This window comes from Hippocampus bargibanti, linkage group LG02 (assembly GCF_051943395.1).
Source record: "Hippocampus bargibanti isolate YZ-2025 linkage group LG02, ASM5194339v1, whole genome shotgun sequence".
NCBI lineage: Eukaryota > Metazoa > Chordata > Actinopteri > Syngnathiformes > Syngnathidae > Hippocampus > Hippocampus bargibanti.
The window spans coordinates 16,988,700-17,240,000 of record NC_142735.1 but is presented as its reverse complement, the minus strand read 5'-3'; the positions used below and the strand labels follow the sequence as shown (position 1 = coordinate 17,240,000).

Below are 251,301 nucleotides of genomic sequence, written 5' to 3'. Positions count from 1 at the left end.
CACACACACAACATGGAATGGAAGATTTGGACATAAATAGCCGGATCTGATGGGAAATATTCCCTCAGGAAAAAAAAGGGGAAAAAAACAATGCTCATGTCTAGAAAATTCAACAGGCATGAAGTTAAGCACAGACGTTATGGGGAGGAGGTCGTTTTTTTTTAAATGTTTCGCCTACACAGGAGGAAAATTATTGGGAGAATCATAAAGTAAAAGAAGTACATTTTTGTTTCACTGAACCACATAGGTTCTAGCAATTTCACAGGCAAATATTTTTTTTTATCTTTGTCACGAGCAACATTGACACTTTTTTTGAAACTGGCAAATGTAAACTCACTGGCTTGGTGATGACATGCCGCCTCCACAAGGGGAAAAAAAACAATATTCATGAGTCTTGATATGGCTGTGAGTGTTTTTTTTTTTTCACAAAAAAAAATAATTTTCCATTTTTTATGTCTTTCACGTGTTTTTAAGACACCTGATAATTTTATTTCAATTAACCGTGGACGACTGGCGACCGGTTCATGATCACCGCACCTCTCTAAGGAAATACGATGGAACTCGTGCCAGCTCACCCATAATAACTTCCATTAAAAACAAAGGGATCGCCTTTAAATCTGGCTCAATTGATGAAAGTTTTTTTAAACTTCCAGTCCTTCAAATAGCACACTTCTCCTTTATCTTTGGTGTTCCGCAAAGTCCTATCCTGGGGCCCCTTTTTAGCATCCATCGATTGCCACTTGGTTGTATTTTCCACAAATTCCTCCTTAAACTTCATTGTTAGGAAGGCTTTGGAAAGCATGTGACAACTAGAGGACTTTTATGACTGGAAACATGTCAAATGTCAAATCTGAACCACTTTGTCACAGGAACAACATGCAAGTCTCATGTCGTCAAAATCCCCTCAAGAAATTTCGGTCTGAATGAACATTTTTGAAAACTAAATAACTGCGTGTGTCGTTCAAATGACTTCCACCCAGCTACTGCGTCTCAAGCAAATGACTTAATAGTGGTTAGAAAGGACGTGACACTGTTGAATATGATACCACTCTCTGTGTGCAACTGGCAGCCAGTATGTGAAGAAAAATTACAACATCTGCCAATGGAGACACTTGAGGCTCCGCGACCGAAGTGGGTTTGAGGGGGAATAAGAAACCAAACCACATGAGTTGATTTGTCATATTGTCTTTAAAATATGACGCTCACATATGGAATTAAGCTTGAAATCAGTAGCAACTAAAAGGTATGTTGCTTCAAGATTAGCCCTAACAGCACTGAGTGGAAGTAAAAGCCATCGGGCAAGAATGTCCAGCTCTGGTCCCCCATGCGCCAACAATGGTTGAAGTGATCAACTCATTGGCAAGATGTGATAGAAAAAAAATCCTGATCATGATCTGGTGTGCTGCAGGTGGGACACCTATCAAGCATGTAGGACAACGGAGTTTATCTTGCGTTGCTGTAAAAACAATCTTAATCCTCATATTATGTTGAAATAAAAATGATATTGATTATGTTGTGGGTCATTTTTACCCGTGTGTAAAAATCCACATAAAACAGTGAAATAATAGGTAACATGAGCAACTGTTTCTGAGATGTTATAAACATACTTGAAAAGAGAGACAACATATTTTCTATCCTATTGGGATATTTCAGAACTGTTTTGAACACAGTAAAAGGAAAATATATCACGTGCTTTAGTCAACACAAAAATGGAAACGGGTAAAATTGACCCCTTACTAATATGAGGTTCAAAGGTTTATTAAAAGCTGCTTTACAATTGCGCAAACTATGACCATCTTAAGAAAATCTTGAGGCTCATTAAATTAAAAGAAAAAAACATTTTGCAGCAATTGCTTTCTAGCTTTTTTTCATTTTGTAAATTCATATTGTTCGTTACGCTTTTACTGAGTAAAAATTTCGAAATACCTGACACTCAACTCGACGCACTCAAGGTGGGAACACTGTCTCTGAACATGGAGACCTTCCTCGGGATCAGACCGGTCGATGAACGGGATTGAATGGGTTTTCAGGAAAAGTCTCTGGGTAGGATTGAAAACTTGGCTCGGAAGGGCTCAAGGAAAGATCGGTGTGATTAGATAAAGCCAAGTCAAAGTCAAACTTTGAGCAAGGTGAAGGGGAATAAGGAAGAGCGGATAAAAGGTGTCGGCATGGAAGGGATGAAAGGATGTGGAGGAAGCACTAGGAGGAAACTCAGTGTCAATTGTTCAATTGTTGAGGTTTTAAGGTGTATTGGGAATGTGATGACAATGTTTTAAGATGGGGGAACCAAACTGCCCAAAAGTGAAAAAAAAAGTTGTAAATCATGTCAATGGTTTTAAATGGAAGCATATGGAGCAACTCGTGCTTTGTTGTTATTTCAAATGTTTTGCATCGTGATCATCATCATCATTGTGGTGTTGAAATATTACTGTAAAGGAAAATCTGTCACCATACATCAAGTGGATGAGGCACCCAAACCCGGCTGACGATAAACAGTGCACTGCATCTATTCAAGTGGTGGCCTCATTAAAAAAAAAAAAAAAAAAAAAAAGAACGAAAGATGGACTTGACGATCAAGATCACTGATTTTTGCCGCAGTTTTTTTTTATATAATGGCGAGTAAGAAAGTCAATAAATTGGGACCTTGGCATCGATTAGAAGAAAGAGCCTATCTTTGCGCATAAAGTAATCTGTTTCAGATGAGGCATTGATTGGTGCAATTTTAGCTGCTGTGTTTCTTTTTTGAAGTTACACATGAATTGGAGTATAACAATGGTGTGCATCAAGATCGTTTTGTTTTCATGTTTATTTTTCAAGTGGACGAGGTCCCCAGCGTATGTACGATCCCAAATGAAGAATTCAAGTATACTGTGTTTGTTTGTGCAACAACAGTAATTTTTAGTTGCAGCGTTTATCTTTCAAGTGGATACCAAACAATTCATTGGGGGATAATGTCTATGAAACTGAATCCTATTATTTGGAGAAATACCGTCATTGTGAATAAGAAGACTGTCAAAAATTGGTGAGACCAGAGCCAGGGATAGAACAATAGAGGCAATCAGATTGGCTTCAGGGAGTGATCCTCTTCTCCCCCAACCTGAGAGCATGGACCAATCAGAGCAGGGGTCCGGCACAGGTACCTATGAGAGCAGAGGTCTGGCACGGCCACATCTGTCTATCAGGAACATAGGGCCAGGGTTACCAGCACAACTTTAGTTCATTGATGAAGCTCTTTGGATGAGGAGCGAAAGGTCTGTCACCTTCAAAGAAGTACAGATGACGGTTGAAGAAACCTTTTCCTCACTGCACCTGAATAGACAAATGTGATACTGTTTGTTTTCAATTGTGTCCTTTTCGGATGAGGAGTGAAACGTCTGACACCTTCAAAGAAGCACAGATATGGCTAAAGAAATATTTTCCTCGATGGACCACTCCTGTACGACTGAGTGTCACATCCTGATTGGCGTCAGGTCCGCGCCCCTCCCCTACCTGCTCCTCCGGGCTCACACACCTGATCCCAATCCACTGATTGTCCCTTCTGGCTATAATAGTCACCCAGTTAGGTGTGGGTTTTGCTGGTGTATTTCCGCATTCCATGCCCTTCTCGCCTCACGACACCTAGTCCTGTCTCCATTGAGTATTTTGGATTCAGCTCTCCTTTTTTTGTCCGACGAGATCTGTCGCCACCCCTCATTCGGACGTGACACTGAGAGCCTACACAGATGTATTTAGGTGCAGTGTATCTTTCTTCAAACGACCAACATACCTGACGACTAACTGAGAAATGCCTTCTATGAGAGTGGAGGACACTCTTTGAGGGAATTTTGGCTAATTATGTCTCGGCATAAATATTGTTTATTTTCGGTGCAGTGTTCTTGATCCAAATCAACCTTCCGTATGGCATTCATTACAACAGAGGCCTCTTTTCTAATTATTTCCATGTTTTTAGTAGCAGCGATTATTTTATTTTTTTTATTTTTTATTTTTCTTCAAGATGTGCCCAGTGATTCATTGGGGATATCATCTTTATGTAACAGAGTTGTGCACTAAGATTATTAAATTATGACGGAAGTGACGCAACGGCGTACAGTGTGGGACCAAGTTCCGCCCATAGTTTTCAGAACAACTTTGACGAGACTTGTGGTGAGTCGCATTTCTCTGATGGTCTGGATGAACGCGCATTTTCATGACAATATCTTATTTAGTTTCCCCTTTTGTACTCTCTAGTGTTATCTAATTAGTTCCCTGATTCCTTTCTAGTCCAGATTACCTTTTGTGTCATTATTTAATTCACGTTTTGTCGAGTGGAACTTTGAAGCATATTTGCTTCTTAGTGCTTTTCTGTTGCGCAGTTAATCACAAGACGAAACCCTTGCGACTTCACCCATCCCTTCTGCCATACTGTGTTGCAGGTAATGATTGTTTCATTCATTCAACATGTCAGCTATTTGAACACCTACACTGTCTGTAAGTAAAGAATCTGCTTAATATTGTTTCATTTCGTTTTATTGTACAATATTTAGTTTCTTGTCGTGTTTCATTTGGCCGTGAGTGTGGCGGGTTGAACTGTGCCGCCATTACCAGCGCACGGCGTATTCCACCGACGTCTCCGCATGTGATGCGTCAGGGACATCATGTAAATAACAGTGAACTTGTGTTGTATTCTCTTTTTCTGTAAATAACCCCTATACGATCACACGTTGTTCATTTTGTTTTGTTATCTACAATGGTTTGCGTGTTGAGAACAACTTTGACGAGACTTATGTTAATCACAAGACTAAACCCATGCGACTTCACCCATCCCTTCTGCCATACTGTGTTGCAGAAATAAAGACGCATCCACGCGTCTGGTCTTATTAAGACTGCAGCATTGTGGAGCTCAAGACAGTCACTGTTGTAACACCCGTCACATTTAGACATGAAAAGTCGCGATAATAATGTAAATCAAAAATCTGTATTTTAGGTGGAATGTTTCTTGATGGAAGTCACAGACACACCTGCTGCATAAGTGAGGCGAATCATCTGTGAAAGCGGCGGCCATTAAAAAAAAAAAAAAAGTGAAACGTGCTTATCGAGATTCTCTCAGGTGTATTTTTTTTTTATTCAAGGAAAGATGCCAAAAATAATTTATGGTGCACGGCATGTATTCAAGCGGAGGCACTGTTTCTTTTTAATACATCCACTAAATGATCTCAACATGTATTTAAAGGCATGAGAACCTGTGAAATAAATCAAAATCAGCTTGGTATTTAGCTATAAAAATTAAAACAGCCATAAGTCATGTCAAGATACCCAAAAGTTCTTTCGCGTGTAAAAAGTGGCCGCGTTTAGGGAAAAAAAAGTAGCGCCGTGGGGAAAGACAGGAGGATTAATATTAAATGAAACCCTACACAGTATTCCCGGAATTAAAATTTCCTCACACGAACGTGCACACGCACGCGCACACACACACGCACAAATGGTCTTATTAGTCAACTACATCTGTGTAACAGGAGAGTTTATCCTTTACGGAGCCAAGAGGGAGATGAGTGATGGTGTCGCACTTCAATGTTAGTCCATGAGTCAGCGTCTTAACGAATAGAGGCGATAAAACAAACATCCAAACGCTTTTCTCCATCGGCTTGTTGTTTGGCTGAAAATTTTCAAGCAAAAAAATGACAAATGGAAAGGGAAACACTCTCAATTGTTGCTAAATAACAAGCATGTCAATGGGGCAGCAGAAAGGTGTATCTTCTAAGGGATTTTTGCGTTTTGGTCCCTAATTGTCTTTGCCTCCTGATACAGTGAGACCTCAACTTACGAACTTAATTGGTTCCCAGACAGAGTGTGTAATGCGAAAAGTGTGTATCTAAAAAAAAATCTCATAGGAAACCATTAAAATGGGAATAATCCGTTCCCGGGTTTCCATAAAATATACTTTTCAACTAAATAAGCCTTAAAACTACACACAACCAACCTTATCCTATGTATAATAAATGTGCTATTGTATTGTAATGAAAGAAATACATTGCACTATATAATAAAGTCACTTTATTTACATTGGTGATGGTCATTGATAGCTCTTAATTGACACCTGTTGCTTTCTGACTTGTAAGGTCTTACGAAACTGAGGGATCACATTATCATTCATCATGTTGATGATTCCCATAGCCTTTTCTGGATGGAAATGTTCAATAAAAGCCTGCACATCAACTGCTGAATGGCCTGCTTCTGCTTGTCCTCTTGAAGGCAAATCAAATTCTCTGTGTTGATGAGGTCATCAACACAGAGAATTATTACGGTCAGCAACAAGCTCCTCGATGTCATCTGCATTCACTTCGAGTCCCGTAGGTGCTGGCAGAGATTTGGCAGAGAAGTGTTTGTCCCAGTGTTTGGCAGAGAAGTGTCGTGTGCTTCCACCAAAGATCACTCCGCTAGATCCGAAGGTCGTGTGCTTTGGTGTTCCAGCCGTGGTGGGTGTGTATTATGAAAATAGTGAGTATTATAAGGTTTAATTTTCATAAATTTGACGTTCGTAAGACGAAAAGTTCATAAGATAAGGTGTTCGTAAGTTGAGGTCTCACTGTACAATAAACTCCTTCATATTCAAGATTTTGAGGGAAACCTATAGTGACTGCCGGTTTTGTGCCCAGGCCAAACTATATAATGACGCTCCCCAACTTACGAACATTCACGTTACAATGTTACGGTACATACGAACATTTTTGCGGGGTACAGTATGTCGAAAAATGCTCGGACAGAGACGCTGGAAGTTAGATTTTGTATTGCGCGTATTTTCCTGGCAAAGCTCGCCTGCGCTGGGTTGTGTACTGTGCTTCAGCACACGCACGTACACAGATACACGGTTTCAAGGCCTGGATGTTTACGCGACGGACACCAAGGCTGACCAATCTATGCGTTGCCAACGAGTTCAGGCCCAGATCCGCTGAGGAGGAGGAAATTCTCCTTACCAGTTGTCGTTCTCAGGAGGTGCAGAGCTCGCTTACGATTGGCTGTGTAGAGTATGTGGGCGGGACGGAAATCCCTCTTCCCAGTTGACGTTCCAGGAAGACGCAATGTACGGCTGCTGTATGGCTGTAATGTATGACGTAATGGCTGCTTCAGTAATGGCTTACTGAAGACCCAAGGACACATGTCTTCGTACAACAGTAGGTGTGAATTTATTTTACGACTGTTAGAGCGTCTGTGTTTTATACTTCCCCGTTCAGTGTTTGACCATACAAAATTTATCACTGAAGCAACTTATGAACAAATTCACCTTACGAACGACCGCTCGGAACGTATTTTGTTTGTAAGGTGGAGAGCATCTGTAAATTCATTTTGGATTACATCGATGAGATTTTGTGGCCTTAATGAATCCAACTGAAGTCCTGGAAGAAGTTTCATACCCTTATCAAATGGAAAGGTTGTGATTTATCGCCATCCCGTGGAATTTAGAGACAATATCAATTTGTTTTTTTGGAATGCAGCTAACGGAGTTGTTCAAGAAACATGCTTTGCTCATACAGTTTCAGTTACACGGGATGGAATTTCATGAAATAAACACAATTAACATTGTAAATGTCGGTGAGCGACTCTGATAGTGTTTGAACCACTGACTGCTGTTTTTTTTTTTTACATTTCACTTGAATTTTTTTTTTAAGAAAAAAAAAAACCAGAACCACCGAGGCACGACGAGTGTGACGCTGTAGGCTAGTCACTTAGTGCACAAGCCTATGTAATCAAGCACAAATACAATGTAAACTCAATTTGTGGTTGTAACGTGATGCCATTCTCCAAGGCAATGAGTCGCAAAGCACAAGAATTTGAAACGACTCTTCTACTGCGAGGTCACATATGTACTTCTCAAACTCAACATGTAAATCAAATAATCCAAACATGTTCACGGAGTTGAACGGGGGAAAAGAAAAGTTTACAAAGGCTTTTTCGGCGTTTCCTCTCCCAAGATATTAATGAGGAAATGACGCACAAAAAGAAAAGGAGCGAAGGAGCGATGAAAGACTCACGAGGATGAGGGCTGGTGATTAATCCTGCAAAGAGTCGTCTCCACCGGGAATTCCATCAAAAGGAGGGGGGTGGTTAATTGCCGATCCCCTCTGCTTCCACGTTTCCCAAATCGCTTACCTACCTTCATGATCCCGCCTTCCAAGTTGTTGTCGTTGGTGGTGGTCGGGTGCAGGTGGGGGGGGGGGATACAATGGAATCCAGCAGGCCTCACGTACACACACACACACACACACACACACACACACACACACACACACACACACACACACACACACACACACACACACACACACACGAAAAATTACTTTCAGATGTGGAGAGCAATGCTATAGGTGTCTATGCATGGTATTAAAACCATGTTTAAATTTGAGAAGTACTGTTCTTATTCCTGCATACATACATGGTGCCAGGGGTGGTGAAGGAAAAAGTGTTTTTTTAGGAGAAGAAGAGGTCGGAAATCATATCAAATACTACAAAGAATTTGTGTTTTGTTGAAATGACTTCTACTGCAGCACATGGTTGTTTCAGTCATCGTAAATGTGACTGTGGTGTATATATTTTTTCAGGTCGGGGACGTACTCAACAATTAATCTGGATATATTAGAGTGAAGACCACTACTGAATGAAGTTTGCCGTGCGTCAAAGTTGCAGTGTTTGTTTTTTTAAGGAGGACAAGTTACCCGATAATGAATGAGGGTATAAATTCCCCTGTTACACAAATGGATTTGCCAGGGGCCACTTTTGAAGTAAAATGTGAATCAGATTAGTGTATTTTCAGTGTGGTGTCTCTCTATTCATGTTGACGACACTATTTTAGAAACTATCTGGTCTATCTATGCATTGAAACCGGTCTGATTTAGGTGATGCATTTATTTATTTAAGAGGTTAATGAACCCAAAGATTAATTGAGGCACATGCCAGGGACTTTATTTGAAGAAATACAGGATGGATATTTGCCTACAAGATCCCCACCTGTATCCACTTAACGTAAAATCCAGGATCTCTGTGGAGCAAAGCTCTGCCCGCCCCTACTTGATGTGTTGATAACCTGACACAAGTGCTCGGGCCCATTGACGGCAGACCAATTCGGAGTTTTTATGGCTTCAAGTGCCAGGGGAGAGTTATCCCTCCATGTCATCTGGACATACTGTTTTATCCCCGAGATGGAGCAAATGTTAAAAAGCAGCCAAGGGACCCATTGAGGATCTCAAAACTAAGCCCCCAACTAATAAAAGTGAAGTATAGTCAATTTAGCCAGTCTTTAACATGATAAGCTTGGAGATCCACTGTAGATCAGATCTGTTTAAGGAGATTTCTTGTGAACTTTATTATTAGTGATGTGGTATTTTGCATGGTCTCTCAAGAAACACTCCAATAATTCACAAACATGACGTATAAATGTAAATGAATATCATATAAATGATAGACAGTATAAAGAAAAAAAATCCATATTCAGCCATCACTTTAAATCAGTCACAATTCGGAATTTAGCGTGTATTAGTTTTTGTACAATTATTTGTTTGTGTTAACTAAAATGAAAAGCTGTGAAAAGCACCTCATTTCATCAGGTGCAATAGGTGCATTCCTGAATGGATGCATAAAGCAGTTATAGTACATTAGGTGTAACACAAGGCTCAATCCTTAGACCGTTGTTTTTACAAACTTTTAAATCAAAAGCAGCAAGCCTCAGCTGTAAAATAATGACCATAGAAAATGGGTGCACAAGCATTCTTCCAATTTCAAAAATAATTATTTTTGTTTGCCCCACTCCCAATAAATAAATAAATAAATAAATAAATAAATAAATAAATAAATAAATAAATAAATAAAATTAACATGGTGGTCAGTACTTCTGATAGGGTAAAACCCCACAGAGAAGGCCTTGATCAATACCTCCAGATGCCGGTGATTATTTGCATTGTCATTATCATCCAATAAATCTGTTTTCCAACAGATAAACCAACATCAAGGTATATGACAAGACAGGCCATCAATAAACACGAGGCTGGTCTTCTTAGGTCAGAGATGGCGCGTTGCTTTGACTACAGATCAAACAGAAGAGGGGTTGGGGGTCTCCAATGGGGAGATAAGATACGAGGGGTTGATTTCACAATCTAGATGGATGACTTTCGCAAACCTCTTTCAGACGACAGCGGCACACGGCAGGGACGTACCCCCTCGTGCAGCGTCATATGGCCTTTGTTACCAGTACCATTTGATGTCTATTAAAAGCTGTTCGAGAGCCTGCTGTAGAAAAATAAGAAAACTTGTTGGAGTCAGAAAGGTATGGTCCATCTTTCTCACATGATAAAATACTGCAAGCACTCACAGTCACTCATCAACATTCTGCTTGATTTTTTGTATTTCTTGGAGCATCATAGAAGCAGGTTGTTATCTGAGCCTTTTGGGAAGGCGATATCATCTGCTGTGGAACGTTCAAGATCACATTCCAAACATAGATCTGAGAACTGAGAAAGAAAAAGTGTTATGAGTGTAACAGATTGCTTGATGTTAAGCTACACATTCCGTTGTGGGATGGGTGCGGACCGGGCTGTGATTTTTTTTCATTTTTCCCAACCAGCAGAAATGTCGAAATTTGTTCCTGTGACAACTTTGTAGTGAATAACACAAAAGGCAAGCACTTTTTGTGACTTGTGTGCCAAGTCCCGGTAAATTTAGCCAACCTAATTTTTTGGCTGACAGTTTCGCGGGTCCCATTCTGGTGTTCAAGTTTATTCTTTTTAGTCCAGTAAGATAGCATATGTGACTATGTGCTCAAAGGGGGCTTGACAATGCAAGGGGGGCAGAGAAAATAATTTATAAATATATTTTCTAACATCAAATAAAATGCTGGTGGGGCAGAAGTGGCGCGACACAGATCTCTAATGGTGCTAAAGTCCCCACTGGCGTCGGTGTAGCACCATCTCTGGTGCAGTGACTTCTTTAGCACTGTTGAACTGAAAGCATTTAGCATTTAGCATTAAAGTAATAACACCACCGGGAGGCCCGGTTGTCAAGTGGTTAGCACGCCGGCGTCACAGTGGTATTAACACAAATATTTGATATGAATAGCTACTGCTGAGAATTTATTTTCAGCAAAATTGTAGTGTCCCTGTTTTTAATATTGAAAATCTGATCACCCTGTGCGAAAATGTCTTCAAGCACATCTTGTCTTTTTTTTTTATATATAAATAACCCAGCCACTGCCGAATATATGCAGTTGCATATATCTTTAAATCTATATTTCATATTTTTAGATTTTATATTGCATTATCTACTGTGGATGGTTCGTTTTTCTCAAACATTTGTGTTGTCCATCTAGTACATTGTTTTTCTTTATCAACGTAATTATCCCTCCCCCCCACACCTTTTTTTGCGGCTGTAGATCAAACCTTTCTCTTTTGTGGGAGAAAAGTAGATACCAACTTGTAACTTTATGTCTATGCTTTGCTTCCTTAGCTGCTTCAAAAAATAAATAAATACATAACATTAACAAAAGAGGGGGAATAATAGGCACTATGCCAACTCTCGCAGTGTCCGCACCAGCTATGGACTGCTGCAGGCTAGCCCCTTAGCTATGCTGTGTCCTTGCCTTGAGTGCAGTCAGTCCAATTGGTGACTATCATTATCACAAAAGGCCTACAAGAAATGAGATACGAGATAAAATAGTAAATCTATCCTGACCACGAAACTAATGTGAAGTGACAGCTATGTATGAGCAAATTTCCCTATATTGTACCTCATATACATACCATCAATTTGAGGATATCAGATGACACAAGGAATTTCAATACAAAAACGACTCATTTTATAAATGAGACTACCACAAAATGTTCAAGGGGAAAAAGAACTCTGTGAACAGACCATTGGCACTAAAGTGGCATCATTTGGTTTATTCACGTCAATACAGTGATCCCTCGCTACTTCGCGGTTCAGTTCATCACAGATTTTTTTTCAGGGAAAAAAAAAAACGATTTTTATTAATGACATGCAAATTTGCAAACAAACAAAGTAAAAGAAAAAACACTGCAAACAAAGCAGAATAAAAGCAAACACACTGGCTCATGGAGCATTCTGCTCCATGAGCTGTTCTCGAGACAAAAAAAGAAATAGTGCCAACAACTACCAATAACAATGTTTATTAATGGCGCAGAAACTCTAAATCAACAATCTGTATACAAGACACGAAAAAGTGTCACTTGGTTTGGCTATCTTAATTAACAAAACTTTTCACAAGGTTCAACATATTCTAAGTCAACTGCTACCAGACCATGAAACATTCATCACATCTCACATTTGGTATGCTTCTCATTAGTGTTAAGTCATAATCAAGGCAACACCCGCTGGGCTTACGCAGAAGCCCCACATTTCACACGGGCTGCATTAGCAGCTTCTCTAATTGGCCTTTCTCCCTTGTGAGAACTAAACAATTCTTTTGCTGTGATTGGTGGAGCAACACTATTAGCTAATCAGATGGTTTTTATAAGTGTTGTGTGACCAACTAAATATGCACAGGTATCACTTGCCTTTAATGGGTTTTAGAAAGCAATGTTAAAAACAGGTTGTACTGCATAGATCAGATTTACTAAGTGTGAAGGGTACATGGGTCATGGGACTTAAGAAACATATTTTTGTTGATATCGTGTTAATTTTGCCCTCAAACCACTCAGTCTAAATTGGTGTCAAGGAAGTATATGTTGTCTCAAGTAGTAACTAGGATCGGCTTGGTCTGTCAAAATGAACTAAGTTTAGTTTGATTCAGCATTTCTTTGTTGCTGTTTCAGTGTTTTAGTTATATTTGGAGATAGACTTGTTAATAATGTTGTTTGCGGTAACTAATAATTTCTCTGATTAATAAAGTTCCTCGTGGCGCACAGTCACTGCGTGTGTATTTATTCGACATAACATTCTGGCAACAAAGATGGAGTTTAAATTTGTGCAACTGCGCTCTTCGCCATTTCTGTTGTTTCAAAATTAGCAGTGATTGAAAACAAAAATTAAAAAGTACTCAATGGTGCCACTACCATCTTTTGTGTATTCCTGCCCTGCACAGAAAATAGACTTTGTTGGCTGGACATTTTGCCGCTTCACAAAGCGTTATAGCCACTTGGCTAATTGAATGTTTGCTTTAAATTGCAAAATTGTAATACAATATGCTAAAAACTTGTGAAGAGTAATTATTTCAAATATTAAACAATGATCCGACATAGAGTAGTAAAATTGACTTGACGACTTGTCGACTAATCATTTCAACCATGACCACTTTGTTAAAACTGTTCTAATTTTTCATGTTGGTTACACCACATTTTTACATAAATTGTAGGTCATATAAATTGTTTCAACACCAAATGGTTCAAAGAAACTACTGTAAAAGTCAGTAAAAGACTCTTAAGATGCTCTCAAGAGAAGAATTTACAGACCTTTTTCCTGTTCTCACTCTCGGATTCTTAACAGTTACAAGTCCAATTACTTTGACTCGACTCTACTCTGCATGTGTGTATCCAGATGTGCCTCGTGTGCACTTTTACAGTGAAGTTGCAACAATCTGGGGTGCCATTATGTTCTCTGGTAGCCGGCAGCGAGTGTAGGAATGGTTTGAGTTAGAGGCGTGAACTGAGAGCTACAAGAGAACAAAAACTCTGAGTTAGTGTCTGTGACAGCAGAGGCCACAGTACTCTTGTTTAAGCATCATTTCCACCCCCGCCAGCCCCCATGCTTACAAACAGCATATAAAGCAACGCTTAGGGCATTGTTTTTAACTACTTGAACTTTGCTTTGCTATTCCAGAAAAAAGCCCAGAAACCATTAATGACTCCAGTGAACACCAAAGTTAGAACGTGCTGTCCACATGTGTACAACAACTGTGTAACAATGATACACAAATGCAGACATTGTCAAAGAGATTAAATGGTAGATAAATTAAAACCTATAGAATGAATATCTTAACTTATTGATTGGTCTCTGGATGCTTACAACAATAATGATGCGAATTACAGGCAGAAAATTTGCCTGTTTGCATTATTTTGTTTCTGGTATGTTGGGAGGCCGAGCGGACGAGAAGGGGAGAGTGAGCAAATAATAAAAAGATGGGAAAAAAAGAGGTCGATTTAATGATGAAAGTCAAGATAAATGAGGAGAAACAGAAGGAGGAGGCTGTGTCGTTTTCTGGCTAAAATTGTGAAGCGACTCTTCCTGGGAGGGTTTCACAGTGCATACAAATGAATGTGGACGCATTTGTGGCCACAGACCACCTGTTTCCTCTGAATGCATTTCAATGTTGTGACTTCATAAATGGTTCCAGCTTTTTGCTTTGTGTCGAAACGGTGTCATTGTTTATCACAGCTGGGTTGTATCATCTACTTGAATGTATGTTGCCTTCCTCATCAAACGAGTGAACTCAGTTTGTCTACGTAAGTCTATTTGTCTCTCTGAAAGTTCAAGGGGCGGAATAGTCACTGGAAGGTAAAAATGAGGACTAGCCGGCTGGTGTAACCCAGCAGTGGAGACATGAAGAATGTGTGTAAGGACGCAAAAAATGGTTGATTCCAAACCCTAACCCAAACATTCCAGCTATGAAGGAGAAACTGTCTTGTGGAACCAAAAATATTCCACAAAAGCACTTTTTTTCATATATTTTCTGTGCCGCCTTGCATATTTCAACAGCAACTGACTGATTTGTGACTGTCTCCAGTGGAGAATATTACCAAGGTTGACTTGCATTGGATGTTTTTCTTTGCCCTAATTGTCATAAAAATAGCTTAATTTTAACTCTGCGTTGTGTCAATTCATCCATTCATTTTCCAGTTGTTGTTGTATGCCTCTGAGATTTGTGTAATTTTAGAGACAAGTATTTGTCTAACATGATGACAAGTTAACAAATCTCCAAAAGACGTTTACTCACAAATGAGTATCGGATGAAGAGTCATATAACAAAACCGTCTGACACAAGATAATGCACTGGTTGAGTTAAGTAAGTGGCCTGGAGAATACGCCGAAGACAAATGGGTGAATATAAATATATAGACTTTATAGAGGCTCAGGGAGAAGGCAGGAGGTAGAGGTAGAAGTCTGAATCAAATTTCCCAAGCCAGCAAGCAGGTACTAAGCAGGTAAAAGTGAAGTGATATTCTACAAGTACAATGGTCTGAAGGTTGAGCCTTGTTGCATTCCCGTTGTACGAAATATTGATGATTCACTTATTTTCTTTAGCACTTGACACCAACGAAATGGAGCCCACTTGAGCTGGTTTTGGTCCAGAGACTGGATACATCATGGACTGGTCGCCAGACAATTGCAGAGCAGATATACTTTGCCATATAGAGGATCAAGCACTCTCATGGACACCGAAGGGCAGTTTAGAGTCATCAATGAACCAAACATGTAAATATTTTTGGAATGAATAACATTTGTAGAACATGCACAAATTTGAACCCAGAACATCACATTATGAGGCCGCCATGCGAACCACGAGATCACCAGGCTGACTGGTTTACACTCCAAGTATAACCAATATTCAATATTGTGGATGGTGTTTTTGTATGACTGACATGAGTGAAAGTGAGTGCATCAGATGTTTTTATGTCAGTGTACTACACCCTCCTTCCAACTTGCCACTTGTGACAGAAAAGCAAAAAATATATATATTGGCAGCATCTTTAAGGAGTTTCATCAACATTTCCAGATGCCGCCTCATCTGTCTTGGATTTTCCCATCTTTTATCATACAAGTCCTCAAAAAGGAACTATTGTTCAATCCCTGGAGGTCAGGACTTAGCTGTCTCGGATGACGATGCTTTCAATGTTTGAATGAGCCATCTTGACACTAACCAACACAGTCTTCAAAGGTGTATTTTTTTCACTACACATTGACTTTAAATGTGTCTGGCATGTATATAGAATTGGGTGACAAGGTCTTCCTTTAATGTGTCATTACATTGATCCAGCTCTCATTAAATTGATGTCCCACCTCTCTCTTAGCTAGAAATAGCACATTATTGGAAACACTGTTTAGCACAAAGCTATTTGTTTGTGTTTCTATGTGCCGTCCTGCTCTTTATGAGATTTATTTGACTACATTGCAGGGCTCGGCTCCAGTTTCAGGCGGTTGAGCCAACATAAACCTTGTCACAACTCTGAATTCCTGCCTGGGCTACAGCTTCCAGGCAAAGCTACAGTGGATCAGTGCCGGATAAATACAAGAGATAAGCTCCACCGGTGCCCCGTATCATAGAAACTAGGCAAAGAGCATCCAAATCACGACTTGGGTTCTTGAACCAAGGCTAGATGTCAGTCAGAGTTGGCCTTTGTTAATAGCATGGCAGTCAAAGTCTATTTTTTCCAATGTCAATTTTAATAAAGATGACAAGTGAAAAGCTAATTGTTGAGCCAGCAGGGTGTATTGCTTGATGTTTGAAAGCAACGGTTTCTTCTGACTGGGAATCAGTGACATCAAGCGGAAAACTCAAGTGTGACAAATAACATAGAGCACCCTTTTCATAATTTATTTGTTTGAGAAAAATAGTTTGCCTCGGAATTCACTCATCTAATGCCAACTCTATACAACGCACATTTTCCTTCTATAGCTGTTGGTGGCTGGCCCCATGATCCAGTAGTTCGTATGTCGACCTCACATTACTGAGGTCATGGGTTCGATCTTGGCTCCAGCTTTCCTCTGTGGAGTTTGCAAGTTGTACTCATGAGCTTTCTCCGGGTACTCCCGTTTCCTCCCACATCCTAAAAACATGCATGGCAAGCAGATTGAACACTCCAAATTATCCTTTGGTGTGAGTGTGAGGGTGGATGGTTGTTGGTTACTGTGTTCCCTGTGATAGGCTAGGAACCGGTTAAGGGTGTCCCTCACCTACTCCCTGAAGACATCTGGGATAAGCTCCAGTACCCTCTGCGATCTGTGTAAGGATAAAGCGGTTAATAAAATGGAAGGATGGACAGCACTTGGCAGTGAATTTAATACACTTGAACTATTCGTATTGTGAGGTTTAATGGCCCACTTTGTCCATCAACATCAGAATCAGAATCAGAAGGCTAATCTTAGTTCCTCCTAAAATTCAAAGTTCAATTTTCAGTGAAGTTACATATATCATTTCAGCATACTTTCTTGACACCAATTGCTACTATTTCAACTGGCCAAAATGATCTTGTAGCATTAAGGAGTGTTACAGAAAGAAAGAGACAACAAAATCTATTTGAGTGGATAACTTCACTGAAACAAAAGATACACAAATAAATTCCAGAATCAAAGATGCAATTACAAATACTCGCTGTTGCTAGACATTGATTTACAACAACATTAACCAAATGTTACAGTTTTACTACTGACACAAATATTATTTTGGGACAAATAAAAACATAGGATTTTAATTACAGCTAAATCACATAGCTAGAGGTACATTTCATTTCACAATGTCTCTTCATAACAAGGGATCTGCCTGACTTACATAAGATTGCTCTGTGACCCTGAACAAGTCATGTGAGCTCAACAGTTTAGTTGTTTTTCATTGCATTTTTAAAGATGTAAATGTTTATTTAATTTTTAGAGATAATTGTTTTTACATTTATAGAGCATGATCAGTGAAAAAAATATATTTTATCATCACTCACATTGACTTTATTAGACTGCCGCACAGCCATTCACTGTACCAATAACTTGTGCAAGGGAAGACAACACAATGGGAATGAAGGATGGGATCTGATTCTAAATAAATGATGTTTGACGAGCGAGCCAAAGTGAGTGCCAGGAGCAGTATAGCTTGCGCCTGGTATGCAGAGTTCAATTTATTTTCAGATTTTTGCACATTATAACACCGTGCTATAAATTAAGTAACTGCAGTGTGAACATTTCTCACTCATTACATTTTCATTTAATGCCGTATTGTCTCTATTTTGTTCCCAAAGACATTTGTTTGATTTTAAAAAAACAACAACAACAATGGGGTAATTAGGTAAACACTGAAGAAAACATCTTTCTTTTTCAAATCATGTTTCCGTTTTCTGTGAGCTTTTAGGGGATTTTTACCACAAAAAAGGGTCCAATTCCCCAGTAAGTAGTTACATACATCTCCACTCTCTGGGAGTAGGAGCGCTTATGCCAGAGTGAATTTGAGAGGCTGCTCAAATGTTTGGCAGATGCCGAGAGGTTCATGGCATGTCGCTCAACATCAAAGCTCTCATGTTCGCATTGTGCCGAACAGCAGACACAATGAAGCTGGACTGAGGAGTCACATATTCAAACTCTGCATATATGATCCAAATCACAAATACTGATAAGCCTTGTAGGCCTACTGAGGTCACCGCATGCTGAGGTCTCTGCATGTGTAACTTAAACAATACATGCAGTGCCCAATCTTGACCTTTAAAACTTTCTCAATGCAATCCTCATTTTAAATCCATGTACAGTGCCCCCCAAGAAACTTTTGGACTTTGATCCCCGCCAAGATTAACCACGTCTTTTTACTCATTCAGCTCTGCTGTGGTGTAAAGTGACCGGGGTTACTTATACCAAGCATTTGTCGGATGCCGATTTGTAGTGCGCACAATCAAGGCTGTGGTCGCATTGTCATCAATCTAAATGTGACGGCACCAGATGCGGCATGGGTCTGAGGACAAGATTGCGTCATTGGTGGACGTTAAACATTTCCCACAATTCTGTTCTTAAAAATAAAGACAGACACATTCATTCATCATTGGTGATACATCAGTAAGTGGGATGTGTCAACTTGATCGTACCCAGTGAAATACACGTTTGGCAGTTCTCATTTCTGGCTTATATTAAAAACAGTGATATGTCAAGAATCTTGTGGGCGGAGATGGAATGCCCACATTTTTCTTTGCCTTCTCAGATCTATACTTAATTTAAAGTACACATCTGGGATGGCAAGGAATCTCCACAGCCCAAAACTTCATGAACGATCGTCGGGACAGAGCAGGAGCACTCTAGCCTCAGGACTCCCCGTGGCAAACTGTGAGGAAACTAAAATTGAGAATTCCACCTAAACAGTTTCTTGTTATTGCAGTTAATGACAATCTCAAGTGAATTCAGAGATTTATTTCTCAGTCTTGAAAGATATTTCAAGATTACTGCTGAAAATGTGCAAAGATTGTAAACTAAATAGCATTCGGTTGTGGAAATGTAGTTTCCTTGATTTTTGTTGTGGCTGTAAAAAAAGCTTGATACGTAGCCTCTTTTCTGCTGTATAAGAACATAAGCCCCTGTGTTTGCACCAGCGGTTATTTGGCACAATTGTAACTTGCAGTTTGCTAGCCAGCTAGCTATGCCTGTGTGCGTGTGTGCGCATACCAAAAAGTAAAAAGGAAAATTAAGAACAGTGAGTAGAGTGGGGATTCTAAAAAAAGTCAGACTTGACAGAAAATATGTGAACAGAAGATCCGCGCAGGTGTGTCTGATTGAAAGAACCTTTCTGTCATAGGATCCAATATCCACCGGTGGCTTTCAACTGAGATACGTGTTCGGCTCAAACACAGTAATAATGTCTAGGCCAGAGGTCATCAAACTTGATGAAAAACATTTAAGAGAGTCTCTTCCTCTTGGCTACTGATTAGTGTGAAGGCCTACTAGTTCGATACTTCTGAAATAACAAATTACTAATCATGCAGTTTTATGGTATTATCATGAATAATATTCAAATGTGAGGATGTTGCGTATGGTATGATTTCTCACGAAAAAATAAGAGATCATCTTTCCATTAAAAAAAAACATGTTTTTTTCCATTGCAAATGTCATGTTGCTCATAGGAATAGAGTGTATGTGATGAATTTATTGTTTGTTTCGTTGGATCTAAATGACACTGTATAAAACCGCTTTATGGAAACGTGTCTTTATATCTTCCAAGCAAGATACTGATTCTGGGACCAGATGTGACCAAACCAAGCCATTAGCATTCTAACGTCACTGTCACACAAGAATGGATCATTTGAAGGTTGAGGTTTTTGTATAAGGATGGCTCTGAGTCTATGATGCCCCACTTAAGTACAGACATTTGGGATTTGACATGTGAGTCACCATGAAGTGACCAAAGTTAAGACCAGACTGGGTTAACAAGGTTGAAATTCTTCATTTGGGGTGGTTGCTCTTGATATAAAACAGAAATTGAACCAACTTATTTAAATGGAGAATGACAAACAGCCCAGAGACAAAAATAGACAAAAGAATGTCCCAAGTGTGATCTTTTCCACTGGGGTTTGGTCTGTGTATGCATTGTTCGTTTCACTTGCTTTGGGATGGCAAAGGAAATTGAACTCAATTCCAAATGTAAAACTTTCTTTTCTCGATTACATACTTCCTCAAATTTATTACTTTTTGCCATTGCTTGAGTCCAACGTCTGGTTCCAAATTTCGAGCAGCAAGTGAGGGACTAATCGACCAGTAACTGTGCGGTTTGGTCGTGTCGGAATAGCCTTTCACAGAAAAAAATATCATTGGTCCTCAGGACTCAGGTCCAAAGTAAGTGTTCCACGATTTGGAAACAGGCCCCCTTCCAGCTTCTCTTTCCCCACCGTTTGCTGTCACTCTCTCCAACATTGGGCAAAGCCAGCATACGCCCGTTAAGCCTCGTTGTCAAATTAGCAGCGACTGTGTGATCTTTCGCTGAGGTAAACATGTACATCTTAATATCGTAACAATGCTAAGAGAATTGAGAGCATTACTCATTCTTTCCCTGCGCCAGACATCTATTTCGAGGATGGGGATTTTTCATCGGCACACATCCAGGTACTAACCGCATGGGTAGCGTTTACTGCGTCAGAACAATGGTTTTCAAGTTGGCCACACATACTGAACCGTAGCGGTGCCGCGGTACTTGTAGCATTTGGGTTTTTCAAAATTGAGACCATGTTTCCCCCATAAAGCGGTTGCTTCCTGTGGCATGCGAATGTGTTTTTGAAAAATTATGACAGATCGCTAGAGCCAGCAGTGGACCCCTGACAAGCAGAAAGCCACACCAACAGATTTTCATTTGGAGCCATGGCAGCGCTGGTGAGAGCATTTTTATGATCTATGTCGGACACTTTTTGGGCGAGGGAGAACCTTCGCCACGCCTCGATCCAGCTTCAATTCTGCTCTAAAGGGAAAAGTTAAGAACGTTTGGAGAAGCTGACACGTTTCCCCTTGTGATTGACACTAAAATATTTAGACAATCTGATGTATTGTGAACAGGTGTCAAAGTCAGGGCTTGTGGGCCAGAGCAAATATTTCCTCTCATTTTATGTGGCCTTTGAAACACGTTTTTCCTCTTCATTTTTATTCAGTCATATTAACTCATTCACTGCCATTCACAAATTCGGGAATTGAAAATATGACGGAGAGCGCCATTCCTGAATTTGTTTGGGTTTTGTTTTTTCATCCTTGGGTGCCGATAAAGTGCCGGCCATGGCCTGTGGCAATGTTTTTTTCTTTTCCACAAGGGGGCGGAATTTCTCTTTTTTTTCTGTATTAGCGCTTTGTTCCAGCTTCCACTGTTGTTAAAGCGCTGTATAAACCAATATGTACAGTATGTATTGCATTGTATTTTGGACAGACCGCATCATTTCAAGCTCACATAACTCCAGACACATATCATTTAGGAATTAACTATTTTTTGGATGAAAGGAGAGCGTCTAAGGTTATTAACACTGTATTTAATGTTTATGTAGTTCTAAAACCCTGGCACTGCACTGGACACATTTTTGCTCATGTCTGGCAGTGAATTAGTTAAAGAAGTGAGCTTAAAAAATGGAATAAGACATTAAAACATTACCTGTACAAAACAGGCTAATCGTTTTAATTCCCTTACCTGATACAAATCCCAAGAATAATTTAACATAAAATTATATGTGAAACTGTGGTTTGTTTATTTATGTGTCTGTTTTTTTATTTGTATATTGTGCCATTTTGTTACACACCCCTCATGAGAACACATTGATGTACTGACACCCATGTTATCTGCACTCTGACTACAGGGCAATGCTCAATGAAAAGAAATTTGAGTGGAATCTGAAAATTTTAATATTCAAAAGCTGGTTGTGAAGTGGCAAAGATTATGTCTAGGGTTTTGTGTTTTATTATCTGTTCATAATTCAAAAACATTTATCTGGGAAATTGTCCAGAAGAATTTAGCAATAACAATATTTATCTTTTAAACATGTTGTCTGAGAATTAGACGCCCATCACAAAACATGGACTCCAGACACACTGCCCCCAGAGTAGACATTTTTATCAACATTGTAAAAAAATCTGCAAGGGCTGTACTAAGTTACTTTGTCCATGTGTTAACAAAATCATCTGGGTGTATTTTTTGGGAAGAAATTGGCACATTTATATAGCCAATGAGATTACAGGATTTAAACATTTCATGTGTAGTATTTCATGTTGCATTTGACTTTGTTTTTTTGTGTGTGAGTGTTTTGGTGTTTGTCTTTTGTTTTGTCCTTCTGTTTACATAAAAATTATTTAAAAAAAACCCACCGGAGACATGAGAGTAATTTTATAAAAGGTTCAAACTGGACAATCAAATTATGTACAAAAGAATCGAGTCGCAACAACATAGACAAACATGGTCATATACTATAAATGTAATTATATAAATTTTTGCAGGAAATTAATGTCAATTTACACCTAATTCCGTTGCGTTTTTGAACTATTCACATGAGACTCCATTCTTACATGTAATCTCATTTTTTTTCAGTCTGCTTCAGTGAGGTCATGTTGGTGTAAACCATCGGAATGCAAAGGGTAATTTCCAATACACTGCATGCATGTGCACACCTCCTCATGTTTCCCGGAATTACCTGAGAGCATGCCTGCAGTCTGATTAAAGGACACCTGATACAACGACATCAGTGGTTGCCATAGCGGCTAACGGTCGCAAATTAACCAGAGTGTGGTGGTCATTTCCCCCGTTAAGTGCTTGGGGAGGTTGAGGGGGCTAACGTTACACCAATCACATGGGGCGCTCGTCAAGTGTTCAGAGAGCTGGCACTGGGGAAGAATCACTTTGTTTCCGCTTTTCTTCCTTTTCATGAACTTAGTCTTTGTATCTTTTTGCCTGTGTAAGTTTTGCTAATTGAGCTTCGTGTTTGTGCAACTAGCGTATCATATCCATTCATTGACTTCCACTCTGTTCCAAATCATTCATCTCACCCGTCTCTTATCCATGTCATGATTTGTGTAACAGGAAGTACTGAGGGACAAGTGATTTAGCACGTCTGCCTCACTGTTCAGCGATTCTTGGTTAGAAACATGGTCAGCTTGGACAAATTGATTCATAGGTGAAAAGGGCCATAGAAAATGGATGGATGGAAATACAATACACATTACAGAGTGTATGCCACAAGGTTCAATCCCGAGACCACTGTTTTTATAATTTGCTCGAAACTAGGTTACCAGCAATCTACCAATGTAATACAATTATAAAACCTTCAGACAGACGACTTAATGAATGGAAAGGAAGAGTTTGAGTCATTTGTTCCATCGGGTCATCTAAAAATGAGTGCATGGTGAGGAACAGTTTTATACTAAAATAATAGAATAAAAAAAACATATTAATAGACTGGTGCGATTTTTCAGCTTGATGATAAAAATACAATCCGTGATATTACTGTGTGTACTGAGTTGATTTTGCAAACCCCGCACTGGAAGACCATAGCACAAATTCGAACCCTGAATTCAAACCTGTGGAACGAAAGGTTGATGTTCAGACTGGTTGTCCAGTTCTTGCCACACTTCAGTCTTTTTTATTTTGTTTTATACTTCACTTGAGCTATTTTGCAATGTGGTGTATATATATAGTTTAATATTCCAAAACGCCTCATCAAACAGTGTGAAGGTTTTGCTAATTTTGTGTCAGGGGAGTGTAAATGGATAAAGGTGACAAGAAAAGAAGGTATTTCTGGGAAGGAAACCCCTATTATAGACAAACCGTAAGTGGAGGAATGCTTAAAGAACAACCGACGTTACTTTTTTGTTTCTTAACTGACATCAGAAAAACGTTTGCTAGCATCTAAAATACCCAAAACATGCAGTATGATATTTTTAGTCGAATGCAAAACACCAATAAAAATGACTTAAAGTGTCCAAAATCTGCAAAAAATAGAGCTGCGAATTGGGCATTTTCAGAAAGTCCCGCCCCCAGTTCGTGACGTCACACCAAGACGTCTCGCATTGCTAGTGAATCAAAACAATGGCTTCAGATTCAGAGAATATGCTTTCTTGTTCCACATCCAGTGATGAATATGATTCAAATAGTTCTGAAGAGGAAAGCATACATGTTTGCAATCGATTAAAGAATTTATTCCATGCCATTTTGAGGCAACATTGGGGCAACAATGGATCATCAGAAAAGAGGCACAAAATGGCGACCTCCAGTTGCCACCTCCGCTTCCACAGGCTGATTAATTCCTTATATGGAGCTTGGACTCCCTCTTCTGGCGACTTTTGGGTGCAACACGGTTCTCAGACCAAACATGTACAGCATGTGATGGAAGGACGCTACAATGCGTCTTTTTTTACGGTCAGGGGGCGGTCCTTTCATGACATCACGTACGGACTCGTGACGTGTGGACTCGTCACCAACTCAAAAACAAGACTTCCTGAATATTCAGAGCGAGTCTTAAAACGTAAAATATAGCTATATGCGGTGGAATCTTATTAAAATACGCTCAGTAGAAGTCATTTGAAGCCATTTTACAAATTATGGACACAACTTGTCCGGAGACGTCGGTTGTCCAAGCTGTACCAATAAACCTCCCCCCGTGCCCCCCCAAGAAAAAAATTATTTAAGACTTTGTGGTATTAAAAATAAACTGAAAAATGACATGGACGTCAAAACATTATGGAGGAAAATGTTCTGAAGAGTGATGGTCCTTCCATCCGCCTCTCCCAGGGAAAGATTTAATGTTCGCTGATGTCGGGATGACGAATGGCCTTCCCATTGAAACAGATTATTTCCTAAACTGCTTTCCCTCTCTTCTTGTTGTTCCCTCGCAAGCAGATGTATAAAATGAAGCGAACATAAATAGCCAACATAAGCCAATGATAATAAATAGAAGGGGGAAGGATAGATGGATGGATATATGGATGGAAGGATGAACTTTTCAATAGCATCTATTTAAACAACTTGGGCTCTACCGTTTTTATCCACCCAATGAGTGTAAAATTGAAGAAAAAAATTAATATACAGAGTAACCGCCCATACAAAGAGTTTCTGTGCCAATAATAAGTTCGGAATCAAGAAAGACCTGGAGTCACTTTCTACCTATGATTGAAAATGTTTAATTATCTGAATGGCTTTATATTCACGGGTCGTGGGCATACAGTTGCCTTTGAGTACTAGGTGGGGTACACCCAGCACTGGTTGCCAGCCAATCGCAGGGCACACATATAGACAACAACCTTCCCCGCTCACAACCAGTTTTAAGGGTCCAATCATGTACTGTCCTTGGAAAGTTAGAGTAAACCAGAGTACCCCCCGCACATACCACCCCCCCCACCCCCACACACACACAAACACAGGCACAGGGTGAACATAAAAACACAGGAAGACTGGCATCTTAAATCCAACTGTGTGGCAGGCATGTTTACCACCATGACTCCAGATGCAGTTGGTTAATGTCCAAAAAATAAGTACAGCTGCTCTAAATTTTATACAATGCAGATTAGCATTAGCTAATAGCATTAGTATACTTCATACACATATAGTGTATACCGTGCTGCCTCTAAAGAGTTTGATGGTTCTCTTTATTTGTAAGTAGGTTCGTTGTCAGATCTCCGAGGCAGGTGACGCGCAGAGCTTGATCGTGGCGTGGAGTTGAGCAAGTCGTGCCGTGATGTCCGTCCGACGCCCGGCGTTAGCCGGGCGTGAGTCCGAGATGAGTTTGATGTGATTCTGCCCCGTGGTTCGCCCCAATCTCTCTGTCCCGCGACAGCTCCTTTTATACAATTTTCAAGCGTGTGCTATGCGTCAGGGTGAGACGCACGTCAAGGAGATCAAGGAATTGAAAGACATGAAAGGGTTGAAAAGCGCACTTCAAAATCATACACACGTGTGACGCAACACCTCCATGACTGAAAATGTGTTTAATGTATTTACAGGAATTCATCGTTTTTACCACACAACTGAAGAATGAGAACTTGAAACAAAGTCGACTAACTTGACTATAAAACATAAACTTTTGCCCCCAAGGCTTCGCCTGCGCCAAGTTAGAGTTGAAACAGCCACTGCCAGTCCACATAATATAAACTGTCATTGGATATGATTCAAATTACTCATGGCCGTTTCACAGTCTATTAGCACACTCTATTGGTGGGAATGTCATCATATTATTATAGCCCTACCAGACAAACTATTGGCCCAGCAATATATTCTTCCCCTTGGCAATATTCTCTGTAAATTTAGTATACAATTTCATTGCTTTATATAAGACACCCAGCTTGATCTCTTCAGCAAAGCCGACGCCTTTCTTCCACTTCACTCTGCCTCTCTGAAATTAAATCCTGGTTTACCCATAACTTCCTCAAACTTCACAGCGAAAAAACTGAAATTCTCCTTTTTGGTACCAAATGCACCTTGAGCAAAGTTAACTGTTTCTCTCTCACTATTGACAATTCCACCGTTTCTCCCTCCCATCAGGTCAAAAGCCTAGGTGTCATCCTTGACAGCACACTATCTTTCCACTCCCATATAAATAACTTAACCCAATCTGCGTACTTCCACCTACGCAATATCAATCGTATTCGCCCATCTCTCACCCCTCACACCACTGCTATCATTGTTCATAGTCTTGTCACCTCACAGATTGACTATTGCTATTCACTTCTCCTTGGTGTCCCTCGGAAACTTCTCCACAAACTTCAACAACTCCAGAATTCTTCAGCCCGGATCATCACCAGGACCTCATTCTTTCACCACATCACCCCCTGTCCTCCAAGAGCTCCACTGGCTCCCGGTCAAATATAGAACCAATTTTTTTCTTTATACATTTAAAGCTATCCATTACCTTGCCCCCCCCCCCATACCTATCTGACCTTCTTCAAATTTCTATTCCCTCTCGTTCCCTCAGATCCTCTTCCTCCCTCCACCTGTGTCTGCCCCTCCCTCTAAGTAAGATGGGGGACAGAGCTTTCAGCCGCTCTGACCTCAAACTCACTTCCTCCCAACATTCATGACATCAATTCTTTTCCTACCTTCAAATCCCATCTCAAACCCCATCTATTTAAAATTGCATTTTCTGTGTAGCTCTCTCGTTTCTATTTAGAATTCTATTTGATTTATTGTATTCTATTTATAATTGTATTTTATTTATTATTGTATCTATGCTTGTCCGTGACTGTAAAGTGTCCTTAAGAGCTTTGAAAGGCGCTTGAAATAAAATATGTATTATTATTATTATTATTATTATTATTATTGTTGTTGTTGTTCATCCATTTTTCGTACCGCTTATTCCTCATTAGGGTTGCAGGGGGTGTTGGAACCTATCCCAGTCACCTTCGGCACGCAAATACAAACATCAGTCACTCTCACACCTCAGGACAATTTGGAGTGTTCAATCTGCCTGGCATGCATGTTTTGGAATGTGGGAGGAAACTGGAGGTCCCGGAAAAAACCCACGCGGGCCCGGGATGAACAAACTCAACTGGCAAAATGGATGACCCCTGAGATAGACAACAACAAAAAACAGTGAATTTTACTGCTTTGCTCATATTCCACAAACAAAACATTCAATCAGATCATGCTGTGAACCTTTGAGGGTTAACTTCCCCTTTAAATTGACCAATGAACCCCATCACAGGTCCCCTACACCAGGGGTCGGGAACCTATGGCTCGCGAGCCATATATGGCTCTTTTGATGATTGCATATGGCTCGCCGATACAACTAAAATATGTATTTACTTTTTCGTTTCGTCGTTTTTTTTCGCCGTTCATTTCCCGTTGGGGCTGCAGTTGGCGGAAAGCGCAATTTTGATTGGATGACACTGACCTAGAATGGCCGTAAGCGCCATGTTGATTGGATGATAGTGGCCGTCATGTTGAAACAGGTAAACGCCCCTTTAACTGAGCCCAACGAGTGCACTTCAGCGTGAATACACCGGTGTGTGTGCGGGGAACCGCATCGGGTGGGAGTGAGCTGGGGGGTGACGCAGCCTCCCTGGAAGTGTGACAGCGGGCGTCTGCGGAGGTCTTCAAGCCGGCTTTCGATCACCGAATGCGGGCGTGCACGGGGGAATCTCGGCTTGTTCCTTTTGAAATATTTTCAAAGTGTTTGAGCTCCAGCAAGACGGCGAGGAGAGAAAATGTTCTGATTCTAATTTGCAATGAAACAATACCATCGATGAAACAGTCGAATGTCAGTGACATTTTAACAAGCCCCATGTTAACGTTAGCATCGACATACTTCTGCGAGAAGTATATTGCAGATAGCAAGTGTGGAAGCTTATGAGCCGTGTGCAGGCTAGCTAGCAGTAACTTCGCCTCTGGACCGGCAAATTGAATTTCATTCCGATCGTTTTCCTGGAATTTTACCAAACACGAGGAACGGAAAACCATTCATGTTAACGTTGAGTACTATCACAGTTATTTTAAATAATGAATTCTGATATTTTGTTGAAAAGTGTCCGCGCGTGCGCGCCCACACGCGCACGCGAGCATTTGTATGTGGGCGCGCGCGTGTGGCTCTCGCTGAAAAACATTTCTAAATATTTTACTTTTATGGCTCTCTTAGTCAAAAAGGTTCCCGACCCCTGCCCTAGACTATTCATAATAAATAAAATAAATAAATAAATAAATAGATAAAGAGCGAGTGAAGCAAGCAGAAACACAACAGAAAGCCAACTCATAATTAGGTGATTTTGTGTAATCACCCACACTTGTCAATTCATGTGTACGATCCTAGTACATATATGGTGAGTCAGTCAGCTGAGACGTCAACAAACAAAAGTCAACCACCCAGAATTCCAAAAACGTACAGTACTTGTATACATGTAATTCGAAGTTTCCCCTCGAGAGGGAGCCCCTTGTAATTTGTATGTGGGTTTGTAAATTTCGATGCATACCATGAGATGTCAGTAAATGTCCAAAAAAAACAAGACAATCTACCTGAATGCTGTTATTGCTTTGACCTGAGCTCTAAAGCAGAAAATCTTTCCACAAACGTTAGACAGGTTTAAAAAAATAGTTAACCCTGACAAACAACGGTTAATGTCGATTCAATTATTTACAAACCAGCGGTGTCTTGAGAGAGCTCCATATATTTAATCAGCAGTCATGTTTGATTGGGAGGGATGTGTTTCGGTGTTCCTCACAGGTTACGCTGCACTGGCCTCTTTCATTAAAACGTTCAAAATAACAGGTCTGTAATTTACCACATTTCTCATCGGCCTCTGGTTCTGAGGTAATGCAGAGTAAAGAGAGATTTTACAAGCACTTAACATTCATGTTACAGTCATGAGCTCACCACGTTTTCAACACCAAGCTTGGACCACATGCTGTCCTTTTTTCCCCACTTCTCCCACATTACATGTGTAGGTGAGGTTTGACTCAAACATTTACAATAGCTTTGGCCCTTGGCACAGCAGGGTCTCAAAGACATTCAGCACATTTTCTTATTTGGCAATAATTCGCGTACACGTGAAAGTGTTTGAATGGGAGGTGAGGTCACACTCAAGCCCCACGCAGAGAGAGTCGTTTACTACGATGCCCTTTACTACTGCAGCGGGCCCCCTGAGCAACCATGTGTTGCAGGTTGTCTTTTTTTTAATGTATGAAGTAAAGCTCTTTTTTTATTTGTCAATAATGGAGCGTTTAGCTCGGGCATGTTGGGAAAAGGTAACTTAAGTTAGTCATTAAATGGTCATGTCTACTGTCATACGAATTTGGAGTCAGAACGCACATTTGAATTGAATTGAATCTGGTGATTTTAACCGGGTATTTGGCATGTTCAAAAATGACCGATAACATTCAACACCACGTGTAATGGGAATTTGCCTCTTATTACATCTTAATAAAATTCTGTTCCACTCGGCTTTTCCTGGTCTGTTTTTCCCCAGCAGAATCTAACACAGGGAGTTTATTTGTAATTGTTCATTATTCCCTCGAACTTAAAATTTCAAAATGAAGAAAAACAGCCCCAAAGGGTGACATCCACAGCCACCATGCTACACTCTCGCTCTTTTGCAGATGAGAAATGTGTTTGTGACTAACATACTCTTGAAATCATGGCCGAAAAGTTCAACCTTGATTTTCGTGAACAGTGAATATTGAAAATTACTTCCAAACAAAAAGGAGTATAAATTGCATCTGGCTGAGTCGTATTGTTGCATCGTATTTAGCATTAACATACACTCATTATATTTTTGTGTTTAATTTTTGGATTTTTTTGGGTCGAGTGGTAATGCGATTCTTTGTGCGGAAGGTGGCAGCATTGCAGCCTTGATCAAATGGAATGTCAAATCGCTTGAGTTTTGTTCAGACACATTTGTCAACAAGCAGACCAAAGAAATATAACATGACGCCGATCCTAACATAAATATTAATTATTGCTTTTTACAGACCAACACTACTGTAATTGTAGTATGAATCAATTGCGTCAGTGTCAGCTATTATCAAAGTTTATCATACAGTATTGCACAAGTAACATGTCTTTTTTTCTCTCGACAAAGATTATTATTATTATTTTATTCCAGTTGCCATGGAACACACCAAAAGGACCCGCGGGAGACGCTGAAGGCTGCAGCGCTCAACATCCTGCGCCCATAACCATTCAGTTCTGCCGCTGACCCAGCTCAAACCTGGGTCACTTCTTTCAATCCGCGGCCTTTTCGGCTTCAGACATACGGTGCTGCGGCAGACAGTTCGTCGCCGGGTGACACGCATGTGCTATATTTATTTTCGATCCAGAAGTGAGATTGTAAGGACTGGGGGGCCGCTGAAGAGATGTCAGCGCCGGTGAACGGCTACCTCGGCTACGGTCAGAGCCCAACGCCGAACGGCGGAGCTGCTCCCCCCCGACAGAATGGTAAAGCAGGCCGGATGATGCGATTAACCAGATTCCTTGGCTTTAGCATGCTAACCTGATTGATGAATAGTCGTCAATTCTAACCTTCATGCAATCAGAAACTTAAACGACAGCAACAGTGTTCCATTAGCAGGATGTTGTAGTTCAAACCAAAATAAGACTTTGGTAAACACCGTGATACGAACAAATTCAAGGATGATGATAACGTTAGCCTAGCGTCGGTGGGCGTGCGAGATGGCAACTTTATGTACATTCAAATCTGAATGTCATTCAGATGTATTGTTGAACAATTTGCCTGAATGATCTGCTACAGTTGGACACTGATAAGGTAACCAGTGTGAATTTAAGTGTTTAATGTTCGTGCTGTCGTGTTTGCATTGGCGATTCCACCGAGCTGTTCAAGCAACATCTGCTGATAAAGCTTGTTTGCAGCTCCACAGAAATGTTGCCACTGCTTTGACTTTGAAGTCATAATCGTTGGAGTTACGGTTTTATACTGACAAACATAAGAAACGAGAGTGTTGCGCTAGACATTCTGGCAGCAGTCCTAGCGTTTTAAACACTAACCAAAATGGTAGCTTTTCGTAGCGATTGCAAATACGGTACTCACTAGAGAATAATGATACACAGCCGTCTCAATCATTGGTCTTGGAACTTTACAAACATTTTATTCTGCGCATGCTCTTAAAAAGGCTTTACAATTTCCGGGTTTCACATGATTAGCTCGTTCGTAGGTGACATCAATCAGTGAAATTACCTCAATCATGTCATCAAATGGTGAGTATAGTTTTGCTTTTTTGATTGTTGCTGTGCTGATGACCATTTTGTGTTTGGGAGCCTTTTACTGAGCGAGTTGCTTGTTCTGTAGCCACAAAGGGACATAAATCTTATTGTGCCGGTCCCAAGCCCAGATAAATACAGAGGGTTGTGTCAGGAAGGGCATCCGACGTAAAAGCTGGGCCCAAACAAACATGCGTATCATACCTCTGAAGATGGAGGTTACTGATTCGCTGTGGTGACCCCATGAAGGGAAAAGCCAAAAGGAAAAGAAGATGTCTATGCCTCACACACATACACGCGCACACTCAACGGAGAGGTTTTCGCGGACAGCAGTGCTTAACGCAGGCCATGACTGCCAATCTTAGTTACTAATGATGTCACAAGAAATAACGGCTCAGGTGTAACTGTGTTACACATTGCCATTACAACATATTAAATAGGAATGATGTCCCTGATCCACTGGTGAAGAGACGCTTTGATCCTCTCCTCTTTCATCTGGAACTGCTTTATGTAACAAAGAGGGTACAGAAAGTGCTTAAGAATGAATGTTTCTCTGTGTCTTTGTGTTTTCATGTTATTTGTTATTTAGTTTTTTTTGGTTCTTTTGACTTCAAGACGGCGCCGCGAGAGTGGCTGCCTTTCCAGCAGCTCCTGTGTTTTGCTTTTCTACTTTCATTTCTTTCATAACTTTGCTGCTGTGAAATGTAAATTTCTCCACTGCGAGACTAATAAAGGCAAATGCCAAGTTGTGCTATTTAAGCTATTTTAGATTGATACCCATTTCACGGTAAGATCAGAGCATTGTCATCAAATTGTGAGTATAATTTTGCTTAGCTTGAATGCTGCTGTGCCGATGACCATTTTGTGTTTGGGAGCCTTTTCCTGAGCATCTTCATCTTTATTAAGGTCATAGAGTTAGTTGCTTGTTCCGTAGCCACAAGGGGACACAAGCCAGTGTCTGATTGTGCCAGTCCCAAGCCCGGATAAATACAGAGGGTTGTGTCAGGAAGGGCATCCGACGTAAAAGCTTGGCCAAAACAAACATTTGATTCAAACCTCTGAAGATGGAGGAAACTGATTCGCTGTGGCGACCCCTAGAAGGGAAAAACCAAAAGGAAAAGAAGATTGATAAACTAGTCTACTGTACAGTCATGGGAACAATTTGTGTTCAATTAATAGGACCAGAGTTCAGGTAAATGGGTAAATTATCTGAGACAAAATCATTTTTTTCACCATACAGTACACACTTTTTCTGAAATTTATAGTGTGCTGTGAGAGCTTTCGAATGGAAAATGTGTCTTGACTCAATAAAGGTTGGGAAATCATTTGGTGTTATGACTACTACAAATAATATATATTTGATTTTAATGCTGACATAATTCTTCTTATTTACTTCCTAGGTCCAATTCAGACATACACCTCCCCATATCCAGCCATGGGTTACTGTGGAGCCCCACCTCCACGCCAGAACTACGACACCATCTCGTCACACTGCACTGGTGTGTCCAGCAAAGCCCCCATCACGAACAGTGCCCCTCATGTGAACAACTACTACCCAAACCACCGTAATGTAGCACCCCCATGCACGGCGCCCCTTCCCCAGCGACATATCACCCCCCCAGCACCTCCGTCAAGCACCCACTACACCCAATTTACACAACAGGTTTCACCCTATGCCACTCAAGAAACGTATTATGGACAAATGCCATACCAGATGCCAGCAGCCCAGTGTCAGCAACAGCAAGCCACTTTGTTGCCAGCGCCACCTAGTGGTCTCGGGGCGCCTGTCTATCCCATTGTTTCCTACCCGTCTGCGCCAGGGACAAGCCAGTATGGCACTCTTCTTTCTAGCCAGACTGCTAATGCGCCAGGAATGATGCAATACAGCAACATCCAACCGAATTCTGCTACTACAACAGCAGCAGCAGCAACGCATCCAGGGTATTACGTGGCACCTCCCCCTCAGGTAGCACCAGCTGTCAATGGTCAAAGAAGCACAGGTATTAGTTTGTTTTAAATTTTTGATTCTGCTTTTTAAAGTAATGTTTTCTAAAGTATTGCAGCAGAAGAAAGTTAACCTCAAATGTGATATGTCCTGATTAAATGTCTATCTTTTTCTGTTAAGTGTAAAATTATAAAAGCAAAATGCTTTCTCAAAGTGAAAGTACTTTTTGGGGGGGAGGGGGTAGATCTCATACATGCACACCTCTGGAAAATGACTATGTTCTTGGTTTTGCAAAAACAGTGGTCTCGGGATGGAGCCTTGAGGAACACTTATATGGCCATTCGTTGTTTTTCGTGCTTCTCATAGATTAATTTTCGTTTATCCCAGCTGAGTTTGGCCAGATTTCCAGGGCACATAAACAAGCAAACATTTACACTCACTTCCACACCAATAGGCAAAGTATAGTCTTCAGTAAACTTGATATTTATGTTTTTCGAATATGGGAGAAAGCATGGGTATTGATCCTCTTCAGAATATGTGCATGTGAACATGTAAAAGTTTTAATGTTCTTTGCTTCACCAAATGTTGCTCTTATTTATTTGCTTTGTTGTGTTTTGATTTCAAACATTCAGCATCGAACCTGGTTCCTCTCAAAGCAGGGCTTCACTTGTAACACTTTCAATTAATTATCTCTTGTCTGTTTTCCCATAGCAGTCGCAAATACAGCCCAGCAACACTATAAGCGTCAGGCCTCTCTAAACTATGACTCCTATGGTGGAGGTGCCACGAACGGAGAGCGACCAGCATCAGGAACACCCGCAACATCAATACATACCTCACCTGGCCACCATCAAGGTAAATAATTTATTGTCTCCATGTTGCGATTATGATTTCAATATTGTCATGTACTGCTCACTGTATGAATGGTTGACTTGTTCTGACCTGTACATGTCAGAACATGGTGGTGAAGCATTATTTTTATTTAACCACTGCAACTCTTAACTTCCTGCAACAACTTAGAACTTTCCAGCCATAAAAAAATGCTCTTTTTTCACTCAAAATGTGTTACAGTATCGTAGCTCCTTGACACTAAATAATATATTCAGGGCTTTGGTGACTTCTAAGAGCATTGTAGAATGAGCAGCAAACTTCAAATAGTCTAGTTTTTCAACAAATAGTTGAGGGCAGTTTTTATGGAATAGGTGGATTCGTGAATTAGCCAATAGGCAAGTCATTGGTTGGTTATTTATTATCATCATTTACATGGTTGAATAAATATACCCAAATTATGGGCCCATATTTACACTGATGATAAGTTATTTTGACTTAATATTGCAATTTGTGTCTACAGTGTTCTGGCTTTTTTCTAGACTTTGGCCAAACTACCTACTCTTTGTGTTGAAATAAATGTGGGAAGGGCCTGGAGGGATTAGAAAGTGGATTTGGATTTAGACAATTCTAATGTAGTGAACTTCAATATTTACACCAACGAAGATGTTCCTGATTAGTTTGCTCATTTTCCTGCCCCTGCTTCTGTTTCCGACAGGGACACAATATGGATATGTCGCTAATAGCGGCGCTAGCTCGACTTCGGGTGCGACCGCAGCCCCCTCGTCATCCAGCTCGGAGGATGATGAAGATGAAGAGGAGGAGGACGAGGATGAGGAAGCAGGTATGCTTTTTAACATTGATCATTCTGTCATTTTCCAGCCCACTGACCTCCTTATTCCTCAGCCATCCAGGTGTCTTACGTGTACCAACCGGAGCATATTTTCCACTAGTTCGTAATTCCAAATTTGGATTGGATCGAATTGTATTTGCCTTTATTAGTCTCGCAGTGGAGAAATTTACATTTCACAGCAGCAAAGTTATGAAAGGAATGAAAGTAGAAAAACAAAATACAGGAGCTGCTGGAAAGGCAGCCACTCTCGCGGCGCCGTCTTGAAGTCAAAGAAACAAACCAAAAAAAAACTACATAACAAATAACATGACAACACAAAGACACAGGGAGTCATTCATTCGTTAGCACTTTCTGTACCCTCTTTGTTACACGAAGCAGTTCCAGATGAAAGAGGATAGGATCAAAGCATCTCTTCACCAGCGGACCAGGGACATCATGGTGGAATGTGCACGTCGACTACAAGCTAAATGTTGAAAGCAAACACGCAGCTGTAGCATCCATTGACGAAAAGAGATTGTCTCACATCTCCTGTCCCACATAAATCCGCTTCAATTCCAAGCCGCGACAGCTCCACATACGCATCGGCGCTCTGCGCTGACGCTCCTTTCTTCTTATCGCGGGCTCCTCAAGCCATGCATTCATCCAGCCGCAGACTGTCCAACAGCACCGACCTTTCCACTGAACAAAGCGGGGCTGTGAAGATGCTGCCCATTACAGGCGCAAAAAAGCACAATGGCTCCTTTGGTGTCCAGTAATGACAGTCGAATGGCACCGACATTTCTCCCATTCAAAAACGGTACTGGCATATTCATGCTGCCGAAAAGGCGCAACCGCTCAGCACAGTCTCCTTCATGATTGTCGTGGTCAAAAATGCTGAAAAACAACCTGTATCCGTTCCACACGATGCACAACAACACAAAGTGACAAAATAAAACACAAAAACAACAAAAAAAGCAAGGCTCATGGGAGCACTTGCTGACAGCTGCCTACTCGGGCGCCATCTTGGACTCATCTTGTCAGCACGAATGGTTTGTCATGAGACAAAATAATGTTTTCTTTGAAGCTTCTGTTGTTCAGAGTTGTAATAGATTCTAAAGGTGTAACCCCCATAACCCAAGCAATGAAATGAACCAATTATTCTCAGTTTTCCAGTTTCTGACGGGATAAGATGTGCAAACATCTTTCCTACCATATCCATGTCCCTATTTAATTTCCTCAGTCAGGTTCAGGGTGTCCCTCGCCTATGGCTTGAAGACGGCTGGGATAGGCTCCAGCACCCCCCTCTTTCCTCTTCCCCTGTGACACTTTGAGGATAAAGCGGGTCAGAAAGTGGATGGACGGAAGTTTCCCCTTGACCCTTTTGTCACTTTGATGCTTTTTCAGGCGGCGACACGTCTTCATCCACCACTGGTAGTGCGTCACCGGTGCCCAACAGCTACGATTCCCTGGAAGGAGGCAATTTTCCTGGTATGCACTGGATCACAAACGTGGTCTTGATTGTCTTGTCAAAAGTTTTGAACCACCACTGTCATTGTTGGTTGATATTTTTGTTCACAGCAATCACCTCATTGGTACTTGATCATAAATCATGGCCTGCAAGCACCGAAGGTTCTTTCCTCATTTTTTTATTTAGGTCTGATTAAAAAAAATAGCATTAATAATATTGTCATTCTTTTCATCCATTTTGACATTTTAAGTTATATATATCATTGAACTTTTATTTATTTATTTATTTATTACTTTATTTATAGGACATGTAGCCTATCTTTTTTTTGGGGAAACATGATTTTTTGAGTGCAAGAATTTGTCCACTTATGATATTTCTTCCCACTTCTTGGTTGGACTAATTAAATATATGTTCATTACTATAAAATGTATATTCAATTATTTCAGCCATAATGTCCCCCAAGATTACATACCTTTCATCTGGACCAAAATGTTGCCAGTCTGCATTTGATGGCAAAACAAACTCACGCAGAATACTGTATATGCCACCTCCGACCAATCAAGCACCACCTTACAGCAGCTATGGTTTTCCAGCCATGCAGCCCGCTTATCGGCAAGGACTAACCTCACTCACGGACTCGCCGGCTTCTCAGGACCTGCTTGGACCGACCAGCTACCAGCAGTACTCCCAGGTTTGGCATCTCCCTTCCCTAGATTGCTAAACCAGGACATCACTTTCCCTACTACTCACTCCCTGGTTTGTGTAAAGCCCTTTCCAAGCATGTCCCAGCTGTCTGCGGCGTTGGGGGGCCTCAGCGGGGTCCCTGAACTGGAGGTAGAGGGTCTCAGGCCTCTGAACCTTCTCCAGGAGAGGAATTTACTCCCCCCAAGACCTCTGGAAGCCCCTGAACCCAACTTGAGTTCAGAGCTGAAGAAGGTCAACTGCAGCCCACAGTATGTAAAGTGTTTTGAACGCTTCCGAAAGTCTGCAGAGGGAAATGATCATAGGATGCAAATCAACTTTCTGTTTTTCTCCCATATAAGGACATTCCGATGTACACTGACCAGCATCCCTCAAACACAGGCTCTTCTTAACAAAGCCAGACTGCCCCTTGGCCTTCTCCTTCACCCCTTCAGAGATCTACAGGTGGGAATGGAGCTATCAAGTAGCAGATACTGGTTTCACAACTTGAAGGTTTCGACTTTAGAGGTTCCATTGAAAACAGACAGTTTGATTGAGGCTCGTGGAAAAGTAATTTTTCAAACTGACATTCTGTCAAAATATATAAATAAATAAAGATAAATATGAACAGGGATGGAGAATATTATGTCTCATTGGGTGGCAACGGCATAGACAGTAGGGACGATGTGAGGGAAGCGAGTTTATTTTTAGAGGTTCTACTTGATGAGAAGGTCACTGATAGAAGTCGAGAAGGACATCAGTCTTCTCCTAAAACACATTTTAGTGTTATTTAAGAAAGGACTCTTGTGTTTATGCATGTAAGTTTTTTTTGCATAAACACAGGCTTGGTGTTTTAATAAATGTTTCCCTGCAGCAATTGCCAGTCATCACGTCCAACACCATAATCCGCTGTCGGTACTGTCGCACTTACATCAACCCTTTTGTTACCTTCCTGGACCAGCGAAGGTGGAAGTGTAACCTCTGCTATCGGGTCAACGATGGTATGTTTGGATTTAGCTCTGCTTCATTTAGCCCTGCATCAGTTAACTGCCACCCACTCCCCTGCAGTTCCAGATGAGTTCATGTACAACCCGGTAACAAGGTCCTACGGTGAACCCCACAAGAGACCAGAAGTCCAAAACGCCACTGTAGAATTCATCGCATCATCAGATTATATGGTGAGGCCCCCCTATTATTTCAGTTGCAACAGTATTTGTGAGGAAACTACCATCCATATATTTATCATAGCTGTTTAAAATTCACATCCACTCAAATAAACACATCATGTCTGGTAAATAAAAGCAAAGTTTGTTTTTAACTGCTTTTGTACATAGACCGTGAGCAGGTTTACCTAACGTCATGGCTGCAAAGTGTACGTTTTATGCTAACTTCACAACAATTCTAATGATGAACGTGTCGACAGCTACGGCCCCCCCAGCCAGCCGTCTACCTGTTTGTGCTGGATGTGTCACACACTGCCGTGGAAAGCGGGTACCTGAAATATTTCTGCGAGTCGCTCCTGGACAACCTGGATAAGTGAGTGTCGGGACCGTCGCTAAAAACCCGTGCGCTATTTTGCTTAAAAGCGGATCGTGCAGGTTCAATAAACAGGTGTGGTCCTTAGGTTGCCTGGAGACTCACGTACCAAGGTGGGATTCCTCACATTTGACAGCAGCGTCCACTTCTACAACCTCCAGGAGGGACTGTCTCAACCACAGATGCTGGTGGTGACCGATATTGACGGTACTGAGATTTTGGATTGATTGGATTTGCCTTTATTAGTCTCGCAGCGGAGAAATTTACATTTCACAGGAGCAAAGTTATGAAAGGAAGAAGTAGAAAAACAAAATACAGGAGCTGCTGTAAAGGCAGCCACTCTTGCGCCACCATCTTGAAGTCAAACACCAAAAAAAATACAAAATAACAAATAATGTGACACAATACAAAAAAACAAAATCATTCAATCTTAATCACTTTCTGCACCCTCTTTGTTGCAGATGTATTCATACCATCTCATGACAGTCTCATGGTGAACAGGAAAGAGAGTAAAGAGGTAGACTCCAACGTACTCAATTCTTCCGTAACATTCATCTCCTCTATGTGTGTTTTTGGGGGTGAATTAGTATATCCTTCTGTCCATCCGTTTCTCCATCATTGTACAGCTGATCAAGGACCTGCTGACCTCCCTTCCCGCTACGTTCAGCCAGAGCAGGGAGACACACAGCGCATTGGGCCCCGCCCTGCAAGCCGCCTTTAAGCTCATGTCGCCCACCGGCGGACGCGTCAGCGTGTTCCAGACGCAGCTGCCGACGCTGGGCGCCGGCTCGCTGCAGGCCAGGGAGGACCCCAGCCAGCGTGCCAGTGCCAAGGTAGGCCAAGCAAGCATCAGAAAGACACTTCCAATGGATTTGCCTGGATGGGTGTCCTAATCAGCACTGAAGCTTGTTTAAAAAATTATTTTTTGTTGGCACTTTCTTCTGGCATGTTTGCAGGGAGTGCAGCATCTTGGACCCGCCACAGACTTTTACAAAAAATTTGCACTGGATTGCTCAGGACAACAGATTGGGGTTGACCTTTTTCTTCTCAGCTCCCAGTACACTGACCTCGCCTCACTGGGTAAGGCTGTCAACTTTCCACGATGGCTTCCATCATGACAAAGACCTGAGACTTCATATTTATTTCTTCTTCATTTTTGCTTTATAGCGTGCATCTCCAAGTACTCTGCTGGCAGAATCTTCTATTATCCCTCCTTTCATCACATCCACAACCCATCCCAGTTGGAGAAATTCCAAAAGGATTTCGAGTGCTACCTCTGTAGGAAGATGGGCTTTGAAGCAGTCATGAGAATACGATGCACTAAAGGTTGCTCTTCCCAAAATATGTTGTCCACTGTGTGGCTACAAAAAGGCTGATGATCATTTTTCCCCCACCTCAGGTTTATCCATCCATACGTTCCACGGCAACTTCTTTGTGCGCTCCACCGACTTGCTGTCCCTCGCCAACGTCAACCCAGATTCGGCCTTTGCTGTCCAGATGTCAATCGATGACTCTCTGGTTGATTCTTCTCTGGCATGTTTCCAGGCGGCTCTGCTCTACACATCCAGTAAAGGTACTGGCGTCTTTAACTCATGAAAGGACAACCGACACCATTTTTTGTTTCCTAACTGACATCAGAAAAACGTTTTATAGCATCTAAAATACCCAAAAACACGTAGGGTGATATTTTTATTAATTATTAATTATACATTTTTTAAAATGCAAAACAGCAATAAAAATGACTTAAAAATCTGCAAAAAATTGAGCTGCGAATTGGGCATTTTCAGAAAGTCCCGCCCCGAGTTCGTGACGTCACGCCAAGACTTGCATTGCTAGTGAATCAAAACAATGGCTTCAGATTCGGAGAATAGGCTTTCTTGTTACTCATCCAGTTATGAATATGATTCAAATAGTTCTGAAGAGGAAAGCATACATGTTTGCAATCGATTAAAGAAGTTCTTCCGGGTCATTTTGAGGCATCAGGACTGATGTGTAGCGTCCCAGAAAATGCAGAAGATGGCGCCCATGCTCCATTGCAAATGGGGTGATTTTTATGCTGGGAATTTGTGTCAGCGAATATCAAATAGTTGTCTTGGTGCAACACACAACGATTCACCATCGCGTTATTTATGTGTTTTCCTTCTAATTTCGCCATCAACACGGATCAACACGAAGTTTTCAGACCGAACAAAGTACCGCAAAATGCATTGTGTGTCGCTTTCTCGTTCAGGGGCGTTCCCTCCGTGACGTGACGTCAGGAATCGTCACCAACTCAAAAACACAACTTCCTGAATGTACAGCGCGAGTCTTAAAATGTAAAATTGAGCTATATGCGGTAGAATCTTTGTAATCGTTGTACTAAGTTCATCCTGTCTACTTGATATCTAATATTAAGCAGATTCTTTACTTACAGACAGTGTAGGTGTTCGCTTAATATTAGAATCTTTGTAATTATAACAAACAAATTATAGACACAACTTGTCCGGAGGTGTCGGTTGTCCTTTAACTCATTCACCATACGTCAAGAGTTCCCCTTATTCACAGTCATTTTAGAGTGTATTTGGTTCATCAAGACCGATGGAAATATGTGTCCTGTGACAGTATGTTTAAATTATATCAAAACGAAGGCACAGCCTCTCTTCTTTCATCAGAAAAAAAATGTCCATTTTTCTTTTTTGTAGTAAGCAGCCATATCAAGAGTTCAGTGTTTTAGCCTCCAACCCTGACGCTGTTTATTATTGCAGGGAAGAGGCGTATCCGGGTCCACACACTTTGTCTGCCTGTGGTCAACCAACTGAGCGACGTGTACGCCGGCGCTGACGTCCAGGCCATTACTTGCCTACTGGCAAATATGGGTGTGTCTCCAATACATGTATTTGCCTTTGGACTTTGGCGTAGCATTTGTGGACTGAATGTTTGATGTTGCTCTTTGTGTGTGTGTGTGTGTGTGTTTTTTTTTGTTGTTGTTTTTTTAAGCAATCGACCGCTCCATATCATCTAACCTGTTGGATGCTCGGGACGCCCTCATCAACGCGGCGGTGGACTTTGTGACCGCTTATAAGAACAATGTGTCCAACCTGCAACAGTCTGGCCTCGTGGTGCCCGCCGCTATGCGCCTTTTCCCGCTTTACATCCTCGCTCTCCTCAAACAGGTGTGGCTGCCTTTTTTTGTACCTTTTCATGGCCCCCGCTTTGACTCACGCTGGCTGGATGGCTGATGTGTTTTGCTTCTCAGAAAGCATTCCGTACGGGAACGAGTACTCGCCTGGATGAGCGTGTCTTCGCCATGTGTGAATTCAAGACGCAACCACTGCAGCAACTGATGCGGATGGTCCACCCAGACCTGTACCGCCTGGACAATATGTCTGACCAGGTGAAGAAGCCAGCAAAAGAAAACATTTAAACAAGGTTATTGCAACGTGTTGTACCTGCAGGGGGCGCTCCACCTCAACGACACGCTGGTTCCACAGCCTCCTCTTCTCCACCTGTCTGCAGAGAGGCTGAGTCGAGATGGCGCTTTCCTCCTGGACTGTGGCAACGTATGTATCCCATAAACAATTCAAGGATTCTCCAGTATGACAGTAAACTGATATAGCCCTTTAACCAAACAATGTCAAAAAAACAAATGATTTATTATTCTTGACATCAAACATGTACTTCCTTTTAGTATGTATTTTAGCCCAATATGGAAACTGTCATTAACTCAACAAACACAACACGATAACTAGCATTTCCATGTTAGAATACTCAGCAATCAGCGTTGCTCCTTTAATGAGCCCAGCGATTTAGAAGTTTCGATTACACATATTCACTTGCTAAGAGGAGTGAATACAATGTGACTCCTTTTATAAGCCCTGAAAAGTGGATCAAAAAATGTGATTATAATGGATATACTTTATAAATGCCTCATATTACTAAAAGATTAGTACTTGTGTAGCAATTGTGTAACATGTTCATCTACCAGTGGTGCTATTTTTCATCTTCCTTTACACACTGTAGATTCCCTCTTTTTTTCTCTCACATCTGCGTAGGTCTTTTACCTTTGGATCGGCAAATGCTGCAATGAAATGTTCATCCGAGACGTTCTGGACTACCCTAATTACGCTTCAATCCCCCCAAATATGGTCAGTGATGAGCCCTATTTACGCGCGACATTAAAATGGAAGACTGCTGAATTGGTGTCAGGAAATGAGCATTCCGTGTATGAGCAGCGCTATACAGTAATAGTGAATAACCCCTGCGGAAGCAAATCACAAAAAGCTACTGTATATGCGTGAATAACAAATAGCTGTCCACTTCAGTATACACGCGTTTTACTGGAAGGTTGTTGCTCCATTTTTGCGTGCAGAGAGAAAAAAAAGCAAGTGTGGCAAATCAGACTTGCTGTTGCTGCTTTTTTGCCTCTAGAATGTTCCGGCTGACTGGGTGGACAGTAGCCGTCAGCGTGTTTATCTCCCTTTTTCACGAGGCGGGTTGATGCCTCCCAGAACCACCTACATGCCAAACATTCCAAACTGTCTTTTCTTGCCCCCCCGTGCCGCATTGTGAGGCTATATCCGATTTGTGGCCGTGAAACACATGTTTTTGTTGTTGATTTTTATTGCCGTTTGTGGTGATGCTGTTTCGGGCAGAATTGCATTCCTGAGCTGCAGACACTGCTGTCGGAGAGAGTGCGAGCGTTCTTGGACTGGCTGCAGGACAACAGAACTTTCAGCTGCATCTTGCACATTGTCAAGTAAGCGCTAGAACATTGTGTCACAGTCGCCCCTTCAACGTTGCCTGATGAAGCAAGTATTCTCCACTATTTTTTCAACGTATTGCTGTTTTGTATAAACACGAGGAAAGGGCAATATGCGATTTGGCCGGACAAGGATAGCCCACTACTTTCACGCCTGCCTGTATCGTGACAGAGTTAGGCGACGTAACATTTTACAGAGAATGCTTGCTGAACCACAAAGGCGGTTGATAAAACACACGTCACGTGTTGTCATCATCATCATCTTTTTATCACAATCGCAGTGATTACTTGGCAGGAAGTTCTTTTCTATGACGGGGGCGACTGCTTCCTCAGGGAGTCGATTGTTTGCCCCCCCCCCTCCTTCCTGAGCACCATTGTCGTTTAGCTAAGCACTGTTGTCGTCCAACATTTGGAGTGATGAACAAATACCGGTAGCATGGAGATTTACAGTATCTTGAACACATTCCATTTTTTTCCCTTTTAAATATAAAGAGATGGCACGTACTGTCATACGATTCTATGTAATGACAGATGTGAATATTGGGACACTACACATGTTAAGTTGCTTGGAAATTACACTGCGTAAATGACACCCACAAACATTTAAATATTGTCTAAACGAACCCAATTCCAAATGTGCTTCTCTTCTGACAAGCTATTAAAATGTGTGACTCTGTTTCTCAATCTTTAGAGAGGGTGGCTCTGCAAAAGCGACCTTTTTCCAGCACCTGGTGGAAGATCGTTCTGAGTGGGCATCGTCCTATTATGAGTTCCTGCAGCACATCCAGCAGCAGGTTGCCTAGTCACAAACTCTGGGATTGTAGTCGGATCGAAACATGAGTTGGATTGGACCACGTAGGGTAGGGGCGCGGGCCAGGGTGAATGACACGAAACCACTCAAGGAGCGCTTCCGCTGCCTTGCTGCTTGTCCTCGAAATGGGACTAGAAGGGAAAAATGCAGCCAAGAAAATGCCCACCTTTGTCGTCGGACTGTTGTGCTGTTCTTTTATTGTTTTTCATTTTCAATGATTTTACTGACTTTTAACTGAAAACACTGAAGATTGATAGCAATTCATTGGCTCACACGCTGGAAGATTATTTTCCTGTCGGGAAGAGTAGTGATGGGATGTTGAATATCCCGCACTGACCAATCAGAGGGAAGAAAAAAGAAAATCACACCTTTCAACAAACCACTCCTCCCGTACCGATACTATCCTCTTTGTAACTACTGAAAAGAATCTTTTATGAGCGATAATTTATGAAGGAGCTTGTTAAATAAATTTGACAAACCCAAGGCTGACGGACTCTTAATCACGGTTATTTTCATTTACAATAATCTCCCATTACTTTATAAAACATCACCACCTGCATCATTGGCCACACCCACCAATACCTCATCACTTCTGCAGCCATTTTCGTAAAGTGTTCTGACTTCATGACAGACAGCTCTGTTTGTGTAGATATGGGGGAAAAATAGAAATAGGATGTGGCCAATACCGGAATTGTTTCCTCAAATCTGAAAAACATACACGAAATATTTTAACCTTGCAGTAAGTGCCATGTTAATAGGCTTAATGACAAGCATAATGATCAGGAAAACACATCACCATTATGTTTCAGATGTCTTCAAAGTGGCAAAAGATGTTGAATTATTTTACCAAAATGTGTTTATGGGGGGGGTTCTGTCTACATTCTCAGATCAAAAGAGCATTGATTTCGCTCCAGTGTTACAAAAATAAAAACGGCACTGATGAATGTTATCAAGCTAAGCACACAAACATGCTCCATTTGCTAACTGGTGTGGCTCCACCATGGCCTAACTGATGCTGTTCAAAAGGGAAAATATTTTTTTGGGGCTTCAAATATATATCACCTCGTGTTTTGATAACCTTCCAACTATTTTTGGAATGGGTAAAAAAAATGATGGAAAACTGGAGATGATGTGCAAATCCATCTGGGAACATGTCGGGAAATTGTGTAAAGCTCAAACCCGGCCTCTACTTGTCACACTTTTTACTCCCAAAGCTGATTAGTTCAGGTTCTCTCAATTTGGCTCATTGTTTCCAGCTTGCTGTGCTGTCAGCTATATTTAACATCAGAATGTACTGGTCCAACACCCTCTACACTCCTCAAATCATTACACACACCCCAAAAAGCTTCAGATCCCCTTTTGTCACATTCCTCTAAAACTTTATTTGACATGTTTGGCAATACATGATTCAATTTTTTTCTTCCGAAAACTTCCTTTGAAAGTAATAGAAACTGAGTTTGGAAGATAAATAGCGTAAAGAATAGGACATTGTTCATGTATTTTCCTGGTGTGGTGGAAAATGCAAAAAAACCTGAAGGCTAAACAGGTTCTTAAATACTGGTCCACAGACAGGTATGAAGGAAAATGACATGAAAGCAAAAAGGTGAGCTGTTCAGGCTGGCAAAGATTGATGGATGGAGAGATGGATGGATGGATGGATAGATAATTGGCAATTAAGCATCCTGCTGATACACCTAATTATAATGGTTGCCTTGAAATTAGCACAATCAGCACAATACAACTGTGGAAAAACAAAACGTTTGAGCACTACATTGGTTTGGATGTACAGTGGGACCTTGGCTTACGAACTTAATTGGTTCCCAGACAGAGTGTGTAAGGTGAAAAGTGTGTATCCCAAAAATTAATTCCCCATAGGAAACCATTAAAATGAAAATAATCCGTTCCCAGGTCCCCATAAAACATAATTTTCTACTTTCTAATTTTCTAAGCCTTAAAACTACACAAAATAGACCTTATTTTATGTCAAATAAATGTGCTATAGTATTATGGTTAAAGAAATAAACTGTACTGTACAATAAAGTCATTTCATTTACCTTTGTGATGGTCATTAAGGGATTGATGGAATGGACTGTCTGGTTTCATCAGCATTAAACACTTGATGAAGAACGTAGCCTTCTTCTTTCACCAATCTTGAGGAATGATCCCTTGGAGGTGCTTTCTCTGTGATAATTGTATCTAGTTCCTCATCAAGTTCTGTTTAGCTGGGTTCATAGCTTTTTGCATCAAGTGTACAGATGACTTGTGCGGGTTATTTGTGGAGCCTGATTGATGGGTTATTTTAACCTTCCAGTCTGCATAATGCTTTCTAACTATCAAAGTTGAAATGGGTCAAAATTTCAGTTTTCTATCCATTTTCTCACTATTTCACTGGGGTTTGTTTTCTGTCATCTCCCTTTTGTGTGTGTTTTCTCTCTCTGTCTGCCTGTCTCTTTAATGTTTAACCCCCCCCCCCTCCCCACTGCTGGGTTCTTGACCAATCACGTGTCTTTAACTGAAGACACCATTTTGTTTTTTGGAGAACGGCCTCACTCTCTCTCTGTCTGTAACCCCATCCCCCACTGCTATGTTCTTGACCAATCACGTGGCTTTAACCAAAGACTGGGGGCGGGGAAGAGAGGACAAAAACAGTGGCCACCATTTTCTTGTTAGAACGGGCTCGCTGGCGAACGACACCACATCACTCAGTGTGGCAGCTCCGTGTGTAACCCGAAAAATTGTTTGTCTGCCAAAGTAAAATTTTCATAAATGTAGCATTCGTAAACTAAAAATTTAGAAGCCAAGGGGTTCGTAAACCGAGGTTTCACTGTACCTTTATTCGTCTCACAGTGGAGAAATTTACATTTCACAGCAGCAAAGTTATGAAAGGAAGAGGAAAAGAAAGAAAGAAGTAGAAAAACAAAATACAGGAGCTGCCGGAAAGGCAGCCACTCTCGGGGTGCCATATTGAAGTCAAAAGAACAAAAAAATACGTTGGTCAACCAAACAATAATGTTAGCATTGACACATGTGCTAATATAGCACAAAAAGTGTTTAGAACTGTCCATATGTAGTAACAGTATTTGGAGTACTGTTTGGGTACAATGTATTCAACCCTACATGGTAATGTGGGCATTGATCAGAATCAGAATCATCTTTATTGCCAAGTATGTAGAACACACAAGGAATTTGTTTCCGGTAGAACACGCTGCACTAGTATCGTCGTCAAAAAAACTGCTAAGTGGCACTATACAATTCCATTTTGGCTAATGTTGAAAGAGTTCAAAGAGAGAGAGAGAGAGATGCTAACACAACACGAGAAAAGTAATGGAAGACTGTTGAAACACCATGCTAACAAATGGAATGAAACCCAGCACGCTGGGTTTATAATCGCAATATGAAGTGTTTAGAACTATGTATTAGGATTATTTGAAATATTAATATATGATTGTGCCGAATTCAAGAGCTTTGACTGGGTAATTTGTGACAGAAGACGTACAGTTGAAAAATGTGATTGGAGTTGAACAGTATTAAGTTTGGCGCTACCTAGGTGTTTCTTTAAGATTTAGCTTGCGTAACAGTGTTTATTGCTTCTTCAAATTCTACATCAGGAACAGCAGTTACCAATGTGATAATCCCGCGTATTGTTCATCAGGTTCGAGACAGCCAGTGACTGTTGTGTTCATATGAAATCCTTTTTTTTTAATCATAGAACATTTATGTTAAAATCAGGCAGACATACATGGTGGTTACATCAGAGATTTGTGTAAATGTTGCAGATGAGTTTTTTCTTCTATTCTAAGGAATTCAAGCAGCAAATGTACGTAAAGGTCAGTAAGCTATTTCTCCAACTTTGTCTCTTTGGGAATGTCTAAGCATTTTCTTTGATCCAACCAAGCGGCTCTCTAAATACATTAAGAAGAAACATCATTTTTGAAGGAAGATAAGCAATTGTGGTCTTTGTGTTTAGCCCCCTGGGCTGCCATTTGGCTTTTTAAAAAATGTGCCACAGTATTTTGTCTTCAGATATACCACCACATCATTGTCTACCATCCTGGTTACATAATTATGGCTGTGTTTTTCGTCACTCCTTACTTATCGCTGCTGTTTGTTCAGCTTCCCCGCTGCCTTACAGTGACCCCGCCCTTCCCAGTCGCCCCCCACCCCTCTCCCCTTTAACTTGTCAAGGAAACCTTGGCTGAGCCTTCCTCCCAAAATTGCATGCACGCAAGAACCACTTCACAGGGAGAAAATACGAATGTGGCACTGCTTTTGGAGACCTCAGAACCCCCAGCGGAGGTTTTCATTGCTGCTTTTTCCCTCTCATCTGCTTGGGCTTCCACCACAGAGCGTTCATCCCGACTAAATCACTAGTCATGTCTTCACTTCAGAAGCATGTCGAAGTAAAAACAGATTGTTGTGTATTACTATCGAGTACAGAACATGCAGCTTGACTTCCAAGTTGTTCTTATTTTATGATGAAGTGGCCTACAGGCAGGAATGTCTGGTGAATTCAACTGCTTGGAATGCTTTTAAACTTATTACTCTGTCAACTTCTTGAATACAAAATGATACTAAATAAATGACAATAAATGTAAATAGTGTAATGTAAATTTCTCCACTGCGAGACTAATAAAGGCTCTCTAAATTCTATCATTCTGCAGCCGAGGATGCGCAAGAAGAATCTCTGTAATCACCAGCACCCCCTGTCATGAGGCAGGAGAAATGTGTGCCTCACCTATGCAGTTTTGATTAAAAAAAAAAAACACTGTAGTACAGTGTTTATAATGTAAAGTGACTCTACATTATATACACCAGCTAAACTGTAGAAATTTAGTTCATATACTAAAAGTGTTTGAACACTTTAATAGCGATACGCAGAGGGACAGCAATGCGGTCTCACTGCAGAGCAAGCCAGCACAGTTAGTGATTGTGATTGCGCAATCAATGGCTCAGCTGGCTGCTGATATATATATATATATATATATATATATATATATATATATATATATATATATATATATATATATATATATATACAGTAAAGTCTCGTTATATCGATATTCAAGGGAGTCCGAAAAAATATCGATATAACCGGGACTATCGATATATCCGACCCTGTTTGCATGTAATTTTCTCCGTGCGTGCATAGAGATAGTATCGATATAACCGAGACTATCGATATATCCGATATCGATATAACGAGACTTTACTGTGTATATATATATATATATATATATATATATATATATATATATATATATATATATATATATATATATATCATTTTCCGCACCGCTTATTCCTCATTAGGGTCGCGGGGGTTGCTGGAGCCTATCTCAGCTGTCTTCGGGCACGAGGCGGGGGACACCCTGAATTGGTTGCCAGCCAATCGCAGGGCACACAAAGACATACAACAGTCACTCTCACACTCACACCTAGGGACAATTTGGAGTGGTCAATCTGCCTGCCATGCATGTTTTTGGAGTGTGGGAGGAAACCGGAGGACCCGGAGAAAGCCCACGCGGGTCCGGGGAGAACATGCAAACTCCACACAGGGAGGACGGACCGGGACGCGAACCGGCGACCTCTGCACTGTGAAGCCGGTGTGCTAACCACTCGACTACCGGGCCGCCCCTATATATATATATATATATATATATATATATATATATATATATATATATATATATATATAAAAAAAAATATATATATATTGCCCCACATAATCAAGACAAACTTTGGAACGTGACTCATACAGGTTACCTCGCGAGGAGCCCACGGCAACTTTGATGTGGAACATTTGAAATCAGCCCAAGTTTTTAGGGTCTGGTTTTTGTACAGTGACATTGTGATGACTTCCTCAGTTTTGTTTTGGAATCTGGACTATATGCTCAGGAAGCGTTTGTTTCCTTCTCAGGCTGGTCCATACATTTTTAGAGCTTCCTTAGAGGCCAAGTGCATACCCTGCGCCCAAGAACAAGATTTCTAAAAAAAAACTAGCAAATTGGAAGTCCAACTTTTTTCCCTTGTTAATGGTGAAATACTTAGTCTTTGTTTTATGGGGAATAAACAGATGGGAAGAACTAATAGCGATAGGACGCGATGGGATAAAATGACCTTTCTTTTAACTTGTGTAAAAAACATCCATGTATGTACAGATGTTTTAACTGTTAACTGGTGTAAATTTAAGATGTCCAGTCATGGCAACGCTGTACTGTACATCAAAATCCATCTAAGTTTGTTAATAATGAACTCACAGTGGTTGCCGCCTCTGGAATTGGCTGCTTCACTCCCAGCTGTTTGTTTTTTTTGCCGTGAGTGGGAGGGTGGACGAGCTGGAACGGAGACAAGGGAGGACCAGGGTTTGTGCTTTATGTAATGTCCATGTGCTGCACTCCTCCGTGGAGCATTATGTGTCACCGGGGTGAGACCCAAAAAGGAGGTGGAGGGTAGGAGGTGCTCCCCATTCCCCACAGCAATCACAGACTGTTGCACTTGTATCGGATTCTTGAAGAGTAAATCTTCTTCAATGAGTACATCAACATCCTGAACTGAGTCGTCATTTCCTTCTGCTCAACAGCCGGCGGCTTAACATCCGCCGTGCCCTTAGTGTGACAGATTTATTGCACCAGCCTTGTTCACTGGCTTCTGTTTGCCAGGTCCACTTGTATGCAAATTAAGAGATTTTTACCTGTTGTCAAGCACGATAAAAAAATTTGAGCTGTGAAATTATAAAAGCGCCATTGTAATTAACGTATTTTCCGGTTTATAAATTGCACCAGAGTATAAGGTGCACGCCCAATGAATGGTGTGTTTTCAAACTTTTTCCACAGATAAGGTGCACCGGACTATAAGGCGCACCTTCAATGAATGACAAAGCTTTCCAAATATTATATATAAATATCTTTTGAAAAATCATAAGGTGCTACAGTAGAGGCTGGGGTTATTCACTACTTCTTTGACGTGGGGGAAATGGAGTCGGGTGCTACTAACAGTAGTTGCGAGACCTGTTGTGGCTCAATATTAGTTCACATATAAGGCACACCTGCGTATAAGGCTCAGGGTCATCCTATGAAGAAAATGAAGGCTTTTGGGTGCACCTTATACACCGGAAAATACGGTAGTAACATGTTGAATACAAGCATTTAAATTAATACAATTGGTTTCTCAAAGTACATTTTGGTGGACTGGATGCAGATATGTGAATTTGAACAATCCAATTTCAGCAAATGTGTGCTTTTTTAACACAAATCCAGTTCAGTACAAGGCACTTAAAGCTATATCATATTTGTGATTATTTTTAAATAATCACCCGTAAAGAAAACTGTTGCAGAAGCATAACATCCTAAGGGCTCCCATCAGGTCACTTGCAATCGCTGTGAGGAACTTGAACCTTGTCCCGCCTAATTACGTTTGAAAACAAGCCGTGCTTTGCGGGTGATATCTGACAGCGGCGTCTCTGTCACTGTCATGATCTGGTTGGCGACCAGGGGGGGGCGCTGTCGGCCCCGCCTGCACCTGCACAGGTGCTGGTCGTCCCGATCAGATTGGCGACCAGTGGGTAGCGACGTCAGCCCTGCCTGCAGCCTCGCAGGTGTTGGTCGTTTAATCATTGACATTTAAAAGAACACCCGGCACGACCATCCGGTGCCGATTCATTGTTTGTTTGCTGCTTGGTTGCAGCATGCATCGTGTACGTGTTTGTTTAACCTTGGCGGGCTTTTACTTTTGGTCTTCTTTTGCTACTTTGTATTTTTTCCATTCAGATCATTTTGATGTTTTACATTTTGTTCCTGCTGACTCTATTTTAATACAATTTGTCAAACAACCTCCTGCTCCCTCCTGCCTGCTTTTTGGGATCCGAACCCGCCATCACCACCTCGCAAAACGTGACAGTCACTGCCTCATGTGGGGTTTTTTTTCTTTTCCCTCGCAAAAATGAAACCATCAACCGGGGAACTGCAGTTTATCTCCAAATTGCGCGTGAATGCTAGTTGTGCTGCTAAACTAAAATGCTGCTGTTCGTCGTGAATGAACAGGGCCCTTTGAAGAGCGAAGTGATACAACACGTTTGATTTCCATGTCAAAAGCGTTGCCAGATGTGAGAGTGAATCACAGGAGATAAGAGGTACACAGTGGGATGACTTCACGCATGGTTTCTTTTCTTATCTGAGCGAGGATGTCGCAGCTGTAAATAAAGGTGCTTGTCTTATCTTAGGGAGCAGCAAGCAATTTGCCTTAAAGGACAACCGACGTCACTGTAGCATATGTTACACTGCTACAGAATGTTGCGACAGGTCGTAAAGCAGCGGTGACGTCACGACCGCAGGTAGACTAAGATGGCGGCACAATAAACACGTTGACAAAGCAACTCTCCTCTCTCATTCCTCCGGACACAACATTGGCGACGAAGATGGACTTCTACACAGCTCCCCTCCCCTCGTTTCTCGCGCTCCCCGGTGAGCCACCAGTCCCGTGGTCCCGCTGGTATGACTCGTTTACGACGTATCTGACGGCGACCGGACTAAACGAGGCAAGCGAAGCACGCCGAACGGCTATGCTAATACACAGTTTAGGTAGTGAGGGGCAGCGCATTTTTCGCTCTCTTGGACCCGCGAAGACATACGGGGATTGTGTCACTTTATTGACCCGACATTTCGCCCCACCTCAGGGCGTGATTGTCCGGCGGGTTGCCTTCCGTCAACGAACAGGCGAGTCGGTACACCACTACGTTGCCGACTTGCGGTGTTTAGCGGGCCTCTGTAAATTCGGCCGCTTGGAGGAGGAATGATTCGGGATCAACTCGCCGAGCACACGATTGATCCCAAACTGCGGGAGAAACTGTTATTGTCCCCTGACGACCTCCCACTATCGAAGGCTGTGGAAATGGCGTTTCAATTGGAGAACACAGCACAATTAACGGCTCGGTTCGTGAACCCACCCACACCTTCACACGCTCCCGCGTTGGCACAGATTGTTGCTCCAACCCCTCCACTCCCAGACGCCACCGCCACCTACGACTCCACCTCTACATACGACGGTGCAGAGATAAATGTGGCCAGACGTCAAGGGGCCGATGCACGCACGCCTTGTGCCAACTGTGGGTCAGCCTCGCATCCCACACGTGCGCCCACTTGCAGAGCCACCGGACAACGATGCCAACGCTGCGGGAAGATGAATCATTTCGCAAGGATGTGCCGCTCTGCTCCCACCTTCACCTACGACCATACCGAGATAAATGTCGTCAGACATCAACGGGCCAACACACGCAGACCTTGTGCCAACTGTGGGTCTGCCTGGCACCCCGCACGCGCGCCAACTTGCAAAGCCATTGGACAGAGATGCCAGCACTGCGGAAGGAGGAACCACTTCGCCAGGATGTGCCGCTCTGCTCCCACGTCAACATACCCGCCACGCCGCTCACCAGACCAGCCGAGGCGAACCACCATCCACTGCGTGGGCTCGCGCGCCAAGCCATTCAAGTGGTGCACAGTGGAACTGGATGGAGTGAGCTTACCACTCCTGCTCGACACGGCAGCCTCCAGCTCACTGTTGAACATGTCCACAGTTCGACGGCTATTTCCTCATCTCCAGATCGAGGCCAACGCTGAGGACTTGTTTGGCTATGGCCAAACTAAGATTGGTATGGTGGGCACTGCCACCTTCACAGTGCGCTATGGCTCGAGGACTCTCCCCCCCTTCACCTTCCAAATATCCCGTCATGGCGCCAACCTCTTGGGCTTGGACTTGTTTTGTGCACTCGGCTTTTCTATCTCTGACAATGCGGGTGCCACAATTCACCCCCAGGCCAACGGGGGTGGAGAAAGCTCCAACCAAGCAGACGGCCTGCCCTACTCTTCCTCAGCCAGCAGAGGGCCCAACGAGAAGCGCCGGACGAAGCAACGCACACTTACTGTGTCGGACTGGGTCCGCATTCGCCGGCCGTGCTGCTCTCACAATTTGGACTCATTCTGGACAGCACCAGTCCAGATTACCGCCCAACTCGGACCGACCACCTTCTGTCTGGCTGACGGGTCCCGTTGGCATGCCAGCCGCCTAAGGAGAGTGGCGGCACCGACCCCCTCGAACGACTTCTCAAGCAAAGACTACTGACGTCCTGTCACACATCAGAGAACACCGATGGGACGCCTCGAAGAGCGTCGTGAACCAGCCGTGCCCGTGGGGCCAAAGCCTCGGCCAGAGCCTCGGCCAGCTGGCGTTCGCCTTTGCCCTTTGGTAATTTGGACAATTATCACATATTTTGAATATTCAGACCCTAGCCAGTGCTTAGCCTATCGCGTGGCAGAATAACCCACAAGGCTAAGCAGGGAAACCGGCAGTCTACCCGGTTTCCCTTGTTACAGAGTGTTTTTGGTTCCTTCAGGGAGGGGGGGTAAATGTAGCATATGTCACACTGCTACAGAATGTTGCGACAGGTCGTAAAGCAGCGGTGACGTCACGACCGCAGGTAGACTAAGATGGTGGCACAATAAACACGTTGACAAAGCAACTCTCCTCTCTCATTCCTCCGGACACAACAGTCACTTTTTATTTTTTTAACTGACATCAGAAAAACGTTTTATAGCATCGAAAATACCCAAAACACGCAGTATGATATTTTTATTCAAATGCAAAACCCCAATAAAAATGACTTAAAGTGTTCAAAATCTGCAAAAAATTGAGCTGTGAATTGGGCATTTTCAGAAAGTCCCGCCCCCAGTTGGTGACGTCACGCCAAAACGTCTTGCATTGCTTAAGAATCAAAACAATGGCTTCAGATTCGGATAATATGCTTTCTTGTTACACATCCAGTTATGAATATGATTCAAATAATTTTAAAGAGGAAAGCATCCATGTTTGCAATCGATTAAAGAATTTATTCCATGCCATTTTGAGGCAACATTGGGGGAGAAATTGGTCACCAGAAAAGAGGCACAAAATGGCGACCTCCTGTGGCCACCTCCGTTTCCACGGGCTGATAAATTCCTTATATGGAGCTTGGACGCCCTCTTCTGGCGGCTTTTGGGTGCAACACGATTTTCAGATTGACGTGATGGAAGGACTGCTACGATGTGTCTTTTTTTTCGGTTAGGGGCGTTCCTTTAGAGACGTCACGTACGGACTCGTCACCAACTCAAAAACAAGACTTCCTGAATATTCAGAGCGAATTTAAAACGTAAAATATAGCTATAAACAATGGAATCTTATTAAAATACGCTCAGTAGAAGTCATTTGAAGCCATTTTACAAATTATAAACACAACTTGTCCGGAGACGTCTAGTTGTCCTTTAAGTTGTGTTTGAAACAATGACGAGAGAAAAAAAATGACTGCAATTTGTCCATGTCTTTTTTCCACGTTTTTTCCCCGTAGAGGTTTACTTCTAATTTTTAAGCAAATGTTACATTTTGGAGGGGGCGGGGGTAGATTAAAAGAAAGGCTTTTCAAGAAAATTGCACAAAAAACGCTTCTACCAAGTGTGTACTACTTTTTTTGGACACAATTACAGGTTTCTGTTTAACAGAAACGAGTGTTCATTGAATAAAAAATAAGGCACCGCCCACCACCATTTAGTTTAAAATGTTCATTTCTTTTGTTCTTCTATTTTTTTTCACTTTAACATGTTGTGTCATTTTTTGACTTGTTTTAATGTTGTTGATTGTAGTGTGATCTTTTAGCTTGTTTAAACAGTCATTTTTTTTTTTTTCATTTGGGAGTTAAAAATGAGATTTTTTGGGTCATACGATTTTGTCAAATTAGAGTTGATCTGTTTCACTCAAAATAAGCAGTTGGTGTAATACAGTCAAGGCAGTGTAACACATTACTCAGTAGATATTGAATGTTATTTGATTGACATTGAAGGTGATAAGCTCAATTAATTAAATGACCAATAAACCTATCTAAATTGATGGAATTCCGGGGAGGTCGAAGATGAGCCCAGCAACACACCCTCAACTAACACCAGTGTTTATTCCTAACAAATAATCCAATACAAGTCACTATTCTAGGCAGGGCTCTGGGTCAGCAGCTGTTCATAACCGCGACGCTAGCGAAGCAGAGTGACAAAGACATCTTTCCTTTGACAGTCTTTAATACAATTCTGCAATGAGGGAGGGTGTGTACGTGTGTGTGGTCAACCGTGAGGTTACACCTCCACTCGTCTGTTCTTGGCACAGGCATCTGCACTATCTCTCGCACTTCTCACATACACCCACTATAAACAGTCCATCTTTTGTTCTCAGAAACACGTTTCAGAATCAGAAAACCTTTATGCGTCCCACAATGGGGAAATTTGCATTCCACAGCAGCAATTTGAAAGGGGATGGGTTGGGGGGGGGGGGTGAATGTCACACATTTGAAACTTTGACCTGAAATAACTACGATTACATAAAGCAGAATTGAATACTAAAGCAAGTATATAGTGAATATCAAAAGCATCATGTGTTCTTTGCTGGCTGTTTCTATGGTTGTTAGAAAGCACTTGGTGCCAAGAGAACAGCAACATCCACAGGTGATTAAACTTGCCGGGAATTCGGGGAGGGTAACCAAGACACACATTATGGTGATAACGGTGTTCGGATCAATATTTGTCTGCCCGTCAGTAATTCTAATGGGGTGTACCCTGCACAGCGATTGGTGGTTGGTCTAATGCAGGGGTGTCCAAAGTCGCTGTCCTGCCTGTTTTCCAGTTCTCAGAGGAGCAACACACCTTATTCAAATGATCAGCTCATCAGCCAGCTCTGAAGCAGCATCAAAATGGTCCTGATCATTTGAATCAGGTGCGTTGCTCCTGGGAGAGCTGGAAAACAGACAGGACGGCGGCCCTCGAGGACCGACTTTGGACACCCCTGGTCTAATGTGTAGCAATGCAACAGGGAAGGACATTACCCAAAATCTGAGACAAAATGTCTTCGAACTTCGAATATTTGCCAGAGACAAAACAAGTGACCAAGGGTTGCGTTGGATCAAAAGTGAAATCCAATCAGTTTTAGAAGGCGCAGATACTTCCCGCCGCACCTTAATTAACTTATCTTGTGACTGTAAAGTGACCTTGAGAATTTTGAAAGGAGCTTAAAAATGAAATGTATTATTATTATTATTATTCAACGTATGACTGGACGTGTATCGTATTCAAGGAATTAAAGCGCCTTCTGTTTACCTACTTTTAGCGGGCACTGATGGGGAAAGGTGGAGAACAATCATTGTGTCTCCCAGCGGGTGGTGTCCCAACTGACTTTGGTGACCGTTTTAGCCTTCCTTCCCCATCGAGTCAGGGTCACAATTTGAGGCAGAGTATAAATGACCAATAAATTCATAGACCTTTGTGGAATTCCGGAGTGGTCGTTGATGGGCTCAGGAATGAACACACGACTACGACTATTCAGCTACACAGAAAGTAATTAACTCCTAACAAATAGTCGATCTAATACATCAAGCCAAAATTCCACACAGGGCTCCGGGTCAGCAGCTGCACAAGGGTAGAACAAAGACTCCTCATCCATCTTCTCTTCCTTCTTATTCTTTTATCTTTTTCTGGTTATTCTTTCTTTTTTTCTTCTCTTTTTCTTCTACTTTTTTCTTTTTCTTGTTCCTTCTTTTTTCTTTTTCTTATACTCTTTTTCTTGTTCCTTATTTTTTCTTCTCTTTTTCTTCTACTACTACTACTACTACTTCTAATTAATTTTTCATGGCAATTGGCAGAAAACGTTCAGATGCATTAATGTCACCTATTGGTTAGGAGTATGCCTTATATTACAACTTGACCCCCCCTCTCTACACAAACACACACACACACATATATTCCTCTTAATTCTGTAAAACCATCTTCCTTTATTTTCAGTACTCCATTGCATTTGACATTTCTTTAACAATATATGTTTTACTATTAGCATTTGAACCCCATTTATTAACCTCATCTCGATTTTCTATCTGCCCACGATTTCAGCTATACTACAAAACAACACCACCTTATTCAACACCTTACAGTCTTAGTTGTATTAAGTTTATCCTGTCTACTTGATATCTAATTTAAAACAGATTCTTTTCTTACAGTGTATTGTAGGTGTTCAAATACCTGACATGTTTCATCGTATACTTCCGCCTTCGTCAGAGTATCACGGATGTTGTTGTGACGCGCCTTTTTCAGCTGGTGTTGCTATGAGGGCGTGACCTACCTGGGAGAAGGCCAGAGTCATCCGCACCGAAGAAAACAAACATCAGTGCTGGATCAGGGAGGCCATTGAAATCCAGAAGAGAGACGAGCGGACAGCGGGGGGTGTGACTTGCCTGTCATATCCCACCTTACAGACTTGTCGGCTATTAACTTTCACCGGCATCCCGGTTTAGTCACAAAACAGTTGATGCCTTGACAACAACCAGATCCGTGACTCGGGCAGCATTTTCTTCGCCAGGAAAAAAATGAATTGGGATATATTTTTGTTTCCTCACATTCCCAGAGTTCATTTATAAAAAAACAAACAAACAAAAAAACTAGAAATCTCCTGGGCTGGATGTTGTTGTTCCCAAATGAACTAAGTGTATAGCACAGGAAGTGAAGGGTCATGACTTGTGTTATTTTTACTCTGGCAGGCGCGTCATGTGCACTCGCCATTGTGGACTTCTACTCTGGCTCTTATCATCACGTTTTGCTTGTTTCACTTCACGGTTCATCAGCAACACCGACGTGTTGCCATCTGTTTCTCGAAGTATATGCTTCTCGCAAAGGCTCAAATGAAGTGATTGGATTGGTTTTTAAGATTTTGCTGTTTTGTTTGTTTTGAAATTGAGACATTCATTCATTTTTCTGAGCTGTCAATGAAAAATAGACACACAGTATTTTATGTACAATAAATTTTCCTGTATTTTTTTTTTTTTTTCATTTATTGCACTTGATTTAATTATTTAGAATATTGGCTTCAGTTTTTTTGTTATTTTTTTCACTTTTTTATTTTCATACTTCATTGGATTTTTTAATTTAAAACAGATTCTTATCTTACAGACAGTGTATTAAATCAAGATGTCGCTTTCACTCATGTCAATAAGCAAATTGTCGTCACGGTAACGTGATGATACGTAAACTTACAATGACATGATTTTATTTTTGGTGAATTCAAAAACACTTTTTAATGCATTTATTATTAGTCAAATCTGATATGCATTCTTTTCAGGAAATCTGCATGTTTTATACCTAAAACCTGTGATAACTATTTTTCTTCTTCCTGGGGCTAAAAGACAAATCTTTTTTTTCTTCAAGGGGAAGATGGGTACTTTTTTATTTTATTGAACAATTCAATTAAAAAACAGACAAGGATGTTGACAAGAATAAAGTATATCGTGTATATATAGTCCTAACTTTGTTAGATTTAAAAAAAAAATATTTTTTACTTTAGACACCTGTACTCTACATGTATGCTGCAGTTTTTGGACAATATATCACACTTTGTTGCTTGTGTTATAACATGTTTGTTGTTAACGTTCATTCGGGACATGTACTGTATCATACGTGTTTCACTGTTGTCATTCATAAAATTATGTTAAACCCATTGTGGTTTTGTTCTGTTGATAATTGATATGGACAGAAAAAAAAGTTTTTTATATGTACCGTATCTCTTGCTCATCTGGCCTGTCTGACGAAGTTGTTGAAATGAATGTGGCCCCTGAGCCAAAAAGTTTGCCCACCTCTGATATAAAACTTGTAGAATATTACAATAAAACATCTCAGTCGGTATATAGCATAGCATCGTTAACTGGTGAAATTCAAACCAGGTGGTTGCAGTTACTTTTAAAAATAAAACTGAATCATTGAGTGTTATTCGTTTCCAGTTAAATGACGTGTGACTCCAAGCTGTCACTGGAATGCTGACATCACTAAACGATTGTCAGGTCGTGGTGACGTCAGAGTCCCGCCTCCACCAAAGGAGCGCTCCGACCTTCGGGACTCCCGCTCGACTGCCCCTTGCTGGGAGCCGTCACACGCCGACGGCGAGTCGTACAACAACACAAAGCCGAGGGGCCTCTCTGTACAGCCCGCCCGCAGCTAACCGCCCCCAACCTTCCCTCGTGCAGTCCGTGCTGAATCGACGACGACATGGAGTGCATGAAGCTGTCCGAGTACCAGGCCAAAGTTTTGGAGGAGAATTTTAAACCCGGCAAGGTTCCGGACCCTACGACCCTCACGCTGGTGGCCGCCGAGTGTGGACTTTCGGAGGAGGAGACGCAGGTGAGTTGTGACGCCAGCACTGGGATGCACTGGAATCGTACTTTCCAACTCGACGATATGTATTTATTTACAATACTTTTTTTAAACGAATTTGTTTTATGGCACTCACACTTAAGAATGAAAATATTCGATTCGTTTAATCAACGTGTTTCATCGTTAAATTTGCTGATAATAGTTTAGTAAATACAGTAGTTTACTATTAGTTCGGTGAGCGTCACCACGGCTAAAAACAAACACAATGCATTTTAAAATACAAGCCATTTCTTGCAACTACGTACTATGAGAACTGTATTTGTTATAACAAGATTACCCCTTTTCGACGCGACTGATACAGAATTTGATCATTAAACTATGTACATTTTAAATTATATGTCTGACATTTTACAAACTATTAAAATATAACTTTGAACGTATGTGCATGTATTCTATTTTGTAATTATGCATGCAAAGTACAGTAGTAGTATTGGATTCAAATATCCAAGAGTCGCCACCCAAGCCATGTTGTGTAACCGTTTTGGCCCCTGTGAGCTCTCTTGTGGTCAGTTTTGGAATTTAATTTGGGTTCAAAAAGTTGCACGAAAATGGAATTATTCTAGTCAGCAAGTGTGAAACAGAAAAGCAAAGATGTGTGTTGATAAATTGGGGAAACAGATTTACCAAAGTGATGTGGACATGTCCAGTCACTCGCCATCAACCACATTATATTTTGCCCACATCAATAATGTAGACATGGATATGAGAAAAGTTGTTCTGGATAAACAACATCTGCTGTGTTCACGTTCACGTCATGTTTTTAAAATTATTTCATCCTTCTGCAAATTGTGCATCTTTTTTTCATGCGAACCCAACAAACCAGTTATTCCAGGTTTGACCGCATTTACCATCGTGAATCGGCAACGTAAATAAACCTGATCAAACAGACAGAAGCTTGGCACTCTTAGCAAAAACCGTCATAAACTCAGTCTCGCCCAAGAAAAATGTACCTGCAATCTGACTGTAAAGTGTCATCGAGAGTTTTGAAAGGCGCTTATAAATGACATGTATTGCTATTATTTACTAACCCATTCATTTATATTTATTTTAGACAATTATACAGTAAAGTCTCGTTATATCGATATCGGTTATATCGATAGTCCCGCTTATTACGATAGTATTTCTATGCACGCAAGGAGAAAATTACATGCGCGCAGGGTCGGATATATCGATAGTCCCGGTTATATCGATATTTTTCGGACTCCCGAGAATATCGATATAACGAGACTTTACTGTATTTATATCAGTCACGGAAAAAATGATCGATTGCAGATTGGATATTCACTGAAAAGAAGGTAGCACTACATTTCCCATCATACTTATACAGCTCATGTGTACTATTTGTGGGCCAAAAATCCAACGCTTGCTAAATTCTTCCAATAATGTTAGTACTATCTTACATTGAAGGATCAAAATATACCAGTGTGTTGAATGCTTGCCAACCTCAAAATGCCTTTGTACAGCCTACCACCAAAAACAGCAAAGCGGTGTACCACAACACCTCAATCAGACTAAAGAGAGACTTTATGAGAAATCTAAAAAGGGTAACGTTGGACCAAATCATCCCACAAATACAGTAAAAGGATATCACAGATTAATTTTTTTAATGAATAAAACATGCCTCTTAAAAGGGATGGCATGACAGCTTTTTATAGCTAGCGAGCTAGCTATCAGAATCAGAATCAGAATACCTTTATTCGTCCCGCAATGGGGAAATTTGCAGTCCACAGCAGCAATTGAAGAGGGATGGGGTTGGGGTGGGAGTGAAAGGATAGAAAACAAGATATTCTAAGCATAACAAAATAAAATAAAAAAATAAAATAAAAATTCCTTCGTGTGTGTCTGTATGTTTTGGTGAGCTTGTCTATGTTTTATAATTGTAAATGTGATACAAACCATTCATTAAGTAAAGTCTTCTTTTGTATGAAAATCTTAAATTTGGTTTCCACATGCAACTGAGTGATGTGGAGCTATTTGTTTATCTAGCTACATAGCTAATAATGTGTGTCTGCATATTTCGAGTGTGAGTTATTATTGTAATGATTGTATTAATGTAAAGTCTCCCTCTGACACAACACACATAAACAAACAAATGATTCTATTCATTGTGTGCGAGGGCTTGGTTTGGGTGGTGTGCAAGGTTCACATCTGGCACCTGATCTAAAGAATTGACTTCATTTCCTCTCACAAGTGTTTCTGGATGGTTAACAAAGCTTTCATTGGGGAAGGTTGAATCCACAAACACACAGAGTAACTTTTAGACCGTAACACGTATAGAAGTAACACACGAGGATGCACACCACTCCCCGTTTCACATAAACAGCATTTACAATGTGCCTATGTATGTCCGCTGCGTCTTCGAGACCCTTGTTTGCTTGGAGTGGGAGCTGTAAAAGCAGTCAACTTTGCCTTGGTTGTGAAACTGTGAGACCGGTGAGAAAAAAAAAGCCATTCAAGTGGCCAATAAAAATTACTACTGAGAAAAATATACACAGAATAAACAAGTTACTGAATTAGTGCCTAGAGATTTACTTCCTTAATGTATTTATAGACGTACATAAATAGCAGAGCAGTGTTAAAAAATAGCATGATGCCAACATGGCTTTTCTCAGGGTCTTTGTGAGAAAACCTATGCACAAAAATATATTTGATTTTATTTATTGATTTACTTTTTCAAAACCCATGTTAGTTTTGACCAACTGACTTGGGTTCTGCTTTGAACACAGGACAAAAATGCGTAGGAATCTGCTATTGACTTGGACAAACGGATTTTGATCCAACTTCAGTCTTGGAACAAATAACTGAGAATCTATTTAGCTAAAAAACCAAGATAGAAGCGCTGAAGAACTTGACCAAATGATTTGGCACTTGGTCCGAGTCAAGGTTAGGTCCCAGTCTTTACTATGTCAAGTACACTAGTGCATGTTTACAGAATCCGCTGTTTTGTTGAAAAACCTTTTTGAGGGAATATCATCATGCTGGGATCTGTTCCATCATCATTTCTCATCTTTCAGATGCTGAGGATTTCGTGGCCAAACGTGTAAAAAAAGCACAATTGCCTCTTTCTGTGTTTCCTCCAGAAATGGTTCAAGCAACGCACGTCTCAGTGGCGCCAGGCCGAGGGTCTTCCGGCTGAACTGGGGTCTGTTTTGGACTGAGAACTACTGCCAACCCATCATTCCAGGCGCCTCCGTCCCCCCCCCCCCCCCCCCCCCCCCAACTCCTATTTGGAACTTTCTCCTTGAACTTCCTCTTCCTCCTGACTCTTTTCATTTGATCTATGAAGCTGTTTGAATTTATGGATTGTGAAGGTTATTGTGTGCTGTTGACTATCTAACCAATATTTTTACATGAAATGACAGATTATTGTTAATAAATTAAGCGTTAACATGGCTGGCCTGGTCATTGTGTTGCATTTAGGGAGTATTCCAACATTCATAGGAAGAAATGACAAACAAGTACCGGTACTTTGTTTATAGTACTTTTGGGTGACTGTACCATACAAGCTCATTTTGTTTAAATGGCGGGAAGAACCCAATAATATTTTTTTTAACAGTACTGTCAAATATTTGGGTGTCTGTCCTTTATTTGGCAATTCTTTACTTTTACCCCCTTCATTGGAAATACGTATGTACTTTTCCCCATGATGGCATTCCACGAAGTACAAATCCTCTCAGGTACTACATAATGTTACGTACTTTTGTCTTCTACATTTCAGGGGGAACGTTTTGGTTTTTCTTTTAGTTTGGTCAAGGATTTAAATCAATACTTGACCAAAATCTCACTTTTACATGTCCATCTGTACTTCTACTTGAGGACTTTTTCCAGATCTGGTATTTTACATTTCCTCGAACGTATTATTTGTAATCTGCTAGGCCCTACTCAAAGGCTTCAGCCCACAGGACGGACAGAAACATTAACCGGGCTCGACGCACGGCATCATGGGACAAACTTGTGACAGGTGATGTCATTCCATTGTCCACCCTTCTGGAAAAAGGATGTGAGCTCAGTCGAGCGTTAGCTTTGGCATTCTCTCACTTGGGTGTGCTATATTGTTGATAAACACATTGCACAACAAGCACTCCTTTTGACACTGGGGGTCATTAAAAATGCCTAAATATTGTAGATATGTACTTTTATGCATAACAATGGTAGGATCATATCAATAGATTAATTCCCCTAGAGGTGATTGTTAAAGAGTTTGTGAAGTGATGTTAAAAGAAGGAGAACTAGGGTCATAGTAGAGGTTTCTTGCTGAAAGTGCATGCATGCGGTGAGAAAGGGCTTGCATAACCTGCTTGGCTGAAACCACCCAACAGGTACTTCTGGCATGCTGCTCATCAAGTGAGAAGCATATTGGAGTGTTGTGTTTGTGCCACAAACATGCACTGAGTTCATTTGAAAATGTGTTTTTTTACTTGGGGTAAAACTTGAGCAGAGTGTATAGGTATATAATAAACAGTTTGTGTTGTGGCAGTTGGTACAGTGTCCGTCCCAATTTTGAGAACGGCTGACATGTTTTTGCTGAAACCAATCTATAATTTACTGCTTGAATAAAATAATGCACATTAAATTACATTTAAATGGGCACATTTCAAAAAATTACAATCTGTTGTCCGGATGACTAATGCACCTAATAAGCAAGGCAATGTCAAATGTTTGAGTGAGCATGCCGTGATGTTTATGAGCCCTAAATGCAAACTGAATGCAAATGCTGTCTTGTTTTTGTTTGTTGCTAAGAGGAGCCAGCAGAGCTGTGAGGAATTTGCCACTTGGGAGCAACTTGTTTTTTTTTTATTGACTTCGTCTCTGCACTCCACATGCACTCTTTGGGGAAGATATATGGTCTTATAACGCGCAGAAACAAAATCCATCTTGATCTAATTTGATTACAGTCATCTTCCGCAAACACCAATGCCTATCATGTAGTAAGGTAGTACATGGTGTCAAAACAAACAAACAAATAAATCATATAATGAATAAGTATAATGAATCGATATCTTAGAGGTTCGAAGATTTATTTGTTTGGAAAAAGCCTGTCATAGCCCCCGGTAAGTAAGCAGATGATACAGGGAATCGTTGGCATTGTCTGCATCAGCTTTTTTGGCTCCGAATTTCACCAAACTAGGACAAAACACAACATCAGAAACTCAAGAATCTGTAACAGCAGCTCAAATGACCAACACAAGCCATCAATGACCGCCAGTTCACCGCCAGGCAAATAGCGGGGTTCCACTGTGACTGGATTATTGCTGTGTGTGTGATTTAAAACCACAATGTCTTATCTTAGCGTAGCCGTCAGCCACCTTTGCTAATAAATGACATTACGTCATGTTTAATTACAGTAGGGGAAGATTGGTCCCAGAAGCCGCGCTTCCTGTGTGGGCTCTTGATCCGATTACAATGGTGCTTGAGTTTGCTTTTAATGTGACAGGCTGACAGTTGAGAGGAAGTGATGGCCAAATTAAAAGCACAGAAATTGAGCACATGCCCAGTCTGTGTGTTTTGTGTGTGTTTGTGTGTGTGTGCGTGTGTGTGTGTTTGTGTGTTACAAACGCATGCGTGTGTAAAACCATTAAAATCCTATTCATTTCATCAAATTGAATGAGAATTAAAAAAAAATGAAAATCATAAAATTCTTAAACTTCATTTGCTTGACATATTGTAAAAAATAAAATAAAAACAATACATTTTCAAGTTGTTTTAATCATTTTTTTTAAACTAAGTACAGTGGGGCCTTGGCTTACGAACTTAATTGGTTCCCAGACACAGTGTGTAGGGCGAAAAGTATGTCTCCCAAAAATTAATTTCACATAGGAAAGCATTACAATGAGAATAATCCGTTCCCAGGTCTCCATTGGATTGGATTGGATTGGATATGCCTTTATTAGTCTCACAGTGGAGAAATTTACATTTCACAGCAGCAAAGTGATGAAAGGAATGAAAGTAGAAAAACGAAATACATGAGCTGCTGGAAAGGCAGCCACTCTATATACTCTTATAAAATATAATTTTTAACTAAATAAGCTTTAAAACTACACACAACATTATTCTATGTATAATAAATGTGTTATTGTATTGTAATGAAAGAAATACACTGCGCTGTATAATAAAGTCACTTTATTTACATTTGTGATGGTCGTTGATGGCTCTTAATTGACACCTGTTGCTTTCTGACTTGTAAGGTCTTACGAAACTGAGGCATCACATTATCATTCATCATGTTGATGATTATCATAGCCACAGTGTTTTCTGGATGGAACTGTTCAATAAAAGCCTGCCATCACAAATTCTTCCATGCTGCTTTCAAGGATCGAAGGGGTAACATCATGCCAAGCCTTTTCTATCAGCTGAACACAATGATACTGTCACGTTCTGAGGGTGACAGGGATAGCTGACTCGTCAGAACGTTAATAAAAGGGGTTGGATCCCTAAGCAGGCAGCAGAGACGTAGGTGCTGGCAGGGATTTTATTACAACCAAAGGCGTGAGTCCGATGATTCCACCTACCCGGAATGACGCGACAAAAGAAGGCGGGCGTCCAGCCTATCAAGCCAGGCAAAATAAAATGGCATGCGAGGGTGAAAAAACTTGCGATCCCGGAAAGCAACAAACTTCGACGATCGCGGCTAACAATCACCTCGGGCGAAGCAAACTCTTGTTCTGGCAAGTCCAAGACACTGGCGAGGCGCGAGGCGTTGTAATCATGTCACTGGTGAGGTGACAGCGACTCGTTGAAATGTCCCAGTATCGGTGATCAGGGGATTGACAGCAGCCGGCGGAGGTCGGGAGCGGCGACCCCGCCCCAGCTGTCAACTCACACGTGACAAGTCCGGTGTCATTAGTCACGTGAAAGCATCGAGTAAATAACGCCTTTGTGTAGCAATGGTGGACTTAGCATATCAGTACCGGGCTCTTTATTTGTAGAATGGTAGTAGAAAGTTACTCTCAGGGGAGTGACACACAGCGTGGGAAATGTGTCGGGCTGAGATTCACATGAAAGCCGCGGTGCGCACCTGTGACGCCACAAACGCGCACCTCGTTCATGTTTCTTAATGATCTCCTTTTTCTCCTCGACTGTAATTTTGTTTTGTGTCTTCTTCGGCTGAACACGAGCCTGTGGTGGGGTCTTATTCGGTCCCATAAAAGCAAAAGTATCGTTGAAGACGATCAACGTGTGCACTCATAGAAAGGGGGTGTGGAAAAATAGGCTGGCTGGGGAGCTGTTTGGTCATGTGCTTTGGTGTTCTTCCACCGAAGATTATTCCGCCAGCCGTGGTGGGTGGTGTGTATTGTGAAAAGTAGTGCTTAATCCAAGTTTAATTTTCATAAATTTAACGTTCGTAAGCCGAAAAGTTCGTAAGGCAAGGTGTTTGTCAACCGAGGCCCCACTGTATTGCTCCTTAGAATAATTCATAAAACAATGCGCATAATGTAAATAAATATTTCAAGATTAGCGCATGACAAATCGAATTTTCACTTTACGTCGTTTTTCCGAAGACAAACAAGACGGAGGAAGAAGTCGGGAGGGAGCCTCGCCTATTGGGCTTTGTTGCCGTGGAGACGCGAGTCCGTAGCAACCACACACGTGAAACCCGAGTCACGCTCGACGTGCCCCACCAGACGTAATTCCACAGGACATCAAGTGACTAATATAATAAAAAACAACAAAGTCATATAACACACCTTCATTTTAATTGGTTTAAAAAATGCTACATTTTTGACTGACTTGTTGTTTTAGTTACAGTCGGAAAAGGGGGAAAAGTAGGAAAATGGTGAGTGAATGTAAGAAATTAGACATAATTTAATGTGAACTATGTTGTATCTTCTTCTTTTCCTATTGGCTTTTCCCTTCAGGGGTCACCACAGCGAATCAGTATCCTCCATCTTCAAAGATTTCATTCGCATGTAAAAAATATATATAAATGTTCTCAAAAATATGACTAATATTGAATATATATTCACTTAAAAGCCTACATTTTATTAAACTTCAGTAATTACGTTATTCTTGTAAAATCCCCAATCATTTAGAAAAGCAATGTTATATCTTTAAAATCTCAAAAATAGAAGTTTTCACATTGACATTCATCTAGCTAAGTTTATGTGTTAATGTCATATGACTTTTTAAATAGAAATTCACCATCGATTCAGTCCCCCTCACATCAGAACTGTTATTAAAAACAAACAAACAAACAAACAACACGTATTCAAGCTAATTTTTGCCTTGTTTCTTGAAAATCTTTCATTTAACTTTGGCGCCATCTTGTGATTGTAAGGTGTCGTGCTCTAAGCTCAAGTGTAGTGCTTGGAGGCTCACAGCCACACTGTCAATGTTATTATTTAAATAAAGAGTAACAATGTGACAAAAACATTACAAGAGAAAGACTGAAAATGGTTCCAGAAAAGATGTATTTTGATGTTATGAGAAGAAGTTAATATGACATGCAGAAAAGGAATGTTCCAATGACACAAGGATAAAGTCGTAATAATACTTTCAACATGACATTGTGCTCAACAATTACCTTTTATGTGCAATATATTTGTAACATTAAGAATATTTCCTTACATACAACTTTTTTCCCAAAAAATGGGAACTGCAACATTACAATTTTAACCATTTCCCTTACAATTATAGCTGTGTATTTTAACAAAACATATTCATTGTCACATTACCTGTATAAATCAATGAAAACAAAAGAAAATCAATTTGAGAGAAAAAAACTTGCAATGTTAAATATAAGCCATATTTTTTACCCATGAAATAAGTGGTCCAAAAATTACATTCGTTGATATCTTTGGTTAAGTTTCAACTTTGTTTCAGTCACCACAACCTTTGCGTCAAACCGTAAACATGGCGAAATGAGTACAGCAGAACAAAAAAAAATCAGTCAGCGTAACAGCGCAGAAAAAGACAATTAGGATGTATAAGTTTACTTGCCACTGGCCATTTGGATGATGAGCTCTCGGGCGTCCATCACACCGAAGCTGACTTCAACTTGGCCCTTCTTGGCGCATGTGGCAATGAGAAACATCGGGCGCTCTCCCGCCGCAGAAAGTTCCAAAGCGTCGTGTAGTTCGGTGATGCTGCAGGCGCCCGGGAGATCCTGCAAGCACATTTGTTGGTGTGTCTTTTAAAGTTAGGATGATGTTTCTTCTTATTATTTATTGTTATTGTCTGTTATTTACTGAAAAACCTGCACATCCACTGTTTTCTATGTTAATCTTTACAAGATGCTGGCAAAGGCCTGTCGAAACAGAAATTTGTCAAGAAAGTACTTTGACTTTTTGATTGAAATGGTCATTCTCGGAGGTTAGGTTAGACACCCGGCCGGTTCAAAAAAAATAATACATAATAATAAGTCTGAAATATAGAAATACTCTATATAAATAGTATCCTGCTATCTTTTTACATCATATTTTAAGGTCTTGAAACACATTTCTAAAATAATACAAACTTCATTTAAATATATTGAGAGAAAGCAAGATAAATTGGCCAAAAATATTGTCTAATGTACTGATATGCATCAAATGGTGAGCATAGTTTTGCTTTTTTGAATGCTGCTGTGCCGATGATCATTTTGTGTTTGGGAGCCTTTTACTTAGCATCTTCATCTTTATTAAATTCATAGAGTTGCTTGTTATGTAGCCACAAGGACACATAAGCCAGTGTCTTCTTGTGCCGGTCCCAAGCCCGCATAAATACAGACGGTTGTGTCAGGAAGGGCATCCGACGTAAAAGCTTGGCCAAAACAAACAGAATCAGAATCATCTTTATTGCCAAGTATGTAGAACACATAAGGAATGTGTTTCCGGTCAAACACGCTGCACTAGTATCATCATCAAAAAATTGCAAAGAGGCACTATACAGTGACATTTGAACATGCGAATCAAACCTCTGAAGATGGAGGACACTGATTCGCTGTGGCGACCCCTTGAAGGGAAAAGGCGAAAGGAAAAGAATACTGATATCCACTTTCAGTTAAGAGATCAGCTCCAAATGTATATCAATAATTAGGGCCTATGTAATACGGATTTTTTTTAGGTTGATGCCAGAGCTTGATTATTTGGTTGAGGAAGATTTTACTAACTTATTAATCAGCAAATTAATTTTAAAATATAAATATAACCTCTTTGTGTGTGTGTGTGTGTGTGTGTGTGTGTGTGTGTGTGTGTGTGTGTGTGTGTGTGTGTGTGTGTGTGTGTGTGTGTGTGTGTGTGTGTGTGTGTGTGTGTGTGTGTGTGTTTGTATGAGTAGTCTTGTGAGGACCACTAACATTTTATACCATACTTAGTGAGGACATTTTTGACAAGTGAGGACCTTTTGGCCAGTCCTCACAAGTTTTTCATTCTAAAGGCTTCTAGAGGGTCTATAAATGCAACTGTTAAAGTTTCAGAGAGGTCCTCACAAATTCCCCCAAAATGATTTTTTTTTGGTGTGTATTTTCATTTCACTTGGATACACACACTTTTTACCCACTGTGTGTGTGTGTGTGTGTGTGTGTGTGTGTGTGTGTGTGTGTGTGTGTGTGTGTGTGTGTGTGTGTGTGTGTGTGTGTGTGTTTGTATGAGTAGTCTTGTGAGGACCACTAACATTTTATACCATACTTAGTGAGGACATTTTTGACAAGTGAGGACCTTTTGGCCAGTCCTCACAAGTTTTTCATTCTAAAGGCTTCTAGAGGGTCTATAAATGCAACTGTTAAAGTTTCAGAGAGGTCCTCACAAATTCCCCCAAAATGATTTTTTTTTGGTGTGTATTTTCATTTCACTTGGATACACACACTTTTTACCCACTGTGTGTGTGTGTGTGTGTGTGTGTGTGTGTGTGTGTGTGTGTGTGTGTGTGTGTGTGTGTGTGTGTGTGTGTGTGTGTACGTGGTTTATGAGAGGAAAAATTCTAACCACCAAAAGTAAAACGATATTTTAACTAAATTCCTTACAGGGGTGAGGACTTTGAATTCAGAAACCTAACTCCTGCTGTTGTTTCAGTTTCAAATCCACTTGTTTGCACTGTTCTTAAAGAAGTTGAAGTGGGAAATGGGATGACATTTAGTGTTCAAATGTAACACTAGTGCTCCTCTGAACTTATCAGCAACGGTGGTGCTCACTCCTTATCTGGAGTTATCCCGACCTCACAAAACATTTGAAACAGGAATGTGTGTGTGTGTGTGTGTGTGTGTGTGTGTGCGTGCGTGTCCTTGAAATCTATTTTCTTGCATGTTCTCCATCTTGCCCTTATGCAACAGACCTGACTCAAATGACCAGAAAGTGCTGCAGAAGCCGGATATCGATTTTGATCATTTTCAACGGGGACAGATGGAAAACATGCATGACGGCGGCCCTTGAGGACCAGTTTGACACCAGTGCTTTCGAGTGCTTCTGTCATCCTCACCTGCTTGTTGGCCAGTACCATTAGCGGCAGGCAGGGGTCAACAGTGAGCAGCTCGTGCAACTCTGCCTTGGCAACGCTGAAGAGCTGTGGCTCAGACGAATCAACCACGAACACCAGCAGCAGAGCCTTGGACATGTACCTAGACCAGTAAGGCCTGAGCTCTGCGTTTCCGCCGACTGATCGCATACACCAGACAAGGTGGTCAAAAAACAAAACTGTAACAGACTATCTTGAAGTTGAGCTATTCATCAAGAAAATCAAATGCGACTTACTCTCAAGGAATTCAATGTGCAGGTCCTCTCTGTTAATGGAGACAGCGCTGAAGCCCTGCGTCGGCTCCAAGTCCACATCCAAGCTACCGATGGCTAAATAGTTGAGCAGACTGGATTTACCAGCTCCATCCAGACCCAGAACTAGCACCTGAGTCCCTTCTTGCTTCACTGATGCTGACTGCTGCATACACAACCACAAATCTGATTAAAAGTATACATTAGGTTGGACTTAAGATACACACTATTTTCTGAGTGTTGTATACTCATTGCAAACTGTTTAACTCATTCACTGCCATTCACAAATGTATTCGGGAATTGAAAACATGACATACTTTGACATCTAAATTAAATATGACATATAATTTGATTTGGGTATTGTTTTTTTCTTGTTTGGGTGCCGATAAAGCGCTGGCCATGGCCTCCGGCAATGTTTTCCCTTCCACAAGGGGGAAGCAGTTCCCTTTTTTCCACGTTAGGGGGGGGGGGGGGGACTAAAGAGGAGGTTGATGGTTGGAGTGGAAGAGGACATGGGTGAAAGAAAATGGTGCACAAAACAGGGTTAGATGGAGGCAATTGATTCGTTGTGTCGGCCACTGAAGGGAAAAGCCAAAAGGAAAAGACCGGCCCCATAATAATGTCTGATACTGGATTAGTGTTGGCACGTCCTAATTAAAAATGATTGAAAAAAAACTTTGATCCCCAATTTACCATTAGGGAGTGCCAAAAGCTAAAGCTAATTAAATTAAACGCTTCTATGTTGGCCAATAAAATGAAGTCAGAGGCGGGTAGGGGGGGGGGCGGCTTCCATGCCCAGAACGCTTGGAAAACGTCATTAGAAACTTTGATGGGAGTTAAAAAAAAGTTAAAAGTTGAATTCCACGATTACATCATAATAAATTTGTGTGAACGCTATGGTGCTTTGAAACATCACCGATGTGTGGATAAAAGTGTTCCCACCTGAGGTGACGCTTACCTCGGATACTCTTTGAGCTCTCTCGGTGGAATAAAGACTCTCAACTCGGCAATCGACGGTTTCGTTTGCGTCTTTCCCGTTCTTCTTCGCTTCTTTCTTCATCTTTTTTCCGGCGGGCCTTCGTCTCTCCCGACAGCTCTCACCTTTGTCCCTTGGGCGAGTTTCACTGGGCTCCTTCGAGAAGAATGCGTAGTTCCAGAGGATATAAGCCAGTCCCCCAGCCAGAGCCACGGAGACACCGATGACACCGGTTTCCCGAAAGCCTAACATGGCGCTCACTCAAATGAAACTATGTTTATTGTTTAAATAAACATCCGTTTAGTGAACCTTCTTGACTGGCTCTGGTTCAACAAGTAGATTACAGTTCAAGATCGGAAGCGCGAGTGGAACTTCTCACCTCACTTCCGCCCTCAAGTGTTTTGTTGATGTAGTTATTCAGTCTCGCCGGCAGAGGACAGGAAATCATAGCAACACCGATTGGAAAGATTGAAATGGGTCATTTGTAAAATAAATTCATAAAGGGCACATTATTGGATTTTTTTCGCATCTAACTAACCAATTGCTGGACATTTACTTCGTTAAAACACAGAATAAGTCGTGAGTGTTTAAAACGCGACTTTTTATCGGTGTTTGTTTAACAATACTTGTTATTTTTCTCAGCATTGCAAATGATAATCTTTTTTCACATACCTACATAAATAGAGCAACAAACATACACACTTTACAGGGGACGATGTGATTTATGAAAAAAAAAACGTTTACTAGCAGCCACTATAGAAGGGGATTGTTGCATAAAAATCCACCCCTTAAAGAAAAAAATGGTCATGATATTTAATGAAAGATGATGTCAGTATCATTACGTCGTTCAAATTTCTGGAATTCGCGAATGATCCACGAGTGTTTTGAAAAAGGCAAATCGATTTGGGGGCGGGTGTCGGGAAAGTATTTTTATTGCAGTGGTCATTAAAGCAACAAGTACGACTCGTGTTGATGTCCAAATTGGCGGCAAAAAAAGTACGCTTCCCTAACTTTCTTTAAAATTTGCAAAAAGTGCGTAATTTGTCGTGCAATGACAATTCGCTTTCTGATCATAATTCATGCTTATGTCAAAAATGGCCACAGCTGTCATACTGCTTTGCCATCTCTTGGCGACGCCACACGCGTGGCGGATAACTGTGGGAGTAGTGGTTTGGCATCACTTCGTAGCGGCGTCCTAGACGATGGACAGCGAGGACGAAAACGGAGAGGAGGTTGTGGAAGGTAAGGCAGCAGAGGCCCGCCACATTGGAATTCTATGTTTTGTAGCAGTTGAGGAAGGAGAACACACGATTGACTGGAGCACGTCTTTATTCCAACTGCTAACAAGTGGAACTGACTCGAACCTGGGAAAATGCAGTAAACAATCTTATAATAACCACGCCCCTTACTGTACACATGCTGGTGAGATACATGGTCTTAGTGGCCGCAACAATTTTACCGTAAAAATCTCGGTGACAAAGCTCTCACGAGTCTTCGCACGTTGGCTTGCTACGTGCTCGCCAGTGGGCCTTTACGGCAACGTGACACGCCAGGACCTCGATTTCACAAAGAAACCCGCCTGACGTGCGAGCCCGAGCGATCTGGCTTTTCCCAGCCTCCCACTACAGCTACGTGGCGTCGCAGAGAAAAAAAATGTGCACTATGCGTACTTTTACAGAATGGCAGTTGTCCAGTAACGGTATTGGTGAATGAATACATGTCTTGATTGGAACAATACTGAGATTTAATAATAATAATAACAACTCCGTGTTCTTGCTAATTTTGATGTTTAAAAAGGGCCGGTTACTAGTCAGTGTGATAAACTAAAGCGTTTCTTTTTCATTTCCTCAAGTTCAATTATTCATGTTTGTGTTTAGGTCCACTGGATGAAGATGAACAACCTCACGGACTGTGCACGGTGACCTACTCATCCAGTGATCGCTTTGAAGGACACTTTATACACGGAGAGAAAAATGGGAAGGGCAAATTTTTCTTCTTTGATGGAAGGTACTGTACTTTGTTTCACGATATAGGTAACTGAGTTGTATTGCATTGATTGGACATTTTTATGGTCAACGAAGCAGCATGTGATTGGTTACTTTCGAGAACAGCTTCAGACTAGATATGAGTGTGCGCATGCTTGTTCAATCACGTTTCCAGGTGTTTTATTGTTACTCAAATATTTTTAACAATTAAATTTAGTTGTACATGTGTAACGGAGTTGTGCACTTAGATTATTAAATTATGAAGGAAGTGACGCAACGGCGCACAGTGTGGCACCATGTTCCACCCATAGTTTCCAGAGCAATCTGGAGGAGATTCATGGTGAGTCGCAATTTTCTGATGGTCTCGATTAACGCGCATTTTCATGACAATATCTTATTTTGTTTCCCCTTTTATACTGTCTAGTGTTATCTAATTAGTTCCCTTATTCATTTTGAATCCAGATTACTTTTTGTGTCATTATTTACTTCACATTTTGTCGAGTGGAACTTTGAAGCACATGTGCTTCATAGTGCTTTTCTATTGCGCAGTTAATCGAGACCAACAGAAAATTGCGACTCACCATAAATCTCCTCCAGATTGTTCTGGAAACTATGGGCGGGACATGGTGCAACACTGTGCGCCGTTGCGTCACTTCCTTCATAATTTAATAATCTAAGTGCACAACTCCGTTACACATGTTATGGGGCTGTATTAATGCTGGAACTTTTTTGAAATGATGTCTTTAAGAGGTGAAGAAGTGTGTCCAGGCAGGCTGGAGCGGCTGGAGAAAAATGTCAGGTGTGATGTGTGATAGAAGGGTTTCAGCTAGGATGAAAGGAAAAGTGTATAAAACAGTGGTGAGAACAGCCATGATGTTTGGACTGGAGACAGTGCCACTGAAGAAAAGACAGGAAGCAGAGCTGGAGGTAGCAGAGCTGAAGATGTTGAGGTTTTCTTTGGGAGTGACCAGGTTGGATAGGATCCAGAATGAGTACATTAGAGGGACAACTTATATTAGAGGCTTTGGAGAGAAAGTCAGAGAGGCCAGACTGAGATGGTTTGGACATGTCCAGAGGAGAGAGTGACTATATCGGGAGAAGGATGCTGAGACTTGAACTGCCAGGCAGGAGACCGAGAGGAAGACCGAAGAGGAGGTTTATGGATGTGGTCAAAGAGGACATGAAGGTAGCTGGTGTGAGAGAAGAGGATGCACAAAACCGGGATAGATGGAGGACATTGATTCGCTGTGGCGACACCTGAGGGGAAAAACCGAAAGGAAAAGAAGAAGTCTTGCTTTCATTTATTTTGTCATTAAAAGTCTGGCATTTGACCATCCATGTGAAGTTTTTTTTGGATTTTGGATTGGGTTTGCCTTTATTAGTCTCGCAGTGGAGAAATTTACATTTCACAGGGTTTGCTGTACTCTTATTTTGATCTCATGAATCGTGTTATTTCATTATGTTTTATGTTTTTATTTTTAACCAGTATCTAAATTTGCTTTCTTTATATTGTATTTAATTTGCATGCTGTGAAAAATTAAAAACAAATAAAAACTCAGAACTTTATTATCCGTTCTATTTCTTGAGTTCAAGTGATTTACTTGAGTGAACTCTGTCTTATCTGCCCAGCACCTTGGAAGGCTTCTACGTGGATGACGTACTTCAGGGACAAGGGGTGTATTCGTATGAAGATGGAGGTGTCATGCATGGCACATATGTGGACGGCGAACTCAATGGGTCTGCTCAGGAACTGGATAGAGATGGTCGTCTGGTGTTCAAGGGCCAATACAAGGACAACATCCGATATGGCGAGTGCTGGGCATACTACCCCGTGAGTCACCTCTGACGCCACCATTTGGTCAAATAATGGCAAAAAATAAAAATTAATTATTAAATATATTGCTGTGTACTGTGTTGCATCCAGGGTGGAGGCTGTGTGTTTGGGGAGGTGAATAAGAAGGGAGAGATGACCGGTGATTCATTAGCCTACATCTACCCTGATGGACACACAGCTCTTCGTGGAAGTTTTGTCGCGGGAGAGCTCATCGAAGCTCGGCTCGCCACCCTGGTCCTCACTGAGAACGGAAGACCGTATTTTCAGGTCACCCACAACAGTAAGGCAGCCGCTGCGGCACTAAGAACTATTTTACAGGGAAATGCATTGCCACTTTGGACCTTTAGTCAGTCAAAAATTTCTGACAAATAGAAAATTATAGTGCACTTCACTGGTACTTTAGTTCACAAACATAATTAGTTCCATTCACTTGGATGGGACTAGAATGAACCCATTGCCACTCCAGAAACAAGTCGCTTTTGCGAGTGGCTGCCGCAAATTCCCGGCAAGTTACGGACGGCAGGGCCCTGGTAACAGGTGAGGATGCCGAGCCGAGAAGCTTCCACCCAACTGTGTCCTGCACCACCAATGCAATCCTGACACTTTACAGCGCTTCATCGTGTTTACAATAACTTTGACTTTTCAAGTTATTGAAGCTGGGTGTTAATTTAGAGCAAAAAAACAATGATATTTATTAATCTGTGTGGGAAATATGTCACACAAGGAGCAATCAAGTTGGATGAAAGAATAATTGAGTGTTCTGCATGCATCAGGTGATTGTTCGGGAACTGAAGCAATATTTGGTTGATATTTGAGTTTATATTTTTTATTGTCAATATTTGATCATTTATATTAGCTCAAAATTTCAGCTTCTTTGAGTATTAATCAGTTTCTGGCTCAGCAGTCTCGCTCTAATATTTGGCAATATTTTGCAGGTGAGAAAAACAACAATATGTTCATTTGTGGACTGAGGTTCCACTGCACTTGGAAACGTTATCACAACTAAATAGTCAACCACTTTTGAGTACTATCTCATTGGAAGCCTTGCCCGATCCTGTAATGCCTTCAAATTTCAACTTTTCGATTGTGAATTTACGTAACACATTGAAAAGGAATCTCAAATGCAATTCAACTTTTTCAAGATGCTGTTTATAAATACGACAAGTCTACCTCCACTTGTATTGCGACCCATGCTCTGCTGCCAGACCCTTACGAGAACCAAAGGTACTGACAGTCAGATGTTTATGTTGCTCCTTGAAGCAGACTTGCAGGACTTAACCATATTTACCTTTTCCTTTTTTGTTCAGGGTGTTTGTGGCAGATTCCCTGATTAAAGGCGCTGGACAAGGTCTGTTTGCCAAGACAGATGCAGAAAGAGACACTGTGGTGGCCTTTTATAATGGAGTACGAATCACACATTCAGAGGTGTGAACCATCCCGAATAATTGTGTACCCTTTCCCTGTGATGTGGATTCTCATCAAACCCATTTTCCATTAATCCTCAGGTGGACAACAGAGACTGGGCGTTAAATGGCAACACAATTTCACTGGACGAAGACATTGTGATTGATGTACCTCAGCCATTTGACCAAACAGAGCAATATTGTGCTTCTCTTGGTCACAAGGCGAACCACTCCTTTAACCCAAACTGCAAATATGATTTGTAAGTGTGAAACCTTTTGGAATACTTGACAATGTGATTGTGTTTGAAAGTGTCTGTTTGCCCTCTTCAGGTTTGTTCACCCCCGTTTTGGGTTGATAAAATGCATCCGAACCCTAAGGGCTGTACAGAAGGAAGAGGAGCTGACAGTTGCCTACGGTTACGATCATGGAGGGACTGGGAAGAATGGCCCAGAGGCCCCTGACTGGTACAAGCAGGAGCTGCGTGTGTTCCAACATGGACAAGCAGTTCCCACAGCCCACTGAGGCTACAGATAATCATTCTGGACAATACAACACCCTGCTGATTGGGATTCACTTTGGCTTCCCTGCAGCTACTGTACATACTGTAGCATAAATACAGTATAAAAGGTCACTCTGCTGAACATGCTACATAAACTGTATTGAGCTGGAAACCTTTGAGATTAAGACCAAATCTATTGAAGATTTTAAAAAATATGTACCAGTTCTTATAACTGTGTTCATTATACCTCTCCTATTTGTTGTTATTAAATTGAGGGTATTTTGACATTTTGATGACCTTTTCATTATTGGTAAAACTGTGGTTTCTGTAGAATATAGACCCACATCTATGTCACTATTTATTTTGGGAAATATTTGATTGTGCATCCTTACAGGCACTTATGTAAAACAAGCACACTTGGGTGTATTATGGTCTTTTATTCAGTGTGTTTGTTGTCTGCCATTTCTAAAAATCCAAATTAGTGTCATCAATTTGTACCTAAATATAGTATGATCAATTTACATCCTATGCCTTGAGGTATAGAAGTAGCAAACAGCACATTTGGCACCTTGTTTGAGTTAATACCAAACTTAATTGCCAGTACCTCTCCACCCGCATCGAGGGAATCCATTACTATTTATCTAATAACATGAAAAAAAATAATTATGTATTTTTTGACAAAATATTTGTTCTGACCAAGCAATCTAAAATCAGAAATACTGAAACAATACGATCCAACACACACTGATTTATATAGCGCTTTCACAATGATGATGTTCGTCACAATGATGTCAGGGGTGAACTTTTTTTTTTTTTACCCCAAAATCTTCGCATCTCGGACGTAGTACAGGAGTTCAAAGGGCCATATAATTTTCCTAGTCGGAAACGGCTGTCCACCCAACTGCATAGGCCTTTGTCAACCTGGACTTTCAACACTGGTATAAGGGGAGTATAGTTGTGTTTTTTCCATGTGTGTTTAGAAGCTTAATTTGTAATTTCAATACGTATATAGGTTTTGTGGTTTGATTCGTTAATTGTTAAATAAGCACAATTATGAGTGTGAAAACAAAGTGTTACAGTTTTGGACAAATATTTTGCCAGTCCGAAATAAGGGCACATAATACAGTTTATGTGCTTTCGTCACTGGGGCAGGTAAATGATTAACAAACTTCCCACAGTTCAGCCGAAATCAACTATAATCTGCCGTTGCCGCTCAGACGGCACCTGGGGACACCAGAGGCAGTTTTAACCCGCTGTATTGAACAACTCATATTTCAAAACGCCAACCAAATCGTGTTTTTCACCTGACAGAAGAAAACCTTAATGTGAATTAAGGTTTTTTTCTTGTGCCAACCGTGGCGTCCTTCGAGCGGGTGACGGCCGGCGATGGACCGCTACAGGTATTTAATTTTTAACCAAAAGCGCGTACTCTTCCTGGGTGTCCTACAAATGGCGTCTGCGGCGATCTGTTTGATTTGTGGCTTCATGGATGCCGTTTTCCGCAAGGATACGCCACTAAGCACAACCAGGACACCAGTGTGGGGCGGAATGGTGAGACCATCACATTCGCGCACTGCATACTCTTTTATTCAAGTAATTGAGACACTGGCACGGTTAAAACCAGCAAAACATGTGTTCTATTATTCCCTTTTAAGTAACCTAACAAAACATTTGCCGTCCATGATGTGCATGTGCAATGTTACTTGATCCAATGTCGCCATTTGATCCAGCCATTGGATTTGTGGAATAAGAGCAGAGCAATGGCATTGTATCACCCGAACTAGTTAACAGAACCACAGCCGATTTATCTTTTAGTGAAACTACTAAACACGTTTTTTGGAATGTGGAAGGATATCCACGTAGGCACGGGAGAACATGCAAACACCACTGGGAATGCCAGAGTCTGCATATGGACTCTGGTCCTCTGAACTGTGAGGTAGATTTGCACACCAGTTGTCCGCGATGCCAGCTCTCTGAAATATGATTGTTTTATGTACTGTGTATATTTAAAATTAAGAACGATGTAACATTTTGAAATGTTTCAGACAAATAGTCATTTGTAAAACTATTTCTTGACAAGGGTAAGGCAGCTTTATTTATATTGTGTTGTACATTTCATACAGGAACAGGGGGGTCATGAGTAGTGGTGTTACTCAAGTGAAGGTATGGATGTTGCGATTTAAAATGGCTTAATGTGATGTTACAACTCCAGTAAAAATAATGGGTTTGAAACTATAAAAGTAATGCAAAGAGAAAGAATTACAATGACCTGATAGTCTGCTAACAGTTTTCTTATGAATCTCGCGTTTCTCCAATAATCATGAATGACATGACCCTCACCTTTACACCCCTTATTTTTTTCTTGACTTTATGAACAAAAACGCTGGTAGCAACATAGAGCCACATGTGCATTACTTTTCCTGCCACATAAACATTGTTAGAATGGTTCTGATAATGATTATAATATTGGATTAAATGTTTTGTTGAAGGCTACCTGTTTCCGCTACATAAAAAAATGAGCACATTAAATAGACCGACAAGGCAAATGCATAGGTGTGCCAACGTGTGTTTCATGAGCGGATGATATAATGACTTTCGGTTCTTCAGTATTGTGATGGGGCAAAAGTCCAACTTCAATGGCATGTCATCACTCACCTTTATTGGTAGGTAAAGTGCATCCAAACTTCCGGTGTGTGAGGACAACATATGTAAGATAACGAAACTGGCCACAAAAAAAAAATATTCCATATACATATACAAATCCATATATCCTGAAAGTATTCCATATAGCAAACATATAAATTCAAATATCTGTCGCAGATTCAACATTTAGATTTGGGGCAGAGTTCCTTGCCACATCTCTATCAACCAATCAAGATATAGTGGTGATGCAGCCGTGCTATGCCCCAGAGCGCCTGTGCTCTTTAGAACCAACGCTAAAAAAATATCTTAGTGTGACGGGTGTCACAACAGTGACTGTCTTCATCTCCACGATGCTGCCGTATTAATGAAGACCAGACGCGTGGATGTGTCTTTTTATTTCTTTTATTTCTGCAACAAAGTATGGCAGAAGGGATGGGTGAAGTCGCATGGGTTTCGTCTTGTGATTAACCTGAATCTCCTCGAGAGTTCTCAAATGCAAAACATTGTAGATAACAAAACAGAATTAACAACGTGTGATCGTATAGTGGTTATTTACAGAAAAAGAGAATACAACACAAATTCACTGTTATTTACCAGATGTCCCTGAACGCATCATGGGCGGAGACTCGGCAGAACACGCGGTGCGCTTGTAATGGCTGGCGCACAGTTCAACCCGCCACGGACACTCACGGGCAAATGAAACACGACACAAGAAACTAAATATTGTTCAATAAAAACGAAATGAAACAATTATTACCTGCAACACAGTATGGCAGAAGGGATGGGTGAAGTCGCATGGGTTTCGTCTTGTGATTAACTTGAATCTCCTCGAGATTGTTCTGGAAACTATGGGCGGGACATAGTGCCACACTGTGCGCCGTTGCGTCACTTCCTTCATAATTTAATAATCTAAGTGTACAACTCCGTTACATTAGGATCCCGCTCAGCCCCGAAAAAGTCAAATGGAAATGCAAATATCTGAGCAGCAGGGTAATTTCGCTGTGGAGCATGTCTTTTGGAAAAGCATCTTGAGCCCAACCTAAATTTACTAACTGTCTTCCATTCAGCATCCACTTTGTGTTTTTACATTTATTTTCTCAGGTCATGGCTTGTCCAGGTGTTTTGGCTCTGTTTGCATCTCAAAGGAAAAACTCAACGTTGGTAAATATTCTTGCATGCTGCTCACCCACAGAAAAAATATCCTGTGACTGTAAAGTGTCCTTGAGAATTTTGAAAGGAGTGAACGCTGGCGTGTGTGGCTGCCGCTGCTCACCCACAGAAAATTTTATCCTGTGACTAAAGCGAGTTTTGAAAGGCGCTTGTAAATGAAATGTATTATTATTAGTATGTACAGTAGAACAATGTATATGTCCACTTCAAGTCGTAAAGACAAAAAAAAGTGAGATTTTATTTTTGGGGGAGCAGGAAGGCATTTAAGGTAAAAAAGAAAGATTCTAACCAGTCAGTTACACATTTACAGGATAGGTAGAGATGATCACTATAATTTATAATGTATACATATATGGGTGCCCCATGAAATTCAGACACCTCGCAAGCAGGCGTCTGGGGGTTGGAGGGGGCACAGTGTGAAAAAGCATTCTAAGGACGTGACTGCATTTCGATAACTCCAGGAATTAAACTTGAGTTGACCAGAATCAATTCAATAATTAATTTGCTTGGTTTGTGGTACACTGTCCTTCAGCAAAGCATGATATACAATACCATATATACAGACAGTTAATTTTGCGTCCACATTGAACATTCTCAGTTTTTTTTCTTCAGTTTGTTCTACAAGGTTTCGCCTAGGGGAGTCAATCACATTTTTTGCTTGCTTGTTTCTTTGTTTGTTTGTTGGGCACAATTTTTATGCCATATGCCTTTTCTGTCACATTCCACATGTTTTTTTAATCCAGTTTGAAGTGGCTCGCTTGGTATTGGGGTCTACAATTGAACTCACAACATCTGCATGAAAGGCAGTAGCAGAAACTTCTCCAGTACCACTCAAGTTATATGTACAGTGATACCTCAGTTTTCGAATGCTTTAGCTCACAAACTTTTCGCTTTACGAACATTAAATTTGCGAGAATATAATCTTGGCATACAAACGAGTTTTCGGTGAACGAACCAAACCACACAGCGCCACAGTGGCTGGCGGACCAGTTTTCCACATCCCCTTTGAGTGCAGACGTGGTTTGTGATCGAGTGGAGTACTTTTGCTATTATGGGACCGAAAAAGACCCCACCACAGGCTAGTGTTAAGCCGAAGAGGACACAAAAGAAAATTACGGTCGAGCAGAAGAAGATCATTGAAAAACTTCTGTGTTGTCTAAGCAACGCTCTCAGGCAATAGAAGAGGTTGAAAAACTTCTGTTGATTTGGATTAACGAAAAGCAGCCAGCAGGGGACATTGTGAGTGAGAGTATTATCGCCGAGAAAGCACAGCAACTTCACTCGGGTATCATCAATAGGCAACTACATCAACGACCATCACAAAGGTAAATAAAACAACTTTATTATACTGTACAGTTTATTTCTTTAATTACAATCCAATAGCACATTTATTAGACATAAAATAAGGTATATTTTGTCTAGTTTTAAGGCTTATTTAGTAAAAAAAATATGTTTTATGGAGACCTGGTAACGGATTACAGTATTCTCATTTTTAATGGTTTCTTATGGGAAATACATGTTCGGCAGATGAACTTTTCACCTGACACACACTTTCTGGGAACCAATTAAGTTTGTAAACCAAGGTATTAGATTCTCATAATAATCTCTTTCTATGATAAGGGTGTTGTGTTTAAAAAAATATGAATGCCAATGCATGCACATGACCATTTCCTTGACTGTACTTCCTCCAGGTGAGTGTGATGGTGGCAGCAGCCTGGCTCTCTTGCGTGGCTTCTTTCTTTGTACTGGGCTATTCTTGTCTAACGCTCACTTATGGAGAGGAAGATAGAGATGTCTTCCACCATCATCACAGTCCCGAAGTGGTAATCACATTCACAAAACTTGCTCTAGTCCTGCTATCATAATCACACGCGAGTGCAACAAGCTTTGGTGTCTCTACACAGACATTTGTACTCCATCGGATGGTGAAGGGTGCCAATGCCACCATACTTCTAAGCTGCATCCTCAGCCTCCTCCTGTCATCCCTCATCTCTTATGTGGGTTGCAGTAGTCTACCTCGGTGTGGCTGCTACGATGCCCGAACTGGACTGGTGGGTACTGTCGGCATTTGTTAAATTTTCTATCACAGCGGCAATGAGCTATATAATTTTTCTTCTGTGAATTAACGTTGCATTTTTTTAACCCATTTCTGTTCATTTTCAAAGTGTCAAGTTTATGTAGACATCTGTGTAAGCTCTCAGTTGTACAGGAGTGGTCCATCGATGAGGTTTCCTCAGCCGTCATCTGTACAAATTTAAAAATTTGTACAGATGATGGCTGAAGAAACCTTCTCATCGAAAGTTTATGTAGACCACACCAACTATGTATCAAAATGAAATTAGTATTGTTCCAGTGATCTTTTTATGGCACACAGTGGGGTTTTTTTGTGGAGAAAAAAAAACATTTTTTAGCTGATCAGATGCCTGACAACATAATCAGAGGCAAGATAAACACTAGTAAGAGCATTTGGTCAATACATTTATTTTTACTGACTGGTGATATGTCTAATGAGGATCACAGATGAGCATTGATGAAGCACCATCAATAGTTTTGATGTTTTAATGGAGAAGAATAATGCTAAAATTAGGAGATGGTTGGTTCTCCTAAACTCTATGTGATTCTGTCTCTGTATTAAGGCCAAAACAAATGGTCAATATGCACTTTTTCCTTTGCATATGGTATATTGTGGAACCTGTAAATAAGTCAAATTTCAACATTTTTAGCCCCTTCAGCCTTCCACGCATTTCACTTTATACCCTTTGTAGTGTAGTGCATACATACCATTTAAGTCATTAACCCCTAGCCATACCATTTTCACGTTTTCCGTGTTAGCCCGGGTTTGTATCATGTGTGTATTGCAGGAGACACTGGTTCCACAGTATGACCCGGCAGAAGCTGAGATGGTCTGTACCTGGCAAGGTGAAAGTTCTCAATCTTCAAGTCACTAACATCTGACCATAGTGAACCTTTTGATGTCAGCTGTGAGTCTTATGTTGCTTTTCTGCTTGTAGCTGGCGGTAATGACAGGCTCTTCAACTCTCCAGCTCAGACGATAGACTCTGGTAGCAAAGAGAGGGAAGGTCCCTCCAAGTTACCTCCATACAGTAGACTGAACAAAAACTAATTTCTCATACTTTCATACCCGACTGAAAGACATCATGCTGCTGAAGATTGTGCCAATCATTTGTTTTCTTGACAGAGCAGGTATCAAGCATTGAGCACTCCAGTTGCATCGATCTCTCACTAAAGATGACTGTGCAGTTTCTTATGCAATATTTGCCTTAGTATTTCACTGAATGTGTTGTAACAATGTGAGTTTTAAATATATAAACCATTTAATGAATAAATTCTGCCAAAACAAGTAATTGCTTTTAGGTTACCTTGTTTGTAGATATGGCGAAATGTTAGATTGTTTATTGCAATGTCACATGACAAAACAGATGCAGTAATCCCCCCAAAACCCTGCATTACCCCAAAAAAACAATATCGCCAAAAACTGTCATTCCCAGGGGGATGGGGCCTGTCTGCAACAGGGGGAAATACATGTACAATTGATTATATTTAGATGTCATGGGGGAGGAATTACTTAACTTTAAAAAGGCCTTTAAAAAATCATTCAATATGTGTTTCCCAGAAAAATGTGTGGGATATTGGACCCACCCCCACCCAAAATATAAAAAGAAGTGGGAGTATAAAAGTGCTATACCGGTATATGATGTATAAATGCTTTTATTAATGTAATTCTCAAAGTCCTGTTTGTATCTTTCCGTCTCAGTGAAAGACAAATGCTTGAGAATGAATCATTATATCCTATCTGCGGGGTGTGCAAAATTGTAGAAATGTTGGCATGTTTTGCCATATGTCAGTTCTAAAGAACTGAGGTACTTTATTGTGGCAAAGAATTAACTGAGTAAATGCCTCTGACACATTACCATGCTTAGAATTCACATTTCATTGTCCCAACAACCGCAGGTACATTGAAGTGTTTTATTTTCGCTCCAGGTTCTCTTGTTGCTGGCCAGAGCACAAATCATAGAATAATTGATTTCATCTCGTGTTCATTCCAACACAGTAATCCACTTACTATCCAACCAAAAGTTAAAATGTATGAATGAATGTAAGCACAGGCATGTGCGACTGTTGATTTTCTTGTGGCTGTGAATCAGTCTGCGCATCCGCTTAATTCATAGTCTTGTCTCTTTACCAATCAGCAGCTGCTACATGTCCAACTCCGTGACCCATTGGTGCCATCCTCCATCCTGCTACTTAAGTTGATGCTGACTCCTGATCCTGCAGGAGGTTGGCTCAACACCAGAGGCTTCTGAGACTTGAGTTTGTGAGCCACTGTCATGAAAATAGCTTCGACGTGGTCACTATTGCCAGAATGTATGCCGCCCTGGCTGTTTGGGTTCTTAGCAGAGGTCTCAAACAAAGGCATGGAGTGGGAGTCAGCGAACTGCTGTGCCACGTCTGTTCCAATTTGAACTGAGTCTTGGAGGTCGCACTTGTTTCCAACGAGTATCCTGGGCACTTCTGTGCCCAAAGCGTGCTGCTTACACTCCTCAATCCAAGCGGGGAGACTGCGGAAGCTGGCAGCGTTAGTCATGTCATAGACGAAGACGACAGCATGCACATTGCGGTAGTAGTGTTGCACCATTGACTTCCTGAAGCGCTCCTGGCCCGCTGTGTCCCATAGCTGGATCTGTAGATAGAAGTGGTGGCATTTAGACGAAGTAACACACCCAAAAATGAAATAAAAGGCAAAACAATTGTGCTGTTCATCAAATACAATCTCGATGAACTCACAATGATCATTTTGAGTTGACATGACAAGCAAGCATTGAATGTATTTAAGTAAGAATTCAAAGACACCATTCGTGTGGTGGAAAGCAACAAAATCCAAATACTTTGCGACCGTACATGAGTAGAATTTTCAGGTCACTGGAACATTACATTACTTGAATATTTCTTTTTTCTGGAAATGTGTTTTACTTTTAATTCCTCAATTTAAAAACTTCTTGTATCTTCTACTCTTACTTTGTCAAGATATGCTTGTTACTTTTTATTAACCTCTGTAGGTGATCACACAACATAAAAAATAGACATCAGAGGTGATGTCAACCATGAATGGGATTTGGTGATTGAGACCATGGGGACTTAAAGGTAGGACAAAAAACAGAAAGCAGAGACATTGAAACATTGGCAAAAAAGCAAGAAATTACAAAAAGTGAGCGATAAGGTCGCAACAACGGGGAATATGTTGTCTTCTGCCAACAACAATCATGAGCTTCTGGTTTTCAAAAATATTCCGTTTGATCTAAAACATCTATACATTCAGAATTGTCCCATAAAAAATGTTTTGTCAAGCGTTTGGGTATATTTCAGTCTGTACTTTTAGACCAGACGTTAAAATCTTCAATTTAAGACAATTGAGTGCTCGTGTCAATCTGCAATTACAGTCGCCCGTGACAGACATGTACTGTACTATGCATGCACCTGTGATTGTGAAAATAACATCAATTACTGTGGCGCAGATGAGACATCCACGAAAGTGAGAATAAATAATCTACATGGTTTATGCCAGCATGAGGATGTCTTGTTGTCACCCGCGCTACTCAAGACGCACCCTGTGTTTACGTATCTAATAATAGAAAGCAAAAAAAAAAAATGAATGCCCCGTTTACATGAACTGCAATGCCCACCTTGAGCTTCTCGTCGTCAATATCCACCAGCCTCTCCCTGAAGTCCACCCCGATCGTGGCCTCAGTCTTCTCGGGGAACTTTCCGGCGCAAAAACGGTACGTCAGGCATGTCTTGCCAACCCCGGAATCCCCGATAACGATGATTTTAAAGATACGAGTCCTCGGAGGAGGAAGGCTGGCGGTGCTCGTCAGAGAGCTCGAGAATTCACCCGAAGAAAGGCTCTCTGCCATGGTAGCTGACAAACTGCTCAACGACGACCAGTGAGAGCTTCCAACCCCGATGTTGACAAGCAAGCACTGAAAAGAGATTCTTGAGAGTTGCCACTGTCTTCCGTGCTCGTACTTATCTGATATGCCTGACCGATGTTCAACTTTCAGTTACTTAATGACTGATACGACTTCAAAAATGTACAGATTTTGTTGTTTTACAGTACAGTGTTTGTGTTTCAGCCACAAAGCCACGTTTCCATTTGCTCACGTCTCGCGAGAATATTGAATGTTGCGTTAAAACAACACGGAAACGGAAGCACTCAATTGAACGTGTCGAAAACTGACACTGCTTTACTACAGTCACTTTATCCAACTTGCATGTTCCAGTATAATAAAATACATCCTGCTCGAGGAAAAGCAATCTGAAATTAATTTAGGCTCTATCTCATTCAGTCAGGTTTTTTTTTTACATTAACAGGACCTTGTATTTACCGTGAGTGATCAGCGACTCCTGACATAAAATAGTGTCGGTACTTATCACGATGTTATTTTCAATTTGCATTCTCGATGTAACACGTGAAACTGCCGATGGTGCCGTTACATCATGACCTTCAGATGTTCACAGGCATAGGTGCCCGATACTAATCGTTAATGTAAAACCCTAAAATATATTATACATTATTTTTAGATTTAAAATTATAACATATATATTGGATTAAAATTATATATACCGGAGACATGTATGATTCAAATATTTTTGTAAGGGATATCATGTTTTCGATTTGCAAAATAGACTCAGGCACTATGTGTACATCCAGTTTTTAGGGGTCCTCTAGCTTTGCATGGTGTAACATGTGTTGGATAATTCCAGAAGGTGCGTCGCAGTTCTTTTGCCTTTCTCTTTACTACCTACCGGTAGTCTGACTGCAATCAAGCTCTAACATTAATCCTCACGTTGCTCTTGTGAAGCGATTGTTGAAATTTCGTCAGTATTTATTACTGGTAAACTGTTTATCTCGTTTTCTTACGGTTAGTTAGTCGAGTTGTTCAAAATGTTGTGCGTTGCCCGAAGTGTTTCAAGGACTCTGCCGACAAGAAACTGCGCACGAAATGTGTCATCTTTGCTAACAAAGGTGAGTTTCCCCACACACGTAAACGATAATTACATTTTCCTCGCCACTTAGTGTTACTGTTGTAAGGACACTGTCATGTATGTTATGTTAGCGATTAGCTTGTGGCTATCTCGTTCTTGTGACTTTTAAAACGCCGTTTGTCATTAGCTCGTCCCGTGAAATGCAGTGTATTTTACACCGTCACGCCCAATTGAACTCGCACCAATTGACGTATCATCTATTTGTTAATTTGTATTTGCTGGGAGGTAATAATTGTGAATGTGAACGCCTGCGTCTGACATTTGTGGTTGTGGAGTCTGATGATCGTGTTAACTGTAATCGTCCCCCACGTATTCGATGTTGTGTGATGCTTGCAGTGTGAAGGAGTTAATTTAGCCAGTGTGTTTTTTGTATCATCACAAGTCTGTGGCGGATGTATGACTCGTTGACCTTCAAAGTGATGTCCTATCTGATGCAATTTTCATCCAACGGGGTCGTCCTCAAAGCTTGTGGGTCAATAGACCTCTTATGGGGATATATATATATATATATATATATATATATATATATATAATTTTTTTCCAAGGACCCATGATGCCACCTCACCTACCTTTCTACATATTACCAGCATTTTAAAAGGAAATCGAAATAGGATATATTCGTTGTCAATTGCTGATGTGCACTGTTTCCACTTACCACATGGCTGCGTACAGAGAGCACAGTTGGCCACTTAATGATTTGACCACTGTACTTGTCAATTATTCTGACCATTGCTGTGATTTGTTTAAAAACAATAGAGCTTTATTTTGGCCAATATACTGCTCCAAATCATACACTCGTTTTGACCTGGGTCATGTACATCGTAGCTGCCAAATACGAGTGACCATGGATTGCATCGCAATTTATATGTTTAGTCCCAATCATGTTAGAGCAAATGATCTAATTTGGGTCTGATTGGCCTAAAGCCCTACATTTAGAAGCAACACTGTGTTCTCCCCACAGGCTCACTGGAACGGTTTCCAATCTGATGCTCTTCGAGCCCTGTCCAGGAGAGACTATGCGTAAGTATATTTCAATTGCTTATATGGCCTCCAGATATAATCGTCAGGCCAAACTTGGAAGATAAACATGTTTTAGAACATCTTAAAACAATGACAGTGTATGTTGCCCATTTTTGATATTTTGCTACTTTTTGCATAGACAAGCGATGACTGTTCCATATCGCAATAAATTGGAGGAAAACACTTTTTTATTTCTAAATGCTACATGACTAATATTAGTTGACTATTTTGCAGGTCGGAAGCCATCAAAGGGGCAGTCATTGGAATTGATCTGGGAACCACCAACTCGTGTGTTGCCGTCATGGAGGGTAAACAAGCTAAGGTGATACTCAATATGTTGTTTCTTTCTTGTGTGCGCGCGTGTGTGAGTGTGTGCGTGTGTGTTTTGTAAATGTGTGCAGTGGGTGTGCTCATCTTCCTTTCATAACTTTGCTGCTGTGAAATGTAAATTTCTCCACTGAGAGACTAATAAAGGTAAATCCAATCTAATGCAGCACAGAGTACATGAAACTATGTAATATGTAAATGTACCATGTAATAAAAAAAATATGTAATGCAGGTGTTGGAGAATGCCGAGGGAACCAGGACAACTCCTTCAGTCGTTGCCTTTACGGCCGAAGGGGAGCGCCTGGTTGGCATGCCTGCCAAACGGCAGGCTGTTACCAATCCTCAGAATACGTTGTACGCCACAAAGAGACTGATTGGCCGCCGATTTGATGACACAGAAGTCCAGAAAGATTTGTGAGTAGGATGATGAAAATGCGGGATGATTGTCAGATCCTGTATTTTGTTTTTCTACTTCTTTCTTTCCTTTCTTCTTCCTGTCATAACTTTGCTGCTGTGAAATGTAAATTTCTCCACAGTGAGATGAATAAAGGTACATCCTATCCAATGTTTTAGCTAACGTAATTTGTTCACCATCAACAGGAAGAATGTGCCCTACAAGATCGTGCGTGCTTCTAATGGTGATGCTTGGGTGGAGGCTCATGGAAAAATGTACTCCCCCAGTCAGGCTGGGGCCTTTGTCCTGATGAAGATGAAGGAGACGGCAGGTAATGGTTTTTCTAAGGGGGTTCTTTTTCACAAACAGGCAACAGACACCATTTTTATCTTGTAATATTTTGGTGATTTTGTTTGTTGCAGAGAACTACCTCGGAAGTAAAGTGAAGAATGCTGTGATCACAGTACCAGCTTACTTCAATGACTCTCAGAGACAGGTAAACGCACGCAGGTGCAAACATACACATCGGCAAGACAAAACTATGTTCTATCCTCTGCTGTGAAAGGTCATTGTCACTAATTGCCATGTTGATGTGTGTTCAGGCTACCAAGGATGCTGGTCAGATCGCTGGTTTGAATGTCTTGCGCGTGATCAATGAACCCACAGCAGCTGCGCTAGCCTACGGCTTGGACAAAACCCAAGACAAGATGTGAGTGGAATTGATTCTAACTAAGTGCATTAGGTGCCAAAGTCAAACACAAATATTGGAGTGGGCTCATTAGCACATTTTTAAACTGAAAAAAGCCAGTCGAAGTAGTGATATTATTTAAAGGACAACCAACACCATTTTTTCTTTTCATAACTGACATCAGAAAAATGTTTCATAGCATCTAAAATTTCCAAAACACGCAGGATGATATTTTTAGTCAAATGAAAAACACCAATAAAAATCACTTAATGTGTCCCAAAAGTACTTCAAAATGACCTCAGAAAGTTTCAGTTTCAGAATGTCCCGGTCCCTTGTTCGTGACGTCACGCCAGTACGTCATGCCTTGCTCTAGAATCAAAACAATGGCTTTAGAGTTGGAGAAGATGCTTTCTTGTTACTCATCCAGTTATGAATATGATTCAAATAGTTCTGAAGAGGAAAGCATAAATGCTTGCAATCGATTAAAGAAGTACTTCCATATCAATTGAGCCGTCAGGACTCCAATATAGCGTCCCGGAAAATGCACAAGATGGCGCCCAAGTTCCGTTGGAAATGGGCTGATTTGTGGGAATTTGTGTCGACTCATATCAAATAGTAGTCCTCACACAACGATTCACCATCGCGTTATGTGTTTTCCTTCTAATTTCGCCATCAACATAGACACGAACACGAAGTTTTCAGACCAAACAAAGTACCCAAAATGCATTGTGTGTTGCTGTCTCGGTCAGGGGCGTTCCAGACATGACGTCAGGTCAGGCATCGTCATCAACTCGAAAGCAAGACTTCCTGAATATTCAGCGCAAGTCTTAAAACGTAAAATATAGCTATATGCGGAAGAATCTTTGTAATATATGCTCAGTAGAAGTCATTTTACAAATTATGGACACAACTTGTCCAGAGGCGTCGGTTGTCCTTTAACCACAACATGTCAACATGGACACTGATTTGAATTACCAAGTCCATAAAACAATGTTGATTTTTCTACTTAATTTATATGTGCAAATGCAATTTTAATTAAAATGCCATGTTTTACTGGTGCTGGACTCGTGTACATATTTTAAAGATAATGTTCAAGAAAATCTTTGACTTGACTTCCTCCTTAAGAGCAAAGGGGAGAATATGGTTTCTAATTTGTTTTAAATCACTCATATTTTACTGAAACTCCCGTTTTACAGAAATCGAATTCCCCAGTGAAACCGGCTTGTTTGTTTTTCAGTATTGCTGTATATGATCTTGGTGGAGGTACATTTGATATCTCCATCTTGGAGATACAGAAGGGAGTTTTTGAGGTGAAGTCCACCAATGGCGACACCATCCTTGGAGGAGAAGACTTTGACCTACCCCTTCTCAAACACATTGTGAAAGAATTTAAGAGAGAGGTGATTAATGAAAGACCATCTTGACTGCGGCCTCGTGAGTTGAAATGTTCATATAAGTGTTATTTTTCCACTTCAGTCTGGTGTGGATCTGACAAAGGACAGCATGGCCCTCCAGAGAGTCAGAGAAGCTGCCGAGAAGGCCAAATGTGAGCTGTCATCGTCACTGCAGGTATGCATGTGCAACTTGAGGAATTTATAGGTGTGCTTGGTTTTAAAAAGGGTGAATTCTTGGCAAAGTCTAAAGTACACTTATAGTCTTCTGGGCAGGGAGACATTGTGCAGAGGCATATTTCCTTCCTAAATGCTGAAGCATCTTTCACTCACTCGAATAATGTCAATAAAGACATTTGGATATTTTCCTAGCCGGGCTGCTCTGTAACTTGATTTTATGCTCTCGCTTGTAGACTGACATCAATCTGCCTTACCTGACCATGGACGCATCAGGTCCCAAGCATCTCAATATGAAAGTGACGCGTGCTCAGTTTGAAGGCCTTGTGGCCGACCTGATCCGTCGCACGGTCGCACCATGTCAGAAGGCCATGCAAGATGCCGAGGTGTCCAAGGGTGACATTGGGGAGGTGCTTCTGGTTGGAGGCATGTCACGCATGCCCAAGGTACGTAGCAATATGTTTTTGGGAATTCTCAGTGGCTGGCCCAAACGAAATGGAGCTACACTGTAGCTTTGCAGCCCCGATTGGCACAGGCGTATTGATGCCTCGTTGCACTAACATAGTCTCCCTCTTTTAGGTCCAGCAGACTGTTCAAGACTTGTTTGGTCGCGCGCCCAGCAAGTCTGTCAACCCAGATGAGGCAGTGGCTATAGGGGCAGCCATCCAGGGTGGCGTTCTGGCCGGAGATGTCACAGATGTGCTGCTTCTGGATGTGACGCCACTGTCGCTTGGAATTGAGACTCTGGGCGGTGTTTTCACCAAACTTATTAACAGGAACACAACCATTCCCACCAAGAAGAGCCAGGTACAGATGTGTTGAAGCTCTCAATGGGCACATGACATCTTAGCCTGTTAATCTTGAGAAAAGGACGCCAAAGTGATACCCCCCCTTCTCCCAATTCCCGCAGGTGTTCTCCACAGCAGCAGATGGACAAACTCAAGTGGAGATCAAAGTGTGTCAGGGTGAGAGAGATATGGCAGCAGACAATAAGGTGCTGGGTCAGTTTACTTTGGTGGGACTCCCTCCTGCCCCACGCGGTGTCCCCCAAATCGAGGTCACCTTTGACATTGACGCCAATGGTATCGTCCATGTGTCCGCCAAGGACAAGGGGACCGGCCGGGAACAGCAGAGTGAGTTTTTCTCCCTGTTGCATGTGCAGACTGTTCGGTCTAAATCATAGTTTACACACGCGTAAAGACATGTTACATATTTTGCCACAATTTGTGCAAATAATCCAATTCAGGTTGAATCCAAATTGAACTTTTATTAAGAAGTATCGCCCTTTGTTGGACTGTTAAAGGACAACCGACGTCACTTTTTTTGTTTTTTTAGCTGACATCTGACAAACGTTTTATAGCATCTAAAATACCCAAAATACGCAGTATGATGTTTTTAGTCAAATGCAAAACACCAATAAAAATGACTTAAAGTGTCCAAAATCTGCAAAAAAAATGAGCTGCAAATTGGGCATTTTCAGAAAGTCCCGCACCAGTTCGTGACGTCACGCCAAGACGTCTTGCATTGCTAGTGAATCAAAACAATGGCTTCAGATTCGGAGAATATGCTTTCTTGTTACACATCCAGTTATGAATATGATTCAAATAGCTCTGAAGAGGAAAGCATCCATGTTTGCAATTAAAGAAATTATTTGTGCCATTTTGAGGCAATATTGGGGGGAAATCTCTCACCAAAAAAATAGGCACAGAATGGCGACCTCCTGTGGCCACCTTCGTTTCCACAGGCTGATAAATTCCTTATATGGCGCTTGGACGCCCTCTTCGGGCCTTCTGGTGGCTTTTGGGTGCAACACGAGGTTCCCAGACCAAACAAGTACAGCAAAATACATTGACGTGATGGAAGGACCGCAACAATGCGTCTTTTTTACGGTCAGGGCCGGTCCTTTAGTGACGTCACGTACGGACTTGTCACCAACTCAAAAACAAGACTTCCTGAATATTCAGCGCGAGTCTTAAAACGTAAAATATAGCTATATGTGGTGGAATCTTTGTAAAATACACTCCATTTTACAAATTATGGACACAACTTGTCTGGAGACGTCGGTTGTCCTTTAAGAATCAATGCAAAATCAAATGGTTAGTTGATGGAACGCAACACGCTAGTGAAGTTGTTCTTACAGTTGCTCCTTTCCGTCAACGTTGACTATTACTCCTGCAATGTTACATTTCACAAGTGAATTTACAAACATAATCGGCGTTGTTTGTTTTTATTTTGTCTGTAGTTGTTATCCAGTCATCAGGGGGTCTTAGTAAAGACGATATCGAGAACATGGTGAAGAATGCAGAGAAGTATGCAGAGGAGGACCGAAGGAGAAAGGTGAGGGCCTCGTGCTGAAGGAGTGGATAGTAAAGGGATGCTGAGGGATGGGGTTGAGTGGACAGGGGTCATTGTGAGCTTCTTTCGTGGGTAGATTACATTTTGCAGATTCCTTTTTCTTTGGGGGGGGGGGGGGGGGGGGGTCCAATTTGCCCTGAATTTTAATGCATGATCGCCAAATGAGTATGTAGATGAAACATTTTCCATGGCAACATCAATTGTATTCATATTTAATTATTTAAACAACAACAATTGATAACTGATCATGGTATACCTGCATATTTTCACATTGAGTCATTCAGCACATCGTAACATGGATGTATACACCATAGGATTCCAGGTTTAATAGCGGTAACTTGCGTGTTAAGATTTTGTTTTGTTTTTTCTCTGATCCAATCATGCTGGTGACTGGTCTGTCTCACTCCTGGCCTCATTGTGTCTGGTAGGAGCGTGTGGAAGCTGTTAATATGGCAGAGGGCATTGTTCATGATACAGAATCAAAAATGGAGGAATTCAAGGACCAGCTTCCTGCTGAGGAGGTAATTTTTTTTGGTGCGATTCGTAGGTGGGTATCTTGTTGTTTTTAATAAACACAGATCACAAACTCATGTCATATTGAATAAATGGAAAGTAAATATATTTCTCCACGATATGATTAGATCAGTTAGTAAATGACGCTCACGTAATCAAGTTCATGCTTGGGCCTTCAATTTATACGCATGGCAAAAATTAGATGATTGTTCCTGATAGTTATTGACAGCTGCCCCAGGCTTCTGAATCCTGAATTGTTTGGATGAATAGCAACCTTGAATAAGCCACTAAAGGGAGTACGTTACAGTAAATAAATAAAGCATTGTTCTCCTATGAAGTATTGACAAACCTAATCTGGGGCCACAGTGTGGGATGTTGGGCCAGTCGGAAGTTACCTTGAAATCCACCTTGACAGCTTTTGTAACTCCTGCTTTGCAGTGCACTAAATTAAAGGAGGAGATCACCAAGGTCCGAGATCTTTTGACCAATAAGGATTCGGAAACGGGAGAGAACATCAAGCAGGCAGCCAGCAACCTCCAGCAGGCGTCGCTCAAGCTTTTTGAAATGGCCTACAAGAAGGTGTGTATAATGGTGTGGTCAACCATCGGCATTTGTGGGGTTTAGGAAACAAGACCACCACCAGTTACTTAAAAGTTCAAATACTATGAGCAATAGCACCTGAGTGACATCTTGGCGCAGGAGTGTCAGGATCATTGTCGTTCAGGGGAAAACAGTCAACCTAATTTGATTTTGCTTTCATCTGTCTTCTGCACGTGTGTAATAACTGCTTACAGTGATTATGGACACACACAGAAAAATAAGGTCAGATATTTGAAAATGAAAATTTACCAATGTTTATACAATGGTACCTAGACTTTTGAGTGTCCAGACTTTGATATGAGGCTGCTCAAGTGAATCGGACTCTCTTTCTACAATTTCGGTAGCAATGTTGTGCCAAATTTACAACAAATTGAAATGCTTGCATTAAGCAGATCCTAACGCTAGACTAAATGCATGTTTAATAGCCCACTCAAAATGTAAGCTATTGTCCTGTAAATTAATAGTTATAGTCAGGTTGCAAAGTATAATTGTGTGCGTGTGTGTTCTTTCGCCTACAGATGGCGTCAGAGCGTGACAGTAGCAGCAGTGGTGACAGCGGCAGCAGCTCAGAAGGCGAGAAGAAAGAGGGCCAGCAGTAGACTTTTGACTTAGCACTGCATTTGTTGTCACAGAATTTGACAACAGGACTGTTGGGCAAGGGAGGGGTGGGGGGGGGGGGTGATTATCAATGTGTGAATGTTGTGAAGCAGAATTATGTATGGTTGCAAGTATGTGTTGTAGATGTATGCAGTCATTCAAAATGAAGTATGGGCAGGTGGTTCACAATTATGTTGCTTTTTGTTTTGTAATAAAAAAGAGTAGGCCTGACACTGATTGAACCACTTGTGGTTTGGAACTGGGATGGGACAAAAATGAAACTCATGCAGTCCTTCCTTGAACGTTGGTGATGGATCATACTGTTTTTGCCCAGTAGATGGACATGTTTATCTGCATCTGAAGCGACCCCCCCCAACCCCCATACCCTTCCATCCAATTTCTACAGTGCTTGTCCTCATTTGGGTTGTAGGTGAGCTTGCACCTGCCTGGGGCAAAATATGGGGCACACCCAGCAATGGGTGCCAGCCAATCGCACAACTCATGTAATGCAAATAAGAAAGCCTTATTTATGAAAGCTTTTTAACAACAGCTGCAGCAATCTTAAGTTTACACAGTTTCCGTGTGTAAAATGTAAGTTTATTTATTTTCGGGGTATTCAGCAAATGGGTTGTGTGAAATCTTTGAGGGGAAAGTGTAATTATGCATTGCATCCATCCCAACGGCCTCATATTTACATGGTTTCGATTGCTAAATTGATCTTGGATCATTGTGAGTGAACAGTGGTCAGTCACAAGTTCTTTCAAACAGTCACATTTCCGAGGATCCGCCATACGTGCCCCACAACTAGTTTAGGGTGTACTCTACCTACTGCCTGAGGACAGGTGGGATAAAGTCCAACAAGCACAACCTTTGTGCGGAAAGAGCGCTTCAGATAATGGATGAGTGAATGGGAGTCCTGTTATATCTGTTTTGTTAATTGAGCTGATTTTCCCAATATGTGGTAAAATGTGTCATTTTATTTTGTATTCATTTTTTCTCATCTAATTGATTGAATATTAATAAAAGCAAATACAGTACATATAATTACAAGTGTTTCATTTTTATTATAAATTATGCAAAATTAGTTTGAAGACAGTGAATTATTTTATGAATTAAACTTTTACTGTTTAATTTTCACAAAATTTCTCTACTACAATTTAACATGGCCTCTCGATTGGTAGCCCGTACTTTGCATGGACGGCTCGGGGAGAGAGGGCGTAAGAGTGTTTTTTTGGCAAGCAAATACAAGCATGACAGGTTGAAGGAAAACCTTGAAGTGTTCCAAGCTGTGATTGTTTCGCTAATTGTTCATTTACACATGCATGGCAACCAGTTCAGAGTCGACCCTAGCCGCTGCCCAAAGACAGCTGGGATAGGCTCCAGCATGCCCACAACCTTTTGGAAGGATAAGGAGATTAGTAAATGGATAATGATGTCTATAAAAGAGCAGCTGCTTTCTGCTGCAATATGCCGCAATGTACAGGTTATCTGATGAGTCGACTAATTGCAGCCGGTATCGGTGACTCCAGTCGACTATCAAAATAGTAATTTGTGGCAGCCCTGAGGTGACAATTGTTATTGCGTAGGCTACACGGTGCAAAGTCAGTAGTCAACAATAGCCGACAGGATTCAGATGGCCTGCATGAAATGTGCCGGGAGAGTCAGAAAAGGTAACCTGAATTAGAAGTGTGAGCGTCTCTTAAAACCTCCGTCCTCTCAACTGAACTTCCTGCCACCCCCTCGCCATTCTAGGTAAAACTGTCTAGAACCGCCAGTGGAGCATTTTGAACCTGCTTCCCTTCTCGATCTGCCAACCACCTGACGAGACAATATTCAAAATGTAAAAGGAGGCAGATGATGATGAGATTGACGTGGTGCAGTGCGTTCGAGTGAGCGGATCCTTCGAGAACACAGGTAATTAAAAAGTTGGTTCAACAATACGGCATACTTTAAGTCAAAAGGGTTCACGATGTCCTTTGCCCACAGATAAACATTTTTAATTTTGGAGAGTTGTTGACTTAAATGTCACGTTAATCAATTTGAGGGAAAAGCTTACGGAATTGAAAATGAGCAAGAGAAGCTCGATTATTTCTTCAAATGTTAGCACAATTCCTCAGTTGATTTAATGACGTGAGCCGACTGTTCATGACTAGACCTAGCATTCCTATCAGCTCTTTTGTAGATAAGCGCGGTGTTATATAAGGACAATAAGATGTTTGCTGCTAAAAGTGGTCTGGAATGACCATTTGGATGCAGTCAGGTATGAAATGAACACAGCAAGCTGCTGGCGTTATGTAGCACCTTTTGCTACAGTTACGGCATTCAGGAGGACAGCTCTGACAGAAAGAAGTCCTGGCGATTGACAGGCACAAACTTAACCTCACATCTTGTCCACATCCTGGTGAACAAGGCTGCCAAAGCTCAGGAGTCAAAGGTGTGTATGAGGATGTGAGTGATGGGTGATGCACTGCTTACTAAATAGTACTTACTATTTACACACATGATCCCTTCCGGCTTGAGGTTGTAGAGAACACTTTTGTTGACATTTCAAGGTCAGAAAGAGGCCCCGGTGAGCTGAATGTTGCTCTTTTGTATGAGTCGACCAAACAAAATAGAAGATCATGGACTCACTGAGTGTGCACAAATGGATTTTATTTTATATATGTGTTTAATCTCCTAACTGCCACCCCTGTATATTTTTTTTAAACGGTGATCCTTTTCAATTCTGAGCATCATTAATGTGAATTATCAAGGGGAATCTTCATGAGGAGCCCCTTCAACGTCAATTGTATTTTTTTTCCCAGCAAAAATCTTGGACAACTCTGGTTTCATTGTTTCGCTTTGAAATTTATCAAATTGATCAGTTTTGGATGAGAACATCGTATTTCATAACAATGTGTAAGCACCTAAGACAGGGCAGATCCTCGGAAATGTGACTGTTTGAAAGAACATGAATGATCTAAATGTTTGTCAAAGTCTACTACAAAGACAGAATAGATGACAGTGATTATTTAAATGAGGAAAACACACACACATATGCACGCACGCACACACATATGCACGCACACACACACACACACACACACACACACACACACACACACACACACACACACACACACACACACACACACACACACACACACACACACACATTGAGTAAAAAGTGTATGTATCCAAGTGAAATGAAAATACACACAAAAAATCATTTTGGGTGAATTTGTGAGGACCTCTCTGAAACTTTAACATATGCATATATAGACCCTTTAGAAGCCTTTAGAATGAAAAATTGTGCGGACCGGCCAAAAGGTCCTCACTTGCCAAAAATGTCCTCACTACGTATGGTATAAAATGTTAGTGGTCCTCACAAGATTAGTCATACAAACACACACACGTGCACACACACACATTGAAATGCATTGGACTCATGTGTGCACACTTTTAAATAACACAATTAACTAAATAGCACACAAATAGTTTGTAAAGTTTGTCAAATGTAGAAGTGTTATGCAGGAAAATCACTATAAATCATTTATTTACTCATCATAGACACATGTTCATTGTTTGCATTTTATAGGAGGGTAGGACTGTTCAAATGTTTGCGACATCATTCAAGCAAAAATTATAGCTTCAAAGTTACTGTTGTGTGTAAAAAAAGTATTTTTTCAAGAAAGATTTTCACCTTTTTTTTTCTTGCAGAATAGGCAATTTGGGTGAAACCAACCCATTCATGAAAGGAGAGAGTCTAATCTTTCATTTGGTATTTTTAGTGTTTAAATTGTCATATAACACATATGGCATCAAAAATGCCTAAATCAAACAGATGACTTGTACAGGTCGTGTTGCTGAATATAGAGGGAAAGGCGGGATGATGTAGCTAGCAGTGGAAGGTGTGCAAAGTTATGCAGATATCACTTTTTAGGCCCCCAAAAATGACTTCAGCAATTATGCTTTGTGGCCAACGATATGCAAAATATTCTACTAAGAGGAGACTCCCTACTTGGTATACATACAAACACCTACTGGATGATTCTGCCAGTCACATTGGAAGCGTCATTATAACATGTCCCAAGGATAATTGTGTGCCAGCTGCATTTATGAGTTTGCGGTGATTGACAGCGCCTATCTGCCACTCACCTCTCCTTTGACTTTTTGTTCGAATGAACTGTCAGAGTTTTTAACGGGTGTCACGCTAGCAAGGCATGCATTCACTTCATAGATCTTGGCAACAGTTTGACTTCAATAGAACCTTTTTTTCATGATGGTGTTTTATATATATATATATATATATATATATATATATATATATATATATATATATATATATATATATATATACACACACACACAATACAACTGTCAAGATCATGTTTTGTATCATCAATATTGAAGAAAAGGGTTTATTTTAGAAAGCCACAATACAAATTACAACATAGTCACTAGAAAGTAACACAAAAACAACAGAAAGTCCTTACAAAAAGCAAGGTGAATAAAGAACGCCAAATCGCTTGTCATAAAACGACAAGGTGATCCAATTATGACAAAGACAAATAAGGTGACAAAAATACGACTCAAAATGAAAATACAAAACGTGAACAAGAACACTGTGAAACAAGGTCATGAATGTTGGGATTATCTTGTCAAATTCAAGGCCAGGAGGCCAGATCTGGCCCGCCTTATCATTTTATGTGGACCGCGAAAGCAAACCAACTTCCATGATGGTTGGCTAAAATCTCGCTGAACATTAAAAAGTTCTCTGATGGAATAAATAAGAGAAAAACTGTAAGCATACTCTTGTAACCTCACCTCTAATTGCAGTAACTTAATAGTTGAATAAACTGTTATTATTGACTGTTAAAATGTATACAATTTACTGCAAATAAAATGAGACACACGACAAAAATGAATTTGACAGTCCAGGTCTAGATAATGAAGCACTTGGTAGAGGAGTCATGAGCAAGGCTGAATTATTCGACAGCAAATAAAGCTGTTTTTAATGCTTAATAGGTGCAGCTCTGGAAGGAACACCCACCAAACCCTTAGGAAACACACAACAAAACAGATCATAACATTTTGTTATGCCACGAAAAGTCCTGTTTGGGCTATATCACTTCAAGTACCGGTACATTTGTTTTGATGACCATTTTGGAGCGTTGCAGACATCTGAAGTAGACCAAATAAAATAATGGATAAATAGACACATCAAGGATTTAGTTCACAAGTCACATTACTATGATTGTGTGTCACATTGAAATAGTTAGTTTGTGACACAAATGCATCAGTCAAAAACTATTGTGCTAGTTCCTTAATTCATTTTATGCAGGTTCTATATTGATAGACCAACAAAGTGTTATAGACAAGTATCTTTCTTCTTCTTTCTCCGTTGTCTCTCCTGTTTTCAAAATGTTGCATCAATCTCCTTTCATACCATCAGAGCTCATTCATCCCGAGAGATGGGAATGGGAGGGGGAGTGATCTATTTATATTGCTGATGTGATTCTTTGATCTGCCATGTTGGAAACTTTGATCTGTCATTTCATTATGTCGACGAGAATCAACCCATGTATTTGGAGCACAGTCGTTCACTTCTGTCCCGAACTTGTCTCGAAAGCCTTGAGGCAGACTCTAACCTGGTTTCTGGTCAGGACTTTCATTGTCTGTACGAAAGCAAATGTTAGCATTCATTTTCGTTTTCAAATTCTTGTCAAACAAATCAAATCTCTCTCTCTCTCTCTCTCTCTCTCTCTCTCTCTCTCTCTCTCTCTCTCTCTCTCTCTCTCTCTCTCTCTCTCTCTCTCTCTCTCTCTCTCTCTCTCTCTCTCTCTCTCTCTCTCTCTCTCTCTCTCTCTCTCTCACACACTCAGGTATTTGTTCCCATTAGTTCAATCTTAATTAAAAATGCAACATTGCCTCACTTGGATGGACTACTCCAGCCATCAATCGGTTGCTTGACCCATCCATCCAGGCCATACTGCAATCTACACCATCGGACAGAGAAACATGTCATTTTTCTGATCACTGTAACCAAATCTATATTTTGAAGGTTCTACGGTTCTACCCGACACAAATTGTCATTGTGTATTCGCCAATACTCACTCACAAATTACTACTTTGTGAACGCTGCACAGTCATTATGAAACAAAAACATCTCCAAACGTAGAATTAACGTTTGACTAAACACGTTGTGAAGTAGACTATTGAGACTTCACAGGATAATTAGCCCCTTGTGGATGTGAACCCATGAGGTTTGTGTGCAATTTTGTTCAATCAGTTGTCTTCATAATTTTGTCTTTCATTTTTTGTTTTATAATCACATTTGTGTTTGTTTTATGTCTGTTTTTGTGACCAGCTTTGTTACAGCTACACCAGTTGCAAAGGCTCTCTCTGTATTGTATTGTATTGTATATTGTATCATTTAGTTGATGTACTCTGCAGCTCAACCACTGCCACTATTCTAGCTAGGATTGTATGCACCTTATAATAAATGTATAATGTGCCCTATATATGAATACCGTTTTAAAATAAGCCATTCCATGAAAATGCAGTAATTAGCCCAAAATGGGGAATATTGGAGAAATAATGATAAAATGTCTCCAATCGCACTCATTATGCTTTTCAATAAACAAATGGACTTCTCAGTCTCAAAATCAACACATTATGTCTGATTATTTCCCCCAAGAGCAGAACCCCCAAAATTCAACATAATCCTGACCACGTAGTTGGATGACTTCCGAGTTGTAGATTCATTTTGAAAACAAGACATAGGGCTTTTAGACGTTAGATCCCACCACCAGTGGGACAGCTCTTCGATACAGTGTTTACGTGTGATTATCCCGTTCTCCGTTCAGCGTTGGCCCAAGCTCAACACCGCACTGCACCCGTTTGATTTTTTTGTCGCATTTGTATGCGGCCTCACGCCTTTGTGGATTTATTCCAGTTTTCTGTATAACACTGCAGTCATATGCAACAACAGAAAGCACAATGGGATTGCAAATGAATTGTGATAATGAAGAGGCAGCATGCAAGCACAAGAGCCCCATCACAAAAAAAACCCAAAGAAACGTGTAGAATGTGCGGTAATGTCGAGGACTTTTTCCTTTTTGAAATTGTAAAGGAAAATTGTAGTGATATTTAAAGGTCAGCAGATAATGACCGCTAAGTCCTGCACCAAGTTGATTAGATAAGTATACATAATAGGAGTTAAAGGTCACAATGTGAAATGTGTCATTCAATGTAAAATAAGGCTATACATTTGAGTAGGAAAAAAGGTGATTTCACTCAGACTTTCTTCAGTGTCAGAAGTAGCTCCAGGAATTTAGACACAATTCGATAAACTACAGTACTTATTGCAGAATTAATCAATAAATCCTCCACCCAGCGACAAAGGACGATCCTGCACTCCATTGTTTGAGACCATATTAAACCTCATACATATTTACAATTATTCATCATTGACATTGCATGAGAATATTTCTTCAATGTTGGTCATCAAGCTGAAACCATGCATTCATATACATATGTATCATTTCATCCTCAGCACTTAATTTTCACTTGACATTTGGTGAGATTTAAAATAGTCATAACCATTCTCAAATACAACCTGCCAATTCTAAGAAAGTTATCGTGAGCGTGTTGCATTGTTGTAAATATTGGGAAACAATCAGGACCAACAGCACAAAGAGCTGAAGGATAAATGAGGAAGAAAGATGCAGCATTCTGATAGATTCTGTGCCGCATATCTGTAAATCCTTCCAAAACAAATCAATGAGGTACTGTACGGAAGTTCCAGCTGATTCATGGCTATATTTACAATGCACAAGTGAAAGATGGTTAATTACTGCCATCACAATCGCGAGTGAAGAATCTCGCAGTGTTTGGACAGTAATCAGGGGACTGAACCCGTAGTTAAAAAAATAATCCATGCTATCACTGTACAGTAAATAGTCAAATTGGTTATCGTTCCATACCAAGTGTGCAAGTTTACCGACTGACAAACTCCTTCACCCAGTTATTGATTAATTTATTGGACGGCTCACTCACTCATGGAGGTACTATATCTGCAAACCCCCCCCCCCACCACAAGACTAATTCATTATTGCTATCTTCTACCTTTTCTGTCACACGTTCCTCCCCTATTGGATTTGACCTTTGTTCCTGACAAGTATCTCTGCTGGATTGCTTTCCCTGCGGGATCACGGCTGTGTGCTACACTTGCACACCATCCTACTGTGTGCCAGTACTGTGCGTTGACAATAATTGCACCTGAATGGTAGCTTTACTACTGGCTGCAAAGTTTTTCACCGCTTGAGGTGAGGTTTATGGGTATCCACTTAATTGTGATGCCTCCCAAATAAAGACACATTGCATGTAATTTAAACACATTAAGCAACTAAAGTTATTTGGAACTATTAAGGTCAGATAAACTGTAACCATTTCAAAGATCAATCGACATTCAAATGACTTCAATGTACAGTATATCAAATCATTATTTCATCTCTGCGTCCATCCATTTTCTAATCTGTTTACAGCCATCCATTTTCAAATCGCTTTTATCCTTGCAAAGGTTGCAGGGCTGCTAGAGCTTCTCCCAGCCGTCTCAAGACAATAGACAGGGGACACCCTGAACCGGTTTCCAGTCAACCGCAGGGCACACAGAGGCGAGCAACCATACATGCTCATAGTCGCACCTGGGAACAATTTAGAGAGTTCAATCAGCCTGTCATGGGTATTTTTGGAATAGGCGAGGAAACCACAGTACACGGAGAACATGCAAACTTGACACAGGAACACCTCTGCACTGTGAGATTAAAACTCTGATCACTGTACCACCTATGAATTACTTCAAATGTTAAATAAAATATGGACCCCAGATGATTATACTTTGCTATCTATTTTGGCCATGGGGATGCATATAAAAAGCAGTATTGTGAGGAAGTTCCATAGGATTGTCCCAAGGGCTAACTGGTTAACATGTCTACCTGTACGTACCTGTGTATTTAGGATGAAATTACTGTGTAAATGTGCCTCACATTGAACTCCTGCACTTCTGAATGTTCATCATTCATTCAACAACACCAATAATGTGACTTAACCTGTGAGTCAAATGCTCTAAGACCTCTAAATCCTGCCAAGTCATTTTGATCTCTCAGCATATTGAACATTGCTTGACCTGCTGTTCTTCATCTACTTCTAATCTAAAGCAATAGTCTTGTTCAAAACTATGCCATGCCAATTGCTATTTATGGATGCGAGTGTAATCAGCAGCTGTGCCTTTATGTTTGCAACTTGTTTATTGCTTCTGGGATTATTCATAACGACCGTTTTGGTCACAAGCTGCCTGCAGATCTAAGAGCTTTCAGCCCCCCGGCCTCTTGTATTTGGATCTGCTTGTGTTATGAGTAAGAGAGTCACATACAGTTACAAGCTGAATAGACCCGGTGAGCCTGAAGTATTTCAGTGCATACCCAGCATCACGATATGGCTGGAACACACACGCTCACAGATACACACATATGCGTGCAGTCACGCACCCAAGCACAAAATATACCATTAAAAAACGGAATCAGATTTTATTGATAAACAGAACGGTCGCTCTTGCAGAACATGATCAACCAACAACATTAGTCCTCTTGGAAATGTAGAAAACAATGTCAAAAAGTCTTCATATCAGGACAAGGGGTCGATACAAGGAAACTTGTTTTTCTGACAGAGTATTTAATTAGCTACAACAGCAACAACAACAACAACAAACAAATCCACACAGTTATCATATGAAACGTGTAATAGTTGCATATCTGAGATTTTTAGTGCTGTCAAAAAGGATTGTCTTAAAGTGAAATGTATTCTTTGGTGTCTCGGCAGGTCTTTCAGTTTCAATAAAACCCGACGAAGGTAGAGCAGTTGAGGAAAAGAAAGATACCACAAAATGTTAGGGGTGATCCATTAAATCTATTGATTTTTTATAGACATATAGACCTTGGCAATCAGAATCAGAAAACCTTTATTCGTCCCACAATGGGGAAATTTGCAGTCCACAGCAGCAATTTGAAAGGGGATGGGGTAGGGGTGGGGGGGGGGGGTAAAAGGATAGAAACAATATTCTAAGCATAGGAACATAAATGATACATTGCCTTAAAAAAACTCCCATCTTTTTTTTCCCATGTGTATTTTTTTCATGGAGTGACTTGAAAATCCCACTCTAAAATTTATTATAGGGTAAATTAAAAGTAGTATATGCAATAAGCACTCAAATGTCAGTTGCAAATGTGGTCTTTCCCCTCACCCCCTTTCTTGTCTGGGACAGAACAGAACACATTCTGTCCCGAAAACATCGGGGAGATTTATGAAGCTTCAAAGGTTCTTCATGATTACCTGTAAGGCGTAGTCGTTTTTTATTCTCTTGTGTTCAAAACAAATGTTCGCTTTATTTAAACTATACGTACATATCCTGTAAATGTACAAACACAGGACAAATTTCGTGTAATAAATGTTAAATTTCAATGTACATGCTAATATATTTTTCTAGTATGTTGGAGTTTCAATTGTAGTTTAATATATTAACAGCCACGCGAGGGCAGTACCACATTAGACAAAAACCTTGTTTGTCGTGTCGAGTGTGCAAGTCGTGCTGGGGGAGGTGGGGTGGGTGACGGTTTATTCAACGCAGAAATTCCTGCAATGTTAGGAGGGATAATCATTACGGTATTTCACCTGTGCACACCTACTAAAGATACATTTAAATAAAACAAATGTGATCAAATCTACCCAACAGAGTCAGATATTTCAACACATTAACATAAACATTATTTGTTCAAATATTGGATTGGATTGGATTGGATTTGCCTTTATTAGTCTTGCAGTGGATAAATTTACATTTCACAGCAGCAAAGTTATGAAAGAAATGTAAGTAGAACAAGCAAAACACATGAGCTGCTGGAAAGGCTGCCAGTCTCGCGACGCCGTCTTGAAGTCAAAAGAACGAAAAAAAAAAATAATAATAACAATTAACATGACAACACAAAAACACAGAGAGTCATTCATTCGTAAGCACTTTCTGTACCCTCTTTGTAACATAAAACCTTCTTTGTTACATAAAGCAGTTCCAGATGAAAGAGGAGAGGATCAAAGCGTTTCTTCACCAGTGGATCAGGGACATCATGGTGGAATGTGCACGTCGACTACAAGCTAAATGTTGAAAGCAAACACGCAGCTGTAACATCCATTGACGAAAAAAGATTGTCTCACATCTCCTGTCCCCCATAAATCAGCTTCAATTCCATCCCGCGACAGTTCCATATACGCATCGGAGCTCTGCGCTGACGCTCCTTCCTTCTTATCGCGGGCTCCTCAAGCCATGTATCCATCCAGCCGCAGACTGTCCAACAGCACCGACCTTCCACTGAACAAAGCGGGGCTGTGAAGATACTGCCCATTACAGGCGCAAAAAAGCACAATGGCCCCTTTGGTGTCCAGCGATGGCAGTCGAATGGCACCGACATTCCTCCCATTCAAAAACAGTACTGGCATATCCATGCTGCCGAAAAGACGCAACCGCTCAGCACAGTCTCCTCATTGATGAATGTCGTGGTCAAAAATGCTGAAAAACAATCCGTATCCGTTCCACACGACACACAACAACACAAAGTGACAAAAGAAAACACATAAACTAGACAAAAACAACAAAAAAAAGCAAGGCTCATCGGAGCACTTGCTGACGGCTGCCTACTCGGGCGCCATCTTGGACTCCTTTACCCATATATCGAGAGCATTTTAAAATGTACATACATTCCATTATACTTGCACAGGAAGGAAAGGCAGGCCAGGACCTCAGCAGAGCAGGACAGGCAGGTGGACATATAGAAAAGTCCCTAACAGGGTCGTGGTACATCTTGTGTGCGGGGAATGTGGAATTGGTTGCCACTCTCTGACGGTGTGGATATGAGTGTAGATGTGTGTCTACCTCTCTTTGTGTCCAAGGTCTAGTCCGCCTATTGCCCTAAGACATCAGTAATAGGCTCCAGCATGCCCGCAACCCTCGTGAGCATAACCAGATTAGAAAATGGATGGAAGTCCACATTTGCCCATCCCTCTGTATAATTAACATATTTTGAATCGGATTTCATCATTTACATTCTGTGAGAGTCTTATTTGACGGTCCTTTAGAAATACGGCTGCGTGTGAAGGTTGTTAATGCTCTGACTGTGCATTGATGATTTCTGAGGTCATTTTATATCTTTATATTTCATTGTTAATTCCAATTTAGCTTTCCCTTGCGAGGTAAACGCAGCCCCCATGCAGTGTTGGATATCAGTGACGTGCGGTGAGGTTAATGGTTGGTGAGGCACTGATGTCATCACAGTCAGATTTCCAAACATATGAACTTAACAGAGTAGCTTATTCGCCATTTGATTGGCAACCGTTAACGTGTTTTGTTTAAAATGCAATGTCAGCATTCTTTATATATACAAACTGTAGCATAGAAAAAAAGAATTAAAAAAATGTTATTATCATGTTACATTTACTTATAAATGAAGTTCATGTGCCGCTCCTTCTGAAGAAAGGCATCGATAACTTCTTTGTAGAAGCCTTCCTTATCTTTCTTCAGTTTTAAAAGTCTCTCTGTCTCAATGGAGATCCCTGCCAGTTAAGAAAGTCGTCCTTTATCAGTCCTGTTCCGACTGTATGTTTTCAGTCTTTTCAGTGCTGAGAATGGCCGCTCCACTGATGCTGTAGTAGCTGGAACAGTGAGGACGAGCTGGAGCAACTTTGTCACCTCAGGAATAGTTTCAATGAGATCCTTCTGGGCCAAAAAGCTGAGAAGCTGTCCAGGAGATTTAAATCCATCCCTCACCGTGTTGGTCTTATTTCAATTATCTCCTGCTTCGATTCAAAGTTGAGTTTAGAAAATTCTTTCAATCTAGATATGTAATCCTCCATTCTGAAAATAAGGCCAAGCAACACGAAAAAATGACTGGATGGTTGCACTTAACTTGCTAACTGTTTACTGTAGCTTGCTCTCACTAATTCTATTATACTGCAGCCGAGGAGGCGCAAGAAGAATCTGTAATCACCAGCGCCCCCTGTCATGCGGCAGGAGAACCGTTGCCTCACCTATGCACACAGTTTTGATAAAAATAAAATCAAATAAAATAAACACTGTTGTACAGTCACTGTACATTATATACACCAGCTAAAGTGTAGAAATTTAGTTCATATACTAAAAGTGTTTGAACACTTTAATCGCGATATGCAGAGGGACAGCAATGCGGTCTCACTGCACAGCAAGCCAGCACAGTTAGCATAGGGATTGCGCAATCCATGGTGAGGCTTGCCTCACCACTTGTCTCAACGGTAAATGTGAAAATTCAGCGATTTTGAAAAAAATTCCAAAAATGGTGAAGTTAAATGGAAAAGAACGTTAAAGTACAAATCACTACATAAATATAACTGTTTAGTTTATTTTGTTATTTGATATTTCCATGATGAGAGGTGAGGCTGTGCCTCACCTGCCTCCCCTGACTGCACGTCACTGGTCCTTATGAAATGTGACAGCAATTCCCTCTGACCTCCGACCTCCAACGCCATTCCATCAAGCCATCAACTACCATCACAAAGGTAAATAAAACGACTGGAATTTAAAGTACGGTTTATTTCTTTAATTACAGTCCTTATGGAATGTGACTCTCTTTCCAAACAGCAATTCCCTCCGACCTCCGACCTCCAACGCCATTCCATCAAGCCATCAATGGCCATCACAAATGTAAATAAAGTGACTTTCTTTATGATCCAGTGCAGTGTATTTCTTTCATTACAATACAATAGCACATTTTTTATACATAGGATAAGGTATGTTGTGGGTAGTTTTAAGGCTTATTTAGTTGAAAATTATATTTTATGGAGACCTGGGAACAGATTCTTCTCATTTTAATGGATTCCTATGGAAAATTAATTTTCGGGATACTCACTTTTCGCCTTACACACCCTGTGTGGGAACCAATTAAGTTCGTAAGCCAAGGTCTCACTGTATATGACTCGAGAAAAGCCGTGGCAAATGGAACGAGAAAAAAAGGTGAAAATGTGACCTGGGCGGGGCCCGAAGATTGCGCAGGAATCTCTTCAGTCATGGTGAAGACATTTGCTCTGGAATCCTGGGTGGGCAAAAGGCTCATCTCAGAAATGAGACTCCAGACAAATCACAGAAATGAGAATTCTGGGCCCCAGTCTCATGTGAAGCGGGGGTTGGAATTCCACCACTACCATTTTAATGTTACCCCAGGATTCTTCAGAGGAGACACAGATAAAATACACATTTTTTTTCTCGATAGCTATTGTCTCCATATTCAACACAGACCGCCAATGTCAAAAACCATCGGCGCTGTCCATCATGAGTCAGATTCATAGTGACACCTTGACTGTCATTTGTGTCAGTGAAAGGCTAATCTTCACCAGCCCAACAATTGTCATGACTCATATTGCTCTTCGGTTTGCACAAATCTTTTACTTTTGATGAAAATTTTTCCTGGTGAGTCAAGTAGGCAGTTGGCCCAATTGTTGTCCTATCCTGCTCAGTCAGGCTATTTGTATGTGTTGATAATACCAACCCCATTTCAGCTTTATTTACAGATATACTGTGCATCTTTTCTCTGCGTTAAAGTAACAATGCACTGTTCTTCCCCGGCAAGTTTTTATCTAACCAAAAATTTCGGTGAAAAGTCGCTGATTAAATTGGAGAACAACTGCAGACATGATGGATTGGAGTGGATTGGATTTGCCTTTATTCATCTCGCAGTGGAGAAATGTACATTTCACAGCAGCAAAGTTATGAAAGGAATAAAAGTAGAAAAACAAAATACAGGAGCTGCTGGAAAGGCAGCCACTCTCGCGGCGCCGTCTTGAAGTCAAAAGAACAAAAAAAAAAAACCACGAAATAACAAATGGGAATAATATGATGGGAGAAAAACAAAACATCAGCATGGGCAATGACTGACTTGCAATGGATTTAAAAATTGTAGCCATTTCTGTGACATGTCGACAACAGAAACCTCCAACTGGGTGTAATTTTGTGTTGATGTGAGAGCAAGTCAGAGAACACATTTGATTGTATCTCTACAAAGAGAGCAAGTGACATTTGTTAGACCTTACAATGTCACCTGAAAGATTAATATCTGGGATTTGTGCGGAATCCAGCTGCTGCCGACCCAGGATTCCATGGCAAAGGTCTCCATGCCACGAAGGGATCTTTCTTCCCACCACTGGCAGCACATATGAAAAGGTTGTCAGATTTTTTGTTTGTGGAGTAGCATATCAAATCAGCCTTTATCATTATACTCGCAACTCGGTCTTAAATACTGTTGACACTCATTTTCCAGAAATCGTCATACATACATACAGTATTCGGAACCTCTCAATGATCATAAGTCTGGTATCTTCAATAACCACAGTAGCTCTCAGAAATTAACGTCACCTCATTCTGTCACTCTTTATGGAAATCTTCAGTCAAAGACAAAAGATTGTACAAGCTGGAGAGAAACGTGAGCTATGGCAAGTGTCAGCTGCAAGAAAGATTAGTCTTTTGCTGATACACTTGAAGGTGTCTGTCGTGCGGCGATACAGCAAGCAGGTGGAAAGTTGATAAAAGTTCACTCAGCCAGATGCAGGAAGGGTATTGTGAGTTTTCTTTATTTGAAGTTGATATCAGTTTTCGGCAGACCCCAGGTAACACTGCTCTCCAGGTTGTCCTTTGTCCCTCTTCTTCCTCCTCGAAGTGACTGGCTCAGGCTGGCTTTAAAGGTGCTTCACCTGAGCTTCTGGCCAATCAGGTCCCAGAGGCAATTGGCCATTCCCAGGTGGTTGCAATCACCTTCTCAGAGTCAATTAGTGGTCGCCCAACTCAACTGTTTTGGATGGGGAGAAATGCGCACCTTTCTCCCATCCAAAATCCATGAAACACAAAATTATTTCACATTTCTTTTAGCATTATAACAGTGTCACTAAGGGTCTGATGCACTATGGTCGGCACTGACAGTATTTGACAACTACACTCCATGCCGAGTTGACAATCGCTCTCTCTGAATAGACCACCAGGACAAAGGGGTCTGTCTTCTTTCCTTGTCTCCTCAGCAGAATCCAGAGGTAAGATTGAAATACTAGCTCTGGAATTTGAAACCTTGATTCACACAAGACTGGAGCTGAAATCCAGCAACTTCTCATCTTCAATTTCTCTCTCCCAAGTATGGTACAGTTGGGTTATTGAATCATTGAATTGTTATTCTTCACCAAAATCTTGGTTAAACACAATATTCAAAGGGATTGACATGTACAGGAATCTAGCCCCTGTAAGAATTGGTCTGGCTTATTAAAAAACATATAAAACAAGCCGAGAAACAATGGCAAAATCAAGTTTCTGTTTAAAAATCTTGCTCTGTAAATCATGTCACACTAAAACAACATTTTAGCCATTTTCTACTTGCATATCAGAAGGACATTGCCTATTTTGTTGTCTTAAACATTAAACGTTTGCATGTTCTCCCTGGGCTCGCGTGGATTTTCTCCGGGTCCTCCGGTTTCCTCCCACACTCCAAAAACATGCATGGCAGGCAGATTGACCACTCCAAATTGTCCCTAGGTGTGAGTGCGAGAGTGACTGTTGTACGTCTTTGTGTGACCTGCGATTCGCTGGCAACCAATTCAGTGTGTCCCCTGCCTCGTGCCCGAAGACAGCTGAGATAGGCTCCAGCACACCCCACGACCCTAATGAGGAATAAGCGGTACGGAAAATGGATGGAAGGATGATACACCTGACGGTCACGGTGTCACTATGAGTCTGACGCACAATAAACAGCACCATTGATAGTTGACATCAGCACTCCATTCAGTTGGCCATCGCTCACTCAGCACACTCAGTCCACCAAGACAAAAGGGGCTGCTCTCTGAGTCTCAGCAGATTCCTGAAGTGAGATTGACAAGTATTTAAGGCCTTCCATCCCGACTTCCTGCTGTCCTATTAGTCGCATCGCCCACGACTCACTAAGTGCTAATTCTTTAGATGCTCGTCTGTGTAAGCGCTCAGTCGTACGGAGTGGTCGATCCATGAGAAGGATTCTTCAGCCGTCATCTGTACTTCTTTAGATGTGTCACGGTTTGCGAGGTGGTGATGGCGGGTTCGGATCCCAAAAAGCAGGCAGGAGGGAGCAGGAGGTTGTTTGACAAATTGTATTAAAATAAAGTCAGCAGGAACAAAATGTAAAACATCAAAATGATCTGAATGGAAAAAATACAAAGTAGCAAAAGAAAACCAAGTGTAAAAGTCCGCCAAGGTTAAACAAACACGTACACAATGCATGCTGCAACCAAGCAGCAAACAAACAATGAATCGGCACCGGATGATCGTGCCAGGTGTCTTTTTAAGTGTCATTGATTATAACGACCAGCACCTGCGAGGCTGCCGGCAGGGCTGACGTCGCTACCCGCTGGTCGCCAATTTGATCGGGACGACCAGCACCTGTGCAGGTGCAGGCGGGGCCGACAGTGCCCCCCGTTGGTCGCCAACCAGATCATGACAGTACCCCCCCTTCAAGGGGCTGCTTCCAGAAGTCCCAACAGTCTCCCAAAAGGTCCACTCGCCAGGGAACGGTCGGTGGAGAGGGCAACCGCTGCCTCTCCAGCATACGACGGGCGGCAGCCTGATGGGAACGGGACTCGGCCTGGGGTGGACGAAGACGCGGCACGGATCGTCGTGGGCGTGAGTGCGATCCCTCTCGCACGTTCACGCGACGGCGCATGGCTCTGCGTGGACGTCGAACTGCCAGGCGCAGAATGGCACCCCGTACGGCCGTATGGGACCAGGTCTCGGCCGGACGCCGACGTGGGCGTGAACTGCCCGGCTCCGGGGGAACGAGACGGGTCCAGAGCCGCTCCGGGATCCAGCGGTGAGTGGGGTCTCGGACTGACATTGACGCGGACGTTGCACGGCTCGTCGTGGATGAGACTCAATCCGTCATGCACGACGACAGCGTGGCTGGACGTGGGCGTGCAATGCCAGTCACCCAGGGTCACCCTGGACGGCCACCTGGAAGGAGGTCTCGGCCGGACGTTTACGTGGACGTTGCGGCTCGTCGAGTGACGCAATTCAAACTCGACGAGGCTTGCGCTAACGTGGACGTAGCATTGCCAGGCACAGGGTGGAAATGAGACGGGTCCGATGTACCTGCGGGATCCGATGGTTGGCCGATTCATTCTGTCACGGTTTGCGAGGTGGTGATGGCGGGTTCGGATCCCAAAAAGCAGGCAGGAGGGAGCAGGAGGTTGTTTGACAAATTGTATTAAAATAAAGTCAGCAGGAACAAAATGTAAAACATCAAAATGATCTGAATGGAAAAAATACAAAGTAGCAAAAGAAAACCAAGTGTAAAAGTCCGCCAAGGTTAAACAAACACGTACACAATGCATGCTGCAACCAAGCAGCAAACAAACAATGAATCGGCACCGGATGATCGTGCCAGGTGTCTTTTTAAGTGTCATTGATTATAACGACCAGCACCTGCGAGGCTGCCGGCAGGGCTGACGTCGCTACCCGCTGGTCGCCAATTTGATCGGGACGACCAGCACCTGTGCAGGTGCAGGCGGGGCCGACAGTGCCCCCCGTTGGTCGCCAACCAGATCATGACAAGATGCTCATAAACTCTTATTCATGCCATAGTTTGTTCCTTCGATAAGTTGTGTTTAAGTTACGTTATTCATTGTGTTCATTTTTATTTTTCTCATTATTGGATTTACTTTTGTTTTTTTCTGATAAGCGATTCGTGTTATTTGTTTCTCCTTGTCAACATCTGCAAACACTTTTTGTTCTTTATGGTTTAATCCTGGCTCTGAGTGCTGACGACCTAAATTTTACATTGTCTGTCTTGCACTTTTTGGAAATGAACCTTTTTTTTGAAAAGATTGTTAGCTTATTTTTTATGTATGTGAGATCCACTCCAATCTGAATTATTTCAGATCAACAGTGACATTTCTGTTTTATATTTGTACAGAGTATACAAACATTAAATGTTCTTTTTATTACCTAATGTAGCTGCTGTGGCTTTTAATCTTAGTGTATATATATTTTTGCTCTGACAAAAAAATCATTCATTGAATTAAAGATATGTACATACCTTTAATGTGAAATTATTTCGCTGTAAATTGAAGGAATTGATGGGCTTCTTGTGCCCCAAAACTCCTGCAACATACAAAGTCAGTTTGGCTAGAACAACTTATGTGTGAGAAATATGTCCTAACGTCCCCCTATGACCTATTTTCGTCGCTGTCAAGCCCAGTTAAAGCCGCAATGTGTGTCAGAGTGTGTGCATCTCCACCTTCACACAAAAATCCCCGTAACATAAATCAAAGAACAAAATTCCGAGCAACTTGTGCTTGAAACTGATGGACACACGCACGCACGCAAAAATGAATTGGAGCTGCAAATTCAGCTCCAGGTTTGTCCAAGAGAGAGCATATCAAATGACCATCCTAAAGTCAAGGTAAAACACCGACTGAAATCTGAAATATTAAGCAGACTCTTTACTTACAGACAGTGTAGGTGTTCAATTAGCTGACATGTTTCAGCGACTACTTCCGCCTTCGTCAGAGTGTCACGGATGTTTTTGTGACGCGCCATTTTCAGCTGGTGTTGCTATGAGGGCGTGACCTACCTGTCAGATCTGACAGGCAAGTCACACCCCCCGCTGTCCGCTCGTCCCTCCAGGATGCTGTTCCAGGTTGTAGAAAGCATATAAACTCCCTCATCCCTGTTGATGGTCCTTGACTTGCCTGTCAGATCTGACAGGTAGGTCACGCCCTCATAGCAACACCAACTGAAAATGGCGCGTCACAACAACATCCGTGACACTCTGACGAAGGCGGAAGTAGTCGCCGAAACATGTCAGCTAATTGAACACCGACACTGTCTGTAAGTAAAGAATCTGCTCAATATTAGATATATCAAGTAGACAGGATGAACTTAGTACAATGAAATCTGAAATGTCTTTCATCAGTCAGAATATTAGCCGTCAAAGTAATTCTCACATAAGGTCCTTTTTGAACATTTTTAAAACTACCATCACTGCATTATTACATCTGCTTTATTCTGACAAGGGTCGTCGGGGCATGTTGGAGCCCATCCCAGCTCTCTTCAGGCAGTAGTAGTACACCTTGAGCCGGTTGCCAGCCAACCAAAGGGTACACATGGACGAACAACCATTCGCATGACAATTTAGAGTGTTCCATTAATCACCTATGCATGTTTTTAGAATGTGAGAAGAAACCGGAATACCCGGAGAAAAGTCGCGCAAGTACAAGGAGAACATCCACTGTGAGGCTGTTGCGATAACCAGTCGCCCATTGGGCGAAAACAAGAAAGTAAAAACAGTAAATGGCCAATTAACAGCCATTTTAAGAATGCAGCGTAATCCTACACAAATTATACAGCGTAGCAATGTATTAAAATACTGAAACTTGATAAATGAAAATAAAATTTCTTCTGCTCAAAAAGCCGTCTACCTCTTTATGGACATCAATAGAAAAATAGAAGCGTAAAAGGCAGGATTACAATACAAAAGATGCAGTGCCACATTTATTATTGATTGAGTGGAACACAGACATATTTTTGTTTCATCTTTTGATAATGGAGGACCGAGTAAAAGAACATAGTTTGAAATTTCCTTTATGTTTAAATGAACTGAATGTAGGTTCCAGTTTACAGCAATGTGGGGTAAATAGAGAAAAGTGTATTGGTCTCCCAGCACAATGAGTTAATGACCTTACTACTTTGTTCATGCAATAGCTTGAAATAACAAGATCCAAAACGTGGCTGCATCAGGACAGATGGAGACAGTGACTTTTTGGGCAAAACATAAATAAAGGGGACAGTGTTCACATGAAGCATGGAATAAAACTGATAAATGTTTAAAATGTTGCGACTGGGAATAACAGTTTTTACAATTTGATACTAATTCATCAGAGAACTGTCTTGTTTAATGGAGAAGCCAGTGTCAACGCGATTTATATGCAGATGCTGAGAAGATATAATTTTCCTAAAAATAGGCCCATCTTGCATATTACATACATTATAATGTCACTCACGCACAAATATCAAAACTCCACTTGGTATTCATGAGACTCAACTTGAACTGCATTCTTTGAACAAATTGCGCACACACACGTACACACACGCACACACACACACACACACACACACACACACACACACACACACACACACACACACACACACACACGCTAACATAGATAGACCTATATGCATGTAGAGGATTAGAAAATGATGAATTGTTGACTATCTAACCAACCGATGCTTGTTGAGAAGTAGGGTGAGTTTGGTAGCGCTCAAATTTTTACAGTCAAACCCCAAAATCGTGGAACATGACTCATTATGCAAATTGTCACATTGTGGGACTATTAAAGGCTTTCTGATTCTTATTCTGATTCATTACGTTCTTAAACTGGGTCTCTCTAATCTCATCTCTCTACTGTATTATGATCAATACAGATCATAGCTTTGGTCATGAAAACCGTGATATGAAGTGTTCATCCAATTTCTCTTCTACCCGTGAGTAATGTTATTCTCTTATGCTCAGGTAATGAATCCTACTTGGGTTAAAAGTCCAAAACTGAAGCTGACAGGGATTTAATGGTAATATGGGAGCTAGTCATCTCCTGCGGGCATTGTTAAAATCCTGGCAGCTTTCATACTGCACGGCAGTCGGTAAGGGTTTCGATGGATGACCTTTGAATGATGAATTCAAGGAGAAAGGAAGAAATGTGGCAGGATGAATGCAAAGATTTGCCACTTTTTTCCAGTCGCAAAAGATGGACATTTCTTGCATTGATGGCAGACCCATCGTGCCACAGAGGTTATATTGACACAGCTGCATATAACTGCTGCACATGCACAGTCAATGCAAGAGTGACACGTTGTATATCTAAATTTGGTCAACAGCTAATTCATTGAGGTCCAGTGGTATCTCATATTCTGCAATGATTGGAAGACAAGCTTCATCTGAGAGGGTATTGCACACAGGTTGCTAAAATACAGTGAACATGTAACACGGTCCATTGTAGTGTGATGCTTCCTGTTGTAAAAAAAAAACCCTACGTGTGCAGTGTGCTATTAATGATGTCACCCCTTTGTTTTTTCCCTGTGGATCTGATAACAGCTACTTGTTTAAACATTGACCTATTCTCAGAATACTTGCATATTTGGGAGATATTTCTGGAATGTTCCAAGATGCTACACGGTGGTTCCATTGGTGAATAGCATGGAAATAATCAGAGTCGAAGAAGTATGCCTAAGTGATAAACATCGACTGTGGAGAGCAGTACAATTTAGATTAGTTTGTTAGCAAAAAAAAAACCTTTAGCGCATACGAGTGGCTTTCTTCAGAGTGGCTTTTAAAATGCTCAAGATCACGACAGATCTTGTCATTACCATCAAGCACCGATAGCTCTCTCGTTCACACGGGATCCACACCAAAAACCAAAAACACCATACGACAAAACCAAAGACAAAAAAAGCAAAGGTCTTGAAGAGTAACAAAATGTCGCTCAACATACAGCAAAAACCAACAAGATGATGATAACTGGTGCTCACAGATCACACCACAAGCTCCCGATGGTTGTATGTTGCAATAACCGTAAAATGATCAATTATACTGTACACAGTGAATGCTTTAATATGCTGCCGGGTTATCCTATCTAGGGTTGTGAAATAGTTATACTGGTTTGTTGTCAATAATTGTTTGGATGTCTTGTTTTGTTGTATTTGTTCTATGACTCCACTAAAAGTGTGAAAATAGGGTTTTGGAAACATCCCCACTAGAAATATTACGACATCACTTAAATGACATCACTACTGAATCACATTCACATGAATTTCATTTTTTAAAGTATGACCTGAAGTTTTATGTAGCACATCTTCTAGTTTTGGTGTATATGTGCCACCATCAAACAAAAGCAAGTCAAACAACGACAGAACTTCTTGAAGTAGGAAGCTGCGATTTCAGATCCTGAGGCAGCAGAATTATGGCAGCTCAAAATCGGTAAATGGCTTCCAATTTGTGACTCCTATCACAACACAGCTCTCAAGGATCCATGGAGAAAAGCCGTCAGAAATGCTCTTTTGTCCCGGTGGATTTCTCTCAATGCTGTCTTGTTTGAAGTGGGTACAAACAAAATCAAAGCGAAGCTCCTGGCTGACAATGTGTTTATTTTTTCAGCCCCTCCTCGGGACATTTTAACCGGTACACATTTCGTTTCTCTGCTTGTGATGGAATCCTTTTTCGCGACAATTTGTAAGGCTTCACGGCCTAAGTCTTTCACAGGGTGAAAAACTTTTGCTCGTTTTCGAAGTCTCGAGTGGGTACAGCGCATACGTCAAGTGTAATGACACAAAATTGTTCTTCTAGCAGCAAGTATGCCAAGACAAGTGGAATCCATTCTCCAGTGGCTCGTGTAGTTTGGCAATCTGATGAATGGAAAACATGAACATTTCTTTACATTGCGTAAAATGTGCAAAAATACAGCAAGAGTCGCCACAAAGAGAATTGGTAAAAATGAAATACATGCACGTAATATGGAAATAATTTCACCTGGTTTGATATAAAGACCTGACTTGAATCACAACAAAGGAATCTTACCGTGTCGTCTATGACAAAATGCCTTTCAATTTTGCAAGCGTTGATGTGCTCTCTGAAAACATTTTGCAGGGGTGTCAAAGTTGTTTATGTCGTGGGCCACATTTTAGGTTCCATTTTCCCTTGCAAATATAAAAGAAAAATCAATAACAAAGTTTTATTCAACGATTGTTTAAGTTACTGGAATGAGGGGTTTCGTTACCCTAAAAAAATCTTACAATAAGTCTCTTATTTATTTAACATGAACATTTAACATATTGGTAGAGATTTTTTTTCATTTTTCAACCCCCCTACCTATCAATTTTGCTCCTGTCAATTGAAAATGTCCCCATTGTAGGACTCTTAACTCATTCACTGCCAAACGTGCAAAAATGTGTCCAGCCCAGTGTCAGGGTTTTTGTCATGGACGTAATACGACCTGGGTCGTAACACACTTGGTAATATACAGGAAATTTTTGTCTTCCCATACTGTATATTCCTTGGTGAAAAGTGTCATGGCCACGCAATGGGTAATTAAAATGAATACATAAATAAATAAATACATATAGTTGTCACAACTACGTGTACAACCTATTCCCAACAGAATCAGAAAACCTTGATTCGTCCCATAATGGGGAAATTTGCAGTCTACAGCAGCAATTTGAAAGGGGATGGGGGTGAAAGGATAGCAAACAAGATATTCTAAGCATAGTAAAATAAAAATGTCAACTGTATACTGTAAATGTGCAAAACCGTTTCATAAAAAAACTGTACATAGTGCAAGTATCAAGAAAGCCTGGGCAACCTGTTCCAATGAACGCCAAATCGCCATCTGTTTGGAATTGTCGTAAATCAGGTCCTGTGTTACCATGTTTTCCAATATAATCTGCCTGGGGCCCACAGAAGTGCTGGCCCATTTCCAGTAATTTGTAACAGGGCTGTTAGCAACCAGTTCAGGGTGTCCCCCACCTAGACAGCTGCGATATGCTCCAAGCAGTCCGCGACCCTCGTATGGATAAGCGGATTAGAAAATGGATGGATGCATTAGAATAATGATGACAAAGAGTGTAACAATACCTTCATTTTCTGATTCTAGAAGGATCAACTTCCCACTCAGAAAGGAAGGGGGATCGAGCGACATGTCGACTCTAAACAACCGCAGTGCTGCTTTGCCTCTGGCTAGTGGATGTTCATAGCGAGCTACTTTTCGCTTTCAGTAGTGCATCAAACTCAGACAAATGTGCAAATTAGTGCAGCATGAAAAAAGTAGCATGGTGCACCTTCCAGATCTATTCAACAACCTCTCTGACCAAGGACTCATTTGATGCAGCTGCATGGTATTTGAAAGGGAAGTCAAGTAAAAAGATGCCTTCACCATCATATGTTCCATGTGCTCTCACAAGTGTGAACACGGTTCAACTCGGTGAGTTGTGTTTAGACGTCACCTGACTCTTAGTCCTTGTCAAGTCAGACAGTAAGTAGAAAAACAGCCACCCCATGAGATGGATAAAAACTGGTGGATTTAGGTCAAATTTCACAAAGGAAACAATCAATGAACTGCATTTGGACCAATTGGACCGCATAATAACACAAAATTGCAAATCATATGTTTGACTTTCTTTCCTGGTCAAACTCTTACCCGTCGCACATGTTCGCCTCTTTCATTTCCTTAAAACGAGGCACACGAGGGTTGTTACACTTTCCTAAAATCAGATTGCCGTTGTCATGTCAATGATATGATTAGGCTTTGTTTCTGTGATTTTTTTTGAATTTGAAATATTCATCCATAGTCATTTTCAGTTTAATATTGTGATAAGAATCTACTCTGAACATATTCACTATTCTGAATAAAAAGATATACAGTAAAGTCTCGTTATATCGATATCGGTTATATCGATAGTACCGCTTATTACGATACTATGTCTATGAACGCAAGGAGAAAATTACATGCGCGCAGGGTCGGATATATCGATAGTCCCGGTTATATCGATATTTTTTCGGACTCCCGAGAATATCGATATAACGAGACTTTACTGTATTATGGTTGTTCCTCGATGAAAATGTTTCTTCAGCCGTCATCTGTACTTCTTTGAAGGTGCCGGACGTTTTGCTTCTTATCCAAGAAGCTTCGTCAGCAAACTAAAGTCTTACTGGTAGTTTCGGCCTGATATGTTTTGACTCCTTTTCTCTACCTTTGACGCTTGTTGGTATTAGTTTAGCCCTATACTGGAGGGTTCTGATAACTCATAGTTTGTGTTGTAAAGGGTGGTTAGAATCGAAAAGTAAGTATTGGTCAGTGTGAGTCGCCTTCCTAAAGACTTCTGTTTTTAGCGCTCTGTCCTCTTTTATAATTACTTTACAATCCAAAAAGGCTAGTTGGTTCTCTTTAATGTCCTTGCGAGTAAATTTAATGTGGATGTCTACCGAGTTGAGGTGATCTGTGAAGGATTAAATTTCTTGTTCTTTAATTATGACGAAAGTGTCGTAAACATATCTAAACCAGTGTCTTGGTTTTGTTCCCGGGAAGGATGTGAGGGCCTGTTTCTCCATCTCTTCCATGTACAGATTAGCCACTATGGGTGAAACTGGTGAGCCCATAGCACAATCATGAATTTGTTTGTAAAATGTTTCCCTAAATTAAAAATACATAGTGTTAAGGCAAATTTCCAATAATTGGCAGATGTGGTCCGGTTTAAGTCTGGTTCTTTCATGCAGAGAAGAGTCCGCCAGCAGTCTTGTCCTCACCACTGAGACTGCTGCTGGGGTTGGGACAGATGTAAAGAGAGAAGTCACATCGTAAGATGCCAATGTTTCCTCAGGCTCCAATTTGAGGTCACTCTCTACATTCCCTGTGGTGTTCTCTACGTGATATTCTGTGTTACCAACCAACCAATCCTTCACAGATCACCTCAACTCGGTAGACATCAACATTAAATTTACTCGCAAGGACATTAAAGAGAACCATCAAGACTTTTTGGATTGTAAAGTAGTAATTATAAAAGAGGACAAAGCGCTAAAACCAGAAGTCTTTAGGAAGGCTACTCACACTGACCAATACTTACTTTTCGATTCTAACCACCCTCTACAACACAAACTAGGAGTTATCAGAACCATCCAGCATAGGGCTAAACTAATACCAACAAGCGTTGCAGGTAGAGAAAAGGAGTCAAAACATATCAGGCCGAAACTACTGTGGAAACATGTCTAAGCCGTAACCCCACACAGTTGGACAGCACCACAATTTACAGCCTCTTAAATCCTCATTAAAATAACCACCTCAATCAGAGAGAGGCAATAATGAGCCCATCATTATAATCCTCATGAAGGTACGATTTATTGCATAGCTTTCTTCCACCGCATTAATTTTGTCTGACAAATTGGCAATTTGCTTTCTGTACATTCTTATTTAAGTGTTGTGTTTGTAATGTACAATCAACTCGCTCCAATCAACCCTTACGCATGTAAAGAAATAAATACATCTGACCATTAATCTGACCATTAAATTGTAATGATAATATGACAACCTGTTTCCCATTTTGTCAATGTTACTTTTTAAATTAATGTCCATCCATTCATTTTCTAATCGGTTCATCCTCACAAGGGTGGCATGTGTGTTGCAGACTATCCCAGCTGTCTTTGGGCGGTTGGCGGGGTACACCTTGAACTGACTGCTAGCCAATTACAGGGTACACAGAGACAAACAAACATTTATGCTCACCTAGGGAAAATTTAGGATGTTCAATCAGCCTGCCATGCATGTTTTCAGAATGTGGGAGGAAATTGGAATACCCAGTGAAATGTGTGTGTGTGTGTGGTTTCTTTAGTTTTTTTTTACTTGTTTGATATTAAACATGTTTCTGAGGATTTTTTTAACCCATGTCAGCTCTGTTGAAACTTAGCAAGTGGAAGATAATAAATCTTGGACCAGATCAAGACATTTTCATTATAGTCTCAGGAAATATTGAATGGACCTTGGTCAATGTCTCTTCGCTTCTGATTTGAACAGTGTCATAATCCGTCAAGGCGACTGGGTCTACTGACATACAATCGAGATCTGCACTTTAATGAATACTGATACAGTATACTGAATTGACTAACAGATCAAAAGCTTACTGTCATCTTCACTCTACCTCTCAGACCAGAATAAGAACCAAAGCCTGGAAAGTGGGTGATGTGATGACAGGGAGCGTTTGATTGTCATCCACGGTATCAGCCAATAAATATGAGGTCCAGTATAGATTTTCTGCTTTGCTTCAAAAACATGTGTAATAATTTATTTTCCTCCCCAAAAATTAGTACGTGTGACATTTATGTTTCACTTGATTGTGAATTGTTTTGTCAGGCAATGCATCTTATGCATCATTGACACAAAAGAGGCTTGAACAAAAAAAAAAGCATGAAAACCTGCAGGTCACTTTCACGAAGTCCCAGCAACAGATGAGTGACGATATAAAATTAATGTTGGCAGGTGACTGGAGTAAAATCAATGCATTACCTGAACCGCTTTACCCTGATAGGATTGTGGTTGTGCTGGAGCCCTTTCCAGGTAGTAGCTGTGGTACACCCTGAAAGAGTTGAAAGAAAATCGCAGGGCACCCAGAAACAAACAACCATTCACACTCACAATCATACATAGGGACAATTTGAGTGTCCAATTAGCCTACCATGCTTGTTTTTATGAATGTGGGGGGAAACCGGTGAACCCGAAGAAAATCAATGTAGAAACATGCAAACACCACACAGGAAGACCTGGGCCTGTATTGCAATAATTGAACCCGACATCTTTGCACTGCAAGGTGTATGTGTTCACCACCATGACATCAATGCAGTATGATTCAAAAATCCATTATAGAAAAAAATGCAAATTGTAGAACTTTAAAATCTTGGGGGAAAAAAAAAGCTATTATGTTCCGTTTGGAAATGGCATTCAAATTTGCATATAAACGAATGCAAATATTATGTCAATGGAAGATGAATAAATACAGCATTTATTGCCTTTAAAAGGTTGGTTTACAATAGGACTGCTTTCTTTTTAGATCCCCGGGCATTTGAGTCACAAGGGCAAAGGGTTAAATGGTACTTATAAAAGAGGACATTGTTTAATAAGTCAAACACAGCCAAAGTTGAATGGCTTGTAGATACAGAGCAAATGTAGTTTGCACATGCAAATATGACATTTGGAAGTAAGGGTGGAATAAAAAGCAAGAGTACAAATGGAACATCAGGAAGGTTTAAATCCCTTCTCATCTGGTCAAAACATTGTTCATAATATACTATTGAAGACAGGGTTTTCTTATTCTCCCACTCAATGTGTGTTTTATAAAATAAACACGTCCATAATACAGACCTAAAAAACTTAACTTTTATTAAATAAGATCATAGACCATACTGTATAATGATGGATGCAATACCCACTCTGTTCACATGTGATTGCTTTTTCCAGTAGTGTCTCACGGTTGAAGTAATGCTACGCTAGTGCAAGGAGCAGCTTTCATAATCCGTATTCAATCACGAATGACAGATGGCCATGACTGAGCAGAGAAGGAATGGTGGCTTGATTTTACATTTGGATGCTTTGGCTACTTGTGAATGTTATTTCGGAAGTGGGTAAGGTAGAGTCGTCATATTTCTAGGAGGAAGGGACAAGGCGAGATGTCAGGGATGTTATTCGGATTTGGCCAAAATCTGTTCTTTTACCGTAGTCCTTGAGTTGCGAGTCGATCTTTGTCTCAGCAATGATTTAATTTGCAACAGCAAAAGCGTAGCAAATCAAGGAAGTGTTGCGTTACATTTGAATGGACCCCTCATATCCATGTCACTAATTTTCTCTTCCATTAATGTCCCTGAGGAGAGTAGATGCACTTAGAGTACTATTTACAGTTAATGTGAAGGGGACTCTTCAGAAGGCTTTGAGCTCATTTTCACAGACAACATCAGTGTGCCGATTCGTCACTGAGCAAGGATGGCACCTGCTGATAATGAACCATAAACTTTCTTCTCTTTTGGCTTCTTGTCCACCTTCCTGGCTATTTAGCACTTTATTCTTTGTTTGCAAGTTGACTTATGGCCAAGCTTCTTTATGTTGTTTAATTATTCCCAAATGTGCCTAATGTAAAAAAGTTGCCAATCTGTTATTCATGCTATGTAAGTAGCATGGACAACAATCCATCAACATCATTTTTTTTTCAAGCCTGACAAAATTGCTTTTGTCAATAAATTGCACCAGTCCTTCAGTTTGTCAGCCATTAAAAAAACAACAAAAGAAAAGAAAACAATACAGATGAAAAATCCCATTATTGTTGGGTGGGAGGTGATTACATATTTATGAGCATAAGATTTTTTTTCATATTGATGTCAACTTATTTAAACTCATTGAAAATATCTATTTTCCTACCTGCATTCAAGCAAAGTTTTAAACTCTAACAACAAAGGAATGTTTGGGGTTTTTGTTCCCCGTTGAATATTTTACTGTTTGTGTGTGCGTATATTTGCAACCCTTTAAGCAACAGTTACAATTCCATATACAACCAAATTGGTTCAATTACCTAGAGGAGTTTATAGTTTCCAAAGGTGGAGATCACGCTGGGATTTCTTAAACAAATGAGTTTATTGCTGCAATGTTATGGAGACCGTGCGGAGAAAAGATTTTGATTTCTGTCCCCGCTGTTGGCCTTTCATGCCGAGGAGGGCAAATTACATTTCTGCCCACTCAATTGTTTACAATGTTTGTGACACTGATGGTATTTGTTCATGGAGCTAGCACAGTTTTACATCTAATATAAGCATTATCTCGGGACAGGCATTTGCTTCTTTATGGCTTGATATCGAGGGGACCAAGGAAGTAACACAATAGTTTAAGTTCATTAGGCAGGCTATGTTCTGCGGGTTTTTATTGTTGACTTTACTGACTCCGCAGCAGTTCTTTTGAGTCTTTCTCTAGTGAGGAGGAATGTCATGCTAACAAGTAATTTCTCTTTTCCTGACATTATTTCCTTTATATAGAGATGGCTATATTCTAAACCATCAATAACTAGATAACTAGCAAGAAGAGCATTCCCCAACTCACTACATCATGTTTATGACTTGTTCATGATTTTTAACGCACCCAACCTATTCATAACCACGCCATGGGGGTTGGGAAGGGCAGGGCAGATGAGCACAATTGAGCCATCATCCAAGTACCAAAAATAACCCCTGTTACATAAGCAGACTGACATTAAAAGCAACGTATCCCAATGGAGTGTCCATCGTTAGAAAGTATTTCAGCAACAGAGATGATGCAATATTAAGCAGTACAGGACCACCGTGAGTGGATGACTGAGTTAGTGAGTGACGTGAAGGTGAGGTCGAGCTAGTAGATTTGACTTCACATGTTCGGCCACTGTCAATATGCAAGCTCACTTCTTAACAAGGGTAAATTTATTTTATTTCACACTACATAACCGGGTTATTTCTTTTTCCACTTGTGTGGCACTTGGAGTAAATGACATGAAAATGTCGCAGCTGCATCTGCACATGGCTTTTAGGACGATTTGAGTTGGTGAAATTAAGAGAGTGTCGCAAGTGTCTTAATGGTTTAAAATGATGACAGGAAATTATTCTTACCCTTCAATGACTCTGAAAAAAATCTACTCAAAGATACTAACGTGAGCATGTGACTGAAAACTAAACATTTCTGGGCGAGCTCTCATTGCACTAAAAAAAATCCAGTTTCAGTTCTGACTCTGTCTAATTGATACTTCCCCCTCAATGGCTACCTTCACCTATTTTTGGGAATTAGGCTAAGCAAATATGCTCCATTTTCAGGCAAAGGTACACCTATAGAATCTCAAAGTCCAGAATAAACAAAAAGCCCAACTGTAGTGCTGCTCGCACAAAATACTGAATAGCAAGAAGCTGTATTTATTCGTGTGATGTCACTGTGTTCACAAATTATATCTCAATATCTTTTCGGCAATGGATGCTACAGCTGCGTGTTTGCTTTCAACATTTAGCTTGTAGTCGACGTGCACATTCCACCCTGATGTCCCTGATCCACTGGTGGAAAGATTCTTTGATCCTCTCGTCTTTCATCTAGAACTGCTTCATGTAACAAAGAGGGTACAGAAAGTGCTTAAGAACGAATGACTGTGTCTTTGTTTTGTCATATTATTTGTTATTTAGTTTCTTTTTTTGTTCTTTTGACTTAAAGATGGCGCCGCGAGAGTGGCTGCCTTTCCAGCAGCTCATGTATTTTGTTTTTCTACTTTCATTCCTTTCATGACTTTGCTGCTGTGAAATTCTCCACAGCGAGACTTCTTCTCTTCTTTTCCTTTCGACTTTTCCCTTCAGGGGTTGCCACAGCGAATCAATGTCGTCCATCTAACCCGGTTTTGTGCATCCTTGTCTCTCACACCAGCTACCTTCATGACCTCTTTGACCATATTCATAAACCTCCTCTTCAGTCTTCCTCTCGGTCTCCTGCCTGGCAGTTCAAGGCTCAGCATCCTTCTTCCCATATAGTAACTCTCTCTTCTGGACATGTCCAAACCATTTCAGTCTGGCCTCTCTGACTTTCTCTCCAAAGCCTCTAATATGAGTTGTCCCTCTAATGTACTCATTCCTGATCCTATCCAACCTGGTCACTGCCAAAGAAAACTTCGACATCTTCAGCTCTGCTACCTCCAGCTCTGCTTCATATTGTTTCTTCAGTGGCACTGTCTCCAGTCCAAACATCATGGCTGGTCTCACCACTGTTTTATACACTTTTTCTTTCATCCTAGCTGAAACCCTTCTATCACACATAACACCTGATTTTTTTTTTCTCCAGCCGCTCCAGCCTGCCTGTACACGCATTTTCACCTCTTTTCCACACTCTCCATTGCTCTGGACAGTTGACCCCAAGTACTTAAAATCCTCCACCTTCTTTATCTCTTCTCCCTGTAGCATCACTCTTGCACTTGGATCCCTCTCATTCATACACATATATTCCGTCTTGCTGCGACCGATCTTCATTCCTCTCCTTTCCAGGGCATATCTCCACATCTCTAGTTTCTCCGCCACCTGTTTCCCATTCTCGCTACAGATCACAATGTCATCTGCAAACATCATGGTCCAAGGAGATTCTTGTCTAACAGTGTCTGTCAGCCTGTCCCATCACCATAGCAAATAAGAAGGGGCTCAGAGCTGACCCCTGGTGGAGTCCCACCTCCACCTTGAATTCCTAAGTCACACCAAGAGCACACCTAACAGTCTTACAGTCACTTTTCTGTCACTCCCGACTTCCCCATGCAATGCCACAGCTCTTCTCTGGGCACCCTGTCGTACGCTTTCTCCACATATACAAAGACACAATGCAATTCCTTCTGACCTTCTCTGTACTTCTCTATCAGCATTCTTAAAGCAAACACTGCATCTGTCATACTCTTTTTTTGGCATGAAGCCAAATGTTCACTTCTGCTCTTAGTCTACCTTAAACCAGAGTTTCATTGTATGGCTCATCAACTTTATTCCACTTTATTAGTCTCCACTGCGAGACTAATAAAAGCAAATCCAATCCAATCCAATTAAATTGCACCTGCTATAACTCATCAAATTTGTTGTGTGGCTGAATAACTCATCGTTATAGTAGCGATATCTGTACATGAACATTCGTGCCATACTTATCTTAAAATCAACAAAATAGCATTTCCTAGCTTGAAACCGGATGTATGTTGGAATGCAATGCTATGGTCTGCCAATCGCAAACCTCATTTCATTGTTACCATGGGACATCAGCAGAAAGACAGCCAATGACAAATTCGATAGGTGCATCACACATATGGAACAAAAGGCAGAGGTTAAGGCCAAATAAATCATGCATCATTATTTTGAGGTATATTGGATGTTACACAGCAGATACAGAACCAGAGTGAAGTGGTTCTGTTTATCATGTTAACTCAGCCAAAAAAATAAAAAATAACAAAGCTAGCCAGCAAAACATTTTCCTTGATTCTGTGACATGAAACATGATGCATGACAACACTTGTAGTTCATTGAGCAATAATATAAAATGTGGGAAGGTCTGTCTGACTTGATGAATATGGTTTCTCCAACTTCAACTTTAGAGTAACCAGCTGCTTCTCAGAAATGATTTGAAATTAGTTCATGTGTTCCAAAAAGTTACTTTGGAACCCAAGTAAAAATCATGAAATAACTGTCGACTATTTTTTGCATTAGCCTCCCAACAAATGGACACTGTTTTCTGTCTTTTCGAATGTTGCTTTCTATCTGACATAACATTCTGATTCAATGCTCAAAAAACCTCTGCCTCTGGTCATTCTATCAATCAACATCACAGATGTCACTCACACACACACACACACACACACACACACACACACACACACACACACACACACACACACACACACACACACACACACACACACACACACAAACACAAACAGAGACCAATCACTATATCGCTGAGGACGTTCGTGTGTGTCTTCATCATCTGAGTATTTTCAAGGTTGTCTGGAGCTATTGAGCTCTTGATGCGTCGCTCATTAAGCAGCATAGTTGTACACTGTCACGGTTTGCGAGGTGGTGATGGCGGGTTCGGATCCCAAAAAGCAGGCAGGAGGGAGCAGGAGGTTGTTTGACAAATTTTATTAAAATAAAGTCAGCAGGAACAAAATGTAAAACATCAAAATGATCTGAATGGAAAAAATACAAAGTAGCAAAAGAAAACCAAGTGTAAAAGTCCGCCAAGGTTAAACAAACACGTACACAATGCATGCTGCAACCAAGCAGCAAACAAACAATGAATCGGCACCGGATGATCGTGCCAGGTGTCCTTTTAAGTGTCATTGATTATAACGACCAGCACCTGCGAGGCTGCCGGCAGGGCTGACGTCGCTACCCGCTGGTCGCCAATCTGATCGGGACGACCAGCACCTGTGCAGGTGCAGGCGGGGCCGACAGCGCCCCCGTTGGTCGCCAACCAGATCATGACATACACAAGTGAGCACATTTGCCTTCTAGTGTAGACATCCAGGGTTCAATTCGGGGCTCTGACCTTCCCATGCAGAGTTTGCATGTTCCACCCTTGCTGAACTCTGGTTTCCTCCTTCAATCCCAAAACATGTGTGTTGATTGAATGCTCCAAATTGTCCCTTAGTGTGATTGTGAGTGTGAATGGTTGTTTGTCTATGTCTATCTGGTTCCTGAAGACAGCTGAGATAAGCTCCTGCATGCTCAGGACCAACGTCAGGATAAAGTGGTCTTAATAATGGATAGATGGATGGTTCTCAAAATTTGTTTAAAACGAGGTAAAAAAAAAAAAACAATCTAACCTTCCTGCTTTGTGCTCTGAAAAAAAAAAACGAGCTCATTTGGCCATTTTTTTCCAACAGATTGGTGAATGTCATTGTATTCCATTCATAGGCGCTTATTACGTGGGCACTCAGCACGGATCACTTCAATGACAAAATTAAAAAATGATTATTATAATGATTATCTTTACACGTGAACATCTTTACTACCTTTTGTTCAAAGACATCCCTTTGAAAAATGAATCCAAAATAAAATGACCTCAGATTGGTAGAAAATGACCATCATATTACATTGTGTTACAGGGCAGGCGATGATCACATGGGCACCAATTATTAGCTGTTTACTTTGCAAAATATAAATCATACCCGTGTGGGTTTTCTCCGGGTACTCCGGTTTCATCCCACATTCCAAAAACATGCATCCCAGCTTAATGGAACACACTAAATTGTCCCTGAATGTGAGTGTAAGTGCAAATTGTTGTTCATTACAGCGTGGGTGGATGGAGTGTTCCAATAAAACACATTGCAAATTTTACGATGTCGTCATAAAATAAGATTGAAGAATTTGTTTTTTAAAATCAGTTTTAAACTCGGATTTTACAGTACACCAGTTGAAAATCCAGTTGGTCTTATATGTCATTCCAGTGGAAGTATGTACACTACAGTAGTAAATTATTGGAGCTAAGTGAACACAGAGGTTAACACACGTAATGTAATTATTTTTCTTCGGACATCTTTTCACATGCTGGACAGAGTTGGATTGATTAACTGCGTTGCATTGACATGCTGTCAAAGAACCTCCAAGGATGTATTGGAGACCAAAAATGGCCCATAGGCTGTACTACCAAATTCTGGTTTATGGTGGGAAAATCATTTTCATGTCAGACTCATAAAAAGTCACAAAATTGTTTTGTTACCAAAAGGGCTAGTATACAAATTGTCATGTGGTATGTCCAGAACTGCACAACACTTTCATTTGGTTTTGACGTAGTGTGCTATTTTATTCAGACAAAGACTGATTTCTACCCTCCACCTTTGACTGTCAGTCATCACTACTCGGCTTCAATTTTGTTAAATGTCAGTGCACCGAGAGCAGGCCATCGGCGACTACTGCCATTCACCGTATAAGGAAGGACACAAACAAACATATTCTCCAACAACATACTGTACAGTATATAAGATGAGCAGGACACTCAACAGCCATGCATTTAATCTGTCTTAACAATTATTCGACCCGGCAGATCTAAGATAAATGGAAGGTTAATTTTAGATACCACATACAGTATTGTTTCACTGTCCACTTTTGTCATTTAAAAAATATTTAAATTAAGGGGATTTCCAAAATGTGGATACCCTCTCTCTCATCTCATCTCATTTTCCGTACCGCTTATTCCTCATTAGGGTCGCGGGGGTTGCTGGAGCCTATCTCAGCTGTCTTCGGGCACGAGGCGGGGGACTCCCTGAATTGGTTGCTAGCCAATCGCAGGGCACACAAAGACATACAACAGTCACTCTCACACTCACACCTAGGGACAATTTGGAGTGGTCAATCTGCCTGCCATGCATGTTTTTGGAGTGTGGGAGGAAACCGGAGGACCCAGAGAAAACCCACGCGGGTCCGGGGAGAACATGCAAACTCCACACAGGGAGGCCAGACTGGGACGCAAACCGGCGACCTCTGCGCTGTGAAGCCGGTGTGCTAACCACTCGACTACCGGGCCGCCCAATGTGGATACCCAATTCACGTAAATAAAAACTATTTTCTGGTATATAAGGCGCACTGGACTATAAGATGGAACCACCAATGAATGGTGTCTTTTCAAACGTTTTCTATATATGAGGCGCACCAGACTATAATATATAATATAATATAGAAAGATATAAACGTTTTCCAAATACAAGGCACACCACATTATAAGGCGCTACGGTAGAGGCTGGGTTTACAGTACGTACTACTTCTTCTACAGGAGGAAATGGAGTTGGTGGCTGCTGACGGTAGTTGCAAGACCTGTTGCGGCTCAGTATTCCTTCACATATAAGGTGCACCTGCGTATAAGGCTCAGGGTCATTTTTCAAGAAAATCAAGGCTTTTGGGTATGACGTCTGTGTAAGCTCTCAGTCGTACAGGAGTGGTCCATCGATGAGAAGGTTTCTTCAGCCGTCATCTGTACAAAAGTGAAGGTTTCGGACGTTTCGCCTCCTATCCAAGAGGCTTCGTCAGCGAACTAAAGTCTGACTGGTCGTATCGGCCCCATTTATATATCCCTAATGTCCAGACATGGTGGCGCCGGACACAGCTATGATAGGTCCCTACTCTCAGGTTGGGGGGGCAGGGGACCCCTCCCTGTGGCCCCACTGATTGTTCCTACATTCCTGACTAACGACTGGCCTATTACCCCCACTCCCCCCGGTATCACCTCATCAGCATAACGACCCTCATCAGCATTGCGAAAGTTGCCTAACCTGTTTTGCCTAAGCAGGCTATTGTATGAACGATCCAAATTGAACCTCACCCCACCAGACCGGTTTAATGAAGGATTTTGTTGTTTTATAAGAATCGCTTCTTTTACCCCCCTTTCAAACCGTTTTTGGGTATGACTTACACACGGAAAATACAGTACATTAAATGACAAAAATGGACATTCATGTTTTTTACAAAACTGCGATGGTATGCAGGTTCTGTACATGTTGCATATCACAAGTGATTCTGACATTAACATGATTTTACTTTGTTTCTCAAGCCTTTGTTATATATAACACTTATAAAAACAGAACTCTTAAGCTACCCTTTAAAAAGCCTTTGTCTCCTTTCTGGTGAGTTTTTGGTTCTATTGCTTACTTATTCCAACTCTTATTTTGAGAAAAAAAACTATTTATTTTGGTGTAAGTAATGTATACAAGGGAGTGTTGGAGGATATGATATATACACAAAGAAGCTTTGAAATTGAGGGCCATGGATTGGAGGACCACTTTGATTTCATCACAGCATTTTTCACTCTGCCAAAAATTAATGTCAATATTTTATATTAAAAGCTACAAATAACAATGAGAATCATCTCTCCAGAGTTGAGTTCACTGTCTAGCTGAGACTATGCTCATATATCTTAGTGAGGACAGCCCACAGACTTTTAAACTTTAAATATCAGGAACAAAGCCCTGAACATGAATAATATTCTGACCCACTGTACCAGTTTTATATCCTTTTCTTCAGTCATCTGAGTTTCAATGAAACACTTAAGTTGAAATGCGGCTGTTTGGATTTCAAAGTGGCTGCGCCCCATGTCTGGAAACAAAATTTATAAGCGTTTCCATATACCCTCTGCAATGCCCTTGCGTACTAGCTTATTCGGAAGCACTTCTCTAGAAGAGTCTCATGGACATTTTAATCCAGAGTACGTATATGGCATGCATGCTTTACAGCATCACAAAATAATCCTTGTATATATAAATATATGAACAGTCAAGGCCAGCTCACCCTTTAACCTAAGAAGCTCATGGCGCAGTGGCACCAAGTGGTGCCTAAAAATCAGTTCAATCTCACAACACTGTATCGGATTTTCCGCAATATAAGGCGTACCTTCAATGAATTGCCTATTTCAAAACTGATTTCAATCATAGGGGGCATCATAAGGCACATAAAATTGAAGCTACAATTGAGTTAGGTTGTAAATCACAACCCCAAGACTCTCATATAAGCAGAGATGGGATACCTCAGTTGCCAATTACTACATTTGCAATTTGCGTGAGTCAAGTTTATGGGATTCACAGAACACAATTTGTCTTAAAGTACGTGACTCGACAAGTGACCCAGATTATTTGAAAATTTCTTTCAATATAGTTGAATGACCTTCAAGTCCCATATCAAAACCCACCTATTTAAAATAGCATTTTCTGTGTAGCTCTCTCTCTCGCTTGTTTCTATTTATAATTGTATGTTATTTATTGTATTCTATTTGTGATTGTATTTTATTTATTATAATACCTATGCTTGTCTGTGACTGTGAAGTGTCCTTGAGAGCTTTGAAAGGCGCTTAAAATGTAATGTATTATTATTATTATTATTATTATTATTATTATTATATTTTGTTGTCATGTAGGCTTGAATGACATGCATGAGGCAAAAAAGTAAAGGCTTGTTCATTGAGTGAATATTGTATATTGAGATGCAAATATTATTCTATTTTGATTCCAGGATTATGTTTTTGATTGCATCAGAAAAAGAAAACTGTCAGCATGCAAGGTTGAGAACTCAAAGGGACACCTCACAAAGAAGCCACCGTTGTTGCTGAAACACTTCCCCTCTGAGCGTTCTTGGCAGCACATTTCACTGTTTTAAAAGTCTTGACGAGAAAGAAAATACAGTAAATATTTAAATCCTGGCCCCTGCTGAGAGAACAACACACATCTCAACTCTTCTGAGATGTCCTCGTTCAAATAATTTATCTTGACTTCTTGACTGCCATAAATATGGCCAAACATCTGTGGCGCAAAACAAACATGAAAACAAATCTGCTTAAAGGATACAACAAAAATCACGTTTACTCCTTTTTTTCTGTTCTTTCTTGCACTCCTCCATCCACAGTGAAATTGTAACATTAAAACTAAAGGAGCAAGTGATAACTTTCCTGGACATTTCTTCACTAGCTTTGTATTCTTGCAACAAGAGACCCTGTGCTGTTAATCTTGTATTATTCAGTGTGCCACTCTCAGTCATCCTCATGCCCCCATTTCCCCATGGAGTAGCGTATCTTTCAACAGAGGCCTTATTAGCGTTCTCAGGAAGGGATTCAACTGAGTTATTGCTCTACTGCTCTTCCACATAGCAAGGCATCTTGTTTTTTTTCTTTCCAACTTCTCTCCTTCCTTCCTTTCCATCCATCTGACATCTCACCTTTTTTCCTTTCTGTCTCTCACTTACTCCAAATTACCCGTATAGTTCTTGCTTCCACAAATCCTTCATGGGTTCAGATTTTTTTTCATTTTAGTCCAGGATTCTTTCTCCTCCAGCCGTCTTAGTCCGCAGCGAAGTTACCATCCAACTGTCCGACTGATTTTCTTGCAGCACTTGAAATCAACCTCAAACAGTGAACGTGAACACATGGATATGCTTCTATAGATGTCTGCAATGAAGCACCTCACAATGCATTTTGACTGTCGAACACACAAAGATTAAGAAAATAGTGCCTTTCTCTCTCTCTCTCTCTCTCTCTCTCTCTCTCTCTCTCTCTCTCTCTCTCTCTCTCTCTCTCTCTCTCTCTCTCTCTCTCTCTCTCTCTCTCTCTCTCTCTCGATCGATCGATCGATCGATATCACTCTCTATCTCTCGATATATATATATATATATATATATATATATATATATATATATATATATATATATATATATATATATATATATATATATATATATATATATTTGTCATGTCTTTTTTATGATACTAATGCTGTCTCCGGTGTTCTACCGGGGACAGATTCCTTGTGTGTTCTACATACTTGGTCAATACAGATGATTCTGATGATTCTTGATGATGAGTTAAATACAGCTGTATGTAACTTGCCTCCCGTATGCTTGTAATGACGGATTATGATGATTATTTTTTTTCTGTTGGAGTACTGCCCATATTAAATCAATGTTCAGTGTCTGATTTCTCCTTTGAAATCAGTCACAAGAATGAGGTCATTAGCGCAGTGATGATCTTCCCCATTAACCTGAAATTGAAAATACTCTAAGGTGCTGCAGTGTACAGTATATTCTTTTACTTTCATCATTTTTCCCTACCTGGTTGTGTCTGGCCTGACACTCGTCTCACACATGTATATATTTGCATTTGATCCATTAGACCATTAAGGCAAACAATCCGAAATCATACAGGCAGAGAAAATGTGACGCTGCAGCTCAATGGTGTTCCACCTGAGTAACTTGAGGACTACAGTGCTTACATGCAATGCCATCTTAACAGTGCGCAGGAAGCATCCTGGCATCTTTCAAAATTCACTGCCTCACCTTCAGTACCACAGTCCCAAAATGTGTTCCAAAAAGCATTACAAAAGCCACTTCAGTTATGTCCCCAGTGCTGGAATTTGTGACTCCTCGCCCTTCTCTTTGTCGGGCATCTCGCACGCAATTTATGTTGCAAAATTAGAGTCTATAATAAAAGCTTTTTATTCTTTTTGAATCAGACCGTTTAGTAAGACAGGAACGTCTGATTGGATCATTCAATTCTTTGCCTACTCGCTCTGAAATTGATTCATCATGACCTGTCTGAACTCCCTACAAACTTCTTTCTTTTTCATTTGGGTAACAGATGAGAGAAATTTGATGCTTCCATGATCAGTGCCGTAATGTGTTCATGGGTGTCTGCAAAGCCTGACTAAAATCACTGATCGTTCACCGGCCCACCCTGCTTGTGGCCCCTTTCAACTATTGACCATCTGATCACATTAAATATTGAAAGATACTTTTATGATATGCTAAGCGAAGGATAGAACTTTTTCGTACACCCACAGATCATTTGCTTCACACATGGACATGAAAAAAAATCCAAGCATGCAGGGTTGAAAGAAAAAAAAAATGTTTTTTCACTTCTGACACTTAACACCGACTTTGCGTTATGCTTTCCGTTCTGTCCGTTTTTAATTTTCCCCTGGGCATGGTGGAACCAGGAATGTAACTTCCTGGTGTGTTATCCATATTTTGCAAATAGATCTGATTCTTATTTATGTTAATTTGTGCGTCATTGGAACCTGAGAGATAGAATGTCATGGACATTCGATGTTGATTTTGCACTCCATTTTTTGTCTCTTGTCTCAATTTTTTGAGAACTTGTTATGGCCATAAAAAATTAAATGAGTGATTATTTGCTCTATCTGTCTATCTAGCTGTCTGTGTGTCCGCCCGCACACACGTCCGTCCTCCGTACATACATACATACATACATACATACATACATACATACATACATACATACATACATACATACATACATACATACATACATACATACATACATGCATGCATGCATACATACATACATACATACATACATACATACATACATACATACATACATACATACATACATACATACATACATACATACATACATACATACATACATACATACATACATACATACGTACGTACATACATAGCCTTTATCTCAACTGAAATAGATCACAAAAATAGCATACGGCATCCTGAAGGGTCTGATTCGATATTATTCAGGATCCTTGGCTCATCATACTGATTGACTGCAGACGAACACAATACAAATGACATCTCAAATGCTAACGCAGCATGTCTGTCAACGGACGGCTGCAGATAACCTGTCATGCAAGCCACCTTTGAGGAGAACTATCAGCGCACGACTTCACGAATGCTGCTGAAGGGAAATGAATGCAGCAGAAACGGTATGGTGCTCATGCGAAAAAAGGGCATCTGTTCTGCGTGACGCTGCATTTTACTAGTCACAAGTGGGAACTTTTTTTTTTTTTAGCTTTACGTATGTTTAAAACGGAGATACTTTGACATCCATCTATTATCCGAGCCACCTATCCTCATGATGACCGCCGACGTGCTGGAGCCCAAACATTCATGTGCACAATTGCCCCTCGGGACAATTTAGAGTGATCCATCAACCTACCACACGTGTTTTTGGAATGAAGGAGGAAAGCCAAGTACTTAGAGAAAACCCACACAGGCACAGGGAGAACATGCAAACTCCATGCAGGAAGGACCCAAATAGGAATTAAGGACTACCTTCGGAAAGCTATTACGACAATGAAACTAAATGGACATTCAATCATCACATCGCATTATTGCCCGTACACAAACAAAGGAATACCACATGATATATCTTGATTTTTTTTTTCATCACGCCTTCACAACAGCCTCAGCTGTAACAAAGCACTTTATAGACGAGTTAAAATAACAAAATACGGTTTTAGAACACAACACACAACATGATGCAATCATAACAATATTCCACCATCCGCCTTGTTGATCGAAGCAGTTGAAGATGAAAGTAGAGAGAATTCAAAGTGTTCTTTCACCAGTGGAACAGAGGCGCCATGCTGAAAATATGCCCACATCTGCTGTTAGTTAAGTTTTAAAGTAAACACGAAGCTGTAGCATCCATTGACAATAAATGGAACTGTTTTCGCTGTCCAGCATGGCCTTGAGTTTGATATCTATGCTGTACAGGATAATCTTCTTTCTTCTTTTCCTTTCGGCTTTTCCCTTGAACAGGTCGCCACAGCAAATCAGTGTCCTCCATCTTCGGAGGTTTGATTTGCATGTTTGTTTTGGTCAAGGTTTTACGTCGGATGCCCTTCCTGACACAACCCTCTGTGTTTATCCGGGCTTGGGACCTGCACAAGAAGACACTGGCTTATGTCCCCTTGTGGCTACAGAACAAGCAACTCTACGAACTTAATGAAGATGAAGATGCCCAGGAAAAGGCTCCCAAACACAAAATGGTCATTTACACAGCAACATTCAAAAAAGCAAAACTACTGTAAAAATGGCAAAACGGTAGATATCAATGTAGAAAATGGATAGATGGATACTGCTATTTTATTCCTGAAAGTAATTAAAGCAAGGGTCTTTCACTTGCTGCCCATAGGTCATTCGCAGCCCAAGGGATGATATTTTATGACCTCTGCTTGACGTCAAAGATCACAACATGGTGGTTGGGGACAATTGTAGTCGGCCACGTGTCAGCCAGGAGAGAGATGGCTCGCAGTCCTGCTGGATATGTGCATCCTGGTTGGTGCCTGTGTATATTGCCTTTCTTGTGTTAAACTTGACTGGACACATGATTGGCAATCGTTTCTATCAGTGCCTTTGCAGATTTCTGGTTAAATTCACCTTGAAGCATGTTGTACAAATAATTAATTCCCGCAGGAAAACGTCACCCTAATCAACTTATTAAACTGGACATTCCTCTCTGCCTCCAATTAGGTGTTTTTATGGCACCATTTCAATTGGACAAACATAGCCAGAAATAAACGATGCTCAGACCTCCAAGGAATTACAGCCCTTCATGTGTGCTCAGATTCAAAGCATGAAAGACCTGTGGAAGCTAGGCTCCATACAAACTAATTGGATTTTGTTTTAAATTTTGACATTTATAATCTGCCACATAAATATGGAGCAATGACACACAAATTCTGTCATACTCATTGTCATATGAACGGCGAATAATGTTGCAGAAAATCAAATACACAAAGTAATTGTTAAAATCAGTTAGTTGTTTCTGACAAAGGCCTTTGCCTTTGTCGCATTACCCCAAAACATGTCTACCTCCTCCCACCATGATGCAATTTTTGAAGGAAGGTGCTAATATGGAAACAGAGGAAGGAGCACATGGGAATGTGTAATTAGAGGAATGAGATTAGCCCCTTTTGGTAAATGTAACAAGTAAATTGGCAAGAAGTACCTCAAATACCTTTGCGGTTTTGTTCAGAACTTCACAACAATTTAATACTTGGTTTGCTGGGCTTTGATTACAACGCCTCCCCTTCCTCATGCACAAACACACACACACATGCACACACACGCACGCACACACACACACACACACACACACACACACACACACACACACACACACACACACACACACGCACACGCACACACACACACACACGCACACGCACACACACAGACACGCACACAAACACATACACATATATATTTTTTTTCACAACTCACCTTTCAATTCTAACTATTTGTAGAGTGTATACTCCCACAGTAGTAACAACCATAGCTGTCACAAAGCACATGACATAAAATGTGAAGCAAAACAATGAATCTATCCAAATAAATTCACCTATATTTGAATAGCAATGTGGAGAGAGGTACATGGTTCGGGCCATAGGCTAATGTCTTGTTGATGTGTTTATGATGCTGTTTGATGAGTGCAACACAGAAGCAAAGAACAATTAAGAGGAATACCTCATGAAAGTGCATGCATAATAATAATAAAACTAAAATATTACATTTTAAGCGCCTTTCAAAGCTCTCAAGGACACTTTACAGTCACAGACAAGCATAGGTACTATAATGAATAAAATACAATCACAAATATAATGCAATAAATAAAATACAATTATAAATAGAAACGAGAGAGAACTACACAGAAAATGCAATTTTAAATAGGTGGGTTTTGAGATGGTACTTGAAGGTGGGAAGAGAAGCAATGTTACGAATGTTGGGAGGAAGTGAGTTCCAAAGTTTGGGGGCAGAGCAGCTGAAGGCTCTGTCACACATCGTGCTGAGACGTGCAGGGGGGGGCACACAGAGGCGGAGTGAGGAAAAGGATCTGAGGGAACGAGAGGGAATAGAAATATTTTTTTCCCCAAAATGCTGCAAACACATTTATAAATTGATTTGTTCAAAAACATTAGGGCTGGTACATTGCAAAATGAAAAAAAAAAAATTAATTACACATAATTTGGTTGGGATTGTGGGATTATTTTGATAAAATCATTGTCCTCTAGTTGGTACTAACACTCGTTACCATATACTGCTCCCAAATGTCTCACGTCACACCCAAAAATACAGATTTGTGTTCGTCTTTTTTTCCACACATTAAAGAAGAGTATAGAGCGCTATGTTTTGATTTGCAGCTCAAGGTTGGCCATTATTCAAAAATCTTACTGCTTCTTGAAGTGAGTGATGTTTTGTCATCTGAAATTTGAATCATTCCTCTGATGAGTGTTAAAAGGAAAGGGGGCAGATCTGAACTAATGTGCAGTCTCACAGTAACAAATGAGTTCAGAAGAACTTGCCAGCGCCAAGGCGATATCAGCACTCATATATCACGGGCAGTTGGCTTTAATTAAAGGCCAGTTCCTTCAGAGAGGAGGAGATGGAACATGAATAGCAATGTGTAGAGAGGTACATGGTTCGGGCCATAGGCTAATGTCTTTTTGATGTGTTTATGATGCTGTTTGATGAGTGCAACACAGAAGCAAAGAAAAATTAAGAGGAATACCTCATGAAAGTGCATGCCCGAGGATGTATTTTTCATTTAATATGTAAAAAAGGGACTATCAAAAAACAAATATATATATATATATATATATATATATATCGGCTCACCCTCCTTGGGTGGTGTCTGTCCCCCGTTTTAGCTCGGGTCCTCTCGTACCGGTCGTAAATCGGATGTTACCTGTATATATTTTTTGCAATCATAATTTATCTCTAACAGGTACATCACTACATTTTATGTAAATTCCTCATCTCACCTCCCATGTGTGGTGTCTGTCCCCCATTTTAGCTTGGGTCCTCTACCAGAGGCCAGGAAGCTTGAATGATCTGCACAGTATCCATGCTGTTCCCAGCACTGTGCTTTTCTGGACCGAGATATCCAATGTTGTTCCCGGGATCTGTTGCAACCACTCGTCGAGTTTGGAGGTCACTGCCCCGAGTGCTCCGACCACCACAGGCACAACTGTCACCTTTACCTTCCAGGCTCTCTCCAGCTCCTCTCTGAGCCCTTGGTATTGCTCGGGTTTCTCATGTTCCTTCTTTCTGATGTTTCCATCACACGGGTCCGCTACATCCACAACAACGGCTTTCCTTTGCCCTTTACCTATTACCACAATATCTGGTTGGTTGGCCATTACCACCTGGTCAGTCTGTATCTGGAAGTCCCACATGCTCGGTCATTCTCTACTACCTTGGGAGGTGTTTCCCATTTTGACCTTGGGGTTTCCAGTCCATACTCCGCACAGATGTTTCGGTAGACTATGCCAGCCACCTGGTTATGGCGCTCCATGTAGGCTTTCCCTGCCAGCATCTTACACCCTGCAGTTATGTGTTGGATTGTCTCAGGTGCCTCTTTCCACAACCTACACCTTGGGTCTTGCCTGGTGTGGTATATCCCTGCCTCTATGGCTCTGGTGTTCAGGGCCTGCTCTTGAGCAGCCAGGATGAGTGCCTCTGTGCTGTCCTTTAGGCCAGCCCTCTAGCCACTGATAAGACTTCTTGAGATCAGCTACTTCAGTTATGGTTCGGTGGTACATCCCATGTAGGGGCTTTTCCTCCCATGGTTGTCCCTCCCCATTGTCTGAGACATTCTCTGAGTACATCAAACGTTGGAGCCTTCTCTTTGATGTATTCTTGGAGCTTGGATGTTTCATCCTGGACAGTGGCTCTCACACTCACTCGTCCCCGGCCTCCTTCCTTACGGCTTGTGTACAGCCTCAGGGAGGGAAATGTGAATTTCAGCAAAAATAACGTGTTACCACCAACACAACACCCCACATATCCTAAACTTTTCAAATTCAACCACTCATTGTGACACCGATTTGGGGATGATCTTGCTGGGGAATTAATAATTTAACTGGCTAAAAACATTTGTAAAGGTTGATTTAGTATAGTACGCACCCTTTAAAACTTGTTCACCGTTGGTGTCTAATTTTTTTCATCCCAAAAATGAATTGCCAAACTTTTCTGTCAGTACAGGTGCAAAGCAGAAAGAGTAATACTACCCCCAAAAACACAACGGTAATTGCAGAGAAAGATGTCTCTACAAAGTCATGACACAAGGGGCCAAATGCAAATGTGCACCACATTTCCAGTTTTTTTTATTTTCTTTTTTAATACTTTGAAAACCATGTATCATTTCTGCTCCAATTCACAGTTTTGTACTACTTTGTGTTTGGTCGATCACACCATATTAAATCTAAGTTAAAACCAAAATTAAGTATCTGGGAGTGAGTGGAGGAATACCTTTTTGAAGCACTCTATGTATTTGTCTTCAAAATGTTTGTGCTTGCTTGTGTGTGTGTGCGCGTGTGTGTTTGTGTGAGTGCTTACGCCATTTCCATTAAATTTTTGAGGAAACTCTACACCCTTATTTGTGTACTATGTTGTGCCCATGTGCTTATTTGGTGTATGTTAATCATTTTTAATTGGGCCTGGAGAATAAAACGTGTGTGTGTATATGTGCATGTGTGCGTGTCTACTTGTGGCTGTGTTTGTGTGTATTAGTCATTGTTAATAGGGTCCTTAAGGACATCCTACATGAATAAACACCAAAGATCGAGAAAGAAGATTAAAAAACATTGAGGAGAAAATTCTACTATCAGCAATACCATAGCCCTAGTTAGGAAAATGTCTCTGTGACTAGGTAGGAAACACAACATGACTGAGCCATCCATCTTTTGTCTCAGCAAGTTCACTCCGGAATTGGGTCATTTGCCTTTGAAATACTGTTTTTTTTCATCAATTTTGTACATTATTGAAATAAATTGTTTACATTATTGAATCATGATTTGTAGGCATCATGGTGATTGGACCAGTTAACTCCTCTCCGTCACAGGGCAGAGGGCAATGATTCGATTCCGAGCCTCAGCCTTCCTGTGTAGAGCTTGCGTGTCCTCCCCATGTTTTTTTCTATGGGTACTCTAATTTCCTCCCATATTATAAAAAACATGCATAATAGCTTTTGAACGCTGTAATAATTTTTCAAGGTGTGGATGTGAGTGCAAATGATGGTTCATGTTCCCTGCAACTCGCTGACAATTCGTTCAGGCCATTGCCGACTTTCATCCGAGGTCAATTAAGATAGCCTCCAGCGACCCTCATGATGATAAGCAAATCAGAAATTTGATTGTGGCTAGAAAATGAGTCTTGTTGGTACTTTTTAGGTTTATACTCCTTGCGCTTGGAAGAGCATCCATTCCAACTCGACACTCACCTAAACTATCATTTATCTTTAGAAAACTGCATGACGTTTGCAAACACATTGCTGATTTAATGTGAGCTGAAGGTCGACTGAATTTGCAATGCAAATGCAAAAAAAAAAAAGATTCCATCCCAACTGCAGCCCTAATGATAACCATCGAGCCATATTTTTGGAAACCATTTAACATAGTTAACATTTTGTTTTCTCACCAATCAGCGTGACATTTTTGTGTTCTATAGAGGTTGTGGATCATGTTGGTTATCAATTAAATGTTTTCACAGTTATCTTAAAATGCTTCTCGTCTATCTGTCTTTAAGCATGTGAAATGAGGATTCGTTCACATAAGTACACAAGGTACACACACACACTTACTGGTATAAATCTTGATAAGGTCACGTGAAGTAATTAATTGTGACGCTTTGTTTCATCGCAGCAAGTGGGAACATAACAGATTTTTATATTGTTTTATTTTTGTCTTTAACTCAATGTAACGTTATTAATGGCATGGTATGTAGCTCATGTTATCTCTTATCATATTAAAAGCATAAAAATATTTTAGTTTGTCGAATTCGCACACTTCTGTGTGATGAAGTACCTTTGAAAACAGAAATCGCTAAGACACCAGAACATGGTTCATATACTGCTCGAATCAAACGCTGTGTATAGTGGAAACTGAAGTTACAAACAACCCTTTTTATGAACTTCAAATTATGTCAAAAATATATGGGATTACAGTACACTATATGCCTCTGGTTACATAGACATTTTGTGATGTGACCCGTTTCAGCATGAATAAGCGGACAAATCCATTTCACGCTACTTAACCATTGGTTATGTTCGGAACTCTATGTGAAAGCTGTGCTGTGCTGTTTGTTTGTTTGTTTTTGTTTTTTTTATTAGACTTCAGAGTCATTTAAAGGTTATCGTTGGCTGTAAACACCCACAAACCCGACATAAAATCTGACGTCTCCTCCACTGTTCAATTCGGGAATTGAACAGTGTGAGTTCGAGCGTCATTCTCGATTTTTTCGGGTTTTGGATTTTCTTGCAGAGGGTGCCGATAAAGCACTGGTCAGACCTCTGGCCCCTCCCACGAGGGGCAGCATTTGCCTTTTGTCCATGTTAGCGTTTTGTTACAACTTCAGCTGTTGTTAAAGCGCTATATAAATCAATATATGTATTGTGTATTGGACATTGTATATATGTATTGAACTGAATTTTGTACAGCCGCTCTGATGAAAGAATCGAGTTGAGAGAAAGTTTCTAATGCTTTATTGAATGTTTATGTTCTCCTAAACCTCAATATTCTGTGGGTTCTGAAAATGACAAAACCCCTGGCACTGGAGTGGACACTTTTTTGCACATTGACTGACAGTGAGTGAGTTCATAGTCATCTGCGCTTCTCATTTCTACTTTAAAGTCAGTATTGAACCATGACAATCATCATTGGTTCAGCAAAAGAAATTAGGTTTTCGAGAAGTCTGATGATTGACAATGTTAATGGAGATATTGTTCTGTGAGTGGTGTGCCGTGTTGCCGTGTTGTTGCACACAATGAGAGTATGGACGGGAATCACTATTCCAATTCCATTATCGATTCTGTGTAATGATTCATTTCTTTCATCAAGTCTCTCATCAATGCTGTTTTTTGGGAGGCGGGGAGCAACTAAACAAGTAGATGCGCAACCGCTTTCATTTGTCTTAACTACAAGATATATTTTTAAACCCAACATAAACTGACAAAGCCAATAACGTAGTCTAAAGAGGTCCATATCCACTGGACTTATTAATGTGGTTAATTCGGGTCAGTGAATTAAAAGAGCAAAATTATAATTGCAAATAAGTATAAAAATATACTATATATGCAATTGACTGTATATTTTTCCATAAAAATTTACAAATGATAACCTAGATTACCTGGGTTGTTGACAGTAGATGATGTGGTGAGGTTGCCACTGCTGTTGGGTTGAAAACTCCGGAGCAGATCGAAAACATGACCGTCATCTACAAGTTATTGCATGGTCTGCATTAATGCTTCATTGATGGTTATCTATTGGCTGCTGTGTGTGCTGTCTACAAAAATCACATCAACAATTTTAAAATCACCTTCGGCTTCAACTTATTTTTAGAATTCACATATATGGATGAAGGTATACTGTAGCCAAAACGATGGCTGGCAGACAGCTACTTGGCAATATTTTTCAAGGGCAAACTATAGCATGTTGAAGGTCACTATTTAGCATCTTGAAACACAGCGGCTCCAACCTTCTTGCCAAATGTTGTCAGTGTTAATTATTGTCTCTGCTTTCTTCCTCACCCTCCTGTCGTCTGCAGTTAAATTATATGGAATTTCAATCAAAGTAGAATGCCTTTGATTCCTGCGTCGATACATAACTTGTCATCTGCCCCAAGCATGTAAAAGTGAAGAGTTAGAGCTGTCAATCAAGACAGGTTATTTTTTTTCTTTTTCTGTTCGCCAAACCATTTCTTTGTCATTGCCTTGAGTGTTTGCTGACCTTGGCCATGTTTCCTTTGTGGTTTGAATGGACCATAGGGGTGTGTGTGAAAAAGTCATAACGGGGATCTTAGTGAACTTTTCGGCTGGTGATTGGATTGGATATGCCTTTATTCGTCTCACAGTGGTGAAATTTACAAGATGAGGTGATGAGGTGATGAGGTGAAACAAAGGTTAACGTATCAATCTTACAGTTCAGTGTTCGATTCCCATCTTGTGTGGAGTTTAAATGTTCTCCGTGGGCCATCATGAGTTTTCTCCAGGTTCCTCCCACATTCCAAAAACATGCATGGCAGGCCGATTGAACACTCCAAATATGAGTGTGAGTGCCGATGTTTGTTTGTGTCTGTGTGCGATATGTTGGCATAGATGGATCGATAGATACAGACACACAGCGCACATGTATAATGACGTGCATGAAACAGTCTGGTCTGCACATAGACACCTTCCATAGGACATTTCCCAATTGGTCTAGACAGCAGCTACTACAGGGACACCTCCGGTGAAGTGATCCACCTAAGGTCTTAACTCAGCCTGGCAGTACGGAAATCATTATTGCAACAGCTTCATATCAGTCATTGTGATTTGGGACTTTTTATGTATTTTTTAATATATACCCTGCCCTGCTGCTCATCCTACTAATGGATATTCCTTCCAAAGTATGGCACTCTTTTAAAATGTAATAAAAAGGTTTAGCAACATGATAAATGCATTTTTGAAATGATAAAACAAACCACTAAAAACACAAGGTGCCCATGCAGACACAGATGAAGATTTCCACTCATTACCCATGCTCAATGAAAGTCTCATTCAAACGACACAGGGAAAACAATATCTATAAAAAATGGGAGCAAATAATCAGGCAGAAAATGAACTCATTCTATTTACAGTAGGTTCCTGTTTACAGTACCCACAATAATTATCCTTTTCCAATTCGTGAGCAAATAATCCTCAATATGGCTTCATTCCAAGCATGTATAATCACATTATTTGCATTCGATTCACATTCATTTCAAAACTGAAAATAGTTACAGTAGTAATAAAAAACAACAACTAAAGAAGAATGCAAGCTCCCTTGCTACCACCCACACCTCTTATATTTTAGGAATATTTTGAAAAAAACATGGGCATTGACACACACACACACACACACGCACACACACGCACACACACACATATACACACACACACGCACGCACACACACACACACACACACACACACAAGGATTCACATTCTATTACACTTCCACTACATTCCAAGTCTGCTTATATGTTAGCTTGCTGAGCCGTGAACTATTTTGCTGTGCACAAGCAACCTCTGGTAATACGACGAGAGCCGAGGCAACACAGGGGAAAGCATTCTTGTCTGCTCATGTAGAACGTGAAAAAACACAAAAAAGAGTCACGCTGTGTAGTAGGTGATCACTAATTAGTGGTAAACTGAACACAGGTTAGAAGTCTCATCTCATCTCATTTTCTGTACCGCTTATTCCTCATTAGGGTCACGGGGGTTGCTGGAGCCTATCTCAGCTGTCTATCTCAGCACGAGGCGGGGGACACCCCAAATTGGTTGCCAGCCAATCGCAGGGTACACAAAGACATACAACAGTCACTCTGACACTCACACCTAGGGACAATTTGGAGTGGTCAATCTGCCTGCCATGCATGTTTTTGGAGTGTGGGAGGAAACCGGAGGACCCGGAGAAAACCCACGCGGGTCCGGGGAGAACATGCAAACTCCACACAGGGAGGCCGGACCGGGACGCGAACCGGCGACCTCTGCACTGTGAAGCCGGTGTGCTAACTTACACTTGACTACCGGGCCGCCAGGTTAGAAGTGTCATAATTTAAAAAAAACGAAGATAGAAGATTATAGATGGAGTGCACACATGCATTTGTTTTTGAGACAAAACATACTGGTAGAGGGAGTGAAGTTGGGACCATAGGCAATAGCGCACACAGTTTAAATAAATAGTTTATGTCATACAGTTTTTGGGGGAATCACATTCATTCATTAGAAAAAATGCAATTCGCATTGGTACTGCTATATTTAATTTATTCGCTGAAACAAGCCTGCCCTTGAAGAATTCAGTAGCCATAGCGGCTATGGTTAAATTGGATTGCAAAGAGCGTTCCTCTGCTGTCCCACCTTACTGCACAGCCTTAATTTGTATGGATGAGATTAAACATCTCATTTCGAAATCACTGTGCGTGGGCACACGCAACACCGATTGCTCCAGATGTTAAAAGAATCATGTGACAAATGACTCAAACAGGTTGAAAGTGTGTTTATCTATTTGGTAGATAGCTACGACATATGCAAGCTGATGGGGTGTGGTTCTGATAAACTCCACTAAAGTAGTGCCTACGTGTATGGACTGGATATTTACTGCAAATTTCCCCACTGCGGGACGAATAAAGGTTTTCTGATTCTGATACACGTAGCTAGCATATGAATGGGAACTAATTTTTATTTATTCATTTAGTTGAGTAAGTGTTATCTTGAATCAATATTTGTTTTGATAGATTTGCTCTCTTAACTGTGAAGGAAAATAGAATTCATCTGTGATGGGTTATTTTTTAGATAAAAAAAAGCCAGAGAAGTTGGGTGGAAAAATATAATCAGATCTTTTTAGGGTTCCGGCTCAAGGGCATTCACAAGGATTGAGTACAGCTTGCTGGAGATCCTGTGGCAACAACAAAGAGTCATATTATCATGTGTTTTGGGAATGCCCGGTCATCTCCGAATACTGGAAAGAGACAAGAATGACAATGGGTAGGATTGTGGGAAAAGTGGTTCCTCCAACCTTTGAAGCCCTGTATCTGGGACTGGAACCTGATTTAATTATTAATTCTGCCCAGAAATACATATACATCATCATGCTGTTAGCAAGCAAGAAAGCAATCACGAGGAGATGGCTAACAAAAGAACCCCCAACAATCAAAAACTGGATTAAGGTGGTGGGTGAAATTTATGAAAGGGAAAAGCTTACATTCATTGTTTGAGGCGAGCGAGAGAAATCTGTGCTACAGGGAAGCAACATGGACCTGGACAAACACCCATATCTGTTTTCATATATGAATCAGAGAGACATGGAAGGATACAGTGATGAATAATATTACTAAATATTGGGAATTTTATTGAGGGCAGCATGGTGATCAGGTCCACCTCACAGTGCAGAGGTGCAGTGTATGACTCCTGCTACCGTCTTATATTTGGAGTTTGTCCATACGTGTGAGAGTTGATGGTTGTTCCTTCAGTTTTTGCACTGTGATTGGCTGGAAAATGGTTCAGGGTGTCCCCCGCCTACTGTCCGAAGACAGCAAGGATAGGCTCCAGTGAACGCCTCGTGAACCTTTGTGAGGATAAAGCAGATCAGAAAATGGACGGAATGATGAATGTTATGGGTGCAATTCATTCCAATGAAGCTGGGACAGGGTCATGTTTGTCACTGTCTTGGATCACACTTTCTCTTACCAACGTTCAATAAATGTTTGGGAACTGAGGACACTAATTAAGCTTTGGAGGTGATGTTTATTTTCATTCCTGAAAGTGTACATGAAGCAACATATTCAACCGTCTGGGGTCTCCATTGTCATATTTATAATGTGCCACACATTTACAATGGGAGACAGGTCAAGACTGCAAGCAGACCAGTCTACTTTCAAGACTTTTTGACGACGCAGCCACAATGTTGGCACACATGGAGGCTCCAGCACGCCCAACCACCCTTGGACGGAAATGGAAATAAGAAAATTGATGGATGCTTAAATGGATGGATGGAATTCTATTTTGACTGAAACTGGATGTTTGCTGTTTGAGAAGAAAAATAATATTTCAATTTACAACTGCTGCATGGCACTTTGCAAAAGACGGATATCATATGTATTTACACTGAGTGCATTTTTTTAGATACAAAATCATTTAGTATTCACGCCAACCCAAGCTTCAGGATCATCTGGAACATTACAGACATAAATTTCTGCTAGCGTGAATTATGGAACAGCAAAAGAAAGATACTCTAGCCCAACATGAGTGATTATCCTGATGTGCAATAAGATGAAAGGATAGGAATAAGGAATTGATTGTAAAAGTGGTTAAATAATGTAGAAAATCGGCAACAATTTAAAAAGGTGAAATGCTGAACCCAATGGAGAAAGAGAATGTTTGAGGTCCAGTTTACTTTTGCAAGCAACGGAATTCATGCAGTCGTGAAATTATTATGATATTGCTTATCACACAAAGTTGCTATTATAAACTGCTGTGAGTCCAAAACATGTCAGTACTGTATCTGACTAAAATATTTTAGAGTTTATTGGGACTACAAATAAAGCATTATTTTGACAAATTATATTTTGTAAACGTATCATTACAGAGACGGAGACATGTCATTTTTCAAAATGTCAGCTCAATTCTGCTCAGCTGATAAATTGGACATTAGATTTGGACCATAGAGATGCATGTCTGCTTGCTGAGCCATTTCAGGTATAGGATGATGTTGTCCATGCAAATCAATCTATTAATACAGTCAAAGTGTTGAGGGTCATGCACCTGATATGATTCTGATAGGAATGTTACGTTCAGAAATGAATGCAGAGTACCCATAAAAGTTTAAGTGTGGGGCGAGAGTATGAATATGTGAGGGAAGCTTTGTTGATTACTGTCGAGCAGCGCAAAAATAGTCAGTAATTTCAGGCAACAGTTTTTTTCAGACCTTTCAACAGTTCAAAGTAAGTTCTTTGTCAATTTGTTGTACTGTTCGGAATACAGCGATATCTCGGCTTACGAACGCTTTAGCTAAAAAACTTTTCGCCTTACGAACATCAAATTCGCGAGAATATAATCTTGGCCTACCAACTAGTTTTCGGCAAACGCACCAAACCACGGAGCGCCACGGTGGCTGGAGGACTAGTTTTATAGAAGAACACCAAACCACATGGTCGAACAGCGCCACTGTGCACTCGGAGTGCAGATGTGGAATACGTGGTTTGTTATCAAGGATACATTTGCTATGATGGGACCAAAAAAGACCCCACCACAGGCTCCTGTTCAGCCAAAGAGGACACAAAACAAAATTACGGTTGAGCAGAAGAAGGAGATCATCGAGAAACACGAACAAGGTGTGCGTTTGTGTGATTTAGCGTCCCAGTACCAGTATGCTACGTCGACCATTACTACCATCCTTAGGAACATAGAAGCTACTAAAGGTACGTGTGTTGCTAAGGGTGTTTCCCTGTTCTCGAAGCAAAGGTCTCAGGCAATAGAAGAGGTTGAAAAACTTCTGTGAATTTGGATTAATGAAAAGAAGATAGCAGGGGACATCGTGAGTGAAGGAATTATTGCAGAGAAAGCATGACAACTTCACTCGGATATCGTCAAGAGGCAACCTGGAAGTTCGTCATCCATTGAGGATTTTAAGGCTAGCCACGGATGGTTCGAGAACTTAAAGTGTCGTACAGGGATTCATACTGCCATTCGTCATAGTGAGGCAGCCAGTGCTGACAATAAAGCTGTCAAAGCTTACAAGGAATCATTCCTCAAGATGGTGGAAGAAGGCGACGACGTTCCTCATCAAATGTATAATGCTGATGAAACCAGATTTTTTGGAAAAATAATAAGCTGTTACTGTCCAATGCATGAAAAGCTGTAAATGCCTGTGAAGATGCTGCCCATCACTGGCGCGAAAACCCAGCGATGACAGTCAAATGGCACCGACATAACTCCCATTCATAAACAGTACTGGCATATTTGTGCTGCCGAAAAGGCGCACGCCTAGCCGGTCTTTCATTACACAGGAAGAGAAGTCCATCCTTGGCATAAGCCTATGAAAGACAGTCTAACCCTCCTTCCTACAGTTCTTATAGAATGTGACTCTCCTTCCAAACAGTAATTCCCTCCCTCCCATCTCCTCCCACTCCATTCCATCAAACCATCAACGACCACCACAAAGGTAAATAAAAAACTTTATTATAAGGTACAGTTTCTTTCTTTAAATACAATACAATAGCACATTTATTATAGATAAAATAAGGTAGATTTTGTGTAGTTTGAAGGCTTATTTAGTAGAAAATTATGTTTTATGGGGACCTGTGAACGGATTATTCTCATTTTAATTGTTACCTATGGGAAATTAACGTTTGGAAGACACTTTTTGCCTTACACACACTTTCTGGGAATCAATTAAGTTCGTAAGCTGAGGCATCACTGTAATAAGGGATTTATTTATTCAACCCACCCATTATGTTACAGGTCAATTTTACCTGGTTCCGTTTTTGTGTTGAACATAATACGTTATTTTGTTTTTCAACATAATATGAGGGGTCATTTAACAGTCATAACTGTCCACCCAAAAAAATCAGGATTATTTTATCGTCCTTGACAAAAAAAAATTGACACCCCTAATTTAGAGTGACGACCAACTGAGAAATTGATGTTTTTATTTTGTGTGTGTCTGTGTTGTTGTAACATGTCAGACATTTTAGTAAATTGAGTCCTGTGAGGAATCCCACTGTGGGACAGAGTCCTACCCTGTGGAGGATTAATCTGATCATTTTCTTCTTCATCAGCTTGATTGTCCTCAAGAGAATCTGCAATTTGCCAAGCTTTACAGATGTTCTGTAGCACAGCCTTTTATCAAGCCTATTTTCAAGCCTCTGTGAGGCTCAGCTGCATGTCTCAATTGCAAAATGTGAAAGTGTGTTTCTCATTGACCAAAGTGATGTTTAATTTTTGGTCGCCTTTATTATCGCAATATTGGTCATTGATCTTCCCATGTCTAATGTTCGTCTTCATTTAGCACACAATACTGCAACTAGACTCCTGACAGACAAAAGTGTTTGATCACATTACCCCGACAAGAGCCAACTTGCATTTGCTTTTGGTCCACTTGAGATGTAGTTTTAAGCATTGACTACTTATAAAGACAAGACGAAAAGTCATTATTCCAGTACATTACAGATACCCCAGATTAATACTTAACTAAGATAAGTGAGTGTTTTTCCTTTGTTAGTAGACACTTCTAGTTTAAAATGAATATTCATCCTTTTCTTGCCTAACATCATTCTCTGCTTTTTTTAAATTTTTGTACATTTCCTGTTGGTTTTCACATTGTGAAGCGTCACTTTTGTATTTCTAATTTTTTTTGGGTTGTGTACTGTGACCCATGTTTTCATTTTCCTTCAGTGGCATTTCGATGAGAAGGTTTTTTCAGCCGTCATCTGTACAAATTTGAAGGTTTCGGACGTTTCGCCTCCTTCAGTGGTATTTTCATAGTTATTTTCTTCTTAATTCTTGGTTCTTTTTTCACATAATTCTCTCTGTCGTACCTCCATGAAGCCATGTCCCCAAAAAAGAAATCAAATTATAAATCAGATTAAAAAGTCCGCTGCCACTGTTATCTCTGGTTGCGATCTTTAGATCTTGTTGTTCATTTTCTTACTCATTTATCGTCATCCGGGCTTCTTTTTGCAATTTATCGGGGCTTTCTGCCGTATGTCATCTTATCAGCCTTCCTGCTTTTCTGACCTCCCTCCTTCAATGTCACCTCAATCACCTCATCGCCTAACCTTCAAGGGGCAAACATTAGCCTTCTATCTTTCGACCCCACAGTGGGAGCCGATCAAATTGAGGTTTTCACAACCTAAAATTAACTCGACAGGTGATCAGAAAAGGTCACCTTGCGTTCCTATGACTAAATCAGACAAAGTATTGTGTATTCTGATCAGAAAAAAAGTCATTAGCGGTTTTGGAATGTGGGAGGAAATTGGAGTACCACACAGGCATGAACCCTGCACTATGAGGCAGATGTGCTTAACCCAGCAAGCACTAGGCCACATATGTGAACAGTTTTTAGTTCTAAACAATATATTAATTGACCAAGTCAGGGCTACATTCAACAAATGCATTTTTGGCAATGAGTCAGGGTGCTTGGGTGCAGTCTTGCAATAATTCCAAAAAGTGTCGTACTGTCGAAATATCCTCAGGGGTTATACCTGATGCCCGGTACCAGATTTTGAAATGTACATTTGTCACAGGAGAGGCACTGCCTGACTTTACTTATTTATCTCAGGGCTGTGGGGGTTGTTGTTTTTTTCCCTCGATGACTGACTGAATGTTTTTTTGACAAATTGAGTTTTTGTGTCCTCATGGCTCACAGTGCCAGAATGTTCTCTCTTGCCACACTTTACATGGCTGACTGATTTATCTGCAGAGTGTATGCGATTCTTAAAGGGATTCTGTTAGACAGCTAAAGACAAGCTTACATTATAATGCAATCTGCAGCTATCCTGGATAAATAACCTGTAACATTCGTATGATCTCACACTCATGATTTGAATGTCAGATTTATTCTTAAATTTTGATAGTTAAAAATGTAATTCCTTTAATTATTAAATCCCGCTCCCTCTACATTTTATACATCTCCATTCTTCACACAGAATAACATATAATAAACATAGTCAAAAAGTTAATGAACCACTACATAGCAATAATGTAAAATAAAATATATCAATACTCTAAGAGATATATATACCATCCTTGTAAAACCGCATAGACATGATATACACACCACAACAAAATACAACTACCAAACAATTGTCTTCATAAATATGTATAACAATACATATGAGTGATATAAGTGAATAATCAATGTTAATATGTTATCTTAAATTGATTTGTTTTGGAACACACAGCATGAATAATCTAATTATCTGTGGAGAATCAAAGTTAATAAGGCACTCTTTATAGATACATCATAATGCAGATATGATACATTTCCGCTGAGATGGTGTAACATTTTATTTGGAAAAGCCTTTTGAAACCATTAATAACATTACGGTACAGCCTCGTGGGTGGGGGAGGATCTGAGGGTTTCAGGTGGGGTGACAATCAAGAGAATGTCAGGCAGTTATGCAGGAGGATGGCCTTCAGGGTATTTAGGAGGTGGTTGAAATGCAAATGCAAAACGGTGGTGTGACCCTGTTGTGTTTAGAACCCCTGCGATGAGGTTCTGGATCAGTTGAAGTTTACGGATCGACATGTCAGCGGGGCTGAAGAGAAGATTTACTCTTTTGTTTGTTTTCTTCGCAGGGGGACTCAAACAGTGGGCAGATCTTGATAGATGAGCTACTGTTGCCTTTCCAATCCTAAAAAAAGCTCATGATAGACCCCCCACTTCTCACAACCCATCCTCCTCCATGACCAGACAGTCAAAAAAAGACAATATTTTAACCCTTTCAGGGACACCGGTTATTACAGTGGACATCTAATCAGGAAATAGGGTGCATGAATTTATTAAACAACTTACCAGACAACCATCAATGTTTTACTGACAGGACAGCACACTCATCATAAAAGGGATGGATGGTGTGCTCCTCTTCGCTCAATCACAAAACACTGCAATGGGTTCATGTTCGACTGATGTAAAGGTGAAATACATTCAAAGGTGAAAAACAAATTTTCTTGAAAAATGCTGAAGCGGGACGTGTGTAAACACGGCCCGATATGTTTTCATAACAGTCAACCTTCAAATGCTGGTTGTATCGATAGCTAGTTTAATATCGAGTCAAGACAAGAACATTTGACATACACATACAAATGGGATCTATGCAGGCCTTCTGACCATTACGTATTTGGGCGAAAAATGTCTCCTTTCATTGAAACCAGACATTCCCAGACTAGAATAGAAATGTTATGGTGCAATAAGCTATTAAACACAGTGATTATGACCTTCTCTAAAACATCTAATGTATTCAAAATATATTCCAAACTATTTTGTATTCAGAGTGTGACCCGGGCTCAGCCTTGCGTTCTCCCTGTATGTTTGATAAATGTCACCAAAGTAGCGTTCAAACCATGATGGGTCGATTCTCTTTGATATATGGCCGTCCGTCTTTCAGCTTGCAGCTTAATGGCATTGAGTTTCTTTCAAGGAGAGAAAATTGTTCAACAGTGTGTCTTTGGATTCTTTGTGTGCATGCGGTCATTGTGAATGAAGATGTATGCTCAGACAACTGATGCAGGACTTTCTACTCTTGTCTCAGTGGCTTGGACAACAACGAATGATGAAGGTTAAACTTGTAATGTTTTATATCGGATAGTACAACTCACAACACCGAGGTGTACTGGGGCAGAGGGAGAAGGCGGCACCATGATTCATTTTATGCGGTGACACGCTGTTCATTTGAAACTCTGATTTGAACTTATGCACACCACAACTAAGTGTCATCAAAACACCCACCGCTATCACTTAAGATCAACCACTGCATACAAAATGCAAACCGTCACATTTTCCGCATTATAAGGTGCACTGAAAACCATTTCATATTTTCGAAAGCATATACAGTGCACCTTATAATTCAGTATGCCTTAAATATGGATCAATATTCAAATTTCTAGGACATAATATTTTAAGTGTTCTGTAAAATGCTTTTTTTTATATAGCTGGAGCTGTTGCGAAAGCAATATACAAATTAAACTGAACAGGTATTGTATTGTATTCCCTTTAGCATAGCCATATCTAGCGGATACAGTCTCACTGGTCTAATTTATTCAGATTAATATTGCATTTGTGGAATATATACGTATGTTGCTTTTTTGAGTCCATGTTATTTCAATGCAGAGAGTTTGTTCAAGTACTCTGCAGGCTTCATCTGTCAATCACTATCTTTAAGATGAAAAAAAAAAAACGCTCTTGAAATTTACCTTAGGACAAAAAAAAACAATTCAGAGTATAAAAAGGTTTTGCCTTTATTGAAACAAAAGTGTATATTCTCACATGAGAAGGAATTGAAGTCCGCTACCTTTTAAAGGAGTATTGCAGTAGCGCTGAGGGATTTAGTTTAAAGAGAGAACAGACTGTTTATTGAAAAAAAACATCAGCGAGCCGAAGTGGGTATTGTAAAGTGAATATGAGGATGATGGAGGAAAGTAAAGTTGTATCCGTGTCATGGGAGGTCAAACCAGACACTAAAACATGCTCAGAGTTGCTGATTTTACCAAAATATTTTTTTCCCTCCATGAAGATGCTTCAAATTATGAACACGGTCAAACCTAATTAAAATTGTCCATGACACTATTCAGATAATGACGACAAGATAATGCATTGGAGATACTTTTCTCAGCGACGGTTGCATCAACGATAGCGTAGAATTGAGAAGGGTCGGCTATAGGTGTCAAGGAGGTGGGAGGTGGGGGCGTTCCAGATGTGGGGACTATAGCAAAACAAAAATGTAGCCGAGCAACAGTGATGTGGATGGAAGACAGATGAAGAAATTTCAACCCAATGGGGATGCGGGAAAATGATGAATGGTGTTGTGGAGATAATTTGTCACCCTCACCTGTTCCGAGAAGTTGTCATGTCTGCTGCGGTTTCACCGTATTCAGAATGAGTTGTAATATTGTTGTGACATTTTTAGAGCTGCCCACGGGTAATTGCGGACCATGACCAGAGTCTAAGTGGCTCTTTGATGATCCCTCCCCCCTTCCCGCCCCCAAAGAAAATATCTTCAAAAAGCAGCAATCCAACATTCAATGATCGAATATAAAAAAATGGGAAAATTGTCTAAATAATCCTGGTAAAATGAAAAGTTTGGAAAAAAAAACAATAAATATTGTGAATATGCAAACCTTGCTGTTGAAGTGCAAATATGAAGCTTTAAACTGTCGCTTTTAGTTGTAATATCACCAAGTTACTTTAAGATCATTCCACTGTAAAGTTATAAAAGTGTGGTGTCCCAAAAAGTAAAGTGACATTGACCCAACTGCAGGATCCTGTCACGGTTTGCGAGGTGGTGATGGCGGGTGCGGATCCCAAAAAGCAGGCAGGAGGGAGCAGGAGGTTTTTTGACAAATTGTATTAAAATAAAGGTCAGCAGGAACAAAATGTAAAACATCAAAATGATCTGAACGGAAAAAAGTATCAAAAGAAAACCAAGTGTAAAAGTCCGCCAAGATTAAACAAACACATGCACTGCACACAATGCATGCAACAAACATGCAGCAAACAATGAACCGACGGCGGATGGTCGTGCCGGGTGTCCTTTTAAGTGTCAGTGATTAAAACGACCAGCACCTGCGAGGCTGCAGGCAGGGCTGACGTCGCTACCCGTTGGTCGCCAATCTGATCGGGACGACCAGCACCTGTGCAGGTGCAGGCGGGGCCGACAGCGCCCCCCGTTGGTCGCCAACCAGATCATGACAGATCCTGGGTGTATGACTGGGACCACAATGTTAAAGAACAAAATTGGTGGACTTGTCTGTGCTACAGTTCGAGTGAGTTTTCTGAGCACACATCAAGGACTTAAGGATTTCACTCCGCCTGCTGATGTCATTGTAAAAATATAATAGCAACTGACTCGTATTCAGTAAGCCTATTGGGCCGTTCGCTGGAGACAAAAACAATGAAAAAGAATCAACAAAAGGCCTTTAAAATGAGCTACTCTTGTGAGAGTACCGGTTCTTTTTGTTGTGAAGTGCAATTAGTGGAATTTAAATCTATTGCGTCAACATGATGGTCCAGTGGTGTGCACATCAGCTCCGCAGTACAGAGGTGCAGGGTTCATTACCCGATTCAGCTTACCAATGTGAGGTTTGCATGTTCTCCTGTGCCTGTGTGGGTTTTCTCTGGTTTCCTCCCACATTCCAAAAACATGCATCATATGCTAATTGAATGCTCTAAACTGCGCTTGTTTGACTGTGAATGATTGTTTGTCTATGTTTTCCTACCCGAAGATGGATGGGATAGGCCGATTAGCTGTGCATCTGTGTGTCATAGCATGTATTTGCAGGTGTAAGTGGCTATTTTTTGCAGGAGTCTGGGCACAATTAATAAATAAATTGCACCAAAGCCGACCTTCATAATGCTAGACGTCTAACTAGAACAGTGTAGCTGCACGCATTTGAATACCCTGAGAATATGTAGTGTGTGAAGGGAGAAAGCAACCATTAATTGTAAACCATACCATTTTCTAAGATAAGAACAACTAGATTAAAGTTAATTATCTCTGAACATCATAGTCATTGAACCAAAATCGGTTTTGTTCCCTGTTGGATGTAATATAAAGTTGTTTCATGGGGATAAACAAACTACGTCTCACTCAATCACATGTATGTCAGCCTGGAGCTGCAAAGTCTGCTGAGTATCCCATGGGCTACTCGCACTCTGCCACAGCACATTAAAACATTAACTTGGAGCTTTGTTCCCACAGGACATAACTAGTTGTACGGCACACACGTGCATGTGTGCAAAGACAATTGGGTAGCAGCATCCCACAGGATAAACAGAATCTAGGTTTAGTTGTATTAAGTTCATCCTGTCTACTTGATATCTAATTTAAAATAGATTATTTTCTTACAGACAGTGTATTGTAGGTGTTCAAATACCTGACATGTCGGCCACATGTCAGGTACAGTAAAGTCTCGTTATATCGATATTCAAGGGAGTCCGAAAAAATATCGATATAACCGGGATTATCGATATATCCGACCCTGTTTGCATGTAATTTTCTCCGTGCGTGCATAGAAATAGTATCCATATAACCGGGACTATCAATATATCTGATATCGATATCACGAGACTTCACTGTATTTGAACACCTACTATACACTGTCTGTCAGAAAAGAATCTATTTTAAATTAGCATCTAGGTTATATGCTTTGTTGCTTGCTGCCTCAAGCTAAAGGACAGCATTTAGCCACAAAGATGCACACATTTCGTCCCAACTGTTCCTGATCGTTACTCCGATAGTTACAAGGGCAAGTATGTCAACTCTTTGGAATGACTTTAACTTCTGCGAAAATTGATCAGAAAATGTGATCTCGTCTTCATCAAAGTAAACTAATGCCACACTGGAATTTATTTATTTACCTTTAAAATTAGGCAAAGGTTGACTGGTGAGCGCATTGCCTGACAGTATACATGTCAAGGTTTTGAATAACGGCTTCGGCCTTCCTGTATCGAGTTTGATTATTCTCCCAGAACCTTTGTGGATTTTCTCAAGGTAACTCTGGCTTCCTCCATGGTTACAAAAACATTCATGGTTGGTTAACACTCTAAATCGCAAGTGTCAAACTCCGGCCCTCAAGTGCCCCAATTCTGATTGTTTTTCCATTTCAGCCTTCTGCAAAACAAAAAACAAAAAAACAAAAAACGAATGATCAGGCTTTTGTTGAGCTTGCTTTGATAAGGAAAGGAAAGTGGAACACAGCTTGAGGGACACATACTCTAAATTGTGTTAAAGTGTGAATGGTTATTCATTTATATGTTTCCCGTGATGGCTGGCAAGAAGTTCAGGATGTACCCCCCGATTGCCTGATAATAGCTCCAGCACACTGACAATCCTCGCGTGGATAGGCAGAATGGACAAATGTGCATACCCTGTAAACATTTATTGTGCTTGGTGAAAAAAAAGTAACCGTTTGTGATTTTGCTACCCCAAGGCCTATATGCATCGCTTGACAACTTAAGACCATCTGTCTGCCAATTGTATCTCAACAGATGATGGGTGACGCAACAATACAATGACCCAAAGGAACGAAATAAATGAAGAACACTTTTTTAAACAGAAGAAAATATACCTTCTGGAATAGCCCAGTAAGTGTTCGGACTCCAACACATGTGTGGTATGTGGTATGACTTTGAGGATAATTGACACCATAAATTAAGCTATATACGATCAGGGTATTTCAAGCAAGTGATCATGCAAGCAATATATTTTTCATGGACACAACTGCACATTACGGGAAAACAATGCCAAAACCGATTCTGCATATTTCCCAAAAGTGTGGCTGCGTCGTAGAAGTGTCTAGAAAGTAGACTGGTCTTCCTGCAGTCCAGACCTGTCTCCCATTATAAATATGACAACAAAGACCACAGACGGACATCTAGCAAGAAAAGGAAAAACAATCCACTTACAAAGCATTAATAATTAGTGTTCTGAGTTCCCAAGTGACCCATCACAGTGGTAAACATGACATTTTTCCAGCATTTTGAGAAAATGTTGCAGCTATAAAATTATACATTATTTCCAAAAAACATGAGTGTTTTTCTGTTTAAACATTAAATGTCTTGTATTTGTGGTGCATTCAATTCAATTTAAGTTTAACATGATCTGTCGATCAGATTACGTTTGTCATTACGTTTAAAGCTTTACACTGAAATCAAAATATTTCTCAAAATAGGTGCCTTGTTTATGTTTAGAAATAGCTGTGGTTTTCAAATTCTATTTCAGATAGTAAAGAATTACTTTGTCAACAAGCAAATATCATGTTGATAAGTGTGTTAAGCTTGGATTTGTGTGTACTTCAATGAAAAAGACACTGAGCTAGGGAGCAGCCTAATTTAGAGTGACATCAAAAGAGTGAAAGCGAGATCTGCCGTCTGACAGACTTTCTAAGACTTCAATGATTGACTGATCTTATGCACATTTAGAGAGTTCTAAACAGACAGCCATGCAGGCGTACACTCAGTCACCAAGCAGCAAAACATTATTTATCCTGTTTGAATTTCAGAGAGGCTGTCAAAGTATCATCCCTATTTCAGGCTGACTGGGTGACATATTACAAGGTATGTCAGAAAGGTTCCAGAACTGGTGTCAAAAAAGATATATTTCAAACTTCAACTAAAAACTACAACTTTTACCTTTCACTGTAATCTCCCTGGAGGATAAAACTATGACCTCAACTCGCTTGAGTAATTGAAGTTTTTTTCTCCCTATATCAACAACTCAAAAGGACAGAATATGCGCGAATGGTGCATTGAGAAACACAAAATAAATGTGTTGTCGCAAAGAATATCTCATGAATATCCCATAACCCACCACCTGAAATGACCCAGCCAGCCCAACCATGTATATGACGTTATGTAGCACGTGGAACTGTGATCAGGAGGGAGAAATGAAATGACGAGGCATCGGTATCTGAGGTAAAAACATGAAAAGGGAACAATCTCATTGTAACAAGGCTCAGCCTGCTCCTCCATTTAATTATAGCGAGACGTTCACCAGACGCATTGTAGTATTCTGTTATTGCATCGCCTGCCTGTTTTACGTCCCATTCAAGGTCATTTCCATTGTGCTCGACATTAACTCCATTGTCCTGAAAACCTTTGTCGTCACACTCACCTCATCTTCTATTCCTTAACCAATGAGTTCATGACCCAAATGTGAGTACAACGAGGTGTACTTTTGTCTGTTTAGTAAGTTGTGGCTCGTATTCAGATGCTCGTTAGCCACACTTGCCCGCTAGCAGAAGATGTTAGTTTGAGACGATTGGTCAAATAAGGCAAAAGCGTAGTTTGTGGTTTTATGACAAGATGTGTCATGAACGATGACTAATTCCTTCCCATTCCGAAGACAACCATGTGTCTTTTGTTCTCAAGTATATGCAGACAATAGACTGAACTTCAAATACAACTTCAAATTCAACTTCAACTTACCTTCAACCTCAATCTCAACCTCAGAGTACAGAACGCCCCCAAGTGTCCATCTTCAGCGTTCCTCCTTATCTAAAGCAGTCATTTTATCCCGACCCAGTTATCTATTAGCTCCCTTTCATCACAACATATCTTCCTCTATTTGTATTTGCCTGTATTGTTGATCTTCCCCAGTATACGTATTTAAACACCCCCTTGAATCCACGTCTCTTAATACCTGTGCTGACAGGCACACCAACTGGTCTACAGTTCGCCCCCTAACGAATCAGCTCCTATTGCCTCCAACACTCATAATCTACCTTTCCTATTTAAGAGATGCATTAGGTGGCTCTAAAGCTTTTACAGCAACAGAATTTGCTTTTATCTTTGGTTCTTAGCACTTACATGCTGCTCCACCAAGATAAATGGACAATTAGTAAATATAGAAAATAAAACACAAACATAATTCTAAATTACCTCCTCAAGTGTTTTTCTGCCATTATTTGATCCACTTATTTCAACGCGACAAAATTTTCCCGTGGAGAGATAGATTCACATTCAGTCTCTCAATACAATTTACAATGACAATAAACACCAATTTTGGATTTCTTTATTGTTGTTTTTATTTTACCTCTGGATTTCAAACACAGTCCTCTACATTGTTAGAATCACAGAATCGACATTTCACATGGGGTTTGACGCCATTCTTGTTCCTTCTTGCAGCATGGGTGTAGTAGTCTCTGGCTGAAGGTTCTACCAAGTGCTGTCGGGATGGGCAGGAGCGGGTGGGAGGGGCTGTCCATCATAGGTTTTAGTTTAGCTAGCGTCCGTATGCTGCCCACCTCTTCCAGAGACTCCAGCGAGCTGCCCAGGACAGAACTGGCCCTCTTGACCAGGTGTTCCGGCCTTTTTCTGTCCCGGGTGGTAATGCTGCCTGACCAGCAGACAATTCCATACTGACTGGCCCAAATATATCCACAGTCCTGTACTGAATGAATATGAATGTTAAAGGAATACCATGGGGCATTAACTTGAAAAAAGCACCACTCCATTCATTGAAAATACTGCCAAATTCATGTTCAATGTGCTTGTTTAATTTTATGACTGCACAACCCGACTCGGACACACCCGTAATTTTGAGATTGGAGGGGCACAAGTCAATGGATTAGAGTTGTTCTATGGAATAGCAATCACAACAGAAGTCTTTATGGACCTTGTATTAGAGTAAAGTCCACAAAAACATCTTTTATATATACCGGTACTTATGTGTCAATCGTGGCTTTTTAGGTTATTTATCAGATCTAAGCTGTGGAAATAAGGTAACTTTTCTTCAATGTGTTTGATTTGAATTCTACATGCATCACTGCTTATTCTCTCGCCAGCCTGTATTTTAACACACACGCACGCGCACGCGCACGCACACACACACATGCACACGCACGCACACACACACACACGCACACACACACACACACACACACACACACACACACACACACACACACACACACACACACACACACACACACACACACACACACACACACACACACACACACACACACACACACACACACACACACACACACACACACACACACACACACACACACACTGCAAGCATCTAGTGACTGTAACACATGAATGAGCAGCCAGGAATTACATTTACTTTTTTGGAGGATGCCTACTATGCTGCCGGCTCTGACAAATGAATCAACTCAAATTTTGCTTCGTTAGTAAATACAGTTGGACAATAAATGTGTGTTGACAAAATGTGTACATGGTTCCATTTTGGTCATTATGGATCCATCCTGCACAGACAAATCAATGTTGAACAGTGAAGTCAATAAACCAATGACTCACCTAGTGTATAAATCATTTATAGCTACTTCTGTTGTTCATATGGTTTGTCTCGCAGAAACAGGTCATTTTCATAGCATTTTGTATCCTCACAGAAAGAGCAAAACGGTCTGTTTTTCAGCACTGTATCAAAAATGTGAATATGGGAGGTTGTTAAAGGTGCAGCGCTGAGATGTGGGGGTTCACTGCATGCACAAAGTGGTCCATTATTGGCAAATGCTCACGTGTTCCCCGCTGTATTGTGACATTTGAGATGCCTTGTGGCCATTTTTTTCTGTGTTGAAAATTGTTTCCCTTTGAAAAGCTGTAAATGTTATGCGTTGCTGTGTAGCTGTTTCACTCTGAACCGACGAGGCCACATAGGGTCCATGTTGTGAATGAATTTCTGCTTCTTTTCTCTTCCTTATGTGTTATATCTAGAATGCGTCAAAATCAATGCAAGAAGGGTGATTTCAGGAATTTCACTTTTGCTGCAATTTTATATTGTCAGAAGGGGCATTGCACATTGTATTAAAAAGCCAGATATTCAAGAAATTGTGAAATACAGCATCTACTACTTTTTCCTGGAAAAACTGCAAATAATGATCTCGGTTAACACTCATAATCAATGCATGTAAAGTAAATTATTTAAGTTGCAAGCTTTGTTCACATGGTTTATATGGTCCAGATCAAAGTAAGAGGGACTTTTTGAAGCCCGATCCAGGAGACGAAAATATACAGCACAGTGCATTTTCCTTTGGTGCATTATAACGAGTATAGTCAACTTTTAATAAAAAAATTGAAAATAGTAATGCTTGTCTAATCCTAGTGACATCCCGGTAAGTAAAAGGATTCATGATCGCTGATCAAAATCAAAATCTTTCAGGTATGACATACCTGCAGAAGACATCCTGGCAGGTCATCTGGCTGAAGATATGTACCCTACCTGCCATCTGCAGGACTTACCGGTGGCCATCATCTGTAATACAAAATGGCTGAATTTCACACAATGACCAAGTGAATTATTTTGTGATGTAAAGTAGGGAAAGAGATACCCATTTCACTGCAAGATCAGAGCATTGTCATCAAATGGTGAGTATAGGTTTGCTTTTTTTGAATATTGCTGTGCCGATGACCATTTTGTGTTTGGGAGTGTTCCTGTGCATCTTCATCTTTATTAAGTTCATAGAGTTGCTTGTTCTGTAGCCACAAGAGGACATAAGCCAGTGCCAGTTCTATTTGGCTCTCTAGGACTATTCCAGGACTATTCCAAAATAATAGAGATTGTATTCATGACTAATAAAGTGCAAAGCTTTTCATCCAACTATGGGTTGGAGGCATGATAAGGAATTTTAAATCAAAGAAATTGTAAACATACTGTATAACATATGATAATAAATGGATTTCAAGCACACAGACAGTTCATTTATTATGCCCAACTGTTGTCTTGTCCTACAATTGAAATTTTTACAATGGTAAAATCCTGCAACGGACTTTGAACTTGGCATCTGCCATGCTGGTGAATCCACTTCCTTTTATCATGTCCACAATGATAATGAGATATTCAAGTTTACATTCTAAATGGAAGATTAATTGTGATCAACTTTTCATCATAATGATTTGGAATATTCATCAGGCCATGCATGCTTTTATTGCATGCACTTTAAATAATTAAAATTGGATTCAGAGGGGACACAATAAGCCTCAGGTTTTATCTCACTCACCTACTCATTTTTGTTTTTTCTTATCCAGCATTATCAAGCAGACAGGGCTTCTGATTGAAAGTAAACTGTGCTTGTGCTGCAAACATGTACCTTGCAACATTGGCAAATATCCAGAGCTATGCTTCTCTGCTTTTGAGAACAAGGTAACGACAGGATTGCATCTATTTTCATCTCTGCTACGCACCAGTGTGTTTGTTGTATTACAGGGCCGCTTCTCAGTCTTGTGCTTCCTGATGAAATGAGAATGTTTAGCAATCAGTGGTTTGACTCGGCTTTGGTGACATGTCGAAAACATCGTGTCAACTTTTCAAGTGCAATAGCCAGTGAAAGAATGATGACAGCAATGTATACTGCAATCCAATACATCCTTATGTCGCACTTTGACAACCGCTGCCGCCGTTACAGAACACCTTACAAATCAGTCAATATAAAATCCTAAAAACAATACACCGTAACATAAAAGATGGACAATGTAACAACTATTCCTACAGAACAACAACTTGTCTTTGCTGTTTGAAGCACTTATAGATGACCAGTGGAGACGGCATGATCACTCTGTACAAAACAAAGCTAAATACAGTAAAAGCTAAATGAGGGTACCATATGGGAGGTGGTTTGTGCGAAGGAAAATGCACCGCCCCCTATGAAACAAGGATGTGGCACCCTACTGAACTCTTGTCACATCGAGCAGCAATAGTTGCTATAGCGACATCCAGACTCAAATAAGCCTGACCCCTATTCAAAACAGACAAATAAATCCAAAACAGTCTCGCAAACCAGATGGTCTACACCTCGGTCGACAGACCATGTCACAAAAAACTCTTATCAAAGTGCACCGGAGTACATTGGACCCAGTATATTGGGCACTAAAATACAGAATTAAATCAAATGAAAAGTCAACAGTGTAATGCAGATACACGGACAATTGTTGTCAAGTATCAGTGACGTGCGTTGAGGTTCATAGCTGGTGAGGCACTGACGTCATCACAGTCAGATTTACAAACATATGAACTCCACAGAGTAGCTTAGTCACCATTTGATTGGCAACAGTTAACGTGTTTTGTTTAAAATGTCATGTCAGCATTCTTTATATACTGTACACAAACTGTAACATAGAAAAAAATAATTTAAAAAAACGTTATTATCGTGTTACCTTAACGTATAAATGAAGTACAAGTCTCTCTGTCTCAATGGAGATCACTGCCAGTGAAGAAAGTCGTCCTTGATCAGTCCTGTTACGACTGTATGTTTTCAGTCTTTTGTGCTGAGAATGACCGCTCCACTGATACTGTAGTAGGTGGAACAGTGAGCACCAGCTGGAGCAACTTTGTCGCTTCAGGAATAGTTTCAATGAGATCCTTCTTGGCCAAAAAGCTGAGAAGCTGTCCAGAAGATTTACATTCATCCCTCACCGTTTGTGAGCTATACAGTCCGTTGTTGGTCTTCCTTTAATTATTATCTGCTGCTTCGATTGAAAGTCCAGTTTAGAAAATTATTTAAATTTAGATATGTAATCCACCATTCTGAAAATAAGGCCAAGCAACACGAAAAAAATGACTGGATTGTTTCACTTAACTTGCTAACTGTTTACTATAGCTTGCTGTCACTAATTATATTATTCTGCAGCCGAGGAGTTCCAAGAAGAATCTCTAATCACCAGCACCCCCTGTCATGAGGCACACTTCGTTATGTAAGTTTCATTTTACTGAGAAGACGGCGAGAATCGACATGCTTTATCGCTCTGCTGTTTAGCAAGGAAAAGAAAAAAGGACAAAGACCAAAAACTTGTATTTCGGACAGAAAGCGGGCAAAGTGGTTTGTATGATTTTATTGCATACATTTTATTTCATTGATGTAAAGTCCAAATGTTTGTGTAAAATAAATAATAGCTATATTGTTATACTTGTTTGTAGTTCTACGGTGGTGGTGGTGGTGTCGTTGGTGATTTAGCATGAAAGTGAAATCACTTTAAAGAATTAACCATCAGTACAAAGAACCGGAGTTCTCTGTTTGGAATGAAAGCACAGTAGAACACTTTCGAAGAGCACAGTAGAACACTTTCAAAGAGCAAAGTCGAACACTTCCGCAAGTCGCAAATACTGAGTTTTGCATGTCTATATTTGCATTGCAAGTGTGTGATATAATTATATAAGTCGTGATTTGCTATATTAACCGAGTTGATTGCATTAAACTGGGCAGCTTCTTGGAGGAAAAAAAGACAGATTGGCCACAACAAAGTGTACCCGATACAACATCATGTGCAGTGTCTTTCAAAAGACTCTTAATATCCTCTTCCACCAAAGTATTCATTGTTATCAGGTGACAGCAGGGTAGGCAGGAGAAGTGGGAGCACCCACTGGCGACGAGACGGACTGTACACAAACCTTCATGCCACTAAAACAATGTGCATTACAACATCGTAACATGGACTGAAATTATTCAGTCAACTGCTGAATCAAGAGATCATTTTGAGGTTGACTCACTCCCATCAACCATGTCATGATCCGTGACATTTTTAACACAAGGCCAGTAATTACTGTCTCCATTAGTAATCAATATTTCAACAGGCCAGGCTAGATATTTAAATCTATGTCTTTCAATCTAACAGCAAGAGTTGGTTGTATTTCATTCTTTAGGGGAGCGTCACAGAGTCATAGTGGCACTGTTATTTCAGCAAGGGCAAGAGCAAGTGATCGCCGTCTGAGTCTCCCCTTCCAATCTTAGCCTTAAGAGGGAGCAGAATTTATGTTGTCAACCGGACCAACCCTGTCACTGCAGCAATTTAAGAGAAAGCAATCAAACACAAGGATGTAACTGTTTGTAAGCAAATACCTTATTTCCTTTCACTGTGGCTTGAGTACATTTTGAAATAGATTGTACATAGACACGAACAAATCCTTCTCGTAAGCCTTCTATCAACTGAATTGCTGAAGTGGTGTGAATTCCTGGCAATCAAAATGCTGGCTTTGTGACTCGAGCAGAGTGAGGCTGTTTTCTTTCTTGTTCAGAAGCTCTGTGCAAACGCCAACAAAACGTAGGTGAAGACCAGATACAGATATTGCATGTTTAGTCTCACAAAAAAAAAAAAAAACAAACAATATAAACATATTAGATATTTTACGCACTAAAAAGGCACAGCGAAAAGAATTGTATTTTCTCAAAATCGGGCATGCCTAGTATATGGATCCCTATTCAGATTTGTTGGCCGTCGTATTTAAACTGTTCTATCAAGCGCTTTGTTGTAGCTGCCGCGGTTGTGAAAGCTCAACATCAATAATGCTGTATTGTATTGTATTCTATTTTCTTTCGTGTGACATCATCTAGTGAATGCTTGGCACAACCACTGACACTATTTCAGGATCTATCGAGTCGACGCGACTTATGTGATGCACCTTTAATCTACATCTGGTGGAACAAAAAAAAAAAAAAAACTACTGAAGCCTAAACTAAAATATTTCTATCTTTTCCTAAAGTCTGGCTTTTGTATTCATGTTGTCTCCCTTAACAATGTATTGAAAAAAAAGTCACCACTGTAGAAGTGAACTTTTTATAACCCAACTTGCATGACTTCAGAATGATGGCTTTATATGAATTTTTATGCTCCAACGGAGATTCATGTATTCCCTCTGTGGTAGTTTATTTTGTGATTGATATTTATTGGAAATGCAGGTAGATAGATCACAAGATTTGACAGGGGACAACAAGAAAAGAGAGAACAAAACATAATAAAAAAATCCTGAGATAATAAAACACAAAAGCAGAATAAGAGAGTATATGGCTGCTATAACATTATAGAGGATTCAGGTTCTGTCTACGTTACATGAAGGAAATGAAGTGCTACACTCTCTGAGGAAGAGATGCAAAGAGTAGCAAATAAGACTGGATGGGACAGGACAAGACAGGACATGGGTAGTTAGCCTCACCTTTCCTCTGGGGACTTCAGGGTGAAAATGGGAGGACAGTCCTGGAAATATAGTTCATGTCATTATCAGGGCTGTGCCACTCAGATCTCACATATCGAACAAGACCGCATAGGCTCATTTATGGAGATACAGTATATCAGATATTAAGACCATCACACATGCATCTTAGTCATCAGGACCCTCGAATGTACATGGGGCATGCGCATATAAATCTGGTGTATGCGCATTTCCATGCTGACGTTCAGAAATAGTGAAAAGCCCATGGCAATTTACAGCAACACGGATGACAAGAACATCTGTGACACTCTGACGAAGGCGCAAGTATACGCCGAAACATGTCAGGTAATTGAACACCTAAAAACACTGTCTGTAAGAAAATAATCTGTTGAAAAAAAAAATAGAATACATAAATAAAAAGCACAACTCTCCATGCCAACTACTTGACCATGGTCCGCATGTTTTTCTTGCTGTAGGGATAATATTGAAATTGGGCAGCGGCTGGTGAAGTGGCACACAAAAAAGCAGTACATGCTCGGGGCGAATGGCTGGTTTGTGATGCCCCCAAAAAGGTGGTTTTACTCTTCACCCAACTCGGTCTTCACCCAACTTGAGGATCAAACCAAACATACGACTGGTTTGGGAGCAATGATGCTAAGCGAAAAACCACTGTGCCAGTTTTACACTTTATTCAACAAGTGCAAAGCCTCAGCCGTTTTTTCAGCCTCACCTTCATTTATCAGCATTTGCACGTCCCATACCAAAGAGGGATGAAACGGCTTTTGTGCTTTTCAATTTGATTGTGTTTAACTGGTATGAAACTCATTCGAATTCCAAACTCTTAGCACCGTGAGCCCAAAAGGCACACATTACTGTTTAAAATTCTACTTTTAATAACTTTTCATTTGTAGATGTTTAAGCAGCTCACTTGAATACAATTCTTTGTATGCAGTGCTGACAAAGTAGCGTGTATTTGTGTTTGTGCGTGTGTGTGTGTGTGTCTGTGTGGATCAACACGTTAAAGAAAAAAAAAACGATTTAATTGGTATCTTTAAGAGTAACGTAGACGATTCCAGTTTTGTTTCTCAAAATGCATGGAAAATGTATTAATGTTTTTTTCTTTTGTGAATTTGAGATGTGAAGTTCATTTACTCTGAAAATCAAATTGGCTATGTGCATTTATATATAATGACGCAGATTCCACAGAAAGTCATTATAGGATAAATAACATGGGAGGCAGAGTCTATTCATCAGGATCTGAATGACAGTTAAAGTCAAACACATTCCATAAAATCAGTTGATGGATGGGGAGCCATTAGCCAGATTCTCCAAAACAGATGTTTGGATGAATAACCAAGGCATGTTCATTGTTCTCACAAGTATGCCTTTTATAGTCACAGAAAGGATATATATACAGCACTTGTGGAGACACCTTTCTCTGAGGAGACTTGTAAGCAGCCTTGGTGGAGTCCAACCATCACTGGGAATGAATCCGACATATTGCTGACAATACGAACCAAACTTTGACGTAGTGTAGGGACCTCGGTATCAAGGTGTTTGGTACCACATAACCCGAAGCACCTCCTCACAGAACAACCCAAGGGATTCAGGTGAACATCATTTCCAAGTCAACAAAGCACATGTAGATACCATGTATTAGTGACAATCCACTGGTTCGTTTCCTAAGAGTTGTTTCTAGGCAACCGTGAGAATGTTCTCTGTAGCACGAGTTTATCTTCCGGTTTTTGGAGTGGAGGTCACACTGATACCAATTAGCTGTTGCCATGGTGATGCCATTTAGTGTCAACTACAGTCACGCTGTTAACTGTAACTGCCATAGTGAAACAACGTAGTTACATATGACCAATTACTAGTTCATTTTTTTGCAGCCTGTACTTTTATATTGAAAGCATTGGGTGCTACTGCAGCACAGTATCATGATCAGGTTACTGGTTTTATGGAACATATCACTAGTGAAGAAATTTAAAATGTTTACATTTACAAATATCGCATGTAATGACGCTCCATCGTTTGCCATGAGTGAGAGCAATGCAGTCATTGCTGAATCATTAGGGGTGACGAATTTTTGTTGTAGTTCTTAAATCTTGTGTTGACTTCCTGTTTCTGTTGCTATGCTGTTCAATATGTACAAGACAATGATGATGGCGGGACAAGAAATAAAACGTTTCAAATTTAGCAAAGTGAGTCACTCATAAATCAAATGGTAGCTGAGCTACTGATATCAGCAGTAGATAAAACGTTCGGCTGAAATGAAGTTGCCGTTTTATAAATGATTTGAATTACCGTATTTTCCACACTATAAGGTGCACCTAAAAGCTAGTCATTTTTTCGGAAGCTATCAGTGCACTTTATAATCTGACGCGCTGTGTATATGGCTCAATATTTTGATTTATTTGACGTTGTATATGAAATGTTCTCTCAGTGCTTTGTAAGAGCTGCACCGGTTGTGAAAGCTTGTCGTAAATAAACCTGGTGTTTATGACATTCCCTTTTGTGCAGCACCATTTAGTGGATGCATAATATAACCGTAGCCAGTATTATAGCTTCTACTCTAAGCGCCATACTATGCAGTGCAACCTATATACAAAGACCATTTGAAAATAGGTCATTCATTGAATGTCATGCTTATCTCCTATACTTTACAGTGCAGAAAATCCTTTTTAGCCACATCGCCTAGCTCTCATTATCATTATTATGATTATTTACTACAATTAGGATGTAACCACTGCATTAACCTTGCTTAGTGACAGAGACTGTATTCCAATTGTATGCAAAAAGGTGGGTTGCTTTGGTGTCACATAAATGGAACTCTTTTTTTAAACGGCTGACCTCATGTGTAGTCATCTTTTTTTCTCTCGCTGAGTTAGAGATGATATGAATTCAATGATCTCTGCATGTATTGCTGACAAGATTTCTTTTTTATCATGTGGTTCTTTGCTTTGTATAAAGCTTTGAAAGCAATAAGGTGATGCCAACAGTGGGTGTAGAGAGCAAATTATCAATAAAGAAAGTTATCCACATATGAGGGAGTTTTCGGTTGTCAGATATTTAAAATAACCATTACTGCACTGCTTCATCTTACTGCAGCATTCTTCACTGTCAGTTCTGACCTGACACCTCTTAAAGTGATATCATTGGGCAAAAAGTTGTTGCATGGTAGTTGCATTGTGTTGCATCAATTCAACACTCAAATATGACCATCGTAGTGTTGGCTGATGTAAAAACATAAATAATGGGGCCATTTTTTTTCTGCAAGTATGATGACACAGAGCTTGCATATAAGCAATGTTGAGAACCCAACTATAGAAGTGCATGACAGGATTAAACATGGGCCATCTCCAGTGACGTGCAGCAGGGGAGGCAGGTGAGGCCGTGCCTCACCTGTCATCATGTAAATATCAAATGAAAAATATATATTAAAAAAATATTCATTTAGTGATTTGTACCATGAAGTTCTTTTCCATTTAACTTCACCGTTTTTGGATTAGTTTATCAAAATCGCTGAATTTTCACATTTACCGTTCAAATACTAAGTCGAGATCCATGGTGAGGCAATCCATGGTGAGGCAGCAGCCGGCTGAGCCTCACCATGGATTGCGGAATGACTATGCAAAATGTGCTGGCTTGCTCTGCAGTGAGACCACATTTCTCTCTCTCTGCATATCGCTATTAAAGTGTTCAAACACTTTTTGTATATGAACTAAATTTCTACAGTTTAGCTGGTGTATATAATGTAGTCACTTTACATTATAAACACTGTAGTACAGTGTTTATTTTTTTATTTTTTTATCAAAACTGTGTGCATAGGTGAGGCACACAGTTCTCCTGCCTCATGACAGGGGGTGCTGGTCATTACAGATTCTTCTTGCGCCTTGGCTGCATAATAATAGACATTTTAAACAAACCACGTTAACTGTTGCCAATCAAATGGTGTCACGGTTTGCGAGGTGGTGATGGCGGGTGCGGATCCCAAAAAGCAGGAGGTTGTTTGACAGATTGTATTAAAATAAAGGTCAGCAGGAACAAAAAAATACAAAGTATCAAAAGAAGACCAAAAGTAAAAGTCTGCCAAGGTTAAACAAACACATGCACAGCATACACAATGCATGCAACAAACAGCAAACAATGAACCGACAACCGATGGTCGTGCCGGGTCTCCTTTTAAGTCAGTGATTATAACGACCAGCACCTTTGAGGCTGCAGGCAGGGCTGACGTCGCTACCCACTGGTCGCCAATCTGATCGGGACGACCAGCACCTGTGCAGGTGCAGGCGGGGCAGACAGCGCCCCCCGTTGGTCGCCAACCAGATCATGACAGTACCCCCCTTCAAGGGGCTGCTTCCAATAGTCCCAACAGTCTCCCAAGAGGTCCACTCGCCATGGAACGGTCGGTGGAGAGGGCAACCGCTGCCTCTCCAGCATACGACTGGTGGCGGCCTGATGGGAACGGGACTCAGCCTGGGGTGGACGAAGACGCAGCACGGATCGTCGTGGGCGTGAGTGCGATCCCTCTCGCACATTCACGCGACGGCGCGTGGCTCAACGTGGACGTCGAACTGCCAGGCGCAGAATGGCACCCCGTACGGCCGTATGGGACCAGGTCTCGGCCGGACGCCGACGTGGGCGTGAACTGCCCGGCACCGGGGGAACGAGACCAGTCCAGAGCCACTCCGGGATCCAGCGGTGAGTGGGGTCTCGGACTGACGTTGACGCGGACGTTGCACGGCTCGTCGTGGATGAGACTCAATTCGTCATGCACGACGACAGCGTGGCTGGACGTGGGCGTGCACTGCCAGTCACCCAGTGTCACCCTGGACGGCCACCTGGAAGGAGGTCTCGGCCGGACGTTTACGTGGACGTTACGGCTCGTCGAGTGACGCAATTCAAACTCGACGAGGCTCGGGCTAACGGACGTAGCATTGCCAGGCACAGGGTGGAAATGAGACGGGTCCGATGTACCTGCGGGATCCGATGGTTGGTCGGTTCATTCTGTCACGGTTTGCGAGGTGGTGATGGCGGGTGCGGATCCCAAAAAGCAGGCAGGAGGGAGCAGGAGGTTGTTTGACAAATTGTATTAAAATAAAGGTCAGCAGGAACAAAATGTAAAACATCAAAATCATCTGAACAGAAAAAATACAAAGTATCAAAAGAAGACCAAAAGTAAAAGTCCGCCAAGGTTAAACAAACACATGCACAGCATACACAATGCATGCAACAAACAGCAAACAATGAACCGACAACCGATGGTCGTGCCGGGTGTCCTTTTAAGTGTCAATGATTATAACGACCAGCACCTGCGAGGCTGCAGGCAGGGCTGACGTCGCCAGCCAGATCATGATAAATGGTGAATAAGCTACTCTGTAGAGTTCATATGTTTATGTGTAAATCTGACTGTGATGTCGTCAGTGCCTCACTAGCCATGAACCTCACCGCACGTCACTGGCCATCTCTATGATTTTCTATAACGTTCAGAACATCCCACTGCATATTTCGTTTTTATGCCGTATAAAAGTTTGATACGGTTGGCTAAACTATATTGGTCGACTAGATGATTTGGATTTGGATTTGCCTTTACTAGTCTCGCAGTGGAGAAATTTCCATTTCACAGCAGCAAAGTTATGAAAGTAGAAAAACAAAATACATGAGCTGCTGGAAAGGCAGCCACTCTCGCGGCGCTGTCTTCAAGTCAAAAGAACAAAAAAACAAAATCACAAATAACATGACAACACAAAAACGCAGAGTCATACATTGTTAAGCACTTTCTGTACCCTCTTTGTTACACGAAGCAAACAAAACAGCTTCAGGATGTTTCGAAAATGGAAACAATTTGCTCCCAAAGTCAAATGACTACCGTGATGAAATAAGTGCATGTGCACAAACCCAAAACTCAGTAGGTGGTGGTTTCAAGCCAATTGCAAGGAAGATAGCAAAAAAAACAACCATTCATGATCACACCTAGGGAAAATTTAGTGTGTTCAATCAATCACCCATGTATGTGTTTGGACTGTAGGAGGAAACCGAAGCACCCAGAGAAAACCCGAGGCCCAAGCTCTCATTGAATCCAATACCTGAAACCGACGTGTTAACCACTAAGCTTTTTTTGCCAATCAACCAATATTCAATTGCATACACCACAAAGAAAATATATTTAATATTCAGATTGATCCACTTTATTGTGTTTTCTGTCATTGTTGGCAAACAGTCACTCGTTCTATAATGGCTCATTCATAACCGCAGAGCCGCTACACTTATTGAGTGATGTGTTGTTTAGGAAGCAATGTGATATCATGACCTTCTTTTTCTGCTACAGTAATGAGTTGTGTAATTATGATCTAATTAAAAATGTTAACGAGTGTTTCAACTTTGTGACACTGTGGGCAAGTGGTTAAGCAAATCCGTCTAACATTTCTGGAGTGTGGGCTTTCAAACAGGGCTCCAGCTCTCGTCTGTGCCTCATACTATACTTATGTATACGTAATCCATCCCCCTTTGCTTCCCCCACGTCATTAAAAAAAGAGTGATCATTCCCCCTTTTCCATGCCCAGTTGCCGACATTTCAGATTCTGCTTCATTACGCTGCTGTGAAATGTAAATTTCTCCACTGTGAGCCTAATAAAGGCATATCCAATATCCAATATCCAATATCCAATATTATAATCCAGTGTTCGATTTGCCAGCAGTTTTTTTTGTGCTGTCGTTAGACTTTTCTTGAATGTAATTTGTCTCCTTTCTGTGGGTAAAAAGATTTGCCGGGAGCTAACAAAAAGAGAGAGCAGTGCTGTCGCCAAGGCCGTGGTGTGTAGGCCTTGCGTTTTGGGTTGTCGTACATGTATTTTAAATCAAATTCAAGGTTTAAAGTACTTTCAGAATTAGTGTATTGTTAACAGACTTCTTCAACTCTAAAAAAAAGAAAATGTAAATTTTCTTAGCTGTTCCTCATGATGTACAAAGTCTTGCATGTGAATAAAAACCATTCAGTCTATTTCTTTCATTTTACATTCCTCAAGTTTTCTCTTCGATACACTGTGAACTTCAGATTTCTCTTGTGCCGTGATTTCTTCCTCATACTGGTCGTGCTTTATAAACTCTTCCTTTGAACTGTCCTTCCAATTTTTTTCAGGTATGTATTAAATGTTTTAACTAAATAAAAAAGACATGATTAACAATATTTAGACTACCTTTAAAGGACAACCCATGTCTCCGGACCAGTTGTGTCAATAATTTGTAAAATGGCTTCAAAAGACTTCTACTGAGCGTATTTTACAAAGATTCCACCGCATGTAGCTATATTTTACGTTTTAAGACTCGCGCTGAATATTCCGGAAGTCTTGTTTTTGAGTTGGTGACGAGTCCTCACCCTACGTCACTAAAGGAACGCCCCACAGCGAGAAAGGACATACCTTCCACTACCTCAATGCATTTTGCAATACTTTGTTTGGTCTGAAAACTTCGTGTTGATCTGTGTTGATGGCGAAATTAGAAGGAAAACACATGAATAATGCAAGGGTGAATTTTTGTGTGAGGCACCGAGCATCTATTTGATATTCACTGACAAAAAAATTTAAGGAATTAATCAGCCCATTTCCACGGAGCTTTCCACGGAGCGTTGTCGCCCTCTTCTGCCTCTTTTCGGTGCTACATCCCCCCCCCCCCCAGATGACACACATTCGGTGCTACATTTCCCCCCTCAAAATGACACGGAATAAATTCTTTAATCGATTGCAAACATGTATGATTTCCTCTTGAGAACTATTTGAATCATAACTGGATGAGTAACAAGAAAAGCATATTCTCCGAATCTGAAGCCATTGTTTTGATTCTCGAGCAAGGAAAGACATCTTGCCGTGACACCACGAACATGGGGGCGGGACCTTCTGAAACTGGCCACTTCCGGTTTCAAATTGAAATACTTTTTGGACACTTTAAGTCATTGTTATTGGTGTTTTGCATTTGACTAAAAATATCATACTGCGTGTTTTGGGTATTTTAGATGCTATAAAACGTTTTTCTGATGTCAGTTAGGAAACAAAAAAGTGACGTGGATTGTCCTTTAAATTAGTGTTTCTTAACCTCGGTTTGATTGAACCCCAAGGGTTTGGTGGGTTGACAAAGCCTCTGGCAATGGAGGGTAATACACACGTGACTCAACATATTAATTATTGATGACACGCCTATAGGCAGCAGATGATCACATGACATTGCTTGTCCAATCCGTGCTGTGGGAAATGTAGTTCACTTAATAGTCAATGTGTTACTGCCATGATACATCATACAAACCAAAACAGCATAGATGTATATACTTATCTCTTTAAATGTTATATACTTTTTTGTTTTTACTAAATGTTTTCAAAAAAAATCCCCCTCTCTCTCTCACTCTCTGTATGTATGTATGTATGTATATCTATATATATTTATCTATGACAATATATATATATATATATATATATATATATATATATGATAATAGATAGCTATATATATATATAGATATATATACATACACAGAGAGAGAGAGATGTGTGTCTGTGTGTGTGTGTGTGTGTGTGTGTGTATATATATATATATGTGACGGGTGTCACAACAGTGACTGTCTTCATCTCCACGATGCTGCCGTATTAATGAAGACGAGACGCGTGGATGTGTCTTTTCATTTCTTTTATTTCTGCAACACAGTATGGCAGAAGGGATGGGTGAAGTCGCATGGGTTTCGTCTTGTGATTAACCTGAATCTCCTCGAGATTGTTCTCAAATGCAAAACATTGTAGATAACAAAACAGAATTAACAACGTGTGATCGTATAGTGGTTATTTACAGAAAAAGAGAATACAACACAAGTTCACTGTTATTTACAAGATGTCCCTGAACGCATCATGGGCGGAGACTCGGCAGAACACGCGGTGCGCTTGTAATGGCTGGCGCGCAGTTCAACCCGCCACGGACACTCACGGGCAAATGAAACACGACACAAGAAACTAAATATTGTTCAATAAAAACGAAATGAAACAATTATTACCTGCAACACAGTATGGCAGAAGGGATGGGTGAAGTCGCATGGGTTTCGTCTTTTGATTAACTGCGCAATAGAAAAGCACATGTGCTCCAAAGTTCCACTCGACAAAACGTGAAGTAAATAATGACACAAAAAGTAATCTGGACTCGAAATGAATAAGGGAACTAATTAGATAACACTAGACAGTACAAAAGGGGAAACAAAATAAGATATTGTCATGAAAATGCGCGTTAATCAAGACCAACAGAAAATTGCGACTCACCCTGAATCTCCTCGAGATTGTTCTGGAAACTATGGGCGGGACATAGTGCCACACTGTGCGCCGTTGCGTCACTTCCTTCATAATTTAATAATCTAAGCGCACAACTCTGTTACATATATATATATATATATATATATATATATATATATATATATATATATATATATATATATATATATATATATATTTGTACTGTTTTTTTATTTCATCAGCCTGTGTTATAAAGTTAAAGATAACACAAGCCTGTTCTCCTTGTCTATGTGAATATCTGCAGCTCGGTTATTGTGATACACAGCTTGTGGCACAAATTCTCCCTTTGGATGCAATTGGAGATGGAGTCACAATGAGCTGATGAGATGAAAAGTGTTACACAGCACAGAAATACAGATGATAGGGCACTTTGTAAGGTGATGCAATTACAATGAGGCTGATCAGTTTCTGAAGGTAAAGAGCGCAACGCTCCAAATACCTTGTGAACTTCGGAAACATGCTGGACAATAAAAACACTTGCAAACTGCTGCGGAACACCTGTTTGGACTCAAATCTTAAAGACACCAAAATAACAAGACAGTGCTTTTCACAACATGTGAAGTTTAACAGCCCCCCCTGTCTCACCCGGTTTCCATTTTTAGGAAATAACCTAATATGTGTTTGTGGATTTTCTTCCCATTTTCATGGTAAGACAGTTTTAAGATCTGATGTCACTCAACTTGGCACAGATCATTTCATTTTCCATCATTGGGAATTATCTTGGACTTGTCCTGTCCGGAAGCATGAGAGCTGCCAAAGTGGAGTCAAACTATTGTGACCTGTTCCCCTCATGTCAATCAATCAACATTCTCCGAATTTTTATCATTATCTTCTCAGTTTGTTTCTATTAAGGTGGATTTTTTTTCTTCCGTCAGTCTGTGATCATGCTCTTGTACGACAAAACCCTTTTATAAGACACTCGACTCTGGTGCTCATTTGAGAACCACGTCAAAATAGTGTGCGCCTTACTTCTGCTTGTAGATGGCTACTGCAAGGGAATGGATTGTCATATTGAATTCGTCTGAATTGTTTTTTAATGTAGTTCAAAGATTTTCCGTATTCTTTCATTATTTTGCCAATGAGGCCGTGAAACTCAGTGTTAATTATGTGCGGTCAAAAGGTTTTAAAAGCCTTTTGCTTTTGGAGTGGGAAATAAATATGTTGTCCTTCTGTGGTTCGTTACTCTCCATGTCATTTATTTTCGGGTAGATCTTCAGAGTAAAAATAGCTAATCAAGACAAATGCCCATTGATATAATGCTGTTTTACAGCATCAAAATGAATTGTTCATGCTCAGATAAAATTCTGTAGTCTCGAAGCATGTTAATATGTTCATTTTGTCAGAAATGTGTTTCCTGCTCATTCTTTTAACCTAAAGGTTTGCACACAATATCCATTTGAAATAAGCCTGTTGGTCATTTCAGGTGCAAATGTACCTTTTCACTACGTTAGAGATTTTTTTTTTATTTTGTAAATGTTATTTTATTTTATTTTTTTAAAGGACCATCTGATAATAGTAAGCTATGAAGTAATGATCATTATGCAACTGAGTTGACAGATTTATTATTAATTTACTTTTTTAAATACACAACTCGGCGACGGCGACCGGAGGTGCTTCATCATCATCAGCAAGAGATCCATTCAGTGAGCTTGAACGGAATCTGACGTTTGAATGTGTTGTGATTCTTCACATACTTACAAAAAATGTGGTTCAATCACTTTATTATCATTCTTAAGGCTAAAACTCACCAAGTTTGAAACCACGTAACACATATAAAGTCCCGCCTGCTTAACTTCCTTCTGGAATATTGCTCAATTTTTGTCCAGGCATGTACACAAACACAAACTTAAGATGCACAACAGAATACTCCTTCATTACAGTCTTTTCCACATAGTCACTTGTGCCTAATGCTGGCATGCGTTATTAAAATGCAGAAATTCATACAGGAACTGTTGGCTTACTTCCAAATCTCCCTTTTACCCTTCAGGCCTCTTCTTCTTCATCTTATCAACTCTTGACCCCCTCACTCTTAATCATGTTCTCACTTCTTTCTGCAACAACCTTCTTGTACTTCTTCCACCTTGACTCTGGTGGGCAGATTTTAAGGACGTTACATGGTCCTACAGCCTCTCTTTTACAAGCTCACTGGACTTCAATGAAATACTTTATTTGCCTTAATCTAAAGCCACAATATGATACCTACATGGCATTGATGCTGTGTAACACAACACTCACCAAGATATAGCTTGATATCTCATTGATAGTGGTGGAGTGTGGACGACGGGGTTACAGTTATGCAAAATGTATGTATATTTTTAATTGACACGGTAAATTAAAAATGACACCAACCTGTGACCTAATGTGTACATGTATTTCAAGGGTCTGTGCTTGTCATGAGTGATTTAGAGAGTGAGTAATTTAAAGAAATTTTCCTCGTGACTTAAGGCACGTGTCAAACTGAAGGCCGGGGGGCCGAATCCGGTCAATGATGTCATTATACATAGTCCGTAAAAAATTATTATTATTATTATTATTATTATTATTATTATTATTATTATTATTGGTAATATAAGTAGTTGTTGTTGTCGTTGCACATGTGTAGTCGGGAAGTAGTGGGGAAGAGAGGAAAATATTCGGAATATGCTCTCTGAATGTGATATTCACGACAAGCTGGTCAGATCAAATGGATTTCGATTTGCCTTTATTAGTCTTGCAGTGGATAAATGTATATTTCACAGCAGCAAAGTGATGAAAAAATGGTGTGCGGAAGATCAATTGCTTCAGAGTATGATCAAGTGAGTCTTTATTACTGTCCTCACTCTTCTATATTAATGAAGGAACAACATCCCGTTCTGATGAACCTGCCTGAAGCTAGTAAAAAATCCAATATCAATGTTCTTGCTTTGCGTTTTTCCATTTATCACACAATGTATTGAAGGAATGTTACAAATACCTGCCCTTAGTGTACCAGATGGTCCTCAAAAATACCAATGAAAGCCCAAATATAGCAATTCACATCACCTTCTGCACATCGTGTGTGCCACAGCTATTTGTTAATTCGATCTAGATTTGCATTAATGTCCCTTTTCTGCAATCTATCTTCTTATCAGACTAGCTCGTCATTTTAAAATTACCCTCTTATCTAGCCTTTCCACCTCTTCTCAATTCAGCTTCTATAGTCACTGCAGCGCCATCGATAGCATCATCGAATGTTAATATTTGCATGGATTAAAATCAAAATGCATTTATTATCTGACAAGTAATTAAATTTGTCTGGGATTTTCTTGTAGTTAACGTGATTCCACTGTTGCCAAATGGAAGAATATAGTATTCTAGTTTGATTATGGTGATAGAATAGGGGTTTGGGCAATTGTTTAAATGACATGTCTTAACACGTGCTTTTTAATCTAACCAGGCTTTGTACTCCAAACATAATAGCACTGTCAAGTGGAATTAAACCCCTTACAAATGTAAGATTAAAAAAAAACTTAATGTGGCCAATAATTCAGTAATGAGACGACCCATCAATCATTCTGTGCTGGGTATTATAGCATATCCCAGATGAGTTTTGTTGAGAGGTATTGTGCAAAATGAATTGACCTGTCAATAACAATGCTAAAACATACAAACAGAAAGTCACTGAGGCTTATCAGCCCAAAACATTTTTAAGGGAGGGAGGCAGCATGCATCATATACTGTATAACCAGTATTTATAGGACATATATAGGAAGTTTTAATTCACCATATGTGTTGGTGACATGCTGCTGTCTCTGTCTCACTCTCCCTACCCCCGCGCCTCGACACACACACAGACGGTACAAGATCTTGCACTGTGCACCCTATAATCATGTATCGGTAGGCTTTCTCCCAAATATAAAACATACACAACCACAATTAAGTCAAGCAGACGACAAGCACCTCGAGCAGACAAACACAAATGAAAGATCCCAAAGTGAAGCGGTGCGTTCGTGAGATAAAAACGACAAACTTTGGGAGGACTGAGAGTGTGTTCCTTTGGGACAGGAAATGATTCAATGTCAAGCTGAGATCTGTTTTTCTCAAATTGCCGATGTGATGTTTGTACTCATAACTATGGAAATGAACAAAATACCCTCTTTCCTGTATTCCATCTCCCCTTTACTTTTATTCAGTTCCACAATCTCAATTCAGATAGAACAGCAGTGCAAAAAGTCAAACATTCGTCCTGTCTACGAATGTTTCCCTGAAAAAAAAGTAGTACAGTACATTATGCCCCATAAAACTCATGCATTGATAGTTGTTTTGTCAATTATTTTGTTGTTGTTCTTGGTTAATATTTAAATGGCTCACTTTGTGTTCCTTTTTCCCCTTGAACTCTGTAACAGTATCTCGAGTGACATAAAAGGTTTCCAAATACAAAAAAAGCATTTGTATTATTGCAATTCACCTATGTGTATTTTGCTGTTGAGAAGTCTCATCATTTGAATGAAATTAGCAATATTATTTTACTGGGTTGAGGTTTCTGGTGTTAAATTGGATATTAAATTGGTTGTGTTTGCGGCTGAGGAAAAATATGGCATTCAAGACTTCATCTGGCATCATCTGGCTTCTGAAGAAGTGTGCTTGTGACAGTGTCTGGGCGGTGGCTATAATTGGATGTGTTCAAGGGTAACCAATGTGCTTTTAGTGTCTTATTTCTCCATGGGTCCCACATGATTCCACAAAGGTTCATTTTGAAAGTGATGATAATAGTGATTCTGATCAGAACTATCTTCTCAGCATACAAATCAGTGAATGTTCTGAAATTGTTCGCAAAGTAGCGCCCGTATGTGAAATATGAAGCCGGTTAGTACAGCATGACACATAGATTTACGGTTTGTAAATTATTATGTTCTGTCATAATGACTCAAGTCAAATGTCCCCATTGTGGGACGATTAAATGCTTTCTGATTCTGAAGTCAATTTAGTTTTAAACACTTTAAAAACAACCATAACATCATTCATCATGCTGTACATAATGTCAAAACTAAAAATAATTACTGATTAACATCATTCATCATGCTGTACATAATGTCAAAACTAAAAATAATTACTGATTGTAGTATGCTCTCTCAATTCTCACATTACTTTTCCTGTGTGTGGGGAGGGGGTTGAGGTTTAGGGGTGCACTTTAATAAAAATAAAACTGAGACCAAACAAATGGTTTCACTCCACCCGGAAGGCCTTGCAGATTGTAAATGTTCCTTTAAAGGTTGCAAACTAAGTGAATCATTCATACACTACACAGAACTCGAAGCGACCCGGTGGGGCAAGATAGAGAGTGAATGAAAAGTGGGAGCGCTGAATCAGATCAATAACACATTATTTAACGATTGTATCACAAAGGTTGTGTTCAAGAGCACACATAAACACCAGTTCCACCCAACCGTCCAGCTCCAAACCTCTGAATTTAAAACACTGGTATGATGATGAAAATGCAACAGCAACACTGTGTTATAAAGTGCTCAATGTCACATGGCAGTGGACTAGGTCCACCTTTTTTACTCTAAGTCCATTAAAATAAACCAAATTTACGTCAGTAATATTTTCATGTACACCCCCCCCCTAAACAAATAATAAACCAGAATCAATATAGAATACAATCAAAACAAATGGTTGGACGATTAATAAGAGAGATAAGATTAATTACAATTTCAGGCCATGAGAACATTTTTTTATTAAGCTGTGTGGAAGGTGATGCATATAACTTGCCAAATCGGTTTTGTGGAAATATTGCAAACACTATTTAAAGCACGAATGGCAGTCACTTTGTTTTTCCCCAATGCTAGTCACTACAATATTCCCAAATAACATTGGGCCGATCGCTTCTCATTAATATAGATACTAAGTCAGATTCTGTATCGGAGCAATGCTAGCGTGATGAATTCGACACCATAGTTTCACTTCATTTCGATACAAAGAGAGCCGTTACGTTGACCCCTTCACAAAATCATGGTGTGCAATGCTGAATATGTAGATGCTTATTTGATACCTAATAAACACAGGCCAGTGTCGCCCACATAGATATCAAGACGTCAACATAATTAAGGTCGGTGATCATTGGATTGCCAATCATCAATTAATTTTCATTTTTTGGAAGCTTTTTCTTTGGATTATTAAACTGTTAAAAGCCAAGAAACAATTATAACAAAGTTTATTGTTAAATATAAAATTATTCATTTTCCACTCCAGCACATGCTAACTGGATAGATTTTCTTTCCTTAAAAAGGTATACGAAGAGATAAATGTACTGCATTTAATTAAATTTAGCCCTTCAATGAACTTTTATACATTAAAAAAAGAAGTTGGTCAAGGTTATTGCCTCACTACAAATGTAAAACATTTAGGACGGGAAAACAAATATTTTTACGTCGCATGTGGGCTCAGGGATTCTGATACAAAAACAAAACATTTCTCCCCTTTATTGTGCTTCTCTTTCTGAGAAAAAAATCAAACTAATTAGTGTAAACAAGTGAACAATCCCCAACACCTTTATTAAAAACAAACACAAAAAAAATACCTAACAACCATCTGCTTAAAAAAACATTTTGATTACACGTATCTGTGATTGACTTCACAAGCTGCTCTCCGCAAGTGCTCAGTGTGCTGCTGCCTTCTGGGTGGGAAGATCCGGATCAATATCAAAATCGTCAGCCTCGCACATCTCTACTCGTAAGCAGAGGAGCATCTCTGCATCCTAATCTTTATTAAAAACTTCATTATATATAATGGTTAAACAGTTCAACTGTATAATATAATTTTAACGAACACGTACGTAAAGGCCAGGATGTTAAATAAAGTTTTAAAATGTATCAGGGTCTTACTTGTTTTTTTTATATATTAGTATATGGTGTATGTCTTCATTAATCGAGGCTAATGAGCCAACCGTACTAATACAGGTTCTGGTGGAGCAAGTTTCAACAAAGTCGTGGATGTTCCAAAAAATGGATGGAAGGATGATAGATAGATAGATAGATAGATAGATAGATAGATAGATAGATAGATAGATAGATAGATAGATAGATAGATAGATAGATAGATAGATAGATAGATAGATGAGGGAGGGGTGGATAGGTAGTAGCTGGATATATGGATAGATGGATTCGCATCGTCATCCAAATTCACATCCAAAAACAATTTTATGGCCAATGTGGTACTCTACAGTTTTGCATTTTTGTGAAATGCTGAGAAATGTCTTTCTCTCCAGTCCTTGTCTGGCTAACCTTGTCAAAATGACTGTGAAATACACATCATAATATATAATTGTAAAGAACAAAGATAACAAGCTAGGGCTGTACGACTGCATTACAGTCGCATGAAAAATGAGCCAGTGATTCCAGCTTATCTGTGATGTTGGGCCAAGTACAGCTTTCTTTGTCCGAAATTTCTTTACCATATAATAATTTTGGGCAGAGCGAATGGGTGGCTACTGGTTGAAATCCAAATCTAACCAAGAAAGGAGAACTGTTTAACAAACACGGCATTTGTAATTTCACATGTGGGTGACTGGTTGGTTGAAACCACGGCCAAAAAAAGACCTTAACAAGTCTGTCTACTTTGTTTTGATATTGTTTCCATATATGCCCACGCTTTTTTCCATTCTTTTCTTGACTCTAAACACTCCAGTGCCCATCCCTCCAGATATATTCTACAATCAATCAATACTGCTCTCTCACTTGTCAGGTGTTTGTCATGGCACTCCCAGCTTTTAGTTCATCTCCGAACATGTCAATCGATCATCGGCTACGAACTTTCCCTTGCTGGCTCCAAACTCTTTTCACTCAGGATAATGTAATATTAATCATGTTCTCTCAGGTTCCCCCTCGTACCACCTCCACCTTCTTTCTCCAGTCTTGGGTTATTGATCAATCAATCAATTACATGAGTTGGCCTTTTTGCCGTCCGGCTGATCGGGAAACACTTGATGTACCTTCATTTCTTGATGAGTCTTGTTTTGGATTCACATTTGTCATTCCCCGATGTCAACATGTCGTGAGAAAAATATATTCATCAATGTTTTCTATCATGTGGTTTGGCATTAATTAATAACACAAATATGTTGTTCTAAATCGCAGTACGCATCATTTTGATTTACATAGCGCATTAACATTAACAACAGCTGAATGTGTAACAAAGCGATTAAAATGGACAACTATCATATACAAGACATAGGATTTGTGTAGGGAAACAATTCTCAACACAGCCCAAGATGATTATGTCACAGGTGGCCAGCGCAGCTGACCAGGATGTGACCAATGAAAGGCTCCAAGGGGGCAATAAATGACAAAGCTCAGGCAGAAGAAATGAAAGCATCAAGACCCATAATGGTCCCAGGCCGCCGGCTTTGAAAAAAAAATCAATGTTCATCTTATGGTCAACAAGGATATCCGAAGCCAAGTGGCACTTTGAATGGTCACAAAGCTGGAAGGACAGCAGCAGCTGCCTCAATAGGCACATTATGGTTTGCCTACGAAAAGTGGCATCAGTCATTCATCAATGATACCAATGAAATAATCGCAGTGTGCTAGGATCTGGGCTACTGTCATGGCATGCCTACCTGGGCTGGTCTATGTCACCAATAATGCAAGTGGTTTGGTGTTACTCAGTCCTGCTCTGTACATGTGCTTTTGTGATAATCCAATGCTTTAGGCACAGTGTCTACCTATCAATTGGGACTTAGAAAACCGTAGCTTCATACATAAATGGGCATGCTTTGTATTTGTCTCCTTGTCTCATGATTCACCGCATATCCAAAAGGGAAGCATTATATTTTGGTCAGACAAGGCCCTCACATTTTGCCTGATAAAGCTGCAAGATAATGAGAGCAATGGAAGTAATTTGTTACAATATCTCATCTCATCTCATTTTCCGTACCGCTTATTCCTCATTACCGCTTATATACCGCTTATTCCCCGGTCCGGGGAGAACATGCAAGCTCCATACAGGGAGGCCGGACCAGGACGCGAACCGGCGACCTCTGCACTGTGAAGCCGGTGTGCTAACCACTCGACTACCGGGCCGCCCCTTGTTACAATATGTCGTTGTTAATGAATACAACTTGAAGCTATTGCTTACTAAATAGTATGTGCTTTTCTGTCTATATGTCTATTTAATACCACATCTAAATACTATTCCTGTTCCTAAACTCAGTGCTCTGGGTAGCTAGCATAGTCCTAATGCGAAATCACACCGCAAAAACCCGCAGGCAGACTCCAGACAGTTCTATTTAGTGACACTGAGTGGGTTTTGTGACAGCCTAAGCCAATTGTTTCATGTTGGTGTGGGTGACCCTTCTGGCTCTATTCACCAGGGTTTTCACTGTCACAGGTTAATTGGAGGCTATAAATTGCCTGTGGTTACGGATGTGGGAGTCTAGCCTGCCTCTTCCCCTATTTCAGTTAGAATAGACTCAAGCTTCTCATGACCTTTCCATGGGTATTTATAGTGTGTTGTAAATACTGTAGAGGAATCAGACGATGAGAGATTTGGATTGTTTGTGGGAATGCTTTTCAATTTAATTAAATATTTTATGTTTCAATAGTTGATGGGAAGCATCATTTTCATGCAAGTGACAGGACTTTCCCTGAAAAATAACAAAACTCTTGTAATTTGTCGGCTTTTAAATATGACTTTTCTTTTGCTACTTGAAAAATACATTCTAAACTACTCAGTGAGAGTGAATTACATTTATCCCAACATACTTGGGGAGAAAAATGCTGTCTAAGAATATGATGTGTCAGTCATGTCGCCATCATATTGATGCAGGCGTACACATATTTAATTTTGATGAAGGTAAAAATGTCACCAACACATGTCAATAGTTTGTCATGTGACACAAAAGTAAATGGTGGGGGGGGGGCAAATAATTTATTATCAACATACAGTATTGCCTTGCTTAGATTGACTGCATCAACCTTAAATTGAACATTTCATTTTCTGCTTCATTAAGTTTCACTTAAAGTATATGATGTGTTATACTGTCATTACACTACAATCAATCACTGCCAACTCTGCTAAACCATTCAAAATTAAGATGAACGCAAGTCAAGAAAAAGTATTGTTAAGCAGTCTTTTTATGTATCTTCTCCATGCATGGGCTCACCATACATAGTGAGAAAAAACATCTCAATACACAACAGTGTGTGTCAGATGGCTTGTTTCATTACGATAACCTATCTGGCGGGGAAAGGGCCTCGGATTATGAGATCGGTCTATCCGGCCTTTGTTCCATGCACCCACCCTGTCAAGTTCGGGAACGACCTGAATGATCAAAAGCATACTGACAAAGTATAAACATAAATTAGTCACACCCTGCCCCCTTCTCTTGACAATTCCTCAGTATGATGACAAACCACAAGTCCGACTTAGTTCTGTGAAAATTATGTGAAGCCTCTTCTTAAAAATTTAATTTATTAGTGCTGTGATCTGTGAGTGTTACGTTGCTGTTCAAAAACGTTGCTGTTCAAAAACAAAATGAAATGACATAATTGTAGAGAAAGTAATTTGGGATGTGTATGAGGGACTGTTGAGATTCCAAGTGTTCAAGGAACCGCACAAATATGCAACCCGGTAACCGCCATTATTGTTTCGGGTGTTTGAGTTTTGTTGGAAAATGTCATCATAAATGTAGCCCAAAATGTATGCAAATGCTTTCTACTGGAGCAAAAAAAGTTCCCATTGAACGCAAAGTAGACCAGGACAACATATGCTATAGAGAGCTCACTATGTATTTGTCTCCATAAGAGTACCATATCATAAAGTGCAGAAAAATCAACCTAAAAATGTTCACACTCATAACACTATTCCCATTGTCATAAAAAGTAAATTACTCCAAAAAGTCTTCTCACAGTCTTTCAAGGCAGTTAAAGGTGTGCACAGGGGGAGATTGTCACTATAAATCTCATCAGGTGACAACAGGTCCAACGTCCTCTGCCACAGACCTTACTAATTACCAGATGCTGCTCCATAATTACTGTGTGAAGCACCTACTCACTGCAACACAATCACCGAATCTATGTCTTCTTCTGCCCTCATTTTGTGTGCCACATCTCGAGTCTTTTCCTGTCAATTTTGTATTGCTATGGAGTTACTGTCTGACCACTGATGATATTCTGCAAACGCCAGGCAGTTAAGATTAATGAGCAAAGACGAGTGTGTGTGTGTATTTGTGTATGTGCGTGTGTGTGTGTGTGTGTGTGTGTGTGTGTGTGTGCGCGTGTGGGTGGGTGTCAGTTACTGTAAATCTTAATCTGTATTATATACTGTACAGTATTTGACTTGTTTGCTCCGCACGCACTATGGTGTAATACCATGCATTTACAGTAAAGTCTCGTTATATCGATATCGGTTATATCGATAGTCCCGCTTATTATGATACTATTTCTATGCACGCACGGAGAAAATTCCATGCGCGCAGGGTCGGATATATCGATAGTCCCGGTTATATCGATATTTTTCAGACTCCCTAGAATATCGATATAACGAGACTTTACTGTAGTTACAGTCATACCAAGTGGACTCATAATGAAATGTATCGTATTTTCTGGTGTATAAGGCTCACGCAAAAGCCTCAATTTTCTTCAACAGCTGACCCTGCGCTTATACTATTGTGCCACAACAGGTCTCGCAACTACTGTCAGCAGCCACCGACTCCATTTCTGCATGTAGAAGAAGTAGTGCGTAACCCCAGGCTCTAGTGTCACACCTGATAATCTGGTGTTCCTCGTATTTGGAAAACATTTATACATTTATATATTATATTGGAACACTTTTTTCATTCATTGAAGGTGTGTCTTATAGTCCAGTGCGCCTTCCATATTACAAAAGTCTGAAAATACACCATTCATTGGGAGTGCAGCTTTTACTCTAGTCCACCTAATACAGTTCCATCATGACAAATGACACACACACACACACACACACACACACACACACACACACACACACACACACACACACACACACACACACACACACACACAAAAACACACACACAGGGGAAAAGTGAAAGGGAAATATATTTTTAAATAATTATTCACCCCTGATGGGTGGTGTCTGTCCCTTATTTTAGCTCGGGTCCTCTACCAGAGGCCAGGAAGCTTGAGGGTTCTGCGCAGTATCTGTGCTGTTTCCAGCACTGCGCTTTTCTGGACCGAGATATCTGATGTTGATCCCGTGATCTGTTGCAACCACTCGTCGAGTTTGGAGGTCACTGCCCCGAGTGCTCCGACCACCACAGGCACGACTGTCACCTTTACCTTCCAGGCTCTCTCCAGCTCCTCTCTGAGCCCTTGGTATTTCTCCATTTTCTCATGTTCCTTCTTTTTGATGTTTTCATCACTCGGGACCGCTACATCCACGACAACGGCTTTCCTTTGCCCTTTATCTATGACCACGATATCTGGTTGGTTGTCCATTACCATCTTGTCAGTCTGTATCTGGAAGTCCCACAGGATCTTTGCTCTGTCATTCTCTACTACCTTGGGAGGTGTTACACATTTTGACCTTGGGGTTTCCAGTCCATACTCCGCACAGATGTTTCGGTTGACTATGCCAGCCACCTGGTTATGGCGCTCCATGTAGGCTTTCCCTGCCAGCATCTTACACCCTGCAGTTATGTGTTGGATTGTCTCAGGTGCTTCTTTGCACAACCTACACCTTGGGTCTTGCCTGGTGTGGTATATCCCTGCCTCTATGGCTCTGGTATTCAGGGCCTGCTCTTGAGCAGCCAGGATGAGTGCCTCTGTGCTGTCCTTTAGGCCAGCCCTCTCTAGCCACTGATAGGACTTCTTGAGATCAGCCACTTCTGTTATGGTTCGGTGGTACATCCCATGTAGGGGCTTTTCCTCCCATTAGTGTCCCTCTTCCAGCACCTCATCCTCTGTTCCCCATTGTCTGAGACATTCTCTGAGTACATGATCCGTTGGAGCCTTCTCTTTGATGTGTTCATGGAGCTTGGATGTTACATCCTGGACAGTGGCTCTCACACTAGTCCTCGGCCTCCTTCCTTACGGCTTGTGTACAGTCTCAGGGTGCTGGACTTGGGATGGAACCCTCCATGCATGATGAGGAGTTTTCGGGTCTTAACATCCGTGGTCTGAATCTCTTCCTTTGGCCACCTTATTATTCCTGCAGGGTATCTGATCACTGGCAGGGTATAGCTGTTTATTGCCCGGGTCTTGTTCTTGCCATTAAGCTGGCTTCTGAGGACTTGCCTCACCCGCTGGAGGTATTTGGTCAGAGCCGCTTTCCTTGTTGCTAGTTCGAGGTTGCCATTGGCCTGTGGTATACCGAGGTACTTGTAGCTGTTTTCAATGTCTGGTATTGTTCCTTCAGGGAGTGAGACCCCTTCAGTGTGGACTACCTTGCCCCTCTTAGTCACCATCCGACTACATTTCTCCAGCCCGAATGACATCCCGATATCATTGCTGTAGATCCTGGTTGTGTGGATCAGGGAGTCTATGTCCCTTTTGCTCTTAGCATACAGCTTTATGTCATCCATGTAGAGGAGGTGACTGATCGTAGCTCCATTTCTGAGGCGGTATCCATAGCCTGTCTTGGCGAATATCTGGCTGAGGGGGTTCAGTCCTATGCAGAACAGCAGTGGGGGGAGTGCATCACCTTGGTATATGCCACGTTTGATGGACACTTGCGTTAGTGGCTTGCCATTGGTTTCAAGTGTGGTTTTCCACATCCTCATCGAGTTTGCAACGAAGGCTCTCAGGGTCCTGTTGACCTTATACAACTCCAAGCATTCAGTGATCCATGTGTGTGGCATCAAGTCATATGCTTTCTTGTAATCAATCCAGGCTGTGCACAGGTTGGTATGTCGGGACCTGCAGTCTTGTGCGACTGTTCTGTCAACCAGCAGCTGATGTTTGGCACCTCTAGTATCTCTACTAATGCCTTTCTGTTCTTTGCTCATGTATTGATCCATGTGTCCACTGAGCTTCCATGTTGTGGAGAGACAGGTTATTGGCCGATAGTTGGAAGGAACTGCACCCTTTGAGGAATCCTTCATGATCAGGATTGTTCGCCCTTCGGTTAGCCATCCTGGGTGAGTCCCATCCATCAGCAACTGGTTCATTTGTGCTGCTAGGCGCTCGTGGAGTGCTATGAGTTTCTTTAGCCAGTAGGTGTGGACCATATCCGGGCCTGGTGCCATCCAGTTTTTCATACCTGAGACTCGTTCTTGTATGTCTGCCGCTGTGATGGTAACTGGATTCTGTTCAGGGAGGTTGCTGTCCTCCTCTTTCAGTCACCAGCCATTGTGCACTGCTGTTATGTGCGACCTCCTTCTCCCATATGCCTTTCCAGTATCTTTCAGTTTCCATCCTTGGAGGGTCTGCTCTGCTGTTAGAACCCTGCCACTGAGCGTACACTTTCGCAGGTTGTGTTGCGAACAGCCTGTTTATTCTTCTGGCCTCATTTTCTTTCGTGTACCTCTTTAGGCGACTGGACAAGGCCTGGAGCCTTTGTTTGGCAGTTTCGAGTGCTTCAGGTATGGTTATCTGCATGTACCTCTTGGGTATTGGCCTTTTATTCACACCTCTCTGGGTCTCCGTCAATTGACTCACATCTTTCCGAGCCGCCTTGATCTTAGCCTCCAACCGTCTTTTCCATGGTGGGTAATGAATCTCGTGGCTCTCATGGATCACTGATGCTGAAGCGTATATCAGCTCATTGGTTTCCGTGATCGTTCCGGTATATATATATATATATATTGTGATATCATGAGAGGCTAGCTAGCGGGACGGGACAAGAAGTGCAATGGACGACAGGTTTGGATACAAACAAAAGGTTTTAATCAAGGGTTCCAGGGGGAGTTCACAAGCAACAAAGGTTCGAATAGTGTCTCTTCCAATACTTGTCAAAATAAAGTCTCTTCTGATATTTTAATCCAAATAAAGTCTCTTCTGCTACTTAAATCCAAATAAAGTCTCTTCTGAGGTAAAACTGATGACGGAGTTCTTTACAAGAGTCTCTAGGCCTCACCCCTCTTGACGTCCTCGTCATGTAGCCTAGCCACCTTAGCTAGGTTCAAATCCAGTGTCCAGTCGTGTGGTCCCAACTGGCAATGAGTTCCACGCAGCAATCAACTTCTCCACAGAGCACAGCAATCGAGCTTGTCTTTCCCCAAACTCCACACTCAGAGGCTCTCTGCCTTAAGAGCCCTGCTTTCCAATCAAGCTCTGATCAGCTGCAGGTGTGTGGGTTTAATTGCTGCCTTCCACCAGGTGGGGCCAAGACTCTCTCTGGGTGGAGCCATCTTAGAGGGATGTATTTGCCCTCCAGGACACAGCCTCTCGTGACATCACACCCCCCCCCCCCCCCTTGAGACCGACGTCCTTGGCGGGGTGAAGGATGCGAAACAGGCCAGGAAGGCCTCCCTTCGGGAGAGGGCATCCGCATTGCCTTGGCGCTTGCCAGCCCTGTGGACAACAGAGAAGTTAAAGGCCTGCAGGCTCAAGAACCACCTGGTTACTCTGCTGTTGGTCTCCTTGTTCCTGGCCATCCATTGGAGAGGAGCATGATCAGAGACCACTGTGAAACGTCTTCCCAAGATAGAAGCGCAATGACTCCAGCGCCCATGTAATGGCATGGCACTCCTTCTCCACGGTGGAATAATTCTTTTCCCTGGGCAACAGCTTCCTGCTAAGGTACAGGATGGGATGTTCCTCTCCTCCATGTACTTGCGAGAGTACAGCCCCCAGACCAACTACCGATGCATCCGCTTGTACCATGAAGCCCTTGCTGAAGTCTGGTGCCACCAGGATCGGACTGGAACATAGCGCCTGTTTTAGATTGGCGAAGGCCATTTCGGCCTCTGGGCTCCATTTCACCAATCGGGAGTGTTTTTTGGTCGTCAATTCTGTCATGGGGGCTGCTATAGTAGCAAAGTCAGCGATAAAGCGTCTATAGTAGCAAGCCATGCCTAAGAACGACCTCACCTGCTTCTTGGTAAGGGGTTGGGGCCAATCTTGTATAGCCCGTAGTTTTACTTCTTGAGGCTTCACCAGCCCCCGTCCTATAGTGTAGCCCAGGTAGTTGGTCTCGCCAAATGCCAACCTGCACCAGGCATCGGGTACGCATCAAATTCAGACACCTCATTCAACTTCCGATAGTCATTGCAGAATCGTATTGACCCGTCTGGCTTGGGAACCAACACGATCGGACTTGCCCAGGCACTTTGGGACTCCTCAATTACTCCAAGTTCCAGCATCTTCCGTATCTCCTTCTGAATAGCTGCCTTACGGGCCTCCGGCACCCGGTATGGACGTTGGTGGACTGTTTTTCCAGGTGTGGTGCGTATCTCGTGTTGCACCACGTCCGTGTGTCCAGGTATGGAGGAGAAGACGTCTTGGTTACGCTCAACCAATTCGAGGGTGATTTGGCGTTGGTGTGGGGACAAATTTGGACCCGTCTGGATGTCTTCTCTGGCCGGTTCCTTCGCCTCGCTGGGGGGTAGGCAACTAAACAGCGCCTCTCTGGCATGCCATTTCTTTAGGAGGTTAACGTGATAAATCTGCTCAGGTTTCCTCTTACCAGGTTGCCTCACCTTGTAGTTTACCTCCCCCACGCGTTCGATGACCTCAAAGGGCCCCTGCCAGGATGCCAGGAACTTGCACTCCACGGTTGGTACCAAGACCAGCACTCGGTCCCCTGGCTTGAACTCTCGAGGCTGGGCAGGTGGGGGGTCTTGTTAGTGAGCTTTCACTACCCCCCAGGAGGGAGGCATAGTGAGCAGGGTGGGCACTAGAAGAGTCAGCGGTCGGCATGGACTCTTCCGCTGGTTTTCCACACTGCCATGAGATGTGTCCCGTCTCTCCGCATCTTTAGCATCGTCTGGTTTCGGTGCCACTGGGCGTCCGCCACTGCCTGGGTGGACTTCTGACACTACCTGGAGCAATCTTGGTGGGCTTGGACAACTTTGGGCGGGCCATTTCAGTCCGGGATGGGGGTGTGTTGCCGGTTTCCCTCTTGGTCGTTCGCAGCATCTCCGCTGTGGCCTGGTACTGCTCCACCGCTGCCACTGTTTGACCCGCAGTAGTCAGCGACTGCTGACTGATTATCCTTTTTGCCTCATAGGGCAGGGCTCGTAAGTAGCGATCCACGACAATGGCCTCGACCACCTCAGCTGCCGTGCTCCTTTCTGGTTCCAGCCACTTCCGTGCGATGCGGGCCAATTCGTGCATCTGTGCCCGTGGAGGTTGGTCTGGCTGGAAAGTCCAGGTGTGGAAGCGCTGTGCCATCCCGAACTTGGTGAGCCCATGTCTGCTGAGAATTTCAGCTTTTAAATAGTCGTAGTCTTCTGCTCTGTCTGCGGTCAAGTCCAGGACAGCATTCAGCGATTCCCCTGTCAGGAAGGGTGCAAGCAATCCCACCCACTGCTGCTTGGGCCACTTTTCTCGAGTGGCGGTTGCTTCAAACGTATGCAAGTACGCCTCAACATCATCCGTCGCCCCCATCTTGGCTAAAAAATCCCCCGCCTTCACCCGGGACATGTTCTTGGTGGCCATTTGTTTTTGCAAGAGCAATTCCTCTGCCTTCAGTTCATTGGCTCTCCTTTGCTCCTCCAGCAAAGCCAAATTGGCCTGATATTGGGCTTCCTGACGTGCAAGCAGGGTTTTCAAAATGTCTTCCATTTTTGTAATTGAGGATATTTTCACTTTAGAAAAAACATAACACAAACCATCAATGTCCATGCACTTACTAACGCTTGTCCAGTGCCCGCATCCTCCACCATATGTGATATCATGAGAGGCTAGCTCTCAGCGGGACGGGACAAGAAGTGCAATGGACGACAGGTTTGGATACAAACAAAAGGTTTTAATCAAGGGTTCCAGGGGGAATTCACAAGCAACAAAGGTTCAAATAGTGTCTCTTCCAATACTTGTCAAAATAAAGTCTCTTCTGATACTTAAATCCAAATAAAGTCTCTTCTGGTACTTAAATCCAAATAAAGTCTCTTCTGAGGTAAAACTGAAGACGGAGTTCTTTACAAGAGTCTCTAGGCCTCACCCCTCTTGACGTCCTCGTCATGTAGCCTAGCCACCTTAGCTAGGTTCAAATCCAGTGTCCAGTCGTGTGGTCCCAGCTGGCAATGAGTTCCACGCAGCAATCAACTTCTCCACAGAGCACAGCAATCGAGCTTGTCTTTCCCCAAACTCCACACTCAGAGGCTCTCTGCCTTAAGAGCCCTGCTTTCCAATCAAGCCCTGATCAGCTGCAGGTGTGTAGGTTTAATTGCTGCCTTCCACCAGGTGGGGCCAAGACTCTCTCTGGGTGGAGCCATCTTAGGGGGATGTATTTGCCCTCCGGGACACAGCCTCTCGTGACATCACAATATATATATATATTTGTCATGTTATTTTGTCAAAAGTGAAAGGGAAATATCTCTCATCTCTCATTTTCCGTTCCGCTTACCCCGCATTAGGGTCGCGGGGGTTGCTGGAGCCTATGTTAGCTGTCTTCGGGCACGAGGCGGGGCACACCCTGAATTGGTTGCCAGCCAATCACAGGGCACACAAAGACGTACAACAGTCACTCTCACACTCACACCTACGGACAATTTGGAGTGGTCAATCTCCCTGCCATGCATGTTTTTGGAGTGTGGGAGGAAACCGGAGGACCCGGAGAAAACCCACGCGCGTCCGGGGAGAACATGCAAACTCCACACAGGGAGGCCGGACCGGGATGCGAACAGGCGACCTCTGCACTGTGAAGCCGGTGTGCTAACCACTCGACTACCGGGCCGCCGAAAGGGAAGTATATTTTTAAATAATTATATATATATATATATATATATATATATATATATATATATATATATATATATATATATATATATATATATATATATATATATATATATATATTCACTTTTCCCCTAACTGTATGTGTGTGTTTTTGTGTGTGTGTGTCATTTGTCATGATGGAACTGTATTAGGTGGACCAGAGTAAAAGCTGCACCCCCAATGAATGGTGTATTTTCAGACTTTTTATATATGGAAGGCGCACTGGACTATAAGACACACCTTCAATGAATGAAAAAATTGTTCCAATTATAATATATAAATGTATATTTGGGAAGTTCACGGTTCAAACGTGTTTGATTAAAATCGCCCAAAATGATCAAGGGTGATTCTGGATATTTTAGTTCGAGATGGTTTACATGGTCCGCAAGCGTTTGTATACACGCGTTAGCATTAGCTTGTGGCGCGATGTACACGGCAACGAGAATAAAGGAAGCGAACTCACGTGGCGAGTAGAATGACAGCGATTCCAAACCAGGGCTGCAGTGTGCGTCGAGCATCGTGACATCGGTGCACCATTCTTCGTTGATGTAGAAGCATAGTCCACCGCCTTTGGATTTCCCCGATTGCTCCGTATCACGGTCGGCCCGAAGGAGACGGAATCCGGGTAGGTGTAGTGCGGAATCCGGGTGGCGGTCACTGAGCCAAGTCTCAGTGAAGCACAGCGCAGCAGAGCGGGCAAACGTTTTATTGGTCTTTGTGAGAAGCAGAAGTTCGTCCATCTTGTTTGGTAGTGAGCGTAGATTAGCGAGGTGGATCGATGGGAGCGGCGTTCGAAATCCACGCTGCCGAAGCTTGACGAGAACGCCGGCTCGCTTCCCCCTCATACGCCGGCGTCTCAAAGCTCCGTACAGAGCTGCTACGCCGCTCGCGAGCAGCCCCGAAAAACCTTGTAGATTTTGGTGTGTCGGTGAAAATAGTCCAAGAGTGGATTCCCCAATGCTCAGTAACTCTTCCCTCGTGTAACTGAGTCGCGTAGGATCGCAAAAAACAAATGAAAATGACAAAACCAGGAACAATACTAGGGAGCGTGTCACCGAGGCTGCCATCCGCGGCGCCATCTTGGATCGGATCTAGAATGGAAACATTCTAGATCATTGTTACACAGCACTCAAAGGCGCATACCGGTCTGTTGCGCATGCAGCATTGGGTCTTTCTGACCACTATTTAATCCACTTAATTCCCACATACAAACAGAAACTCAAATGTGTAAAACCGGTAGTCAAGACAGTTAAAACATGGACAGATGAAGCAAAGTTATCGCTACAAGAATGCTTAGACTGCACTGATTGGAGCGTCTTTGAAACTTCAACGGGCACATTGGATGAATACACAGACACTGTAACATCATACATCAGTTTCTGTGAGGACATGTGTGTACCAACAAAGTCCTTCCGCTCATTGAACAACAACAAGCCATGGTTCACTCCCAAACTCAGGCAGCTTAGGAAAGAGAAAGAATCCGCATTTAAAAGCGGCGATCGAGCAGTTTACAAACTCGCCTGAAACAGGCTGACGAAGGAAATTAACATCGCAAAGAAAAGTTATGCGGAGAGGCTTAACAAACAGTTCTCCGCTAACGACTCTGCATCGGCGTGGAATGGCCTGAAAGCAATAACAAATTATCGTTTACCTTCCCCCCAAGCAGTGTACAACAATGGTATGGCTGATGAGTTAAATACATACTTTTGCCGATTTGAAAAGGACACCATCATTTCCCCGGTCTGCCCACCATTACCAGAAACTACCGTATCTCCGCCCTCTGCCCTACAGATCCACGAACTGGACGTTAGACGGCTCTTCAAGCAGCAAAAGATCAAGAAAGCTGCAGGACCTGACAGAGTGTCCCCCTCTTGCCTGAGAGTCTGCGCTGACCAGCTGGCTCCGGTCTTCACACAAATCTTCAACAGATCCCTGGAGCAGTGTGAAGTCCCATCCTGCTTCAAACAGTCTACTATCGTCCCAGTTCCAAAGAAACCAGCACCCTCGGGATTGAACGACTATAGACCTGTCGCTCTGACGTCTGTGGTCATGAAGTCCTTTGAACGCCTCGTGCTGAACCACCTAAAGAACATCACCGGACCTCTGCTAGATCCTCTTCAGTTTGCCTACCGGGCAAACAGGTCTGTGGAGGATGCAGTCAACAATGGACTGCACCACATCCTCGACCACCTTGACAACACAGGAACCTACGCAAGGATCCTGTTTGTGGACTACAGCTCTGCGTTCAATACCATCATCCCAGAACTCCTCATCCCCAAACTTCTCCAGCTTGGTGTGTCCCGCACGATCTGCCAGTGGACCCTCAGCTTCCTGACAGGACGGACACAACAGGTCAGACTGGGAAATATATCATCCACAACACGAACCACGAGCACTGGAGCCCCGCAGGGATGCGTCCTCTCTCCATTGCTCTTCTCTCTCTACACGAACGACTGCACCTCAACGCACCCAGCTGTCAAATTCATAAAGTTCGCAGACGACACCACGGTCATCGGTCTCATCAAAGACGGCGACGAGTCTGCGTACCGACAACAAGTGGAGCAGCTGGAGCTCTGGTGCAGCCGTCACAACCTGGAGCTGAACACGCTCAAGACAGTTGAGATGATGGTGGACTTCAGGAAACATCCATCACCACAGCTACCCCTCACACTATCCAACTGCCTGGTGTCAACCGTTGAGACCTTCAAGTTCCTGGGAATCACAGTCTCCCAGGACATGAAGTGGGAGGTCAACACCAACTCTATCCTGAAAAAGGCCCAACAGAGAATGTACTTCCTGAGGCTGCTAAAGAAGCATGGCCTGCCACAGGAGGTGCTGCAACATTTCTACACGGCTGTCATCGAATCCATCCTGTGTTCTTCCATCACCGTTTGGTTCGGGGCCGCCACAAAAATGGACAAAATCCGACTTCAACGGACAGTTAGGACGGCGGAAAAAATCATTGGCACCGCCCTACCCACTCTCGAGGACTTGCACACTGCAAGAATCCAAACTAGGGCGCGGAAAATCCTACTGGACCCTCCGCACCCTGCCCACCACCTTTTCCAGCTACTCCCCTCAGGCAGGCGCTACCGATCCATGCGCACCAAATCCAGCAGACATTTAAACAGCTTCTTCCCCCAAGCCATTAACTCTTTGAACTCTTTCAACAGTAGCCAAAATGGAACTGTATAGTGCCACTTAGCAGTTTTTTTGACAACGATACTAGTGCAGCGTGTTCTACCGGAAACAAATTCCTTGTGTGTCCTACATACTTGGCAATAAAGATGATTCTGATTCTGATTCTATAAGTGTTTTCCAAATACAAGGCACACCAGATTATCAGGTGACACTGGAGCCTGGGGTTACGCACTACTTCTTGTACATGCGGAAATGGAGTCGGTGGCTGCTGACAGTAGTTGCGAGACCTGTTGTGGCACAATAGTGCAGGGTCAGCTGTTGAAGAAAATTGAGGCTTTTGCCTTATATATATATATATATATATATATATATATATATATGTGACGGGAGTCACAACAGTGACTGTCTTCATCTCCACGATGCTGCCGTATTAATGAAGACGAGACGCGTGGATGTGTCTTTTCATTTCTTTTATTTCTGCAACACAGTATGGCAGAAGGGATGGGTGAAGTCGCATGGGTTTCGTCTTGTGATTAACCTGAATCTCCTCGAGATTGTTCTCAAATGCAAAACATTGTAGATAACAAAACAGAATTAACAACGTGTGATCGTATAGTGGTTATTTACAGAAAAAGAGAATACAACACAAGTTCACTGTTATTTACAAGATGTCCCTGAACGCATCATGGGCGGAGACTCGGCAGAACACGCGGTGCGCTTGTAATGGCTGGCGCACAGTTCAACCAGCCACGGACACTCACAGGCAAATGAAACACGACACAAGAAACTAAATATTGTTCAATAAAAACGAAATGAAACAATTATTACCTGCAACACAGTATGGCAGAAGGGATGGGTGAAGTCGCATGGGTTTCGTCTTGTGATTAACTGCGCAATAGAAAAGCACTATGAAGCACATGCGCTCCAAAGTTCCACTCGACAAAACGTGAAGTAAATAATGACACAAAAAGTAATCTGGACTCGAAATGAATAAGGGAACTAATTAGATAAGACTAGACAGTACAAAAGGGGAAACAAAATAAGATATTGTCATGAAAATGCGCGTTAATCGAGACCAACAGAAAATTGCGACTCACCCTGAATCTCCTCGAGATTGTTCTGGAAACTATGGGCGGGACATAGTGCCACACTGTGCGCCGTTGCGTCACTTCCTTCATAATTTAATAACCTAAGTGTACAACTCCGTTACATATATATATATATATATATATATATATATATATATATATATATATATATATATATATATATATATATATATATATATATACACACACACACACATCATTTCAAGAAGAAATGTGTAAAAGAAAAACTAATAATTGCTTTCCGGGTAACACACCAGTCATTTCCACCCTATCTACCCGGACAGTATATCCGTGAGGCTTTGTAGCGGAAGACAAAATCTAATTTGGGGCCCATCAACAAAGTATTTGTTGTGAATAAGCATCTAATATATCTTGACACTTTAATTGGCTGAAATGTCTCTAATGTTGTGACACTCGTCACTTGTGATTCGACGTTTGGATTTGTAACGGACTGCGGCTAATGAGAAATAGTTGGAGAACAACAAGCACAAAATTGTTGGATCCAGTCAGGACATTGAATTCAGTTTGTTATTGCAAAATGTGATGCCAAGAAAAGAACAGGAAATGACAACACAATATTACTTGTAAATATTTGAAAGACATCAGTATATCTATGCTAATTATCAAATTGCATTTGCGTAGTGATCACTGTGGCAACTCTTCTAAAGTTTGCAAGCTGATCTTACAACACCAAAGTGTCACGTCCGCTCGAGGAGTGGTACAAGACTCGAGGGACGACAGAAGGTGGTTAAGGTCGGATCCAAAATACACGGTGAGACAGTGATTCCAAAAAGAGTCTTTACTGAGACACATGTGGCAAAAAACAACATCAGGCAAGGTAGGGAGCAATGACAAAACAGACCCGTTTGCGGATGGGTGACGGGCAACTTCCTGGAATACACCGACAACAACAGAATGGTAAGGGGGGCTTTTATAGCCAGAAGGCACAATTAAGGAAATGGGGAACAGGCGCGAGAGTCCGGAGAGCCAGGAAGGGAGGGGCCCGCTCCAGGAGCAGAGGAGGAAGAGACAGGAGGGGAGCGGCACGCTCCTGGCGTCGATGAGGATGTGACACAAAGACAAGAGACATGACGCGCCCACCTCCGTGTAGACTGTAGAGAGAAAATAAATGAATAAAAACATAAATAAACACACATAATTCCAAAACTCAAGGTCCTCAGTCACAGTCTTTGGATATCAGACGCTCTGTTATTTTTTTTTTTTTTTCACAGGAAACAGCTTATTTAGGTATATGATGTTGGCTCTTAGATGATAGATGTGGGTAGCTGGGAATTTAGTGACCACTTTCTACCTTGATTGGTTCGTGTCTGTCATGTTGGATCTTTTTGTGACAGGTGGCAGTGTCGGGCTCCTCCTACAGCGACATACCAGTTGGTCTTTATGTCATTAGCAGGTTTTCTGTTAAAAAGACTCCCTGCCTGACCACTCGGGATCGGGTCATTGTTTTTGTTAATGCTTGTACCATGGGTCTTTGTTAGTTCCTTGGGCTACTGGTTGTTTTAGTTTCTTTTGGATTTAGTTTGATTCATACATTTTGTTAAATCCACCATGCTCCTTCTACTCCACCCCAGGATTCATGACAATGTCTGTTTGTGGATGCCCATGAGATGAATCTCAAAAATCACCAGCCCAACAATTCAGAAATGTTTTTTATACTAATGAGACAAAGATTTACCATGGTCACAGTGACTGATGGCATAAAGCTTTCAGAATGTTTTCTAAATTGCAGGGCTAAAAATAATGTAACATATTTATTGTTTCACTGCTTTAGTTCTCCTTAATCGTGGTGTACAGTGAAAAAAAACAATCCTATCCGTTTTCAATGTCTTCTAATTTGTACATCTGCTCCAGGCATTAACCCTGTAAATAAAGTCAGAACCGTGCTTTTTTTCTCATGTTGAAATATTTTTCCATTAACAACAAAAACATAAGGAAGATCAGAAATACGTTGCCTACAATGACTTCAATTACATAAAAAATGAGACCTACTAAAATCATGTCGAAAATAAATCCAGACAAACCAATGATTAAAACATCAGCGTGTCACAGCTGTCTTAAATCTGTCTTGACTGTCTACTGCTTCGCATGACTGGAGTTGCACTTGGATCCGATGCAACAGAGGATCCATTTTACTCGGTTGGTGCATAATCAATAGGACAGATATTCTCAAACAGGGACCTCACTGAAATGTGCCGCCCGACAGAGGTATGAAACACATTTCTTTTGATTGAGACTGTTGTCTTTTTTAAAGTGTATTTTGAGGACAAAAAAGAGTGATTTTGCAGTTTTGTTAAATTAGTCATAATAGTACATGATAAATATGATCGGTAAAAAGCCAGGCCGCACGGTGCAGGACTGGTTCGCACATCGGCCTCACCATGCAGGGGTTGGGGGTTGGATTTCACTTTCCGGTATGAAGCTTGCATGTGCTTCCTGTCCCTGCATTGGTTTCCTCTGTGTACCCCAATTTTCTTCTGCACTATTGCAAACAGTGGGTATGTTAACTTAAAACAGATTATTTTCTTACAGACAGTGTATTTTAGGTGTTCAATTACCTGACATGCGGAAGTATATGCCGAAACATGTCAGGTAATTGAACACCTAAAATTAACTGTCTGTAAGAAAAGAATCTGTTTTAAGTTAGATAACAAGTAGACAGGATGAATTTAATAGAACTAATGGGTATGTTAAGTTAATTGATGACTAAATTGCCCCACGTGTGCTTGTGAGTGCAGAACAAGGCTAATTGCGTTTGAGCATTGACAGTTTAAGAGAAAAAACTAACAAACATAAATTGAATTTCTTCAGTACTTGTGATCCTTGGGGCAATATTGTATGAGCTCCTATTATCCAGTGGGTGTGAATCAATAAATTATGTGTGTCTTGCCCTCTGTAGTCGATCAAACATTCAATTTTTCCAATTTAAAACAGATTCTTTACTTACAGACAGTGTATTGTAGGTGTTTCAAATACCTGACATGTTTCGGCGTCTACTTCCGCCTTCGTCAGAGTGTTTGACTCTGACGAAGGCGGAAGTAGAATCTGGTTTAAATTAGATATCAAGTAGACAGGATGAATTTAATATAACAATTAATTTTTTCCATCTCAGGTGTGCAGACACGCAGGGTTAAAAACAGCTCATGTAATATTGGCCGCTCGGGTCACAAATTGTACAGAAACCCAGTTTAAACTTTTAAGTGTTTATTTATTTCGCTTTTGCCATTAAATTCTCAATTGCATGCCAGGAGCAGGATCCCCCTGAATTCACAAATTCTAAGAGAGATTGTTTATTCATGAAGTAAGCATAAAAACAATTCCGAAAGAAGGGTTTCCCCTGGATGGGAACATTTTAAAGAGAAAATAAGATCCAAACTGACACAGGGCCATGCATAATAGGCCTGTGTAATGAAATGTGTGACTGCACTTCTATTGTTGTCAGGTTTCTATCTTTCCATTGTTCAGTTTTTGCAATGCTACTTGTCAGAATGGAATTCCCAACCGTATTTGAAATTAAATTAAGAAATGTACTAAAGGATCAATTTCTGCAGTGGGAGAGGCAGAGATGCATATTTGCAAACCCACAGAAGCTGGTTGCCTTCTCATTTTGATGAGTAATGATTTTCTCGAAGGAAAGGAATAAAGTCCAGATCACCGGGCATTCTGAAACACATCATCAATGCCAGCTTTTGAAGACAGTGCAAGAGTTGCATAATCAAGGCATGTCCCATGGATTGGTTTTTACTTATATAACTATATTACTAGACTCCTACATTATTCAGAGATAACACACAGGTATCCGTGGTTGAGCACGGGCTGAACTGTTGGCAGTGTGTCTTTGAGCTTCAGGGACTCAGCAGTCAAACGTAACTTGACCGATCTTATTAACACAAAAAGTGACATGCTTTTCCAGACTGCATGCTGGAAATTGCATGTCCTATTGTTCACTTCCTTCTTTCATAAACTATCACTGAGGAAGCACACGTTTAAATCCTGGAGGTTTCCATGTGCATGGGATCATTGCCCTGCTTTTTTTAAGCAATTTACGCATACTACCACAACTTTTAGTGTACAAGGTGTCAGCCCTTTCAGTTTGAGTTATACACTCACTTAATGAGACAGAATGACATGTGGGCATAAGGACTTTTTAATAATAAATGCCATAGCAGCTGACATCAAGACACTTAGTCTGGCCACCTGCCTGTGTATCCCAAGTTGAGTGGGCATTTGGGCAAGTGACGTGATTTGTGGGAAGCTGAATAGCAAGGGATCTGGAAAGAGATGTGAAAAGAGAGAGAAGACAAGTTACCATCCATTCAGCATTTTGACGATCCAGAGTCACTTATTACATATGAGCATGTTGTTGTTCTTCTTTTTCTACTTATGCAGTATGGTGGTAAACTGATTAACACATCTGCCTCAAAGTGCAGAGGTCATTGCTTTGATTAGGCCTCCAGCCTTTCTGTGTAGAGTTTACATGTTCTCACCGGGCCTGCGTGGCTTTTCTCTGGGCACTCTAATTTCCTCCCACATTTCAAAAGAGTGTGAATGTGAATGGTTGTTTGTCTATTTGTACCATGGGATTGGCTGGCAACAAAGTCAGCGTGTACTACCCCGACTACCCAAAGACAGCTTGGATAGGCTCCAGCACATATGCACTCCTTGTGAACATCAGCGGGTTAGAACATTGAAAGCTTTTTATTATTAATAATTTAGTCTTAAAATTAGTATCTTTAATATGGGATACAAAGAGGAATAATGAAAAACAAATTCCATCTTTCAAATACAGTCTGTAATTTGCTGTGCTTGCTCACCTACAGCCTCATTCATGGAACCCTGGGCCAGAATAGACCAATGTCAGCATGAGCATTCCACTCTTGACATTTTCATGCATTTCAAGTCTACGCATTTCTGTTCCAAGATCAGACTGTTAGCAGGAAACATCAGTACTGACCAAAAGGGGAATGCATGAATAGTTTCTGTAGAATGTGGCCAAGAGAAATGAAAAGCTGTATTACAAATGGCTCGGCAGTTACCAAACGGGACTATGATGTTCGTTGGCTGGTGGTCATTTCTGGGATGGGCTTCACATGCAGCTACACAGTGGGGTTTAACAAAGTGATAAAAAGGCCAAAGTATGGAGAAAGAAAGGATCACACAAGGTCAGTATAAAGTGTTGTATAGGTAATGTCATGGCTTGGGCTTGCATGGCTGCTGCTGGAACAGGCTCACTCGGCTTTATTGATCATGCATTGAGGATGGTGGAACCAGAATGAATTGAGAAGTCCATAAAATAATTTTGTCGGGCAATTTTGAGAAAAATGCACCCAAGCTAATTGGCAGAAGCTGAATCAGGAAATAAGGTAATAGCACACACTGCCAACACAACAGAGGGCTTATTGAGGGGGCTGCAGGGCGGATGTGGAATAGACACCATTAGACCGGCCAAGTCAATCACAGGACCTTAACCCAACAGAGTCTGCAGTTTATCCTTCTGGAGAAAATACTGAAGGCAATACACAGGCAGCCAGGAATGCAGTATTTCAGAAGACCTTTAGAAGACCTTTAGAAGACCTTCAGAAAACCTTTATTCGTCCCACAATGGAAAATAATGTTGCATGCATTCTTGTAGTCTTGCTCCTCAACATACAAGGAGAATTGTTTCACATTTGCATTTGTTTGGCGGAATTTGTACAATATGGGACTGAATTAAATCTATGGGTTTCAAAAAATGGAAATTACAGAACTTCATAAAGGCAAATAAAAACCTAATGAATAAAGCAATCAAACTGTGGATGTGGGGGGAGGGGTTTGAGGGACTTCCTTTTTTATTATCCCACTTTGTCTTTGACCAGCCGATATTGGGCGAAAGTGGGGGTACATCCATTTGTCACGCTTCCCCTGTCATCATCTAAATACAACAAGCGTAGGCTCACGTGTACCGGTACACAACAAAATAACCAAATACAGTAAATAAATAAGAAACATTTTAATGCATGGGCCTAAGGCTTCACATTTATACGCACCCTGCATGTCTTTGCTCATCAGGTGAAGGTTGAAATCATAACCAATTTCCATCAAGGGGAAACACAACTTAGCTTAACCGTGCTCAGCAAAGGCACGCTTCCCCTCTCCGGACTGTAGTGCTGCAAAACAATTAAACTTTGATTATGTTAGCTCAAAGCTCAGTTGTCTGCAGTGAATCAGTGGGAGTGGTGAGGACAGCAGGCCTCGTGACAAAGCTTTTACAAGGAGACACATTAGGATGTCTTGAAGTGACATATGTACATATAGTATCTATAAAGTAATGTAAATACAGCGCTTGCTAACTGATATAAAAACCCAAAACTATTTTGATGCATGAACTCGCTCCATTAAAGCACTCCTTACATTTATGTAAAGAAGCTGTCTGAGCTATGGTATTATCATATCATTAGAAAAACAAATTGGAAATAATAGTAAGCTCAGGTGAACACAAAATCTCATATTTTAATAAGTACTTGGAAATGAACATAATACTAGTCTTTCCTTCGGCATTTATCACTGTTATAAAGTGTGTAAAGTAAGCAACTTGCCAGCATATGAAACTCATAGTCTGTTGTGTATTTTTGTCTTCCTCGCTGACAGGAACTTTGTTTTTGTTTCCTCTCATTGTGTACATAGATCGGTTTTCAAGCAAAAAAAGCTTTAAAATCTCTTCTTCAAACGTTTTGCTCTCTTCAAATGAGTCACAGTGTGCTCGTAAATTTAAAAACAATAGTGCATTACAAAGCAAATTCATCTTTTCTTCCTCTCAAAATAAGATTATCACGACTCACTGATGCCTCTTTTGATAGAAAACACGATGGAATCAAACTAAGATAAATAAAGAAAGTGGATCTCATAAAGGAAATAATCAAGAATCTATTACGTGTGCAAAGTTCTTTGACCAAGACTTGTAGATATATAGCAGACTCTGTTTACCATTTGTATTTTTCCTGTATTTGACTATGAAATGATGATTGACAATTGTCGCCCGGGTCATGAAATTAAAGTGCATTAAAATAGCATGACAGACTGGCAGAGTGACTGTTACAGTTTTGTTTGCCTTGAAATTATGACGGAATGACTATGATGAATGGCTGCTCAGGCCACTGACCAATGACTGACCGGCAAGATGAGCCACATTCTCAAGGCGCTACCGATCCATGCGCACCAAATCCAGCAGCTTCTTCCCCCAAGCCATTAACTCTTTCTTTTAGCCCAAATGGAACTGTATAATGCCTCTTTGCAATTTTTTGATGATGATACTAGCGCAGTGTGTTCGATCGGAAACAAATTCCTTGTGTGTTCTACATACTTGGCAATAAAGATGATTCTGATTCTGAAATAAGTGCATTGAGGCTTGCATTGCCATAAGAATCAGCATAATAGCCATTTTTACACTCAACCGTGATTGTCCGGTTTGGTAGCCCATGCCATCAATCTGCAATCATTTGGATTTTCAGAGTATAGCTATAAATTGATGATTTAATTTTCTATTGCTGCGTTGTTTCACTCTCAATTAATTCTTACACAATATCATCAGTAATTATTGTGGCCGTTATTTATCAGTCATTAAGCTCTGGGACAATCATCTGTCAATGTGATTTCAAAATTGGAGCCACAAGTCGAAGTCACACATAATGGGATTTATCCTTGCTTATTACTGGAAGCATCGAAGTGGTGGCACAATTGGATTTCCAAGAAACACGGGCCATGAGCAGGGATGTATTTCATGGAGTGAACGAGAGAAGGGACAACAGGGCCTCAGATGATTCATCATCCCGGCCACAATACATGCTAGAGGCCGACAGGCAGCACTGGCTAACACACAAGCATATGTTTTGGATGTGCTGTGATGAGAGAAAATACATATACAGTAAAGTCTCGTTATATCGATATCGGATATATCGATAGTCCCGGTTATATCGATACTATTTCTATGCACGCACGGAGAAAATTACATGCAAACAGGGTCGGATATAACGATAGTCCCGGTTATATTGATATTTTTTCGGACTCCCTTGAATATCGATATAACGAGACTTTACTGTACTGTATTTGGTTATTTTGTTATGTACCGGTACATGTGAGCCTAAGCTCTTTGTTTTTAGATGATAACAGGGGAAGCCTGACATATGTCAAACTGAGATTTTCTGATGGAGTTGAACCTTTTCAGGGATAGCTGTTACTCCAGTAGGCATGTTACCATGTTATCGAGTTGCAAGGTGCATTAAAGGAGTCAAAGAAAATATTTCTTTATTTGGGCAACACGGTGGATTTGTGGTTATGCCTGGGTCACCGTGAACAAACTGAGGGTTGAAAATCTTAGACCCTCCAGTGGGTATTTTTCATAGGTTTTCCTCCTACATTCCAAAACCAAGCATGTTGGATTAATTCTAAAATGTGACCTAAGTAGATAGATATGGTAGTCTGGCTCAGGATGTACCCCCACTTTCACCCAATATTGGCTCGTCAAAGACAAGGTGGGATAATAAAATTGGAACTCCCTCAAACCCCTCGCCCCCACTTCAACAGTTTAATTGCTTTATTCATTAGGTTTTTGTTTGCCTTAATGAAGTTCTGTAATTTACATTTTTTAATCCCATACATTTAATTCAGTCCCATATTGTACAATTTTCGCCAAACAAATGCAAACGTGGAACAATTCTCCTTTTGTGTTCAGGAGCAAGGCTACAATAATGTACGCAACATTATTTTCTGGTACTTCTAAAATACGGCATTACTGGCTGCCTGTGTGTTTATCTTCCTGTGAGATTTGTGAAAATGACTGACACTGATACTGATACTGATACTGTATTAAATAGTGGATGTGTGTTTATGGACTTCGTCTTAATTCCACCCTGGTTAGCACAAATCAATGTAGCATGAAGCAAAAAAAAAACATTCATCTCCTGTGCGTGTGTGTGTGTGTGTGTGTGTGTGTGTGTGTGTGTGTGTGTGTGTGTGTGTGTGTGTGTGTGTGTGTGTGTGTGTGTGTGTGTGTGTGGGTGGATGTGTGTACCTGCGTGTGCTTGTGTGTGTTTACATGAGCTTAGTTCGTATATTTCTCATTGTCTGTCTTCCCCTCTTACATTACATATCTACTGCCTTTTTTTTTTACATCTCTACTGCCTTTTTTCCATCCCCGTTCTCAAGACACCCCTTTTTGAATTAACCAGGTTTTTTATCTGCTCCTTTCCTCTTCCATGTCCACTTATGCAAAAAGCAAAAATCATAACCTTTCTTGATCTACTTTGCCTCGTCTTATTCAGTTTGATTGAAAACTTATAAGGCAACACAAGGAATGCACCTAGATCGCATTATGTTAGCAGTGCCTACTAATGAGCAAAATCGAGACAGAGCATGTTCAATTGGAAATGACTGTTTCAATGCGAAGCACATTTGGCAAATCCAAGTAGCTGTCAATATAATTATTTCAGTGGGGTGCGATTTCCTGCGGTTTTAGCATTGTACAGCTTAGGCTTGCTGTGCATACCTTTTCTCCTGAGAAATGCAATTAGCAAAGCTTGAGTGATGTTAATTAACTCCAAAATGACATTGTCTAAAATTTAAGCGGCAGGCTTTTGTTTGAAGTCATACATTCGACATCAGTATCTCACCACCTTGGCCTGCTTACACGCTAAGTGGCCATTCATGTGAATATCTCTTGTCAAAATAATTTCATTTTCGGAAAGTTATGGCTGTCCATCAGCTGCACGTTTAGCTGTACGATTAGTCAATTTGTTACTGCTACTTTCTGTGTTCTGCTCATTCTGCTTTCTTTCACTGACATATTCTTGTAAACTAATGTGAGAAAAGGACTACGATTATCATTTCTGGAATAAATTTGCTCGCAGGTCCCTTCAAAATTATGATTTTCCTGCCCTTGTCCTCTTACTTATTCATATCTTGCGGTGGGTCATGCTCTCGCCATATTTATTTGAGTGGTCTCTGGATTTGTATTGCTTGTGAGTTATGGTATGTCCCCTGTAAGAAAAAAATCTTCCTGAAACATTTATTTAACATAGAACTTTAATGAGGAGGGGTGGAGGGTGTGGCCGGCGTGCCCACGGTGGGATTGTGTGAATGTGTGAGATTGGTGTAGAGTGATCATGTAAAATTCATGGCCATGGTAAAATGTTACACCACTATCGAGGGACAGGAGGTGAGGTAGAAAGAGATGGCCACAGACCTAATGTGGATGGAAAGGGTAGAAAGGTAGGAGGGGGATGAAGAAGGGAAATACTTCACTGGATAGAAGACAGAAAAGAGCAATTTAAATGAGACTGTAGAATGCAGCATTGTGAATTCAAAGCCATTCATTCCATCCAAAATTACACGGAAATCTAATTTCTGAATATGCTAACATGCCTTCTAGTGTGACTGCAGTCTTGTCTTTACCTGGTGATGAGTTTGCTGGTGATAAATTTATTGTAAAAAAACTCTTGTCCATTTGTTGGCTTGGCAGTAGTTTTGGCAACATATTTTCATGACTACTTGAATAAATTTAAAGCAAATGACGACAAGTCACGGTGGCTTGAAGATAAGAATTCCTTTGGCATAACCGATGAACAAATGGAAGACAGAGGGCGATGTGCCTCAGGGCCCCTGATTCTGGTTCATAAAAAAAAACTGAGGTGAGCATGATGCTGACTTGCACCTCTGGTGGCAGATGGACAATTATGGCCATGTTCAATTCTCAATCGCTAGTGCTATTTTTTTGTATTTTTTTTTCACATCCCTTGTCTGGATACAGCAATATGCTCTATTTTGATATATATGTGGTTCGACTTGTGTGAGGACATTCCCTCCATCATATAACGTGTCATGATCACAGGTTTTGAACTCACAAACATGGCCTTGGAAATACCTCAGCGCTCACATCATTTCATCATATGATTGATAAAAATGCACATAGCAATGGTATCAAAATCAAAAATACACAAACGTCACTCTCCACCGTTACACATAGCGGAAGATGCACGGCCATGTTATAAGCTCAAACCCCATGACTATAAATAAAATAAAACAAAGTGCATGTCATTTAATTACTGCTATTTTGTATGACTTACACTGGATCTCACTCCACCTGGTCTTATTTTTGTGGTCTGTCACTAACGTGCTCCTTTGTCTAATGTTACCTGGATCGAAACCATTAGTGTAATTATTCTGAAATGATGTAAGGGTGTAAAAAATAAATGTATGACATTTTGAATATGAATAGACATTAAAATAACCCCTCATTAAAACAAAACAAAAAAAAAACATTCAGAATGTGCACTATAATTAGCAGAAAAAAATGACACCTCACAAAACCCATCTCCTATTTTTATATAACCAGCTGATAACTGACATGACTTACCGCTAATTTAAGGGGACCCAAAACTACTGTATATTGTCAGGTTATTAAAGCAGACGGTGCACATGTTTTAGTGACTTGACTTTGTAATGAGAAATAAATGCCATCAAATGTCAAGGATATTCCAAGAATGGCACATGCGGTTTCAGCTTGGATTCCCTTTCAGAAATGGTTGACCTGGTTGAATGAAGGGAGAACCAGAGCCCTAAAGGAGGTAAGGTGGATGTTGCAGTGTTTTTACCTGAGTCTCTTTTCTGTATATACTGTTACCCTCCAATGCATGAAAAGCTGTAATTGCCAATATACAATAAGTAAAAAATAAACACACATGAATGTTACTCACAGAATGTCCTGGTAGGATTTCTTGCAGTCAATTCATTTATCGTCCTCAAATCATTAGATCATGGACACTTGTTACTCGGGTGGAGCTTTAGGATCTGAAGTTTATCGTTGTTGGCATTCATTTTACGGGTGCCTCAGTACTCACAAAATTGGCCAGCCTGCGAGCAGTTCAGGAGCACCTTGGCTTTAATATTGTCACATGCACATGATACCATCCCTCAATCCAATTGAAAGACGACAGGTGTAGGCGGTTAGACAAAATAATGTCAGCTAACTCCTGACTAACACCATAATCAGTGACCTATGATTAAATGTGGCAAAAATGAACATTTGAGATGATAATAGTCATAAGAAATTTGCCACATAGCCTGGTTCAGTGAGTATGACCTCCCAGCGATACATTTGTGATAAATCACTTAATATGCAAATGCTGTTGTACATATTTACTTCAGTGACAAATCACCACGACTCAGTGAGCCTCACGGTGATGGAATACAACGAACACATTTTCAAATTCAGATGCGTTTTTGTACAGTCTCTACTGTACCTTTCAATGATGAATGTAACAGCCACCTCCATAAAAACTTTCGAGAGAGTCTTCTAACTTTAGAATTAACAGCATAGACGAAGCACTGCCAGTGTGGAAAGAGTGTGCACAGTTATGCGAGGAAGTTGAACCCTCATTGCATCCTGCCGACTGAGTTGAAAACATCGCTCTAACGATGAGAAGGTTTCTTCAGCCGTCATCTGTACTTTTTTGAAGGTGTTGTCAGCGAACTAACTTCGCTGACGAAGCCTCCTGGATAAGAAGCGAAACGTCCGACACCTTCAAAGAAATACACATGACAGCTGAAGAAACCTTCTCATTGATGGACCACTCCTGTACGACTAAGAGATTACACAGACGTATCGCTGTAACAAGTATTGAATACGTTACTCTCAACTCTAGCATGATGTCACACTTTTAATAACGTCTAAAAGTACATAGATTAGATATGGCTATATTTACTTTCAGTGTTTATTAGGGTTGTGCATCACCGCCACAAAAATACATACATAAATAAATAAATATTCACAGCGATTCAAGGATGGCTCGATTTGAAAAGTCGAGCAATATGATTAAGTATGACTCAGTGGGATCACGACTGGTTTAACTATGATCCACTCAGTTCAAAAGTGTATAATGCAATGACTTTTAGTTTCCATTTCACATACATTTGAATGTAAAAGTAAATCTGTCAATTCCCTCCAAGATACCTGTATGTCATTGCAATTAAACACGATTCAGTATGTAGATTTCAATGTAGAATAATTTGATTTTTTGATTTGATTTTTGATCCAATTGCCTTTTTTTTAGTTTGAGATGTGCCTTTTTTGAAGTGGCTATTTAAAAAAAATGATGTCATTAGTTAAACTCAAATATTTTTTACTGCTCTGGATGCCAAGTATACTATTTCCCTTTGTGCTTACAATTGCCTGTGGGCACCTCAACTGCTGTGCACCCACGTAATCTGTGCTTGTGCAGTAATATATTTTCTAAAAATCACCGACTGTGGGTTGCTGCGTAATTCACCTCTCTTTCCACACTGGTATGAAATATCTTCCCTATCACCACCATTGTCTAAACCGACTGAAGAGAGCAAAAGAATCCAGGCACAGTTTTATTTAGACTCTCCTTTTGATTGGGTGTGTAGCCGTTGAGGAATGAGCACACACGATGAATATGTGGAGACGTGTTTATTCCAACGGCTAACAAATGGATCTCAACTGAACAGCAAAAGCAGTGCAATACATGTAACATGAACTGCCCCCTCCCTTGCACCTGCTGGGTGAGATGCCTGGTCCTAGTGCCCGCCACACAGCCCCCCCCAGAACACCCAGAAGGAAGGTCAAGGTGAAAATTTTGCAGGGGGCTTAACCAGCCTGCCCCAACGACTACGCAGTCCGTCATTAGGTGGTGTAGGTGATTCGGGCGAGACCTCAGTGGGGGAACGACACTCAACCCTGGCATGCCGCGGTGAGGCTGGAGGTTTCGGAGGGCGTCCGCGACGTGGGGCCTGGGCAGGCGAAACGTCCTCGCCTGCAACTAAATGAGCCGGTTTGAGCCTGTCTATTGAAATGCCCTCCCTCCGCCCGCCCATATCGAGCACAAAACTCTTTTCACCGTGTTCGAGCACTCTAAACGGGCCGTCGTACGGCGGTCGGAGGGGAGAGCGGTGGCCATCGTGACGCACAAAGACGAAACGGGCTGACCTAAGAGCAGACGGAACAAATATTTTGGGGACGCAGTGGTGAATTGGTGCTGGAGTCAGGGGCTCTGCTGGCAAAAGGGGGAATGAAGGTGCACCCGAAGCTTCAGGCAGAAATTCACCAGGAACGCGGAGTGGTTGACCGAGCACTAACTCTGCGGGGGCGGCGTTAAGGTCTTCTTTCGGGGCCGAATGTAACCCGAGCAGGACCCACGGAAGCTGGTCGACCCAGTTACCGTCCGACAGCGCGGCCCGTAGCGCGGCTTTCAGTGACCGGTGGAAGCGTTCGCACATCCCGTTAGCCTGCGGGTGGTAGGCCATAGTGCGGTGTACCTGCACACCCAAGGACTGCGCCATGGCCGACCAGAGCTCGGACACAAACTGGGGGCCTCTGTCCGAAGTGATATCAGATGGCGTGCCGAAACGTGCGACCCAGGACGACAGAAATGCGCGAGCAATATCTGCCGAGGTCGTGGAGGACAGGGGGACTGCTTCCGGCCACCTAGTGGTTCGATCGACCATGGTGAGGAGATGTGTGCAACCCTGCGAAGGAGGGAGGGGCCCGACCAGATCCACATGGACGTGGTCAAATCTCCTGTCCGGAATTGGAAAAGTTTCCAGGTTTGCTCGGGTGTGCCTGTGGACTTTGGCGCGCTGACATGCCACGCATGCAGCTGCCCACTTCCTGACGTCCTTCCGTAACCCAGGCCAGACAAACTTGGCCCCAATAAGTTTGACTGACGCCCGGACGCCAGGGTGTGAGAGGGAATGAATAGAATTAAAAATTCGCCGACGCCACTCCTGCGGAACCACGGGACGAGTGCGACCCGTAGACACATCGCAGAGGAGAGCGGGACCCCCTTCACACAGTGCCACCTTCTCAAGTTTCAGGGCTGTGCCTGCTGCCTTGAGTTCGTGGATATCCGGATCCTCAGATTGGGCGGTGGCCATCTCTGAAAAATCCACACCGAGCTGGACTGGACACACAATCGCGCGTGACAAGCAATCGGCCACAGGGTTACATTTGCCGGCCACGTGCTGAATGTCTGTTGTGAATTCAGAAATGGCCGCCAAATGCCGTTGCTGTCGGGCCGACCACGGTTCACTCACCTTTGACATGGTGAATGTGAGTGGTTTGTGATCCACATATGCGGTAAACCGGCGCCCCTCGAGGAGGAAACGAAAATGGCGCGTTGCAAGATAGACTGCTAACAACTCTCTGTCGAAAACACTGTACTTGCGTTCGTTATCTTGCAGTTTCCGACTGAAAAATGCAAGGGGCTGCCATTTGTTCTCCACAAGCTGCTCAACCACCGCCCCTACGGCAACATCAGACGCGTCGGTAGTCAAAGCTACCTGTGCGGTTGAGATTGGGTGGACCAGAAGAGTTGCACCCGCAAGAGCTTCCTTGGCCCGTTGGAAGGATTGTGCTCGTTGCGGTGCCCACTCGACGGGGTCGTTAGCCTTCTTTTTTCTCAAGGCGCCGTAGAGGGGTTGTAGGAGGTCGGCTGCGTGAGGAAGAAACCGGTTGTAAAAATTGATCATTCCCAAAAACTCCTGCAGAGCCTTAACTGTGGCCGGGCGGGGGAAATCCACCTCTGCTTGTACTTTGGCGGGTAAGGTGATGGCGCCCTGTGGAGAAATGCGATGCCCCAAGCAATCGATCTTGGACAGACCAAATTGGCACTTAACAGGGTTGACTATAAGGCCGTGCGAATCAAGGCGCTTGAAAACTTCGGTTAAGTGCGACAGGTGTTCCTCCGGTGAAGGGCTGGCCACAAGGATGTCGTCTAGATAGACAAATACAAAATCAAGACCTCGCAAGACTGAGTCCATCAGTCTCTGAAAGGTCTGTGCCGCCCCCTTCAGGCCAAAAGGCATACGGAGGAATTCAAAAAGGCCAAAAGGGGTTATTACTGCAGTTTTTGGCACATCTTCTGCCCGTACCGGAACCTGGTGATAACCGCGAACGAGGTCAACTTTGGAAAAGATCACGGCTCCGGCCAAACGTGCGGAAAAGTCCTGGATGTGCGGAATTGGGTAACGATCGTGTGTGGTTACATTATTAAGCCAACGAAAATCACCGCACGGCCGCCAAGAACCGTCACTTTTGGGGACCATGTGCAATGGTGAGGCCCACGGGCTGTTGGAACGCCTCACGATGCCCAAGCGCTCCATCGTCGCGAACTCCCCTTTCGCCATTGCCAATTTTGCCGCGTCGAGGCGACGAGCGCGGGCAAAAACTGGCGGGCCAACCGTGGGAATGAAATGCTCTACCCCGTGTTTAGTATCGGCATTGGAAAAGGCGGGTGTGGTTAACGACGAATAATCGGTCAGCAGGCATTCATAAACGTTACCCGATGTTAAATAATTTGCATGCGTTAACGCCCCGAGCCCTCCGGCCTCACACGGAAAAGTGGCGAAAGAGATGGCGTCAATCGAACGACGGTTGGCAATGTCCACAAGAAGTCCGTGAGCACATAAAAAATCGGCGCCAATTATGGGAACTGTGGTCGCGGCAACAATAAAGTTCCACTTGAATTCCCGTCCGTGGAAACGCACAGTCACCGACCTGGAACCGAAGTTAGCGATGGGCGAGCCGTTAGCTGCGCACAAGGCAGGCCCGCATCCACCTGCCATCTTGTCCGCAGCGGTGGGCGTCAGAAGGCTTACTTGTGCCCCGCTGTCCACAAGGAAACGTCTTCCTGACGAGGAGTCCGTGACGAAAAGCAGCTCGCTTTTGTTGCTGGCGCCCACGGCTGCTACTGGGTGTCGGGCGTTGAAAATTCCTGTCGTCTCGTGGGAGCAGGGAGGTGCGCAGCGTCGAGCCTTGGCGCCAAACCGCTGATGGAAATAGCAGGTGGCTTTCCCGCTCCGCTTCTGCGATCCCACTGCGGCCACGACGGTCGGATCAATTTGCACGGCTAACCGCCGTATCGCCAGAAGCGCTCGATCTGCTTCTTCCGCCAAGCCACGATAGTCGCCGGTGGCTAGGCACGTCGAGTTAGCGAGCACGCCGCGCACTTCGGGTGGTAGCTGGCGAAGGAAAATGTGGGGGAAAAGGAATCCGCCATCATCCGCATTTAACAGCGACAGCATTTTGTCCATTAGATCCACTGCTGTTCCGTTGCTGAGTCCGGGAAGCGAAAGAAGTCTGTCTGCTCTCTCGGAGGCCGACAGCGTGAACCGTCGGAGCAGCCATTGTTTGAGCGCGTCGTACTTCCTGCATCGTGGAGGCGCGCGCAGAAGTTGCATCATGCGATGCGTTGTCGGTTGGTCGAGGGACGCCACGACCATGTAATATTTTAGGTCATCTGTCGTGACGCCTTGTAGGTGGAAAAGTGCTTCCACATGCTGGAACCACGAAGCCGGGTCGCTGTGCCAGAACTCGGGCAACTTCGCGGTGTAGGCGGCAGCTGCGAGTTTGGGCGCCGGTCGTGGCGACATGGCCGTAGAAGAAACATCTTCGTCCGTTGCCATGAACATTTCCATTCTCGGGGTCACCAGTGTAGCCGTTGAGGAATGAGCACACACGATGAATATGTGGAGACGTGTTTATTCCAACGGCTAACAAGTGGATCTCAACTGAACAGTAAAAGCAGTGCAATACATGTAACATGAACTGCCCCCTCCCCTGCACCTGCTGGGTGAGATGCCTGGTCCTAGTGCCCGCCACAGGTGCATCGAAAAGGTCTTCAGTATTAGAGGTGCCAAAGGGATTTGATCCATAACATATGACTCCATTTCTTGTTTCCCTGCTAAAGATTCATTACCTAAGGTAAATATGAATATGAAAAAAACATCTTTTTCTACACCACTTCAGTTTATTACAGTCCATTCCATCAGTTTGGAAGAGAGCTTGGTGAGCTGAATGATTAACAGCTAACCGCTTTTGCTAGTCTTCTGATTGCATTTCGAACCCCTTCATCTTCCCAATTCCCTGCGAGGTACCCTCTCGTTGCATAAATACTTGTACTATGCCTGGATATTGGCTCTTGCTCTCTGACTGACGAGCCATATAACACAGCCATATAAAACCTCTTAATCGTTTCTTTCCATAAGTGCTTCACGACCACCCAAATACAAGTTCTAGTCTTTTGAAATAACACAGACAAAAAAAAAAGATCCAGGGTGAGGGAGGAAAGAACAAGAATTGTAGTGAGAAATTAAAATGTTGCTGCTACAGATGAAAGAACCTGCTGCGTCAGGAACGTACAAGATGAGGTTTCACTACCAGAAGCAATCAGCATCTGTTATACGGAAACAGCAGCAGCTGCTATGAACATTATTTATTTGTTGATAGATTAACAAGCAATTACCAGCTTGTAAATATTGTTGTTGCAGCTAGATGTTTACACAAGTTTTATTTGAATGGTATTTTCTCATTGGAAATAATTTGTTTTTCCTTCCATTGTGCCGCATTGTCCACAATATAAGCGGCTTTCGGATTGTAAAGTGCACTTACAATGAATATCGCATTTTTTTTAATCTTCGTTCATCTTCTTCATTTCTTTTCATTTATCTTCTTTTCGTAATGACTATGCGCATAGTAGTTGTCTGTTCACAATTGGTTTGTGCTCATGATGACGACTAGATGGCATAGGAACGCTAACAGGGAAAACACTCAATGGGCAATATCACGACTTTCATACCTTATACAGGTAACATCTGACTTACGACTGAGTTCCGTTCTGACCAAACGGCCGTAAGTCAAAACCCATTCAAAATGTTGTAGAGACTCGGAGGCTAAATGACTTGCAACCCCCCCCCCCCCCCCCCCCCTCTGGTGCCATCACACGGTCAATTGCTGTGCGAGAGTGAGATGCTGGCTGGCTGGCCAAAATTGTCGTAGGCTGCGTTGCGGTGCAGGCGAATTACAATTTAAAAAATAGGTTGTGGTTGTGGTCGTAAGTACGGGTGGTTGCAAGTCGAGCTGATCGGAAGTAGGATGTTACCTGTATAAGGCACATTGGATTTTAAGTGCACTATCAAAAATTTAATGTTTAATGCATGTGTTTAGATGTGCATTATAGTGTGGAAAATACGATAGATATTTTTGTCAGTATCCCAAAATGATAGTAAACAAGGTTATTGAATGCTGAAAGTATTTTTTTTAATTAAAATAACAACTGGCATGACATGAAAAATTGTCACTTTAACATACTTTGTAAATTGCCTATGGAAGGAATTCTGGGGCATAGGAAAATGCAGAATTGAGTGAATGTTCAGTTACTGTTCTGGTGAAAAGTCTGACACCCGAACAATAATTGAATATTAATTTGTTTAAAATTAGAATTTCCAATTGTCTGAAGTAATGCACTTCCAAACTAGACAACCTCTATAAGAGTGATGCTGCTTAATTTGTTGGGCTACAGACATCTCATGAGTAGAATGGAAACAAGGTGATGCCGGGGCCGTGAGGTGTTCTGATCGTTTTATATAAATGTGAATCACCCAGAATAAGTATTTACCAGTCGGTCGATCACTCACTATGATGATGCTTGCCTTGGACATTTTTGAAGGATAGGTAAAAGCTGAAAAACGTAAATGTCCTTGGCACAGTTCTTGACAAAATGACAGGCAAAACCACCAAGGAGAGAGAACATAGACTAAAGTGAGCAAATGAGGACCCAGTGAAAAGTTAAATAATCAGCATTTTTATTCTTTATTCCATTTGTTATTTTTTAGTTGAGGCATAACTAATAATTTTTAACTCATTTATTACATATTTGGATGCATTTTTGTGCTTAACCATACATTTATGTCTGCATGTTGGAGGGACTTGGAACGAATTAGCACATTTATATGAAAATGCTTCTCTACTGACAAAAATGTATAGTTTGGAATTTCTTCCAGAACAAATGAATTTTGTTAGTAGCCCTGTGAGATCTCATGGGTAGCATCGAAACAGGGCGATGCCGCCACTTTCCACTCAAGGAAAATAGCTCCGGGACATGAAGCACAGGCACACAAAATGATTTCATAAACCTTGTTCATGATCAGATCTTTGGAATTAAAGATTCAGAAATTTTACACGAGTGCCATTGGCAAGCTGAAAGGGATAATTAATCGTTGTACTAAATTCACCCTGTTTACTTGATATCTAATTTAAACCAGATTATTTTCTTACAGACAGTGTATTGTCGGTGTTCCAATACCTGGCATGTTTCGGCTTGTGTGGCTTCTTCATGGAGGACCTGGAACAGAAAGCTCTTTCAACAGCCCCGGAAACATACAAACCAACACTATGGAAACGATATGTGGATGACATTCTGGAAAAAATCAAAACAGGACATACACAACAGTTTACGGACCACCTCAACTCCATAGACCGCACAGGCAGCATCAAGTTCACCCATGAAGAGGAAACAAACCAATCCATCGCCTTCTTGGACTTGAACATACACCACACGGGCAACGGAGACATCAAAATACAAGTACACAGGAAACCCACACATACCGACCAATATCTCCTTTGGACATCTAAACACCCCACTCTTCATAAGTTGTCAGTCGTCAGAACATTGCATGACCGCACCATAATAATCACGGACCCGGAGGACAGAACACAGGAGGAAAAACATATACAACACGCACTACAAAAATGTCAATATCCTCAGTGGGATATAACTAAAGGTGCAGAGCAGGTCAAAAACAAAAACAACACAAGACAGGGGAGAAAGAAAAAGCAAACAAACAAACAAGAGCACAGGTGAATGGTAACATTACCATACATGAGAGGGATCACAGAACGCATACAAAGAGCACTGAGGAAACACAACATAAACACACCGGTCAAACCACACACAACTCTCCGACAGATCTTGGTACACCCAAAGGACAAAATACACCCGGAAAATAAATGCAACTCAATACAGTAAAGTCTCGTTATATTGCTATCGGTTATATCGATAGTACTGCTTATTACGATACTATTTCTATGAACGCAAGGAGAAAATTTACATGCCGCAGGATCGGATATATCGATAGTCCGGTTATATCGATATTTTTTCCGACTCCCGAGAATATCGATATAACGAGACTTTACTATATATGAAATCCCATGCAAGTCATGCGATAAATCATACATCGAGGAGACAGGAAGGAGTTTTAATACAAGAAAAAAAGAGCACAAGAAGGAGTGTGAGAAGGAGACAGCAACAATACAAACAAGAGCAATAAAAGAACAAGCACAACAGGAACACCATAAATCAGCCATCACACACCACTGCAAAAGAGAAAATCACATCATGGACTGGGAGAAGGCCAGAGTCATCCGCACCAAAGAAAACCAACATCAGCGCTGGATCAGGGAGGCCATTGAAATCCGGAAACGAGAACCAAGGACCATCAACAGGAATGAGGGAGCTTACATGCTCTCTACTACCTGGAGCAGTATCCTGGATGGACGAGCGGACAGCGGAGGCAGTGACTTGCCTGTCAGATCTGACCTGTAGGTCACGCCCTCATAGCAACACCAGCTGAAAAAGGCGCGTCACAACAACATTCGTGACACTCTGACGAAGGCGGAAGTAGACGCCGAAAGATGTCAGGTATTTGAAAACCTACAATACACTGTCTGGAAGAAAATCTGATTTAAATTAGGGATAATTAATCTTTTTGTTTATTCAAAAGAGACCGTTCTTTACTGTATTTTGCTCGCATCATGGAACTGCTGCTGTGTCCATTTGTACATTTTCATGCCGCTTCATAACTGCTAAAAATGTCTCATCGACTGGTACCAAACTGCAAATAAAGTAGAACTGTCAACCGAGGAAAACCTCATTTGTTCATTGAACCCACAAACAACTCCACTGTCATTAATCTGCAATTATGAATGTGATATTTTGAGTTTGTATTTACTTTATTTCTGGTAATGACTTATTTGGAAGGAGGATTTGTATGTGCAAGTCAAATGGCTACATTTATCATAGTAATATGAATGGTGTCGACTTCAATATAAAAGGTTATTCCCAGCGAGGTTGCCATGACACTCGTGTGCTGTCGGCATTCATCAGAACAGAAAATGTGACACTACAGATTCCGTATTTTTTATTAAACACACCCCTGTAAAATAGTGCTTTTATGAACTGTCCTTCAAAAACAAAAATTAGATAATGTGTACTTTCATGCAACAATTTTATCCACTCACTGTACAGTACATAGTGCACTGTACATTCCTAAATTACACGCAATTATGAAAACTGTATAGAGAACATACTGTACTTGTTCTTTATGGACAGCTTTGTTTGTGACATGAGCCATCGAATTTTGCACGGCACCAATACTCCTGGGCAGTTATGCTTGTGGTGATGAAGTCTAAGTAGGTTTTCAGTATTTTCTACCTGGAAAGTCTTAAGAAGTGGTAGGTTAAGACATTCAACATGATTCTTGTGCATAAAAGCTTGCCAGCCACTGTTTGTGTCCTCTTGCTGCCTGCATCACTTATCTCATGTCATTTTCAAAGGTGGGTCTTTGACTCCAAATGTGTGTGTGTGTGGGGGGGGGGGTGTTGGTGTGTGTGTGCACACTAAGCATGGCGTCTCAGACAATTTCACATCTCTATTCGCTACGATAATCCTGACAGCCTCCAGGAGGATCTCAGATGTCCCCAGCCTGAACAATCTCATTAGGAGAGGAATGCTAAGACATCTGCATACACACTTGAACACACATATAAATACAGCATGTGTCAAGAAGCACATCTGTTCAAACTCTACCTGTGGCTACATGTGCTTCTCGTTGCATGTCTGTGATAGAGATAGAGAATAAGAAATTATCATATTTAAAAGTTTGATGCTGTTGTATGCTTCGTCGACACATCTGACTCAATACACAAGTGACGGGCAACCTGGGGTCAATCGGGTCAACGGACACAGCAATGTAAACGGCCAGCCTCACAGGAGTCATTTACGACCTGGGAAAGTATTTTATCATAGGGGTAATTTAGGACTTCAACCTCCTTTTCACACGGAGATGTCTTTAGCCAGGATACAAACTTATCAGTTAATTGGAAACACAATGGTTTATTGCTTACATCTGTTGTGGTATGCTAATCAAGAAAACTATGTTTTACTAATGTATCACTTTAATTTGCATGTAGTCTTAATAAATAGCTTGGCAGAGGGGCGCAGATTTCAGACGTATGTCATCGACGACTGCGCCTCCTGCCGGTAGTGGGGACGATCTTTCTGGTTCCGAGTCTGTCCACGTTGTCTGACTGTCATATCTCTGACAGTTTCTACTTCCACAAAGTTAAATTCATGATGGCAGTGCAAAAAAGAAAAAGAAACTAATCGTGAAGGCACCCCTTCATGTGTAAATATTTGGTTCACATGTATTAGTGTTATGCCAACTATTCCGTTTTGTAAAATGTGGATTAAGAAATGACAAGTTTCCAAAAAAAGCAAACAAAACAAAAGACTCAAAACTCACACTCCCCTGCTGTTGTTTGAGATGGCAGCAGAATTAATATCGCCTGGGCAGGAATCATAAAAACAAAAGACGACTGACATTTTGTCAGAGAGACAGATTGATTTTAATTATTGTGTCATGCATTGAGTAGTGTCCACGTCCACCCTGCATGGGTTTATAAAACATCCAAAATATGGATAACTCATAACTAGGTCTGAGGAAAAACAACACTAGCAGCATAAGTTAATGAAAAATAAATACAAACTGTCTACTTTTCTTCATTGCCGAGCTCTAGTTATAACAAGTGCAGTTAGTACATCCAAATCAAAAAGCCTTTTGATCTTTTCCTCATCTGGCCAATAGAAAAGATCAAGTTTGTGTCATTCACTCTCATTAACCATACACTCTCTTAGGTGTAAACGTACAATACCAAAGAAAATGAAAATAAATCCACTTGTCCACAGCAGTCAAACTGCACCGTTCACATCATGTTATCTTTGGGACCATTACAAAATTGAGCGGTTTCAATGGCTGCAGGGAAAAAGCCAAACCTCATTTGAGCGTCTTTGACTTTGAGTTAACTGAGATAAACCATAGTGTACCGATGTAGACCTCTCCTTGATCTACAACAACTTTTTCAACTTGGCATTTAACTAGCCACCTTTATATCAAGTTTACTCAAATGAAAGTTAATACTTGTTTTCAACAGAAATATTGTCACTACACAGGCTATAACTGCAAATGAATTCCAAAAAAAATTTTGGGGGGGGACCAGGAGACTCATGTTATCTGCTCCAGATTCATACTTTCCAATTGATTCCACATCAGCACTCGTAACTAATCTATCACGTAAATCTACCATTTCACCCATCTTAGGTCTCATTGAATCACTGAGGTCGGAATAAAATCTATGTAGCGTTTGTTTTATGCACTATAAGATGCTTCGGAGAATAAAATGCAATGAATCAAAGAATAGCCTAGTTTTAAAATGTTTTCATATATCGGAACCACCAAATTATAGGTCTGTGTAAGCTCTCAGTCGTACAGGAGTGGTCCGTCGATGAAAAGGTTTCTTCAGCCGTCTCCAAATTATAGGTTGCATCGAATAGAAGCTACAAGTGACTGTGGTGCATTATGCATCCACTAGGTGGAACTATGCTGGAGGGAATATCCTACAATACATTATACAGTAAAGTCTCGTTATATCGATATCGGATATATCGATAGTCCCGGTTATATCGATACTATTTCTATGCACGCACAGAGAAAATTACATGCAAACAGGGTCGGATATATCGATAGTCCCGGTTATATCGATATTTTTTCGGACTCCCTTGAATATCGATATGACGAGACTTTACTGTATGTGTGTTTTAATCAGTATTGTAACTCCTTTTTATTGTTAAAACAAGCCAAATCTACTTTGAAGAACAAAAATCCACATTGAAACCAATTTGAAGTTGTTACTGAGACAGTAACAACTTCAAATCTATCCCCAGACAAACTTGAGTCTGGTTGGGAACACATGATGATATATTCAACGGAAATAAACTCATTTTCCCGGAGCTACTTTCGAAGTCAAGTCTTCTCTTGGATGATCTTCAATTGTGGAGTCATAATGAAACCAAAGTGATGCTATTATTCTAATAGCTTCTTCACAGGAGTTAATCATCTTGGAGAAAAAAAAGTGCATTCAGTCGAGGTCAAGTTCAGAGGGAGACACTAATTCACACCCTCTTTCTCCTTAATAACAACCTGTGTCAATGTGATTTTCAAGTTCAAATGTATTAAGCTGACAAGTTAGAAACTTTCTGTAAAATATGGGACAAGCTTATAATGGGGGGCCAAGAGATTCTATATATGTGCATAATATTATTCAAAATTATTGAAAATCAAACACATGAAATTCTGAGGTACATCAACTAAAGCAGATGACAATTTCATTTCAAAGTCTACGTTCACCGCCATCGTTCACTGCCTGAATTGGGTTCCTTTTTTGTATGTGGGTGTGTGGTATTAGTGGTGGGGGGTGGGGGGGGTCACATTGAATGACCAAAAGGCACATTTGAGCATCATAATTCCAAACGGTCTGAGCCAAAATGGATGTGAAGAGCAGACTTCCGCCAATGAGGGAATGAGGGTGACCAGCTATGAAGTTCTGGATCTTGGTTTTAGTCAAAGAACATTTCCCTTAACATGTTTTTGACATATTTTGACTGCTTGGGATTTGAGAAAGGAAAAACAACAAGAAAACCTTCAAAATAATGATGTCAAACAGCAAGAAATGAAGTGTTGGCCACAAATAACCTGCAAGAGAGTGAAGATGCAATCACTGAACCACGTAGTAATGAGGGTACACCAAACTCTTGCTCCTTTTTTCTTCCTTTCTTGAAAGTTAAAATTAGATTTCACACATTGCCTCATTCAAAATCTTACCTTAATCACTGTTTGCGTGGTACTTTAATCCATGGATAAGATTGCAGCCTATTTTCACAGCCCTAAATGCGGCATTATCTCAAATGGGAGTGTATTTGCCTTTTGGGTTTATATGTGAAATCACTCCATATGCTAATAGAAACTGAGCCAAAAAGTCCCAAGCTATTGTTCCGTGAAAAGAATATTTCAGTTGCGATATTTTGCAAGAATTTTTCAAGATGAGCTGAAATCTCATTGGACATTTTTATTCACTTTTGGAATGTATGCATCTCGGGAAATCGTTTGCATGTTCTTGCTGTGATTTATTTAGAGGACTCAAACTCCCTCCCACAGTCTGAATACATAAACAAGGCAAAGATGTTAAGTCTTTTCGACATGGCACATTAGTGGAAGATCCTCCAATCCAAACATTGCCTTAAGATTACTTTTCCTTTTGTGGCATGCTCTTGTTGCTGAACCATTGAAATAAGGAATATGAAATAAATAGATAAAATCGCACTCAACAAAATTACAGCAAAATGAAACAACATTGTAAAATTTTCAACAAGTACATGAGTAATATTGTATAGCCTGAGAGTAGCATGTATGATTTTCTATCTGCCAAAAGAAGCGGAAAATCTCTTCCATTAGCCGGCCATTTATGATGGTGAAGTGGGTTGTTCTTCTCAATGATCCTTAGAGCTTTAGTCTTAGTCTTATTTCCTGGGGCGTTATGCCCTTGCCAGAGTCACCCGGGAAACAAAAGTCAGAGGAGGACATTTGTATAAAAGTGAAGTTGCAAACTGGTAAACCTGTGTTGTTCTGAGGCAATTGAACTGATAATTACCAAATAGCGGCCCCGCACTCACAATTCACGGCTGTGTGTTCATCATAAATGTCAACATTTTGCCGGATGATAATACTGTATTAGTGTTGCACCGGCAGAGTGCTCGAACCAAATCGCCTCGGCCAAACACAAGCGTCCAGATTATTTTTACTTGGTTGCTTGGAACGTGTATAATGTAAATTGCTGCTTTGGTTTCAACTCATTGGACCTTGTTTACGATACCAACCTGAGCTGAGACTGGAGAGCTGTGGTTTTTCTTTTCAATCTGATGCATGGCATTTGCGCATGTGCACTTAATGGTAAAAAAAAACGGTGCTTCCTGATTTTCCTGCATCTACCAGCTTTCTTTGAGATGTGTCTGTGGAAATTGGTTGACGTTACTTGGGTTTTGCCAGGCCTTTTAGGAGATAGATGATGTTTTATATTAGATGTCACTGGTGCATCAGACAATTTGGTGGGTGAAAGTAGGGAAACATAAGACCTGCTAAAAGCAGGTCGAATGTCACACACACACACACACACACACACACACACACACACACACACACACACACACACACACACACACACACACACACACACACACACACACACACACACACACACACACACATTGTCTGGGGTGGAAGGCAGCCGTCAAGTGCTCACTTCATCATCTCGATAGGTGAAGATCTTCATGCAGTTTATTTTATGAACGCTCTTTGCGCACATCGATCTCCTTCATGGACTGCTCATATCAATCTCCTTCATGGACTCTGGCAAATCAGTTCTTGCTCCTGGTTAAGTAGACACCTCTCCAGTGCTGAATTTAAAGGAAATGAGTGGAGACTATTCCATTTACCAGGAAGCAAGCCACCTGTGTTCACTCTCCCAGCGCAAGTGGCCCTTTCTAGCTGCACCCATTTAGCAAAATTCCAAAACACTTTTTGTGTTGGACTTGAGCTGTTCAGTAAAACAGGCTCCATGATTGTACCTCATTTTCTTCACTACACAATGACCATAAATGTTTTTTTCTATTCTAAAATATTCACTTCCCAGTCCGAGCTTTATGAATAATAATAATAATAATAATAATAATAATAATAATAATAATAATAATATTTTATTTCAAGCGCCTTTCAAAGCTCTCAATGACACTTTACAATCACAGACAAGCATAGATACAGTAATAAATTAAATACAATACAATGATAATAAGAATGTTAATATTGTTAATAATAATAATAATAATAATAATAATAATAATAATAATAATAATAATAATACATTTTATTGTCTAATTGTTGAAATTAACACTGTCTCTCATGTCAAACAATAGAGTTTGATAAGTGTGTGGTAATTTGAAAAAACAGATTCACGTGGACATCCTTACATGAATGCGTAATTACGCATGGTTGCTCACTCTCTCTGACTTGCACTTGTTTTATCTCGTACATACAAGCAAACAGAGTGACTAATGCAATCGGTCTACCCAAATGCTATGCCTGGATTATTGCAGACGAATGCAGTGGAATTGTTTTTCTGGAAACAAATGACTCATGGCAATGGATATTTGCTTGCCTCGTACAAAGGCAAACATTATAAAAAGATTATTCCAATACATCGCTATACTCTAACGGGCAATTCAATGATCTGTAATATTGATCTGTTAGATATAGTAGTCTCAAAAAAAAATGTGTGCAAGTATTTCTTCCAAAATCTGCAGTGAAAATTTACGAGACGTTTCTCGTAATTTTGTTTTTCAATGGTTTAAGCATGAAATGGAGGTGTTGGCATTGCAGTGGCCCTGACCCCAGACAAGTTGAGCTCACGTTAAAAGCTAAGAAACTAAATGACAACCAAACCACACACATACTAATTAAAGTGGCAACACATCCTGCTTTTAGTTGTGCACAATAAACATGTGCACAACTAAACATCACCCTATTATCAAACAGAAGGAATGCAGTTTAATGCTGTTTCGACAATGTTTTCAGTATTTGGGTAATTGCGAAGCTTGATGATGATGAGCCACTACTGATATGTTTGAGACAGGAGAACACCCACATAACAAGATGAGAAATGGGAGGTGTCCAGAATAGAAGATGACATGAGTGGATTTAAACTCGACTCCCATATCTTCAAAACCGTTGTATAAAAAAAATATGTTTAGTGCGAGAACACAACTACTTCTGTCCTGCTGGTAATGTTCCCATTCAGAATGATGCCACCTCCCATAAAGCTCCCATTTGAATGTCAGCTACAATAAAAATGTCAGCGCATCTGTCCATTTTTCCCCTTCGTAGATAATCTCGCTCTCATCTGCTCCCGTGAACCTTTTATCCTGTATTGTTCCTATCCCACATTTCAAGGTCAAGTTTACGACTCTCATCCTGTGGAAATCTCGCTGGCTTTCAGAAAAAAAGTCCACCTCAAATTCAGATTGGAACCTGTGCGTCCCTGCCTAGAAAGGTCTCATGAAAATGATGGTACCTAGACATTAATTTCACACAAGAAGTTGACACATTTAAGAAAACTATACCCATTTATATCTTCAAAACCGTTGTATAAAAAAAATATGTTTAGTGCGAGAACACTCATCAATATAAATACATTTAGCACTGTGTATGATTATACTCAATTATTAATGCTTTGTTTGCCTTTTACCCCTTTCACTGCCGGCGTTTACATCTTATCACGGTGTCATAGTTGGTGCATGAAAGCCTTAGATTATCCTTCAGGTGTAATTGAAATATTTTGATCGATTTTTTTCAGAGAGATCGTAATGATGCAACTATTATGTCAATATGTGAACCAACCAGTCTGATTGCCTTATAAGCATACACATACTGTTGTGACATTTGCACGTAATGCGGCAGTGCAGGGACTGCCATGGTGCAATAAAATGTTGGAGATGGAAGATTTGTAAGATTTAGGAATGAGTGGGTGTTTAGATTCTGCAAAGCTTTCTTGGCCCATGAGGATAACTGTCGCCTAATCCTATTTAGAGTACCCAGAGTCTCGCTTTTAGATCTTTTGTATGTGATGAACACAGTCCAGTATTAGAGAGGTCCCGCCCCATCCCAGTGATAAGAGTCGTTTTATTTTCTTGTTATCGACGACTAATAACATGAAACAAAAAGTTAATCACGCCCCATCTGTTGCCTCAAATGCTTTTGCCGCAAACTATATAATGTCTTCCATCAGCTCATCAAGAAACACTGCAGAATCTGGATAACAATCAAATCAGATGTGTTGAAGCAACAAAAGACATAAAACATTCAAGATATCATCCTTGCGGATGGGAAGTGCCCACCCATGGGCCAAAGTGGTCCGGGTTACCGGTAGACCTCTATGGTAGTGGGGTGGTGAACCAAGCGGCAGGTGAGACAAAGAAATCTCAGAGGTGGAGGACAAATAATATACGACTGAGGTAGAGCACAATATTGTTCTGAGTAAAAAATAACTATACCAATCCTTACACATTGACTAATATTCTTTCAAATTAAAGTACAGCATCCTTCACAGTTAAGTACACTCTGAAATTCAGAATGATCGCTTCATTGTTTGTAAATGCCCAAGGTTGGAAAAAAAAACAAGTTCTCTTCATGTTTTATTTGGGCAACATCAATGTGAGTCTAGAGCTTCCAGATCAATCTTGCTTTGGTACCTCCTTTCTCATTTCCCAATTTCCATTAGCTAGATTAGTCTTCATCACCATCATCACTGCGCCGACTCTTTTCAGCACTCTTTCATCATCACTTTCATTACAGTCTTACTTTCATTTTCAAACCATATTTTGTGCCTTTTCCATTTCTTCTCCAGGCATCGCTTCTCCGTTGAATTGATTCCTGCTGCGATGTGAGGACACTAACCTTCAAAGCAAACTAATATGATGGCAAGTAAGAATGTTGCCTAACCTGTTTTGCCTAAGCAGGCTATTGTATGAACGATCCAAATTGAACCTCACCCCACCAGACCGGTTTAATGAAGGATTTTGTTGTTTTATAAGAATCGCTTCTTTTACCCCCCTTTCAAACCATCTATGTTCTTTCGCTAAGATTTTAACCTCATTGTCGTCAAATGAGTGGTTGCTAGCTTTTAGGTGCAAATGTACTGCCGATTGAGGCCCACTTGTATTATCCCTGCGATGTTGATGCCTACAAAGCTGGCGATGAGCTGGGCCTGAGGACAGCCAGGGCCAACCTGTCACGTGGCATCAGGATGGCCAAGAGACAGCACTCCAGGAGGATCGCCAACCACTTCAAAGACAGCAGTGACACCAGGAACCTGTGGCGTGGGATACAGACCATCACAGACTACAAGCCCACTCCACAGACCTGCGAGAACTCCACCACTCTGCTGAACCAGCTGAACGACTTCTTCGCCCGCTTCGAGGCAGACAACAGCACTCCAGCACAGAAGACCCCACCACCTCCCGGCGAACAGGTGCTGACACTGTCCCAGGACAGCGTGAGGCGATCCCTCAGAGGGACCAACGCACGAAAAGCCCCGGGTCCCGACGGCATTCCTGGCCGTGTTCTGAGAGACTGCGCTGTGGAGCTCACAGATGTCTTCACGGACATCTTCAACACCTCTCTGAGCCAGGCTGTTGTGCCCACGTGCCTCAAAGCCACCACCATTATCCCGGTCCCGAAGAAGTCGTCCCCCACCTGCCACAATGACTACCGCCCGGTCGCACTCACTCCCATCCTCATGAAGTGCTTCGAGCGGCTAGTTATGAACCACATCAAGGCTGCCCTCCCCCCCACCCATGACCCCTTCCAATTTGCATATCGGCCCAACCGCTCGACCGATGATGCCATCTCCACTGCTCTCCACACAGCGCTCACCCACCTGGAGACCAGAGACTCCTACGTCAGAATGCTGTTCATCGACTTCAGCTCAGCATTCAACACAATCATCCCCCAACAGCTCACCAATAAACTGAGCAAACTGGGGATCAGCACCTCCCTGTGCAACTGGCTGCTGGACTTCCTGACGGGGAGACCACAGGCAGTCAGAGTTGGCGACAACACTTCCAGCACCATCACGCTGAACACAGGGGCCCCCCAGGGGTGTGTGCTGAGCCCCCTCCTCTTCACTCTGCTCACGCACGACTGCTCACCATCATCACCCAGCTCCAACCTCTTCATAAAGTTTGCGGATGACACGACTGTGGTGGGCCTCATCAACAACGACGAGGAGACAGCCTACAGGGACGAGGTCAGCCGCCTGGCCACGTGGTGCAAGGACAACAATCTCCGTCTGAATGTGGAGAAGACGAAGGAGATTGTTGTGGACTTCAGGAGAGTGCGCCCCCAGCATGCTCCACTAACCATCGACGGTGCTGCAGTGGAGAGAGTGAGCAGCACCAAGTTCCTGGGAGTGCACATCCGAAGACCTGTCCTGGAGCCACAACACGGCATCAATGGCCAAGAGATCCCACCAGCGCCTGTACTTCCTCTGCAAGCTCAAAAGAGTTGGAGCCCCGACCCCCATCACGACCTCCTTCTACCGCGGTACCATCGAGAGCATCCTGACCAGCTGTATCACCGTGTGGTACGGCGCCTGCACCGTGTCCTGCCGTAAGACTCTGCAGCGCATCGTGAGGACAGCTGAGAAGATCATCGGTGTCTCTCTCCCCCCCCTTCAGGACATCTACAACACCCGCCTCACCCGCAGAGCCATCCGGATCGCTGGCGATCCCACCCACCCCTCCCACAGCCTCTTCAGCCTGCTGCCATCGGGTCGGAGACTGCGGAGTCTCCGAGCCAAGACCAGCAGGCTCAAGGACAGTTTCTGCCACCAGGCAGTCCGGAGACTCAACTCCCTCCCAGCCCTGCCCAGCCTGCCCCTTCCCACTGCCACACTCAGCGAACTCTGAGTACACGCTACATGCTGTACGATCATCCTGAACTCTATTTTTTGTTATTTCTCATTAGACAAGACCTCACTTCAACCCTTTCTAGTTGTTTGTTTTTGCAATTACGACATTACGTCACTTTATGTACGTCACTTCCTCACTTTACATATGTCACTACCTCACTTTACATACGTCACTACCTCACTTTCCATACGACACTACCTCACTTTACATACAGAAATTACATGTATTGTCTGTTGTCAATTGTATGTCTTTTTTAGCCACCTTATAAGTGCCTTGCATGTCTTGCACGCTGGGTCCGAGAGGACATTAATTTCATCTGTGCTGTATGTCATGCATATTAGCATATTTGACAATAAAGCTGACTTTGACTTTGACTTGACTTTTGACTTTGATAAAGTCTTTTTTTGAGAATTTGTTGAGTCTCTCCAATGTACTGCTCTTTACAATTTTCATTCTTACAATGTATGGAATAAACTACATTACTTTGTTTTTCATTTGGTAGCCTATCTTTTGGATGCACTAATTTTTGCCTTAACGTGTTTATCGGTTTGAAATAAGTAGGAATTTTGTGTTGCCAAAGGACTCTTTGTAATTTTTCAGAAACTCCTGCAATGTAAGGTACTGCTACTCCTCTCCTTTTTGTATCTTGAGAATTATTGGTTTCATTCCCTATTCTTTCTTTCTGACATTTGTTGAATGACCACTGAGGGTACCCACAGTTAGTGAGTGCTCGCCTGATATGTTTTGACTCCTTTTCTCTACCTTCAATGCTAGTTGATATTAGTTTAGCCCTATGCTGGAGGGTTCTGATAACTGCTAATTTGTGTTATAAAGGGTGGTTAGAGTCAAACAGTAAGTATTGGTCAGTGTGCGTAGCCTTCCTAAAGACTTCTGTTTTTAGCGCTCTGTCCTCTTTTATAATTACTTTACAATCCAAGAAGGCTAGTTGGTTCTCTTTAATGTCCTCACAAGTAAATTTAATGTTGATGTCTACAGAGTTGAGGTGATCTGTGAATGATTGAATTTCTAGAAATGGGCCAATCGTTAGTCAGGAATGTAGGAACAATCAGTGGGGCCACAGGGAGTGGTCCTCTGCTCCCGCCAACCTGAGAGTAGGGACCTATCATAGCTGTGTCCGGCGCCACCATGGCTGGACATTAGGGATATATAAATAGGGCCGATACGACCAGTCAGACTTTAGTTCGCTGACGAAGCCTCTTGGATAGGAGGCGAAACGTCCGAAACCTTCAAATTTGTACGGATGACGGCTGAAGAAACCTTCTCATCGATGGACCACTCCTGTACGACTGAGAGCTTACACAGACGATGGCAAGTAAGGGCAAATAAATCAGTTCATTGCATTGCATAGTGTAAATGTAGAAAATTTGCTTGAGCTGCAGATGTTAACATGGTCAGACATCAATCATGTAAATAGTGGGGCTGTAAGAAATACATGCTTAGGTTTTACAGCACAATTACTTAAAAACAAAGTATACAAAGAGACACATGACATGAAAATTGAATTTACCGGTTTCCTTTACATGAATACAGTGCAGTGATGAAATTGCAACTTGAAAATGTTTTCCGGTCATGTCGTCCTTCTGGTTGACACACCTCGGCTTCACATTGTTTCTTTTCCAGATACCACTGAAGGCTATGACCTCATCAGACATTTCCAGCTGTGAGCATCTTTTTCATTTGTAACACTGGAGGATACAATGCTACGCAATACAATAATAAACAAATGCACTCGTCCTCCTCCTGCTGTGTAACGTAGTTTTCATGCTGACAATCATAGTCTTAAATTTCCACCTTGCAGCGGAAGTCAATTTTGTCACGGCCCTCAGTCTCCCGTTGGATCAATTTTAATTTGAAAGCAATATGAATTATTCATTCATACTCGAGAACATGCTCTATTTCACAGACACGCACATACAAATCAAATGTCAACCTGGGCTATGCAACCAGCAAGTTTTGATTATAAATAGTACTGTTTCTGCAGGATCACTTTGCAGTGTGTGGCGGAATGTCGACAGCAGATGTTAACATTTCTGGGCAGACATATTCTGCAGTGAGAGTTCAAGATAAGAAAGTTTCTTTTTGATCGCTGGAACTTTTTTCCAGGTCATGGAACCTTGTTAAAATGTATGTTGGACAGTGGCCTGCTGAGCTTGTAACAAAATACCATCGGGGATTCCCGTGTACATTTTTAGGTTGGGAGATCATGTTTTTCGACCCATCTGTGAGATAGTTGAAAGACTGTCTCATAGATGTGTTTACACACAGACCTGGCCAAGAGCCAATTAGTTCCGGATGCAAATAGGAATTGAAAAGCTGAGCCAAAAATAGGCAATATGAATCTTTGAGTGTACAATGTGAAGACCAGTGACAAAACAACAGGAAAAAAAACACCACATTGTATTGCACTGTTCATATATTAAATTAAAGGATGCATTATTTCCAAACGTGGAATCACATTTTTTTGTGCTTGTGCTATATCCTGTCAATCCCCCATTTGCTGCTTTGGTAGCTGTCCAAAATTGACCTTCTTCCAGTTGGGATGTGACCCGAGGTGATGAATTTGATCATGTGGATCATTCTGAATCTTGATATATGGATTTGATTATTTTAGAAAATGTCAAATTGTCATCAAGAGGGTTCCCAATGAACCGCCTTGATGAGTTCAGGGGAAGGCTGGCTAGGCCCAGGCACAAGAGGGCAAAAGTGCATGGAAAAAGAAAACATGTATTTAATGTACGCTTAAATAATGACCCAAAGTCATAATTATGAAGTTAAAAAAAGAGAAAGTCAGTCAATCAAAACATGTGAAATCCAAAGAGAGACGCCCTTCTTTTAGTTTTGAGAAGGGTTTTGCTCGATTTCAACAAATATTGACAAGCAAACTGTTGGAAAAAATTATGTATCTCTTTCTGGTTCTGGCTCTACGGAGTTTTATGATGAAACATCAGAGGGGACCAAAGTGGTGAACAAAAAAGACTACTTTATTCTTGTAAACAACAGAAGGACATGTCTGGTCGAGGAGGGAAAGGCAAAAGAGAAATGGCTGCCCCTTTCACCTGGTTTTATCATACAGCAGGTATGACATCATCTCGACCGGGCCTATCAGCAACGAGGGGGGTATTGGGAGATATTAGACTGAAAAGGTTTTACAGTACACCCTACAGATACAAAGCTATCTAATAAACTACATACATCCATATAGACTAAACTAGGAATGAAATGACATAGGATGTTTACGGATGTGTAAAACGTTCTATCACAAATGAGCGGCAATTTAGATAGGATCGAACAGGTTGTCTGTGAACACAAAACAATTTCACCGAACCCAAATTTCACCCCACGCCCAAAACTATGAAAAATGTATTTAAAAAACAACTTTTAGAGGTCATTGATGAAAAAAAAAATAACTTCATGGGAGGCAGCTACCTCTTGTAATCAGACTGAGTGGGTTCCATCAGCCTACTTATCTGCAGTTAATTACCATTATAATCAAAGGGATGGAAGAAGCCTCTGTCTTATTTTCAGCACGTCCTAATGACAGACACTGAGAAATGGAGAGATGCGAACACACTGCAATTTATTCAAGATTTACACTGTCCTCTGTCGGTCACACCGATAGACATCGTTTGTTGCCCTGTTCAATCTGTCAGATAGCGTCTGCAGCTCTGTCTGCTTGCTGCATTATAATTACAAGCTTAGCCACTTCCACGACTGCCAAAGACCGTGAGCAGTCTTTTTCAGCCTAGTTTACGTCTGGTGTAAGTCGCACTCTGCGTGGAGGTAGGCTTGACCAAATGTTGGAGACCAGTGCGACTTTAAATGCCGCATACAAGAGATGCGCTGATAGTCCTTGGCATGGTGGAAGAACACACACTGATATGCTTGAGTTCTGCACAAGTTGAAATCAGAATCAGAAAGCCTTTAATACTCCCACAATGGGAAAATGAATAATAGTCTGATAAAAAGGAACCGAGAGCAGATCTCCACAGATGGATTATATAATTTTCAAAACAACAACAACAACAACAACAATAATAATGTCTTTGTCGAATTTGTTTCTGCAATGATTCAAAAACTCTGAGGCATCCTGTTGTGTTTCAGAATTGTAGGTCAAAATTTTATGTGTTGACATTGAAATAATTATTACTTTCTCATATACCCACATACAATTAATTTCCTAGATGCATTTTGTGGTTATTCTTTTCTATTTACTTAGTGTTGTTTAAGGTATCAATCTACATTTTTCTGAGGTGGTCTGAATGCCTCTGGAGCCAAATTTCCGAAGTGAAGGATTGAATTGGATTGGATTGGATATGCCTTTATTAGTCTTTATTAGACGTGTCTGTATTTTTTGGGGAGTATTAAAGAATTAATAAAGTTTGCGTTTAAAAGATCACACTGCATCTGTTTTTGCTGTAACAGAATGTAATATGATGAAATCAACGACACAAATAAACAAAGCGCATTCCGTCGACTCGCAACTCTATCAAATTCACCCAAATTTATTTCGAGAAATGATCTACCTTGCGCCAATAACAGATGTACAGTTCAGTCAACATTCAGGAGACAGCAGAGACAATTGTTTTTTGGTTCATTCTTAGATCTGCATACATTAAAGCTGATGCAACTTGCCAAAAGGCTGGTGCTTGTGTCTCCCAACCACTGTGAATGGCCATAAAGAGAGACTGAAACTTCAAACTGCACTTTCAGTTTAAGAGTGTGGAAAAAAAGGGCCTCACAACCTGTATGGGGAGGCTAATCCCGATGGACACATTATTGAGTGTTGGAGGACACCTATTTCAGCCACTTTTTAAGGAAGGTGAATTGGCACAGCCTTCACACAGAGCAATGACATCACCCTGAGTAGGGAACACAACTGAACTAAACACAAACATTTTTTGAAAACATTCAGTTAATCGATGTACATTTTGAAAAGGAATTAATATCGACAGTATAAAAGGAAATGCTCAACAGGCACTTGGGTTTCATTCATTGTTTCCATTGTTTTCAATGCAGAGATAATTTTGCTCACAACAACTCATGTAATAAAAAACAAATAACTCACAAATAAATAAGAACATACAAAGCAGTAATTATACAGTAGCAGTAACAAAGGTGTACAACATAAGGCCCCTAGGCCAGATCTGGCTTGCTACACCATTTTGTGTGCATCAACTTCATGTTTCTGGCAAAATACTAAAACTGCAAAATGTATTTTAAAATATATAATGATATTGCAAGCATTTGTTGACTAGCCCACACCTTTTAAAAATAAATGCAATATTTTAAAAATATTTTTATTGGCCTCCGATTTCAAAACAAGTTTTTTGTCAATTTCATGATTACCCTGTCAAATTATGGTTGATAATTATATTATTCTGAAGGAAAGCTTACTTATGACAAAAATGAATTTGACACCCCCAGTATGTAGGGTGATTCACACACAGGGGACATAGTCTGAAAAAAAATTGCCACTAGACCATCTGGACTTAGACTTTGGACCCAGAAGGTCACAGTTGAAGTCAATGTTAACATAAAAAACACTGCTACTGTACTCCCCTTTATGACGAATGTACCATTCCAAGTCATCATGTACACTACTGTTTGTGCGACCCTTTTGGCCTGTGTTATTTGGCTCCCTGTCTTGTTGGATAACACAAATAAACAGTCAAGTGTGAGTTGAATTTCTCCTTGAGGTTTTGCGAGTATAATAAAATCAATTCCCAAAATTAAATTAAATAAATAAATGCTCAAGGTTGGCAGAACTGACCATGTTGTACACACACTTTATTTTCTCTGGATTGTTGATGCTGCCAATATTATGCTGTCCTTCTCCAGGGCATTGATGACTTTCTGCTTTGTTGATGAAGCATTTCACATTTGTTGTCTCAGTGTGTGCCCACATCACAAAGTAAATATAGTTAGCTGTTGGATGTCAACCTACAGTAGTAATACATGCTTTTACCAATAAAACATTTCTCCAGTGAGACCACGATGAAATGAATGATCTATGTTCCATGATCTCTGAAACTTAGTTATTGTTTACTAGAATCCCCCCACCCCCAAGCATCATGCTTGCGTGGGTTTTCTTCAGACACTCCCACATTCCAAAATCATGTGTGGTAGGATGTTGGGACAGTCTATATTTTTTTCTCCAAAGTGTGATTGTGAGCACAAATGGTTGTTTTTGTGCTCAGCTGGGAGGCATGCAAGCACATCCATGACCCTCTTGAGGACAGGCGGATCAGATAATGGCTGGATGGAAATTTGCTTTGAGGTTATAGTCATCTCACAAAAATTCGTTGCTTCTTAATATTTCCCAGAGAAACAAAATTACATGTCATGAATAATTTGTTTCTATTAATTTGTAATTTTACACGACCATATAATGTTGCATTATTCAAAAAAACACACACTGCCAAAGTAATTAGGTTTCTTCAGCCGTCATCTGTACTTTTTTGAAGATGTCGGCCGTTTCGCCTCCTATCCAAGAGGCTTCGTCAGCGAACTAAAGACTTACTGGTCGTATCGGCCCTATTTATATATCCCGAATGTCCAGACATGGCGGCGCCGGACACAGCTGTGATAGGTCCCTACTCTCAGGTTAGGGGGAGCAGAGTACCACTCCCTGTGGCCCCACTGATTGTTCCTACATTCCTGACTAACGACTGGCCTGTTTGCCCCACTCCCTCCGGTATCACCTCATCAGCATTACGAATGTTGCATAACCTGTGTTGCCTAAGCAGGCTATTGTATGAACGATCTAAATTGAACCTCACACCACCAGACCGGTTTAATGAAGGATTTAGTTGTTTTATGAGAATCGCTTCTTTTACTCCCCTTTCAAACCATCTATGTTCTTTTGCTAAGACTTTAACCTCATTGTCGTCAAATGAGTGGGTGCTAGCTTTTAGGTGACTGATGACTGTTAAACTTGCGGGTGGGAAAGTTCTTCAAAAGATAAAATCAGTCTAATTACAATCCATTATGTGCAATGTGCATCGTTACACCACAAATGTAATGGCCAGTTGTTTTCTTAATGTAGGGGAACTGTTTATTTCCCATTAAAAGTGTGCATTGAAATTAATCTATTTGTATGACTTTGAAGTACTCCGATACAAAAACGAAGCTTGAAGTCAAGCACCTAATTTGCAGGCTTAACTTCACTCATATATTTGACCAACTGAAATTGCTTGACAAAGAGCATCCTGGCGCATTTCCGATGCAAATTATCTTCCAAACCCAATAAAAGGACATTATAAGAGGTAAAAATGTTGCTAATGTTATGTCTAGGCCAGTATGAATTATAAATAAAGCCAAACACGCATTAGGTTGGTTAAAAGAACGCACATCTATTTTCTGCATAATGAAGATCATTGCATTTGGAATGGCTGCTGGGTCATTGTACGGTTGGCTGAGGATATAGAAAATGATCTGGCAGTTCGCAAATTATAAATCATGTATCACAAATTACTAAATTGTGTTGTTTTGTTTTGTGTTGTTTTTCCACCCCATCTGCTGGATCTCTCACAATAAACCATTTAGACATTGACAATATGCCAGATGCATTCACTCTTTCTAACTTCCAGCTTGTATCTCGTGTATCAGAGTCAGGTGAGTTGAGGTAGCGAGAAAAGCAGTTGGGGGATGACCAAATGGAAATCACCATGCACACCCTACTCACAAGAAGAACTTGTTACAACTTAAGTTTACTAAATCATTTAGGCACTGTTCACATTTTCAGGCAGCAGCCTCGCTGCTTTGTTATGGCTAGGGGGGCCTGATGACAGATGCAATTACATTAAGCACGACCTGAAAACTGGAAGAACAAAAAAATAGTTTAATCTCTTGCTTTTTTTAAGCTTATTCATAACAATCCAAACATTTCTTGGCTTGATTAACCTTAAACATCTGTGTACTTGTGTGGTACAACTAGGGACAACAAGCGAAAGGAAATATGAATGACGAATGCCAACGAAAGTCAAATTAGTTTCCCTTCAAATCAAATAGCCACACCCACAACCCCCCAGTTGTAGAAAGACTTTCAACCTCTTGGAAAGTGCACATCGTATCTGTCACATGTTGGGGTTTGTCGTGGTGGAATGCTGACGGAAAAAAACCTGAATCAAAATACAGCAAAGCAGACGAGAAAGGTAGAAATGTTTACCACAAAATATTTGGGATAATATGACACATTTTACATTACAAATATTGAACTTATTTACTAGATTTTACACTTGTAAATTAAAATGATGGTGATAGAGCTTTTGGCAGAGAACTAGTGATTTTAGGGTCCATCGTTCGATTTAAAATACAGATATTCAGAACGTATACATGGTGTATCTTGGCTGAATCAGATGGAGCTTTGTCACACGGAAGGTTTTGTGAAGAGTGTCCTGTGGGTGGCCTGAGTGCTTTGTCAAAACTTGTCAAATCAGTATACAATTCAGCTCACGAAAGAAAAATAAAATCTGGTTCAGTTTTTTGACTCGTTTTTGTCATTTCTGCCTTCCTTTCTCTTCTTGTGCTCCAGCCCTCCGTGACAGTTATCCCATCTGTGATGGCAGGCCTCTGTCGTTTCAGCAACAGTGATTGTAAGAGTCTCTCGGTGGAATCTCTCCAGTAGAGCCAAATGCCTCATTACTTGAATTGTGCGGCCCTCGAGTTGGCCTACCGTTCTTGGTAGAGCAGCTGTAAGCTGTCAGTGGCAGATGTAGCCATCAGTCATGTGTCCTCTCAACTCCATACCATATACCTTCATACACTCATCAATGCTTTGCACTGATTGAGTCCACCTATCTCTCACCACTCGCTACATCCATTCTTTTAAGTGATTTTTCACTCCTTTTTAGTGACCTTGGCAGCAGTTAGCACCAAGTAAGCCCTTGAACATCAGCCAATGCGGTAAAGAAAGGATGAAGAAAAATGAGGTGGCTAGGTATCAGTTTGGCTAATTGGCATTTGCGGAAGTTTCCCACAATGAAATGGTTCATACTAAAAACTTATGTTGTGTGTGTTTGTGTGTGTGTGAGGGGGATTGTTCGTGCAATCTTCTATGCTGCTGTAAGATGTGCATTTGGCTGCCAAAAGTGTGTCAGGTCTGACATTGTCCATTCACACCTGTAGCTCGATTACTCATCCCTCTCATTGATTACTGTGGTTGCATGCAAGTGAGTATGTGAGTTTGTGAGACAGAAAGAACGAGACACTGAGACAAAACTGAGATGCATAAAAACTAAATCGTGTGAAGGTCAAAAAACTGAGTTGAATGTAACACCTCTGCTATGTGCCCAGTTTCCACTGTGCCGCCCCTAATGAGAATATCAATACAATACAATACAATACAATACAATACAATACATATTGATTTATATAGTGCTTTAATTACATCTGGAGCTGTAATAAAGCACTTAACCTGGACAATTATCATATACAGGAAATAAAGCAATCACAAACATAGAAAGCACCAGAGAATAAAACTAAGAACAAGTCGGAATCATGCTGAGTCAAATGCCAAAGAGTACAAGTGAGTCTGAGATGGGTTTTAAAGACGGGCAGCAAAGGAGCTCACCGAATGTTTAGTGGCAGAGAGTGGGACAAGCAACGGAAAAGGCTCAATCCCCTCTGAGCCTCAGTTTAGTTTTTGGCACATCTAATAATGTCTGGTTAGCAGACCTGAGGCTACGTAAGGAGGAGCAAGGCCAATTAAAGATTTGAAAACACATAATACAGGGGTGCTCACACTTTTTCAGCATACGAGCTACTTATAAAAACTACCGAGTGAATGTGAAAGTGAAAATGATCTACCCACGACAAAAATGCAAAACATAATTATTTTCAAATGTTTTAAGGATTCTTTGTATGTACAATAAGTCTGTGGTGGTTCTGAATTTGGTTCTCAAATTTGTACAGATGACGGCTGAAGAAACCTTCTCATCGTTGTATGTACAATGTATGTTGATGTACCTTGCATAACTGAATAAGCCAATATTGCACAACACACATAATAACTACATATACATAACATAATAAATAACTATTAACATTTTTTTGTAATTACCTGAGTTTACTTTGATGACTTGCACTGAATTGAATCAGCCAGGGATGCATAGTCCGTACAGTAGCTGCTTACAGCCAGCCTCAAGCACATTTCCAAATGTTCATCATTCATGGTGGAACGGTATTTGGACTCAATGATCTTCATGTAGGAAAAGGCTGACTCACATAAATCAGTGGAGCCGAATAATGCAGTCAAGGAGGTAGCACATTTCCTCATGTTGGGGTACTTTCCCCTGTGTGAGTAAGTTACAGAACTGCCCATGAGCCCTGGACTTCAGCAGTGAGAACACTCACAATCTCCGATGTCTTTCCACATTTGCTGGGTTAAATCCTCAGCCATGGCTTCACAGCGCAGACAGCTGCAGAGCTTTGATTGAAGATAATATCTCTGCCTTATTTTTAAAGTCTCTGAACAAGGAGTCAGCTGCTTCAACGAAGGCTTCTTTTACCATCTCTCCGTCTTGGAATGACTTATTGTTTTTAACAATGGCGTGACTCACCCGGAACAATGCTTCGGTTGGCGGCTTTCGCTTTTGAAGTATGTTGAGTGAAAAATGACTGCTGTCCGAACAACTGGGATTTTAGTTCGTCCACCGTTCTCTTTCTCAGCTGGCTCTTCGGCGGGCAATGTCGTATTTTCCATGAACAGTCCGAAAATGCCGCTCCACATTTTCCCATTCCGTATGAAAGTAATATGTTTTACCCCATTACTGTATCCAGGTTGCTCACTCATTTTGATCACCATATGTTTTAGCAAGGGCTTAAAATCTGAGGTAATTCGCTGACTAGCTTGTAAATTTTGCTGCGTTTAGCGCCGTTGTTTACGCACGGCGACCTAAAGGTAAAAATTCAGTTGTCATCTGAATGGTTGCCCTGTATGTCAATCAAGTGACGGGACGTTTGATAGGCTGACAAATGTTTTTTTTACTGTCACGCTGCGATCGACCAGTACTACCTCAACGATCGACCGGTAGATCGCGATCGACGTAATGAGCACCCCTGAAATAATATCTTGAAAATAACTCTCAAATGTATAGGGAGCCAGTGAAGGGGTGCCAGAGTAGGAGTTACAGGAATGCGATCCCTCATAAGAGTACCAGTCAAAAGGCGAGCAGCAGCATTCTGGACCAGCTGGAGACGCTTTATGGAGGATTGGCTGACTCCAAAGTAAAGCGCATTGCAGTAATCCAGCCAAGATGTGACGATGGCATGAATTATTGCTTCAAGGTGCTCATGAGAAAAGATCAAGTGTGTAATTTCCTTATCGTAGACAGTAAGCAAGTTATTGTCAAGCTGGGGCACCTCGGTGGGGCGTAACAGAAAGACAAGGAAGCCGTGTGGACACACCCACTTCCATTGTCAATGTGCTATGTTTCCTTCAATATATAAAAAAACATGCACTGTCACTTCATTGACAACTCTAAATTGTCATTTGTTTGTCTGTTTTAAAACTGAAGAAAAAAACATTTTCAGTCCTTAAAATGCTCATTACTAAAACAATGGATGGCTGAAGCACAAAGCCCTTTGCTGACACCGTTTCACAAGGATTGATTATAAACAAAACCTTTTTAAAAACAAGGGCATACGAGTCAGAGAGTTAACACGGATAATAAATAACTAAATCAGTAGATATCTAAATAAGTAAATGTATATAGTTTTAGCACTGAAGATATGTCAATGAGATGCTTTACCGTGTGTATTTCAGGAGTTAGTTTGGCTTGCATTAACAACAGGTTTATTTCCCAGTGTTCAGAGTGTTACCCAGTGTTCAGAGAAAAGAGCAATGGGGGGGGGGGGGTACGATTGTCATTTCCTCTATGCACAGCATTGCCATTCGTGACCACCATCTCTTCTTCATCACCACTCTCTTGTACACCCGATACAAGAATGTAATAAATGGGGACGAGAAGGTTTCTTCAGCCGTCATCTGTACAATTTTGAAGGGTTCGGACGTTTCGCCTCCTATCCAAGAGGCGAAACGTCCGAAGGTTTCTTCAGCCGTCATCTGTACAATTTTGAAGGGTTCGGACGTTTCGCCTCCTATCCAAGAGGCGATACGTCCGAAATCTTCAAAATTGTACAGATGACGGCTGAAGAAACCTTCTCATCGATGGACCACTCCTGTACGACTGAGAGCTTACACAGACGTAATAAATGGGGACGTATAGATCTTATATAACCACATGTCAGTGGATAAAACCTAGCATGCTGCCGCTACGTCTTTTGACGTTTCTATCATAGAAAACTAAGGTTATAATGAAAGGAAAAAAAGAGCGCAAGACAAGCTCGGATCCAAACCTCTCTGTGATAATATAATGATGTTGGTAGCCGTTGATCTGAAGCTCTGTACATCATGAAAGAAAGAAAAAAATATATGGACACAGAAAAAAAGCCCCCCCGATGCATTGGGCCAGAACAGATCAAATGTCTGGCACAGAGATTACATTCTGCAGTCTATCTATTAATGAGGCTGACTGAATAATTGAACTGAAAAAAAACCCGCAAGAAACAAAACATTAAAGATAAAAAAAACCAGATGAAATATGTAGGCGACATCTGGATGTTGTTTTTGAGGAGAACTTCTGTTATCTTCCACTATGTCACTTTGTTCCCAGAGTTCTGATAAATTTTTCAACATTCTCAGTGTCCCTTGGACGCAAGGTTAAAACAACTCAGCACCAAACAAAGTCAGCAAAGGTTTTGTTTGGTGCTGAGGCTTTTCTTTTTGCTGTCTATCACCTTCCTGCCTTTCATATTTTCTCATATTGTTGCCCGCTCACTATATATATATATATATATATATATATATATATATATATATACACAGTGGGACCTTGGCTTACGAACTTAATTGGTTCCCAGACAGAGTGTGTAAGGCAAAAAGTGTGTATCCCGAAAAAAAAATTTCCCCAAGCTCTGTCCTCTCCCTTTCGTGTGTGTGTTTTCTCTCTCTCTCTGTCTGCCTGTCTCTTTAATGTTTAAAAAAGTTCTACCTGTTGCCCTCTCCCCGGCTGTACTCCGC

At 41.2% G+C, this 251,301-nt stretch overlaps 7 protein-coding genes and 1 long non-coding RNA gene across 17 annotated transcripts; 5 read left to right on the top strand and 3 right to left on the bottom strand.

Moving 5' to 3' along the window:
* Positions 1-30,638: 30,638 nt before the first annotated feature.
* On the top strand, positions 30,639-45,127 carry sec24b (SEC24 homolog B, COPII coat complex component). 3 transcript variants are annotated; one of them, XM_088989697.1, is made up of 24 exons: positions 30,639-31,025; positions 33,206-33,805; positions 34,465-34,605; positions 35,297-35,422; positions 36,815-36,898; positions 37,472-37,569; positions 37,647-37,831; positions 37,922-38,024; positions 38,434-38,560; positions 38,628-38,737; positions 38,983-39,095; positions 39,184-39,302; positions 39,557-39,612; positions 39,722-39,928; positions 40,052-40,175; positions 40,263-40,421; positions 40,495-40,668; positions 41,840-41,950; positions 42,072-42,247; positions 42,331-42,468; positions 42,530-42,634; positions 43,127-43,219; positions 43,727-43,830; positions 44,525-45,127. In XM_088989697.1, exons 1-24 carry the CDS (start codon positions 30,944-30,946, stop codon positions 44,634-44,636), a joined length of 3,447 nt encoding a protein of 1,148 aa, XP_088845823.1. In that variant the 5' UTR covers positions 30,639-30,943; the 3' UTR covers positions 44,637-45,127. The 3 variants fall into 3 exon arrangements, with proteins under 3 accessions (XP_088845823.1, XP_088845822.1, XP_088845824.1); XM_088989696.1 differs by having other exon boundaries at positions 30,643-31,025; positions 34,462-34,605; XM_088989698.1 differs by lacking the exon at positions 30,639-31,025 and adding an exon at positions 31,494-31,802 and having other exon boundaries at positions 34,462-34,605.
* Positions 45,128-60,568: 15,441 nt separating this feature from the next.
* Positions 60,569-64,287, top strand: hopx (HOP homeobox). The gene is made up of 2 exons (XM_088989695.1): positions 60,569-60,861; positions 63,975-64,287. The coding sequence occupies exons 1-2, from the start codon at positions 60,730-60,732 to the stop codon at positions 64,050-64,052; spliced, it is 210 nt and encodes a 69-aa protein (XP_088845821.1). The 5' UTR covers positions 60,569-60,729; the 3' UTR covers positions 64,053-64,287.
* A 144-nt stretch (positions 64,288-64,431) lies between these two features.
* On the bottom strand, positions 64,432-73,931 carry arl9 (ARF like GTPase 9). 3 transcript variants are annotated; one of them, XM_088989693.1, is made up of 5 exons: positions 73,531-73,931; positions 72,558-72,738; positions 72,286-72,461; positions 69,832-69,997; positions 64,432-66,018 (listed from the first exon to the last, which is right to left on the bottom strand). In XM_088989693.1, exons 1-5 carry the CDS (start codon positions 73,798-73,800, stop codon positions 66,011-66,013), a joined length of 801 nt encoding a protein of 266 aa, XP_088845819.1. In that variant the 5' UTR covers positions 73,801-73,931; the 3' UTR covers positions 64,432-66,010. The 3 variants fall into 3 exon arrangements, with proteins under 3 accessions (XP_088845819.1, XP_088845818.1, XP_088845820.1); XM_088989692.1 differs by lacking the exon at positions 64,432-66,018 and having other exon boundaries at positions 69,284-69,997; XM_088989694.1 differs by lacking the exon at positions 64,432-66,018 and having other exon boundaries at positions 69,284-69,997; positions 72,558-72,735.
* Positions 73,932-74,520: 589 nt separating this feature from the next.
* Positions 74,521-79,555, top strand: setd7 (SET domain containing 7, histone lysine methyltransferase). Its single transcript, XM_089017524.1, has 8 exons — positions 74,521-74,790; positions 75,426-75,555; positions 77,163-77,364; positions 77,458-77,647; positions 78,510-78,591; positions 78,675-78,792; positions 78,873-79,030; positions 79,101-79,555. The coding sequence occupies exons 1-8, from the start codon at positions 74,751-74,753 to the stop codon at positions 79,291-79,293; spliced, it is 1,113 nt and encodes a 370-aa protein (XP_088873650.1). The 5' UTR covers positions 74,521-74,750; the 3' UTR covers positions 79,294-79,555.
* Positions 79,556-80,462: 907 nt separating this feature from the next.
* LOC148901731 (uncharacterized) lies at positions 80,463-86,444 on the top strand. 4 transcript variants are annotated; one of them, XM_088989689.1, is made up of 7 exons: positions 80,466-80,670; positions 80,777-80,821; positions 83,015-83,074; positions 84,775-84,906; positions 84,988-85,134; positions 85,945-86,002; positions 86,095-86,444. In XM_088989689.1, exons 2-7 carry the CDS (start codon positions 80,819-80,821, stop codon positions 86,205-86,207), a joined length of 513 nt encoding a protein of 170 aa, XP_088845815.1. In that variant the 5' UTR covers positions 80,466-80,670; positions 80,777-80,818; the 3' UTR covers positions 86,208-86,444. The 4 variants fall into 4 exon arrangements, with proteins under 4 accessions (XP_088845814.1, XP_088845813.1, XP_088845815.1 ...); XM_088989687.1 differs by having other exon boundaries at positions 80,465-80,821; XM_088989691.1 differs by lacking the exon at positions 80,777-80,821 and having other exon boundaries at positions 80,467-80,670.
* rab33ba (RAB33B, member RAS oncogene family a) lies at positions 86,422-89,684 on the bottom strand. Its single transcript, XM_088989686.1, has 3 exons — positions 89,488-89,684; positions 88,786-89,082; positions 86,422-87,785 (listed from the first exon to the last, which is right to left on the bottom strand). The coding sequence occupies exons 2-3, from the start codon at positions 89,014-89,016 to the stop codon at positions 87,291-87,293; spliced, it is 726 nt and encodes a 241-aa protein (XP_088845812.1). The 5' UTR covers positions 89,017-89,082; positions 89,488-89,684; the 3' UTR covers positions 86,422-87,290.
* A 206-nt stretch (positions 89,685-89,890) lies between these two features.
* hspa9 (heat shock protein family A (Hsp70) member 9) lies at positions 89,891-169,044 on the top strand. Of its 2 annotated transcripts, XM_088989684.1 has the most exons (19): positions 89,891-90,128; positions 91,110-91,168; positions 91,403-91,490; positions 91,728-91,909; positions 92,096-92,220; positions 92,312-92,385; positions 92,492-92,598; positions 93,815-93,977; positions 94,054-94,146; positions 94,382-94,591; positions 94,725-94,952; positions 95,056-95,278; positions 96,388-96,482; positions 96,929-97,021; positions 97,452-97,592; positions 98,132-99,880; positions 99,963-100,124; positions 163,878-163,973; positions 168,517-169,044. In XM_088989684.1, the coding sequence occupies exons 1-16, from the start codon at positions 90,048-90,050 to the stop codon at positions 98,210-98,212; spliced, it is 2,043 nt and encodes a 680-aa protein (XP_088845810.1). In that variant the 5' UTR covers positions 89,891-90,047; the 3' UTR covers positions 98,213-99,880; positions 99,963-100,124; positions 163,878-163,973; positions 168,517-169,044. The 2 variants fall into 2 exon arrangements, with proteins under 2 accessions (XP_088845810.1, XP_088845811.1); XM_088989685.1 differs by lacking the exon at positions 163,878-163,973.
* Positions 112,968-118,136, bottom strand: LOC148901729 (uncharacterized). 2 transcript variants are annotated; one of them, XR_016114165.1, is made up of 2 exons: positions 117,776-118,136; positions 112,968-115,156 (listed from the first exon to the last, which is right to left on the bottom strand). It is a non-coding gene; the product is annotated as an uncharacterized LOC148901729 (long non-coding RNA). The 2 variants fall into 2 exon arrangements; XR_016114166.1 differs by lacking the exon at positions 117,776-118,136 and adding an exon at positions 117,362-117,728.
* Positions 169,045-251,301: the final 82,257 nt, after the last annotated feature.

What these genes read in the sequence shown, in the direction of transcription:
- sec24b (XM_088989696.1), top strand. Translation starts at nt 30,944, where the DNA reads ATGTCAGCGCCGGTGAACGGCTACCTCGGCTACGGTCAGAGCCCAACG. An exon ending in TGCTCCCCCCCGACAGAATG is followed by an intron (nt 31,026 to 33,205) that starts GTAAAGCAGGCC and finishes TTTACTTCCTAG; the next exon opens with GTCCAATTCAGACATACACC. An exon ending in GGTGGTGACCGATATTGACG is followed by an intron (nt 39,303 to 39,556) that starts GTACTGAGATTT and finishes TCTTTGTTGCAG; the next exon opens with ATGTATTCATACCATCTCAT.
- hopx (XM_088989695.1), top strand. Translation starts at nt 60,730, where the DNA reads ATGGAGTGCATGAAGCTGTCCGAGTACCAGGCCAAAGTTTTGGAGGAG. An exon ending in TTTCGGAGGAGGAGACGCAG is followed by an intron (nt 60,862 to 63,974) that starts GTGAGTTGTGAC and finishes TGTTTCCTCCAG; the next exon opens with AAATGGTTCAAGCAACGCAC.
- arl9 (XM_088989693.1), bottom strand. Translation starts at nt 73,800, where the DNA reads ATGTTAGGCTTTCGGGAAACCGGTGTCATCGGTGTCTCCGTGGCTCTG. An exon ending in GAGCTCAAAGAGTATCCGAG is followed by an intron (nt 72,739 to 73,530) that starts GTAAGCGTCACC and finishes TTGTGTATGCAG; the next exon opens with CAGTCAGCATCAGTGAAGCA. An exon ending in GCACATTGAATTCCTTGAGA is followed by an intron (nt 72,462 to 72,557) that starts GTAAGTCGCATT and finishes GTATGCGATCAG; the next exon opens with TCGGCGGAAACGCAGAGCTC.
- setd7 (XM_089017524.1), top strand. Translation starts at nt 74,751, where the DNA reads ATGGACAGCGAGGACGAAAACGGAGAGGAGGTTGTGGAAG. An exon ending in CGGAGAGGAGGTTGTGGAAG is followed by an intron (nt 74,791 to 75,425) that starts GTAAGGCAGCAG and finishes GTTTGTGTTTAG; the next exon opens with GTCCACTGGATGAAGATGAA. An exon ending in TTTTCAGGTCACCCACAACA is followed by an intron (nt 77,648 to 78,509) that starts GTAAGGCAGCCG and finishes AACTTTTTCAAG; the next exon opens with ATGCTGTTTATAAATACGAC.
- LOC148901731 (XM_088989687.1), top strand. Translation starts at nt 80,657, where the DNA reads ATGGACCGCTACAGGTATTTAATTTTTAACCAAAAGCGCGTACTCTTC. An exon ending in CACCAGTGTGGGGCGGAATG is followed by an intron (nt 80,822 to 83,014) that starts GTGAGACCATCA and finishes TTATTTTCTCAG; the next exon opens with GTCATGGCTTGTCCAGGTGT. An exon ending in ACGATGCCCGAACTGGACTG is followed by an intron (nt 85,135 to 85,944) that starts GTGGGTACTGTC and finishes TGTGTATTGCAG; the next exon opens with GAGACACTGGTTCCACAGTA.
- rab33ba (XM_088989686.1), bottom strand. Translation starts at nt 89,016, where the DNA reads ATGGCAGAGAGCCTTTCTTCGGGTGAATTCTCGAGCTCTCTGACGAGC. An exon ending in TTGACGACGAGAAGCTCAAG is followed by an intron (nt 87,786 to 88,785) that starts GTGGGCATTGCA and finishes TTCTATCTACAG; the next exon opens with ATCCAGCTATGGGACACAGC.
- hspa9 (XM_088989685.1), top strand. Translation starts at nt 90,048, where the DNA reads ATGTTGTGCGTTGCCCGAAGTGTTTCAAGGACTCTGCCGACAAGAAAC. An exon ending in AGGAGGACCGAAGGAGAAAG is followed by an intron (nt 96,483 to 96,928) that starts GTGAGGGCCTCG and finishes TGTGTCTGGTAG; the next exon opens with GAGCGTGTGGAAGCTGTTAA. An exon ending in TTGAAATGGCCTACAAGAAG is followed by an intron (nt 97,593 to 98,131) that starts GTGTGTATAATG and finishes TTTCGCCTACAG; the next exon opens with ATGGCGTCAGAGCGTGACAG.